Here is a 288,358-nt window from a genome sequence, read left to right as displayed (position 1 = left end):
TTAAAAAACCTATGCTAACAGAGGCAGTAAATGCTCCTCATCAATTTATTCTGATGAAAATCAGGCACTGCAACTGGAATCCATTAGCTTTTGTCCTGTCTACCATGGGCATTTAAACATTTTATTTCTAGATTCCTGATGTACAGTAAGACTTGTATGGCCCCCACCTCTTGCTGCCTGGTGCAGTGTGTCTGATCTCTGCCCACAGGCAGCATTTCCTGAGCCCCTGAATGCATTACTTGGGTTCCTTCTGTCTCCTGCTGGTGTGTGCCCTTCTTGGCACTTAGAGCCACACTCAGTGCTGCAGCTGAGGCTTTACAAGTGCCCAAGGGGATAGTGAAGTGGGATTATTTCCTGTGCTGTTCAGGCCATACTCCAGTGTAGACAATCAGTACAGTCCCTGCTGTTTTCACAATGCCATGATGTTGTTGATTCATCTGCGAATGATTATAACCCTGGGATCTCTTCCCACAGACCTGCTGCTGGCACAGCAGGGTTCCAGCCAGTGCCATCTTTTCGTTGAAGCTCATTTTCTTGTACTTGCCAAAAGGGATTAGCATTTTTTAAAAATTGTTTTTCTAGTTTGCCTAAATTTCCAAAATTATAACCTGATCTTCACCCTATTATTTGATCTTCACCCTCATACCCTACTATTTGAGTCTTACATGTTGAATAATGATAATCTCTATTCTACCCTTCTTGCTGTTTTGAAAACATTAAACAGTCCTAGGTCAAAGACAAACTAGTTTTTAAAACCCCATCCAGTGAAACCCCAACCCATATCTACCCTATGGTAATTAAAACAAAACCAAAAAAAAGCAGGTTTCTCCGGTTTGCTCTGAAGAACATTTAGTGTGCCAGGATAAAAATCTGGTACTTGTTGATCATGCAGGCCAGCCTGCAGGGGCTGTGCTATCTATGACTGAGAAAAGGAATGTGAAGAGCAGCCTCCCTGCACGAAAGGAAATTGAGGTGTGGCTCTAGATGGCCACTGCATGGCCCTGCTCTTCAGGGTGGGCAGGCTGAGTGACAAAGGTTGACACCGAGTCACGTATTCTTTCACAGGCCCCACAAGGGCACATTCTCTATCCATAATCCCTATTAAAAAGTGGGACTGTTTAACATTGTTATTCCAGTTGATCTGATGTTCAGTACCATTAAGTTACCAGTCTTAACACTTAATATATGAGGGACAAAAAGGAGGAGGAGGGAGCTGGGAGTTTCCCTGATGGTTTTAGGAATGCATACCAATTTGCTCAGTGCTGTGTGCATAGCAGGGATTTCTCTTATAGAGAGATATTGAAATCCAATTTTGTGTTCTGTCTTGGCTCTTTCAAGACTTTCTCAGTTTAGGGAAGTTAATACTTCTGTGCTTTTTTTTTTTTTCTCTGACTAAAATGATCCAGAAATGTGAAAATGAAAGGGAGGTTTGAGAGGTCATGTAACCTCCCTACTGACGGAGGTTATACATTAGTTATAAATTCCTACATTATTAGGGAGGTTATACATTAGTTATAAATTCCTACATTACATAAATTCCTAGTTATAAATAACTACATTAGTTATAAATTCCTGAGACATATTTGTGTTCAAACCTCCTGTGAATGGGACTTAAAACCTCCACAGCTATCTTCTTCAAGAGCTTTTTCTTTAGTAATGCAGTGTTTGTACTAAACCTCAGCTTCCACATATTATACTTCTTGTTTTCCCTACCATTAAAGCTGGAGAAAAGTGCATCGCTATTCTTCTAATAACATCTTTTCTTATCTTACAAACCTTAGACCTGGCTTTTTCCTCATGGTCCTTCAGGGTTATATCTTTTCCAGATGCTGTCACCCCAATTTCTTCAACCTTTTCTTTGAGGCCATGCTGTTTAGTTGAGTCTGCATTCATATTGCCCTTCTCTGGTCTTTGTCCAGATCTCTGCCTTCATCTTTATTTTGCTTGTCTTCAAAGCAATACATATTGTTCTTCACAAGCATTCAGAAGCACTGTAGTTTCACCTCCATTGTCTAATCCACAATGAAACTGTAAATTTTGAATAAGTTGAGATTTACCTTTTTTGTATCCATCTTGATGTAATTACTTTATAATCAGGTCAGTATGGTAGGAGAGCACTTTGTAATTAAAATGTAAATTGTCTTGATTCAAGAAATCATTTCTTGTGAGATCTGTGTGTAAGTCACATATGGTGGAAATGAAAAATCTGCTTAAATGCATTTCTTAACCAGAGTTCATGAAATTGAAGTATTTTAATTGGAAGAAAAATATCTGTGGTGTTTATACTTCATCATGATACTGTGTAACCCTGGCAGTTTTCTAAATTTCTCCTCAAATTCTTGTTTATGACATACTGACTGTGGTAGACTGGAAATAATATGTTTATTTTTAGCAGCTTGCCCACACAATCCTGCAAATCTAGAGGATAAAGTTGTCAAAACTTCTAAACATAAATACCATGGAGTTGATTCTGCAGCAGATGGAAAAGTGCTGGAACTGCCACTGACATGAAGGCAGCCTGACATTCGGGGTGAAAGTAATTTATTGTAGAGTGGTTACAATGCAGTGAATAGAGGGTTTGCATTTGGGGAAATTGGTGTTGTCTTCTTCCATATTTCCCTCTCACAGGCATGACAGCTAAACAAAAACAGGAGGTGAGACAATAAAACAGCTTAATGAAGGATGGATAAGATTTTTCTGGTTTAAGTTCATGTTCAAGTTTTTTTATTCATAGGTCACATTTAGAAAAAAACACTTTTCACTTTCCTGCCACCCTTTCCTTTGAGAATAGACATTGTATCATCAATGACTTATTTCCAAATATTGCTCCACCACCTTTTCACAGTGGACATTGTCTATATCTTGATCTCCTTAGTCACAGGCTGTCACTTCTTTTCACAGAAATGAGGAGGAAGACATCAAATCACAACACATTTGAACCCCCTCCCCATCCCCCAAGGACATATTTTTACAGAAAGAGCTGGCAGTATTTCAGAATTTGTAGAATTTTTCCTTTCCCTATGGGTTGAATCAGACCTTGGCCAAGAAAACCCAGTCATTAAAAACAAGCCATTGTAATAGCAGTGCAGCTGTCAGATGTAACATTGGGCTGTGAGTGGTGTTGTAGGTGGTGCTTCTAAGTAATTGTTTCGTTATTTCATTGTTAGTGAAGAGCTTAGGGATAAGGCTGAGAGAACATGACCCTTAAGAGACCATGTGTCCTCCCATGTACAAGTCTCAGAGAATGTGCCAAATTTGCTTGCCCTGAGTTTCGTCATCCAAACCATGATGCAGGCACTGTTGGTCACTGAGCACTGTTCCTGAGAGGAATCCATGTCCTGCCGGCCTTGCGCCACCCAGTGCGGAGATGTGTGAATGCTGCCCTCCGTGACCGTGCGCTGGAGCAAAACTGAGGGACAACCTGGTACCAACCAATGCAGGCAAGCTCAGAGTAGCTCCAAAGGATGTTGCATTTTAATGGTTTGTGGGGCTTGGGTTTTTTCTTTCCAGAAGTGAATGTTACAGTGATGGACCTATTTTAGTGCAGGTAATTTGCCTGGGAAGCAGATAGAGTGGTGAAAACGGAGAAGAGCCAGCATGGCAGAGCAGGATATTGAAGAGCTCTGATGTCAAGAGGAAGTGTTCCATCCCACAGTCTGCCCAAGTGGGCGCTCCAACCAAAGCATGTCTCAGACACCATTTCCTGGTGTTAATAAGTTAATAAGTGGAAGTGGTCTGCAGGGGAAGTGACATGTCTGTCACAAGTTTGAAAGTCCAAGGATTTGACTAGAAGAGTTTGAGGACAGCTATCAGGACTGCAGCTGTCAGTTCAGAGCCATTCCGTAAAATTCAATTTTTAATTCACCACATTGCTGAGAATACCTTTTTCGTTGTTGTTGGGGGTTTGTTTGTTTGGTTTGTTTTGTTTTTGCTCTTTACCTTCTGAGCATGTCATAATTCTTACTTGCATAAGAAAGGCAGAGGTGCTGAACCCAAACCCACTTATAAGGCACTAGGTAAAGGAGTAAACAAATTAAATCAGCCACAATAAAGTCATGCAAGCCACACCTTTCTCCTGAGGCTGAATATAAGGAATTTGAAGAATTCCTAAAGTTAGCTGCCCAGCAATGTTGCAGCCTCACCTCCACCCCAGCAGCACAGATTCAGGGAACACTACAAGGAGGAAAAACCTAGAGTCATTTCAGATATTACGAAAGTTTCAATAAAGAACGCAGAAAAATTCAAGAATTTTGAGTTCATGCTGGTCATGTTTAGTAAATTCATGGAAACATTTGAGGTGTTACATAGACACCATGTCACAAAGTGGACCCAAAGGAGTCTGTGTAATAACTCTGTTTCCTTGCCTGGCTGGTTGCTCCTATGAGCTAATTATAAGGGAGCTGCAAGCCACTCTTGTTTGTCAGTATTGCCAAATTTCACAATTTCATGGCAAGACTTTCTGCAGTTGCTTTAATACTTCAAGGTTGCCTGGTGTATCAAAGCAGTGGAGAATGTGAGCTACCTTTTTATACCGTCCTGATTATTGGAAAAAAGAATTGAAGCACAGGAGCATGGATTTCATAGAGGAAATCATAGGACCCACAAAATATTGTATTTTGAAAATGTCATTAATTGAAGCAAAATCTTTCCTTAAAGCATTTGAGGTGATAATTTTTCTTCTTGCAGTCATTATCAGACTCCCAGTTGATGCAGTATGTGATACATGTATTACAGCTGGGTTCTAAATACAGAACCCAGAGCCATGGTTCTAAACATAGAGCCATGTCGAGATAAAGTAATGATGCAAACTCTTATCCACTGAAGATTTCAAGCTCAAGCTGGTGGCTTGTCTTCCTCTCCTGGCCACTGATCAGTAGAGCCAAAAAATGAGATGACAGGGATAAATCTGCTTTTCTATGGATTTTGGTTAATTTTTGTGTATTCCATCTCAAATTCAAACCCACCAACTTCATGCAACTATATTGTGTGAAGTCCTGGCCTCTGCAGCAAGGTTTTTAAAGAACAGGCATCCAGTGAAATGTTTATAATCAGCAGGCACCGTAGTGAGTCACTGGTATGAGTCACTGACCTAGTTGTAGTGCACGGGATTGTGAAAATGGGGTCAGACTTCCCTCTGCCACTCAGACTGGCATCTGCACTGTGCCAAAGTGAGGATGTGGCCCTGCATGGTGGGTACTGGTAGGATCACAGAGCATGTCCTAAAAAGTCTCTCCACAGGTTGAAGTTAAATGCCATATCAACTTTAAATTAGAGATTGCCACCAGCAGCAACAAAATCTTTACAGTCCTGAGCACACTGACCAGTGCTCTATCACCACCAACAGTGTTCTCCTGGTGTTTTCCAAGTTAAGGACAGTTATGAACACAGCCAGAGGGGGCTGTCAGGCAGGTTGTATGGTTGTGGTTCAACCAGCTGTCCATCTACTGAGCTATACTGAGCAATATACTGAGCTACTTACCATACGGAGGGAGAGAGCAGCCTAGGTCAGCTATCAAAATGGCAGGCTCACCCTTGTGTATAGGTCACTTTCTTCCTGACCCATCACTTCCCCTTGTAAATATTTCTCAAATGATGGACAAGCATTTTGTCAGTTGCAGACATATGTTTGGTGTTGGTAGAAGTTTGATGTAAACCAGAAGGTTGTTATAAAGGGTTGATTACATTCTGTTTACTTGTCTCTAAGCTCATTTCCCACTGGGAATTGGGTGAAATGTATTTCACAAACACTGTGGCAAGATCACAGTTCCAGGCATCTTTCCATGAAAATGTTCAATGAAAAAGAGCAATGTGGAAACTTGCAGTGAGAATGTATGCACCGCACAGGCCATGTACCAGAAGCTGCACAGCACCCTGGTGTGGGAGAGACCATGAAAGAGATGAGACTGGCCGATAGCAAGGGGCTTACAGAAAAGAAGAGACCACGGAAAAGAAAGGGCTTAGTTGCAAAACCAGTCAAAGGCTGAATGTTATGGTGTGGTGCCCATTCACAGAGCGGCTGCCCTCAGCTTGACCACCAAATTGCTAGACAGTGAACTCAGTGAATCTCACAGATTGGACCAACCAGATGTCATAATAATTAATTCCAACTGTCCACTAATTGAACACAGCATAGAGACAGCAATTTCTTGTTGACAACATTAATAGGAAATCATTAGTTGGAAAAGGCTCAGGTTTTATAATTTTGAATAATGCAAAAGGAAAGAATAGCATTCTGGGTTCTAAGATAGGCTTTGCTAGTAGTGTTTGCATCTCTCAGAAGAGACTTGTTCAGCAGCCATAAATCTAAAATATGCCTTTCAAAGCTGCTGTCTGTGTGTAAGGCAGGGCTTCTTCACAGGTATGCATCTGTCCATTAAGAAGCAATAATTTCAAATAATATTTCATAAAATTCTTTGGAATTTTATAAAGGATTTCCTAAAACTTTACCATAGGAGTGTTTTGCTTCTTTAGTGTCAGTTCTAACTTTACTGCATAGTGTAATTATCCTTGAAGTAAATTATTCTTAGGCTGATTTTTTTCTTATTTAAACATGATATTTTAATGTGTATTTTTGGCTGAGGATTTAAATGCCCAAATTGCATTGAAATGCTTTAGGGCCAGAGCACACAGTTCCTGTAAAAACTGTTGCCTCTATTAGTAACTCCAATGTTCAAAAGATCCAAAGTGAAGCTTCTTGCCTGCATATTCCTGTTCTGTTTCTCATTTTATTTGAAGGGTGTTTAAAATGAGGAAGGCAAAGGTTGTGCTTGTTGGTATACATAACAGTGCATGAAGAGTGCTGGACTTTCTCTTTTTTAGGATGAAAGACTGTAAAGTAATATGGCAGTCATTTGCATCTGATCGATAATGTTCAGGTCTTTTAATTGACTAACAAATTATGGTCTCAGGATACCACAGGAACTTAATTAAGCAGAGCTATTTTGTTTACATGGTGCAAATGGGAGCAAAATTTACCTGCAGCTGAGACATGATTGAGATTTATGTATTACATCAGAAAAATATTGCTATCACTTCTAAGATTTTATATATATATATTTAAGAACACTATCACTTCTAAGATTTGTATGTCATTAATTGTTGATAGTTTAAGAAATTGTTCATTAAAGAATTCACATATAATTGTTGCAATTACACTCTTTTATACTGCCTAGTACTTTAAATGGAAATCTCAGAACTTGGTTTTACAGTTGTTTGCTACAAGGAAGTGAAGAAATGAAACAGATAAATAATTAAGGCATTAGCTTTAATGGAGGCTTAGGAGTTTGGTTAATTGTTTGGGTTTTTTCAGTACAATTGATACTTGGTATTATAAAAAACCTCAAGAACGAACCAGCCAAAACCAACCAAAAAAATGCAAACAACCGTCTAGCACTTAGTGTCTTTAACACAATAACAAACATTTCTACAGTTCAGCACTTGTGAGCAACCCTAGAATAGCAAACCTGTGCAAACAACTCAGATCTTCTGAGAAACTTTGAAGTAAAAAATTATTTTGTGCAAAACTCATCACTTTGTGACCATTCAGATAATGGTAAACCAATGTTCTCATCTCAGAACTTGCCTGCTTTTCTGCAATAATATGCCAGTGTGAATGTATGACAGAAAAAAACACCAAAAACCAAAAAGCCAAACACTTCAAGATTTCTTTCCCAAGTTCATATAGAGTAAGAATAGATTTGGTCATTTATAAATGTGTTTTATAATATACAGAATCAAGTGTAAAGGGATATACCTGGAATTTCGATATTCTGGAATACTTGTAGTTAGTACAGGAAAATGTGATTTTTTTTCCTCTTTACCAGAATCCTGAGACAACATTAAAGAGGGGTGAGCTAGGTTGGAATAACTGATGAGCTGAGATTAAGTATTTGTTCCATTTCACAGAAACTTCAGGTAATTCTACTGTTCACCCTGATGCTTCCAGGGTGCCTTTCTGGCTTTTAGCAGTGTGCTGCAGGAAACCATTTCAGTGTGTGCTGTGGGTGTAGCTCTGTGGCACGGACAGCTGGACAAACTGCTCCAATCTACAGAGCTGGCTTCCATCCCCATTCTCTTCCTGGTCAGAAACATGACTGCCCTTTTCCCATATTCTCTCTGTTTCTGACTCATTCACTGTTTCTTTTTATATACAGAAAGGAATTGTGCAGGAGAGTCAGAGAGTTCTGCAGCTTTGTGCTGCTCATTCAAAGGCAATATCTGGATACCTCTCTCTCACATAGTGCTCTGCGAGCCTGGGGGATCAAGTATCTGGCTCACAGTAGACTTTTTTCCTACAATCTCCTCTGTATGTGTCATCTCCTGGTGGCAGTGGAGGAGGGGAGGGAGAACAGAGCAGCTGGATTGGCATTTGTCACGTGGCAGTAAAAATAGCAAATCACCATTACAATTTTGGCCTGAGTTATATGAGATCCAAAGATTTTTTCATGATGGTTATGAAAGTGACCTTTAACAAATGTTTTGTGGTCAAATAAACATGAAACTTAGGGAAAAGGAAAGTCCAATTGCGTACAGAATATTCTCAGCTCTTACATAGAACTAGGAATCTAACAATTAGATTACTGATGAACCATAATAGTCAGAACATGTTTCACAAACTGGAATTGGTCTGTGGACTATTTATCATGGATTTAATCAGAAAAAGTCTGGAAATTCATCTGCAGCACAAGCAGCCTTTGTTCAGCAAACTGCTGACATGTTCCTTCAGGCAAATTTTTCCTTTGGCTGGATTAGTTAAGCAAATAACTATGCAGAGTGCTTAGTCCTGGGTTTTCAATTCTGAAGGAAATTTATCTCCTTTTCGGGTGCACTGAATATATGAATATGTCAAAAAAAGATCAAAGTCACAGTCTTTGGGACTAAGTTTTGATTCAGTAAAGTTCAGGTCCTTTGAAACAAAGGAGAACTCTGGTTCTGAGTTATCAGCAGGAATGCTGGTAGTGATCACCAGGTGGTTAAGAAACACTTTTGATACCACTGAAGTCCTGTTCATATTTTTGTGCCCTTTTAAACAAGGAAACAAGATTGAAATCAGGTATTCTGATTCTAGACTCCTGAGGAAAGATGCTAGCAAGCTAGAGGGCACTTGGCTGTACCAAGTAATTCATGAATACACACCAGTTGTCCCATAACTGTAAGATAATGGCCATTTAAGAATATGGCTTTGGAGAGTCCTCTAATAGTAAAAGATAAAGTTTATAATTTAGAAATCCTTTAATAGACAATTCAGAGAAAGAGAACTCTGCATGTGCAAGTGCTTGGTAGTGAGCTAGCTCCTGTACAGCCAGAGTAAAAAAAGCCAAATACTTTTCTTGGGGAAAATAATGTAATTCTCTCTGTATGCCTTTTAGGAGTTTGCTAGGGAATGTCAACATCAGTAGAGATGATGTAGACATTCTCCTGAAATATGGCATTAGCACTACCTGAGAGATCAGTTTTGTCCGAAGGTGTCCAGTGGTGTCTTCACCTAAGTCTTAAAGTACAGTCCACAAGTATTTGGCAAATGGTTAAAGTATGTTTTTCTTTTTTGGCTAAGGTCCATATTTTCACTTAACCCAAGACACTGTGTTAATTTTTTAATGACTGCTACACTACTATAGAGACTTTTTCAATTGTGTACCAGCTGTGTGCTCTTTTTCTGAGAGTGTCCTGCATACTTGATTTTTTTTCACATGTTTCACAAACTGATTAACTCAATCCCACCTCCTTTGCCATTAAGAAATTTGAATTGCCATTCTGTGACCACTACAGACTTGCCTGCAGCTGCTTTTGGACTTTGGCAACACCCAATTGTTGTTCATAGGCCTGAGTGATGCTCTGACTTGACTGGGCCTGTGTCTTGTTCTGCAACATGTAAGTTGTGCTTGTATTCTGCAGCTCATTGCCCCACTTTACTTCTCCTGAATTCCCTTCCCCACTGCCTTTTGTGGCTCAGAGTGGCAGAGCTGAAATCAATGAGACTGTCTGAGGCAGGAACTGGTCACATCTGCCTTTCCTGTTGAGCTTTTTCCCTTTTACAGTTTTAGTAGCCCTACTAACACATGAAGGAGTTGTTCCTCCTACAGAGTACTGTACACTGTAGTGGAGACATCTCCTAACACACCCTCCCTGTGGGTAGAAGGGAAATGTGAAAGCATGCCTGGGTCTTATGAGGGGGTCTGAGCATCACAAGCCAAAGTCCACATTAAGGTACACAGGGAATGCCAGAGATGCCAGATCTTTCAGAAACCATTTTGAAAATCAGGAACAAAACAGGAAAGCAAACAATAAGATAATGAGAACATACTCATGCAGACATGCCCTGCACCCAGGTGAGAGAAGTTAACAAAAAAGCCAGGGTGAGCTTCCAGGAAAGACTACTCAAAGGCTCTATGTGGGAGCTGAAGAGGTTTGGGAATCTGAAACATCCTGAGAGTATGAACAGAGGAAATGTAGAGGGCTGTGATGGAAGCAGAGTTTGGTGTTGCATACATGAAATAGGACAGAAGTTTGCAGAAAGCTGCTTGTGTAATTTTGAATATAAACACACCAGCCAGCCCCTAAAGAGAGTGTGGAGAGACAGGAGTGTGCCTCTCCCACAGCTAGATTACCCATCAAAAAGGGAAATGGTCTTATCCTGTCTTGCTCTACAGACACTTCAATATGTTTTTCCAGTTTATTGTCTCTTGTACTCTGCCTTTCAGGAGCACCCACATCCTTCTCAGTTGTATGGAAGGATCATGCAAACAGACAAGGCATGGCTGGGGAAACGACAAATGAGCTGGGATTCACAGCCAAGAGAGAGAAAGTTCACCTTCCTCTATTTCTGTTGTATCTTACTCTTTTACACCTGCTCTTCAATGGGTTTGTTTCCTACTGCATGCAGCTCTTCCCAAGCTGCAGCTGCCTTTTAGCAGATCTGTCCCAGATGCCACATTGCTCGGTCTGTCTGACCAAGCTGATATTTGATAGTGGCAACATCCAAGCCAGCACTTTTAATATAAATTGCTCACTATCTTTAGCTGTATCTCTGTGTTGAGAACTGAGATTACAGGGTTTGGGGGAGAAGAAAATGGCAACATAATGGAAACTAGACAGAATCCCCACCTTCTTTCTTGAAACATCTCGACAACCTGTTGAGATTGTAGCTCTTCTTCCAACTCTGGCTGTCTGTGGAAGGCCCCCCAGCAAAGAGAATGCAGTTCTGACTTTTTGGCTGTCTGCCTTGTGTTCTGAAATCTTGCTAAAGGAGAAACCTTATAATCTGCTCTCTCTTTGCAGTGTAGAGTATTGCAGCTCTTTGGAGAATATTTGTTTCTTTCCCTTGGTTATTGGAGGTTTATTGGCTGTTCAGTTGGAAAAAGCTCAAACAAGCAGATGTGTTAAGGTGGGTGTTGTTCTTTCATTCAATGCACAGGCTTTTCTAACCTGTTGAGGACTGGCCTTCTTATTAAATGTGTGAGACAGCAGAAGCTGTCTGGCTTGACTCATGGGTTTGACAGAGGAGTTAGTAAGTTTACCTGAGGACATTCTGAAACATCATGAGACTGGTAGTAGCTAAATATAAGGCAAGTCTGTTGGTGCCACCCTGGGAAACAGAGCTCATGGGTGTGTGGCACAGAGATAGCAGAGCCTGCTGTGCAGAGGCAGACAGGCTGTCCCACTGACCACTTGCAAGGTGTCAAGGCAGTCAGACTCACATTTGTAGAGCTGTGGCTGGGGCTAATAATACCCAATACCTGTAGGACGTTAGGGAGGGAAGAAGAAATTATAAAAAGATACAAGAATTAATAGGACAAGGAGTGCAGATAGTTAAAAACTGAGAGTTTCAAGGGATTCCAGATTCTAGGATTTTGCATCTTTGAACATGGAAAGATTCTCACCTAAACTAAACATGTACCAAAATAGCCAGAAAATAGACATCTGCTGCTTTTCTTTGGACTGCATATTGATTTGACCTGCTACCCTACAGCAACTATGCTGTAATACACATGGGCCCAGTTTTCTAATAATAAAACTGTAGCTTGCTAACACTTAAGGAGGAAAGAGGCTGGGTCTTCTTCAGGAAGAGAATGGTGTGTGCTGCTTAATGCAGCTGGAGAGAGTTAACCAGCCAGAGAATTTGCTGTACAGAATAAGCCAGTCTCAGCACCAAACAGCAGTCTCCAACCCCAGGTACTATATTAAGCTTCTCTTTGTCACAGGTATAAGAGACCTGTTCTGATTTTAACCTGCCCAGATCTGGCTTCCAGTTATGGATGTGGAAGGACTGTGTTTTGGAACTTGACTCTCTCTCTCTCTCTCTCACTGAATAGTTCAAGAATTTAACTAGATTACCTAACTCTGAAGGTCTTGCCATGCATGTGTAGTTCTTGAAACTTAATGTCTTCTCAAACTGATTCTCAGCTCTCAAATCAGGCTACCAGCACCTCCCTTCGCCCACTACTCTCTTTGCTTTTTCTTTCTTAGAACCTGAAATCTTTGTGGTTTATGATCTTAGGGCATAGCACTTCAGCTTCTCATTAGTACTACTTAAGGGAAGAAACAGAAACAGGAGCATGTGTGTGGGTACAAGCCCATGGTCAGTGAAGGGTCACAAAGCAAGGTTTGCTCTTTCAATGACTCCAGAAAAGACATGACCATCACAGCTTGCAGGTGGGACTGTCACCAAAAGAGAATAAGAATTAAATTGCCATGTATTTGTAACACCTGATCACTGATCTGTATGAAAAAGTCACACAGAAAGCAGCTACCATAGTGGATGTTAAAGCATACTAACTTCCAAAATCTGAAAAATGTAGGTTTTATTATCTTTTGGTCCAGACTAAGGGAGATATCTTGAAAAGAAGTTAAAAAAAATCAACTCACTGTCTCAAGGATCATGTGACATATATTTTCAGCAAGCAGCCAGAGGGTGGGGAAACTCCCAAGTTAGCAATCCCATGAAAATTAAAATATTCATTAGCAGCACCCACAGAATGTCCATGTCCCTGTAGAAACTGGTTTTGCTGCTACAAGCACATTCATGTTTAGACTATTATCTACTCAACAGTTCTTGATCCTTGTACTTCAGAGGAAATGCTATATCTGTTTTGAAGGTGGATGACAGAGATTGTGAAGACTGACTTTATATACAGGTAATTTAAAGCAACATTGCCCATTTATTTTGAACTAGAACACCAGCAGAATTCATATATACCATCTTACACCAGAACCACTCTCCCTAGCCCTTTGGGATTTAAAAGAATATTACAGACATAAAGGATAGAATGACACTCTTCTATAATTTTCCTATATTTCTATGATAGAAATAAATATTTTAGAACAACTTATTCAGGACTAGTCATATCTACAGACTTTTCTTATTCTCCAGATCTTGCTATGTGAATAACAGTCCCAAGTCTTTCTATTCTGGGTACAAACAGGTTTCAAAGGTGTTTTCAGCCTAAAGTTCCAGGCAGTGTTATTTTTTCAGCTTCATTCTGCCTGACCATTTCTAAACAACTTGTTTAGAAGAGAGCTGTAATTTTTTGTTAATACAAAGACCCAGAAAATTTTCTTATTATGTATACATCTAGAAGACAGAGGAAGCACATAACAATAAAAGGCCAGCATGCAAATTATCCTCAGCATGCTCAGCACCTTCCTTTGCACTGAAGCAGACATTTATCAAGTGTCACTACTCACAGGGAAGCAAAATTTCAGCTCTTGCCTCTCGTACTCTGGACAGATCCTCAGAAATTCTATTCACAATTGCATGTCCTGTAGCAATGTTCTACCCAAAATATGTGAGGCCTTTGACACCTGTTTTGTTACTAAATATGTGAAATTTCTTACCTTTTTCCAGGTACATATATGAAACACCATTAGATGTAACTCTTAGCCCTCTGCAAGCAATGCAGAGCCGTCAAATAGACAAGGCACTCAGATAATGATCACTGATAGCATCCAGGTGCTTCACAGGGAAGTTGCAGCAAAGTTTATTATCTCTTGCTTACCTTTAAGGTTTTGCCTGGAGGCCAGTGCTGAAATCAGACTTCCAGCCTGCCAGAAAATTTACAAGTACTTGCTAAGTCACCCTCCTTGCCCTGAAGACTTTCTATTCTAAAAAGTCCCCTTTCTATAGATAGAAAGGTGAGGCATAAACCAAATCCAGACTCATATTTTGCAGCAGGTTGACAATGATTTTCTTGATGTCTTACCATGAGACAATCAGGACTGTTTTCTGGGAATGCCCTGAGTTTCAGCCCTGTGTCTTTCCTCACCAACCTCTGTTACATGCCAGAAAGACAGGGAATAGCATGTGAGTGAAGGATTTAAGTCACCCTATTCAGTGGGGGCACTAATGGTTATGGAAAACATCCAAAATTTCTGATAAAATGGATATGCAAAACCCCACTCAGGTCCTATAGAAATGTATATTCTACCAAAAACTATGTTTTCAACAGAGATCAAATCAGAGCTAATTCTGTGGGTTTTGTTTTTGTTTTTAAGTCTTCTCATGGAAAATAATAGAGTTTATTTCATCTGTGTGAGAAAGGGCAGGATGTTTTGCTGGTTATTTCATCATGTGTGAGAAATAAAATGTTGCCAAAACCTACATTGAACATACTTCCTCAAGAAAAGCAGGTTAAATTACATTAAGCCTCAAGGGGTTTTAGTCACTGTAGAAAAATCAGTCTGTAGTTTCTACTATACTAGCAGGTTGGAATGCCCATACTTGCCCGGGATATCACTTCTCTATTATACCACCTTCTGAATTTTATTTAACATACTAATGTCTAAATACAGGTGGCTTTTCACACATTTTTTCTATATGTGAGATTTTGGAAACTCATATAAAATCCTTTGAGATAACATTTTCTCTTTTTCTCTACATATATCACAGCTTGAGCCAGAATTCCTTAAATCTGAAATATCGTACATGAAAGGAACAGATAGTGTTGAACTGGAAAAATGCAGAAGTCTGATAGCATCTCAATTAGTTCTCATATCTTTATGTTGCTGGGACATGAAGCATGAAATGGAACTTAAAACAAGTTAGGCAATTGAAGTCCATGTTTGCCACTCAAGTTGTTTAAAGCTTTTATCAGCTCTCTGAATGCCTGTTTAAGAGATGTAACTGCTCATCTTGCACTCAATGATACATTGTTCTCAGTAAATGTACTTAGCTTAGAAGAACGGTGCTTGCTTTTGCACACATTTGTATGAGTCATCCACATGATTTTACAGAAGACTTTCATGAAGCACCTGCATGAAAAAGGGTTGTCAGAATCAGTCTTTAATTCTGCAATGTATTTTCACCTTTTTTTTTTAGGATTTTGCAGGGTGGAAAAGGCTCTAAAAAGACAAATATGAGTAAGTCATCAGCAGTGAAATGTGGCAGTTGCAAGTTTTATTATTTGAATGCTGACAGGTCACTTCCCCTTTGCCTCTTGCATAGAGTGTAATATTATCACCAGTCAGCACCAGCCAACTGGCTTGTCAGCAGAAGGGCAGGGAAATCACACACTAGGCAGGGAAAGCTTCTTCTTTTCTTTCCCAGGGAAGTCCATGACAGGAAACAAAGGAATAAATTATAAACTATGATCCAATAAGATAGAATCATCTACTCAGGAATTTTGTTCTCCTTTCATTGGGTGATGAGAACAAAAGGCTCAATGTTTAGCTGCTCTGACCTCGAGAAAGCCATGTCAGTTCTCTGAGCACTGAGGCTTTAATGGTGACTAAAAGCAAATGCAGAGAATGGTTATGTTCCAAGGGGAGGACAAGTGGAGTAGATTGGGGATGGACTACACTTCTACTAGGTGTGAAAGACTGCTGAAGAATCCATCTTTGCAGAAAAATATATTGGCTAGAAATTTGGCTTTTTTTCTTGGTGCATGTCAGTCTGACCTATGAAACAAGGTGCAGCACTGCAAGTACTCAAATATGTCACCAGACCTCAACAAAGCCCTTAATTATACAGTGGTTAGGGAATTACTGCATTGCTAGGAGCATGAAATGCTCAGTAATATCCCACAGCTGTCTGAAGAAACCTTTGTGCTGCTGCCAAATAGTTTGTGAGGACATTAAAACAAATAGTGAATTCTCAGCAAAAAATTAGATTGAACTCCTTTACTTACAGAGAACAGCAGTGTTTCTGGGCTCCAAATCTGGGCAATCCTGCCTTGGTGCCTATGACAGTAAGAAAAAAGGGCTCTTAAACCTTTTCTCAGTTTCAGCTTTTGAAGAGATGTTGATACCTCCTTTATCCCTGCTTTTTATTGGTGGATCTGGGCTGTTTATGGTGTGTCTTGTCAATTTGTGTCTCTCTTTCAAATACTGTTAGCATGCTTGAGTCCTTTTAGACAGATATATAAACAGCTAGGATGTGGACCCTAAGGGAGTGATAAGTTACCAGATGCAAGGGGCACATCCTCATTGGATGTGATTTTACAATTTTTTTAAAAGCTTGAAAGTAGTGGAGACATGGAAATTTGTGACATGCAAACAATTTTTGAAATGTATGTTTTTTAATACCAGGAAGCCTGTTATTTCCAGCCTGGTCAGTGTAGAATGGGAAGATCTTACAGGTATGGAATGAAGAGAGTTACTTTTGGAAACAGAGTTGAAGAGTTCTGCTAGTTAACCTAAAAGAGTAACATCAAACAACGTAGAAAAATGTTATTGTGTAGATCTGAATTATTTGCTATCACCTTTTTGTTGCTTTAGGTGAGTCAGATTTTTTCAGTTTCTGACTGACATATCCATTTAGTGGACTATAAACCTTAGTTACTGCCCAGACATGCTGTGCAGTTTGACTAATGACTATGTGAGAAGTATGCTGTTGTCCAAGATAGATCTTACAGATATGCAAAGCCAAAAGTGTTTTTAACAGATGAGAGCCTGAACATCCACAGTACTATGGCTTGGATTTTTTTGCTTTGTAAATCTTTTTGACAAATGTGCAGATCTTCAGTCAACCATTCTGTGAAATAATTCAGAACTAAATCTAACAATTAAGGGACCAAATTTTGTAATGAAATATCCTGACACTTGTGTAAACAGCACTATCAATTACTAAGCATCAGTCCTGGGAAGGTCAGGTGGGGTTTCCTCAGGGTTCCTGTCACACAGGCCTAAAAAAAAAAAAAGAAAAAGGGCTCTGCAGGGCAGAACTGTTGTAGGAAAATAGGCTTTGATTATATGCCTCTATCCCATTTTGGCTCCATAAAGTCTTTTTCAGGCCTGCCACTCCTTGCTGACACATTACCAGGTCACCTCCGCTTCCGTCCTTTTGCTCTCTTTTTCCCAGGCAGGCCACCCGCCAGGTCTTTTTGGACAAGTGCCATTCAGTGAGCTTCTGGTCTGCAGACCAGAATTATTCTTCAGACCAGATAGAAATCTATTAGAGCTGCTGTATTTTTTAACTGCTTTTATGGGCCATCAGTACTACACTTGTTCATATCCTTTTGTGGAACAATACATATGGCTTCTTGTGAGTCAGAATGAATTTTCTTGGCAACCAACAATGTTCAGGAGGTGAATTTGCCAAACCCTATGTTATTCAGTGTCCTTCTGTCCCTGGGGCATTTTAATCTCTGCATCCATGGGGTTCTTGAAGTGTTTGTGTCAGGCAGCACTCTCATTGCATAGGAAGATGGCTTTTCTGCCTACCAGTTCTCAGTGCATTTCCTGCTCAATTCTGTGTCACTGCTTGCAGAAATAATTGGTAAAGTAGCCTTACCTTGCTTGCATAGGTTTCTGTTGTCTATGTCATGAGTACTGCTAAGAAAAGAAGTACCAAAATGCAGATGTATCTTTGGAAACTCTCTTCCAACTTTTCAAATACCTTTGCCTTCAGTTTGTTTTCTATCAAGTTTTTGCATGAGTTCCCTTGGGAACAGTAGGAGTTCAGTAGTCTCACCTTATAACGTGACTGATAATGACACTCTCAGTGACTGGGAGTGAACAGCATGGTGAATGTGTGGTTTTAGGAGGAAATGGTTCCTTGTTTCCTTTCACACTGCTTTCCAACAGGATGGTCTTACTTTCCTTCATTGTATTTATTAATAATTACAGACATCCTTTATAGGATGGCTTATCTCCTTCCTCCCTTGAATAATGTTTAACCTTCAAGGAGTTGGTTTCTTGCAAATTGGGAAGTACGCTCCTTTTCAGGACATCATGAATATAGAGTAGCAGTATATTATAATATTCTGAATATCTTGGGGTTCTCATTCTGTTCTGTGGATGGAAAACAACCAGAAGAGCGGTTCTACTCCCACCCACCTGCTGGAAAGAATGTTGGTGGGGAATATAATTGATTCTATTCCTGCAAATTGTTGATGGAGAAATTCAAGCACATCACCACTCTGTGCTTTAGCATGTCTGAAACTGAAATTTGAGCCTGAATGTTACAAGGGACAGATATCTCTGATGAGAAAAGCAATGAATGATTTCTTTTCTTCTGCAGAGACTAAGAAGCTCTGGCTGCAGGCTAGCACCTTTGTACACCACTGTCAATGTGAAGGTGAGCAGGTTTGAAGGTGCTGATTCACATGCTATGTGATATTGCTTTACAGTTTTGTTCCTGACAATGGCTTGGGTAAGTGATTCCAGAGAAACCACAATCCCCTGTGCTCAATGGATCAGCTACTTAAAGCTTTATTTACTTAATTAATTTATCTTTACACTCGTTCTCGGGCCTTGTGTTTGTGGTGAGGGTTAGTGCATTCCTATAGAACTCATGAAAGGCTATGGGTTGCTGTAAAAAAGTTGCATTTAGAAGCCACTTTGGTGTGATCAAGTAATTTTTCATACCAAAACAGCCTTTGAGAAGGAAACCCTACTTATTTGACCCACCACATGTGGATCATATTCTTAAAATGAGTGAACAATTGAAATTCTTTAATTTGTAGTGAATTGTGAAGGATTTTTCAGTTCTATTTTCTTTTTCTAAGGCAGAAGTGCCTTACAACATAGGTATGTGAAGAATATGTTCACTGCATTCAATCACTTTGAATTTATGGTGCTTCACTTTACTGCAGGGTATCTGTATTGGAAAAGGTCGGTAACCAGAGAAGTACAATTAGCTTACCTTAATGATGAACCCATTGAATAAAGCTGCTGCAGCTGCAAGTGTAAATGGATTAAGCTACTTTAAATCTGATTTATACAAAGTTAGCTTACAAGTAGCAGTTTAGCCTATAGTTAGACAAAACACAGGGACACAGATCCTATTGGAAACCTCAGAGTAGACATTAAAAATTACCCTTCAAGCTTCTTGCTTGATCTATTCCTCGCTTACTTGGTACACGGTTATTGGAAGAGCAAGCCAAGTGCACACTCCCTACATGATGTTGGGGGAAGGACCTTGTATGCAAAAAGCTAGAAGACAAATATTCTCATTCCTTTCCCAATTCATTAAGCAATGCTGTGCTTTTTGTTGTGTCTGCTTTCCTGCTTTCTCATGTATCAGTGAGAGGTTTTCTTTCTCTTCAAGCTAAGACAAGACTGAGAGAATGCTGAGGAGCTCAAATAAGTATTGCTTTTCATCAACTGGGAAATTCACCGATACATAATTATAAATGATCACCTACTCGAGCTGCCTGGATAACAAGAGGTCTAGTCCACTACAGAATCTGTTAATGCAGTTCTATATTTCACATGCTTTTAGCAATGTCAGCATAGATAGATATTTGATCTATCTAATTTGGCCTCCTGACTTTTGACCTGGCTGTTAACTGAGAGTTAGGTGAGCAGCACAGTTTCCAGTCTCTTCTCTCACACTGAAAATACACATAAGCTGCTTTACTGTAGTAGCTGTAGTACTGTAGTGCCTTAGAAGGACCCTGGATTCATGAGTTGCAAAGCTAAGTTTTAGTACCAGCTCTGTCACTGACTCACACATTGGCTCTACGAATCTTCATTCCTGTTGGATTGTTTAAAATGTCCAGCCCACTTATTTAAAGCTTTTCTTACGATTCTTGGGATCTTTTGTAGTTATTTATGTTCAGTTCCAATCAAATCTATTCAAATACGTTCAAATTAATTCCCTGAACCAACACCTTAAAATATGTTCTTTAACTGCAAGTGCCTGAAAATTCTGTTGATAGTCAGAAAAGTTAGCTGTCTGTCAGGCTTGGCAAGTGTCAGTCTGTTGAGCTGAAGGTCTGCCCCCTGGCTGACCTCTACTCATGTGCCATGTCATCTGCAGGTTCACCTCTAGGAGATGAGGAGGAAGGCCTAGTGCACTGGTGAAGACTGGAAGGAGGATTCTTTCCTTCCTTTGCACATGGCTGATGAATTTGCTAACACTGTATGTTCCACAGAAAAAAAGCTAAAAAATACAGACACAAGAGCAGAGGATCCAAGGAAAGAAAAAGCAGTAAGCAATAGGTACCTGTAGGTGAGTCTGTAGGAAGCTGAAGGGGAGGGTATAATATCTGTTTGAAGAGATTTGGAGAATTATTGTGGGCACAAAGATGACTGGATGAAAGGGATGTATGTCTCCATTGGCCTTTACATGACCAAAGTTACTTATGAAAAACCTGTCACTTAGGGGAATCCCTGGAACAGACTGTTCAGATTGTGTCCACTGGTTCTAAGTATGTTTAGGCTGGAAATTGAAATCCTCTGACTATCACTGCTATTGGTCTGGGGCATCTTCCCAAATGATGAAATGAGGCATGTTACTGTTTCACAGATAAGATCAGTCATTTTAAGAAACAGGATGTTTTGAAGTGGCTTCCTTCAAAAACCAGGGCTCAGCATGTCCCCTAATCTGATATTCTTAATATTTGTTCTCTAGCAAATTAAAGCATTACTTTTCTAAGGATCCTTGTACTGGGTTTCTTATATGTTTGCTTTTGAGCATCTGTGTTTGGATAATTTAATCTCTGTTTTCATCTCTGTCACTGGACTTCTTCAAGGAAACCAAAATATTTTGTAGAAAGAAAAACAGTGCTATTAGGCATAGGCTGAAGACATCATGGAAATACACCATGCAGTGTAATCTGCTTTTAATTGGTCATATCATTCAACTATTGCTGGTTAGAGAAGACACTGGAAACAAAACGTTTGGCCTTAGAAAAACTAAAATGTGTTACAAAAAATAAATATGGAAAATTGATAAATCAGAGAGAAACTAATCAAATGAAAAATCTCAGCAAACAATCATCATGCAATGGCTGGGATAATTTCAAGTATATTAGAGGCACAAGTGGGCTTGAAATAATATGGGGCTTTTTGCTTTGAGTTACAGCATTAATATGATAAAGTTTTGATTATTTACTGCTGCATTTACCCAAAAGAAAGACTAGCTTTTTTTAAAGTTAAACTACTTGGAAAAAGTAATTCTAGATTCCATCATTCTCCCTTTACCTTAGTGTGGTAATTAATATCTGCTTTTTAAAACTGAGCAACTATTCAAAAGCTTTCTTTTTTCATTCAGATTATCTAGTGTGTAGCCACAGTGCAAAATTATCCTACCATTTTACTTCTACTTTTCTTTCAAAGTTGTTTTCTTTGTCCTGTCCTTAGTTTGTCCTGTAACAACCAGCTAGACTACCTGCCAGTTGTACTGGGCAGTTTTCTGATATCCCTTAAATGCCTCAACTATTGAACAGCTGTAGGAATATCAGTTATAGACCAAAGCCCCATTATGCTAAGGAACACAAGGAGAGGACCTAATGCTTTGCCTTAAAAAGCACAGGCTAAGTGGAGTAACATTCTAAGTGCCTGTGTCTAATTGGTCAGCTGGTAGCACATTTGTTTTGAATCTTACCTGTGTACAGGATGGTGACAATGAGTATCTCTTTTGCAAGCCAGTGAAGAGGCTTTTCTGCCTGTCTTTTTTTTCTTTAGATAATACATAATTCTTTGGCTACAACATTGAGCTACACTTTTGCTTTCTCCCCCAAGCATGTTTACTGGGGTTGTATGACACACAGTGAATTTTGTTGGTGTTTGCTACCATGCCCCTCAGCAAAGGCAGGCCAGTGTGGCTCAGATGCCAAGGTGGTGTGTTCATCACCCCGAGCCCTGCCAGTGTCACAGGCAAGGCAGGTTTGTTTCAGAGCAAGTTGGGCTCTCTGGGTGAGTCAGGGTTGTTCACACTACACCTCCATAGGCCTCTGCAGAATGGCAGCCACCTGTGTGTATGGTGAGGACTGGTGATATGTGCATGTGCTGAAAGCATTCAGCAGTTTCCATTTTAGATTATAGGAAGTTTTGGGGTGAATTTTCCAGGTATACTTGGTTCATTTGTGAGTCCCAGCTGGGCACTTGTCCTGTAAGAGCAGAGTTTCCAGGAAAGCTATCCATCCAAACAGATTTATCAATTCACTATGAAGATTAAAGCTAGGTCACCATAGGCACAGAAGTATGAAGGGACCTCTATGAGCTTTGAAGCCTTGTGAGGTCTCCCTGCTTCGGCTTTGCTGAGAAGAGCTGGCTAATAAAGAGGAAAGAGAACAATGGAACTAGACAAAAAATAAAAAACTTTAATAGCAAAAATAACAAATGCCAGAGACTCGGTTCCAAAGACCCGGGGGCAGGGCAAACACAACCAGGTATTGGACACAGGCCCAATCAGAAAAGTGAACTTAGAACATGACCTTATAAGAAAAAGGTCTTGACCAACGGTGAAGGAAGACTGGAAACTTGACCAAATATAGTAAGGTTCTATTAGCATACTGGCTCCCAAGAACCTATGGTTCCTACTGTGTCCTGGTCAGGTTGCCTCCCCTCAGTGCCCTGCCTGCCATGTTCTATGGCCAAATCCCTCTGTAAAAGCATCTGAGGTAAAAACCTCAGCAGGGCAAGATCCCACAGCCCTCTGCTTACCCAAAGCAATCAAATAAATCATAATTTTCCATCCAGAATAAAGAAATATAATAAAGAGACCTTTTTTTTTTTTTGCACCTTTGATCCTTTTGTGAGAAGGGGAGAGGGGTGCCAGGGAGCAGCAGGGGTGGGTGCTCGGGCCAGGAGGACAGCGGGCAGGGAGGGGGAGACCAGGCATGGCCACACCCTGGGCAAGGATGGGGCTGAGGGGCTTCGCTTCAGCACCGCTCCTCCTGTTGCCTGGAATAAAAGGGCAGGTCCCTGTTTCCTAATCTGAATCCACATTACAGTCAAACGCTATCAGGACAGACCTGGAGCACAGACACAGAAACCCTGAGGCAAGGGAGGTGCAGGCAGGGCTCTGGCAGGTAGAACTTGCTCAGTCCCGTGTTGCCCTGGCTCCAGGGACTGGGTGGTGAAGGTATGGACTTGCCTCCATTTGCTCAGACCTGTTTCCAGTTGTTTATGCAAGAAAATCTGAAGTGCCTGTTTATTTGCAGATATTGTTTATATCAGTAAGGTATGGCTTTGGCTTTGATTTTAACAAGGTATGTAAGTGCAAGTGTTTGGGGTTTTCACTTACTTGTCAAATTAACAGTTCAAAAGCCAAAATCTTTAGAAGAGGTTAAATTACCAATTTGCCTATTCCTTATGTGTGAGGTGGACAGTAATTAATCATATCTACTATTTGCATAGCATTATTCAGACAAATTATAAAGACAGATATCATTATTATGTATATAATCCAGAAGAAGAAAACAGGTCTCAGTGAGGTCAAACAAGAAGTGAGCCAGCATGTGTGTGGTCAGTCTTCCAAGAATTAATATTTGGCACATGAAAACAACTGAGGGTATCTTAATTTTATTTTCCCCCAGAGATACTGAACATCTACAGCTTGCTTTGAAATTACCAGGACCTCAAGCATTTCTGAAAATCAGTTCATATTTGTTACCCACTTCTAAATAGACATGGTAACCTCTGGTGCTGCAGTTCGAACGAAGCAACCTGCATACAGAGAATTGACACCTAGCTCTTCTGGAGGATTAGAAACTGGGGTCCATGACTGAAAATCATGTTTATAATCAGGTTTATATTGAAGTTTCTGGGCACGTGGGTGTGACAGGATGAGAGCAATAGCTTTGCTCCATTACTGTGTTTGAATCTGCCAGTTTATACTAGTTGCCTGGCTGATGTTTTTTTCCTCATTTTCTGATTTTTCCAGCTCACAGCTGCAAAAGAAAAGCTGTCTGTGGAGTCTATACAATACAGCTTTGCTGAAATAAGTCTTAACCCTCTGACATGTCATTCTCATTTGGTTCATCTCTTGCTAGTGAAAACCCACTCTGCATTTGGGGCTGAGACCACACAAGCCTCAGGAAGAAGCCACACTCTTGGACTCCAAGGGGCTGGATGAAGCAAACCGCACCATTTCCCATCACACGAGCACCCAGCTGTAACCAGCACCCACACTGCACCTCCAACACACTTCTAGGTGAGTCAATGTCACAGAATACCAATTGCCTAGTGGAGTGAAGCAAAGAATTTCCTTTATACATCACCAGCTGAGACCTGGGCCTGAAACCTTTTGGGAACAGCCTCCAGATGGTCATTAGCCTGGAACTGGAGTGTTCCCAAATATTTGAGGAACCCCTCTGAGCCCTCAACCAAAGTGCCTTGCTGGCTACCCATTTCTAACCCAAGTACTATGTTACTAATTTCCAAGACAGTTCTTGCTGGACCAAATAACTTGTGTAAATCTGATGGTCAGTGTTGCTTTTACAATAAGAATTAATTAATTAGTATCACCGTAGCTCTGTGGCTATAGCTGGCTGCTTTCTCTAGGGTCTTCTAAGGAAGGGTTTAGGCTTCTGTGGATACAGACCCAAGAGAAGCAGTGAATCAGGCTCACTTCTTTGGCTGTGTAGGGCATGTCTAAGATCCTTCCTTTCCTTCCTCACTTCCCAGGATACTGTCAAGATTTCGCAGAGAAGCCTGCAGAGCACATTGTGAACTAATCTGCTGCACAACAGAGCTTATTACTGCAGCTTGCCAGTCTCTTCCAAATATCACAGTTGTCTTCACATTTTGAAAAGCAATTAAAATCAACAGCACATAACAGATTACAGCTGTAGTAAACATTTCTCTTGGCTATGGCAAACAGCCCTGGGAACCTAAACTGCAAACAACAGCCCCTCCTCCTGTTTGCAATGGGGATCCACATTTAGGTTCAACTGCAAAAACTGTTTCTCTCCTGAATTTTTGTTTGTCCTTTTTAAGTCACCTGGGGAGCCATAGCCTCCAGAGTATTACATTTAGAAAAATTAAGTTCCCTGAGCAAACCGGGGCTCATTATTCTGGAATTTATGAAAAGCATAGACTCTAGTAGAATCTATTAATCATGGATTGCTGAGAGGGATGCACACCCTACATAGTATTCATTTCTCACTGGCTACAGGTTTATCTGGTTAATCCCATACACTGATATTCATTGGCTAAATGAATACACCCATAGCCAAACAGCATGAATTTGCAGGGCTGTTAGTTGGCATAACTTCAGTGACTGTTAACAAGCCTTCATTCTTTATATACCAGTTGTCAGTCAGAGCCCTGTTTGTGATTTATGGGAGAGATAACTGCTATCACATCTTGCAAATAAAGAGATAAAAGGAAAAAGCATAGGGCTTGCTGAGGCTACTGTGGAGCCAGTGACTTAAAATATGACAGCTCCAGGTCTATATTTACAAATGTAAAGTGTCTGGTGGCATTGACCTTTTCTTACTGGTCTCAACTCTATGAAGTGCCTTAGGCCACAAACAGAGTCTATATTTGAAAATAATTTTTCAAGAATAATGAGCTCTCAGAGCCTGTGTTAATTTTAAGCTAGATGTTGCCACAGAAATGTGTCATGTTTCATGGTGTATTATCCTTTTGCTCTTTGATAAATTCCTTCTTCTTGTTGTGTTTACAATTAAGTGTCTTGCAGGAGAGTCCCCATTTTGATTGGGTTTGCTGATTACTTGTTGGGGCATTGCAGGAATTAGACTGCAGGAGGGTGATTTGCCCAAGGAGGGCGAGCACTACACCCAGCCATTCCCTCACACACCTCAGAGCCACAGCAGCCCTTACAGTGGGGTAAGTGCTGAATTTCATCACCTGCACTACAGCCTGTGCTTGGGGCTGAGCTGAGCACAGCTTCAATTGTACATCTACAGCAATCATGAGTTGCTGTTCAGATAGCCAAAAATCCAGACAGAGGCACTTCCTACAGCCTGCATAAACCCATTGATTTATTTGAAATTTTTCTGTAAGTGTAAATTTTTGAAGACGTTTGAACAGGTCCTGTCTTTAAAATCTTTAAGTCAAATTTAAGAGACTACTAAGGACACAAACTATGGCTCAAAAAAAAAAAAAAAAATCTAGTCCGTGTCACACTTTGAACCCCTCACGGGTAAAACTAAAACTAACTGCTGCTGTGTCTCGGGCCGCAGCCGAACAGCAGGCAGTGAGTCTGCAGCCAGTGCAGGCCAGTGCCCGCACCCCGCCACACGGGCCCGGTGGCGGCTGCCCGGCCGTGCCCCTCCGGGACCAGGGTACACCGGGATGCCTCGGGATACTGTGGGACACCCCGGGATGTCCCGGGATACTCTGGCACAGCCCGGGGTACTCTGGGACACCCCGGATGTCCCGGGACAGCCCGGGCCCAGAGAGGGCCCGCGGCGCTGTCCGGGGGCGCCCCCTGGCGTCCGCAGCCGCCCGTCCCCGCAGGCCCCGCCGCGTTGTCCTCCCCGGTGTCCGGCGGGCTCCGCATTCTCAAGCGAGGGTTTCCATCACTCTTCCCAGGTACGTGAAATGTTCTCGCTGTCGTAAGTTGCAATATCCTCCGATTGCTTTAGTCTTCATCTCACCTGGCTCGCCTGTGCCAGGCATCCCTCTGGATCACTCCCCTCTGCACTACCAGGTGTGCTGCTTGTGCTGTCACTGAACAGTTGATTTATGAAAGCATAAATTTCATTTTGTTTACGGCAAAGTGTCTTGTGGGATCAGAATTTAATATTTTAACCTGTTAGGAAATGATAGAGGGAATTATATTACTGTAGTTGTGCGTGTGTGTTGTTCTGCAAAGGGGAAGTTTGGAAAACGCTTTAAAGCTCTTCCAGGCATTGGCGGAAAAGAGTATCTCAATAAATATAAACAAAGTGAGAAGACCATGCAAAAAATTTCTCTGAAGGTGGCAGCCACTTAAATATCTGTGGCTTTCTAAAGGTCTGCATACCTCTGCTCAGAGTTGTGATCTATTTGTGCAGGTCCAGATGACAGCTGGAGGGAGCATTCAGAACCTTGCTTGGGATTGAGAATCTTACCCGATTCCTTCAGAAAGTACCAGCTCAGTTCTGTCCAGTCCATTCAAAGCTCAGGCTGTGGGGTAGGAGGGTGTTTCTGTCTGGCCCTGATGTACTTTTGGGGAGCCCAGGGTGGCAGCAGCAATGTGAGGAACTCTGGAGGACCATGTCACCCTGTTGTTCAGAGGCCTGCTAGCCTGATACTCACCTTGCAAGCCTAAGGCTACCTGGCTTGCTGAATTCCAGGGGACAATACCAGGACTAGCTACTTAATGGACAGGATATGATTATGACACTTATCTGCTTCTTTCTTTCTTTCTTTCTTTCTTTCTTTCTTTCTTTCTTTCTTTCTTTCTTTCTTTCTTTCCTTCCTTCCTTCCTTCCTTCCTTCCTTCCTTCCTTCCTTCCTTCCTTCCTTCCTTCCTTCCTTCCTTCCTTCCTTCCTTCCTTCCTTCCTTCCTTCCTTCCTTCCTTCCTTCCTTCCTTCCTTCCTTCCTTCCTTCCTTCCTTCCTTCCTTCCTTCCTTCCTTCCTTCCTTCCTTCCTTCCTTCCTTCCTTCCTTCCTTCCTTCCTTCCTTCCTTCCTTCCTTCCTTCCTTCCTTCCTTCCTTCCTTCCTTCCTTCCTTCCTTCCTTCCTTCCTTCCTTCCTTCCTTCCTTCCTTCCTTCCTTCCTTCCTTCCTTCCTTCCTTCCTTCCTTCCTTCCTTCCTTCCTTCCTTCCTTCCTTCCTTCCTCTGAATCCCCTTGTTATTTTATACACAAGTTTCACATCACTTTAATTTGTTACCTTTCTAATTGGAAGAGTCCTTCCTTCCTTCCTCTGAATCCCCTTGTTATTTTATACACAAGTTTCACATCACTTTAATTTGTTACCTTTCTAATTGGAAGAGTCCTAGTTTACTTAATGTTCTCTGTAAGAGTGGTGTTCCATGTATTTAACTATCCTTGGGGCAGGCAAGTGAGAGGGAGCAGAAAAAGGCAACATGAGTGGGAAAGTGTGGGATGCTGCCTTCTGGGGGCAGTGTGCGCTTGTGTAATTACAGGAACTGTGATGATTTCTCATGTGCAAACTCACGGCGGCGGTTGTTTCAAGAATTCCTCTTATGCTGGAACTACCTCCCCATAGGCTCTAGCCCTCTTCTGTAAAGAGGTGGGCCCCACCCATTCACGATGGGCCCATTACCTACTCCTAGTAGAGGGCTATTTAAGGGGTTCTGCTCGGATACCCTGTGTGGAGACCAGACTTCCAGTAAAGATTGTCTCAGCAAGCTGCCAAATCCAGTGATGAGAGGTTTTCCTGCCTGTTGTGTGGCAGAAGCAAGTGGCATCTTCAGCCTGGAAAACTTTAATTCACATTAAACTGGGTGCTGAAATGTAGCCTTTGGGGTCTTTGATATCTCCTGTTACTGTATATATACAATATATTGCATCGTTAATTTCTGAAAAGCACAAGAAATTGCTAATTGACATAGGTTTGATTGTTGTAGTACAATGCTTAGAAATGTCTTTCAGAAGGTGCTGTCTGAGATAAATACAAAAGGAAGGAGTACCTCATAGCTGGCCCAGACTGATGTTAAATTTGCAGTAATTTTTAGGGAAAATTGCTTAAGTGAATTGTGATGGCATCGTGGGGTATGCTTCTGCATTTGTTCTTGTGCTTTTTCCACTCCTTTTTATATGTAGTGTTAAAGGGCTGTTTAAAATAGGTTCTTAGAAATTAAATTTGAATATGTGTGCTTGGCTATCTTGTATAAATCAGGTATTCTCCTCAAATATATTAGTGAATATTTGTAATTTCTCCTCTAAATAGTTAAAAATACCAAGTGATAAAGATAATTTCCTAAGTGCCAAAAATCTTTTTAATCTGGTAAATGGAATCTAAATAATGGTTTCTGATTTCACCATTGATGTAAATGACATAGGAAAGGAAGAGAGAATTTTCTTCTGTGTCCCTTCTCTAAACACTTTTTTGCCTTGATTAGGAGTTCTGCCTCTGTAATGATGTCCAGACATGACTTATTAATGTAACTCTCTAATTATCTCATTGTATTATTGTACATCTCTGTGTAAATACTTACTGACCTGTGCAAATAAGAAGCCCATCTCCAAAGAGCTCTGTTTGCTACCAAGAAGGCACAAAATCTGTTCAGTAGAGGAAATTGTTTATGAAAAGAAGGCAGGATCATCTGCTTCAAGATCCTATTGGTAAGGTTTGATTTTAACAAGGGAACACTGGCAAATGAGCACAAAGAGTTTTACAGGAGCAGAGGACAGCAAAAGCAGAGGTTGTGGTGTCGAAAGCTGGACACACACACAGCTGTAGCTGATTGAAAGGAATGTAGTTTTGCCACGTGGGTAATTCATAGCTCCTTAAACTGGAAGTGTTTTCTTAGCTAATTAAACCTCGGGATTAAAGTGGCTGTTGTAGGCGCGGGTTTAATCCCGGGCAGGGTAGGGATATTGACAGCTGGGGTCTTTGCCCCTGGGCGGCTCCGTGTGCGGGGAGCCGCAGCCCGCCCCGGGCGCAGGTCGGGCCCCTTTGCCGCACTCGCGGCCGGGCTCGGCAGCCGCTCTGCAGGGCGAGCGCGGCCGCTCCGCGCGGCCTCTCCCGACGGTGTTTCCTGAGGGCGCCCGAGCATCTCGAGTTCTGCCTAGCGATCAGAACTCTTCCAGCGCAGCACGCCCCGCCGACGCGCTCCTTTTCTACTAACCTTTTTAACTGTTAAGGAAGAAATTTGAAGCTATTTGGACTGTCTTTCATGGTATTATGTACTGTGATCTCCTGATGACTTTCACTGTCTGTAGGTCTTGAGATCTTGCCATGCTTATGCATGTTCTATAAATGCTAAATTGCATTGGCAATGGATTGCAGTTTTTCCCACAGTGGCCTCTTTTTACTTATGACTCAGTAGTAGCAGGACTGTTCCAATAGTCACTGATACTTTTCTTCTTCCTTACCCTTCACTCAGATGTCCCACATCTGTTTTGGCTGTATGCAGCTTGCATCTTTTCCCCTGCTGCTTCTTAAATATTTACTGCTAGGAAATATCCCTATACAACACATATGGAGTAAGTACTCAGCAGTGCTTCCCTTCCCTCTCGGTTGTGCTGGTGGACTTAGGTGAGGATGGGTCCCCAAAAGCACTATTCCCAAAGGGCATGCCTGCTTCCAAGGTGGAGCTGAAAGCTGCAGGTGAGTCCTGAATGTCACTTGTCCTGTGCTCCTGTTCCGAAAACAGTTTCAGAAGTAAAAATAGTCCCAGAAGCAACACACATTGACAGGGTGGCACACAAGCCCAGCATGTGCAGCATGTTACTGACTGTGCTGGCATTTGGAGAAGTTATGTTGCAAACTTGAATTGTGAATGTCGCTGTTGCTGGGCCTTGTCTTTGTACCAGCCTAAGGCCAGAACAACCACATGTTGTGTGTTTGAGCGAATCTTTATGCTAATGTGCTGTGAAGGTAGACTTGAGGCAACCAAAAACCACTCATAATATATATCCTTTTCACTTAATACAACAATTGCTATTCTTCTGGCTATAAACTTTATAACTAACAAAGTCCTAGTTTGAGAAAGGTGTTGGAAATACAGCAGGCTAGATTCTAATCTCCAGCATTGAGATGATTTCTGTAAGGTTCGGCCTGTTAGCAGGTGGACAGAGACAAATAAATAATAAATTTAATGCTCAAAGTGTGCATGGTGTCCATAAGAAGACCTCATCTCTAAATCAGCTGGGTGGTAACCATAGCTCAAAACTGTCCATCACAATGTTTCACATACAGAAAAGAACTGCTGATCTAGGCAGTCACCTTCGTGATATCAGTGTTGGTAAAAATGCTTTAGAAAATAATAAAGAAAGTTTTAGTTACCAAGAAATGCATACTATCCCAAGAAAACAAGAGGATTAGACCCTTGAGACAAAAGGATGAAGGTATAGATTTAAATAAATAGGCAATATTTAGCTTTAGAAAGCATCTAAGTTGTTGACAGAAAAATATGAATATGATATTAAGCTCTTCTAAAGCAAGAGAAATGGAATCACATGAGAGTTCCAAACATTTTGTGTGTGCCTGTAAAACTCTTGAGTTTCACTCTGAAATGGTATTTCTAGTGACATACAGTACAACTAAGTTTTTAACTCCCCCATGCTCTCTTGCCAAAGGGAAGTGTGAGCTAGGAATAGGACTTTCAAATCCTTAACTGGCATCATTCATTCCTCAAATTAATTACCTCCCAGCTCCTGGACTTGAGGACCATCCAGTGGAGTCAGGGACAGTCCAGACTGTGCTTTCAGCTACTCCTGTGCATATCTAGGAATAGAGACAGATGCCAAAGCTGAGGCAGATGTTAGTTCTGTGAATTTTAGTTATAGCCAGCAGGTGTGATTTCCACAGGGAGCTTGCTTTTCCTGTAAGAATGACAGCCAAATGTTTCAGCTGCATGGGATCACAGAGTGCACATCCTCTTTGATACTCATTCAGAAGCAAAAGCTAAATGGAGTTTGGCTCTTAATTGTATTGACAGCATTTATTTTCTCATGTAAACATAAAATGCTTTGTCACTCTCTCTCTGACACACCCTAGCCTATTCTTGTTTGCTGCACGGAGCTCACTCTAAGTCAGTTCCTCCCTATTATTTCTGGGTCCCTGGCCTTTGCACGCATTGTGTGTCTTGGAATATATATTTAAAAACACCTTTCATCTTTCCTTGCAGTTTATGGTGTCTCTGCTGTTGTTCCCATTTGTGGGACTGCAGTGCCTACATCTACCTGGCCTCTGCACCATCCAGTCACACGTACAGGTGCACGCCTCAGCATGAGTCGCCTTATCCACATCTTTGTGACCAGAAGCACGGTTCTGCTCCATGCACCTGCACACACTTCTGTGATTTGCAAGTATTCAAGAAACAAGGAGCCACGAGCTAGCATCTTATTTTCTTGCTGGGATATATTTTTTCCACTGGTACTTCTCAAATGTAACATAAGGTCATTAAACATGGAAATAACACCCTTCTCTGCAGTATAGAAATTAGATACTTGAGGGCTTCTGAATGTGCAAATATTTGTGTTTCTGCACAGTCAGGTGTGTTTGCCTACTGCCCTTCAAAGGCAGGAAGTCTGTGTCACTGCAGACTCACAGTAGTGGATTCTTAATGGGGATCCCAACCCAAACTGACAGATGTTGGGTGTAATTTTTTTAACCTGTCAAGAATCATCTTTTTTTCCTTTTCATTTTATTTTTATTAACAAGATACAAGGAACAAAGTGCACTCAGAAGGAGGCGTAGAATGCAGTGGCAATCACAGCTATTCCATAGAAAAAAGATGCAGAAACATAAGAAAGGTTTAGTGAGTTTTTAATTGCGGGTGGCAGTCCATGCATAATTTTGGGGAGAAAGCTGATGAGAGCTGCACGTTTAATTCAGAGTGGCACTACTGCATTACCTTCACCCAAAATCAAGATCCACAGGAAAGCGTCTGTATCTGTTCATGTTGGAGGAGCAACCTGAATTCTGCCTTCCATGACAGATGCACTCCCATGAGGTCATGAGAGAGTCACTGTCCCACTGTCTGGCTCATTTCTCTCATTGTAAAACATGATTTACTTCACTTATTCCCACAGGTTTTGTGGCCCCATTTGTAATGGAGAGTTTAAATCGTTATTTTACTATTGCTCTGGCTGGGAAATCAGGCCTGTCTTTCTCACTGTGTGTTCCCTGTTCGTTACACACAGGCAGAACTGAAACCTGGAGAAGCCAGAGAGTCCAGCTGCTGGGTGGAGGGTTTACTGTGGCTCCCAAATACCCTCTTGCTGCTCTTGTTGGCTCAGGCTGTTTTTGTAAACATTCACAGGCCCTCTCCTTTGGATTGTTCCTTAGAGCAAGATTTTCTTTTGATGTGAAACAGGATGTGTGTGTTAATTAATTTATTTTACTCAAGGTAGAAAATTACAGCCAATGCTCTTTGAAGAGTCCCGTGACTCTCTCTCTCTCCCGTCGTGTAAACATTCAGGCAATTTTGGTTAAAATGTTTATTTTTTTTAAATTATGCATAAATGTTAAACTGGCTTGTTTACAGTGGAGAGGTTTTACAGGCTCTTTTAAAAATATCAAGGTCATCTTTAAACAGTTACTATTTAAACTGAGGAGGTGAAACACTGGACCTAAGACAATTCAAAGATGAAAAAAAATGAAAACCAGTGTTTTCTGCTAACAGGTGTTATTTGAGAGTTTTGTGCTGGTGAAAGTGATGGTAAATACTCTGGAGATATTGCTTCTTCATCTACTCCTTTGTATTTGTACTGTGGACATTGTTAGTGAAAATACACCCTTCCTGCCTTAGTCCTAAATTTGAAAGGACTTCTGCCTGGTGATGACAGGGAAGCACAGGCTCTGTAAATGTTGATTTCCTGAGACTGCCAGGAGAGGCCAGTTCATGCCAATTTTGGCAGTGACGTTTGTGCTGTGGAAGTACACTACTTCATGGCTTATAATGGACCAGGAGCTTTGATGATTAAATGTTGCTTGTAATGTCTCCCAGATTCAGAGTAATCTCTTAGGATAAAAATGTTTGAGAATCCCAGTGCTGGATGATTCTGTCATGTTACATATTCAGTACTCCCATGAGGGCAAGGAGCACAGGGTGTTCTTAGTGAAAACCAAAAACTTTCAAACTGCAAGCTTAACAAAATTAAGAATAAACCCCTGTATTTTTTAAATAGCTTTCTATTATTTTGTGCTAACATTAAATAACTCCACTCATGGTTTGATGTTTAATTGGTAGGGTGCTATGATTTCAGAGTTTAAAACTGATCTCTCAATGACATGCTACCAGATATGCACAGTATTTTACCAAACAAGACCAGACAGATGTCTTGTTCTGAACAGCCTGCAGTTTGAGATTGATCCATCAATATATTATATGACAGCAAATTCCCCAAGGGAATGATTTGGTCTCTTTGTAATCTCAAGAGTCTGCACACACTCACGGGTATCTTTGGTGTTAAGCACTTTTATTCTGGGGCAATAATCCACAACCATTTAAATCAAGAACTAACAGAAAACTCAATGGAAGTTTAGTATCTCCCCAAGGACTGTGCCATAAATTCAACTGAGATGACAAGATGACAAAATGGACAGTGTGAGATACATTAGTTTATCTTAATTTGAATTTAATTCAAATAGAACTAGTAATAGCCAAATGTTTTGATGATTTTGGTTGAGAGTTAAACTGGAGGTTTTCTCAGTGATCTCTGCTCCATTTTAAACAGCAAAGAAACAAAATTTGTTGCAGCTGGCACTAAATGGAAGTCTTTTCTTTCAGCAGTAGCAATAGATCGCATTGACCGATCACTGGAAACCAAATGCTCATTTCTCATTCCTTTTGGTTATGGGTGAACCCCAGTAATGAGGGAGTTACTTGTTCATATTCTTCTCAACCCCCTGAAAGGCAGCATTCAGATCTTGTAGTCTGTCCATGCATCATCTTTTTTGCAATATTAGCCTTTCCTTTGACAGGGACCTTACCTTAAGAAGAGGGAGTCTCCATTCCAGAATGTGGCATTAGTTTTCAGTATTCATTCAGTAATCAATACCATTCAGCATGGTGTATGTATAATTCCATACAATATTTTAAGTTGGTAGAGATATTTGGGATATAGGGAGAAATCTGTGTTCATCCTTTACGTAACAGTCATTGAGTCATGCCATCTTGTTTAAACAAACAGTGTGAATCTTAAAATAGCCCTGAACATTCCACTGCGATGGCCATATTCAAATGAATGTTCAAGATGTTTCCCCACTATCGTATACCCACAGAGTAACCCTTCAGTGACAGCAGAGCTGCCTGGAGTCACTATTAAGCTAAACTGGGCACTGATCATATGGATCTGTCCACTTTCTCTGGTGAAGCTGGAAAATCTGTTTCTCTGTCATTCATCCACCAAAGGAGGCAACAGAAATTAAATGTTTTGAGGCTAAGCTCATCTGATAGTGATTTTAGCATTCCAGTTACTGTTACTGGACAGTTATTAAAGGAGTTTGTGGAACATGACCTTGTTGCCATATAACTGGTGGGAAACCCTGCTCTTCACCCGATTAACAATTGACACTGGCCAGTTTCAAGAAGATAGAAGTGAAAACTTGTGTTTTTTTAATGCATTAATATTCTTACAGATACAGAACTAGAGGAAGTTTTTACTGCTCACATTATTTGTCCAGCTTTCATAATCCTTACTGTTTTCTATAGGGTCCTATGGATAAGTTTCAAAGGATAATTTAGATGTGATAAAAGCATAATATGTTGTAAAACTCATCAGTTAAGAGAGCAGCCAGCAGACAGTGTAGCTCAGCATTCAAAAATTGTTTAGTGATGTCTCTCTAGCAAAGAAAGTTCCCAAGAAGAATCCGTAAAGGTGAGTCTTCTGGAGCTCACTCAGTTTCTAACCCAGAGCTCATGCTATTATTGAAGGGACTTGGATTTTCATGAGATGAGAAACGTAAAATCAGGCTGTTGTAGCCCATTCTGTATTGCTTTGTGGGTGAAGTACTCAGCTCTTCCAGACTATCCACGTGTTGTCTTCCACTAGGCTTTGCCTATATTATATGTAGTTGTGCAGGAATCCATAATAGCTTGTGAAATCAGTCAATAAACCTGATATTGATCCCTTATTAAGGTAGGATAGGGCTCTAGAGAAAAGACAGTGTGGAGTGAGCTTTTGCCAGTTAAATATGCAAAATGTGGACTAAATGCTTCCACTTCCTAGCTGGGGACCTAGCCCATGCTTCTGAAATCCAAAGCTGCAAACTCTTCAAGCTGAGAGGAAAATACCTGGTGTCTAGGTGACTTGGAAAAATCCCAGGGAAAGGCATGTGCCCCCATGGCTCACTAGGGGGGCTGGGGAAGAAGGCAGGCTGCCAGCAGGTACACAGAGCCTGTCCAGAAGCACCCAGGCTCTGAGACCCTGCCAGACACAGCTGCCTCCTCCTTGGTCTGAGTTCCTGGGGCAGTGACCCACAGCACTGAAGAGTAGAGATGTACAGAACAGGGCTGGCCACTTGGTCACACTACCTATACTGACCCTGTCTCATAACAGTAGAAAGCACTCAGAGACATTAAAATAGAACAAATTTGCAATGAGATCAGGTTATATGTTTTATGAGCCATATAATTAACATGCGACACTCAGAGCCGTGGGATATTATTGACTTAAATAGCTTAGTAACTATCAAAAAGGATTAGGCGTTGACATGAAACAGAATAGCATGTGCACTGACACAAGCTAGGATCAAAATTACAGGGACTACCAATCCTGGTGCTTCAGGGCATATTTTGATCATCAGCTTGGGGTCAGGAGGAAAGCCAGCCTCTAATCAAGAAGCATGCAATATGCACATGGGTCATAGTTACATGGATTTCTTTATTGGCCTGCTTTGATTCCTTTCCCTTTTTCTTCTCTGTCTTCCTTTCATACCCTTCTCTTCCCCCTCTCTCACATTTATCATCTGGAATAGGTCACTACTGAAGACAAGACACTAAACTAGATGGATGGCTGAATAGTCCCTACTAATAGGGTAATTTAATATTTGCTTCTCTCCAGAACTCTATCGTTTATTTCAAATATAAATTTTATATTCATTCACTAAAAAGTTCCTCTCTTTCCAATCTTCTTTCTATGCATGCTACTTTTTATTTTTATCAGCCTCACTTATAAATCCTCAGAGGTAGCAAATGAATGTCAGTTTGGGAGAAGGAAGAAAACAAGCAGACATATTAAAGAAAATTGATTTTCTTGGTAGATACTCAACAATGGCGTAAATAAAAGAAAAAAAAAAGATTTTTTAATAGCCAAGATGAATGATCACCTTTGAAAATAAGGGGGCTTTCTTCTGTGAGCATGTGAGTCCATGAACAGTAATAATAAAACAGTGCTTCATTTAGTCATTTAGGTAACTCTGCTTTTTTTTTTTTTTTTTTTTTTTTTTTAGATTCAGAAGCAAGAATAGTTAAGGATTTCAAAACTTTTCCTCACCTGCCAAAAAATCTCACATTTTAAGATTATGGAATATTTCACACAATTTTAAATGTTTGGATGTTTTCTTTTGCATTTTCATTTGTTATTATACTGAAGTAGTGTCAGAAAGCCCCACACAATAGCAGGGCAGGTTGAATTTTATGCCCTGTAATATCTCTGTGAGAAATAAGACCTACCTGGACCTACTCACTTTAAAGAGACACGCTGGAGAGCAGAGACATAGAAAGAAAAATTGGCTGATTCTTTGTGGGACCCCAAGTTAACAGCAGAAATCCAGAAAATATCTGTTTAAAAACCAAGTCCTTTACTTTTGGTAACACTCTTTCTTCCTATCTGGTACTAGCCAGCACTGCTGCACTCAGCACATGGATACATGCTGCCCATGGGCTTGTTCAACCTTGCTGGAAAGATGCTATCATGCATCTTCTCCAGCGTCCTTCCCATTTTCCACAGTGGTCTGAATTCTAGTTAGTTTCTGTGAAATATTTTTTTAGTCCTTCACTCTGCTTCCCTAAAGACCAACGTTTTTGTGTAATTGCCTTCCCACAGACATTCTTCAACATACCAAAGCTGACCTTAGGCTCCATGGACAGATGGGGCCTGATCCGAAGTCCATTAACATCAGAGGAAATGTCCATTTACGCCCATGGGCTTTGCATTAAATCCTTTGCATTTTACTTACTTTCTTTAGTGCCTCTTACTCAGCTCCAGTTATTAAAATCAGATTATTAGCTCACAGATTCCTGACAGTTTAGAGTACTATATAAGCCAAACTGTGCTACTTCAAAGATAGAGACCAAAACTGCCACTCTGCTAATGTGAAATCTGCAGCTGGCTAGTACTAAAGCAAAGCTTTACTTTGATTTCAATCCTGCATATAACTCAGGTCAAGGAGCTCACTGTTCATTAGCTCAATTTCCCATTACTAGTGCACAGGCTCTCAAAACCATTTCTTACTGTTCAGATATTTTCTGGTCCCTGCAACATTATTCTGACCAGGCACCATCCAGATTCACCTCTGTTTGCAGTTTTGCTCTCAGTACAAGTAGACTGGAATGTCAGCCAGAACATCAATATTTCTTTCTGTTGACACAATACTCTCTTATCCATATTGCCACCCCTCCTCCTGCTTCATTTTGTCTACATTCCTTTTAAAAACTCTACTCCCATAATTTAGTCTCCCACTCAGTACTTGGTTTAATCAAGTCTGTCACTCAATTTATATCCCACTTCTCACTTAACACAAATTTCTCAGTAAGCAATCTGTTTCTGTAGCACTTGCTATGCAGAACACATGGTTAGCTTTTCTTTACGCACTTGCTCCTCTGCTCCCTTTCCGATTTCCAGACCTCACTTTTCCTTGTAGCACTCGAAGATGAGAAATGTCCTCTTCTGTCTCCCTCTTTTTACGTTCCTCGCGTATTTTTATAAGACCACTGCTATCAGAGCTTCTTAAATATCATGGGGTGCTTTGCGTAGAGCATAGAACACGCCGTGAGTCCAGTTAAAACTGCAGAATAGCTCTCAGTTTAATACATAGCTTTAGATAAACCTCTCCTGTTGCTGTACTTTTTGGTCATGGCTCAGCTGCTTTCCTCTGCATAAAAGTAAGATTCACTCCCTCTGGCTGCTTATTCACTACAGCATGCTAAAATTTAGTCCTAATCCTCCCCTCTCAGTTTTGTATTGTTGGAACAGAGCCCTTTTCCAGTTGCTCTGTGCATCTTAACACTGGGGAATGGGTCGCATGTTTCCTGATGACATCGCCTAGCTCAACCACAGCACAAACTTAACAGCTCACTTTTCCTGCACAAAGGACATCTAATGTCATTTTGGGTGGTGGAAATGCAGTGCTGGTTGTGTATCAGCAACATTGCCCACCTCTGTATATATAATCTCCCACTTGAATTTCATGTTATCAGCCAATTCCCCTGGTAAGGACCATGGGTTGTCAAACTGCTTTCCTCCTTGGCTGCAACTGTTCTGTTAAAGAAACTGGTGGACCACCAAATGAGGTTGTTGGAACAGTTTTATCTTGGCAGGAGCCTGATCAACTGATACCTGTTGGATAGATCATTTGTTGGTTCCCTGAATTATACAGCTGTGTCAGCAGGTTTCCAGGTTTAAATGCTGGCATGGTGTAAGACGCAGAATGCTGTTGTTTCATAATCACCTTCTAGAGGTATTGCTTTGTTGTAATGCTACTGTTATGTTGTCCTACTTTTGCTATCTACTTTCTGCATAGGAGGAGGGAATTTTTGCCCACTGCATCACTTCGGTGTAGTCTTTGCAGCACTGGGCTGGCTGCATTTAACTTGGAGACAGGGAGCAGGGGGGTTTATGCAGGTGGCTGCTGTCACTGCTTTTCATATGACTGAATAACATGATGACATGATGATTTCATAGTCCAGACATGGCGCAGAAATATATGGTACTTATACAGTACTCTTAATTTTCAGATCAGTTTAATGTGATCCTCCTGGCTTATGGTACACTCATCTGTCTCTCTGAATGTTCTTAACACAGCTTGCGCTCCCAATCACGCAGGAGAGGCCAGTGCAGCCCTTCCCTCTCTGGCTGGATCAGTGACTGCCCTATATAAATCTGCATATTAAGCAGATTTGGCAATTGTTCAGACAGAGACAGGCTCACTTAAGTAAAAAGAGAAAACAAACTTGCTTATGAAGGCACTGCAGCAGCAGGCTCAGATGCTGTGCTAGTGGAGACAGCACAGAGGCTGGTTTGTTTTCTTTTGTAGTTGGGAGACGGATGATTTCTGTTTGTCTTCTGCGTCCAAGTCCCATCACCATAAACCACGCGTGTGTGCGAATGCCGGTTCGCACTCTCTTAACAGTTTCAAGCCATTTCGCGTGTTACCGCTTTACCTCTGCACCAGATGGTTCATTTCCCCGGGGACTTCCACACGCGTCCCCAAGGTCGGGCAGCCTGACAGCGCTCGGGAGCACAGGGCCCAACTTTGAGGTGGATCCGCAGAAAGGCTTCAGGCCCCGCTTCCCCGGGTCGCGGGCGGCAGCGCAGCGCGCCGGGTTCCCTGCACCGTGCGCCGGGCTCTGACTGCGGTCGGGACGGGCGGCGGCGGCCGGGAGCTGCCGCTTCTCCCTCCCCGCGCACGGAGCGGCCGGAGCGAGCCGAGTGGCTGCTGCCGGCGGGCCGCGACACGCAGGGGCCGGGTGGCCCGGTGTTAGCCCCGCTGACGTGCGCCCGGGAGAGGGCGGCGGCGGCGGCTCCCTCTTCTCTCCCCTCCCGCCGCACGCAGGAAGCTTATCTGGCCGCAGCTGGCCCGGCGCCCCTCGCGCGGGGAATTAAGAGAAATACCCGCGGTGCCCCCGGCCGGGGTCTGCTCTCGGCCGCCTGCGGAGCGTGTGGGGAGGGGGCGCGCCCGCCGCAGTCCGCCCGCCCTTGGCGCGGGGCGGGGGCGCTCACTGCAGTGCCCGCTCCGCGCCCGCGGGCGGGGGGAGCGGCCGCGCCCCGGCTGCAGCCCCCGGCGGGCGACGGCGCTGCGGGCGCCCCGGGAGCGCCCCCGGCGGCCACACCCCGCGGCGGGCCGGGGCCGGCGGAGGGAGGGGGCCGGCGCGGGGTGTCTCCGAGCCAGTTCTCGCGGTGCTGGCCAGGCTCAGCCTCCTTCCCCTCCCCGGCGAGCGGTGACTGTGCACGGCGGAGCGGGGAGCGCCGAGCCGGGCGCCGGGGGAGCCCGCGCCGCCCCGCCGAGCCAGGAGGAAGGCCGCCGAGCAGCGCGCCGCCCGGCCCGTCCCCGCCGCCCTGCCCCATGCCCCAGCGACGCTGAGCCTCCCGCAGCCCGAACATGGCCACCACGGCAACGTGCACCCGCTTCACCGACGAGTACCAGCTCTACGAGGAGCTTGGCAAGTACGGAGCCTGCTGTGCGCCCCGCGCCGCGCCCCGCCGCCCGCCCCGGCCCCGGGACCCACCGACGCTGCTGGGAGCACTGTGCCGGCGACCCGGCTCTCCCGGGAGCCGGAGAAGGATTAGCTGTCGCGCTGTAATCCCGTTCTCCAGCCCCCCGTCCACCCCAGCGGCATAGCCGCCGGAGGGGAAGGTGTTCCTGCCCTGCTGGGTCGCCCCGCCGCAGCGGGTGTCCCTGAAGCCTGTCTCGGGCTGCGCGCTCCTGTTGCACCCCGAGATTTTCTCTCTTCCCTCCTTTCCTTCCTCAGGACCCTACTGCCCCGTTCTCCTTCCTGCACCGTCTCCCAGCTGCACGTTGCCGTTCCCTGCAACTGTTTCTGCGCTGGGACGCGGCACTGTTACAGCCACTCCGCGATGCTTCAGTCCCCACTTCCTTGTCCCTGTGAAAGGACCAGGTGCTGCTGCACCGCGCTTCTCTTCCCTCCCCGCTTCCTCGCTTCTTCCCTCCCTCTCTCCGCACTTGTCTCCGCATTGGCAGACTTGCTGCTGCACCCTAGGACAGGGCTTTGCAGGGGAGCGCAGTTGGGCAGGAAGGCAGTGCAGAAAGGGCTAGAGTAGGATTATGGGGAGACTGCTTTCGTGGGTGCTACTGCTCGCTCCCTCCCTTCCTGCACCAACTGCTGGGCTCTGCTGCATCTCTTCTCTCCAGCCCGGTGTCCCTGTCCCTCCCCAGGCTGCTGCAGCTGTGTGTCACCAAGCCCGGGCCCCAGTGCTGGTGCTCACCTTGATGCTCATTGGTTTGTATCTAGAGGTTGAGGAAGGGGATAAAAAGGCAGGACTCTGCAGTATTGGAAGGATTCAAGCTATTTTAGGCTCCCTGTAGGACTGACTGTCTGTGGGGCCCTTGTGCAGCTTCTGTTCCCCTCTCTCATAGTTGAAACATGGACATTTGTCCCTAGACGTGGGTTTGCATTCCTAATCTGAAGGACTTGGAATTTTCTGCTAGTTTTCTCATATTTGTCCTTTCCTCATTTCAGATCTTTCGTGTAAAGCTAGTAGTTGTTCTTTACCTGCCATGGTGTTTTTTGTTTTTAAAAAATAAGGGGCTGTTTCCAAGTGCTAATTGTGTAGTCCTGTAGATTTTCAGTCTCTGTCTTTTCACCTTGGTCTCTTGTATTCACTCTTTTTCCTCACAGAAATCCTTCTTCCCTCTCTCTCAGACCTCTTCTCCAAGAGTAATTATCTTTGGAATAGTTATAATAATATCAATATTTCCAGCTTGAGGAAATGTAGAAAGCCTTGTAGTTTTCTCCTCACTTCATTAATAGTTACATGTGTATCCCCATTTTGCAAGTGGGTTGAGGGATATAAGAGAGCTAGTAACTTCTGCAAAGTGTTGTAATGATTTTGTGACTGAGCTTGCACTTGAGCATGGGAGACACGAGTCCTTTGTGCTGTGATTGCCGGGGATGCTGTCTCTGGGAGATGGCCTTACCCCAGCTAGTGTTTGCAGCACTGTTTGGGGCTGTTTGTCTCTTGTTTATCAATGCCTTCATGTCCTGTTTCTGTGCCCATATGGTCTCTCTCTCCCCACACAATGTGCTCTTCCTACTGCACTGTCTGTGAGGGAGCTTGAGGAGTCTTCAGGAGGCTTGAGTACCATATAGACTTAAGTTTTATGCTGATCAGACAGCATACATTGTTCATCAGATTCTCAGGTGTTGTGTCCCTCCTCAGTATGTCTTCTGCCCTCTCCTTAATCTGGTCCACTCTGGGAACAGGAATTGTTGCTATTATAGTTTCATTTTCAGTTTCATAGCACCTACCCTCTTTATTTTTCTTCCAGGGGAGCCTTCTCTGTGGTCCGCAGATGTGTAAAGAAAAATTCTTCCCAGGAATATGCTGCAAAAATCATCAACACCAAAAAACTGTCAGCCAGAGGTTAGTGTCTCTATCTACCTTTCTTCCCTGTATTAGTAGGAAAATACTTCACTGGAGTTGAGGCTGTAATAAATTTAAGGGATCTGGAGTTGCTTGTTTCAGTCATTATTTTTAGGCATTTCAAAATAATTGAGTTGTGTGGCAAAGAGGAGCCTGAAAGAAGGTAGTGTGGGATGATAGAAAAATTCCTGTGTCTGGAAATGGATACTCTGTAAAGTGATGTTGTCTTTTTTCTTCTTGAGATCTTTCTTCTTCAACCTGAGCTAGAGGTAGATTCATCTATGTGTGTGTCTGTACCAATCACTCATAATAAAGAGAAGTGTTGCAGACTTATTTTGCTGAATGTCTTTTTTACCTAGGAGATCTGTCTTACCAGAACAGATGTGATTATTTTTTTGAAAGATAGATGCTATATGCCTTGCTCCTTTCATGCTGTAGTTGAAGGTGGTGTGTTTGGAAGCTAAGAGGTCTGCATTCAAAGGCAGAAATAGGATGGAGAAATCTTGCCAATTCGACGTCTCAGCATATTAGAACAAGGGGCTTGTGCTCTCATTACTCCTGGAGAATTACAAAACCTGAAGCTAAACTGTAGTGTTATGTAAAGAAGAAAAATCTAACTCTTCCAAGCTGTGAGTCTTTTGCTTTCCAGGGACATAGGTACGCATAAAGGGCAGTAGGCCATACAGAATGAGGGGAATGTGCATCCTCTGGTGTGTAGGGAATCACTACAGGGATTGCGTGGCTGGGGTGGAGGGGTGAGGGGGAGAACGAGAGAAATTGACCTGCAATGAAAGGTGCTGAAAACAGGGAGTGCAACAAGTTGAGATGCCAGAGGCAACTCTTTCTAGAAAAAGTGAGCAAGAAGAGTTGTAAGTCTTTAGAGGCCTTTCAGATTTCACAAAGTTAATGTATGAAGCCCTTGACTATCTTGCTAGTTGAGTAGAGGGCTTAGTGGGGGGGTTGACTGAGAAATGAAAGGGAAAAGCATGAGGAGAAAGCAAATGATCTTGAGAAATTATTTAGAAATGAATAATGTTTTACTAATCCTTACAAAAAAGAAAAATAGAATATGTATTCTCCTTTTTGCCAGAATATGAAATGTGATGATAAGAGCAGAAGACAGCTTGAAGAATAGTGAAAAAATTCCATTTACTGTAGTTTGTGTGGTTTGTATGAAGAAGTAATGTCAGTGGTAGTGTGCTGTGAAATGTGAAGCAGTGATTTTTTCTTTAGTTTTTTTTTCTTTTTTTTTTTCTTTTTTTTTCTTTTTTTTTTCTTTTTTTTTTTTTTTTTTTTTTTTTTTTTTTGTTGTTGTTGTTGGTGGTGGTGGTTTTTTCTTTTTCTTTTTTTTTACTTCTGGAAGCAAGCATATCTGCTAAGGTGTTTAGTATTTAGCCTGAGTGAGGTGGTTTAGGGGGCCAAGCAGTGGAGCCCTGGATTTTTAATGAAGTGGCTGCAGATCTTCTGAGAATCAGTGTCCCCTCAATGGTCACGTGACAGTGCCTGCTGATGTAGGTGGGATATTCAATCTCTTGAGTTCAAAATTAGTTCAACTTAATATGGGAGAGGTCTGAAGAGTGGCTTTGCTTTGCTGACAGCCATTAATGCCTTGTGTGCTGCCCAGACTTCCCTGTCCATCCTGTGGTGAGGACTAAAGCTCAGGAGAGCCATTTCTCAGACATTAGTGGACACCAGGCTCTTGGAGAAGGGAAGGGCAGTTTGATAAACTGATCATGAAGGTTAAACCTTTATCATACAAGGGACAGGGTACTGAAGTTAGCTCTGGAGATAAGAAAAATGGGAAAAAAATGCATGCTGAACGTAGTTGAAAATTCAAGAATATATTAGCTGAAGGCCAAAACTCTCAGAAAAACTGATTGAGTCAGTTTTTAAGTGTTTGGTCATTTAATGAGTTACAGAGGGAGAAAGGCATAGATTCTAATTGTTTTTTGTAGTAAGGTGATGACAGTTTAATGAACCAAAAGTAGGAAAAGTAAGTATGGGTGAATATAGGCTATGTTTTGATCTATACTTACTATTTAGATTTCATACCCTCCTATAAATAAAATACGTTGAGCTGCTAGCCTGGTCCTTGGCTACTCAACTCGAGGCAGCTGGCAATGATGTACTTTAAAATGTACTGGTTAGGTAGGGAAAATGTGAGGAGAACTAAGAAAGAAAATGTGTTTCTGCTACTACAGAGGAGTATCAGAAACAAGGTACTGGTCAGGTTATGTTGAAGTTTTAACTGAGAACTGAGGAATCTGTGAAAAGTGGATGGTGACTTTAGCTGAATATGTGGGTTCCTCAGTTATTTCAGCTGTGTTTGTTGAGAGCTCAAGGGGTAAGAACAAAAAGTACTTATTGTAAAAGACTTGAGTATTTTGATAGGAAGTTAGTGAATTCACCTTGGAATAGGTCTTTAAAACATCGAAGGAGAAATGTGTGCTATTTAGACATTGCAGCTGTAAATCAGTGATTAGGGAGATTCAATTCAGCAACCTGAAAAGGAAAGTCTTGGGAAAAGGCGTTTTAGGAAGCTGTCTCCCTAAGGAACAGAATTATGGTGTTAATTCTGCAGCATCTTGGATATGTGTTGCCTGATGTGTCCTTTCCCAAGCTGGCACTTCTCCTTGGGCTGTCCATGTCTCTGCCCATCAGTACCTCTGTCCAGGGCTCTCCTGTGCACCCAGCTGCACGCTGTCCATTGTGCAGGGTAACCCACCCTCCTGACCTTCCTCCCACACTGCTGGTTTTCTTCTAGGCATGGTCAGAGAGCCAGAATATTCCCTTACTATGGGGACAGCCAGCCCCTGTCCAATTTAAGCATAGGTACATTTAACATTTTATACTATCTCTAGCAGAATTTGAACCAGTATGGACACCTGATGCAGTAACTGCTACTTCAAGAGTCAGCGTCTTGCTGCTGCTGCAAGGTATAGCCCATTGCTGCTTCACAGTTTTGCCTGCTCTAGTGCTTTCCTTGAATCTGCAATGGTAACAGAGCCTTGCCCTCCTCCTGCAGTACTTCTTGTTACCTTTGTTTTTCAAGACTTGTGATGAAGAAATACTAGATAACTAACTGGGAAGTGCTGAAAAGCTTACTGTATGTGGCTGACAAGGGGGAAGAGGAATGCTTCAGGGTGAATTATATGCAGTGAAAGACTTGAAGAGGCATGGTGTTTCTCTGTGAAAGCAAGGAGGATGGACGGAGTGCTGGTCCTAACAGCTTCAGTCTAGTAAATGTCACCCATCATAAAATGCCAAGTCAGCAGTTGAGAGGAGTCTCTTTTTTATATTGTCGGTGATTTTTGGATGCCTATTTTCTCTTTTAATAAGTTTTGTCAGTAAGAGCTGGTCTAAATTAAAATTCGTATTTTGGCTTTAGTGAAGTATTTGCTATTATTCATGTTGTGTTGATGCTAAAGTCTGCCCAGTGAAGACCATGCCAAGAAGTGTAATGTTAAATAGGGTCAAATGCTTGTGGAAAGGGAGAGGAAATTCACCTTAGTCAGCGTTCAGCTGATACATAAGAGTAGTTGTTATTACACATGGAGGAAATACAATGCTTCAGTCACCTGAAGTTCCTATGGGATTGAATGCACAGACTTTTACCAGCACTATGGGCTGAGGGAAGTAATAACTGTAATTTTTTGGAAGTTGTCTTGTGGCTTTCACCAGAATACTTTTTTGAACGTGAAAATTCATAGCAAGTAGTGCTACAGTGAAGTTCAAATAAAGTAAAATTACTTGCAGTGATCAAAAGATCAAGAGAGAAGCAGCAGCTTCAGTAGCAGTAGGGAGATATCCCCAATTTAACTTGCTAGCATATACTTCAAGAGAGAGTCTGGCTTTTGAAAGAGGTAGGCAGAGCTTTAGGATTTGATAATTTTTAGGATTTTTTTTTATACCAAATAGTATTTAGTGATCTGCCACCACCTGTAGTATTTCTGCCCGTTTTTTTAGGTGTGGAAGGAAAAATCTCTGTGTATTACCTCTATTGCTAAATTTAATTTACTGTTGAAAATCTGTATCTTTTAACTCTGGCAAGTGACATCTCTTGATGAATGAATTAAAAACAGCTGTCTTGTAAGTTAGTCCACTTCACTGTCCTTACTGTGGCTTTGTTTTTGACTGTGAAATAGAGGTGGTTTCTCTCCCTGTTTTTCATCTTTCCAAATTTGTAAACCAGATAAAAATTTGCAGTCTACCAAGTTATTTTGTTGTTGTTCCTCTAGGAGATTATGTGGATTGTGGGAGGAGCAGGGAATTACTTCTGTGTATCAAACCCCAACAGGAAAAATACACTCTTTATACTTCCAACTCTCCTATTTTCCCACACCACTATTGTCTGGGCTTTTGGTTCTGTAGTGGTTGCAGATTTGGGCTTTACAATATGTTTTGTTGAAAGTGTCAGCAATAGTTCCCCTGGACACTAAAAACTTGAGCTTGAATGCTGCAGAGGAAGTCTAGCAGCATCAGTCCCTAACATCTCTCTTGATCTGGTCTGTACGTGTTCCTAGCTGCTGCTTGCATTAAAACTCCCTTGGCCCGCTCTTGAGGCTGCCAGGTTTCCAGCCTCTGTGGGGCAGGGCACGCTGCTGGAATCGGCTGTGTGCAGGTGTGCAGGCTCCTGCACTGCAGTGGGGCCGCCGGCTCTGCCGGGGCAGGCGAACCCAGCGCCCGCTCACAGGGGGCTCAAGCGCAAAGCCAGACTCGCAGAGAAATGTCCTCTCATGGGTGTCCTCTGCGTCTTCCTGTGTTTGCAGGTTGAGGACAAATGTCCTGTCTTGCAGAGGATGGCAAATCAAACTGTGCCTGCTCAGCCGTACTTGCTGAGCAGCCAAATCAGGTCCAGTGATTTGGTTTGGGAGAGAAGCTTTCCTTCCTGCAGCATGGGCTGAGTGAAGAGCTTCCCTGTGCCCCAGCTCCACCCCGTGCCTCCCCTTTGCTGTGTGCAGAAGTCTGAGAGATGCTGGGAGCATATATAGCAGACCAGCTGCAGTGGGTTGGAAATTTTTAGGAGGTCTTTGCACTCATGGAGAGAAGCAGAGAGCAGAGTGCTGCACACCCCCAGAGCAGTGTATGAGGCAGGGAACTGCCTGGTGGAGCGACTGTAAGAGTCTGGGTGCTTGGGATGGGAGCTGCAGGGGAGGAATCAGTTGGTGGAGTGGACTTGTGGGTAGCAAGCAGCTGAACTCATCACTCTGCACCACAGCACACAAGTGTGGCAGGGGCTGGTGGTGAGGCTGCTCAGCTGATGTTAGAAACAGCAACCCTCTACCTCCCACCAGCAGCCTGCCTCCCCCTTTTCTTCCTACCTGCCTCTGCTTGCAGTCCCTTGCAGAGGGGAAGAGGGGTTCAAATGGTATGTATACACCAGTATGGGAAATTTCATTGGAAGAGGTGTTTGGAGAAGAGGAGGGCTTGTGCCAAAAAGGAGACCCTGACCTTGGAGGAGAGGCTGGACCTGGGAAATTAGCGGGGGCTGCTGAGGGTCGGCTTGGCTTTTTGCCTGCCCCAACATATCAGTACAGGCAGGAAAATGCCCTGGTGTGAGAGCCAGCAGAGATTGTCAGGGTGGTGAGTGGTGGAAGCCTTGCTTTACTGTGGCTCACTACGGCTAGAAGCTGGCTTCCTCCCACTGTGGATGTTAGTGATGGTTGGGGTTACCCCAGGTTGCCTCTCAGTTTACGCTGTATATTTTATAAAGGAGCTGGAACAGAGCAGACAGGATTTCAGCTTGTGTCTGTCTTCTCAGTGGTCACATTGAGTATTAAATTTCCAGCATTAACAATGGGGGGGGAAGTGGGCACACAGATTGGGCAGGAATTCCTACTGCCTCTGCACGAGGTTAGAGAAAGGAGCTTGGTGAGAGAGTCAGGTTTCTTGTTTTCCCAATATAAACTGGATTTGTGTATGGCAGAAATGTGATTAGACTAACTCCTGCACGTGTCCCAAAGCCCTTGGCTCTAGAGCATTTACTCTGGTCAGCCAGCCATGGTTGAAATATTTCTAAGTGTCCCTACGGTGAAGAGAAGGGTGTTGAGCAGCCTGTAGATATTTTGGGTAAGGAGAGCTACTTTGAGTTCTTGTAAGAAGGATCCAGTGAAAAAACTACTTGCTTTTTTTTGCAGTGTATCAAAGAGATTTCACTGTCTCCAAATTTAATCCTTCTCTGGACAGTAGCAAAATCATCACTAGCAGAGGGGGATTCATCTGTGGATCAGAAAGAAATTTTTAAAGAGTGCCCTCCTTCCCAACAATGGGTTAGCACCACTGTTCCACTGTTTTAAGGGAGTACTATGACAATATTTTTGTTCCTTTCCACGCCCTGCAAGTATTCTAGTTGTTCTTGCCCTCCAGATTGGGTGAAGACAGTTTTAAAAGGGAAGCATGCTAATGCAAAAATTTCTCTCCGCTGTGCTGTTTGTGAGCACAACCCTGACAATGAAGGCATCACCTCCCACTTTTTCTGACCTGTCACCTGTTTTGGTATTTCAGATGTTTCTTTTTGTTTCCTCTGTTCTTGAAATCTCCTGATTTTTACCAACATAACAGATGTAAAAAAAACTCACATTCATTTGCCAGCGTTTGACTATAAAGTGAACTATTGCTGTTGGCTTGGTTGGGCGAAGAGGGCAATATTGCCTGGCACCAGGGTCACCAGCACAGGAAAGAAGCCTTGAATGCTGTAAAAAAGAAATGTGGAGTATCTCACATCACTGTGTGGTTGCCTGCAACTGAAGTGATGTCAGTGCTCAGAATAGTTATCTTCAAGAAAACAGAGGTGCACTGATTTCTGATGGGCAAATGCATCCTTAAAATTTTGAGTAGCTCGCTAGATGTTTTGGGGTTTTTTTTTAGTGTATGGAGGAAATGTGACCCTGTAACTTCAACCGCAGTAGTTGCTGCTGATCTTTATGACAATAAGCTTAATGCTTCAAAAATTGGGGCCCTATGAATTAGGCTGACATCATGCTCCTTTTTATACCTTATTAAATTTAAATACCACTTTATACTTTGGCAACATCTCCCCAAACATTCTGGTATTGCTGCCTGCATGATTTTTGGAGACCAGTTGCAGAATACCTCTGAACAAATGGGCTGGCAGTATCTTGGAAGTAAGCTTTCTGAACACTAAGGGTAGCCAAAGATAAGTGGAGCATGGATTTAACTTTCTGCTGAAACTGAGTCTACAGTTGTTAGATTTTATTTCCTTGTAGCTTTTTTCACCTTTTACACTTCATCTGCCTTTCTTTCCTTTTTAATTTTGAGTTCAGTTTGAATGTTCATTTGTTTCTCATGGATCAGTTACTTTAACCTATAATTATATTAATTTATAATTCTTTGATTGAAAATAGCCCTTTAGTAATGCTGCTTTACTCTCCTTCCCTCCCAGAGAATATTGTACAATTTCTGTTGCTCCCACAATTTAGATGACCAGACTGGGAAGTGTGGATGTTGGTGCAAACGGCTGATTACTCATGTCTGGGACTAATACAGAGATGCCAGGAGAGCTGGTCAATATTGTACCTTGCCTTTTTCTGATGGAATCAGGAGAGGAGGAGATCACCATGTGGCTTTACTTCTGGTGCCAGGATCTGTCTCCCTCTGCTCCTGGCAGAGCCAGAGAGAGAATTCCCCATCTCTGAGATGTGAGTTGAGTAAATGCGATGACATTTCAGAGAATGTGTGCACGTATAACTTTCGCGTTCTGTTCCTGAGAGCACGAGTTACATGTCTCTCTGGTGACCCCCTGTCCTGCTGCTCCGTCCAAAATTCCCATCCTGAGTTAGCTGCTGTCCAAGCCTCTACAGCCATGAGCCCTTGTCTTACCTGTGCCTGGATTGTGCTTACCTGTGATGCTGGGACAAGTCCAGGTTAGTGTGGTGCTTCAGAGAAGGTTGCTAGCTAATCTTGTCTCTTTGCTAGAAGCCACAGGTGATTTCACTGTTAAACACAAAACTTTTCTTTCTGGGACAGCAAAGGTAGCATCTCTTTTAGCAAAGCTATTATTTGTGTGATTCTGTCAGAGTCCCAAAAATTGAGCTGAGAATTGTCTCAGGCATTGTGGGAATGAAGACACAGTTAATTTAAAGAAGAACAAAGACCATGTAAACTTATCTCTAAGGAAGGACTATGCTTGCGAAGATGAGCCTGGGAGCGGCCGCAGCTCTTTGAGGTCTACGAGCCAAAGGCTAAATGGCAGATCAGGCAGGGAGTGGCAGCCTGCCTGCTGTGGCAGAACTGCTGGGTTATCTCTGGGGGCTGTTGCCATGATGACAGTGGCAAACAGGGACTGAAAAATTTACCAGATGCATGTGAGCCAAAGGATTAAACTTTCTCATAGGAGAGAAGGGAGGGGAGGAGGGTGAGTGATGAATTAACGAAGAGCAGTATCCTAGTGAGAAATACCAGGCTCACTTTGCTATACTACTGGGATGGCAGGGGGGAATGCAGACTGGCATTCCTCCTCCAGTCTAAACTCTGAGCAACACTGCTCTAATAGATTTCCTCTTTGAAGAGAGGGTGAATGCACCATCCTTTCACTGCATCTGTCATTGGGATTTGCATTGCTTTGGCAGGTGGAAAGTAAGAAGTGGAAAAAGATGGTCTCTCTTTTTTAGTCTTTTTTCTCCCTATTCCCTATACTTACAAGTAGGTCTAGTTCTTTACTTTGTGCTTAGAGATTTTCTGCACTAGAGTTCGCGGAAATCAAGTTTCAGTTTTGCCTTCAGGTTGCAGACTATCAAACATGGTGCTAACCAGCCTGCACTACTATCATCGATGGCACAAGACTGTTGTCATTGAAAATGTCTGATGCAAAACCATACCAGCTAGTAGTGGTCTTGACCCTGCATATGCTTTTGTTCCTTTCCCAGAGCTGAGGCAGTGTCCCTGCATAGCAGAGTTGATAGCATGGTGGGCAGGCAGTGCATGAGAGAGGCTAAGCTTGGCAGTTTTCCCTCCTCTGGAGTCTAAGGAAGTCCTGTTACGACCCTGTGCTGCAGCCTCCTTTGTGGAGGTTGACAGCAATAAGGACTGGTCCTAGAAGAATTAGTGATTTGCAGCTGGCTGGGGAGCACAGAGCTGGTGAGGGGGTCTCTGCGCTCAGTGCCCAAAATCTCAGTGCTGTTATTTTGCTCAGCAAAATGTGGTATCACTTCGTTGTTTGCAGTACTGCAAATTATTATGATACCTACTTGCAGGCAGCTTCAGGAAAGACCTACTTGACTGTGCCTGGAAAACTTCTGAACAGCAATATACTAGTGTAAAATGTTTGTCTGAAGGCTTAGTAAGATAGAATTGTGTTAATAAAAACTAGTTTCATTCTAGAAGGGCTTCTTCAACTTAAAACATTTATTTACGGAATGAGACACTAATATCTATGGAAATTATTGATATATATATATATATGGTCTTTCCCACCAGGCCAAATCCCAGTGGACTTTTTAAGCTCCTGTGAATACAAGCCATATGTGAGGACAAGGATTTTAGGCCTCCAAAGCCAGTTCCTGAAAGCCTATGGAAAGGATTCTTTCCTTTCCTTCACTTCTACTCCTCTTCTAGGCACCTGAGTTAGCTGGTGTAGGCTGCAGCTTTGTCTTATGAAGCAACTCAGTGTTTGGATGTGCTTTATCTTCTGCAGTTACTGTGTCATCCCCGATAAGTCAGTTGGTGTAGACTGTGGTAAGTGATAGCTGTGAAGACAGATGTCATTTCTTGATGTTGAAGACAACTCTTTTTTGAAAGAGGTTTTCTCAATCCCAGGGGAGCAGTGAGAAGAGGAGAACTGTCTGACATAGCCTCATGTCTGAGGTGAAAAAAAGGAGACTGAAGAGCTAAATCCTTAAACTTTAGCGTACTTCCTCTGTTCCCTGTTCTTTTACAGGGACCTCTCTTTCACAAGGGGTCTCCTTGCCTGTGCAGCAGAATTTAGTTTGTAAAGTTTCCTGCAGCTCTGGAGATGGGTGAGATATGTGTGTTTATCCAGCTCTGTTTGCTGCTAGAGACCTGATCTCATACACCTGACTTGAAATGTGACTTCATAGGGGACAGTCCAGTGCTCTCTCTGCAATGCACTTTCTATATGCACATTTCAAATTACATGGGTACCCTGAAAGCTTTTTCAGGGAAAACAGCTGGTTAAAACTCATCCTATATTGGTCTCCAGCGCCAAATAAACTTTGTGTTTCTACTGTATTAGGGCAGCTGTCATTCTGAAAATGTCCATGTGTATCTTGGTTGTTTTTTTCATTTTTTAAAAAACTTTATTATTTCCTCATATCCCTTTATGTCAAAGCATATAACATTTCATAAGTAATGGGCCAAGAAATTGCCCATTGGCTGGAGGAAAAAAATAGATGTAAAAGGAGGAAGTTGTCTTTACTGGCCCCTGGAATGTTTTTCTGGGAAGCTACTAGAGAGTATGGCCTGGTGATGCCAAGCAGGACTTTTCTGTTGTTTGCCAAAAGAATTGATGTGCTGTTAAGTTTAATTTTGTCTGCCTCAGGGCCTGTCCATGTAAGCTTTGGGTATCAAATGTCCTCTGTTGAGATTGTGTCAGAGAGATTAGGAGCATTGAAGTTGCACAGCTTTATTTTATAACTGGTGCCTGTGCAGAGACAAAGCTTGATTGTGATGATGTGTTTCTTCAGTACAAGTTAAAGTAGTGATTTATAGCTCTTGTGTTACTTTAAATATTCCTGATTTTTGGATTGCAGATTGAAAAGTGGCTTTCAGTTCTGCCCATTTTTGTTTGACTTGTGTGTCATCTGGCCTAGAACCTGCCCGCTCTGCAGATTAGGGTATTGTGTTGTGTCTGCCGCTTGTTATGAAGTTGCCTGGATTAAAATTTTCGATGCAGAGCAATGATCCACAGCCTTCTCTGTCTGTCTGAATTGCTCTTGCACTTAAGGATGATGTAGAGGACTCAAGTGTTGGTCAGCTTGTCCTTTGTGTGGAAGCACTTCTACAGTAGTAGGCCAGGAGTTGAGCACTCATTTGTCTTCTCCAGACAGCCAAGTTCAGCAAGAAGATATGAAAAAAGAGACCCAAGGCAGTTGGCTGTTTTGCTAACAAGTTCAGGTGACTCTGGTTGCTGCTAGCAGTTTATGTTGCTGCAGAACTGGTTACAGTTTTAAGGAAGCACATTATGCCTTAACTCTTTGTGGCTATGTACATTTAGTTTCTTCAGCAGTCCTGAAGCTGAGCTTAAAAAGCTTTCCCTCCCACCACTTCACAAATAGTCAAGAAGTTTATCTCCCTGATGAATTATGAAGTGTTAATTGCTGAAGTTTTTTCTCATTTGAAAGCACAGCCAAAATTTCTTCCCATCTTGAAAACAAAACTTGGGTCTCATGGTTGCAGTTACCTTATCTAAAGGGGTGGCAGGGGTTGGCTCAGGAACAAGGCAACATGCAGCTTGATTGAGCCAGAGTAACTTAAATTCTTCCTTCTGCATCTTTGAATTCCTGGATCCTGCATTGCAGTGACTTGACACTGCTGAGATCTGCCTCCCTGTCGCATTGTTACCTTGTCTGCTCACCAGCTGTAGTCTGATACTTACTGAGCTGCTTCAGCCAAAACCACGACACCTGATGTGGTCAGCTGATGGGAGAAGAAGGGAACTTATGTCCAGAAATAAGCTCACTTGGTGTGGTTTCTCTTTGTTAGGCTGTGTTCTTCAGGACCCTCTGTGCATAGTAAGACAGAGCTGCTGGAGTTCTTGCACACATACAGTTGCTGTGAATGCAGCAGAGAAGGTGCTGATATGGCTGTGTTGCCTTTGGAGCAGCTCTGTCTCCTACTGTCTCACTGCGTGTCCACTTTAAGAGAGTTCATCTGCAATGCAGCTGTTAGCAGGAAACTTCTGTAAATCAAGAGGGAGTGAGTGCAAGTGAGCCCAGTGTCTGCAGTTGTGGCTGGGTCCTCCCCAAAGCACAGGGAAACTTGTTCAGAAAGGACTTTTTGCAGGAGGAGAAAGGGATGGCAGCACAGTGCTGATGGTAGGAGCCCCTCCCTTCTGTGCCTGTGTATGCATCAGCTGCTCAGGAGCAGGAAAACATGGAAAAGCACAATGGGGAGCAATCCTGGAACTGGAAAATCCTGTCATGCTTTTCCCCTCCTCACTCTGCCACAGTCTAACCAGGTGTTTGCTTAGGGCCAGTCCTGTCAGGATGTCTTTACAGCACACTCCCTTCTTACACAGGAAGTCCTTTTAGAATTTGGAGCTGATTGTGAGCTTCTGCATGCCAGTCACAAGTGCACAGAGGCCCCACGGGTTGCAGGTTTACAACTGTATTGTCTTTTGTTGCATGGCTGTCAGAGAGACCATGTGCTGGTGCAAAGGGATGATGCCGGGGAGAGAGTCCACAGGTGGAGTCAGTCGGAGTGCCCTGGCTGTTCAGGTGCTGCACCTGGCAGGCTGGCTCTGCTGCTGAGTGACTTGCTATGAGGGGAAAGGGGAGGAGAAGAGCCATGTGTGCAGTAGCCCTCCTACAAGGGGGGCTGATGAGCTGTCTGAGGGGAACTCTGAGAGGATTGCAGCCCCTCCAGCACATGTCAGGTAGGCTGGCTGGGGAGCCTGTGGCTTTAAGCATGTGGCTGAGGAGTGGACCACTTGTTATTCTGCTCTTCCCCTGCCTCTCCTCTGCTTCCCCAGGAAGTAGAAGCTCCTTGAAGCTGCCTGGCTATCAGCTATGACAGGAGCACTTGTACAATTGCTTCCTGGTTCCCCATCCACAAGTTTCTGAGGATATTCTGGTGAAGAAATTCCTTTGTAGCTCACAGGGATTGCTAGGGCCCCTTAGGCCATTGCTGGAGAGGGCCCTAAAGGACCTTCCTCCAAGGTGGCTGCAGCTTGTGGGGAGTGCATAATGCTTTTCATTCTGGTACATTTTGGCAAGGGTTCTTCCTTCACTGTATTTAAAAGTATTCTGGGCAGACTTGGTTCCATATTTCTATTTCAATTTCTTTATTTTTCCACTTGGGAAAGCATTTCCAATTGACAGTCATTGATGATGCAGAAAAAATTGATGTATGATTCAACACCAACTTTTCCTCCTCTGCTTCCTCTCTGCCTCTCCTGTTTTCTGGACATTTGTTGTCCCTCTCGTAATAACCAAATTGTGCTTACTGTGTGTAAGCAATGTTCCCTCCCCTTTTGCTGGGGGACTGTCTGACTTGTTGTAAGAAGTTATTTTTAGGGTTTGCTTCCTGGGATATTCTACCCGTGGCCAGTTATGGTGATGAAAATGTCACTGAGATGCAGAAAGGACTCCCAATTCATTGATAGCATGCCTGATCTTTCTTTTGTAAGGGTGCCCATGGAGATCATGAGTTCCTTACAAATACATTGCCAGCACTCAGGGACACAGCCCCAGTGACTGTACAGCATAACTCCCTGTTAAAAGTATAATGGGCTTCTGAATTAGCCCCGGGGAAAAGAAGAAAACAAGAAAAAAGAAATTAAAAATAAGTAAAGCCTTTCTTTGGTTGCAGTGGAGTTTGTTTCTGTCCTTTTTATTTTTTGTATATAGGGATGTCAGTGCTGCAGAGCTGTGTGTCCGTGTACAGGCCAGTCCCTCACAGTCAATTTGCTCCTTGTACTGGATGTATTATGTTGCACTGGGTTGCTGCCAAATGGCTGGTCTAGGCTAGAGGAGGTGTGTGCTTATTCTTTTGAAACACCTCTCCCACCCCCCAGGTCTGTGGCTTGCAACGCCCAAAAAAGTTGATCTTTATGGCCACTGTAGCTAACAAAGCATGAATGTAATAGAGGCAGATTACAAAGCTCAACTGACCAAGGCTGTGTGCTGACAAAATACTTGGCTCAAGGAGCACCTGTGTCTTCCTCTGAAGATGTCTGTTCCCTCTGTATTGCAGCGCATTTCTTTTCCTTTTCAGTCTTATGCCTTGAATCAGGAAAACAAGTTCATAAGAACCATTCAGTAAGGAATTATTGAAGTGGTGGGGATGGGCAGTTATTTGGTCTCTGGGTAGACTGGAGATCTGTTTAGATCTTCATATTTCTTGGAGCAACTGTAGAAGGGGCTGCTTTAGTGTAGCTCTGGAAACCAGGACCTTCTGCAGCTGGGTCTGAGAAAAGTGCATGTGGAGTGTTTTGTTGGTGACGTGGAGATGTGGAAATAGCTTTTTGTGCCTGTATTGTACTCCTGGAAGAGAGCATAGGAAGCAGAGCCCCTTGTGTGGCTTCTGATCAAGGTAACAGAGAAGTTAAACTTGGTTTTCAGTCCTGATGCTGTTGGGATCAGGAAGCTGTGTGTCTGCAGTGCAGGGATGGTGGCAGCAGTCTCGAGTGGGTGGATGCTGTGCCTGTGCAACAGACACTTGTGAGCTGCCTGCAAGAAAAGCCAGTTACAGAAAGACTGGGGGAGACTCCTCCCTGATTAGATAGCATCTTCAAAGTTATCAGTGCTTAGAAACTTGTCTTTATGCTTTTACATGCAAAGAGTTTCTTTCTATGTGTGTAACATACGTGCATAACCCTGTGTATGTTTTTAAGTAATCCTGACATTTGAAGTTGTTTTAGTGAGTGGTAGCTTTTATCATGTCTCCTTGCTGTCTCGCTTCCATACAATACCTTGAAGAGCCTGAGCACTTTAAAGGAACAGGATGAAGTTCTTGGACTCTTCAGGAGTCAGAGGCAACCACGCTGTCTCTTTCCCTGCTGCCACATGGATTTACTGAGACATGGTGAGCTTTGCTCTTTGGTACAGAAGTATTTTGGTGGCTCTGCTACAGGTGGTATCTGCTGTGGCACATGTGTGCATTTTAAGTCTTTTCTCATTTAAATGTCTGGTTAGCTGCTCTGTATTTACTGCTTGCTCTGCTTAATTTAAAGTTCTCCTAGCATTGCTAGGGGAACTTAGCCTTAAAATAGAAGGTTTGACCTTTTTTTTTTTTAATTATTCTAATCCCCTGAGGCTTGATGTTCCTTCTTGTCAGAAGAGGGTATTTTAGCGGAGGTATTATCTCTTTCGGAGAGAAGTCATTCAGCACTGGGGTGCAGTGCCATTCATCTGTGCCTTTAAGAAGATTTTCTTTTTAGTTTACTTCTCTCATTCATGTCTCTCAAATATCAAATCAAGGCAGCATTTCCAGCATCCTTCTTCTCCCAGCTGACTGAAATAGCTAAAAAGAAGCAAAGGATGTAAACTTGGTGTTGCATGGACACAGGCCCCCCAGCATCTCCTGCAGTGAAGGATGGCATTATGCATTGAACAATGATGCTCTGCTGAATACCAGTATTAGGAGTGTGCAGAAATTCTGAGGTTTTGTTTCCCTCCTGAGTGTCTGTCATTTTCATTCAAGCATAAATTTCCTTGGTTCATTCAAAATAAATCCAGCTGTTTGGTGACCAGTGGCTGCATTATCATGTAGCATTTTATTCAAGAGCCACATTGTACAGCTGTGTCATGGGAAAACTGGAACTGGATGCAGTAGGTATGCAGGCTAGGATAGCTCTGACAGTGATGGCAGAATTGGAGCACATTGGGTTTGAGAAGGAGCTTCTGTAGCCCCTTGTGCATAGGGAGAGCATTATGGTTTCTGTTCATATGTTGGTAAAGGTGGAGTCAGTGACAGGAACTTCCTCCTCCAAGTAGGGTTTCTCTCAGGGTGCTTTCACCTGTCGGTGTTTAGTCCTGTTTTCCAGGAGCTTGGTTCTCTTTGCCCCCACTGTTTTGCCCTTCTAAAATTAGTATTCCCCTACCTGAAGGAATGTCATAATTCCACTGCAATGTGCTCCTCTGCACCACCAGGAAAGAGTTCCTGCAACTTTTTTTAACCATGTACCCTCAGTCTTATTTTGTTGTTCTCCCTGTCAACTATGTAATACTTCAACAGGTTTCATTAAGTATCCTTGATCCTCCCAGTACTACTACTGGGCAGGGAAGTATTAGCTCTGTTTTACACTTGGGAATACTGAGAAAGATGCACATTTTCAAGTGCTTTCCAGAACACTTGGCAATGAGCCATGATGAGTTAGGAAAAGAGTCCAAGTCATATTCTTTGCTGTAACAGTGATAAGAAGAGTGTAGGTAGAAAAAAACCTGTGGGCATTTGGCAGAAAATAACGTGGGCTAAAGCATGTAGTAGTATGAGGAGTTGTGGTATAGTTTGCTGGTTACAGGAATAATATTTTGATGTATTTTCTGTACTACTATTCACTCTCATTTGCTTACTGTTTGTGTGATACAACTTCAAAATATATTTGGTATGCCTTTGGACTCTCTCCCTTTCTGTGAATTTTCCAGGTGAAGAGGATTGAAAACTCAATCAGAGCTAACTACTGTTGGTACAGAAGGCTCTTACATGACAATAAACACACAATGGTTTTGTGTATGCGCGTGTGTGTGTTTGAAAACCAATCAGAAAAATTAAAGGTCACTTAGATGTAAAATTATTACCTTGTATTAGTCATAACTACAGGGACATTGCCATCTGCAATAGTTTATTTTCTGAAGTGTGTTAAAGTAAGGTGGCAGAAATGAAAACTTAAATCTCTAAGATAAGCAACTGTACCTAAGAGTTAAGAAAACCCCAATTTCATGACAAGAATTTAGGTAAACTCTAAAATTGTCTGCATTTTGAGATCTAAGTAATTGATTAGGTTGTGAAAATTTGGATTATGGAATGCTGTCAGGAAACTTTCCTGCCCTGCTCTTGCTTTGTCTTTTGGCTAATAATCTGTCTGTAAGTGCAAAGGTTTCTGCCTTCCTCAAGAATTTAGAAGCCTCCATATTAATGCATGGTTTAGGCATTTGAAGTCTATCCCCAGGAAACAGCTGTAGGTGCACAAGGTATACTACTGCAAGCCCTCTTGACCATATGATAATGTCAAACTAATATGAAGTCTTCAAGAGCAGAACATCCTTTACCACCCAGGGAGGAATAAAATCTTGTGTGTGTTTGAGAAGATTACTGTTGGCTCATTGGAAGGAATAATGAGAAGTTATGGGACAGAGCTGAAGACCTGTCATTAACTGAAAGCCAGGCCAGGGGAAGGAATAAAAGCCATGAGGGAATGACCAGAAAGCTATTCTACACTTAATAATGTGTATGCTGGGGATACTGCTTACTTTTCAAGTAGGGTGATTCACGTTTTGTTTAGAAGACAGAAACCATACTGGGGCAGTGCTGCAAGGAATAGCCATATAAGAGTAGAGAGAAAAGGAAAATAGTAGGGAGAGGTGGAATGTGATTAAGGTTAATTAAAGTGTAGTGTGAAAACTAGTTAGAGGCTCTGGTCTGCCCTTTCTGTAATAAAAACAAATGTGGTTAGGCAATGCATGGAAAATTTATCTTTTCAATAATTAATTTCAAACTTGTTGCCTTTAGACAAATATTGTAGATTAGAAAAAAATAATTAAATACTTGTGTGTAATTTAAGTCAGCATATTAGAAGAGGAATGCTTTTAAAAAAGGAAAGGGTTTACAGACTTATTTCTTCAGGTTGTGTTTTGCATTGTGAGATTCATCCGTTCTTTCCTTTGTACAGGATGACTGGGATCATCCTGAAACATGGATACTTGTCTTTTTTTTTTTCTTTAAATCAACAGTTGTTTTCATCATAACTTCAGCAAAGAATACAGGTTTCCCTTTGGAGAGAAAGGTGCTCTCCTAACACCAGAGCAGGAGAGTGAAAGATGGAGGAAGGGGTGGATGTTTGACTCCAGCATTGGGAATGATTCATCCGATGTCTTTATACAAAAAAGCCCAAAGAAACAAGCAAGAAAAACCATGAAAACAAAACAAAACAACAACAGCAGAAAAAAAGAAGCAATGTACATCCAGACATTATCCTTTTTCAGTCTGTCCTTTCTGCCATCTGGCTGTCCTAATGTTCCGGCATGTTGCAAGTTGTATTGTTGCTATTGTACCTGAATTAGCAAGTTTCAGACACCATTGGTTACTGAACACAAGGGAAAATGAATTAGAGGTCTGGCAATGTGTGTATATTAAATTTAGGTACTGCCTATCATGACTTGACTTTCTCCACTTTTGGAAATTGTCTTTTTGTGCTTGAGCTTTGTTTTCATCTTTAGCAGGTTTGCATAGTGTGTAATGCTGCTGAGGACTAATGCTCATGCATGGACCTGTGTTAGCACTATTGCACATAATGTTTTGGCCTCCAGGTTGCAAAGAATTTTTCTGCTAGTTTGTTGGGTTTTTTGATGGAGGACAGAGGGGAAAAGAAAAGCCTCAAGAAAATGTAGCATTCCATGATGCTGTTTTTAGAAATTCTTTGTGGTGCAGGTTTATACAAAAGACACTTAAGCATTTCCCTGCCACCCCCAGTTTTTTACCTCCTATGAATAAAAGAATGTTAATACTGTGAAGGAGGATGTGAAGCACTATTCTTCCAGGCTCAGTCCTGTGAACAACCTCGATGCGGTGCATGGTTGGAATAAACTTTTTACGCTAGAGCTATAAACATTGTTCTGCTTCTCTGTGTGGATGATATGTTGATCACCTCCAAACAAAGAGGGTGTCTGTTCATGATTAGAAATTCACTTTGAGTTAAGCAGTATTTGAATTGAAAGTGTGAAGAGTGTGATGTCAAGCCTTCTTCATGGAAAATGATATTAAAAGTTGCTAGCTGTTTCAATGCACAAGTTGTGGTGGTGTCAGTTATATTACTAACTGAAAGCCCTGGTGATTCTACAAGTTTTGTGAAGCTCTGAAACACTACAACAAGTGGGGAAGGTACTTCTCTGACTCTTGAGTGGGTTTCAATTTTCATGGAATCGCAGAGTCATAGAATGGCCTGGGTTGGAAAGGACCTTAAAGACCATCTAGTTCTAGCCCCCCCTGCCATGGACAGAGACATCCTTCAGAAGTCCAGGCTGTTCAGAGTCCCATCCAACCTGGCCTCAAGCACTCCCAGGGATGGGGCAGGCACACCTTCTCTGGGCAACCTGTGCCAGTGCCTCACCACCCTTACAGGGAAGAATTTCTTCTTAATATCTAATCTAAACCTCTTTCAGTTTGAAGACATTCCCCCTTGCCCTGTCACTACATGCCCTTGTAAATAGTCCCTCTCCGTCTTTCTTGTGAGCTCCCTTCAGGTGCTGGAAGGCTGCAATTAGGTCACCCTGAAGCCTTCTCTTCTCCAGACTGAACAATCTCAGTTCTCTCAGCCTTTCCTCATAGAAGAAGTTGATTAGATCCCTCTAATCAAGTTGCTGGCCCTCCTATGGACTCGTTCCAACCAATCAATGTCCTCCTTGTGCTGGGCGCTGCAGAGCTGAAGGCAGCGCTCCAGGTGCACGTTGTTGGCTCATGTCCAGCGTCTCATCCACCAGCACCCCCAAGCTCTCGGCAGGGCTGCTCTGGATTGGTTCCTACCCCAGCCTGGATTGATGCTTGGGGTTGCCTCTTCCAGATGCAGCACCTTGCACTTGGTATTGTTAAACGTAATGAGATTCCCATGGGCACGCTTCTTGAACTTATCCACGTCCCTCTGAAGGACAGCCTAGGCTGACTCTTCTAGGAAGAAGCCAACTTTCCCTGTCCTCAGTAGTTCTGTAGCTTCATAAAAGTGAAATTTTTATTCATGCTCCTCTTTGGGCTTCCAAATACACATATTATTTCAGACTTTCAGCAGAAGTGAGAGGTTCACTGTTCTGTCTGTATGTGAGATGGGGGAAGGGGGGAAATATGTATTTCTTTCTTTAGGTTGCTTATGTGCCTGAAATTTAAGGGTGTGGTTGCATATCTCTATAATCCATGATGTGATCATTAACCCCAGAAAGGTCTGAAAGTTTGGCTTGAGTAAAGCTACTGTTTTAAAATGAATTATTGTTCATTTTTAAGTCATGAGGTATAGCTTAATTGCAAACTGGAGATCTTTAAAACCATCCTTCTCTTAACTGCCTACTAATTTGAAGTAACTGTGAACCCAAATGAAGAAAAAAAAAGCTTGGGTTTGAATTATTGGTATTTATGGAAAGGCAAACTGTTTCCTTCCCTCCTGCCCTTGCTACAATAAGGGCATTGCTTTTGTGCAGTGTAAACTGCATTTAGTAATGGTCTTGTGCTTAAGAGCTTCTAGTTAATGAGACCTATTAACAATAATGAAAAATGGCATCCTTAAAGTGCAGAGCTAGTCAGAAAAATAATTCTTCAAGAATGACTGGATGGCTGTGTACTCTTTCTTGGCTTATTTAATTTAAGGGGTGGGGGAGGAGCACAGTCTTGGCTCTGAAACTAATTATTCTTCTACATATGTGCCCGTGATCTGCAGTTCCTGCTGGGGATTTGCAGAGCTGGGGCTTCTAGAGCTAAAGAGCTTCCCAGACTGAGCATAGCTGAGACTGGGGCATGTAGGTTGGGCTTTGCTTTCCCAAGCCTCAGTGGGAGCAGCAGTAGTAAAACCCTTTTTTTTGTCTGCTCAAATGAACACATCTGAGTCAACAACACAGAGCAGTTGCATGGAGTAGAAAAGTGATTTTTTTACATAATAATTCATCTGGCTATGTTTGTATTGTAGTGTGTTGCCACCTCCGCATCATGTGCTGTTTTAGTTAGACAGGATGTACACTGTTTTTCAATATGTGAATAACCCTGCTTAAGGAAAGGGGAGGATTGGCAATGATTTTATTGGATTTGAGATACAAAAACCCCTACATTCCTGCGTAGGAAAGGACACAAGGAGACTGCCTGCATGATGGCTGTTCATATGAATAAATAGTAAGGCATTACAGGGAAAGTCTAGAGAAGTGAAAGCTACCTATATCTCTGCCTTGGTGTCCTCCCACTCAGTATTGCACTCCCATGTACATTTTAGTAATTCCCTTTTCAGCCAGGACAGCCTGTCATGCCAGCCAGCAGACTTGGAATAGCTTCATTTAGTATCAGACCACCTTGTCCATCTTCACTGAAGAGGATTTCTCTGGTTCTGTTACTGCTCTGTTTATGCTAAGAATTGCAGCTTTTTGTGGTTATAGGTTCTGTATATTGGGGAAAACTTCCATGCTGTGAGACAAAGTGGGCACATTTTAGGACAAAGGAGAGATTTTCATGTAAAAGGGATGTTTCTTCTCCACTTTGGGGGCAGCACTGATTAGTGAAGACAGACTTAATTTCTTGGTTCTGTACCCTGGCTGCCAACTAAAGCTAATGGTACCACACCCCTTGGGGTTTTAATTGAACATCTTCTAAGAAGGCACCATCCTATTAACTGCCATCTGTGGCAGGATCACATGCTCAAAACAGTCCTAGATGGATAGACAGTGTCCAGCTCAGTGGCATTTCTTCTGTCTCTTTATCCTCTGGTACTAAGCAGAAGGGTGTCAGTGTCTGCTTACAGAGGAGCTGTTTCTGTGCTATAAAGAAAGCATTTCAAACCACTTTGTCCTTGCTTCTAGCATGTTTTGAGAGGTTCATGTAATTTTTCAGGATATTTTATATGCTAATGTATGTGTCCTTTGTGGAAGAGAGGAGTTGGAGTGTTTGCCATAGAGCACTCAACCCCTACTGTAGAGACTGTTGAGCCATCTGGGAGAGACAATCACCTTCTTGAAAACAGGCTTCTGAAGCTGTTTCTGTGTGGAAATTGGAATCCAGTGGATACCTAGGGCATGTAGGAGCATTGGCTAGGAGATTGCTTTAAAATGGAGCCAACAAATATGCTGTATGGTGAGCTTCTGCATCCCCAGTGAAGCTGCAAGATTGTTAGACGGGAAGCAGGCCAGTGCGTGGAGAAGGAGGTGACTGGCAGTGAAGTGGGGAGCAGAGCGCTGATGGGGGTGTGCAGAGTGCTGCTCTGTAGGTGAGAGGAGAAATTAGTTCTTGGTGAAAAGTGTTTTGTGGCCTGATGGCCAAGGCCACCCACCAATGCCAGCTTTGCATGCGCATTTGGCCAGATTTTCTTTTCCAGGTCTTGCTCTCTCCTGCTGTACACTGCCACAAGTCCAAGATTTGTGAGTTTGACCCAGAATTGCAAGGATAAGTCTCTGCTCTGTTTTCTTAGACTGGTGTGTTTGAAAAGATTGGGATTTCCTTACTGAAAAATCAAAACAGAGATGATTTCCCCTGGAATTTCATATCTTCTAATAAGGTGTTAACAGAAGGAAGGGGAAAAGTAATTCAGCAAACCTGAATACCCTGATTTAAACTTGTGCTAAAACTTGGACTTTATTAATTGCCTCTTGCTCTCCTTAGCTTGTCTGTTTTTGAGGTGGAAGCACTGAGCACCCATGCTTCTACTGGGCATAATTTATCTTGACATTCCCATTGTCGAGCATTCCTTGGGATCAAACATCTATTCATGCATTCTCTAATCACATCTGTGACGTGGCATCACTACCAATTTGCACAGACAATGTTAATTCTGCTATTTTTTTAACTTCTAGGTGTTTTGGAATAGAACTTAGGTATTCCATTTTTAAAAATGTGTGTTTTGCCTACTGGATCTATGTAAATATTCTTCCTCTTTCTCTTAATTGACTTGGTCATTCAGTGCTGCAATCCAGTTTTTTATTATTCCCACTCCTGGGTTAACTGTTGGCTGGTAGGGAAGGAAGGCTTTTACATCTATGAATCCTTTGCTAGGAGATCGTGTCTTTTGCAGTAGCTGCCACTTCTCCTTCTGTCTCCCTTTCTATGGAGATCAAAAGAGCATGGTGAACAAAGATGCAGTTTATCACAATCTGCCATCACTTCCAAGATGTCTAGAATGTCTTTTGACTACAGTGAATTGGGATAAATGGCTGGATGCCACTTCAAAGTGCATTTAATGTTTGGATATTAGAGCATAGTTTCTGTGTAGCTGGTATGGAAGAGGAGACACCAAGAAATGCCCTTTATTAGAAGCATCTATAGCAAATGGGTATCTCTGGGGCAATAGTGTCCTTTTCCTTAGAAACCTTACTCATAGCTTTTGTAATAAGTTGATAAGGCAGTCATTGCATTTTGGTGTCTGCTGAGGTTTGGTATTCAATTCAGACAGAAAGCCCAATACCTCCTCTTTTTTTTTCATCCTTTTCTCTCCTGTCTGTCTCCATTCTTTCAGAAGTAGCTAATGTCTGGTCAAAGCAAGTCAGATTGTTGGGCAGGCATCATCTGTGGAAAAGCAGAGAGTCATACTGGGCCTCAACCTTTTAGAATGCAGACGATTTTGAGTCTTGGATTGTGTTTCTGTAAAATGGTGTAGTCTGTTATGGCTGGAACTATTAGGTTAAGTTAATTGCTGTTCAAAGCATCTGAAAAACTAGTGCTAGAAGTTGTCATAGGAAATGTTGGGTGCTCTTTTTGCAGCCAGTATGAAATGCTAGATCTGTATTTTGTTTGAAGGGTGTTTCAAATTCTTCTTGATGCTTAGTCATGAACCTGTCTGTATGTTAACATCCATTTTCTACATAGTAAATACAGACTTTAACAATTTATGTGCTGAGCAGAAGGATCTTTCCTATAACATGAAATGTTTGCTAATAAGCTGTCATGTTTTGGGTCACTCTGGTCTACTGAGGTAGATGATTAGAGCTCTTCTAGTGATGCCCTTAGAGCTTTGCTAATCAGAATCTTATGAACTGAACCAGGAGCAAATATTTTATCTTTGTAATAAAATTTCATAAGCTGAGGGATCTCAAAGTGCATTCCAAGCTGACAGTGCTAGTCGGACTACTGAATTGCAGTCATAGGCTGGGGAATCACAGAGCAGAGCTGTATCTTAAATTGGTGCTGAATCTGAATTCTCCTATTGCATAATTCAGGCATGGTGAAGACACTTAACATGTTGGAAATATGATGGTTCAGCATAAAATCAGAAGAAATAATAAAGCTTTTTTCTTGGGGGGAGGGGGGGGGAGTGGTGATAGTTCCTGCTCTTTTAAAAGTATGAGGAGCAGAGGGAAGCAGCCTTGCACTGACGAACACAGGAAGATGCAAAATAAAGATCTGGTGTATTTTTGCCAAAATATGACTCATTGTTTCTCTTGTCTGACTTATATTCCTGGGAGCATCTGATCACAGAGTTGCAAACTGATTTTGCCCAGTGGTTAAGACTAAATGATGCATCTTGTTATTATGAAGGCAACCAAAAGTTCCTAAGGACTGTCTTTTGTCAGAATAGCTGGATAGGCCAAAATACGTTTACTCAGCAGGAGGCAGAGAAGACTGGAAAAGCACCTTAGAGCAGCAGACATCTGGTTTTCTGATATATGTTGCCCTCTTTCACCTCTGATGGCAGGAAGCAAACTGCCCCAAGTTCTCCTATATGAGGACCTGCTTATTTGATAAACAAAGCAAACTCTTCAAAATCCCCTCTTTTCCCGGTAAAATGGGTGTTTTCCCTCTCTGGACTCTGCTTATCTCGTTTTCTGTGTGCTGCAGATCAGAGAGGCCAAGACGGGTTTATCTTAGCCCACAGCAGTGCAGCCTGCCATCAGTGAGTCTGGCACAGCACTTCCTGCCAGCCATGGTTCTTGGTGCTGTCACCTGGCTCTTCCTTCTGAAATGCCTTCCTACCACATCTGCCTGGGCTGTTTGGTACCTGCTTTCCCCAGACATGTCTTCCTTTGTTCCTGTGGAGCCATCTTAATGATTTTTCTCTTAGTGTGCAGATTTATGTATAGGCTGTAATAAAGAAGAGCTTCTCACAAAAGCAGTCACTGATGTGCTTTTCTGGATAAGTTGCTGTTCCCTTGAAGCTTCATTTCTTTTAGTTGTGGAGTCAAGTGTCCTATTTCTCTAATATTTGAATAATTCTTGATGTGTGCCTCTGTTCTTGTCAGGCAAACTGGGAAGATTTAGCTGTCTCCAGTTTTAACTTGGATGGGATGCTGTAAATGCCTCAGTGCTCTGACCTGGTGGTTTCCTGACCAGCTAGAGCTAGAGAGAGAATTGCTCTTTATGCTTATGGGCATAGGAGGAGATGCTGCTCCTTCAAGTTTTCCAGTATATTGAATGAATGAGAGAGGGCTAAATGCAGATTTAGGAGTTGGTACACTGTAGTTTTGGCTGCTCTTGTTAAAGAGCAGTAGGCAATCTGAGGGATATCATTCAGTGTCTGTTCTCATGGGAGAGGTCCTTGGTTCTGACTGTAAGCAGCCAACTGCATAATTACTTCTTAGGAAATCGCTGTGTATCACTGCCTGCTGAACAGCCCATCTCTAAGCACTGCTGTCTCAATAGCAATGTCCTATTTGCCTTCATACAATCCAGATTGCATGTGATATCCTGGTATTTTATGGATAGGTTTTATTTCTTTCTTTTAGGCACAGGATCTGACTCCTTGCAAATTTCAAATAAATTGCTATATTCTCACTCTACTTTTTTGATTTCCAGAACTGAGTATTTTTCTTCACTACATGAAGTGGGGATGGTAAAGATAGATATTCCCTATGTACTTACAAAAATGATGGCCTCTTTATGGGTGGCAGAAGTTATTAAGGGTGAATATTAGGGGAGATCTGAACAATTTTCTCTTATGATGGGTCAGAAACTAGGGGTAATTCAGTCAGGGGACTAGAACATCTCATGGTCTGACATGAACTGTATGTGAGCAGTATCTTGGAGTATCATAGCAAAGGGTAGTTGAACTGTCCCCCATAGCAACATGAGCAGTCTCAGCCAGCAGGAGCTCTGCTGCTGCTGAAAGAGGCAGCCTTTCTTCTGGCTGTTCGCTCCTTGCACTAGCACAAATTCTTTATATAGGTGTGTGGTGAACCAGGTTAATGATGGATCAGTTCAGTTATCCAGTTCAGTGCGCTGCTGCACAAGTGCTTGCGTCAGCATCAAAAGTAAAGAGGATACAGGGCCATTAGCAAGAGGCAGGGGAAGGATGTGACTGCTGTGAGTGCCAGCTTTGCAACAAGGGGATCTCCTTTACCTGCTGTTGGACAAATCTGCACCACAGACAGGGCCAGAAGAGTGATCTCTTTTTTTCCTAGAGATATTAAAAAAAAAATCTGGCTTTATCTTAGCTGTGGCCTTTCAGGGGAGGAAGTCGGGGTACTACATCAGTGCTGTAGTGGGATGTTAATTTCTACAGCTGTACCACTGAAACCCTTCATTCCAGTGGCTTACATAAAGAATCTGAAATGCTGTTGCATCTCTATATAGCTGAATTACTAAAATACTATCTTATGAGTATATGGGCTTTTTTGGATGAAGTGTGAGGTTCTTTAGGGTAAGCACTGTCTTGCTGTGGTGCTAGCTTTGCTGATGTGCACTAGACTTTGCTGAAGGAACTCTTCTAATGCAACATCCTGGAATTGCTTATGCCTATGAAATTTATTTACTGGTAGACATGATCCAGACAGAAAGGAAGACCAGCAGTGGTTAAAATCACCTCTAGCAGGGAATTTTGATGTTCTGGAAGCATAGTCTTGATGGTGTTTTCTGTCCCCTCAAGCCTCTGTGTCAGGTGCTGAACCCAACATTTGGGTCTGAGACTGGTCTGATTATCTACTTAAAGCTACTGATGGTTGAAGAGAATGTCATACAGTCTAAAGATCACTTGAATGAAGAGATCTCTGTGCAGTGTGTCCTTTGTCTCTGTGGCGAGCCATTTCATACGTAGAGGAGCTGGGCTGCGGGAGCGGTTATCTGCGTGATCCCTCGCAGTGTCATTGCCCACACGGTGAGTCACTGGTAATGCCCGAGTTCTTATTTTTAGTCCTGTTGCTGCCATCGTGCTGAAACCATTGGCCGGTAAGAGACTTAAGCGAGGAGATAAACATGTTAATCTCCCTAGACCTTCCCCCTCAGCTGCTGCCTCTCTGCCTTTGTGCATCTCAAGATGTAGCCTTTCCCGGACTGTTGGGCAGAACGATGTCCCCTGTGTACCCTGGTGGGATGTCACTCAAATATTTTCACAATTAAGTGCTGGAGCTGGGAGGAATGCCTTCCATGCATGTGGGTTTGCATGTGCAGGCAGGCCACTGTGCTGTGTCAGCAAGCAAAGCAAGCTGGGCAGGCTGTTGCTGTTCACCCAAGCACCTTTGCCATCAGGGCTTTACAGGGAACATCCACTTTTTCCTTGGGTCCTGTCACCCAAGTGCCTTTCCCTCAGTTCCCTCAGAAGAGTTCTGAAACAACCTCCGGATTTACAAATGGCAGGATTCTTTTGTATAAGCTTGCTGTAACAATTAAGCAAGTCTGTCTCTTTTGGTGAGTTTTTAAAGTATCCTGTTGAATTCTTGGGCAAGGCTGCTGGTCTCTCTGATATATTATTTTACTCTAATAACTGTTTTTGTGTTTATTCTTAGGCTTCCTATTTTACTTGCTTTCTTGACATGGCAAGATAGAGGATATGGGAGTACTAGTGACTGCTTCTTTGCCCAGTAGTTCGCTGGTAGTGATGCAGACTGAATAGAGTGTTTTCTTCTGCTCTGTCCTTCTTGTGCTCCCTTTCCTAGATACATCTGATCCTGCAAAATTAACTAATTTGCAGATCCCTAGGGGTCCAGCTAGTTGTTTTCTGTGGTTAATTTTGTTAGCACGTGTGTCTCCAACTTCGAGGACTCTTAAACAGATTTACACTGTGTGAATTTTAAGGGAAGAAAGGAGTGTGTTCAGGTGTTCTACAGGTTTTGTTAGCAGGGTTGATTATTTCCTTAAATTATGTATTTTGAGGGTTTTGCTTGGTGAAGAGAAGTGAAGGAAATACAATCAGCTGGTGGGAGCTTGCTCTTGTTCCAGCAATAACCTGAGCCCTCGTGGACCTCATTGTTCCAGAAGTCCCAAAACACACATCCATAGTTAGTAGCACTGTGTGGTTTTGGGTGATCTGCTTCTCCGTTTCTTTAACTCAGTGGCCTTGGGTAGCCAGCTGCAGCTCGTAATTTGAGTATGGCTCAGACTCCTGAGCTCCTGGCATCATGTTGGTGGTACAAAAGCGCGTGCTTAACTGAGATGGAGTTCAGTCCTGTTGATGATGGCTCTGTTGGTGTCATTCTTCTGACCTTCCTGGTCCAAAGCCTCTTTGAGTTCTGTACTCTCATTTTTGTTCCTGTCCATGTGCCTTTGAGGGTGGCCTGATCTTTTTAAAATTCAGAATGATAATTTTGAAAACCTCTTTTCTTTCTGATGCCTACCTTTTGGAAGGAAAATAATGCAGTGCTGGGTGATTCAGGCCTGGCCTCTTTTTTGTTGGTTTGTTTGTTTGCAACTTTTTCTGTCAGACCTGGGAGAGAGAACATTAACTCAACCTAGGAAAAGCACACTCAAGTATAGAGTTGAGCCATAAATTGACACACTAACTACCAGTACTGCCCCATCCTGCTGGGTGATGCGATGTAGAAATGCAAGTGAAGGGAGTGATCACAGTGAATGAGGAAGTAGTACTGCCAGCATGCTGAGAGGGGGAACCAGTCCTGTGTGTGACTGAACTCACCTGCAGCTTCTCTGGAGGCTGCTCATTGCACTGAAAATGAAATTGACCTTGGACAGTGGAGTTGTGAGACAGGAAGTGTAATCACTTCACCCACATGTGCTGTGAGTTCCTGGAGCTGGTCTTCATGTGTCTCTTCCTTTTGGTGTGTTTTTATGTTATTATTATTATTATTATTATTATTTATTTATACAATCCCTATTCTTGTATAATTTTGTTTCTGCATGTGCTCAGTGTTTGAGAGTGAAAATGCACAGGACTGGGCAAGCAAAACATAATTATTAATACCTCAGTGTCTGTATTTTCTCTCTGTCTCTCCCTCTGTCAATTTCTCTTACTGTGCTACTCCTAGTCTAAACACAAGAACTAAACATCTGAAGCTGATGGAGAGGTGAGTCTCTGCTGGTAGTGTAGCAGAAGGTGTGATTGCAGCATGAAGGACACAGTTCATCAACTTTATTCTCAGTGTTGTAGAGATAACAGCATTGAAGCCCCAGTGATATGGGTTTCAGTGGAGGCTAGCAGTTTAGGAACATATGTAAGTCCCCAGCAGGCCTTACAATTTGTGTTCAAGTCTATGAATCCCACTATTACTAGTCCTGCTTGTGAGGTGTAGTGCTAACATGGATATGTATGTTCATGCTGTGATTAAACCTTTGATTGTGGACTAGACATCTCCATAAAGATTGGAGCTCTTTTGCAAGGACAGAAGGTGCCCAGCAGGAGCAATATCAGAAGGTGGGTGTCTGTCTCCTGCTCATGAGTGCCAGTTCCAGAGGAAATTGTTATGCAATTTGCTTATCACTTCAGTTTTACACCATCTCTCTCTCTGCTGCTGCTGTACTTTTAAAGTGAAGGTCTTGGCTTCTCAGAGGACAGCTGCTCATGATATCCCCTTGCACAGGGTCTTGTTCACTGAGGCCCAGCCTCCTGGAACTTTTCTTCTCTCAAACCCTATGGAGAAAAATCTGTGTGATCACTGGAGTCCTTATAGGCAACAGCTTGTCCACGATGCTGGATTAATCATCATCATGGGGTCCAAGGGATGGCTGATTTCTGTCCCCTTAGTTGAGGGGAGGAAGCAGATGGATGGAAGACACTCAGAGCCATCCATCTGTCCTTTCATGGCACAGTAGCAGAGAGGGTTCTAGAAAGCCAAAGGATGTTGATAGCCTGTGTCTGTGCTAGCTGTGGTGTGGTAGGGGTGCTAGTGTTTTTAATGTCCTGGAGGTCACGAAAGTTAGTACTGTAGTGTGCACGGGGAATTACCATGACTCTCATGGCTTATGAAACGTGAAAAAAGGGATCTAAAAACTAGGAAAGTGACCACAAAGCCTAGTAACCCATGTGTGCTGCAGTATACCTTACTTTGCCCCTCCACTCACCTTTCCTGCCAAAGGAATGAAAATGCAACCATGGGAATTATTAGCTATGTTGGTTTTGGCAGTGGGATTGTTGGGTTGTGGTTTGAAGAGGCCTTCGTTTTTGTTGTTCGTTTGGGGTTTTTTCTCCCTCGTCACAAAGCTCCAGAGAAAACTGTGTTCTTGGAAAGGTGACTCAACTCTGCCCGGTGGAGTGGACGTGTCAGCCCTAGAGCTCCCCAGGGCAGATACCTCAAGAACTGCAGTAAACAGGGGAGAACTGTGGGGACAGCAGGGCTGAAACCAAGATTACCTGATTCTTGAAATCAAAATAAGAGATGCTTCCTTGCATGCTCTAGGTGATCTGTCAGACCTGGTGATAGGTTCTGTGAATTTCATTTTTCTGGTGCTTGGCTCTTGACAGAAAGTTCAGCAGCAGTATTGACTGTGATCATTGCAGTCATGTCCATGCAGAAGTTACCCTGTTGTCCCTGCCAGAGACCTTTCCCTGCCACCTGGTCCTGTGTCTGTTATATGCTTCCTCCAGTTTGCCAAGCAATTTTCAGAATCTTTCCTCCTGTTCACTTGGAATCTCCCCAGCTGTAGATCTGTCAAGATGCTGTTCTGAATCAAGGTTGTTTCCCCACTCTAGATATCATTGTGGATTCATGGATATATTCAAGGCTGCTGTTAGCATCTCAGGCTCTGTGGAGCAGGAAATGGACAGTGACGGTCATTTATCATTGCTGGATGGGATGCAACTTTCCTGGGTCCCTAAGTGTGGTCAAGTAATCACTGTGAAAATCCTTGCTGACCTGTTCTTCAAGACTTGTGCAGCCTCTTTTTCTGGATTAGACAGAGACTCACCCAGCTTGCATGGAAACTGATGGCTCAGTCACCTTCTGTTACTCCTTTGCAGTAGCCTTAGCTCTATTTGAGCAGCTGCTTCTGCTGGGCACTAGAGTGAAATCCTGTCCCTCATGGTGCAGTTTCCTCCCCCACTTACTCTTCCCCAGGCAGACATCCACAGATGCTTTATGTTGGCCATGCCATGACTGCCTCTCTGAGCATTCAGTTTTTCAGTGTTCCTGCTGCTCCTCAGCTGGACACAACTCTGGATACAACGCCTGTGTTGTCCTTCTTTGTTGTGCTTTACAACTAGTTCTGTGTTCCAAACCTCAGTTGTATTGATGCAGGGAGTTCCTGTCTCTGTTCCTGTGAAGCTTTGTGGCAGGAGATGAGAATTATCATCCAGCTTCTGAATGAGGGTACAGCCAGAAGGGAATTAGCCTCTGACGTATGGTTGAAGGGACAGTGGACGCACAACATCACTGATGGCATGTGGGCATAGGTTAAGAAGGTCAGGATAGCAAAGCAACATCTGCATAATCCCTTTGCTGTTTTGTGTGAAGATGAATGAGTGGCTGGGCAGGGGAAGGAGGCAGCACAATCACTGTTACAAAGGCAGACTAGAGTGTGGTTACAGGTTTGATTTTTGTGTTTGTTTGTTGGTTTTGGTTTGTTTTTTTTTTTTTTTTTAGCAGGAATGAACAGGTTTTTGGTATAGTAGCAGTAAAACATGCACTGAGCTGGCAGCCCTCATCTCAGGAATTTGAGAACTTCCTAGAATTGCTCATGTGAACTGGAGGCAGATTTCCCCCCAGCTCAGAAACTCTTGAACAGTTGATAACAGCTCAACATTTGAAGGGACAGCATACTTACTCTGTGACTATTCTTGCATTCCTCAGCCTGCCTGACCCTCCAGCCCTCTGGAATGCTAGCCTCTCTGCAGGTGCTGGTGAAGCACAGCAGCAGCATTTCCTTGGTGCTCCCTTCATGCTGAGAGGCATCTCCTTCTTGCTGCAGCCTTCCTTGCTGGCTGTAGCCAACATAGAACAAGAAGGTGTGCAAGAAGAGATGATTCCTGTCTGGCTGCTGGGGATAAGGTGTGCTCAGAAAGCTGGAGCAGGCACAGAAGCCATGCAGAAGTACAGTGTAGTTCAGACACCTCAAACTGCCCTGGCTAGGGGAGAGTCTCTGTGTATTTTGGGCTTTCTGCAGCATGCTGCAACTTTAGGCAGGAAAAGAGGAGTGGCTGTCTTTTCAAAACATCTGAATTGCTTGCCTTGCACTCTTCCTTTGTGGATGAGCTTTCATGAGAACAGTGACAGCTACTAGAGAAGCTGCAGCCTCAGGATTTTCCTGCGTCTTCCTCCCACCAGAGCTGGCGGTGCTGTTTTGATGTGTGTTTAACAGACCAAGCCTTGAGACAGTGTGGGCCAATGCCAGTTGGAAGGATCCATTTTCCAGCTGCATCTTGCTAGTCAGTGTCTGTGAGAGAGCAGAAGGCAGTGCCTAGATGAAGGGATATGGAGACCTCGTGCCATTATGAGCACTTTCTGGAAGGAAATGTGCAGCAGCTGCACTTTGGGGCATGGAGGCCTTGTCTCCCATGGAAGCTGGGAAGATAGAGCCCTCCTCAGCTTCCTCTGGAAAAAAAAAACAGTGGATAACTAATGCACTCTTTGTAAATGCAACTTGTCCTATCAGTCCTATCAGTGACTAATGAAGGCTTTTTTTTCCCTTCCCCTCCTATCTCACTAATATAAATGGAGTTGCTCAGAGCTCTCTTTCGTCTTGTTTTATTTTATTCTTATCAGTGGTGTAGCAGGTGATGCAGGTCTTTTACAAAAGGCAGCTTATTGCTCCTTTTTCTCATGTGATACTTAATTCTAGAAGGTACTTTCTGTATTTGTTTTTTTATGAGGGTCATGGTGCACTCCTAAAGTGTTTTTTTTGTTCCATATGCTGATCTTTCTTTCTCATATTGGAACCTGTGTTATGTCTACAAAGCAGGAGAATCAACCCTTTCTTTAATTTTTTTGGTTGGACGTGTGACAGCATGCAGTTAGTCCTGTACATTTGGACTGTACTCAGACACTTGCTCCTGATTGCACACCTAATCCTTGTGAAGGGGCAGCCTATTTTTTTCCTGGCATTCTACTAACAGACAGCTGCCAGCCTGCAGGTTAGGAAGCCTGTGGGCTTGCTAAAAGCTCTTGGAGAAAGCTCACTGTGCTAGTGCCATGCTGTCTGGCCCTCGCAGATACACACAGTATGCTAACAAGCTACCCTAAAGAACCAGAAACAGTATTCACCAAGATGTCTAGGGAGATACAACTCATGTGGTAAATGCATTATGAAAAAGAAGGACTTGTAATTCAATAGGAAGCTTAGTTTTAGGTGGAAATGGTATATCAAATAGAAAAATTGCACACAGAAGTTCTCTGAACCCTGCTCTGAATTTTCTCCATGGTCTCAAAGGTTATTCATCATTGGAGACAGATCTGTAAGGGACTTGGAACAATAATGTTCTTGAGTGCTGTCTTGGATTTGGCAAGTAGATTCCATAAAAGCCTATCTGACTTTGTCACATTGACCTTTTCTGAAAAGAAGTCTAGAAAACTGCTTGTAAGTTGGGTCAGGTGTTTTGCATCCCAGATATATTTCTATTTTCAAGGCAGCAAGGACAGAAAAAGATATCTTAATGCTGTCAAATACCATGTGAGCTCTGCCTTGTGAACCTTCTGGAAAGAGCACAGAGGAGCAGTACTCGGTAAGAGCACGTGTTTTCTTTTGAGGAGGCCATCAAGCGTATTTCTTCCTTCCCTCAGTGCAAACCAGCCTGTGTAACAGTCCTCTGGCAGCTCTATGTTGCTAGAGTAGTAGTTAAACTGTCACTGCAGTGTTACAAAGAAGAATTTTTCAGATTTTTTTTTTGTCCTTTGTCAGGCAGGATTATTCCTCATTTTCCTCTCTATTTTGCTCTGCACCTCCCATCCTGCCCTTCCCTCCACCAAATCATGACTTGTTCTCTTTGGTTGCTCTCTCTGCCTGTCCTGGTATGACACCAAGTCTTCACTGCAGCCTTTCCCCACCCTCTCTTTATATCCAGCTTATAACTGACCTTAGTTGCTCCTCCTGTGACAGGCTAGCTGCTTGCTCTTGCCTACACTTGTACTCACAGGTCTCTGGGGTGCTTGTAGAAGTGAATCATAGAATCACTGAATATCCTGAGCTGGAAGGCACCCACAAGGATCATTGAAGCCCAGCTTCTGGCACGGAACAGGACCATCCCCAAGAGTCTCACCAGGTGCCTGACAGCATTGTCCAAAGACTCCTTCTACTTGGTCAGGCTGGTGTTGTGACCACTGTCCTGGGGAACCTGCTCTAGGGTCCAACCACCTGCTAGGTGCAGAATTTTTTCCTATCCAACATAAACCTCCCCTCAGCTTCAGGTCATTTCTTCAGGTCCTGTCACTGGTCACCAGGGAGGAAAGATCAGTATCTGTCCCTTCACTTCCCCTCACAAAGAAGCTGTGAGTTGAAATAGGGTCTCTCCTCAGTCTCCTCCAGGCTGAACAGGCCAAGTGACCTCAGCCATTCTTCATAAGCCTTCCCCTCAAGGCCCTTTGCCATGTTCACAGTGCTTCTTTGGATGCTCCTTATATGTTTCTTAAAGTGTGCCCAGAGCTGCCCCCAGCACTCGAGGTGAGGAGGCCCCAGTGCAGAGCAGAGTGGGACAATGCCCTCCCTTGCCCTGCGGGCCATGCTGTCCCTGATAGCCCCCAGGAGGTACTTGGTTCTCCTGGCTGCCAGGGCACTGCTGACTCATGTTCAGCTTGCCACTGCCCAGGACCCCCAGATCTCTTTCTCTAGGACTGCTCTCATTACCCAGTCTGTACACACAAGTGGAGATAGCCAAGTCTTACGCTCCTGTCTGACTTTCAGAGGTCACCACAGTGGCCCTCAGCTGTCTTTTGGGTACCTTCTAAATTAAGATTTATATGAAGTTACTTGCTGACTTTACTATGAAGAGCCAAAGTATGGATTTTCTTCTATAGGCCTTTTGAGTTTGTTGTTTATATTTCAAAAGGAAAAATAGGTTTATTTATAAGCACAAGTCTGTTGGTTAAAATGTGAAGTAAGGAAAGAGTCCACAATTACGGTGAGATGGAAGGAATATAAGAGGGGAAACTTGGACTTCAAAAGCAAGAAATCTGTGCTGGAATCAATCACACGTTTATCCAAACTCCTGTCATGAAATGGAAACAAATTTGCCATATAAAAGGTAGCATAATTGCTGGTAGCAGCAAGCTGTTTCTCCTAAAAATGTTTCTTTCTCCAAAGAACATAGACCCCTGCTTTATCCCACACAGGTTCAACACTCCTAGTGACTTCCTCCTCCCACAGACCTTTTATCTAGAGTTCTTGGTCTCCTTGACAGCTCAGTGAACAGTCTCTTGCCTTAGGCTTCAGAGTTGGGCTAAAGAAATGCCACTCTTAAATATGACAAAGTGTGATTAATTGCACAAGCAGGACCTGAGCCAGTTGATACGAATCTGCTTAGGGAAGTTAAGCAGGGATTACTTTAGAGTGGTATTGGATGGACCAAGCTGACCGATAGAAGGAAATAAAGAAGTCTTCCCAGGTCTCCAAGTCCACAGGTTGATTTGTCCATTGCTGTACTTTTACATGAGCTCAGTATAATGGGAAGATGCTTTCCTCTGCCTCTCCATAGTTCATTGAGTCCCCGCACCATTTTCTTGTAAAGCAAGGATTTGCTGTTTGAGGATACCTTTGCTAGGGCTGGGTGGAAGACAGAACTTTTTAAAGCAGGACATCTTGGCATTTTCAGGAGATTTTAGAAGCCTCATGAATACATCAATATCTTGGGCTAGCCTGTTTTTTGGCACATTGGCACTGCTAGCCAGGTGTTTTCTTGGAACAGGCGGCAGCATTGGGTTCTTCAGAAGAACCAGTGTGCTGGAGTACCCAGCTGTAGACAGGACAGAGTGCTTGTGACTAGTGTAAGTCAGTTTGCTTTGCTGTCTTGGGGTACAATAGGCAGTACTTTGTGTCTTGACCGCTCGTTTCATCCATTCTCTTGCTGTTTCTCACTATGTGCTGTGTTGATCTGAAGGCTGTAGAAATGAGCATCTCTTTCCTCTTCACTTTCAGTAATGCAGTAAAGGAGCTCAGATAATCTTGTCTTGGCTGTTTCATTAGAGAAACCTGGCATCAAAGCTTTCAAACAATTCCACCTGCATAGGGAACAGATATAAAGACTGCACAAGTAGTTTAATCCATTGACCTTTTGTCAGTATTTAGTTATATCAGTGACCCTTTATGGAGCTGTTGCAGGTATGGGTACTTGGTAGGATTTGTTGTTAACATGCCCTGGGTTGAGGCGGGTGCCCTGTGCAGCACCTTACTTGCTGCCTTGTGCTGCTCTCTCTTCTTCATATATTCCTTCATATATTCCTTGCTTTTAACCATGCGTGGCAGCACTGTAGTCCTCCCATCCATGTGTCAAAAGTTGCAGGCAGGAAGTTTTACAGGTACATCTAAAATGACTGGATTTTTTTTTTGTGATAGGGAGTGGGAAAATCACTGTAACATTCTCTTCAGGTCAGAGGGAAAGATAGATTAGATGAAGGATAAGCTGTTCTTTTATTTCTTTGGATTCTGTGAAATACTTATGATAATGATTTGGAGGAGACACCAGTGCAGTCTTGGTCAGTTTTAACTGTGGGTACAACTGTGTTTTTTCCCAGAGTTCCATTTGTCTTGTAATTTCACAGCCAAGAGTCATGAGGGAAGTTTTCAGAACTGCGTGACATAGAAAGTAGAATTTAGAAAATTGCAAAATGTAGCATCATTAGCTTGAAACTTGGAGTTTGTGGCCTGACCTTTTTTTCTTGGTATGCATATCAGCTAGCCAGCTTCTGTTTCTGAAATCCTTAGCATCCAGCATGTACACCAGTGCTGTAGATGCAGCTAATTGAGACTCTGCTCCTTCGAGGTTCTTTTCCTTTTCTTGCCATGTTCCTTCTGGTATATTTGTACACTTGGGAAACCAGGGTAAAAAAATCTGTCACATTCTCAGGGCGTGAGGACAGTTAAAACTTCAATAACTGTGCCACAGGGATTGCATTGGGCATAGGACTTACTTAAAGTCCTTCATTCTTAAAACAATGAATGACATGACTGCAGAATTTGCAGCTGTGGTGCCTCAGTATTACAGCATTTAAGGCTTTGTCTTACAGAGATCTAACTAGCTGGAGTGTTTTAGACCAGTTCCCTGACCTTGGTGCATCTGTAGTGGAGATGTTACACGTGGTACAGACTTGATATGATTTGCTCTTAATTCTGATGCATTTTGTGCTTTGGGTAATTCTGCCTTCACCCTAAACTTCTGCATCAAGGTAAGGCAGTTCTGATATGATCCACTAGGACTTGTTGCTCAGATGGTACGAGTGAGCATCCTGCACTGTAAACAAACTAATGCCAGTGCAGGGACTCAGAGCAACATCCTACACAGTGTCTTTATTGCTATTTTTATCATCTATTTGCTTCCACACTTTTTTCAGTATTTTCCTTGTATAAATGGGCAAACTTTATAATGCATCCTTATCTGCCTGAGATCTCAGCCCTTGAGGGACAATTCCTGAAAGCAGGAGCAAGGGCAAGAAGAGACATAAAAGTCAATCCCAGGCAAATGGGAACACCTGAGCCCTAATAGTGACTGTGACTACCTCTCTTGCTTGCCCACTTGCACAAAGATGGTGCTGTTCAGTGCAGGCTTTGTGCCCACCAGGAGATGAGCAGCAGGAATGCTGTGGGCTTAAGAGTCGGTTTGCAGCACCCATCATCGACTGGCAGCAGCATTTATCTAGGCCAGCAGGGATGCAGGGAGTGAGTGACTCACTCCAGGATTCATGCGTGCTTTCCCCCTCTCCTCCCCCACCCGGCACAGCTGTGCCTTGGTCATCAGCCATTTGGGAACTAGCAGCTTTATTTGGTTGCTGTTTGCAGTGGGCAGTTTCTGTTGGGGTTGTTAATTTTATCAACTGCTTTCAAAGCTAACTGACTTCAGAGAAGACTTAAAATTGCCTTTGCTGCTCTCTTCTCCTTCCCTGCTCGTAGGGCTGTCACCCAAACAGCTGATCTGGCACTGAACTTGGCTGAGGAGGTGAGAACAAGCAAATGGGCTGGAGGCAGAAACTTCCTGAGCTGATCCGCCAGCAGCATGGTCACTGTTTTGGATGGTGGCTCTTGTGGTTAGGCTGAGTGCCCTCTCTGGGCACCTCCTTGGCTGTGAGGACTGGAGGGTCTTATGGCTTTGGTCCAGCACAGAGAAACATGTTTCAGTGTGTGGTGGAGGACTGAATATGGGTACAGTGGGAAGAACAGGAAATTGTTTAAATAATTGTAAAATTAAAAACAGATTCATTTATGATTAAAACAGTTGCTAAACTAATCAGAAGTTGCCAAACTTAATTTCTGTTGAACTGTGGGTGACATGCTCAGTAAGGCTGCTGAGGGTTGTGGCCCATGAAGGAGAGCAGCCTGCCCTGGGCATCCACTGTGCTGCCTTTTGCTCCCATTCACCAAGGCCAACAAATCACATCTCTGAGTTGGGCCTTCTCAGTTCACATGATCCCATTTTCCTTATGCTGCCTCTTTTGGTGGGTTCTCTGTCCTTCCCATGCTCCATACACATGGCTTTGTCTTCCCTCTGGACACTTCTTTAGTTGTCTTTGTCTCCTGTCTCTCTTCCTGTCTACAAGTGCCATTAATGTTTTTCTTTTAGAAGCACAGTTTATGCTTGCATTTCCCAGGGCCTGGAGGACACACTTTCTAGGCCTTCCTGCCCGTTGGCTGCTGTCACTCCAGATCCTGGCTGTGTTAGATATAAGCAGCTTGGGAGACTTGCTGTCCCTAAGTCCTGAACACTGCTGCTTGCTCTGCCACTGCTCCCCTCCTCTGCTGGGTCACAGAACCCAGGAACCTCTTTTGCTGCAGAGACCAGTCCTACAGCACAGGTGACTAGTTAGTTAGTTATTTATTTTAGGTAATGGGCCATACTGCTTTTTTCCACATTCCCCAGCTGTCTGTGAGCTTGTGAGGTATGTATTTCTGTGCTGAGGCTGCAGCAGTATCTTCACAGTATACACCTGTAGTTGTCCTCTGCCTGCTGTGCTGGAGGACTGCACTATTTGGATACCCTTCTTGACAGAAGAACTGAAGAAAAGGAGAGAGGCTTAGGAAGGGGGAGGAATCACCTTTGCTAGCATTGCCCTTGAAACAAAGATGGCAGCTTCAGTGATAGGATGAGCAAGATCCCAAATCTTATTTTGCTAGACCAGCTGTCCAGGTAGAGATGGCAAAAAAAGTGAGCATAAGGACACATTTTTTACCATGCTGTCTGCTGCCAATGGTGCCTGTTCAGAAGCTTCTTCTACCAGGGAGTGCTACAGTCTACAGCCCACCTTTGTGCTCCACAGATCTCATACTGGACTGTGAAGACTCCTCAGGCACTGGTCATAGACAAGACCATGATCTGCTGTCTTTATTGGATTTGAAATTCAAACTCTTTGTGGAAATAACATTTGGAGGGCAGAAGTGTTCCTTTTAGGTCAAATCTGAGGCTGCCTGGTGGGTAATGTGGAGAAGATTTTTCTGCCACTCTTCTCATTTATGTGTTCTGTAGACAAAAGAGGGTTTGGTCTTCAGACACGTTGGCTTGACATCTTAACCACCACCTCATTAAAACTGAATCTCAACAGAGAAAGTTCCTTTGTAGACATCAGTGTTAGTGTTTTAATAACTGTTTCACTGCATCTTCTTTCTCCATATGACAAACCACCCTTTACCCTCTCATTTTTTGCCTCAGATAGGCAGCAATTTACAGAACTGTGTGCTCTGAGATAACGTGAGGGAGACGGTTTCAATCCCTCTTGTTCAGTCTTTCTTTGTGGTGGGGTGGACTTCATCAGTGAGAATGTTCTGGGTGTGTTGTCTGTTAATCAGCAAATCTGACCATCTCTTGAGATTCAGTAAGTGTCTGTTGACTTGATGTGGTGCCGTGCAATTCAATGCCAAAATGTACCACATAATTTAGATCCAAATCACAGCAAGAGACTTGGTGTGGGGGAGCTGTAGATGACCTTAAAATTGGTATTACGGTAATGTAGCAGCATTAAATGCCTCCAGGCAAACAAGATCTAAACTGATCTAGCCAGGAGCATTAAACATTGATCAAAACAAGAAATTAACTTAGCCAGAGAATAAATCAAAACTGTAGCATAGCAGCTGCTTTTTTGGAAAAAGGTGCAAGTCGGGTGCCTCATTCCCTGAGAATCTGAAAGCAAGCATGGTAATGGAACAGGGTGACCACTTTAAAACTGTTGTGCACACCAGATTGTCCAAATCTGGAGCTTTCATGTGAACGAAGCTATTTTCAGGCTGTGCTCTTGTCAAGTGCAATGCAGTCTTTGTTGGGCGGCAGTTCCCAAAGAGACTAAATGTGTGTTTTTTTAAAAGAAAAGTATTTTTTTTCCAATTCTGAACGCCAGACCTCATAATAAAAATTTTTTAGGTCCTAGCATGCCATTGAAGTCAGCTTTCAGGCTTCCCAGAGTGAGACATGATGAGGTATCACAGCAGTACTAATGCTGCCCCTATCAATTTTTGCTTTGAGTGTTCAAAATCCATTAGATCTGAACTGCATTGTTTCTATCTTCATTTCACTTTCTGCAGAGGGATGAAAAACAGCATAGTGAAAGGCTCAGGTTCCAAAGATCTGAGTTTGTTCACAGACTTGTCACTGACATTCTCTGGTTTCAGTACCTCTACTTTTCTTCTCCAGCTCTTTAAAGGTAGAGAAAGAAACCTCATGCTTCAAGGGTTTTCTGGCCTTAGAGTAAATAATTGTTATACACCTAGAGATTCTCCAAAAAAAGATACTATGGAAGTAGTTGTTAATTTATGAGCATATTTTGTTTTCTAACTTTTTTCCCCCACCATTTAATTCTCTGTTTTTTAGAAATTTGCCAGAATTTCTATTTTCCCAAATCTCTGCTTGTGCTGTGTAGGTTTAGGGGCAATTCAAGAGAGGTGTCTAAAGGGCACCTAAGGAAATACATTATTGTACAGCTCTGTGTGAGCTAAGAGATGCTGCCATGCATATTATCCTGTCCATCTCATTGCAGAAAGCTTATGGAACCCATGTAAAATTTAGACTGTGGATTTTTTAAAAAAATCACTTATCCCCTCCTCATGTCTCTGTGAGAGCATGTTGGGATGCTCTCTATTTAAGCATATATCCTACAGCTGGCCTCTTGGATCTAAAACATTCCCCCTCAACTTTCTAACCAAATATTGTGGTGTGTTTGTGCAAGTTAGCATTGGTGCTGCAGCCTCCTGCCTCAGCGCCTCCTAAGCCACAACTTCTCCCTTTCTCTGTGTGCGAGCCATAACCTTGGTGGGAGAGATGAGCTCCTTGAATGTTTGCCTTCAGTGGATCCAATGGGATGCAAAGCTGGTGTCCCATCTCTTTTTGGACTTGATGGTTGGCTGTAGGCATGTGAGCTGCCAGATTCCCCTGTTGTGCATTTGCTCTGCAGCTCTGCTGTGAGAGTGTCAGGGGGAAGGGGCTGTGGTAAAGGAGGGGTGTGGGTGGAGGATCTGCTCTTGGTCTTAGTGAAGTTTCTGGTAAGCTGGTCACATGAAACAAAAAATACATCAGCTCCCTTCCCCCATACACCAGAGTGTTTCTTGGCTCTGCACCCAAACTAGCAGCTGATCACATGATTTACTTGTAAAATGCAGTTTTTTTAAAAAATGGTGCCCTTGCAGATGGGAAACGAGGGATGGGAGAGCTGGGCTGGGGCTGCCTGGGTGCAGCTGGGGCTGCCATCAAAGGGAACGAGGATGTCTCCCTGCTAAGTTGCTGAAACTGGGGGGATGTGGGGCTGCAGAGGAAAGTGCAAGCTGCAAGAGGCAAAATGGAGCAGAATGTGCTGAACCACAGCCTTACCGGGGAAGGAGGTGGGCGTGCTGCATGTGGGGCAGGCACAAGGAAAGGGAGGGCTCTGTTGCACGTGGTGTGAGGGGCTGGGCTTTGAGAGTTGGGCTGCACAGGTACTCTGAGTGAAGGTCTTCTTGCAAGAAACAGTCTGAAATGTGCATGACAGAGAGTTGTAGTCTTTTTTGTTTTGGTTTGGTGCAAGAAAGGGAAGTTTGTTTGACCATTCACAGTTGGGGAGCTCAGCGTCTTCTGTTTGGAAAACTTCATTCATTTTGCTAGTTGTGTTTGTACCCCACAGTTCTTCTTTTCTCTGGGATATAGGCTTTTGAAAGTTTTTAAATTACACTAAGCTAATATGCCCAAGAAGAGCTAAAATAAGCTGTTATGCTCATCTCACACTTAGTGGGGACCTTCAAGCAAATGCCCCCAATGTGCCAGGCTGGCCAGCAGGGCAATCACACCATTCTTAGTGGGTGTGCAATTGCACCACATTTCTTCCTGTGTCAGGGCTATGATGGGTGCACTAATGCCCCCTGGCCACAGTAGATAATATTTGTGCCCTTTGCTGTGCTGCTATCAGCCTGACAGAATTTGTGGTTGGTGATCTTCATTGCTTCAGATTAGGAGGAAGGTGGCTGCATTTTTGTTCTTGTCAGCTGGAGGATGTATTCCTTCAGAGGGGAGCTACAATCTGCTGCTGTGGGAATGGTTGCCAGGCCCTCCCACTGCAGCACTGATTTTCCTTGTGTTCCATCCCACCCTGAGCAAGGAAGAAGTTCGTAAAGCAAGAAATGGCCTTCTTTGCAGTAGCCAATGGAACAGGTGGAGTTGGTGAATGATGGGTAATTTTAATGGTCAGTTTGTAGAATTCTTAATTATTGCAGCAGACTGTAGGTACCAACTTGGTGGCTGTAGGTGTTAATCTGGCACACAGCTTTGCAGGCAATCTCTGAGCTGAAATGTTTCCTTCCTATCCATTCACCACCAACCCTGAAAAGGCACTTCCTTCTATGACTTGCCTCCATTGTGTTGACATGAAATAAACGTGATGGTTAGCAGGAAAAAAGAGGAAGAATGAAATTCAAGTCAGAGCCTCTTGGAAATTCTTCATTGGTTTTTAGCAACTAAAGTAAATATTTGATGGGAAAGACAGATAATAAAGCAGAATAAAGCAGAGTTGGCACAGGCCTTGTGTATCCCACTGGTGGCATGGGAAAGATGACTGGGGAGATGGAGAGATGTTTATTTTCCCAGCAAGAGAGACTGATATGCCCTGAGAAATGTGGACCACAAACAGGCTCGTGCGTGAGATGGCATGTATGTCACGTCAGATTTTATTGAAGACTCTAACTGGGTCTCAGTGGTGCTTTGGCTTCTGTCAGTTGTTCTGTAGGCAGGTATCCTCCACTCTCCTAAGGCAGTCATCTGCTGGCTCATTTGTCAGTGGCTGCATTGACACCAGGGCTTCCAGCTGAATCCACTGGGCTTTGCTTGGCTCATTGCACTTTGCTGAGTAAGACTGGGAACAGTAAAGCTTTTAAAACAGTGTGAAGGGCAGGGCCGCAGGAGCCTGTGGCTAGTGGGGAGGGGGCAGTGTGTGGTGTGGAGGGATGTCTCATGAAGGGGTTTACAAAATGCTTCCCTGAGTGCTGTAGAAAGGTCAGAAGGAGTTCCCTTGCCCAGATTCTGAGTTTATCTTAAGTTTGAAGCCAAGGACTATGTCTGCAGTGGATGGCTGGGGTGCTTGCTCCCTCCCCTTCCTGAATGCCCATGCAGTTGTATTTCGTGTTGCTTTGCAGTGCTGGCTTTGGTCAAACTGTGGGATCTTCTGGAGGTGAGAACCTGCCAGAACCTGGTTATCATACTCTCTGAGATAGTGAAACACACATATGGCTTTATCTGTGCCTTTGTAGGCAAAGAATGGCATGTTAGGCTTGAGCACACTTAATCTGCTCACATCATTAATTGTGACAGAGATCACTCTCACCTGTAGCAGTGAGCCTGTGCTGATTCATTAATTTGACCTCCTTTGATTCTTGAAGTTCCTGGAAAGTTGCTGGTGGCTGCGAGAGCTCGAGCTCCCCACTTCCTCTTCACGTGCACATTGGTGTGCTGCTGGTTTGCTTTGTAAGGCGTGCAGTAGGTAATACTCAGGGTATGTGCTCCTGTTGAAAACAAGTGGAATTCTCTTTCTTTTACCAGGTCCACCTGCTGGATAATTCAAAGAAAAATTTTCGACAAGTTGTTAGCTGATAAACTGAGAAATATACACGTGAATAGAAAAGGCAGCTTTGAGTGACACCACATGTAGAAAGTGCAATGTCAAAGGTGCACACTATGACTTTTTAAAAAAGATTCCTCTCTTCTGGGTATTTTTAATAGCTTTTTTGCTTTGGCCACTGTTGTATACATATTAATATCTGCCTTCAGTCAGATTATCTTTGCAAGGTAAGTACAAGGTAATGAAATGCAGGAAAAGAGAATAAATTGCTGTGGCCCACTCTTCAGGGTGCTCATTTGAGATACAAATAGAATTACTTAAACCATCTTGATTTCTACTCTGTGGTGTTCAAAGTCTAATTTCTGTGTTACTTGAAGAGAAAAGTAGAGACTGTGCTAAGTTTATGTAGGTTGTTTATTTTAATTTGTTTGTTTTGGTTTCTCTGTACGGTAATACCGAGGGGTTCACAGATACTGGTGTGTGTAAACAGAGCTTGTGACCAATGGTGTGGACTTAAGATTGTCTTTAAGATCTGTGTGTATATGTACTGTTAGGGGTCATATTACACTTTTACACATGGAGTTGTTTTCAACAAGGTGTTGATGTTAGTGGTTTTACTGAAGGAAAGGCTTTCAGAAAATATGTTTACCAGCATTTCTTGAAAGAAATCTTATATTTCTTTATTGTGTCATGTTGGCACTTAAACCTCCTCCTTCTGTCTGTAGCTGATGGCAAGAGATGAGGATTTTGCCACTGTCTTGTTTCTCTAGCTTTCACTGGCTGAGAAGAGTGGAGCTTGGCTCTTTCATCCTCACATGTGGCTCCAGACATGTGTTCCCCTTGGTGACTTTGTGACTCTTGCACAGTTGCTACCACAGAGGTGCTGGAGGTGCTGTTTGGGTGTGAGAGCCCCTCTGCCCTTGCACTTGGGACATGGTGGCACTGGGATCATTCTGCACTGAGAGGCTAGAAAACAGACTCTGGCTTTCAGAAATGTTGCCTGCAATGGCAGTAGTATGCTGCTACAGATTTATTAATTTTAGCTGGTCTTTGAAATGGCAGTGTAGAAACACTGAAATGAAAAGGAGGGAGGAAGGGGTCATCATATGCTTATTTTCTTAGCATCTGCTCCTAGCTCTTGTCAGAAAGGATATACTGAATCCATGGGAGCCTCTGGTCATTCCTAAAGCCTAGGATGATTTTTATGTTTGTTTCTACTAATTCTGCAGATGGGGAAGTGGTGTCAGTCTAAGGCTTGCTGGTATCCCTGTTTAAGGTGGTGGTTTGGTATGGCATAGTGTCCTCTGCTACCCTGTTGCAAATGCTGAGACATGTCAGTTGTTCTGTAGTACAGTCTTGCTGGAAAAAATGACAGAATATGGGGCGAAGTCTGTGTCTTGAAGTGCAGGGTGAGGGAGCTAACTCTCTTTTGCTGGGAATGTCTCAGAGAGGAAGTTCAAATTTAAACAAGCATGAAGGAACCTGAAGGTTTCAGACTAGTCTCACACTACAAAATGTATTTGATGTAAATTCGATTTCTGTCTTGAAGCAACTCAAATGGTATCTTAGCAGCTGGCACCAATTGACTATCTCCCGGAATTGGCATGATGACAGCAATCAAACTGAATTTATTGCTTTGAGTTTGATTCTTCTTCCGGACTCTTCCCATTCTCAGAAATGTAATCTAGAATGTGTTCCCACAGGAATGATAGTTGTAAGCCTCCTTTAACAGCAAGGACAGAGCATGATCCTAATGCAGGATGAAGACAGGTGGACTGCAGTATTGAGCACCCAGATTGTATATTCCAGTCGAGAATAGAAATATTATGCATTTGTAAAGGGAGGAACACTTTTTTTTTTCTTCATGACATAGATTCTTATCACAGAGCTGATTCACATCTAAGTGTTAGTTTTCTTGATGCTTCTTTTTACTGCTTTAGGAAAGAATCTGCCTTTCCACTAAAGTGGCAAAAATTTAGGCTGCTAAAAGTTATCCTCTGCTCCTTTATCTTTTTCCTTTCTTAAGGCAGGTGTACTAAATAAAGAGTGAGCTTTAGCCACAAGACCTGCTGAAGTTTGATGCATTGTGGAAAATCAGGACTAACTATGATGGTTTTGGTCTGCTGTCCTCTGTACTCAGGCAGAGTTGTTGTTTTCACCTTCCCAGTCAGAGTTTCTTACAGCAGTGACTTTACTGATTGTGCTGATTTACAGCCATTTCTGCCCATCCATTGTTCATGAAGAGTCCTGCCTCAGTGAGTGGACTGCATATTGTGTTGTGTGCTAACACAGCCATTCTTATTTTCTGTTTAAGTAAATCAAAAGCAAAAGCCATCCCAAAGAAATCCCAGTTCTTTTAAAAGGCATTTTCTCATCAGGTATGTTCTAAAGCAGTAATGTCACTGAAGTGACAGTGCTATGTTTGCAGGGCAATGATGTTAAAGGTACTTGAGTTAAATGTAAGTTTGCATGCTGAACAGAGATAGAAAAATCATACTATATAAAGGACTGATAAAGATAAATACATATTCACACTTTAGTTTGTGTATCAAACACAAGTAAGTTTTGTCCTTTTTTTAAGCACCATCTTCTTAAGCATTTACATTTTAAGTTTTGCTGCAAAAGAGATACATAGACTGCACTTTCCTGTCTGTGTAGATACTCATTGCTTCAGACTGCAGATAGAATAATTTTCCAAATAGCAAGATTTTTTTTTTGGCTGGAAAACAGTAAATGAATATTAGATGAGTGTTTGTAATATCCTGTACTTAAGTTTTAAGCATCAGCTATTGTTCAGGGCTAGACAGCTCTGTAACGTAGCAGGAAAAGAGCTTAATGAAATCCAATATTTGGAAGCAGGAGGTAGATGAATTCAGACTTGGAACAGCAGTGCCGAATTTTAACAGGAAGGAGAGCTAACATTTGCAGTAATTTCTGTGGGTGTATGACTTTATTTATCACTTGTATTCTTGAATGTGAACCTTTATGCTTTCTAAAGGATATACTTTGTTTTAGGCAGATTATGGAAATTACTGGTTGAATGCCACAGTTTTGTGAAAGGTGAGAAGTAGGCCCAACCTAGCATCCCAGGCCTAGAATCCTGCAAGGTAGGTCAGATGTGTTGTTGTGTTCCTGTTAGCTATGAGGTATAGTTCCACTGTGCATTAGGAATAAACACCTCCACTCCACAAATGACCTGCAGAAATAAGTGTTTTCTTTAGGGCAGAGGGAGGAGAAATTATTTCTTTGCAAGCTCTTGGTAAGGAAGGGATCTTTTAATTGTTATTTTGATACAGTTAAGACTACATTGCATTTTAAAGTTCAGACAGATCCTGTATGAGAAAAGTGTTAAAGCCAACCCATTCACTGCTCTGCTGGACTCAAAAAATATTGGATATTTTGTCTCCTGCTGGAAATAAACCTTTGTTAGAGCAGAGTAAGGTAGAAAATTGAGGTTCTGTGTTTATTCCTTATGCATTTGGGTACCAGGTTGTTCCCCATAAGTAGTGAATTGACTCTGGTGCTGATTTGATAAGAGTCAAGTGTTTACACCGTGCCAAAGGCCACCAGGTGCTGAAGACCTTTGGGGATGGCGTGTTTATCAAGCCACTGGCTGGGCCGTGTGCTGGTGCTCCTGCAGGAACGGGAGCTGTGATCCCGTAGGGCAGGCGGCAGGAAACCCGCCCAGCCTGACCTTTCGCTGCTCCCAGTTGTGGCGGCTGACTGCTGCAGGCTGCTGCTCCCAGGGCTGGAGTGTGCTTTTTCTCTGTGAGTTGTGCTTGAGTTGGCCTGTTTTGTTGCCCTGGAGACAGAAGAGTGTGGTATGCTTTCCCCCCGACCAGAAATAGTTTCCTGTACCTTGTGACCGGAGTGCTGTACTCCTCCTCTGGTCTCCGGCCAGGCTGTGTGGTGCTGGAGGGATGGAGTGTGGGGTGGTGACCTCTTGTCACAAGTTCTGGTGTGGCTGCTGCCCATGAACACTAGCTGCCCTGCCAGCTCCCCTCCCTCTGCACGACGGTGTAGGATTTCAGGGGAGCAATTGCTCTTGATTTACATCTCCCATGGCATTTTGATGGTTATGTCATTTTGTTTGAGCCTTGCTCCTGTCAGCTGTCTGTCCTGACTGTCAGGACTTGGGAGCTGAATAGCACGTGGTGAGCTCTTGCCTCTTCTTCCCCCTTTGCTCAGCTGTTTTTGCTGCCTGCTTCTCTGTGTCCTTGTACTTGGGAGCAGATTCTCAGCAAGTATAGCTGTGCACGAGGGCAACGTGATCTGGGCAGGTGAAGGATCCCCTTCCGTAGGAGTTCCAAGTAGAGCTGAGAGGGAAAGTGGGGAATTTGCAAGGCCAAAGCACGCAAGCAGGCTGTGGATAGTTTATCTTAAACTGTTGTCCTGCTGTAAGAATCTATCCTGAGTGCAGAGTGTACAGCACTGTCTGTTACTTTGCTACTGTGTTCTGCAAAACTTCATTTGTGAGAGATGCTGCTAAACGGGAAGCAAAGACACCCCCACCCCTTCCAACTAATGCAGGTGAGAAAGTGCTTGCACTGCACCAAGGCCTCAGGAGCATGGAAGCTCTCCAGGCTTTCTTGCTGCCTCGTATTTTATTGGAGAGTGGTTCTGGCACAGAACTCTAAAATATATGCAACAACAACAATAATTTCCAGGACTGAGAAAGAAGGAGAGATGAAAGGAGTAATTTACCTTCCCCCATCCCTGAACAATAGCAGATGAGGATGTAAGCACATCTCAGCCCTATAATGTATTAATTGGGACATTTTCTATAGTTCAGCAGTGGAAAAGAAGACAGGAATCGTGCAATGCCCTGAGCTTCTATTCCCAGCCTGGGAGAGAGAAGTGTTCTGTGCTGAGATTTGGCTCTGTCTCAGTCTTCTGCTCATGGGGAAGAGAACAATTGCCCCAAGCCTCCTTTACAGAGAGAAGGGAAGATGGTGCAGAGACCAAGTAGCTGAACAGACAATTTTCAGGCATAGTAGTGCAGTGCAGCTTTGTTGAAGTGGGTCTCCAGTGGGGTTCCTATAAATCAAAGGGTGCTGCATTCCTGCCAGTGATTGGCTGAGTAGTCCAACCAGACAAGGATCCTGCTTACTCCTGTGAAGGTCTGTGTGTCACAGGGATAGAGAGTCTCACCTGTGCTGAAGATCTGCTAGAGAGGAATTGTCAAGAGTGGGCAGGTTCGGGTACTTCCTTTTGCTATGTTCTTTAGATGGCTGGAATGAGAAGTCCAAGGACTGGACATTCTTACTTGTCTTGTTCTAGGCATCTGCATCCACAAACATCTATATTTTAGCAGCTGCCAGGGCTGCCTAAAATATTTTGTCTCCCTCAGTTCCTTTCAGTCAATCTGTGCTTGTCCACTGTGAGCATTTCAAAGGAGAAGAAGGGGCTGTTGTAGTGTAAATTCAGGAGTCAACCACTGCTGTAGTGAAAAGTCTCAGTGGCTAAAAAGCCCCTTGCTTCTTGGCTGAGAAAGGCAGAGTTGTTTTAAGTCCTTCTCCTTTCCTTGAACTCACACATGGGAAGAGAAACCATTTTTTACTCTCCTTGATATTTTTCTTTAATCCAGATGAATGTCGTGCTTGAACTGATGTTGCCTTTGGGCTGGAATAAGCATACTTAGCATTTGAGCAGAATTTCTTGCCTGGAGATTCCTAAGTGCGTGATCAGCATTTCACCAGCGAGTCTGTCCATGGGTACTGAAGTATGGTTACCTTTACAGTTCACTGAAGCTGGCAGAGTTCTCTACTTCATGTGATGGCTGTGCACTAGCAGGAGCTGTGTTCTCCCTCCTACTCTGCCCTTCTTTTGCAGTGTTTCTTTGGAGTGGAAGCAGTTCCTTTTCCCATTTCATGTGTGTTATTTCTTCTGAGACTTTTTCTCCAACTCTGCAGCCTTGGAGAAAGAATACCTCCCAGAAAGGGTCTCACTGGAACTGGCTTTGCATATTTGAGAAGCTGATGGAAGAGCAGTGCCTTTCATTCTGCAGCTACTCACTTTGAATCAAAGGGTGCAATACCAGTTTAGTGCTGGCTCTGTAGTGTGAGCGGCAGTCCTTGTGCAGCCTCAGCTGCATAGTCCGCTCCTGAAATGCCTGTGAAGTTTTGGGAGACAGACATGTTCCAGCAGTTCTCAGCCTTCAGGATGTCTGCTGGGTCACTGTGTTCCTCTCTCTGTTGAATATGAGCAAGAGCTTAATTCAGAGTTGTGGTACCTAACACCTTGTTTCTTATTCTCTTTCAGATCACCAGAAACTGGAACGTGAAGCTCGAATTTGCCGACTTCTAAAGCATCCAAATATTGGTAAATTTATTTGGGCTCAGAGGGGTAGGGGTGAGACAAGAGTAGCAGTGTGTCTCAGCTAGCATGCTGTAAGAGAACAGATGTATTCTGAATGTTCACAACAGCTTGTCAAAGTTGAAATCACCTCAGTAGTTTATCTCTCTGACAAATTTTGCATCCAACCCTGTCCCATGCCTTAGCATCCTGCCCCAGGCGTTCACCAGAGAGTGCAGTGTTCCTGCCTGCTCCCCCTGCAGAGCTGTCCCTGCTCTTTGGGTGAGGCATGACTCTTGTCTGCTCATCTGGCATTCTGCAATGGAAGTGAGGTGTTGTGTTTGTTTTCTCCACATCCATACTCTGTTTGTTCTCCTTGGCCTTTACTGACATGTCAGTTTAAATGCTGTACTCAGAGACAAGCATGGGCTAATAATTCAGCTCCTCTCATTGTAGTGGCCACTTCTGAAAACAAGGAACCAAGACTGAATTGCCTTTGTTGAAGGGGGGAAAACAAAAGAGTACTGGAGCAAAGGGAATAGTTTGTCTAAAAATAAAGAGGGAGGCAAAATAAGGCACAACATAAAAAAACCTAACTTATTTACTGAAATGTAGAGAGGGGGCATGGATTTTTATCTAGTTCCAAAGCACCATGGAAGCTTGGACCATTAATAATCCTCTTTTTAGCTTTTTTAAATAAATAAAGCCTCTAGGATCCTAGCTACAATCTGATTTGAGCTAATTTATTTAAGAAAACATTAAGAAATACCAAACTGCCACTTTTAACCAAACCACAGTTAAATATCAATTCCTGGGAAGACTATGATGTATTACTTTGTATTACTTTTGCATAAATCAGTCAGTGGAGATAATACTTTAAGGGCATCTCTCTGGTCTTCTGACTTTCAGCTTTGTAATCATTTGCTCCTGCTCTGAAGGGCTGGGAGAGGAAAGGTGCCTTAGAGCATACCCCATGGACTTGCATCTCTATTCCATGTGTGATCAACAAGCAATTTCCACAAGCTCAGGACCTGACTTAATGCAAAGTTCCTTAGCAGCAGCTTTTAATCAGAAAGAGCTTTCTTGCATCTGAGTGTAGCTGTGATATAGGTATGGCTTGAGAGGACCAGGGCCCCCCTTCTGCAGTAATTTGCACTGATGAATATATTAGCCAGTAAGTTTATTGCTTGGCAGTACTCAGACTGACTAAAACTCTAGTTATTGCATTTCATTTGCCCTGTAAGACTTGCTATACTTAGTTTAGTAGGTGATGTCACTTTATATTTTGACCTTAACTTCACTTCCATAATCTCTCCTTTTTACAATTTCTTACATCTTTTCTTTCCAAACCTCTCACAGAGTAAATTTTATACACAACAGGAAAACCACTCTTATAAGTAAACAGCATGGAGAGAGAAATATATCACATTCCTGGTTCAATTCTGCAGTTGTAATGAGTGGCAGTGCTTGTCTTCTGTTCTCTTGTGATTTGGAAAAGACACTTTGGGGGAATGTCAGTGGTCCCTTGCATTTTCTACAGAGAATTTCCCATCTTCCTAGAAAGAAGAGATTTTCTTTTAAGAAAAGGAACTAGTCATTGTAAACTCAATGAGTGCTTACAGATAAAAATAAGGGAATCAATTTTTATGCCTACAATACAGAATCAAAGTGCATTGAATAAGACCTCAAGAAGTCATATGGTTCATTCAGCAATCCTGTGAAAATCTTTTATATCTGGCTGGTTCCAGGCATGTTTGTACTTAAAAACCTTTAATCCTTTCACAGCCCCTGGTGGCAGTCTTTCAAATGTTTCAATTTCTGTCAGTTAAACATTAAAAACATAATTTGCCTTTCACTTAGCTTGTTGTTTCTAGTTGTATCTGGAGTATCTGGGGAAAGTAGTTTTTTTCTTGTAACAATCTTTTACATATTTGAAGACTGTTATCATGTCTCTTTTTAGTCTATTTCTTCAGACTAAACAAACCCAGTTCTTTCAATCTTTTCTCATATGTCATATTTTCTAGACCTCCAGTCCTTTTTTTCCCTTTTCCCCCTCCTCCTTCTCTGGACTCTCTCCAGTTGCTTCATATCTTTCTAGAAATGTGATGCCCAAAATTGGACGTGACTGAGGTCATGTCAGTGTTGTCCAGAGGGGAAAGAATTGCTTCACCTGTCCCACCAAAGATGTTTGTTTTGTACATCAACCTTTGAAGCTTTCATTTAAATATATTGTTGATGCACATTTGTTTTTTGACACATTATTGGTCCAGACTAGTTTCTGCAAAACTTCTGGCAAGCACTTTTTTTTTTTCCTGTATAAATGAGAATCCCTATTGAACTGACTGTATATTACCTTTATCTTTATTTAAAAAGACAGAAAAAAGAAGAAATCTGGTCTGGGGGTTCACCTCTCCACATTTGTCAAAACCATTTTGATTTTTCTTCTGATAGTGTAAAAGGGTTTCAGGTCCCACAGGAATATGGTCTTTGATAACAATGCCATATATTGAATCATGTAGCTAGTTAATAACACTGTTGAGTACTGTTGGACTCCAGTCAAAATCTTGAAGATATCACTTGATTCATTGTTCCAGTTTGACAATGATAAAATTTGAGTATTTTTCTCAATGAGTTGTAAACACTGTTGTCAGCTAGTTCTGAATACACATTTTTTCTTAATTGCTTGTGGAAAGAGCATGTAAGATGCTGTCAGAGGCCTTGCTGAAGTCCAGATGCTACATGCATTGCTACTTCCATGTTCCTTGGACTTGTTATTTTGTCATGGAAGGGAAACGTTGCTCTGATATAGTGGGGTTTTTTTTTTTCCTCAAAATGTGTATTAGCAGTTAGTAATCACCAAGTTTCTGGCATTCCATGTTGTAAACTCTTCTGAGTGAGTACTTGGTGTGTTGCCTCAGTGTGAGCTATGGTAACACTGCACAAACCAAAAAGAATTCTGCAGCTTTTGCACTTGCTTTCAATTTCAACTTTTGTTGTTACTGTTTTTGTTGCAAACTGTGTTGCAGCAAATCAACAGGGACCTGAGCCTGTAGCAAGTCTGGGCAGAAGACTGAAAGTTAGAACTCTGTGAGGCAGGCTGCTTTTCCCTCTTGCCTGTACACAGGATATAAAGCAAGCCCGCTGTTGAATTTGTGGTTTAATGCATTTACTGCAGGACGGTTGATTCTGAACTGCAGTGCATGACCATAACACTGCTATCTGATAAAATAAAGATTTCTCTAGATAAAAAGTAGAAGTGATATTCCCATTTTATGTTGGGTTTGTTTTTAAATGACTGCTTTCTGAGTTATCCTAACATGCCTTCATCAAATATCAGCTCTAATTAGAGGCTTTGACTCTGTAGCTGGGTGTTTGGCTTGTCTTTAGATGCACATTATGGCCAAGGTAATCACAGTGGAGTAATCCTTCTAAAAGCTTGGTGTTGCAATAAGGGATTTTTGTCTGGACAAAAGAAAGTTGACTCGAGGCAATTTTCTTCTGATTTCCATCTTATGGTATGCATGATATGGAATGTGTCATTATAGCTGGTCAGACTTCACTAGAGTAAGTACTTCTTTCCCTAAATTTCAGTTTGTTCTTTCTCCTTCTGACAACTCTTTGAGAACTTTGCATTCTGGCCCAGAGAGACATTTGCCAGCCATCGTCATCAAATACAGCAGAACTGGACAGAGATCAGTCAGTGATCTGTTCTTTTCAAAAAAGGCACCCATTACTGAGGATATGGATGTGTAGAAGAGGCAGAAGACAACATCATTAAAACCCCACTGTCCATAAAGAGATAAAGTGCCTGTGGAAGTTGGCAAGAGTTATGGCTCTGTGGGAAATTCCACTTCTAGAACAACTTAGTGTTCAGTGATTCACTTAGGTATAGATCTTGTGACATTAGACATGGATGTATTTCTGAACGTGTAGAAGAGAATGATACAGCTGCTTCCCCCTTAATCCCTGTTTTTCTGGAAAGAGGTAGATTTCTGTAAGAACAATCATAGCCCTGACCCTTCATTTGCAGATGCTTTGCTGGTTGTGCTACTGAAAATTGTGCAATTGCTAAGATCAGAGCTAAACTTACAATGTCTTGAATATCAACTCCTGCTTAAAGGAAGAGCTGTTTTGGTCTTCTGCTTAGTTGAAAAGTTTAGTCAGTCTGAAAATCTGAATTTGATTTTTAAGTCCTGTAGTTCATCCACTACAGACACTGTCTTTGTGAAACATTCATTTTTCCCTCATACTTCCTGCTACCTATCAAAGGTTCAAAGCAGTAACAGAGCTGGGAACCCTAGAATCTTCCTGCAGGTATGTTCAATGCAGATATGAAGTTCAGAAACATGACCTTTCCTGTCTTATTTCCCAAAGCAATAATGATGCAAAATTCAGTCCAAGTCATCATTCATAGTTTTGAAAAGTCTTTCTAGCATTCTCCTACAAAGGTAGGGTTGTGACTTGTTCAGTGTACAGAGCAGAAGTCTGCTCTGTGTGTGGGTTTTGTCCGCTGTGTTGTTAGGTGTTGCCCTTCTCCTAAATTTTCTTTGTTATGGCAGTCTAAATATGGGCCTCTTTTCTGGATTTGTCATCACTTGAGCTGTATTTTTTATTAGGTGTTTTTAATCTAACTATACAAAAGAAGTTCTTGAATATCTTTTGTTCATAGTTGGAACTGAGCACTTCTGGTTGGTCATTGTGCCCCAGCTCATGGCAGCCCATTGCTGTGAAGAGCTGCGTGCACTTAGGTCTAGAATAATAAAACCATATGTTTTAAGAGAGGTTGGTAGTAGCCCGAGAGCCAGACCCAAAATATTTTCCTGATTTCTGCCTTTGTATCCTCTGCTGAATGCTTCAGAGTTAATTTCTTTGAGGGAATTTATAGCAGTGGTGAAATGCTGTCCTCAGCATCTATCAGAATTATTGCTTTTTCAGGTTTTTCCTACTTCAGACTTCTCTCCAAAATATGCTTGCACCTGAATTCTTCTTATTTTAACTTCTATCCATTGGCTTTTCTCAGCACAAACCCACAATTTTAGGCATGTCCTTATTTAAAATGGGGAGAAAATGGTATAGAAATCTCCTGTGAATTAGAAGAATTTCTTTTGACCCAGTTGAATTTCATTTCCTTTGACAAGTGGTCTGTCCTCCTCCTACCTCTGAGTTGTGGGAGTGATTTTGATGGATGTGTATAAGAAAAGGGCTCCAGTTTGTGTGCCCTTAAATGATGGTTACAGCTGAGGTGTGAAGTGGGGCAAAGACAGAAAGAAGAATGCTATGCTTCTGTGTCCAGCCCAGCTGGATTATCCCACAAATAGCAAACCTTTGTGGGAAACAGGGTGTGTGGATCACATCTGCAGAATTAATACTGGACTTCTTGTCTTGGTGGTATCAGCCACAACTTCAGGTTCACTCATTCCTCATTTTAACATACTAGTCTTGATTAGAAAGCCTTCAGTATTTCTCCCCTGCTGCCATTTGGAATGTTTTCCTATCACCTTTTCCTTAACAAGAGATTTGAATTGCTTCCTTAGTGAACAAGGAAAAAAGTGTAGGCTGTGTTTTGCTGTAAACAGCAGATTTCCTTGTTTTCATTTGGCTGCAGGCATCCAGACTGCCTTTGCATTTGGGACAGAAAGGATGTAATGTGCAAAGAATAGTTAAAATCAGGGGATTCTCCAGCGTTTTGGCCATGATTGCTCCCTATGGATACTCAGGGGTTTTCAAGTGGGATGCTCCCATGCATGGCTGGCTGTTTAAATCTGCTGCCCTGCAATTTATTGCTGAGGGACTGTTTCTGGTGCAGAGGGGATGGTATAGGGAAGGTAGAGTAGGGGGAAAAGAGACCTTTTGGTAAGAGTTATGCTTTGAGACTTTCTCAGTTACTGAGCAGCTTTTCCTTGGAAGTGTCATGGGGCTATCTGAGAGGACAGCAAGTTGCTGAGCTTTCTAAGAGGTCAAACAATAATATTCTTGGACTTAAACCTTTAACCTGCTCTCCTCCTACCTTGCCAAAACAAAAAAAAAAAAAAAAAAGAACAAACCAAAAAACCACCAACAAACACTCAAAAATCCCTCAAACAGACTATCAGCTGAAGTGAGTTCCTGCTACAAAGTTTGGGCCTTTGAGCTGCAAGTTACCATTTGTTATTTCTAGTCTCTGTATTGTTAGAGATTTAGGTGAGTGCTCATGCATGTTTGCCTGATGGAATGCTCTCCAAAACCCCAGGCAGTCCACCTTTTCATTTCTCATTCTGATTTTCACAGTTAATTACTTCACTATTATTTATATCTGCATATTTTCTTCTTTTACTGCTATCTCTTCTTATAGCTTTTCCTCTGGTTTCAGGAAAACCATTTCTACATAATCCATCTCAGTTTGGGAATGGAGTAATAATTGCATTTTTTTCCTTGCCAGGGGATATATTTATTCTGTATGTCTCTCTGGTCTATGCTAGAGACATATTTGGACTCCATTATTCATCTATTTAGCTGTGAGATTTATCTGTGTGCAAGCAATCCCTTAAAAAAATAAATAGTGGGATGAGGGCCAGATTCCGTGCACTCAGAGGTGCTGCAAAAATCAGAGGAGGATTCCCCTACTTTCTGCCTTGCCCCCCACACTGAGGAATGGAGAGAGCCTCCTTTGGGCTCCCTCTGCCCAAGGCCTGATGGCAGCAGGGGGTGGCCTGCACTCCGGTCAAATCCTGCAGGCGACAGGCGGCCTTTGGAGCAGAGCCTGCGGCCGTGCCAGGGGCTCCTGGCTGTGCTGGGCAGTGCCAGGCACGAGCTGAGAATATCAGTTTCACACAGCAAGGTTTGGGGATGGCAGGCACAACACCTGTCTGCAGGGATGCAGCCCTGATGGCAGAAATGCCAAGATGCAGAGCATTGTGTGAGAGAGCTAAAATTTGTCGTGGCCACTATCTGTATTTTATTAATTTTAATAAAGTGGGTGTTCTCTGCTTATTTTCTTTGAGATACCAGTGAAGTTGGCTTGTTATTATTTTGGGTGTTTTTAGAAAAAGCTCTTATATAATACTAGTGGTTATCAGAAGTACTTTGCTTATCTGCTATGTGGCTAATAGGAAATTATTAATAATTCTGGATGGTCATGATTGCACTGTTATCAGGAGAGCAGGAAATATTCCTGTGGAATATTCTTTTGGCTCATCTAATGTTTAACTAGGGCATTCTAGATGTTATGTATTGTGTGCTGAACTTCAGCTTTTCAATACAGACATTATAAAATCAAAGGAAGAATAGCATTTAGTTGGCACTGAAATGTTTTTTAAAAATACTTTGTGTGGGTTTTTTTCTTTTTTACTTCTGCTTTTTACTTCTGCAGAAAGACAGGTTTCTTAACAGGAGAGGTACTGTTCTCCCTGCAGCTCCTGTGAATTCTGTGAATTTCTGTGCATAAGGGAATTTCCCAACTGGGCACTACCTTAGTCTCATTTTTTAGGGCTGGAGAGTTAAAAAGGTTACAGTAAGAACAATGGTGAGGGGGACAGGAAATCCACCTCTGTGCTTGTGGGCCTTGTCATACTTCCTTAGCAGTGTTCCTTGCCTTTCTTTGCAGAGCCTGCAGCAGCTTGGTTCTCTCTGAACCTGAGCAGAGTGTTAACAAATCCTCCTTCTCTTCCATTTTCCAAAGCTTTGGAACTGCATTTGGTGTAAAATGCTGTGTGCTTGGGGCATTTGTCCAGCATACCCTGACCTCGCTGTGTCAGGCTGGGGAGAGGAGGAAAGCAGAGCACGTTTCTGAGGGGCTGGGGAACAGCAGCCTGCTGTGTCCTGTTAGCTAACTGTCCTGCTGCTGCTGGTCACTGCTCTGACAAAGCTGGGCATTAGCTGCTGGGACAGATGATTTCTAGAGGATTATTTGCATTACACAATTTAATGCTTTTTAATAGCGAATTTTTAATTAAAAGGAGAGTCCTTTTGGAAGCAGCCTGAGCAGCTGCAACTGAATTTTGCGTGTTTAATGTAATTAGAGAAACAGCTGGGGTGGGAGCTGAGCACCCAGCTCCACAGCCAGGCACAGGTTGGTGGTGGCTCCTCGTGGGACAGACATCCTGAGTGATGTGAAGCGTGCAGGAAGTGTCCTGGCACACAGCCAGGCTTGGAGATGGTGGGACAGTTCCTGTCTTGGCTGCCCAGGCTGCTGAGCAGCTGGGGAAGCAGGGAGTGTGGGTGGTAGCCATCTGCCTCAGTTCACTTGTCACTTGTGCTGCCATGGACAGTAGTGTTCGGTTTGCAGGCTGTCGGGCCATGTGTGTTTGTAATAGTTTCAGTACCTCCTGGCACATTGCAGAGTGTCCATGGAAGAGGAATCAGGTAGACTTTACCCTCCAGTTTTATTCTGCTGCTTCTGGTATGCAGAGTGTCTTGAAATAAGCCCTTGCAGCATCTCTAACTTCTTCCATTTCTCCATGATACAGGCAAATATCTGATGTCTGGTTGAAAGTTGCTGAAAAGTGAAGCTGTGGTTTTTCCTAATGAGTGGCTGATGTTTAAATAACATGGCTCAGTCCAGAAGATCCCAGAGCACTTTTGAGTTTGCATTACTAAGGCTGCATGGAAGAATTCCTGTGTTGCAATTACCATGACCCAGGAGACAATCATAAACCTCTGCATTGTCTTTTATTGGCTCTGCAACACCGGCAACTTAATTTGAGAGCCCTAAATACTGCATTGTGCACTCGATGTGTGTTGGTGCAGAAGTAGTTGGCTGATACTGTCCTTTGTGTACCCATAGTATCAAAATGCTTTACACTTTGGAGCACCAGTGAACCTAGATTTAGCAGACAAGATTACCTGTAGCTTGAACACTTTCCCTAAGGACCGGCAAAGACTACTGATACATAGGAGTAAGCAGATTTCATCCTATGTTACCTTCTCCTAAGCAGAGATGAGTGATTGCTGCATGACAATACTGGGAATTGTCCTGTGAAATTCTGCTTCTATACTTACTTTTTGTTGCAACTTTGGAAACTTCTTTGCTTTAAGATATTTACTTGCAGCAGGTTGCCAGAAATCACCCTGTGTTGACAAGAGCCCGTCTGCCCTAGCCATGGGCTAAGCCCCTGTACAGCCCTGCTCTGCTGTTTCCTGTGGATATGGGATACGGGGAATGTTCATCCTGGGGCTTACGTGGCAGGCACAAATCCTCCTGGCCTGTTGTGCTTGACGTAAGAGTAAAAAGATAATAATATTCAGCACACTGGACAGAGTGAAAGGGAGATGTGGGTCAGAACTGGGCTAGGCATATTCTGTGTTTGTGACCCCAATACCAATTAGCATTATAGATATGACCTTTTAAAGATGAGATGCCTGTTGCTTTTCAATGTCTTATGTTCTTGAAGTTCAGGTGGATTTTTACAAAATTTGATAGCTATTTTCTGATTTCTTCATTATTCACTTCAACTTTTGCATTCACAGAGCTTTGCTTTGCGTGACTCAGCAGCAATTTGCATTTGTTTTTAGGCTGGTGCAGTTTGTTATGAAGGAGATTTTCCTCTTATGTTCAGTTGGTTTGTATCACACTCAGGCATCAGAGAGCTGAGGCTGTCTGTACTAGGTCACTTTATTCAGGCATGGAATGCAAACCATATGGCATGACTGTTGCTGCATTGCTGTTTTTTACAAAAATGCCTAATTTTTTCTCCTTAATATAATACCTTTCTAAAATTTCTTTCTAAAATAAAAAAGGTAAGTGCACAAGGATTTTGGAACACTTTGAAGTAGCAGCTTGAAGTTCTGTTCTTGAGGCAAGATTTCCAGTGAGACTCTGAAGACAGCAGGCAGGGAAAAGTAATATTCACAGCAGATGTTCTTAGAAAGTGCCTGAACTCCAGTCCACAGCTGCTGTTAGGTTCGGTAACCGCAGCATGTCCCCTTGAGCCACTCAGTGTGGTATCAGGCTCTGTGCAAATACCCTGGATTGCGTTAGGGCATTGGACCTTGCGCACACACCCACACAAGACAGAAAAAAACTTGCCCTAACTTGCAGGGTGTGCTGAAGATCTGAGTTTTTGGGGAAAGGGAGCCATTTGGTATCTTTTCTGTTGTTAGTTACTTTTCCAAAAGACCAGTGTTGTGGGAGATGCTTCCTGTACAGGTAAAATCAGTTTACATAGGATAAGGCTGAAGGGAAGACTGAGCAAAGAAAAGTATGCTTAGAGCAGTTAGCTAGGTTGTGTCTTGTGTGTGTCTCACAGCTCTTTAACAGTGCAGTCACATGTGTGCATTTAAAATTGGAGGGACAGCTTGAGTAGCAGACCCTTAGTGGAGTACCACCGCAGTACCAGATTCAGGAGATACTTTAAAAAATCCATTAGGCTTTCTTTGTGGCTTGCTGAAAACATTGTTTCATCAAGATGCTGTATTGAAACCACTGCTTATTCCTCCCAGAATCTATGTGCTTCTTGGCAATATCACCCAAGTGGTGATGCACACTTTCTCCTGACTGAGCAGCTGGTTTTGTTGGAAAGCTTTCTACCTACCAGTCTGTAATTGATGCTGCTCCTTTGGACAGCATTTGTTCTGGCAGTTCTGACTAGTGCTCTGTGGTTTTTTAGGTATTATTTCAAAAGTTATCTGTAAGACTTGTCAGTCTTACAAAATTAGATGTGCTTGTGAACTCTACAAAACCTCTTTGTATTTTTGTGTGGATGGGACTTTTTTTTTTTTCTCCTGAATAAAACTTTGGGTGAAGTCTTTCACCATATCCTGTAATTGATTTAGTGCCTTGTTGTCTGACTTGCTTCTTTTTTCTTTCCTACTCCCCCCTCTGTCTGTTCTTGTGAACCTAACCATTGTAGTACATCCATCAGAGATCTTTGAATGGGAAGAGTCATCAGGTGACTCCAGCTGTGAGTGGTATTGGCAGGGTCTAATTTCCTACATCTAAAAGAATCCCCATGTTAAAAGGGTTTGGCTAGGAAGGAAACATGGTTTGAATTACTGCTTCTTGGTAACAGAATCAGCTAATAGAACTAATCCACCTCATCTTCTGGTGAATAGAGTGAGATGAGCTTCCTTGGCAAATACTGATCTCTTTTAAGTTTGGTTGTATTTTGAAAGACACTCTGTTACTGTTGTGCAACTTCCCTCTTGCTGCAGCTTGAGACTCCTTTTGTGATGTGTGCATTTGTCTAGCCTACCCTACTAGACACATGCATCACTGGTCCCCTGATGACAGAAAAAAACACAGTACTGTAATATTTTTGAAGAAAAGTTTAACTGGATGAATACTTTTGTTTTTATTTCTCTGTTTTTCTTATTATGAATAATCAGGTTTCAGGAGTACTTTTCTCTCCAGTGTCTCCACATAATTATATTTTTCACTCTCTTGTAACCTCTGTCAACAGGTTATACAGATATGAGCAGCTTTTGTGGGCTCTGCTCAACCACTGTGTTAAAGCTGAATTTATGGTCGTAAAGGAGCTGTTAGTGTGTCAGGACCAGCAGCCTGTGAAAGAAATGAGATCCTCTTTTCATGGAAAGACGTTTGAAACAGATGACAGCCCGATACTTGAGTTTTGCTCTTGGAACTGGCATTTAGGCCATTGAAACTGGGATTTTTCTTGTAATGACGAGAACGGTCAACACTGCTTTGGTCAATACTCAATTACAAGGTGTTAAAGTGACTGAGACCCAGTCTTGTCTCAGCTAGTTGCTTTACTTGGGTGAATCAATAGACAAAGATTATAGATGGTCATATGAAGAAGACGTCTTGTTCTAGTCAGGATGTGAAGGCTTAGGAATCGAGTGAAAGAGAATTGCTAACTTGTGACTGATTGGCAGGGAAAAGAGTGATGCTCTGCAGCAGAGGAAAAAAGCAAAAAGTATGGTTTCTGTAGCCATATGAAGTTTGTCCTCTTGGGTTACAATAGTGCCTAGGTATCCAAGAATGGTCAAAGAAATGGAGATTTTGAATCAGGCAAGAGGGAATGGAACTGTGCTGAATGCATAGATACAATAGTTATTGCCTGTGTGTAACATGGGGAAAGGAGAAGAGAACCTCAGAGATTAGAACCTCAGAGATCCCAGAATATTAGGGAATAGTGGCCCATCATGAGCCTGGGACATGGAACAGTAAAAGATGAAAGTTAATTTAGGTAATAGGAGCAGAATTAAGGAGGGATAGCTGAAGGTGGATGAAATTTTGAGAAGCGGAATGTGATCAAATATGTCTTTGGAAACAAGCAGGTCAGAAAAATGAGACAAGAAACTGGTTCTGAATTTTGGGTAAGGATTTGCAGTGTAAATCAGAATGAAGTGAGGAAAAAGAAATAACAGAAGAGAACATAGTTAAGCCTTACAGATAAATGGCAGAAAGGAGACCATTGTTACTGACATGCTAGTAGAGTCAGAGTCAATTTATGGATTGAGGGTTTGTTTCAGGACTCAAGAAAAAGGTTTGTTTTAGGAAATAATGGATTGGGAGAAATGCCAAAATATGAGCATGTAGGAAAAAGTTGGCAGATGTGAAAGGAGGGTACTGAAACATTAGAGAAGAAGAATGAACAGGAGGTCAAAAATACTCAGAGCTTGTTTTGATGCTGGAGAGGGGTGAATGTATGTACAGGACACCCATCTGTTCCTTTGAGATAACAGAAGAAAATAGGTCACTGAGGGAGCACACAGAGTAAAGGGCATGGGGAATTAATAGACTGAGTGGGTTGAGGGAGGACTTGGTTGTGTCCATGAGTTTGATTTGTGAAGTGTCATATTTGCTACATGCTCTGTAAATCTCCAATTCTTGATTGCTTTTGCAGTGCGACTCCATGACAGTATTTCAGAAGAAGGTTTCCATTACCTCGTCTTTGATCTGTAAGTGTCTGTCTCTGATGCTTCACCAGTGATGCAGTCACATTGGCGGTTGACTAAGAGTGGAATAAATAGCACCTGCATTAGTATCATTCTCCCCTTCTCTTTTGAGACCTGTAAATACCTCAAATAGACCTCTGGCCTATTTGACAAAAATCCATTGACTGTGTGGTGGGGACAGACCAGGAAAGCTCCTGGCTCCTTGCACCAGCTGTAAGTGTGGGGATGGCAAAGAATGTCTGTCCTGTGTATGGAGACTGATTTTTGTCTCTGAGGCAGCCCAACAGGGGTTCTTCCCAAGCTCAGCATACACCTATGCTCAGCAGGGGTGTGTGGGCAATTCGTGCACAGTGTGTCAACAGTGTCCTGTGCACTGCTGGTGCAAAGGCAGTCCAAGGGCTCAGTCATGTGAATGTAGCAGTGCTGGTGCCATAATGGTGGAGCTCTGCCCTGGTTCCCCTGGAAGGCAGTAACCCATGCAGGCTCTGGCAAAGGGCCCTGGTGGGTGGCCATATGCATCCTTTGACTGCACAAGCACGGGCTCTGTAACATCCTTTGTTCTTTTGCACTCCAGGGTTACTGGAGGGGAGCTCTTTGAAGATATTGTTGCTAGAGAATACTACAGTGAAGCAGATGCCAGGTAAGACTGTTTCCAGACCCTTGCATGCATGTTCCATGTACATGTACAAGTGGAATGAGTTTCCTGACTGCTGATCTGCGTGTGACTTTGTTCTAACACTCTTGCCCCTTGTCTGGATGAAACAAATCCTCTTTCTGCTATTAGCATGAACTTAATTGTCACCAGACAGCCTGACTCAGTACAGCTCTAGCCCTTGCCCACTTGGAGACATTGCTGTCTCTGCCACTTGCAGATGCTGTGCTCTTTGCTGGGAGATCCACTGTTAGCAGCTTTGTCTACCTGGCCTTTTTGGTGACAGAATGTCTTTACAGAGCAAACATAAGGGAGAGCTGTGAGGGTGCTGCCTGCTTGGCCTTTTTCTTCTTCTAGCAGGGTTTCCAGTGATGTGCCACTGCTGTTGGGCAGATCCATTCAATTTGCCTGTGTCTAGGTAATGGTTTACAGGACAGTGAGGAGAGGGGGCTTTGACGGCTGTGTTTCTGTGGAAGCCCTCTCTGCCTGTCTGCTGGTCAGTGCAGTGACAGAAGGCACAACATGAGAGAGCAACCTTCATATTTTAATGTTAAAAAGATTTAGAGTTATGCCCTTCTGTTCCTGAATGTGTCCCCTCTCTCCCACATGTGAGTTTCCTGAAGTGGTACGTGCATGTCCCTGTTTATACAGGGTGGATGTTTTGTGCAGCAGTAGCTGAGGGTGTTGTCTGACCCATCCATCTGCTGGACATGCAGCATCTGGAATCAAAGCTGGGATTAGGCCACTCCTGCTCTGCTTTTGCATGGCCTCAGAGTGGCCCAGTGGTGACATTTCACCCTGCAGACTGAACACCAGTCATGTTCTTATCCCATACTAACCCTTGCTGAAGCAGAAATCAGGGGAGCCATGAGAATAGAGGAGTAAGAAAGATGTAGTGGGTACCGTGGCAGGTTGAGCTTGGTAGGCAGTACTTTAAGGACCGAGATACTGGGTGCAGGGAGGGAAAGAGAGTGTGACCTGGGGTGTTGGTGTAGGTTCTGCTAATGGAGTCTGCAGGCACTTGTTTTCCCTGTGGTTCATTTACAGTGTGTGTCTTCTGGTCATTGCAGGCTTTCAAATGAGGCACTGCCCTGTGTGCTCTGCCAGGAGCCATCTGGTGATTGGGAAGGCCAGTGAACTCATCAGCTCTGCTGGAGTTCCTGGCAGAGAGGTCTGAGAGCCCCATAGATGTTTTCAGTGGGGTGTACAGATCCTGTAGGCACAGCATCTCAGATGGATACACAGTCAATCATGCCGCTCTGCCTTGAAGTTGGGAAGTTTTGAGGTTATCAATCACAATCCTTCCCCTGTTCCTCTTGCCAGTGCCTGCTCCCTGAAGTGCTCAAAAGCTGTCAGTGACTGACACTGTTCAGGAAAATTATGGCAGGGTTAGGGGAAAAGGAGGACTGTCTGTTGCTCTGTGAGCCTTCCTCAGGGTGCTCAGCACTCTGACTGTCAGCTGGTCAGGTCTCCAAGTGCCCACAAGATGACAGAGTGAAACTCCTCCCTTTCTCTCCCCATGCTGTGCTGAATTCCAGAGCAGTCTGAGAGAGCGAGGGAGCGAGGTCTGTGCCAATCTGCCGTGTTTGGCTCGCCTGGGACACCTCACACTTTTGCCATTTTTGGCCAGAATATCTCTCTCGCTCAGACTCAGCTCTGTTCTAATTATACATTTTTGTTTTGGGAGCAGGGAGATTTTCATGGATTCCGACCCTGAGGATTGTACTGCCAGCTCCAGAGGGTGGGGGATAGCAAATACACAGTGCTGTACCGCCTCTCCTCTTCCTCTCCTCACCCTGTTCCCATCTTTTCCTGTAGCCTTTTTCCTTCCCACAAATATTTCACTTATTTCAAATTTGTTCCTCTGTGTTTTGTAGAAGTCAGAGAAGGATCTGAGAGATCCTACAGTGAGGACATAGACCTCTCTGAGTTGTCCACATCTGTGTGCTTACTGCCCAGCCATAGTTGTCAAAATCCCTATTCTGTTCCACGTGCACCCTTGGGAGCCAAGTAAATGTTTAATGGAAGGGATGGTTCCAACCTGGAATCTCACCCATGGGTGGATTGTGCTGTTGTTATGCGACAGGTGTAAATAACATCTTGTTTTTGTCCCTGTGGTTTACAGCAGTGGGAATGGCAGAGACAGGGTTTTCTGTGAGCTGGGGGAGTGCAGCACGCTGCACTTAACGGAATGAGTCTGCTTTTCAGATTACTAACCCCTTAAGTGGGATCTGTACTTAAAAGGCACCCAGCAAGCGGGTGTGTGTGCACATTGTGTATATAAAGTGCTTGAGATGCTCCTCTGAAAGCTTTGCAAACTGGCAGGCACCCAGGCGTCGTCATCCTGAATTTTCTGGGGGAGGCTGCTGCTCTCCCGAAGTTTATTCTTTGCTCAGGACTAACCCAGTGGAATGTTTCCTGGAGTGATTTGGTCTTGCTTGCACAATTTTGGCTGCTGTTTGAAGATACTCAGATACCTTGGTTGTTCTGTGTGGGGTGGGCACTGTTGGCTGAAGGAACAAATGAGAGGCTTAGTATGATGGGAAGGGAAGGAAGGAAATGATGGGAGGTAGGAGAGAGGCTTTGTGGTCCTGCTACAGAAAGGATGTTTGGCATCCTGTTACTGGGGGTGCTGGAGTCGTTCATCTGTGATGGTGCTGAGCTGTGGCATCCACTGCTCATAAGGAAGACATTCAGCACGAGATCTTGAATGCCCTGTAGTACAAATATAAAAGTTAGGGAGGTAGTTCTGAGACAGATAAGATGTTAAATGTGTGTGCGTAACTTTGTGTGTCTCTCCCTTTTATCTTGCAGCCACTGTATTCATCAGATACTGGAGAGTGTGAATCACATTCACCAGCATGATATTGTGCACAGGGACTTGAAGGTAATGTTTCCTCTGTGCTGTAGTATGAGGAGAGCAGCCAGGGGATCGTTGGAGGAGGCAAGACAGGAATATTGTGTTGCCAGCTGGCAGAGATTTTTGTGTGGGCTTTTTTTGGGTTTGGTTTTGTTGTTTTTGTTTTTTTTTCTTTACTTGAACTGGGTTCAGGGGTTCCTGAAGCACGAATTTGCTTCTTCAGAGTTTTCTAGAGGGCTAGAGGGTGTGATGAACTCCCAAGGAAGTTTTCAATCTTTGTGAAACTTGCCAGCTCTCAGCTTCTCTGAGGCAGCTCCAGGATGTGGTTGTTGTGAATCTTGGAGAGAAGTATGCTTCAAGAGAAACTTGGGTAGGATTCATTATAATGAAGGACACTTTCTACTTTGTGATTGAAGAGATCTCTAGAGACCTGCAGCAATCTTTGTTCAATCTGCCAGGATGAGTTTGTCTGCACAGAGCATGTATATTTTTATTCTGCAGTGTTGCCAAATACATGCCACTGCGCTAGGGCAGAGATGTTCAACAAGAATTTTTTGTGTTATTTCTTTCTTCTCTCATCAGTAGAAGCACTTTTAATCTAAAACCAAAACTGCTGGCCAGTTAAAGACTGGATGAATCAATCATTTGACACATTATAACACATTTATAGCCCCTAAGCCTCCGCAGTAGAGTCTCCTAAACTCCCCAAACTGGGCAGCTGTGCTGGGAGCTGGGCAGGCTCCAGAATGAAGGGATTTGTGCAGGAAAGTCTGCGTGCCCTGGAGCCTTCTCTGTCTAAAGTGGCAATGGTGATGGTCACCAACAGTCCAGTTAAATTAATGCAGGATGACACCTGCTGCTAGTATTGGTTTGGGCTTGTTAAACCATGTGTGAGGGGGAAGGTAGAAAAAGATTTTGCAGAGAGGAAGGTAAAAGCACACTGCAAGCTTGGTAGCAGTGTTCTTCTGGTGTTTTGATCTAGTGGAGAACCCTTTGTGTTTCTGACAAATTCCCATGCAACACTTTTGACCTTCTGCTTCACTACACTGTGAAAAAATGCAAATGATCTGCTGTGGATTGTGGCTGGTCCTGATTAGACCCAACACCAGCTCCTGAGAAAGCAGCATCCAAGAGGCACTAGTGCCCAAAATTAGGGAGTCTGTGAAAATCAAAAATGTTTTCTAGTACAGAAGAAGCTTTCGTTGTGTTCAAATATAATCTGGTTTCCTTCCAAAAGTTTTGTTTGTAGGAAAGCTAGCAACTTGTTCAGAATTTATCAGCTTCTAGACACTCCCTGTTGTAATTAATATGTTTCTTCTGTTGCTTGCTCTGGCTGTATGAAGCTATCCAGGCCTGAGGAGTAACCATTCCTTTTAGCAATGAAAGTTCCTATGCTTTTTATTTAATATTTAGCTCCTCTCCAAAAGCTTGGCCTTCAGGGTCAGTGTGTAATAACTGCAGAGCCAGCTTCAAGTAAGGTTTTGTCTTTTGCACCTCATTCTCATAAGCCTGTCTTTTGGCTGACATGCTATTAAAGAATGTCAAATGTTGAGCTGCCTATAGGGACTGGAAGAAATTAGGGAGTGCATTCACATCCTCACCAAAAAGTATGTGAAACCTGAGACAACCCATATGCTGGCAAACATGCACATGGATAAGCACCATTAGCCTTAAGGTGTTTGCTTCTAAAATAGAGGTACAAAGTGCTTAACTAGCACAAGTCTGTCTTAAATGTTGCTCTTAGTCAAGCTAAGCCTAGGTGCAATCTGGAGTTGAGAGGGATTTTAAGAATATTTAATTGATCTTCTGCTTTAGGGTCTTGTTTGTAGTGGTGAATTTTCATTAGTGTAGCCTAATTACCACAATCTTTTCTTCTTGCCATATAGTGAAAAGCCAGTGGCATCCAAATGTATCGAGACCCAGCTGTCCTTCCTTCTCTGCTGCTTATGGCAAGGACTGTGTTGAGGAAGGCTTTGCTCCTTTCATTCAAGGTAGAAGTAGGCACGTGCCCGGTACTTCAGGACAGATGAGTGAGCAAAGCATCTTGTGCCTGTCAGGCAGAACAGGGGTAAAGAGTTGCTATGGGGTGGAAATACTGAGCAGGCTGCAAAAAAGACCCTTATCAGATTTTTGAAACTGAGACAAGGTCCTGTTTCTGGATTTCCAGGTATCCATCCTGCTCAGTTAAAAAATCAACTTGATAACGAATTGCATAAAAGATGAGAAGAGGTTAGGATGAGAAACCACCATTTGACTTGCCTATCTTCAAGTTGATTTTCCTGCAAAGCCATAATAGCCATCACCTTAAAGGCTTTGGAGTTTCAAGGAGTCCCATGTAGCTAGCTGCTCTGGTGTTTCAGAGGAAGCTGCCAATTCTCAGTCCACTTTTTGGAGCTGTGTAAAGCCTTCTGCTGAAGTCCTCTGTTGGAACACAGCAGAATTATGGTTTGAGTGAGATTCATTCAAGGTGGAAATATGAGGGTCAAAAGTCTGTCTCCCTTTCCTAGCACATGGGAAAAGTGACATAGTTGCTTCTTGTATAGGTGATGGCAGCAGTAGCAAGACAGAATATTTTATACTGCTGTAAATGTGTAGCATGAAAAAATTGCTTACAAGAATACTCACTGCTGTGCTGCTTATGCCAGTTTGAGGCTGAGGCTTTTTCTGTAAGGGATGAAAACTACTGCCTAGCCAGATGATGCCTTCCCACATTACAGCAGTGTGTTTGGCAGCCCTTATTAGCATCATATTTACTTTTTCAGTGCCTTGGGGACTGTCTAATGTTCAAGGGGAGAAACATCACTGCAGATTGTATCTCCTGCATTGTCCCTCCCTTCTTCCTCCGCTTCCCTTTCCCCTCCCCCCAGTTATCCTCTCTGAGGAGGGCAGAAGAGAATTTTGGCTTAAGTGCTGCAGGAGCTGTACTGCCAGTGCCCTCTGGTGTCAGCATGTAATGTATGGGCTGGGTTAGAAGAGGCTCTGTCTCCCACGGAGGAGCCAGAGGATTTGTGATAGACTTGACAATTTTCTGCCACTCTTGGTCAAGGCCATTCATTGCTGTTGCTGTGTCTTCATCTGAAGAGGTTTAGTACTGCATGCTAAATTCAGTCAGCAGGTGCAATTTAGTGATGTGAATACTAGGTGAGAGGTTTTAACAAGGATGTCAGTCTTTCATTCTTACTCTCTTTTTTCTTTCTTCTCCTCAGCCTGAGAATTTACTACTAGCGAGTAAATGTAAGGGTGCTGCTGTCAAACTGGCTGACTTCGGACTGGCTATAGAAGTCCAGGGAGAGCAGCAGGCCTGGTTTGGTAAGACTGAGCTTTCCCAGCTTTGCTCCCCTGTTTTCTGGTGGCTGATTGAGTTGCATCCTCCTGAGTACTTTCTCTCAGCTCTTCCAGCACACTTCTCTGTATTTGGCTGTTTCTTTGCCAAGGATGACAGCCTCTGGGTGTTAGGCTCAAGCCTAGGTGCAATAGAGGAAAAACTAATAAAGAAAGACAGAAAAAATGGCTATGTGTTTCTCTATTTTTCTTCTCAGTTTACAGTAGATGCTAGTGTCAGAGATGAATGCAGCTGCTAAGTTTAGACCCTGATGTGAACTTTCCTACTGCTCAGAAGTGTAGACATCTGGAATTTTGTTTGGTCACTTTACAGAAATGCATTTGACCTAGCCTTCCTCAGGCACATTTGGATCTGACCTTATATTTGTTTAGCTAAAACATAATTAGAAATGAGACCTTTTCAGGCTAAAAATCAGCTCTGATACTCTGCAATGCTGCAGAGATTCTGGAAAAACTGCTTCTTCTCCTGGTCTCCCCGTACTGCTCAGCAATCAGATGTGTCCCATTTGTGTCTTGTGTTTTCAAACTCCAAGCCATTATATGTAACAATTATATAAAGCCTGGCATACAAGTTTGTGCCCAGCTGGTTGACATGGTCCCTCTTACTTGTCTGTTTTCCTTGCAATACACAGGCACTGGATCCCATCTGATTTTCTGTTTTATTTTGGGGTTTCTTGCCTCTTTTTGCTGGTTTACCAAGAGACAGCTCTAGCAAATGAGAGATGAAGGGTGGGAGAGACAGGTTTTGGAATTTGTTAGTTACCACTAGTGGATTTTGTGATATGGCAATCTCTCTTCTGCTTGGGTACTGTAAGTCATGTCATCCATTTTCTGGCAGGGTTTGCTGGTACTCCAGGCTACCTCTCCCCTGAAGTCTTAAGAAAAGATCCTTATGGAAAACCAGTGGATATATGGGCATGTGGTAAGATTTGGCAAAATGTTTTACACTTAAACAACATAATTTCGTGTAAAAGAGTGATTCCTTGTAGCCTGTTGCTGGGAGGGTGCACAGTGCTCCTTACTGGGTGGAGACATGAAGGCACAACTGAGGATAAGCACCTTGTGTAGATGGAATGAATACTGGAGCCTGAACTCACTTGATTCTGGCTCCTAATCTTTTCCTTGGGCCATCTATCAGATGTCTGAGACTCAAGAGATAGGACCTGTCTATGCTTTGCAGAGTCAGTTGTTTAGATAACTGTAGCAATTTCCTATTACACTAACTATGTAGAAGATTAAATGTACTGAAGAGGGATGATTTTTTTTTTTAAAGAAAATAAGTAACTGTTAATGTATCTGGGACAGATAAGTTTAAAGATTTGTGATATCAGTGTTGCCTGACATGGACTAAATAGTTCTCTGCAGGCCAGGAGTGTCAGCTTTGTCAGTGTCAATTTTGTCCCAACACCATGCACAGTAAGCATCTAAAAACAGAGTCCTTCCTAAAACATCCCTTGCTGCCCAGGAACCCTCGGAGATGTGGCTTCATCTTACTCTGAGAGCAGCTGGGAGTTGTGGCTCACCAGCCATGGTAGCCAGAGGAGGGTGGAAGGACATTACGCAGCTCGTTCTAGCTCCTGACACTGGCGTTAAGAGCTGAACATGAAGTGCCAGGGTGAGGTCCAGCAGGTGACAGATTTGTACTGTGCTTTGCTATCTCAGAAGGCTAAATATGATGGCAAATGAATCTATGGAGCAATCATTGCCTTGGGGACTGTCAGGAGGGAAGGAAGAGGGGCTGAAGGAATAAATGGCATATGAGCCTAACCATAGTGTATCTGTGTCTCTCCCTCCCAGGAGTGATTCTGTACATATTACTAGTGGGGTACCCTCCCTTTTGGGATGAAGATCAGCACAAACTCTATCAGCAGATCAAGGCCGGAGCCTATGACGTAAGGGCACTTCCTTGCTGAGTACCTGCATGGGTGTAGAAGCCATCCAAACATGGCACTGTCTCACCTGGTGTCCTGCAGCAGGCCGAGCTTCTGTGCCGAGTGACGTTTGACGTGCTCATACACCTCGCTGTCTTCACTGCCTGGGATACAGCCCTGTCTGGGGCTGCTGGAGGGATATGGAGGGAAAGCATCACAGTGGGCACTAGAACATTAACACTTGTTAGGGAAATGCAGAAGTGGGAAATGGTGTCTTCTAGTAACGCTGATATTTTTAGTGGAGTAGAGGGAAGATAGAATGAAGGAGCTTGTCTTTGTCAAGGCCTAATTAAAAGTATGGGGATGTATTCTGTAGAATATTAACTTGAGTTATAGTCTTTTACTCCTCTGTGCTGTAGTCCATGGAAACCATGGAGGCAAGTGAGAAGACTGAATGGTGGGGGACCATTGGAGGGGTGGCTTTGTGGTGGGGATCAGCATGGTGGATTGGGTTGGAGGCTCTTGTAAAAAGAGCCTCCATGGAACATCATGGAACACTTCCTAGAGCACAGCAAAACTGAGGTGTAAAAAGTGCCTGAAAGAGGAATAGCAAGGAGGTTAGTACTGAGGGAAGCAAAGGTGGAATAAAATATAATTTGAGTACCACAGCTTTAATGTTTGACGTAAATTCTTCCATGTAAGGAGAGTCTTGAGAGGGAAGAAGGAACTCCTGGAAATCCTAGTTCAAAGCCTGTGGGCATGAATATCAAGAAGAAGTTGGGGAGTTCTTTTTGTAGGCCGTCTTGTGGTTTGAATTAAACAAAAATAAAAACCCAAAAGGTGAGGGTTCTGCTGGACTCCTTCTGCTAGCTACCTCCTAGCTTCTGTGCTTGAGACCATGAGAGCAGCTGTGCTGGTGAGAACAAAGGTCTGCCTATGTCCTGGCTCTGTGGCTTTCCTGAGTGAAAGCAAAGTGATGTCTTTGTACTTGATAGCTTTAAATGGACTTGTGTTCTTCTCTTGCCTTGCTGCCCCTCCAGTTTTTGTGTTAGTTGTTCTTATTTGAAGCATTTTTGCACTAATTATATCAATAGAGATTTTCAAAGCACTTCAGGGATTAAATACCTCTTTCTGTAAGTCATGAAGAGTGAAGTGCCTGATTCCTCCTTACCTATTTATTGTTTTTGAATTCTTATCTATAGTGAACAAATCTCACCTAGATCCTTCCCTCATTTTGCCTGATAGAAAATTGCTGCATTTTAATGATGCACCCCTGGTGTCCTTACCCAGCACCAAGGGGCTTGTAGGCACATGACCAGTCTGTTGTTCTCCCTTGACCAGACAGGAAGTGGCAACAGTGAAAACAGTGATTTTTTTTTTTCTTTTTTTTTTTTTCTTTTTTTTTTGTGCTGTTGAGTTGGGGTTTTGCAAGACATTACTATGAATACTTCAGAGTTCAGGTGTAGGAAAATTGTCCTTGCCTGAAGCTTCAGTATGATGATTTTTGAGTATCCTCATGCAGTGTTTGCAGAACAAATTGTATAATGCCTTAGTGATGCCTGCAAATGCAGAAATGAGATTATATGCAAATCAAATACAGCAGGTGTATTGTTATGACCCAACAGAGTAAAGCAATAAAAAAGCATGAGAAAAAAAGATGGAATAAACTTTTTCTAAATTATGCAGTACTGTAAGGAAATGTTTTCAGGATAAATCCATTTTTTCCTCCCACTTAAAGACAGGGAACTTTACCCCAACAGCATATTTGTGTTCTGAAGTTCACCTGTATTTGTACAGTAGATTCATAGGATTTAATCTCAGCATGCTGTCATCCATACCACATGCAAGCCTGTACGGGATGGTATAAATATCTTATCTTTATCATTGCTGGAATTAGAGCAGAAAGCAGTTACCCCTCATGGATGATCAGCAGCTGAAATACTTAAAATTCTTTTCTTTGTTTTCATGCTTCTGTATTCCCATCCACTGTTACATCTCTCTTGCCCCCCAAGTAAAGATGTTGGTATGGTAGGTGATTGCTAACAACTTGCTGGTGGGTTGCTACACCCAAGTGACTGGTATTGTTCTAGGATATTGTGTTTTATGGTGGGAAAAGTGTACCTGGTGGGATGTTCCCTGTTAGTGGGTTTTGCTTTCATGGAGTTTTACTGTAGTTAAGTGTTTGTGATTTTTCATAAGCTGTTAGAGCTTTTAGTATGCTGTAGAAAGAGACAGGTAGGGTAAAAAAAGATAGTGCCCGTGTTTTTCATGTAAGAACTTGGTTAAAAAGATCTGTGACTTTACTTTTTTGACTGTTGAGTTTGAAAGAAATTCAAAGGTCTGAGTGATTCCTAAAAGGTATTTAGACTCTTAATCTTCTTGCTTATGTCTGGTGAATGGTACAGGTGTGTTCTGCTGTCTGGTACCATTCATTTGTTGGATTCTGGATGATTTTTGTTCAGTATGAGTTTTCACCAAAACTGGTGGATTTTGCAAATGTGTTAGCCCTGGCATCAAAAGGGCAAAGGCTGGAACTTAGCTGTGTAGCAGGGAAGAATCTCTTCTGCTAGTAGAAGATATTTCTGTTCAGTTCATCATCTGTTCCTTCTTCCTCTTTTAGTTCCCATCACCTGAGTGGGACACCGTGACTCCCGAAGCCAAGAATTTGATCAACCAGATGCTGACGATAAACCCAGCGAAGCGCATCACAGCTGACCAGGCTCTCAAACACCCATGGGTTTGTGTAAGTGTTCTCCTTGTGACAGGTTAATTTGTGGTTTGCCTTGAATGGACATGACAGGAAGACTTGAAGGACCCAGTATATTTCTGTGTTGGCAAAACCACCACATTCCACCCCTCACTACAATTTCAAATATTTCAGGGGTTTTTTTTTTTTGACTACTGACCTTCAACAAGCCAACTTTGTCATGCTCTCGTGCTTTTATTGCCACAATAGTAAAAAAAAAAAATCCCTTGTTCTTTTAGAATTTTGTCAGTGTCCACAGTTTCTGGTTTTTTCCCCACATCTTTTCCAATCCATAGCATCCAAAAATATTAAATGGAGTTTGGCATCAGACAAAAATTTTAGGACCATTTTTTTCTTCATCTCTGCTTCAGTTTATGGCATAGCATCTTGGCAATATTTGGGACATTTCTGCTATGCTGCAGCTTAACTGGCTGTAAACTTGAAATCAGCAAAAAATCTTTTGCTGTTCTGTGTATGTAGTTTCTGCCTTGCCAGGCCTCACACATAAGTATTTTTCATCTTTTGCAAAGTTGGCAAGGAAATCCCAGAACACAGCTGGGTGTGGGTGTAGGGGAGGGCAGCAGTGATGCACTTTTATCTCTGCAAGATGAAATAGTTTGACCTAAGTCTTACCAGACGCTCTGGTAATACCACAGCATACTTCAGGGATGGGTCTAGTGTGCTCCTTTGCCCATTTGTTCTTGAAAAACTGTGGTGGTGCTCCTTATACCACAAATCAACAGACAGCAATTTAAAGTTAATTATGTGAACATCTGTCTAACAGGAGTGTCTGCTGTAAGATGATGCAGTTCCTTAGAAGTCAAAACTTCACACTAGCTGAGACTGCAGATATATTTTTTTTTCTCCTTGCATGCTTATAATCAAGTTCCTGTGTATTAAACTTTCCTCCCAACGCCTGTAGCCAAAGTTGTATTATGATAGCCCACTCCCTGTGGTAACTTTACTTCTCTGAGCTAGGGAGAGTCTGATTTCACTTCCCAGCCATGTCAGCCTCTCGCTGAAACTGCCTCCTGAGTCTCTTGTTTCCCTTTGCTTTGCAGTCCCTGTGTGCACAACATGTTTTTTTCTGGATATGTATGGCTCCTCTAAAGTAAATGTCATAGGAAATCGAAAAAAGTTTAAAAGTTTATCTGAGACACTGAGTGTCTTAGCATCACTGAACTTCTGAAATATGTGTCCTGATTCTTGTAAGTGCGCATTGAAACAGCTGGACATCACTGTCTCTCCTGAAGAGACTGGAGGAACCAGCCAGAGTTGTTTGAGGATAATTTGGCTACATTCTCCCCACACACTGCCATGTCTACTGCAATGGGTGACCAGATTTGACAATAGCATCAAAGCGCAGAGACTTCCCATGAAACTAGCTGAATATATGCACAGTTTACAGTTCTTTTGGGTATTGCAGAATTTTTTCCAAGCAAGAGAAAGTTAGTGGAGACTTTATTCACACTTACCTGCCAGGTTAGAAATTCACTCACTATCCTCGTAAAGGGAATTCAGGCTTGTGGTTCTATGCAAGAGCAACAGCTACTTTGGCATTAGTCACTGGCTTCCTCATGTGCTCTAAATGCTTGGCAGTAACAGTCTCTGATTTCCTCTTGTGGTCTTAATGGCTGCAACACTTCTGGGAAGTTGTCTTTTAGCAGTTGATGGCATCCCAGTCTGCTGTGAGTGACAGATGTGCATCACTGCATAGAGATTATGCTCATTTTTTTCCATTGGTACAATAGAAATACCCAATCTTTTCTCTTACATGCTGAGAATCTGTTTCTACAATACTGATATAAAGGTGCCAAGCCTCTGCCAGTCAATCTTTTACATTCAAGGGGTTGCCATGTCCAAGAAGTCTGCTGCTCACAAGTATTCCCTTAGTGCTTGAAATTTCCCTTTCAAACTGTAGCCAATGCAGCCCAGGTCTTTTCTGTAGTGCATCTAACTCAGTTGCCCATGGGTATTCTTTGTCTTCATACTATCTTAAAACCTGTGTGTGCCTGAAAGGCAGGGAGCACTGATTCTCACCTTTACTTCAGTCATAAATTTCTTGGGTGCAGTCCTGTCACAGCCCATCTTGATTAAATGTGTCTTTAATAGAAGTTCTCAGATTATGAACCAGTTGCAGTGCTTTGCGTCCACGCAGTGGTGAGAGGCTCAGCCATGTCAGCCTAAATGTGTTGGTTGTGTGCAAGTGGAATGAACTTCCCTGGCTGATTTGGTATGGGTATGTTCTTGACCTTCTGCTGTTCCTGTTTTTCAGCAACGATCCACTGTTGCATCAATGATGCACAGGCAGGAGACTGTGGAATGCTTGAGAAAGTTCAATGCTAGAAGGAAGCTAAAGGTAAGTACATCTTAATTTGCTTTAGGTTTGATTTTAGTTCTCTGAATTTGAGGTTAGTGCCTTCCTAGCAGCAATACTTTTCATGACTAGCACAGTTTTAGAGAAGTACCTTATGTGATCCTCCAGTACAGGGCACTGAAGCAGTGTACTGAGGAGCTGGGTAGTTTCTTTCTCCAAGCTCTAAGCTTCCCATGCCTCCTCTGCTACATATTCACCCCTTCTAGTTTCTGCCAGTGAGTTGAAGTAGAGCAGGTAGTTCTGGGACTTTTAGTTCTGCACCTTCCAGTAGTAGTGTTACCAGTTGCCTGCAGCTGGGGCAAAGCCTCTGGCCTATGCACAAAGCAGCTCTCTGCTGTGTGAAATCTAGGAAGCAGCTACGTGTTTAATTCTTAGTGCCATTTCAGATTTCCTAGGCTACCCTGCCTGGCATCTAGCTGCTGCTCTAGAAAGGCAGGACCGTGGGTGGTCCTGTGCTGGGCCTAAGAGGCACATGTGGGAATCCTGGATACACTAGGCTTCTTCAGGGTACCAGGGGGTACCTCTGCATTGGTAGCTGATGCATTGTGTCCTCCATGGGTCAGCACAGCCCCTTTCTCAAGTGGCACTTTCTGTAATCCCTGCTTTGTCTTCCCCACAGGGTGCAATCCTCACAACGATGCTTGTGTCTCGGAATTTTTCAGGTAAGTCCTCAATGTTCCCATCCCTTCTTTGGTTTTGTTTTGTGTGAGTGAGCTGGAGAATATTTAAACCATTTTGGGGTCAAGTAGGAGAGGAGGAAACATAGTTTCAGTTCATCATGGTGGTCACTTTGCCTGAGCTGGTGACCAGTGTGAAATAGGAAATTATTTGTTTGGAGAGGAGCCCATGGTATTGTAGTCTGGCACAAAACAGAAGTAAAGTCAGCTTCCATAATTGTCTCATGATGTTTTATTAGCAACTTACTTGTGAGAAATTCTAGCTGGTATCACTAACTTTCCCATTGTAAACCAGGAGTGAAGAGCTCTTATTAGGTAGGAGTGTTTCCTTCAGACCTGAGGCGGGGACAGGGAAGTAATATTGGTGAGAATAGGGACAGGAGCTATTTGGATATTGTATTACTTTGACTCATCAAAAATGGGTCTGAAGTGTCTGGCTATTAGTTTTCCTTCTTGGAGTCTCAGAAGTGGTTTTCATCCTTTTAAATTTAATAGCTGGTAGTCTGGCTCCCACCCAAGTGCATTACGTAGTGCATTTACTGAAAATGCAAATCTCAACATGTAAATCCATGCTTTTTGGAAGATTACTGTCTTGGCTCGACACACCTAGGTGACATAGTCTTATCTGGGTTCATTTTCATTTGGGTGGAAACCCTCTATTTGTAACTGCTTTTGGTTTATGAGATCTTTGTTTTCTTTACCCTCTTTGGAATTTTCTTTCTCTTGTAAAAGAGCAGCCATTGAATTAATGAGTCAGATTTTTATTGCACCTGACTACAGCTGCTTTCAAGTGGAAGTCTGCTATGTGGATTATGTGATGATGGAAGTGTATTGATTTCATCTGGCCATTTACTAATGGTGGATACCAATACTTATATTCTGGATGTTGTTACAATAAACTTGTAATTGGAATGAAAACCTCTGTGAAATGATCATCTCAGCACACAAAGTGCACATTCTTGCATACATTCTTCTGTGAACTCAAGTCAGTGTTTTTAACCTTCTGTATGGTGATGTTAAAAAAAAAAAAACAATTAAGTGAAACTATGCTACAATTAAGGGCCACCCCTCACCAACATCCAAACTTTTTTTTCTTGGTTCTTGCTTTCAGGAAGACCTGTGCCAATATGTCAGCATTGCTTGTGACTACAAAAATTTCTTTTTTCTGAATTTCTCATCGTTTGGCCTTAAAGGGACAGAGTAATTTTATCCATTCATCTGTCCCACAATTGTGCTATTACAGGACTTTAAAATGCTATAATGTTTTCTGAGATTGATTCTGAAATAACTGTTTGAGGAGCTATGGCACAATGACAGGACTTCCACAGGCCTGTGCATTTTCTTGGGCCTTCTGCTGGTGTGAACTGTTTTTGTTCTATTTACACGGCTCATCTTTATTTCACTTAATTGATGATTCTGGAATAGTCAGGGGTTTTATTCCTTTTTTATAAACAGAAATTTTAGATAATTTTTAGTCTGCAAATGTTGTCACTTCTAATGAAGCTGCAGAAGTACTTGGGTGAGAAAATCTCTTATGGGTAAGATTCTGAGTACATGAAATGCCAGAGAGAAGGGTTCTCCTTAATGGTGTGTGACCTATACATCCACTTAATCCCTGAGCTAGTAGTGAGGAGGAAAAAGCTTGCTCTACTCATTCTTCTCTGTGTCAAGGGCTGAAGCTGCTGGATCCACTTCAGTTAACAGCTGAAGAAAAGGAAATCCTAGGTGGCCCATAGCGAGTGCAGGGTTTGCAGTGTCACTGAGTTCTGCTTTGAATACAAACTGTGATTCCAAGTATGAGACACTCAGAAAAACTGTCCAGAGGGAGATGTTGTGAATTTAGATGCAAAGCCTCTGTCGAGAGTAGCAATTCCTTGCCTTTTAATGTGTTTTTAGAGGGATGAGATCATCTACTCCTGTTTCCTTTGCAGGACTGTGTGTAATATGAGCTTGACTTTTTAAAATTGTAATTATTTTTGTAATTTACTTTGGTTTTCTAGTTGGCTGCAGTTGAAGTAGGTACATCTGCTGAAATTAAAGAATAAATGCATGCTAACTAAAAGTAATAAGTTTAAAAGTTTGTGTGGGAACTTCAGGTAGGCCTCAGACTTGAAGGGCTCTGCAATAATATTTCTTTCTTTTCCTAAAGCCCTTAAGGGGTTTTTATTTTTCTCTAATTGGGTGACACTATTTTGTGGATTTTTCAAAGTCCCACTCGCAGCAGACAGGGGACTAGATTTATGAAGAGGGAAGCTTCTTCCTGCCTGGGGATGAGATCTCCTAAAAGCTTCTTTCATAGATGTTTTGAACAAAGAGGAAAATAAAGGCTCATGTGACCCCAGTATCAATTAATTAGGCATGATTGTACTATCTGCAGGAAATATGAGAAGACTCCTTTAATCTCATTGCCATTACTATCTCCTGTGTCACATTTTGTGGTATGGAGCTCCTTCTCTGTATAGGCCTGTGACAAATTGTATTCCTAAAGAATCTGTAGCAGTACTTTCTCTCTCTCCTTAGCCCATCAAAAATTCTTGCTTTTTACAAAGAAAAAAAAAAGTTTCTATTCTTTTGTGAGTGATTTGTTGCTTGCTGTGTGCCTTTTGCCCCAGGCCAGTTAAGTTAAAAGATATCTGGTTCCTTTCCCCAGTTATGATGTATTCAGCCATTTAATATTGGCTGTTTGTGGTTCTTTTTAGAAGATTGCATCTCAGGCCAGCTGTAGGCTGTTTGATTAAAGCAGGTACAGTTGTACTCCTTTCAGCATAAGTCAGGAAGAAGAAACCTGATTACAATAAGGGGTTTGTAGCTTCTCTCCACACTCTGGTAAGGTGTTAATTCAGCTGCAAGAGAGAACAATGGCATCTAAGTTTTGCTGTAGGATTGTTGGGGTCACACCAGGGTACCCCCAGGGTTACTTGGGTGTTCACTTGGGCCTTCAGATGTTCAGATGATCCAAGCAAGCACTGATCTGATCTGCATTCATTTACAGAATACAGAAGTGCAGTCGGTAAATCAACTGATTAGATCATATGCAAGAAACTCCTAAATCATCTTCTGGGAAGTAAATGTAAATTTATTACTAGAAGAGAGTTGGCAAGGTTTTTAGAGACTCCTGCTATATTTAAGGGTGCCTGGACTCATTTATGTAGATAAAACTGTGTAAATAGGCTTGCTATAAACTGAGTAAAAGGATGAAAAAAAGCTGGTTTTCATCTTAGGAGCAGCCATGGTGCCAGGAGGAGCATCACAAAATGCTGAGAAGTGGCTTTTCTCCATAAGCTGATTTTTGTGCACAACTTACAAGTGGCCTCTGTGAAATTCTTAGTACTGTTTTCCTAAGTGGATTGCAACTGTTAATTTGGGGAGCTGTTCAACAAGCTTTCACACTGTGAAATTAATTTCTATCACGTGGTTCAGCACAAGTCTTCTGTTCAAAATAGATCCTAAGGCAGACATTGCAGGTAATTACGCCTTATGCCTGAAACCTCTATTTTTAACTGATGTTGAGCTTTTTTCTGGGTTGTCACTGCTTGCTCAAGTCAGTTTTGTGAGGGAGCTATTGTGGCAGAGTGTGACAATAACTGGAATTCGTTACATGTCTCTCACAGATCCTTATTAACACTCCAATGTGCAGGTTTGAGGTTTTGGCTAGATAGGTGAGGTTGAGAGAGGCTGGAGACAGATTTGAGGAGCAGAGTTCTTTCTAACTAAGTAAAGAAGGCCTGAATATGCCTGTGTATATTTAGTGCAACCTGTACAGAGACATTTTTTTTAGCTGACTAAGGAGCACGGAGGAAATAATACAAATACTGAAGTGTTACTGAAATATTTTGCTGTCTTGTTATACCTCCCTTCCAGAAGTGTGAAACTGAATTTTTGTTATTTTGTGCATGTGTGTGTATGTATATACATATATATCTATACTCAGGTTGAAATTTGAGTTCTTTTCTTTAACTGAAATGAGTAATTTATGTGAAGTTTCTACTGTGTTATGTTAGGTAGATATTGATTCAGGACCAGAAATTTGTATCTCCTGGTAGGAATCCAAAGGTATGAAAATCTGGAGGGGGAAAAAATTATTAAGGTATTTGTAGAGCTTTGACTAAAAAAGTATAACATCACTGAAAACTACATTTCCCAAGCAGAAGATGAAGTCACATTTAATGAAAGATCAAGTTGTTTTTAAGTGTTTTCACTGTATCTACTAAATCTCTTAAGAAACAGTAAGGGTTTCAGTGAATGGTGCTCAGCTACTACAGTGTGGACCTGGCAAAGTAGTGGATTGCAGTTAGTTAATTCCTAGAGTGATACAGATTTCATTACTTCATTCAGTTGTTTATCACTATAGCCAGAGAGTCTAATTTATCATCAAAAGTGGATGTAAATTATTAGAATAATTTCTTCTACTTCTACATTCCTCTCTCTAAAGTTCAGGAAAGCTCTGGGGATACTTTTTATTGTGGTGTTCGTCCTTAATAAATAGATATTCTTGAAGTTACACTGCGTTCATGGGTATTGTGTGTGATGGTAGCCAAAGTGCCTCTTGTGACTACACACTGACTGTTGGCTCCTTTGTGGTGACTCCAGAAGTGTCATCAAGTTGAGAAATAGTTAATATTACTTTCTTTTAACTGAGAATATGAGAATGACAAGCTGCAACTCTGAGTCATTGGGAAGTCTGTATTGGTATGATACAATTTTTATTTTATGAAGTCTTAGTAAAGTCCAGAATTCTTCAGGTGTAAATGCTTGTGTTTAGAAGCCAGAACTTGGCTTGTTTGTTAGACTAGCATCATAAGTTAGTCAGACTTAATAAAAGCAGCCTCAGTATTCTTCCTGCATCCCAAAAAAAAAAAAAATCTCTGGAAACTTAACTGAAGTGAGAAATGTCCCTGAGTTTTGGCAGTTGAGGACAGGGCAAGCCCAGGGACTGGCTGGATGAAGGGGTTGCTGTCTCTGGAAGAGGAGGAGTGGGGCTGGCAGTGGGGAAGGCACTATCCATGGCTATCTTTGCAGTGAGTTTCCTCTTCAGTCCCCCCTTGGCTCTGGTACATCCAGAGTGTCTGGTGTTTATTGCTGATGAGTTCAGCATTAAGGATTTGTGTTTCTGCCAGGAGCATGGTCCAGAGCCCAGGCTGTTTACTATGGATGCCAGAACTGAAAAATGTGGGAAGAGGGAGGAGTATGTGCAGGAGAGGCCTTTTGTGTTTCTCTTCAGAGTTTAAATGAAGAGTGTCTTGTTAAGCCAGGAATAGAATTGTGTTTTTAAGTTACTGGGTTAGCAGCATGTGCTTTCATGTTTCTTTATTCTAGAAGAACTCTTAACTTCTAGAAGTTAAGAGAAGAGGGAATTTAATCCCTTTAACATGTAGAGGAAATGGGAAAGATAGAAAAAATTAGTCCTAGCATCTCACACCTGGAAAACCGTAGAGCATTGGTACAAGACTGCTTGAGGAATGGTAAAGAATCTGCCTGCATGTGTCTTTGGATATTTCCCCTCCTGTTGTCTCTTTGCTAATCTGCCTGTCTTCTAAAAGGATTATTGTTACAGGAAGTCTTGTCTGTTGCTTGTGCAGAAAATCCTCTTGCATCCCCTTTTATTTGTGTCTTGTAATTTGTACAGGTTGATCTGTGGGTAGACCTGTGTGTTTCCCTGTTGTCTGAGGTGTCTGAGTCATCTTTGTGTGTAAATGCATTTCATGGGCTCTCCAGCTCTTTATAAACACAGTATGGTGCATGAACCAAGTACACCACAGACTAAGGTTCTTTCTACAGTCCTAGGATGCAGTCAGGGCTGTGGGAGAGCAATGTATGCCCTGCAGAGCTACAATCAGGGAAGGAGGCTGGATGGGCAGGCTGCACCAGGGAACACAGATCAGCCATTACATAGTGCTGGGCTGCAGGGAGGGACTCTCAGCTGAATTTGCTCTAATGTTGTAGAATGTGGTTTTAGCTGCCTTCTGTCCACAAAGATGAATGTGAGGTTGTGGGAAAACTGCAGAAAGTGTGAAAAATGTTGCTTCCCTGCTTGTCTCTGGGATGTTCCCAGAACATATGGTGGTACTATTTTGCTTCTCTGATGGTGGCTTTTTTTTTCCCACCTCAAGGATGTCCCATTTGGCGTGTTTGTTAAGTTGCAGAATCCTTTACTCCTTCTGAAGTGTTGTAAGGCCGTAACAGTTTCTTGTTTTCAGCAGTTGTTGTGTGAGATGCCTTCATGCATGTGTGGTATGAATGCTGATCCCTTTTGACCCCATAGTCACATTGTTCTCCTTCTCACTTGCATGGAGAATCAAGCTAGCCTTTGTCATGCCTTGAAGGTGGCAGGAACTTACTTGTCTTGCAGTCTTGCAATGCTTTAATATGTGTACACTCAGAAAAGAGACTGTTGCAGGGCGGATGAGTTGCTTTGCGCACGTTTATGTGTGCACATTGAAACACTTTGTTTTGATACGTGACATTCAGAAAACCCCTGCATGAGGTTCTTCCAATGTTCTTGGCTTCTGAGAGCTGGAATGAAAACAAAATTGTAATCTAGCTTTATACTTGCATTAGAGAGTAGAATTTAGGAAACCAATTCAAAGATTCTAGTAAGCTTATATGGGGTGCCACCACTGCTGGGAGGAGATCCTGTAGTCATTTGCACCAACTCAGCTAATATTGTGTAGTTAATCCATGTCTGTATGGTCTTGTAGAGAAGGCAGAGTGGAAATTGTGGTTGACATAAAATTTGAACAGTTGCTTAGGTATTGCAAAAACCTTTTTTGCCTGATGTTGCTGCTTCTAGGGAGACTGAGCACTCTGTGCAAGTTGGTCAGTATGTGTTTGGGAATTTCAGCAGTCATGTCAGCATTGTCTTAGGACTTGCCTTTTCTCTAGGCCTCATCTTTGCTGCACCTAAAACCCCTGTGCCCAGACCCAGAAGGTAGCTGCTTAGGAGAGCCATAGCTTTGTGTTGGTGCAGTAGTTGTCTTGCATGCTGTTTACAGAAGTTGATACAACTGAATACATTCTTCATAAGTAGACAAGAAATGGTTTGTATCTGTTGAAGTTGTAGATGGGGTCTTGCTGTTGACAGTCATGGTTAATGCACCACTTTGCTATAATAGATGAAGCAGCTCCTTCATCACTCCCAAGTAGGCATTTGTTGTGGGCTCTCTGTGTGTGCTTATCATTCTCAGTTTCATTGGTAGTGCTAGTTGTTCAAGTTGAGCACAGCAGAGCATCTTTATCTTTCAATTAAGAAATTCAGCCTAGTTCTCCATCTCTTTTGCCATTCTTCCTTTTTTTTTCAGTTTTCAGATGCTGCCTTTTGCACTTTTAGCTACCCAGCTATCCCCAGAGAAACTGTGAATAACAGTAATTAAAAGGCTTCTGTATTATCAGCACCCCCTTTATAAACCACATCTGTTATGTGAATGGCTGTACTTACAGGTGCAGCCTTTATCCTGCTGCAAAAATCAGAAAGGTTTCTTTTCCCCTGTAACTGCTGACACTTTTGGGTGGGGTCATAGTGTGTGAGTGGGGGATTGACAGAGAAGCTCTAAATTACCATTTCAGACTTGGTCTTCTTGATGTGGTGAAAGTGGTAGTATTTTGCCTGAATAGGTGAACAATAGATAGGATAGATGACCCTCTGCTATCAGGATGAATTTGATGAGTGACTTGTCCTGTTTTCCAGGTCTCTTGCTGCTAGAGAGGAATTAGCAGGATGGTTGTCCTTCTGAAGTTTTGTGCATTTTTAAGAGAATTGGGAGAGGGGGAGAGAGAGAGAGAGAGAGAGAGAGAGAAGATAGTCTTGAAACCAAAATGTGATCTACTTCTGCTTTTCTCCACAGCTGCCAAAAGCTTGCTGAACAAGAAGTCAGATGGAGTGAAGGTAAGTTCTTGCTTTGCCATTCACTGTCTCTCCCACCATCTGAACAGAAGGCAGCCAGTCTCTCTGGTGCCTGTCCCTTTCCAGGGTAAAAACACAGCCCTGTGTCTTCTTATGGAACCCTGGGTGGGATCTTAGTGTCCCTTACATGCATAACTAGCTAAGTGCACTGTTGCAGCAGCAGGAATTCCTTTTCCCCTTTCTGTGATGTATGGAGAACTGGTCAGCACTGGATTAGAAAGACCAAGGACTTGCTCAGTTGTTACACATGCCTCTTACAAGTCTGTTCTGTTCAGTGCTTCTGACTGTGAAAATTGCATAGAGCAATTGTGAATGACTGATGATACAGCCAGCAGACCCCATGGAAGTTTCTTGGTCTACTCACTTGGACAGATGCTGAAGGCTGAGCTGGGAAGAAGGGTGGGGAAGGAGGAGCCTCCAAATGTTCATGTTTGGACAGAACGGAAACTAAGGATTGTGTAAAAAGTTCAATTCATGTGCCTGAAGTTGAGGCACTCTCCTGTTCCCTTCTGAAAGGAATTATTTTTTCCCCACTTCAGTGTCACTCTTTGTGTTGCATGGTCATCCTTTATTTCTGGAGATCACACAGGCCCTTGCCAAGGCTCTGTTGTTGCAGGCAGCAGCCCTTTATTGTCTGGTACTGGAGGAGAGACAATTATAGGCTAGAGCATGGTCCTCCCCTGTTCTTAATCCTAACTGTTCTTAAGGATAATTGTCCTCCACATGGAAAAGAAGAGTTGGATTCATTTGCTTGCATTTTCCTTTGAAGACCAGACCTTTCTCCACAGCTGTTAGGTGGAACAGTTCATCTCCTGGTTTAGCACTGTGGCAGTCTTCATTCTCCCTCTGCTGGGGGGCTGACATTCACACTGTAGGACCAGCACACTTGTTCTCTCCTGCTCTATGAGCCCTTTTCCGTTTTAATGAGGCTTTGTTCCCAGAGGGCTCAGTACAAGCAGGGTGCTGGAAAAAGAGGTGTTTTCAGAAGAGTTGTGTTTGTTTTTGGGACTGCTCTAATAAAACATGTATTCTTACAGTTCTGCAGTATTCTGCCCTATTGACATCCAGGTTTTGGGGTTTGTTTATTTTTGGATCAAAATGCTCTGTTAAAATGCTGTTCCTGCTCTAAGATTCTTGTCTTTGATATGTGCCCTCAAGAGTGAGATTTTGGCCATTGCACCAGCCTGCCTCTTGTACAGACATGCATTGAACACATGCACACTAATACAGCAAGTGTGTTAGAGTTGTTGCATCTGTTGATATTTAAAACATTACAGTAGAATTCCAGTGGAATAAGAATGGATTATCCCTAATGTTGTGAAATGAGAGCCAACAGGTGCTTGCTTCAAAATCTCAATGAGGCAGGGGAGAAGTAATTGGAAAAACAGCAGGTATCAACATGTCTACAAAGTTTTGCTACCCATCTAGATAAAAAATGGCTTTCTTCTTAGGATTCTTGACTTCTAACAAGCTTTCAGGGGTTAAAATATTGGGTGATTGGGTTAAAATATTCAAAAAATGGGCAAAGGATGTACACGTAAATCTTGAGGCACAACTTCCTGGTAATGTAGTTACAAGGAGAGCTTGTATGTTAGAACCTTCCAGCTCCATAGAAAGCTTGTGGTGTTTGGTTCATGGAGTACACAATGTCTTCCTCTGTGAAAAGAATAATTCTGGATTTACTTTTCTTCATCCCTTTGCAGTGTATGTTGCTCCTCGAATGTGTAATTGAATACTTGGATAAAGTGGAAGGTATATTAGAGAGCATAGCATTCTCTGTTCATGGTGAATGAGATTGTCCTCAGGAAACCACTGCTTCTGCAGGACCTGCAGTCAAGAGTCCATGCAGCTTCCTCCCTCCAAAGGGTTACAGCAGTCTGGCTTTGCAGTGTGAGCCTTGGTGTTGTCCATGAGGTGCATTGCTCATGATCACCCTGGGCTGAGGCCCCCCAGGACAGGTGTTTAAGCTTCCCATTTTCCCTAAATGGTGTCTATCTTCAGGTATGGATTTTGAGTCCTCATTTCTGTAAGTGTTAAAAACACAGAAATAAATAATGTGTTTCTTATTAAAACTCCTGGTTTGAGTTACTCTTGTGCTCAATAATACAGACTTTTAAAAGTACCAGTTGTTTTCCCCCAGTGCTAAGCTTGGACAAGACAGAGAATACATAATGCTCTGTGTGTGTTAGTAGGACATCCTTAACACTTCTGTTGTAGAATTTCTGTGTCTACATGATTATCTCTTTCTTTGCCCTACTGTAATGGGTGCTGCATCCCATTTGAAATGTAGTCTTTTACCACGTCCATTTGCTTGTTGGAGCAGTACTGGCCCATGGACTGCTGAGGACAGGCTTTGTGCTGGTCACTGTCTGGTTGGTGGCCTCACCATTGTGACCGCCATACTTGTCACATGTTGCTCCTTATGCAGGGAACGTGTAATTTTAGCTCCACTCACTTTCTCACCCTGTACAGTTCTGACAAACAACTTGTGCCAGTGTCTGGTTGAGGTAAGAGCATCTGGTGTTACTTGTGGCGAACAACGATTTTCTGCCCATTGCAGTAGTGCAGAGCACAAATACCATGGCTTGAACACCAACCAGATTTTCAGCTTTGTGGTATCCTTTTCACTCCCACTTCCTATGTAAATTATTCTACATCCAGTGCAGGTTTAGAACAAGCACTGCATGCTGTACTTCTAACTGGAATCTGCTGCTGACCACATGCCATCTGGTTAGGCTGTTTCTCATGTTTCTTCCAGATAAGAAGACTGGTTTGTTTGATTGTAGAGTTTTCTGTTTGTCTCTTACAACGTTCTTGGAAATCAACTCTTGATGGAGATTTGAGAGGAAATATGTTTCAGTTTCTTCATTGGTTTTATCTGATCCAGGGTGACTATGCACCATAAGACTGTTGTCACAGATATCCACAAAGTAGATAAGAATTGAAAGAGTATTTCTTCCACAAATAGATTGTTACACTAGTGAAAAACTTAAAGGCTTTAAAGACATTGAGAAAAAAGCACCACCAGTTTGTGTTTCTTTACTTTCTGTTCAAGGTAACTTTCCCTTTTTTTTGGCTGGTATTCAGAGCTGACCATGCTAGAATTCCATATTGTTTGACAAGGATAGTAGGAATTTCTATTACATAGTATTACACAAGCTTGAGTGAGACACACACATCTTTCTTGAGTTTTATTCCAAATAACTCCATGAAAATGTGTGTTGGTGAATTTCTGATGCAAGGTACAGCATGTACTTGCTGACTTAGCATAAATGAGAGAGGAATGATTTGATAGTCATACATGGTGATAGGAGGAACTAGCGTGAGTTGTGTTGAGCTGATACTAAAAAAAAAAAGCACAATTATTGTTTCTCTAGCAATAGGTTCAAATCCTTTGCTGAAGAAAGTTTAGCACTAAAGCAATGAGGATGCATGTATTTTACTTGGATCAGACCATTTTGGAAGGCAGTGGGAGAAGTTTAAATCAGGAGGGGAGGACAGGAAAGAAACTCTTTTTTAAAATCCCAATACTAGTGTGTCCACACTGGGGTTGTTTTGATAAATTTCCATAGAAATGACTGCCCCCTCCAGCAAATTCCTTTCCAAATTTTATTTGAAGCATTCCTGGTTTTCATTTTGCACTGTTGCTTCTATTTCAAGTACTAATTCTGCTAATTGGTAGATATTTCATCAGCTTGGCACTTGAGAACTTTTCCATTATCTTAAATAATGAATGATTTAAACTGCCTTGAATCTTAAATTCTGCCTGCTCACCAAACCTTTGTAGTGCTGCACTCACTTTTTTCAAGCAGAATTTGGATCCAAGCTGTTGGAGTAGGAGCAGGAAGGGCCAAGTTTTCTCCCCAAGGAATATGGTTTTCTGCTTTCAAATCCAGAAAGTGAGGCTAGAAGATACTGAGTGACGAGTTGCAGAGCCCCTGTAAGATACCACCTATCTTGTGGTCATCTCTGTAGGTCCCAGGTATTTTTTTAAGATTCTAAATTTATGAGCAATGTTGTGCATCTACCATTAAAAAATTTACTTTAGATACTTTCAAATCAGATTTATTTGCGTTCTTGTTCCCCTTTATGACTGTTATGTGGAGTTGGCATCTACTGCAAGGTGAGAGGGGTTAAGGAGTGGGCTGGGGTAAACACCTGGATGAAGATTAAGGACACTTTATGCTGAGTGTCCTTCCTCTAAGCTTGTCAGGGTCTGGGCTCCCTGTAGTGAGTGTTACAGTCCTACTGATGATTTTTTTATTTTATTTTGTCTCTGGGTAGCACTTCAAAGAGGCATGTTCCCTTTTTTCCAAAGGGGTATTTTACTTCCTGCTGGTGTGAGAAGTTGTGTGTGTTACCAGTTCTAGCAGGGCCTGTAAGACCCATTTCTATAATCAGAAGTTTTTAATGCACAAAGTCTTATTTTCAGTTAAGCATGTAATGGTAATTATTTTTTAATTGATCCTTCTCTAATTTCTTTGTCAGTTTCTTTTTTTCTTTGCTGTTTACTTCTGACCACTTGGGTTTGTGACAACGATTTATAAAATTATATCAATAATGTTCTTCAGGCCCCCTGTAACATTATGTGGATAGTAAATTGTGCAGCATGCTGTGGGGTGCAGGAGATTTTAACAGCATTCACTTGCAATGCTTTGCCAAGTCAGTTGATTTTCTACCTTGTCTTTCTGCCACATGCACTCTGTTTTCTTTCCCAGTAAAAGCTGAATAGCACAGCTGAAAGGAAAACTCGACTGAAAGAGGAAAAATCCATTCATTTGGTTTAACAAGGTTAATGTTCTAAAATCTGCCCTATATGTTACATAACTGCAAAGAGGTACCAAATGCCATTTGTTCTGCTGTTTGTAAGAAATATTGCAGTAAGTGTACATTTTATGCCTGATGAGTACCACTTTCCCTGCCCTTTGCCCAGTAAAGAGTATATGGGGAAGGAAGGATGCTCTGTAAATTGGCATGGCTGCTGAGAAACAGTTGGTGAAAGCATGCCTTAAACAGAGAAGGCGCAGTAGCAAGGTAAAGCAACTATAAAATCTGCAAGAGTCAAGTAACATTCACACAGTGGCCAACAGGAGTTAATGCTCCTATCTCTGTATCTGGACTTGTTATAATCTTAAAGCCATACTGTTTAAAGTGTAACTGATTGTTTTGGTGAAGCTAAACAGGGAGAGCCCAAGTTCATCTGAACAGCACAGTTTTGTGCTGAACTGTGTTATGCAAGACACCTGGGGAGTGCTTTAGATCTGTCTGAGTGCTGACATCCAGTAGCACATTATATCCATCTTTGATGCAGTCAGTTTTTTCACTGCATTGTTGTAATGCCTGGAAACACCAACTGAGATCAAGGGTCCAGTGTGCTTAGCTAGTGGTGGCTAAGCAGAAAATCCCTGCCTCTTAGCTTACAGTTTAAATAGACAAGCTGACAAAAGGGCAAGAGAGAAGATGGATTGACAAAGATTAAATTATTTGCTCAGCATCACACAAAAGGGCTAAAGTAGAAGTAGAAATAGGACCTCAAATTTGCTGGTTCAAGATGACTCTCACTATGATGATCTGCTTTTAGTTCAATATTTTTTTCCTACCTTAAGTTCTGAAATGACTATACTCTCCATAGGAATATGAGTTCCTGCAAGCATGATATTTTAACATAAATACTGTCAGTATCAGACTGGGGGAAAACTGCATGTAGAAGATGGAAACACAGAAAGCTGTCATAAAAATAAAATAGCCATGTTAAGTTCCTGGGACTATGAATGGGACCTTGCTTGGAATCACTCTGCTTCTTATAGTATGTTTTAGTATGTGCTGTGGAATGATTTACACTCACCATTTCTAGTATCGCTGCCATGCTGAAGAGAAAGTGATTGTTCAGATTGTTCTCTGTCACCTGCTGACTTCTGTTGATTGTTACCTAAAGCAAGACTGTTCTTTAAGTTTCACTGTAGAGAATCTGCTCCTCTTTGAGAGATGAACACCTAAATTCACACACATAATAAAAATAGAACTGTAACAAATATTCATCCCTAGGTTTGTTGTCTGTAGTGCTTTGGGAGAATGTTTTGTCACTCAGGTGTAGGGAAACTCTCTAAGTGATTGGTGAGGTGCTTTACCATAGGCTGTGTCTGTCTTTAACAAGTTTTTTTCATTCCCTGGGACATCTCTGCCCTGCCTAGTAGTTCTTAGAGGGTTCTGTGTTATAGAAGGGAAAGAGATAGCTATGCTTCTATAGCTAAACTTCTGTTATCTTATTTACTTTGCTAAGTTGCAGTCACTTTACAAGAAGAACAAAAAGGTTTGCCCACTCAGCTAGTCACCTTGGGAAGGTAACAATAGATGGTTCTGATGCAGCTGTTAAGATGTACTGGGAGATGGATCTGGTTTAGTAACTTCCTTGTATATGATTTGACTTAATAAATTTTGATGCTTTAGCACTTCCTGCCAGTGTCTCATGTTGGCATTATCTAACCTGTCTTTTATTTTCATAGTACTTTGATGCTCTGGTCCTAACACAGACATCACTCCCTGCCCTTTTCATACTGCCAACCTAACTTTTGTTCCCTGTGTTATTGTAGTAGCCAGGAATAATGTCCTTTCTGGGATTTCTACACTACATCATGCCCTGTAATAGACTAACACTGTTTTAAATTTAGCTTGTACTCTAATTAAGTTCTGATCTGCAGAGGGTTCTGTTTCCTCCTGTGTCAGTGTTACTTGTGCCTCTGTGTAGGAGGGTGTTTGTTTTCCACTTGGTTTAGTTGATTCTTTTCCTATTGAACCTTATGCTTGTATCTTAACATTTTCTGTCCCTTTTTTCTTTTGTAACTTACTGGAAGTCTGTATGAATTTCAAATGAGATTGTCTTTCTTAGGGACGGGTTTACCTCAGTATCCATATAGTTCCTTTTTGTCTGCTGCAACTTACAGGATGCATTAAAAGTAAAACCAGTAGTTTTTCATTGTTGTGAATTTCCACAAATTCCCTGTTGTGATGGGGTACAAGGATCTCTCTGGGTTGATGGCAGTCTAAGGATTATATCCATGCACTGGTAGTAGATGCTATTTTAGTTCTACCTTGAGGAAAAGCCTGTGGAGAAGCTAAATTGTCCTGAAAGAAATGAGAGGAAACACAAATTTGTACACCATGTAATGGCAAGCCCTGTGTTATGCCTCCATGAAATGGAAGATTTGTGAGCCAAATGGTGATCAGATCAGAGTCTATCTGTTCTGGAATTAAAGATCAGATGAGGCAGAAGCTTTGCTAGTTTGAGTCTGTTCATGCAGTGCCTATGTGACTGTGGACTGTATGGTGTGATTAGGAATGTGGTTCTGGGTATGAGGTGAACATGGGCACTTCTGCTTCCAAACACATGCCAGTGTTTGTGTGTGATTGAGCAGCTCTGATGCAAGGACAGCAGGGATGAAGGCAATATTCAAGGTAAGAGCTGTGAAGACTCAGTGAGTGTATGGAGTGGGGAGCCACAGCTCCATGGCCTGTTCTGTGTTCCAGTACCAAGGCTGCTCCAGGGGGTGCTGTGGTAGTGTGCAGGAGTCCAGAGCTACAGAACTGAGCCCACACCATCATGGGTTTTGACTGGCACGAGGTGTACTGTGCTGTACCACTCTGTGGGCTAGACTGTAGTAAGCAGCAGAGAAATAGCCTAGATAGTACCAAAGGAGGAGGGGAGATGGAAAATGCACATGGAGACAGCAAGTGGAAGGCATAGCATTGTAATGCTGAATGAACTGCCAGGCTCAGCTTGAACTGGATGACTCCAAGATTTTAGTGAAAAAGGAGGGAACTGCATGCTGAGCCTAATTTACTGGAGAGTGCAATTTGGTGTGAAGGTGTTTTTGAAGATGACTGAAAATGCCATTAAACAAGAGTAGAGTCCAAGAAGGTTGAGTAGTGTTTGAACCTGTTTGTTCTTCTCCCAATATCTGAGAGTGCAAAGTGCTCTAGCTGTTGAGTGCTTCTGTCTTACTTTGTTTGAGCATTACCTCTCCAATCAGGCCCAAATTCAATGTGAGGGAGCCTTTCTCCTCCCCATGCTATGCACACAAGTTCCCTCTTCTTTCGTCCGTCCCTGTGTGCCTTTCTGTTGTGGCCTCCTCCCTACCCTCTAATTTGAGTTGCAAACACACTCTGCATTCTCCAAATGTGAACACACAGGGGGGTTCTGCCTACCTCTTCAGTTTGGCTGGGGAAGCTGCCCCATTTTCTGAGGTGGGAGAGCACAGAGAGACACCCCCTCCTATCCCATATCTTGTGCACATATATTGCTCTCTCTTCTTCCCCCCTTATATCAGTGTGTGGGGCACCTATATTCTGACCTCAGTGTTTGAGGAGATGGGGGTCTTCAGCCCTGCCCTTTCCTCTGGTGTGTAGTTGTGTGCTTTAATGGTGACTTTTCTCTCTGTTCCTTTTTTCCGTGCCTGTGCATTTCTGCTGCTGCTTATACCTGCCTCAGGGGAGCGTTATTGGCAGGGGGGCCCTTGCTGGCACACTAATGTGTGAATAGTTTCTGTGCTTTTCTTCTCATCTCCTCTCTTCCCTTCTCTTTCCCTCTCTCAATGATGTGTCCAGAAAAGGAAGTCGAGCTCCAGTGTGCATTTGATGGTGAGCACCTCCCGTAAGCTGCCTGCGATTCGTGCCTCCGCCATTCTCCATGCCATGCACGCTCGGCTTGTGCTCATCACCCTACATAGCATGTCCGTGCCAGGGGGTGGCCGGGGGGGTCAGTGTGCACCCAGGGGTCCATGTTCTCACAAAAAGGGCTCTGTGATCCTCTGGCCACATACAGCTCCCATTTTGTGCAGAAAATCCAGCTGCTGGCAACTCAGTTTGACTTTGCGTGCTCTGAGTGTGAAATGAAAAAAGACAGTGGTCTCCTGGGCTCAGCAGAGCAGGTGTGTGCCTTCCTGGACAGGAGGCTTTGTCATTCTGTTGCAGAGGTGCCAAAAAGAGGAACAAGTGCTTTGCCTGGTGTTGGTGCTGCCATCCTTGATAGGAGTCTTGCAGTGTAGAACAAACTGGGAGTCACTCCAAATGTGGCAGAGACTGATGGGGCTCCACTGTTCAGATGAAATGTGTGGGCACAGCACCACTGTGCAGCTCAGAGCTGCCTGGTCACTTCTTTTTTTAGCATACTTACTGAAAAGGTTTGTTCAGAGCCTTTATAATCCAAAACTTCCTTTTGTCCTGATCTTGTTTATGTATCCCAGCATGACCAAATACTAAGTAATTGACCCCCTGTCCTGTTCATTTCCTTTTTCATCCATCAAGGTGTTTGACATTTATAGAATTTGTTTAAAAAATAGTCAAATCCACTCTCAAGGGTTCAAAGAGGAAATTGGCCAGTGTCATATTGTCAGAAGTCATACACGGCCCAATGACACACTTTGACACCAAGATACGAACAGTAACCAAAGGACAAGAATTAGTTATTGTATTATCTCCTATGCACAGAAAAATAACAGAAAGGATTTCTCCCATTTCAGATAGAGGTGGGAATGTTACAGTACCAAGACAGCAGAATAATTGTTTTTGCATTACTACCTGGAAGATATTTCTCCTCTTCCTCCTTCAATGACACCTTAAAACTGTGTAAAAAAAAACCACAAAAAAAGTAATCCCAAAGTACTGCTTTGAAAATCTGAAGTGAGTGACTAACTTTTCACCAGCCCTGCCTTTTATGTGGGGCAGAAGTTCACTTTGCCTTTCTTGCCCTTCTGCCAGCAATACTTAAATTTGCCTACTGCCAGCAATACTTAAATTCTCTTTGCATATTGTTTTAAAGCAGTTGGGATATGTAAACCATGTAAGCATCAGCCTCTGAAAATATGGAAGCAGTGAAAGTGGCTGAATAACCAGACACGGCCCACGTATTGGTAGTTTCTTTTAGTTGGCTATGTGTGTGTGTCCCTACGATATGAGCACTGGTCTGTTTTCTTTCTCTTGCACCCTCTGTTTTGCTCGTGCCTGTCTGTCTGTCTGTCTGTCTCTTGTCGAGCTCAGGAAATGTTGCCAACTGCTGTGCCAAAACGAATTGTGTTACAGATCTTAAGAAGGACCTAGCACCTTTTTAGGTGAATGAGCCTCTTTTAACTTGAGTTGTATAGAATTACCAAGGATTGCACCCTGGCCAGTGACTGATGCTGGCTGGCAGCAGGGGGGAAGGAGGGGTAAGAGTTGGCTGTGCTGCCTGCACCTCTGGGAAGGAAAGGCTGGCTTGTTCCAGGGAAGAGCACGTGGTTAGATGGCCACAGGATGTGTGTGCAGGAAGCTCAATATGTCAGATACCTTCCTTCACCTGAGAAAGAGCTGTGAAAAACATGCAGGCTAAGCTGCCTCCAATTTCATTGGGACACTATCCTGCAGTAAAAAGCTATCCAATTCTGGACTAGCAAACTTGGTTGTCCTTCAGCCCACTGGCTGGGGAAGAATATTGTGGGTGAGCTGGGTGCTCAGTGCAGACTGGAGGGTAGGCTGTGTGCTTTGAGTATGTGGGGCTTTGCACTTTATAAGGCAACATAAGACTCCTAACAGGCTGTTGTCAACTTTTTATTTGCAACAGTGGCTTCATGGATGTTTGTTTAGGTTTTGGTCGTTTTGTTGGGTTTTTTTCTCATTTGGCCTTTTAGTTATAAAGCCTTCCAAACCAGTGGAATTATTTTTGTATAGCTTCTTCCGTGCTAATTTTATCTTCTTATCCCAGTGGGATAAGAAAAATGGGTTACCTTCCTCTCACTGGAAGAGGTTTGGAAGATAGATCTCTGCATTAGGATGGCTGTTTCTGAAGAAGTACAAGAGCCTCAGTGCTGCGTGGAGAGGTGGACCATTGTCAGAAGTTTGTGCCATAAAATAGCTTGAGATTAACTTTTTCAGGTTGATCTGTCTCTTTGACATCTACAGTGACCTGTCATCTCTTCTGCCATCAGGCTGGAAAGACATGCATAAAACAAAACTCTTGGAAGGCCAGAGTCTTAGGACAATGCAGGGATGTATAGAAAGAGGCAGCAAACCATAATTCCTGTGGTATTTCTCCTTTCTTAAGTTGGAGTTTGAGTGTAAATGTTGGGGTTTTTCCCCACAGACTTCTAAAGAGTTCATTTCTGCCTCTCTTTCTTGTACGTCCTCCCCCCTCCATGTGCCCCATCTTCCTCTTTTGTTTCTCCTCTCTCCCTCTCCAAAATGGATAGTTAAGCCAAGACCTGTTGCTTGTGAAGAAAAGCTGAATTAGTAGGTGTTTGTTAAGTCTCGGTCTTATAAGATCTGTCACTGGTTGACATAATTATACCTTTGGCAGATGTTTTCCAGCTTAGCATTTCACTTTTCGATTCTTTGTGGTGTTTGTGGTGTGGTGATGAGGGCCTGATGTTTTGCAGTATGAGTTTGCACTCCCTGAGTGGGATAGAGAGCCACTGCAATGAGGGCATACACTACTGTGAGCTCCCATCAGGTGCCCTGATCTGTAAACTGAGGAGTGTGAGTGAGGCTCCTGCAGAGGCAATTTTGACCTTGCTGCTGGCGTTCAGTGGCAAAAGAGACGTAGCCTGGTGTGGGGGGTCACACGTGGGCTGGATTTGTGGTCTAGGAACCCTGTACTTATGGATAGGTTTGGCTTCCTACAAACATAGACTTGGTTCATTCCTGACATACATGATTCAATGGGATGATTCTTTTCAGCAAGCTGGTGATGGCCTCACTGTTGTGCTGTATGAATGCAGAAAATGGAGATTTTATTCTTCTGCTACAGCTACAAGAGAGTCTGAAGAGGGGAAAGATGAAAAGCTGCTGGGCATCATCCAGAGAACTTCCTACTTGTGGAACTATATGGCCTTTTCCTTATGTCCCAGTCCCATTCCTTTCAATATTTTGGTCCTGAAGTCTCTTTGTTCAGGTTACAACAGGGATACAACATATCATACATTACTTTTTCTCTACCTTTTCTAGGCTTACCACGCTTTTACTTGGCTCAATAGATTCTCTGGAACTCTCACCTAGAACTGTTTCTGTACACTTTGGGACACCTCAGACTTGACTCCCATTTGTGCCCTGTTAGAGACCATGACTGCTGTGTGTTTCTCACTTTTGTAGTCTCTTTCTCTCAGGACAGCTGCCATGTCTCATTTTCCTTCACCAGATATTTTTTGTTAGTGCTCATTGCAGGATTCTCCCCACCCCTTTGGGCTGCTGCCTTTTTGCCTTCTGTTTTCCTTCCTTATAGCTCTAGCAGTCCATTTGCATTTGAATTTTGGTACACCCCTTACAACTTCTATTGCCTCTGAGGGAAGGATGATGTCCAGCAACTGGGGCAGGACTCCTCCTTCCTCCCTCTTCTTGGTGACTGAGATTGTGGGGAGGGTCGGGTCTGAGGAGAGATGGTGGGGGTTGAAGCAATACTGTCATTTTCTTGCTGCCTCTGCTGCCCAGCATGGAAACTAAAACCATGTTTTTCTGTCTCAGCCACAGAGCAACAACAAAACCAGTATAGTAAGCACTGCAAAAGAAACACCCCCAGTGCAGACGTCCATGGTATCTTCCCCAAACGCTATTTTTTTTTTCCTGTTTGGATAAGTTTTGATTCTGTCCTCTCCCCTTCTCCTCCCAAACCCCTTCCCGAGTGCTGCTTGTGCCACTCTGTTTCAGCTTATGTTTTGGCTTCATTCTGTCTGTGTCCCTGTGCTGCTGTGGGGCCTGATCACAGCCTCACAGGCTTTGGGATGGGGGTGCTGAGCAGAGCTGTGGTTGGATGTGGGGATCGCAGCTTGCCTGGACTTCCCCGTGTGCCACCCCTGTATAGTTCTGTGTGTCCCGTTCATCTGTTCCTGCTGGCTTTGGGGAGGATGGTTTTGAAGAAGAGAGTGTCAAGCTCCATCCACTCTCCAACACTCAGGAAATGGAGGATGGACTTCAGGACACCAGAGAGGGAAGGGCAGACAAAGGGTTTTTAGAAGAATCCTGTGCTGGCCTATTTGGCCTGCTCAGTTGAGTGGCTGATCTCCTGCAGCTCACAGACTTGCTGGGCTGGCGCCTTCTGTTTGGCCTGTGTGCAAGCTCTGCAGTGCCAGCACAGTGCCAGTGCCAAGTCCATTGAATGGCACAGCTTGGGTGTGTGGCCCTGCCTCAGTACCCATGGAGTCAGGCAGCAGGGCAGCGGGTGGCAGAGGCAGATGGAAGAGTGTGCAGCACTGCCCAGCACTGTCCCTGATGCCCTTGCTGAGCCACCCAGCAACAACAGCAGTGGGAGGAGATGGTGCAAGATCCTGAAGTCTTGTCCTGATAATGAAGGGATGAGTGCAGGAGCTAGTTAGCACCCATAGGCCTGGTAGCTGCTCTTTGTTGTCTGTCTCTGGAGAGCTGGATTTGGCATTCTGGGCATGGGACGTGGGATTTGGTGTTGGGGTTTTTTTTTGTTGGAGAATGAAGGATTCTTGGGACACTTCATAATTTTCTGCTTTCCTTTCACTAGCTTTTTCATTATGTTTTTGATATGGAGAGAGCCTTTCTAAATTATTAAATATTATTATTATTGCAATTGGAGCTCATTTCAGAGGCTTTTAGAAAAATGTGCCTTTTTTCACAGTTCCTTAGCAACTCCTCTCTGAGAGGCATTGAGGTGGTCTGGCTCATCCTATTTTTATTATGAAAATTATGAATGTCCCTTTTTTAGGGTAAAATACCCAGCAACCTTTCCAAAAAACTGGGAGACAAAGGCCCCAGCCCAGTATTATCCTTTCTTTCCCCTTTCCTCTTCTGAAGCATTTTCGAGTGAGGATGCTGTTGAGGGGTCATTACCTCATGAATGGCTGCAGACGGTGCAGACTGGCTGCTTGGTTGCCCCCTGGTGTCTGTGGCAGCCTGGTTCACTGGAAGCGAATTGGGAATTAGGGGCAGTTGCAGGGAAGCTGGGGGCTTTGTCTCCTTGTGACTGTAGCTTTTAGTGCAGCCTCTCTCTTAATGAAACCTGTGCAGGAAGTGTGTGCGCACGCACGCAGGCACACGTGTGCTGTTTGGAGTTTGTGGTTTGATTTGACTTTTTTTAATGTCAGTCTCCTTTTCTCCACTTGCTGGGGAGTGAAGGTAAATTAGAGAATGCTTTGGAACTAGAGTTTAATGATTCTTCCATCCTTTCCTAGGAGCCTCAAACAACTGTTGTCCATAATGCTACAGATGGCATAAAGGTAAGGGATAGGAGTGTTGTTAGAAAAACCTCTGCTTCTCTCTTGTTCCTGTCTTCATGTGTCTTAATTCAGTTTCTACCTTTCCAATGTCTGGTTTGTAGCATGCTCCTGAATACTGCTGACAATAGGAGGGTTGTGTTATATGGCTGTGGATCTCTGGAAGAGGCTGAGTAAAAACAACTGTTTGGATAGTAACATGTCTTTCCTATTGTGGTATATAACTACCACTCTCTTTCATATGTGGGATGGAAGAGGAGAGATAGGCACTTATGCAATTTTTTTTTTTTCTTCTACAAATGGACACTTCTCTGAGAAAGCCTAGGAATCCTTCTTTAGCTTCTTGTGGCTATTCTTCCAAACAGATGCAACTATCATTAGATTTAATTTGACAGAGTTTGGTAACTTCCACACTTGTAGAAGTTCTGGGTTAAGAGCTCGAACATGCAAAAGCTGAGCAGAGATGCTGTTATGTTATGCTTTGTATTTGGCCTGCTTACATTCAAATCTTCCTTGTATCATCCTCTCCCTTCCATCCCTGCCAACGTTTTTGTGCTTTTACTCTTCTTTCTCACAAAGAAATCAAACTATTTGCTCATTCTCCCAACTGCTGATGCCTGGTAATGCTCTGTTCTGCCGTGCAGGGTTCCACAGAGAGCTGTAACACCACAACTGAAGATGAGGATCTGAAAGGTAGGTATTTTGCCTGTAATTTCTAATACAGCTAAGTGTAGGCAAGGGATTCTAGAGATTCAATCATTGCCTTGAACTAGCTTCCCAGATTTCTGTGTCTGACTCAGTTCATAAATTCGCCATGACGCTGTCATTCCTGTCACAGTGGGACCATGCACTGGGGAACCATCTGACTTGGCCTCTGCGGTATATAAACACTGAGCTAATTTGTTTTTGTCTCAGAGTTGGAATTCTTTTCTTGCATATATCATAATCTGTTCATCTCCAGTCCATTTCTAGGTGTGGAAAATCCCTACCAGTCCCTTGAGGTTTGAACTCTGCTTGTGTGTTTCTGCTTCCCTGTAGATTGCAGAGAGTTGAAACATCTCTGTCACTACTCAGACTCCCTTTTCACCCCTTTCTGGGAATGTCTTCCATGACATGCAATGACTTTCCTTGTTATTTTTTCTCTTTGGGTCTGTATTTTTTTAAGATGAAGATCATTCTCAGCCTGTTGTCCTTGACTGAGATATCAGTAGAGGGAGAGGCCAAGAAGAGATTTCATATATTTCAGTGACCATATCATAAATATCCTGTGCTTGTAAACCTCTGAAATGAAGGAGCTCCAAGTTCCATATCTGCTCATGTTGTTTGAGCAGCTATTTTTTGCCTAACCTCCCTAACGAAGGATGAGCAGACATCTTCCTGAATAAACAAGTTTGAGATGGGTGAAGGTAGTTTGCATTCTGAGACAAATGTGTTAATAACTTGCATTTTGAGGCAGAGGTATTCTCATTCTCCATGTAGTTTATCTGAGTTTCATATCCAGGGAAAAAGCAGTGCTGACCCTGTGATGTAGCAGCAATGTCACCTCTGTCAGTGGGGTAATTCCTGATGCTTTTCCTGTGGCTTGTCACAAGCTGCTGGCTCCTCTTTTGAGGAATCACAGGGAGCAGAAACACACGCCAGTGAGTGAATGAGCTCTGCAATACAGATTGTTTGAGATAAGACCTGGCCTCATTATAGGACAGTGTTCTAGCTCCCACCTTTTTGCCAAAGAGTAAGCTGTGGGTTAGGAATCTAGCTTTGAGTGACAGGAACTGGATGAGTTTCATAGTGCAGTTATAAATTTGATTTATCAGCTCTTCTGGATAGCCATCCAGAATGGGTATTTGTCCAGAACCTTGTCTCCTGTGGCACTTTTTATTCTGGAGAGGTTCCATGGTTGAGCTAGCTGAGCCAATGGGTGTTGTAAGTCAGGAATACAAATGCTGCAAGGAAAAGAAGTCTAGGACTGCAACAGAAGGTGGGTAGGAAGGAAGGCAGCTGGTCAGTGTACAGAGTTGTATATGGCTACATTGCTACAGATCAAAACTTTGGTTTTTTTTGGCAGAGGTTAGAAAATTTTGTTATGATTTAATAGAAGGGAGCATTTGAATGGTGATTGGGAGGGAAAGAGTTTGCACAGTAGTGGTTTGTGCTGTGGCCAGCTCTGGTAATTTTAGTCCTCCAGTTTTAAGTGTAGCTGTGTTCACCAGTGTTCTTTTTCCATTCCTGCCCTTCCACATTTTAAGATAAGCAAGTACTTGGGCAAAACTAAGTAGACCAAAAGGTTTGGGAGTGTTGAAGTTCTCAGTGTTCTGCATAGCCATGACTCTCGGAAAAGGGAAGTGCTTGTGCAGTTCCTCTGCCAGCTTCTTGTTTTAAATAGACACCAGGATACACAGATCAGCTCTGCTGTGCTGTAGGGGACATTATCTTTATCCATCAGTGACAGTGGCCTCAGGGATTTGTTGTTTCCACTGTGGTGAGGCTAAAGGCAGTGTGTGTCGTCGTTCTTCCTCCGCCCCCCTGCCCTTGTGTCATTCTAAATTGCACAGCAGGTTCATGTTGTCGAGCTGTCTACTTGGCTTTGCCCTGGAGGATACTCCTGCATGTTTTGTGCCCAGCATTGTGGTTTCTTTAATGTTCTCCTATTTACTTTCTCTTTTTTTATTTACTGAACTTGCGTGTTTTGTTTGTGTTTGTGTTTTAATTCCCTGCCATGCTAGCTCCCCCTCTCTCCACCGGGGACGGCAGCTCAGTGCTTGAAGGACGGAGGCACAGTGAGAGCAAAACACAGACTGAGTCCATGCAGTCCCAGCTTTCTCTCTGTTTCTCAGCCAGTAAGTCCAGGGGTGCAGTGCTTCACAGCATCTTTTTCTCACCCCTTCCTCCACCCTTCCCATTTCTCCTTACCTCAACTTCCTTCCAATGTGTTGATTTTCCATTTCCAGTGTTCCAGAATACAAAGAAATCATCTCCCTTCCTGCAAAATACCCTCCTTTGCACACTGAAATTTTCCAAACATTTCCTTCCCCTTCTGAAAAAAAAAAAAAAAAAAAACAAAAAACAAAACAACCAAAAACCAGAACCTCATCCTAGCTAATTTCATTCCCTTGCTTTCATCTGGATGAAATGTGGAGTTCTGTGCAGAGACACTGCCTTTTGGGGTTTCCTTGGGCAAGTCACTGCATCTCTTAGTTTTTCTTGTGGTAAATGGGGTCAGTGGTGCAGGTCTGCTTATGTGCTTGTGGAGGGGATGCATGAGACTGAATTCAGTCGCACTGCTCAGAACTTCTGAGGACTTCTGACATGGATGATGCTCAGAAGTACCAAAGGAACAAAAACCATTTTTTTCAGACTACTTTAAGGTGCTTTGAAAGGGAGGCTGTGGCTCCTGAAAGACCCCAAAGCATTTTTTAATCCATTATCAGGTGCTTTGAGTGAAAATTCTGGGATAATGTTGGCTCTGAAGAGCATTTGTCTGTCACGAGCTTTACCTTGTGTGTTTGTCTTTAGCTCACTTAGCTGGTACTATGGTTAGTTTATGAGTTATGGTAAGTTCTGCCTGATAGCTCCTGAACTTGCTATCTCTGTATAGAAGCCTGTGGCTTCCGAAAATTCCGAAAAATGCATATGAAAAAGGCTATTAGGTTGGAGAAAATCTAGGTGGAATTCACAGCCTTTCTCCTACACACATACTGTACTAGCTGTCTGACTTTAAAGCAATAGTAGAAGGATCTTTAGTGTGAGCTGGGAGCATCTGGAATATCTGATTCTGTTCAGGTCAGTCTAGGAAGGAAGAACCATGTGTGTCCTCTTCTGTCTCTTCCTGCGGTATTTTCCTGGTTTTCTACACACAGCACCAGTATCTCATATACTGCAGCAGTTGGAGTGTCTCTGTTAGTAGCTCAAAGTATGAACTAGCTCAAAGGATGTCAGACTGCTGGTTTGTAAGGTGCAATAGGAAAGGTGTTTTGCCTAGCCAGAATAGAAGGGAAATGATCTCTTCTGAAGTCCTTTTTGCTGTGAGCTGTCCATCACTGCTCTCTTATTAATTCCTTCCTCTTGCTCATAGCAAGGCCCTGCTTGGTACACTGAGGAGTGCTGAATCACCTCTCTGCCAAGTGGGTCAGTGTTCTCCTACTTTGCTTACCTTCAAGTTGAGATGTGCAGTGATTTGGATATCCCTGCTTTCTTTAACCCCATCTTGTACTTGCCCTTGTGCTGCTGTCACTACTCTGACCGCTGTTTTAGGTCGCCCTCAAACTTCCTCCAGCACTGGTGCAATTCCTGCTGTGCTTTTTGCACCAGTGCCCGGGTGGCCCCTGCCAAGCAGTGTGTGGCCCAAGTGATGTGACAGAGGCAGGAGAGCAGGTAGAAGTTACTGGGATGTGGATGTGTCTGTGTGCTGACCGGGGCTGGGGCTGTGTGTGTCTGCACTTCTTTGTTGGTTTTTATTTTACTTTCTAATTTTTGTCTGTTTATTATTTTAACGCTTACATTTGTTTTGCAGCTACACAGTCTTGTGAAGAGAAGCTCCATGCCTGGGACAGCCCAGGGCAGACATTGGAGTTAGAGCGTGCTCGGTCGGAGCCTTTGCTAACTCCAGTAGTTCCCTTTGTACTTAACCGGGCACCGTGTAAGTTAGCAGCTGGGTAGCAGTAGTGGAGTAGTGCAACTCACGCTAGTTACCCTAGATGTAAAGTTCCCTTCTCTATCCCCCCGTCCCTCACCCCGCCCGTCCGAGCCGGGCCGGGGCCGGGCGCTCCGAGCTGGCGCCATCGGCCCGGTGGGGGCGCGGCTGCAGGAGCGGGTGCGGGGAGCGGCGGCGGCCGCCGGGGGGCGCCACGCGCGGGGAGCGGGGCCGCCCTCAGCCCGGCCCACCCGCGGCCGCCGCCCCGGCCCGGCCCGCGGGGGACACAGGGCCCGGCCCCAGGCCTGCCCCGGCCGGGAACGGGGCTCGCTGAACGCGCCCGCAGCGCTCCCCGGCCGGCAGCGTAGCTGCTGCGGCGGGGCTGCCTCCTGGGCTCGCACAAGGCAGGGTGGAGCAGCCGTGGGCCACGCTCGATGGCCGTGCTGGTGCATGTCGTCTCCCGCTTGTGCCTCTGCCGTGCCAGTTTGGAGGACCCGCGGATTCATCGGGAGCGGCAAGCGCCAATGCCGCCCCCTGGACATCCCGAGGCGCTCTGTCCTTCGGACAGAGCGGTCACCTCCCATGTGCCGGTTCTAGCTCGGGACATGTAGTGAGAGCCAGGAGACGAGCACAATCTGATGGGATGGACTAGTGCTGAAGGACAGGCCTGATGGCACTGCATCAAGGCACCTCGGAAGGGAATGCAGATTTCCTTAAGATGAGCCAGCACACCGTGACTGTGGACTGCAGACTCCCTCACTCATCCCAAATGTAGCCTTTCCCATGCACTCCATCTTCTGGACATGGGTGGTGCATGGTTTGGAGGTCCAACCAGCAGCCCTTTTTCATGTGAAAGTTATCCCAGACAACTTGCTTGTAAGGACATTTTTCACAACAGACACAGCCCACTGTATCATTTTGACCCATTCCCTGTGTACATCTTTTCACATGTGGGAGTGTATACAGCCTGCATAGTAAAACCAGCCAACTTACTGTTATGAGCCAGATGTCCCCTGTCTGAGGGGTTTCTGAGGCTGGCTCAGTAGTAAAATTCTCTTTAGTGATTTCCAGAGTGGGTATGGACATCTTTCATGGCCAGTGAGATTATTATCTTGTTGCTCTTTGGGTGCACTTACCAATGGTGGGATGAGGTGCATGGGCAAGGGGGGAGCAGTTCAGAGTAGCATCTTCTGGCATTTAGAATGGAATTCAGTTTCCCTGACTTGAACATCTAAGGGTAGTAGGTCAGTAGGTCCTGATTTAAACACCATCCCCCTAATCATAGGCCTCTAAGATGCCTATATGAGACTTCCCAGAAGTCCCAGCACAATTTGCTTCAGGGCCCAAAGGGAGAACAGTCAGGGGACTGGTTCTATTTCAGACATGTATATTTTAGATGCTGAAGGGTACAAGAATGGCACTTCTAGTGGCAGGAATTGTATATTATCTGATAACATTGAAAAGAATGCTAGAGAACCTCTTAAATGCCTGTATAATGTGCAGAAGAGTCTACCTACAGGTGTGGGGAAGGCTGAAGAGATGCGAGGTTGTGCATATAGGCTCAGGCATAGGTATGGTGCACACAGTAGTCATAGACTATAATTGTGTTGTTTAACAGACCTAATTGAAACTTTGTAAATGTTATTGATTCTTGAGATCAGCATGGATGATGGAGCACTGCAGAGGGTATGGGGCCTGGGCAAACTGTTGTGGGGAACCAAGAGAAGAGAATGCAGAGGTGCTGGCCACATGGGGGCCAAACAACAATAGATAGACAGCCCTTGTCTTCATTCATCTTGAAGTCCAGTGTGCTGGGTTGGCTTAATGGCAGTGCTGTCAGAGTGCTATAAAGAATTGTGCCATAGGGATTGGCAGAAGGTAACTGCCTGAGGAACAGTGTGCACTCTCAGACATAGCTAGGACCTGCTCATTCAACCCATCCATCCTGCTGCTGTCATCCTTCTAGCTTGCAGAAGCCATCCCTACATGTCCCAGTTGCTTGTGCAGCATTCACAATAGCTGAGGTGTTGATGATGGTGATAGGCAAGTTGTTGGGAGACTCTTTCCAATTGGCTTGATCTGTGTGGTGGCCATTTGTATATGGCTACTGTGGTGAAGGTTTTCCACGTCTTAAGCTGCCAAACTACTTCACATGGGCAGGGCCACTGGCATTCATTGGTCAGACTCCCCAGAAGCAGCTCTCTGGCTGTCATTTAGGAGATACCTTTGTAGAAGAAAAAAAAAAAAAGAAAATTAATATGGTTTCTTTATTTCCTTTCTCCCTGCATTATGGGATCACCATTTCCCTTTCATACCACTGCCCCCCTACTCTCATGTGGATTGCTGTCTTAACTGCATATCTCCAGAATGCAGGGAGCAGCATCCTATGAGATCTAGACTAATGGTGCTCTACAAATTGCTTGTAGGAAGCACCCACTAGCCTCATATTTCTACTGAACTCTTCAGCACAGCTAAATTGCTCTTTCTTCTTGTTCACAGTGCGTAAGCAAGAGATCATTAAGATAACAGAGCAGCTGATAGAGGCCATCAACAATGGAGATTTTGAGGCTTATACGTAAGTAGAGATGCTTTCTGACAGGTTGTTTATCAGTTTGTGTGCAAGTGATGCTCTGGCTCCTGGGTATGAGGAGCTGTCACACAGTCAGGGATGGTAAAAGGTTTTATCCTTCTTAGCCTACATCAGTTAGGATGGAGTAGTAGAGCTCTAAATGAATATTAAGTCAGGTAGCACACAGCAACAGGAGCAACAATAGGAAAATGTCCTGGGTTTGTAAGAAAAGTGCAGGGGAGGGCAACGAGAAGAGCAGAAAGAGAATAAAAGGAAAGTCAATAACCTAGAAATTTATTTCATGTGAAATGCCATCTAGTTGGCTTCTTGAGTTATGGTAGGGTTGAGTCTTCAGGAACTTACTTCTTGTAGCAGGGAGATGTAGTTAGGTGGACACAGGGTGTGAGTCAAATGGCATAGCAGCACTTCACTGTGTGAATAGCTCTTGGGCTCAAATTCAAACTGTAAACCTGTGCTGCTTTTCTTTGCAGAAAAATCTGTGATCCTGGCTTGACCTCATTTGAACCTGAAGCACTGGGGAACCTGGTTGAAGGAATGGATTTCCACAAGTTTTACTTTGAAAACTGTGAGTGGGTAGATTTGGTAACTCCAACACCTTTCTCTCTCCTCTTCCTTTATGTCACATTTGGGGAAGAAAATTTGCCTTGTTGTTACTGATTGTCAGAGTAAGCAGGAACTTGATTGTGCTTGGGTTATGATGCATTCATAAAAGCCAGCAGCCTTTCTGTCAAAAAGCCTGTTCAGCAACAATTTCAATTCTAACCCCCACATCCCTTCACTCTAGGCATACAATCTGCCAGGTGGAAATGTTTTGTACCTGGCACGGACTGCAGGAGTTTTAAAAGTTTGACTCACTGGAGTTCTTACTGATATGAAAATGGAAAAAATGATCAGATTTTGGCGGAAGCAACATGTATGTTTGGGGTAGACATACTGAATGGTCAGGCACAAAGATGCTTTTGCTTTGAACTTTCCCTGGATGGTTTCAGCTCTCTAACACCTAATGAACCTTTTACATAGACAAGAGTCACCTTGTCAGTCTGGGGCAGGAAAGAGTTGGGAGAAATGCTGTCATTTATACTATGGGATTTGTCTCCTTTCCTGGATGTCTCCACAGGATGAGATAATTGAAATTTAAATCCTGAGCTGTTCAATCTGTTTTATTTTGGGGGTTAGGTCAAGGTCCTTTGTATGGGCAAATGTAGTTCTCTAAGTATGCAGAGACTTTGTCTCTCTCAACAGCCTATTTATGGAGTGATTCTAACACTTCTCTGAGGTTTGTTCATATTTAATGCTGTCCTAGCTTAAAGATCTCCTGATTACTGACTCCTTTGCAATGATATTCTGTCAGTGAAAGTTCTTTCCCCATAACTGAAGACACAGCAGCAGAGGAAGTGGGGGCAAAGGGGCCAGGGCATTCCTGGCAGTAAGTGTACAGTTCGTAGCGAGAACAACAGGTGATAGGGGTAAGAATTGCTTGGACTTTTCCTGAAAAATTGCAGGACCAATTTTTGTGGTATTCCAGAATCCAGTGAAAGGTGAGTAGAATATAGAAGAGGTTGGAGAATGTGGGACGCTGTTCCTCCTTAGCTGTAAAATGAACCCGATGGTTTTGCATGTCCTGCCAGTACTGTCGAAGAACAGCAAGCCAATCCACACGACCATCCTGAACCCGCACGTGCACGTCATCGGGGAGGACGCCGCCTGCATCGCCTACATCCGCCTGACGCAGTACATCGACGGGCAGGGCCGGCCCCGCACCACGCAGTCCGAGGAGACGCGCGTCTGGCACCGCCGCGACGGCAAGTGGCTCAATGTGCACTACCACTGCTCTGGAGCTCCTGCAGCACCTCTCCAGTGAGGATCACATACGGGTATGGGTACATCACACACGGCTGAGGCTGCTCTCTGTGGGAATTCGGCATTCGGGGCCGTTTAGCTGACTGTCAGAGAACCATCTTTAGTTGTCTGTACGGCTCAACACTTTGGCTTGTAGATGGTGTTCCTTTAAGTCCTGTCCTCTGGACTCAGTAGGGTTATCTGCCACTCCTGACAAATGGGAGTCATGTGCCAGACAGCTGTTCCTGGGCATAGGTACCCTTGTAGCAGCTGTGCTTCCTCCCAGGTGCTCAGGTCTGTGCTTGGACAAATGGCTAATCTGGAGCAGAGAGGAAGAGTATCTCATGCTGTGCACAGGTTGGCCCTTTCACATCTACCTTTCAATGCTGGGGGTCATTTCAGAGGACTTTTTTGATGATTATGTCATCTTCTAGAAAGGATACTGTAGAATCCATACTGAACAATTTCTGTGCCATAAGGGGTAAGGGTTTATTCATATAAATTTTACTACTGATTTTCCGATAAGCAAAAAGTATTTAATGTACCACGTTGAGAAAACTCAGAGGGGAAAAGAATCTAAACAAACAGTAATATCAGAGGATTTAAAATATCCCCCAATTAACTTGCCACAATTCATAATTGGAAGAAACTTTGGCTCTAAAATATGTCATGACAAAATGATTGTTGCTTGCTCCTAAGGACATCAGATCCACTTCTTCAGCATTAAGGCATTCTTGTTTATTGCCTTAATGTGGATGTACAAAGTCTTTCTGCATCCTTTCGTTTTATGCTGAAATACATGTTACATCCATTTTATAGTCCAAAGTTTCCTAATCTTAGGACCTTTCTACTAAGTATTTTCTATTTAAGGGCAAACACAACAAACATTTCCATCTGGGAGGCAACCTTTTTTTATGTGGTCATTTAAGGATGAACCGCTCAAGTATAGCTGCTACTTGAGTCCTAGTTCTGTGAACAACTTGGTACTAAGCCAAGAGCAGTTTATATTCGTGTGTTGTGAGGTATTCAACCCTGCTGAAGGCAATGGGAAGGAATGTGAACTATCACAAGCAAGCTGCAGAGGTCACAGATGGAATTTGAAAAGCAGAAGCCAGTTGGGGGCACCAGAAGCAGGGAAGCTTCAAGGGAGCTGGAAAATCAGCTGCATTTCCAGGGAGTAAGGCAGTGAGAAGGAAAAAGCCTTTGCAGGAAAACAAAAAAAAACTTGCATCAGATTTCATCACAGAAATATTGAGAGAGATGTCTGTCCAAAAAATTATGCAGAAGAAATTATTAAATTAAAGATCAGTATGGCTCAGTGGCTATGCCTATGACTTCTGAGGAAATTTAGGAATGGAAAGTCTGCTGCAGAAGAGGTATGTTTCTTGGCTGTGGAAATGCTGAAGCCCTCCAAAAGTATGTGCTGGAGGGTTTCTGAAAACTGCAGAGCAGAAAGTATTTCCAAACCACAAAATGTTGGTTAAAACAATATTTAAAAATACCCTGTAAACTAATGGAAGTTGAAGTATTTGCATACATTTCTGGGTTCTGGAGGAGGTATACCCACAAGCAATTACAAATGGGGTCAGTGTGGGCAGCCCCCATCTGAATGCACTGAATCATTTTGGAGTAGTGTTATCCTATGTGCAGTGAAAGCTAAGGATGAAGAATGAATGAGGTGAGTAAGAATGCTGAAATAGAAATTAGTGGTTTCTTCTCACCTGGAAGGCAGAGTTCAGTTCTGGGTAAATCATCTGAAAAGGAAACTGCAGCCAGAAAAAAAGTTTGATATTAATCAGAGGACTTCTGTATAAGGAGAGAGTGGGAACCATGAAGGGAGAAGACTTATAAGGGAGATTCTGCAAAGATTTGCAAACTAAGAAATGGTAGAAAGAAGAGTTTGGCTACATGACAGGATAATGCTAAACAAACATGAAAAAACCCCAGACTTAAAACTGATCAAAATAAATCCAGTAATTTGGTACATGAGGGTTAACTAGGAAGGGCCTTTGCTAAAAGCAGTCAAAAGGGCTACAATTTCACAAAACTGCAGAGAAGCTCGTACATTTGTTTAAATATTAAGTAAGTTCAGAGACAAAATTATGGAAGATTTGAAAAATAAAAACCCTAACAAAAATATAATTATCTTTCAGTTCAAGGCAAAAGCCAATGGAAAGTGAGGCAGATAATGTTCCTTAGGACCAGAGCTTTTGAGCACTCCTTAGGAAACTTCTTCAGCTTCTGGGTCATGGCTATGAGAGGGTGGGCTCAGGGCTGCTCCAAAGCAGCATGTAATACATTTTAGCAATTACTTAATTTTCACTGGCACTCTCAGCCCCCTGGAAGGGGATGTGAGTGCCTCTTACCTTTAGAAGTCTCCTCATGAGCTGCACTTTGTCTTGTGTTAGGGGTTTCTACCTACATTAAATAATTAACCTGTAGGAAATGTGTTTTTTTAATTGTGTACAGCTAATATATGGCTTTATTTCCTTCCATCTTCCATCCTGTTCTCCCCTCTCCTTTCTGGGTGGACATTACCTCTTCCTGACTGCAGCAACTTGTGGAGATACTCAGCTGGAGGGCAATATCTTCTTAGCAAGCAGCTCTGGAGTGCCTGAGTGACAGCAACGGTCATGTCTGTTTTGACATTAAAAAAATAAATACAAATTACAAACAGGCAGCAGCCAAATGCACGAAACCCTGCATGCATCTGATGCTCCGGGCACTGCCTTTCTGTTGTTTTCCATGGATCCATCGTGTCTGTTTCTGCTGTACGAAGGTGTTTTTAAATCTAAAAAAAAAAAAGACATGTTGTTTGTATAAAAGAATAAAAAAACAGGAATAATGCTAAATAAATGACAGATTATCCAACATGCCCCCTCCCCCAGGGCTAAGAAAGTGGCAGCAGCCGGAACATCTTTCAGAAATGAAGTGAGGGGGAAAGCAAAAGTGAAGGAGAGAAAGAGAGAAGGAGAGCAAGAAAGGAGGCGGCTTGAACAGCAGATGGCTGAACTGTGCTCCGCAAAGCGATGTGGAAGTTAATACCACAGTCGGGCTGTGCTGCAGCTACAGTCGGTGAGAGGTGGCAAGGAGAGACCCCAGAGGAGCCAGTGTGAAGACTGGGGTTCAAGAGAGAGGAGGTGCTTCTCTTCCTGTTGCCCAGCAGTCTGACTTCAGCCTGTTTCTTCCTCGATTTCTGCACAGCAAGAATACTATGGAGACCTGGTTGCTCGGCTGCTGGATCCCAAAACAGACTTTTCTTTTCTTTTTTTTTTTCCTTTTTTTTTTTTTTTTTTAAGAAATAAAACAAAATGGAATGTTGTTTTAAAACTAAAGATGGAAGTAGGGATTTAAAAATGGGTTTAAGTAACCCATTATTAACCCAATTAATTAACTTGAATAGAAGCTTGCTCTTTAGTGATACTGGTTTTAGAAACAGCCACTACCTGGACAAACATGGAGTTTTGAAGCCAGCTTATTTAATTTAACAAAATAAAAAACCATTTCATTAAGAGCAGAGATTTTAGAGGAAGAGGGTATTTGTATGGGATTTTCTATTTTTTTTTCTTTTTAGTAGCGTAGTTGGGATCCACAGTGCTGCAGAACACATGTTCCTTAGGAAGCAGACAAAAAACTTAGTGTTATGTTCTTCATGAAAACTTGCACATACACTCCTATATGAGGCATAAATAGCGTGTGTTTTTTATACTGAAATATATGCACCCTTAGAATTAAAGGGGTTACCTGGCCTCCTGTATGATTTGTTGGTCTCCAGTAAAATAGCAGTGGGAGCCAGCAGCCCCAGCCAGGTGCTTCTCCCCACCACTAACCCATCTGATGTTTGTAAGTGTCATGTTTCCTAGTGTTTATTTGGGTAATTTTTCTATTTTTTACAGTGATGTTGTAACACAGAAAACTGTCAGATCAGAACCTCAAAAGCTGTAGCTGAAGGAATCCAGGCCACCCCCCACCCCGTGTTGCCTCTGGGTGTTAGAGGATACCTCATGAAGCAGAGGGGAAAGGGAATGAACACGTGATCTGATGTTCGTCCTTTGGGCCAATTCATTTTCCTTTCTTTTCTTTGCTGCAAAAGGAGTTCAGTTCCTTTATTCATTGGGTGGGAGATACGGAAGTGTTTTGTTGACCTTACCAAGGAGGGAGCCCAGCCCCAAGAAGAAAATGGCCTTTCTGGCAGACCTGATGGGATATGTCTTGACCAAGGGAAGGCATCACTTGCAGAAGTTGGAATGGGCTTTTACCTGAATTTATCTACCCCTAATAATTTTTTGGACCTCTAGAGAGAGTTAAAATTATTTCCATGAGAGCATACTAAGTGTGTGGCAATCTTTTAGCAGACTATAGATGAGAAGAAAGAGAATTTGCAATGTTAATCCTTATTCAATAAAATGCAGACAATTAAAGCTGTTGCACAAAGTGGAGCTGTCACTTTGCAGCAGATAGCGCTCTGCTCCCTTTATTGGAGAGGTGCTATCCCACACCAGGATTAGATCAGCTAACCACTGATGAAGGAAAAGGCCATCCACTCTTCCCAGGTTTATTTAAGCAAACACCCTTTTCTTCCTCCCTTTGCTATCCCAGGGGAGGAGTGAGGAGGGGACTGAACCCATGGGGGGGCAAACACTAGATTTTATTATTTCAAAACATTTTTAAGACAGTGACTGAAGTGGAAAAGTAAAAAGCCTTGATATTTCATTCAGAAAATTTTTTAAGCCACAAAGAAAGCAAACAGATTACAGTTATGCCACTTAAAAAAGATAAATACAAAATATTATGCATGCCTTCTTTCGGTCTGATCTTCCTTGTCTCTTTACCTGATAATTATTAATAGTTAAAAAAAGAGAACCCTCTGTATTAAGTATATGCATCTTTCAGAAAAAAATTTAAAAGAAGAGAACTGTTGGGTTTTTTGTTTTTGCACAGTCTTGGAGACAAACTCTTTTGGTTTTTTTGTTTTGTTTTGTTTTGTTTCCTTTTAAGTTAATGAGAACCTTAGCTTGGTATGGCCATTATCAAACACAGCTGTACACCTTTAGCATTCTTAATGTTCTCTTATGGGGCTAATGTAAGCATCTATATAATATATATTATAAATATCACATTTTAAACAGGAAATGGAAGGCATTTGATGCAGAATTTTTGCATGATATAGAAATAATTAAAGTTAGCTAGTGTTTGTTTGTTTGGTCTGAATGTTGGTAGAACCTTCATAGCTTTGTTACAATGAAACCTTGAACTGAAGATATTTAATAAAATAACATTTAAACAGTGTAAAGTTTGGAGTGTCACATTATTCTCCTGAGCAATATGAAGTTGGTACTTCTGGGATAAGAATCAGTTGACAGAGGAGGTGTTTTTTCCTGTGTCATTTAAAAATGTAATGTTTAAAAAGTTAAGTAGGACCATACCTAAAAGGGGGGAGGGGAGAATACTAGCATTAAAAACAAAAGGATGACAGAACCTATTAAAATTACCTTTATGGCATTTCCCTGACAGACTAGGGATAACAGGGAAATTCTGCTTTTGTTCCAAATAGCCTGATCCTTGGCAAATCAATGCTATTACTTCCTTTCCTGGTCTTTGTTTTCCTCAACAATATTTAAGATTATTCTTGTGGGAGAAGCTATCTTGCTATTTGGTTTGCCTGATGTAAACAGCTGATCTCAAGTTGTGATTTAGTTATTTATTAACTAGTGTATTTTGTGTCGTAGCTGGGATGCTTCTGCAGAGGCACAGAACTTGTCAGGTCTAGCAGTGTAAGTATCATTTCTTAAGTTAAAAGTTAAGTTGGATTTAACTAATTTTGGTTTTATACTGCCTCTCGTTATCATTTCACGTATGCCCCATGAGGTAGGCTTTGTTCCGCTCGGTCCTTTGCCGCTTTGCCCTTTCTCGGTTATTCCCACCCTGCAATCTCAGCTGCTCCTGAGGGCAGGTGGCTGAGCCGAGGCTCAGCAGGCGCTGCCCGAGCACGGCTGGGCCGGGAGCGCTCGGGGGCTTCTCCGCCTGGGCTGCCCACGGGCCTCGCGTGCGGCACAGTCACTGCTGTCACTGTGCGGGGCACACACATCTCCTGTCCATCACAGTCACTGCTGTCACTGTGCGGGGACACATCTCCTGTCCATCACAGTCACTGCTGCTGTCACTGTGCGGGGCACACACATCTCCTGTCCATCACAGTCACTGCTGTCACTGTGCGGGGCACACACATCTCCTGTCCATCACAGTCACTGCTGTCACTGTGCGGGGCACACACATCTCCTGTCCATCACAGTCACTGCTGTCACTGTGCGGGGACACATCTCCTGTCCATCACAGTCACTGCTGTCACTGTGCGGGGCACACACATCTCCTGTCCATCACACTCACTGCTGTCACTGTGCGGGGCACACACATCTCCTGTCCATCACACTCACTGCTGTCACTGTGCGGGGCACACACATCTCCTGTCCATCACAGTCAGTCACTGCTGTCACTGTGCGGGGCACACACATCTCCTGTCCATCACACTCACTGCTGTCACTGTGCGGGGCACACACATCTCCTGTCCATCACAGTCAGTCACTGCTGTCACTGTGCGGGGCACACACATCTCCTGTCCATCACACTCACTGCTGTCACTGTGCGGGGCACACACATCTCCTGTCCATCACAGTCAGTCACTGCTGTCACTGTGCGGGGCACACACATCTCCTGTCCATCACAGTCAGTCACTGCTGTCACTGTGCGGGGCACACACATCTCCTGTCCATCACACTCACTGCTGTCACTGTGCGGGGCACACACATCTCCTGTCCATCACAGTCACTGCTGTCACTGTGCGGGGCACACACATCTCCTGTCCATCACAGTCACTGCTGTCACTGTGCGGGGACACATCTCCTGTCCATCACACTCACTGCTGTCACTGTGCGGGGACACATCTCCTGTCCATCACAGTCAGTCACTGCTGTCACTGTGCGGGGACACATCTCCTGTCCATCACACTCACTGCTGTCACTGTGCGGGGCACACACATCTCCTGTCCATCACAGTCACTGCTGTCACTGTGCGGGGCACACACATCTCCTGTCCATCACAGTCACTGCTGTCACTGTGCGGGGCACACACATCTCCTGTCCATCACAGTCACTGCTGTCACTGTGCGGGGCACACACATCTCCTTTTGGCGCTGGCTGCAGCAAAGGGGCTCTAGCCAGCATGCGGCCCCCATTTGGCAGGCCTGGCGGGCCTCCGTTCCCTTGAGCTCTTCCCAGGTGTGTCTGGGAAGTGGCGAAGGGAGGGAGTGGCTTTGCCTTATCGCTGAAAGCGAGTTCATTGTGCTTAATCCCCTTTAACTGCAGCAATTACCCAGTAAATAGGTGTCAGCTGGTGCTGCTTAGAGAGATGATTACTTTTGCTGCCTGATGAAACAGAAGGAAAAAAAAACCTGTCCTTAGTGTTTAAAGGGAGAAGGTAAGAGTTTTATAGTCCGTTTTACTGGGACTAAAGGCAATCTGCTCGTGCCCGGAAGAAATGGCTCCTGCTATTTGGGGAGCAAAGAGACGTTCTGCTCTCAGTTCTGACCTAGGAGGCTGGAACGTTCATCAGCTAAGATTTCTCCTGAAGCAGTTAATCCTGTCTTGATGATCTTTGAAGATATGTAGCAATATGAGCCGATAAGCACTAGGAAGGTACTCATAAAATTAGTGGCGATATCCCGTGTTTTTAGGAACCCTTTTAACCAGGATAAGAGTAATTTAAACACTTGCTGAAAGCAAAATAGACTAACACTCAGGTCAAGAATATTTAGTGTAGCATATATATGGTGCCTGTTTTATGTCTTATGTTTGAGCTGACAGCAGGGATTAGGAATGATACTTCCTGCATTGTAATAGCTCCAGTATTGAGCTATCAAACAGGGATAGTCCCAGAACCTTACTTCCCACTCTGCTGTAGCTGTTTAAAATCTGTTCATCCTGTTAGATGAAGTTTTGCTATCTTCCTACCAAAGATGAGTGTCAAAACGTGTTTTTTTAAGTTCCCTTCCAATTTATGCACATGCATGATTGTATACACAGGTGGATTACTCTGTGGGAGACTTGTAATTGATGGTAGCTTTTATTTATGCCCAAATAGATTTGCTTTTAAACTAGGATTGCTCTGCTCTCACTTGCTGGGCTAGTGGCACAAAGGCCTGGCAGGATGCTCCTGTGCTTACAGTATCTATGAGATGTGGGGAGAAGTATGAACAGCACTGGGCCCTGAATGTAAATATGAATATGAGAATATGAGCAGAACTAGACTCTGAATGTCAATATCCTTTCAATTTTACTATGAAAATTGTTACCTCTTATGGGTAATTGATAACATAGAAAACCAAACAGAGCATTTTACTAATGATTGGATTTGTGATCTGGTTTTGGGTTTGCTATGGCTTTGCAGGGTGACTGCAGATAAGCCAGGTATGTGCTCTGTGCTTCAGCTTTCCCATTTGTCCATGCAGATGATAAGCCTGACCTCTGTAGAAACTGCTGTAAGAGACTGATGGACAGTGCTGCAGAGAAGCTAAGATGGTCTTGCTGCTGCACATCACAGGTGATTTTTTTTTGCCTGAGAATTTGAAAGGTTTAGGACTGCAGATTAATGCACCTGGAATGCTTGTTTATTTGGGTTTGGTATACATTTATTTAAGAGTAGAGAAAGGTGATCCTTTGGGGGCACTTAAAGCAGCTTGAGTGGAGGATTATGAATTTTTCCCTTGAGATCCTTGATGCCTGAGAACTCCTCACCTGCCAGAACTCCTCACCAGCTCTTTGCCTGCTGGTAAGGAATAGGAATTTACTGGTTGGTGTGTAGTGCTCTAAAGAATTTTAAGCCAATTTCTTATGTACTTAACAAGTATTAGAAAACAAAAATGCATATGTTTGTGGTTTTTAAGGCAGACTGGCTACAAGGAAAGGATGAATATAATTAAGTTAATAAAATCTCATTCTGAAGGTTTCTTGTGCTATAGGAGAGTCCTCTGAAGCACTGGCGGATGGGGAGAGGGAAAGGTGGCTGTGCCTAATTTGTTACTATTTATATAATTTTACCATAATTATCTGTGAATGGATGGGCAGGATTACATTTATTCACAGAAAACCATTTTGCTAATGCATCATACGACTGCATGTTGGCAGACTTGGGTTTTGGCCAGTACTTGCAATGAAATACTGTCTCATCATGGTTTATTTCTCCTTCGTGCATCTGTGGGAAAGAGTAGTGCTCGTACCAACAGAGGACAGCCTGCAAAAATGGCACCAGGGCTCTGCTTCAGAGGCTTGTTTACATTGGAACGTGCTATAGGTTACATCAGAGTCAGAGCAGTGCTACTGCCGTATGGTTGTTCCTGCTCCAGAAAGCGTTTGTTTGTTTGTTTCTTGCTACATGTCTAGTTCAAAATAAACTGAAAAAAATACTTATACAGAAAAGGATATGTTCTATTAAAGTGACATTTGAAATTCATTGCTTTAGATTTAGCATATTTTTCTTGTATAAAAAAGGCCCAAACTTGGTATAGATAGTCTTAAACGTTTTTAAGAATTGTAAACAGATTTCAGTCTTGTTCATTCCAAAAAGTATTAATGCTGAAATTGTTTTATATATGGTAAGTTAGCAAGTTTTAACACCTTCTAATATGTTATAATATCAGTAAAAATCTTCCATCCCTATTACAAAGACTATATTGAGCCTCAACAGAAACAGCAAGACATTTAATTTTCTACTTCAACTTTCCCTTTGGGAAGAAACAGGCCTGAGCCCTTAAACGGAATATCCAGGCAAAGATGGTTTATGTGACCTTAAGAAAGAGAAATTGCTTCAGTGAAGTGCAGTGTTACCAGGGATAGCACATGCTAAGTGAGGTAGGCACAGAGCAATATGATAAGCTGGAAGATGGGAGTCATAAAGCCAAGCACTCAGAGTGGGTTGGAGTGTGAGGAAGAGAGTGGAGATGCAAGATGGGGTTGAAGGTGTCTTGCAAGTGAGTAGAGGAAGTTACATATGAGGTAGCTAGAAAGGCAGTGAGGACAGTGGGATGGAGAGTTATTTTGTGGTGCAATGAGAAGGAAAGTAGGTGAATTCTGTGCTGGTGGTTTGAGGAGGGGTTTGGAGAGATGGGGCATATTTTGGGGTAGTTTCTTCCATGGCACATTTAGCTAGAGTTTTAAGCTGATAGATACTCTTCTGCCTGTATAGCAAACTATAGTGTACAAAATACCTTCCTGTCACTGATTTCCCTCCCTCGCTGTAACTGAGATAGGTTGGACTGAGGAAGATTTTTTTTTTTTTTAACCAGACTATCAAATTGTACTTTGAAATGATAAATCCCATTTCACAGAATGTAGTACTGGATGATAAATGCTACAAGCACATGACACAAAGTTCTGAGCTGCCACATAGTCCATAGTTCCTCTGTTGGCTCAGATTTGATCAGCTGTTTTGGAAAGTGCAAGGTCTGTGCTAGACTGGGCATCACCTGTTGCTGCCACACTAGCTTTGGGACGGCTGCAGGCAGGGGAGTGATATTAATCTGATGTGAGCACTGTGGCACGTGTTTGGGTTAACTCAGCAGAAATGCAATCACGTGTTAAATATGTGCTGCTGGGGATTTTGGCAGCACAGACCTGTGAGATGGGCTGGCAGGTGGTGGGAGCAGCTGCCTCATCCACCTCTCCTGAGGTGGGGGTGCTGTCAGCCAGAGGCAGAACAGGCTTTTGAAGCATGCTAAGATATGATTGCTCATAGCTTTGTCTATTTTTCTTCAGTTATTTGATTCAACTGCTAACATGGGCTTAACAGGCTTGCAGAGGTCTGGTCAGTGCTTCAGGTGCAAATTTGATTAGCTGAAGATTAAAAATCCTCTATAAATGTGTCCATAAACCATGATTTTTGAGCTTTTCAAACTTTTTCATAGAGGAGCATCTTGCTGTACATTAAATCTATATATTGCATTGCCTTTTTTAGAGTTATTCAAAGGGTTTTCTGAGAGTTATGCACAAGGTGATCAGCAGGATGGGAAGCAGTACTTTGCCAACATGAGGCCTTATTCCCTGAGCACCTGCTTTGCCTGTGCTTTCCCTTTTCTTCTGTCGCTTTTGACTGCTCCAGGTCCCAGTCATGTTAACCTGTCCCAAATGTTCACTCTCTGCAGCGCGGTGGGTTCTTTCTCCAGAGCTGATCCAAAAGCAGGACCCTGCAATAGCACTCCCGGACTGCTGTCCACTCCTCCAGCCTCTCCTGAGAATAAATGTGTCTGTGATGTGGCTTCACATCCCATTCTGGCTTCCTAGTACAGTTTCCTCCACCGCTTTAGCGTAGCAAATTGCACCGTGCGTGTTTGTGTTTCTCGGGAGGCAGCTGCCGGGGATGTCACAGCAGCGGCAATCCCTACCTACTGCTTTCCTGGGCATCCCACCCGGGAGCGCGGCGGCCGCGACCGTGCCGGGCAGCACCGGGGCCACGGCGGCGGTGTCGCCGGTGCCCGCGGCCGCGGGGAAGCCCCGGCCACGTGTTGGAGTGCGGGGCGCGGCCGGTCCGCGGGACCCCGGCCCGAGCCCAGCCCGGCGCTGCCGGCGGGCGGGGCCCCGCGCCCCTCCCTCCCTCCGTCCCTCCCTCCCAGCGGAAGATGGCGGCCGGGCAGCGCGGCGGCGGCGGCTCCCCCAGCGGCCGGACGGACGCGCAGCGCCCCGGAGCCGGCGGGCCGCGACCGGCCTGAGCGCTGCTCGCGGCGCCGGGGGACGCCCGGCCGCTCTCCCTCCGGGACCCGTGCCCTGCCCGCCCGGCGGGGCCTCCTTGCGGCAGGTGAGGTGGAGGAGGAGGGCAGCGCGGTGGCGGCGGCCCGGCCCGCTCCGGCTCGGAGGGCGGCGGGGCTGAGCGAGCGGGGCCGGGGGAAGTTGTGCCGGCCGGGGGCGATGGTCACGGGTGCGGGCGGTCTGTGAGGGGCGGCCGGAGCGTTGGAGGAGGCGGGGGGGGGGGGGGGCGGGCGGTGCGGAGGGCTCTGCCCCCCGCCCCGGAGCCACCTGTGCGGCTGGGGGACCCCGCTGGGAGCCCACTCCGGGGGACCCGTGCCCCTGCACGGTGCTCCGTTGCCGGCCGTGCCCGGGGCCGAGGTTTCGCAGCCTTTCATGGCTGTTTTCGTCGGGTGCTGGGTCCCCGACATGCGGCTGGGAGCGGCAGCCCCTGCCCCATCGCGGCTGCCGCCCCTCGGAGCCCCCGTGCTCCGGCCGCCGGCGGGGAGCGGGGTCCTGGGCCGGAGCTGCGCTCCCGGCCTCGCTCCAGCTTTGTTTACCCCACGGCGTCGCCTTGCAGGCGCCGAGGAGTACGGCGGGACCGGCGCCCGAGCAGTCGGCGTGCACCGGGGCAGGGGATGCTCCTGTCCCCGTGGCGAGGCTGCGGCTGCACTGCCCGTGCTGCACACGCTGCTCTCTGGGGGCTGCGCTCAGGGCAGGCCAACCGCGGGCACAGTTGTGGTATTATAAAGGCACAACAAAAATTACATAGAGAAAGCTCATGGAACGTGAGGAATCGCTCCTGTAGTATATCCCATCATATTTTAGTCGTTAAAACATTTTTACAGAGGTAAAGTGATAGATAAAAGCATGAGACATCCCTGTTTGCTTATGCAAGAGTGAGTAGAGTGTGTTGCCTGAATTAGAAGTGAGCAAATGTCAGACCTCTGAATTCAGCCACAGGTTAAGCTACTCCACACTGGGATCCTTTGTGACCAATTTTGCCAAGGAAGTATTCAGAGTTATTAAGAGTATGTGCATTTCTCATTAGGAAATGTAACTTTGCCCTTTGTGGCAGAGGTAAACTAGAAACTTCTGGTGGATTGTTCAGGTTATGTGCAGTCAATTATCTGTGGTAATTGGGCTGAGAAATTTTGGATGATGGCGGTATAGAGGGACATGTCATGTACGAAAACACCCCAAGAGCCAGAAAAAATTAGAAGCTTAGCATCAAACCAAGAGTTCATTGGCCTGGGTATCTACACGTGCTTACATTGATTGCCCATGTGAGCTGGCTCGGCACCTGGACAGTGATCCCAAAGCCAAGCTCTCCAGAAGTGCTGCACAAAGACACGTGCGGTGCTCCATCCACAGTGGGTTTGTGCAGTATTTCTTCATTGGGCTTCTCAGTGCAGCTGTTTTCATGGCACTGAGATCACCGATCTGCTGACAGAATGGACATAGAAAGGCATTTTAGTTTGTTCTTCACCCTGCACAAAAGTGATTGTGATGTGTTGAGATTGTTGGTTCCAAAACCAGCCAGACTCCAGTAGATCAGTTTTGAGCCAGTGGAAAATCTGTGTGCTTAAGTCTGGCAACCAGCATAAATTGGTCTAAAAACTTTCTCCTGTCAGCAGCTGTGAACAAGTACATATCTCTTACGGTTATTATCTTGTTCAGTAGCTGCTTCTTAAATTTTTCTTCCGTATCCTAAATTCCTCTCTTTGTTTGTTCTTCCCTTTTAGTTTTTGTTCTCCCCTAAGCACATGGTAGTGTTTTCCTTGCTGCTTCTTGAATATGGTTTTGTAATGGGTCTTCTCTTCCTCTGTTTCAGTATTTGTTCATTCTTTGTAAAACTGTGGTTTTGCATGTATATATGAACTATGAAGAACTGGGATTTTCAAAAAAAGATACAGCTCAGAATGAGCTGCAAGCAAGGACACAGAGCAGGAGTAGTGGTACATCTGTCCATATTAAATTTTTTGCTCCAGTTGCAGAAATTACTTTTGCTTTTGGTATGGGTTCTCAGACTGGATGTCAGAATGGAGAGTGGGGGGCAATCTGGCAGCAAAATGAGATTATGATGCAGAAAAATTGAGAGTCAGTGTTTTGAGGTATGGTATAATATGTGCAATTGTTTATCAGGATGTGAGCATGTGCCTGGGCAAGCTGGGTCTCCCAGCAGCATCCAGTAGTGCAGTGATGGTGGGATCTGCTGCATGGATTTTGCATAAAGCATGTTTCACTGTTGTGCCTAACCTTCAGTCTGATCTGCATCAGAATTCATGTAGGGGTCTGGTAAAAATAGCTGGAGCCTACTTTTGTATTTACATTTGTAATTCCATGGGGGTCTTTTTGTTTTTGTTTTTTTTTTTTGTTTTAACGGGGGAAGGGGAAATAACCAAATGCAGCTAAGATTTCGATGTGCCCTGAACCACAGCCTATCTCCCCATCACTGAGCCTTGTTTCAGAGGACTGAGATCTGACTCTCGGGTCTCTCTGTGGTATATCTGGAGTATGTGGGGATTCTCTGAGCAGAGCTGCACAGATAAGATAATCCATTTCATTTTAATTGGCAGAGTTGTTTACACATGATCTCTTGCTCATTTTCCTCTTTTAAAAGAATGCATATCCATCCCTGATTACAGCTCAGGTCAAAATCCCTCAGCACTCGTAGCAAATCTCCTTTAATTGGTCTCATTTAGCTCTCATAAGGTTGTGTTTTAATTCTCACTCTTCCGAATCCTTTTCCCCAGTCTGTAATGTAATTTATTACAGGATATTTTATAGACAGGGGAGCAGCCTCTGGCTGTCAGCAGCCTTTGCAGTGTATCAAATTTCCAGCTCAACAGGCAGCTGCAGTGGAGTTGGTGGGTGTAAGGCAGTGATGCTGCAGCAGCAGCACACAGACAGTCAGTGGTGGCGGCGCTGGGCATGAGAGCAGGGTTTGTCCTGGATTCTGGAGATAACTGGGAGGAATGCTCCTGTTTGCTCTCTCTGCTTCTCTCGTTTTATTCTTGCTTTGCTGATGCAGGGGTCTTTGAGTTCAATTTTTTCCTTTCTAGCTGTCTTTCCAATCTCTTTGTTTCAAGGCAAACACATCCAAGTTGCTGCTGTTTTCTGATGACAGGCTTTGAGCAGTACAGGGGTGGTGAAAGGCAAGTACTGGGAGCGCATTTTTACAAGGCCCAAAGCAACATTAGCTGTCTTTAGAAAATTCCCTGTGACTTTGCTGAACACCGTTGCTTTGGTTAATTGAACATAATGCACAGAGGTGAAGCTCTGTATTTCATTATGCCTGTGCTGAGCACTTCACCTCTGGCCTGTAGCAGCACAGTCTGCAGGCACCATGCGCTGTGCAGCTCCCGCCTGATCGCTGGCTGTTCTGCCATCAGCTCTGAAAGGCTCAAAGTCTGGGCTTTTTCTTTTTTGTGCTGTACCCTCTGCTTTTACACTGGCAGTTTTCCCACTACAGTAAAATCAGAAGGGACCATGTGCCTCTGCTTCAGCTGCTGGAGATGGCAGACTGCATGGTGTATCAGTGAAGGTGCAGACCTTTGGCTTTGCTGCTCCTGCTCTGGAAGCAGGAATCTCCAGTAGAGCTGTGGAGCACAGTTATAGCTTAAATCACCACTGAAAGATTTAGTGAAGTGGACAGATCAGAGCCGTACCTGTTCTTCCTGAATAATGATTTTTGAAGGTCTTTGTCCTCTGACAGTTGCTGTTTGGGGACTGTTTTTCAATATAGACCCATATCCTGAAAGAAAATTATATAGATCACTGGACTCAATCCATATGTGCTCTGTTAAAAATGCAGTAGAACTCTCTAGATATGAGTGATGAATTAATCTTCTGCACCAGGAAGATACCCTCCATCACATTCTTGCCTGCTCTAATATTTTTTAGTAAGCTAACTGATTTATCAGTGAATGTGAGGGATTTGGTAAGATTGTAAGTGCAGTTTGGACCTTCTCAAAATATTTGTGGCTTATGCTGGGCAGTGTAACAAGATCTGTTTTCACAGAAGTGGGATTTGCTGTTCACTTGTTTTCTAAAGCTGCCCAAACTCTTCAAACAAGGAGAAGGGATGGGCACATGCTCTCTCTATATAGGCTCAGCTTGCTTTTAAATTTGTCAAGGAAAATAAAAAAAAAAAAAAAGAAAAAGGACAGCTTCATGCAGCACTTGCTTATATACTAGCAACACCAAGAAGGTGTGTGGAAATACCTGTCTCTTCCAAATGTGTTTGTAGCTGTCTGTAACCACAGCCATTCTTCCTGCTGGGGTTGCAGATGTGGAGTATCAACAGTGCTTGCAGCTCTTCTCAGGCTGAAATGTTACCACCTTAACGTAGTCTATGATAGTGCCCTCTTCTTTCTGTTAAGTGAACTTTATATTTGTCATTAAATACAAATCATGAAGTTATGCATTAAAAGTAACAGCAGTTAGATACCAACGTTCATATTTTTTTCTCCAAAGTCAATGGAGGTAGAAGAAGGGGAGATAGATTTTGTCCTTTGCTCAGTGTACAGGGCTTGTGCAGGTCCTAGTGCTGGTAGTCCCTGTGCTTTGGGTGTCTCACTCTGCACTTAACATCTACAACATTTTGTCGTGTTTTGAGTGTGGAATGGAAGTGAGGGGCTGTGGGATACAGTTGTACTGCGCTAGTACTGATCTGTTTTCTCTCAATACTGTAGTGCATTATTCTGAATTCTTTTTATTTCCCCTTTAGAAATATCTCCATTAGTAGAAAAGATTGTCCAGGGCATTCTCAGTAAAGCAAGAGACAGCAGAGTCTGTCCCCTCCTCTCTTACCTCCCTATCCAGTACAGCAGCTCACAAGAGCAGGGTGCCTCCTCAGGGAGGGTTTCCATGGCAGGGGAGAGAGTAGGTCATAAAGCTGCACGTGTTAGATGGCACACCAGCAAGTCATAGCCCTCTCCAGAGCCAGGGGTCACTGCTGATTTTTTTTATTGATGTGTGTTTTTTCTCTGTATTCAGTTGTTGGATTGGCAGCTGGGTTGGCATAACTGATGGAAGAGGGAAGGAGTAAAGAGGGACAGCAAAATGACAATTTTATCCCTACGTAATCTCTTTTTGCAGTCCTGGTCTGCCATCTGGTCAGTCTCTTTGAAAGCATACAACCCTGTCCTTACGCTTCCCTTTGTTTCTCCAGTCTCCTACATCCTTCAATCCTGTGTTAGGAGCTCTCCAAGAATATCACACTCCTGAGTGGTTTGTGTTGGGAGGCTCCTGTGTCAGGACCATTAGATTAGCTGATGGAGCAACTTGTTTTCCTTTGATGGTATTTAGTTTTACAGTTCCAGATGATTCCATTAGCCTAATATTTTATTGGTCTTTAAGCTTGTCTCTAAGTAATGCTAATTTGCTTGGCAGTACTTCTGAAGTAAAATCAGAGCTTGCACGTGGGTTTTTAGAGCTCTTCAACAGATCTTAACTTTCACATTTTCAATCACTTTGGTATTAATTCCTCAAAGGAAACAGTGGAATGATAGGCCTTAGCTGTTCTGCATTGTGAGTAATAGAGTAAAATTTAGAAAAGCAGAGAAACTTGAGATTTACTTCAGAAAGGTTAGAAGAACCACAGAACATTTACAAATGTCTATTTTTGTTTTAAGAACCTCTTACTAAATGACTTTGCATTAGCCCTTCAGCCCTTACTGGTACTTTAAGGTAAATGGAAAATTTTGTATTACAACGGGCTTTTAAAACAGTCAGAAGAGAAGTCTAGCTTCTCTTGGATAACGAGAGTTGGACTCATCTGATTACATGTGAAAATATAGTATGTAAATACAGCTCAAGTGTCCACAACTGAGCTGGGCACTGTAAGTTCCCTTTATGTTAAGGGTATGTTTGGGCACTGTTCATTTCTAAATCTACCCTAAAGTACATGTCCACATTTATTGAGGTGAATCACTTGCTGGAAATTCTTTTTTTGCTTTTCCACTGAATATATTAAAAACTGAGAATGTCACTCCAGATGTAGAGAATGTCAGCAGGATAAATATCTGAGCAGAAGCTGAGTTGAACACCTTCCAGAGTGACAACTACCTTGCTTGTAGTCCTGGACTGCTTTTCAGTATAGCATTTCTAATATCATCACTATTAATTATGTAAATTTGCCTATTCTTATCTTAACTACCTTTTCCATATTTAGAACGTTTTTTCTGTACATTTATCTTTTTAAGCTAATGCTTACATGGGGATTCTGTGCCACTCACACTTTATTCTGAAAGCTTTTGCAAGTGCTGACTGTTAGGGCTTGTTCTGCAGCTGTCGATTGTCTTTGCCCATGCCTCTGAGATTAAGTTGTTCAACAGACAGGATTCCATTGTAAGTGGTAACCAGGACTTACTGTGGTCCTGGACAGCCATCCTGTCCCTGAGAAGTGAGACCAAATCATGAGTGCGTCTTTGATTCAAAATCTAGCTGCAGAGATTGTAGTTGACTCTAAGTGAGGAGAATGTCAAAATGTCAGGTACTGCCCAATGACTTTTTTCTGTCAAGAGACCAGTTTCTGTCCTGCACAGTCTGGGTTTTGCACTGCTGGAAGCTTAAACTTGACCAGATGGTGAGGTCAGGTTTGGAGTGGCCCAGCACAGTGGCACATAACAGGACTGAGATGAATGCTGTCATTTCACAGGAAGTTGAATACCTCTTAGTATTTAATGGCCCAAGATGAACAAGGGGCACAGCAAGACTGGGAACTCTTGTGCAGTTTAATAAAAGGCAGAAATTTTAGTGGAGAAAATTTTAGGGTGTTTTGCCTAACCCCTTAAAATGTCATCATCTTGTATCTGTCATCCCCCATGTTTTGTTTGTGTTTCTTTTCTGGACATCACCTGTGTGTAGGTCAGTTTCAAGTATAGAGATGTCTTTGAAGTGGCGTCCTTTGTCTCAGCAATGGAGCTACAGAACTGAAATCATCACCACCTAACTGTTGGAAAACTGCTTGTCCTCAATTTTTTGAGGGCTGTAGAGGTATTAAAAAGAGCAGACAGAAACTAGTGTAGACATTGTATTGATCAACACAGAGTGTCTGTGTGTGAGGGCTGCTGCAGCTCCCTGCTTGATCAGCTGTGTGAATCCACTTTTAGGAGAACCATGTGAACTACAGTAGTGTTAAACCTGCTTTTTCAGTGGGACAAGGTGGGATCGTGGCCCAGTCCAGCTGTTGTGAGGAGGCAGATTCATTTCAGCACTGAAGCCTGGCATAAATTGCTAGTCTCCATGTCTGATCTATTGTTCAGAACAGCTCTGAAACATTCAGCTTTCCCCTGCCCCCTATTTTTGGTTAAAATAATGTTTTTAATTTGTTACTTGTAATTTCATTATTTTTAATGTAATGCTCTGGATTCACTCAGTGATACTGAAGCTCAAAATGAATGTGCCTTACTTTTGGCTGAGTCATAATCATCTTCCTCATAAGCAGAGATCTGTCACTGTCTCCTGATTTAGTTTTGTCTGGAGACTTCTATCCATATCCTTCCTTTATGTTCCTTTTTCTGATCTGGTCCTTTTTCTGATTCTATTGTATCAAAGCATGATGTGAATGAGCCTACTTTCCTGAGTCAAGGCTACCATGAAAGCTGCTGTTATCATGTGCTCGTATCTAGATTTTAGTATCCTGTAACTGTGCGTGGAACAGGGTGTGTTTCCATGGCCCAAGTCCACATAAACATATAAACACAACGCTTTCTGCAGGAAAACTCGCTTTGCCTCAAACAAAATATTGATGTTTGCCTTTCCCAGCATCACTTAAAATACAAATTCCTCACTAACCACACGCGATGCTACAGTGCCTGTGGTGGCAGGCAGAGCTTGAAGGTTCTTTTTGGTCTTGCACTGTGTATGTGGGCAGGTTAAGAGCAAACTGGTATTCAGGGATTGTCATAATTGCAGTTGGTGTTGAACATAAGGTTTCTCTGGGGTTGTTAACTCTTGCACGTAGTAGAGCTATGGTATAATTATTTTTATGTTAGTCCTAGCATTTTCCTATTGCTAAATGAAAACAGGGTGAGGATGCCCTTTGAACATGCTCCTCTTGGTTGCATTTAAACTGATAGTGCTGCTGAGGAAAGCAATGCAATCCTGTACTGGTGCTTCTCGGTATTGGTGCAAGGACTCAGCAAGGAGGATCAGGAAACTCATGTGGAAATTAAAATAACAGAAAAAAACAAACCTCCTTTTTTGCTATGTTATCATTCTCCAGAAGGGAAAATGAATGTAAGAAACCCAGACAGGCTCAAATGCTCTTGCAGTGGCACACCACAGAGTACCTTGAGGATAAGATGAATTGATGGCATGCCAGGGCAGGTGTCTTTGGGGGAGAGGAGTGACCACCTAAAGACATGCCAGATGGTCACCTCAGTAGTTTCACATGGAGTAAGCTGAAGAGGAGTCTTGTGCTACTTCTCTCTGCATCAGTCCTGCAAAGTTTTTAAATCTAGGTTAGCCTTAACTAACAGTGGTCATCAGAAACTCTGAAACAAGCAGCAGGATAAGAGCCAAGCTGCATGCTGCAGTCCTTTATTGCTGCCTGTTCTTTTCCACCTCTAATTGGACACTGGATTAATTTTTATATCGCTGATTTCTTCTAAGGGGTAAGATTGAAGAAGTAATAGCAATAGCAGTTTCTGGTGAAAATGGGTCCTGAGGAAGAGCAAAGTAGTCATTTTGGTCAAGGTGCATACCAGCACTGAGTTCACATGTTCTGCACTTTATTTTTTTTTATTCTTTTGCATCTACTCCAAGAATTCTCAGCTTCTCTGATGAGCAGTGCTGTATTATCTTTATGGTCCTGTGCAATTTACCAGAACAACATGACATGTTATGTCAGAAAACTAGTTATGTTTCTGTGGAATTAATCTTGGGCTTGGTTTTTTCCATATTTTGTTGGGGAAAAAAAAACCCCAACCAAAAACAAACAAAGAAAAAACCAAACAAACAATAGCAATGTTTCTCTGTTTTCCTCAACAAGTTTTTTCTAGCACCCTTGCACAGACACTTTGTCCCATGACACTGTTCTGGACAGATCTTTGAGGACTGAAATTGTTGGGAGTGCTCAGGCCCCTTCCCCTTCCTGCAATTATATCTTCCTGAAGTGCATCCTGTGCAAGGGTGAAGATAGCTCCAGGCAGTGCTGGGAAACAGGGCAGTGGAAACTGATCCAGTGTCTGCACTGGAAGCTAGACTTTTCTTGAAAGGTATGTCTGTAAACTCTTTGGTCTTAAAGTGTACTGAGTACTTCTAAAAATGAAGAAAGAATAAAAATACAGCCAAACACATCTTCATACAGCTCTAGGGTGTAAGCCACAAATGCAAGATTCCCAGGTTTTCCCTGTCATTAGGCTTTATCTGGAGAGAGCATTTGGTGGGGACACAGATGTTATTTGGTCTTCATGGGTTAGTGATTTAGAAACCTCATGCTTGATCTTTTGGGATGGATGGATGGGTAACACTAAGCTTGAAAATGAGTATTGAGAGTGCTGCTCATTTTGTTCTGTGTTCACAACTCTTTCACTCTGGTGTTACACAGTCTCTGCTAGCTGCTCTCTGCTGGGATACTTTTCCTGGGGCTCTGTGGAGTTCCATCCTCATTTGCAGTCATGACCTTTAACCACGAGTGTCTTCCAGTGTAGCTGTGAAACTGCTGACAGAGCTGGGGAAGTGGTTGCAATGCTTGTGAGCACAAATGCCAGGGCTTTCATGGTAGCCAGAATAACATGAGGGAGCTCTCAGCCAAATGAAGTATTGAAACCTTGTATGTACAGACATCAGGATATAACACTCAGGCCTTAAAATTTCAATTTCATAAAATTAATTATCCTTAGGTAATACTTTTTAGAAAATCTTACCTAGCTTGATTCCATCTGTCTTGAAGGAAAAGAAAAGAGAAGCAGGAAGAAATGTGGGTTTGGCAGGGTTTTTTCATGTAAAGTTATGGGCACAAGCTGCTACTGCAGGGAAATTCATCCTGTGAATGTGAGGAGACTTCTTATCCCTCTTTTCTGCTTGTAAGGCTGGCTTCACTGAGACTGCGGAAATCAGTGTGGAATACAGGAAAAAAGGAGAAATGAGTTTTGACTAATACTGATCTGAAGCTAACTTTGAGTTGGTACTACTAGTGCAGAACATTTTTTGTCCTATCACTGTCATCCAAGATCATCTTAAACTGTGATGAGAAAGTGTCACACAAAAATTCTTAGAAATGTTGGTTAATTATCATTGGGTTTGGAAATGACAAATTCTAGGAAGCAGTCCTTGAGAGCAGTGAATGCAATACTTTTTCCCCTGTTACACTTGCTCAGATATATTGTCTCTCTCCTGGGGAGAAGTCATACAATGCATTTTTTGGCTTGGTAAGCTTCTTGCATGAGGTCAGCATTCCCATTACACTGCTAGCCCAGCATAGTCATGCTTTAAATGTACTAGCTGCAGAGGTTGTACATGACTACTGACTTTTTTGAGTGGTACAATATTAAATATTCATAGGCAGTGCCAAGTGCTGTAAAAATTCTGTGCCTGTATAATGTAGCTCATATTTGGCACAACTAATCACTGCTAGGGTTTAAAACCTTTGGTGTATAGTGCATCTGGGAGCAGGTAGCTGTAAGACTGGGCAGAAGAATCCCCTTTCTTTTCCTTCTTCAGTAAAAGCTCTTTCTTAATATAAAGGTCCAGTTGCTGCTATTTCTTGTATAATGTACAAAGCACAGCACTATGTGGTCAGCAAACTGATGCAAAGTGTTCTCTTGTCTAATGTTTTATTGTTCTTTTTGCCTGAGGCTTTGCAACCTTAGTCTTTTTTAGTTAAAATCTTTAAACAATGGATTATCTGTTTTCTCAGGCTTTAGAGGATTTGATGTAGCAGTCACCCTTAGGCATTTGGCTCAAGATTACAGCAATAAATACATTCATCAGAGCCCCCTGGCCCTTCCTAGAGCCAGGCAGTCATAAGATTATCTCTACCATATTCATCTACTTCTAACTCCAGTGAAGTGTGTCACCCTGTTAAGAATTCGAGTTAAGTCCTGTTCTTCCTGAGCATTTGCACTCAGATGGTTTGTAAGAAAAGGGGGGGCTGTGTGTGGTGAGGTTGAGAGCACCTGCAGTAGGCAGACTTCATTCTTGCTGTGATGTTGGCTTTTACAGCATTACCAATTTGTACTTTCCAGGAGATCAGAAACCTTTTTGGAAAACCAGCTTTGCTTCTTTTCCCCCAAGGTCCAACAGTCCGAAAATTTCATATGGCTTTAAAATTTTGACATTGGAATGTAATTTTAATCAATATTGACTTTTCTGATCTTTGTGTGCCAGCTGCTGTTTTTCTGCATGGTTCTGGGACTGGAGGGCCCTGTGCCAGAGATTACAAAGCAGTTGCCACCCAGCTGTGATACCTGAGTGGCAGTTTCTGTAAGAGTGCTTCCCCACTGCACTCTTTAAACAGTCGACTGTGATGTTTTTCTTCTGTTACTGTGAGATCTAAGGTAGTTTACAGATATTGGCCATTCTGCTGTGTTGCTTTGGGGAATGATATCTGCTGTCAGAAGGAGACCCAAAAGTCAGTTTCAGTAAAAAGCTACATTTTCTAAAGGAGTTTATTTCTGGATAGAAGAGCTGTTTGTTGTGTGCCTTTGCATGGGCAGTGCTTTGCATGGTGGGGCTTCTAAAGAGAAGCTTTATCTCAGGCAAGTTCAGTTGCCAAAAGAGAAATGTTAGACAGGGAATTGACAGATGACCAGAGAGGACAGGCAAGTGTGGCATGAGGAACGTGAGAAGGTTAGATGGAAAAGATGGGTTTTGAGGAGAAAGGAAGATGAAGTAGCTAAGATGCAGATAGCAGGAGTAGATACAAAGCTTTGCAGATTTAGAGACCTACATTCCATGTAGGACACATTTCCTGTACCCTACATGGAATGTAGCTCTCTAAATCTGAAGACATGGCTGTCAGAGAATACCTAAAACCTTTTGGCAGTGCTGCTTCAGTTCTGAAGTGCTTCTACCCTGAGAACAACCACCTATAGTTGCTATAACTTCTAGTTAGCTCAGGATGCCCCTGTGGCTTATCAGATGGTTGCTCAGCCTGTGTGATACCAGTGGGATGCTTGTGTGGTTTGTCATTCAGGATTTTGCTTTAATGTGGGAATTGTAAACAGGAGGAGGGACGCACATAGAGACGTGTATGGATGTACACTACCACATTCAGAAGTTGGTGAGGACAAACATAAGATAGAACATATCAGAATTTATTTTGTTTGAGCAACTATGTTATGTCCCTCTTAAACAAAACAAGTTCTAACTTGCACAAATCATAAAAATACAGTGGAAAAATTTAATTTTTCAAAATGTGTCCATTTAATTTTACCATCTATACACGCTTTATTGTAATTACTGTAAGGAAGAAAGCATGCTACAGATTGAGGGTTGTTTTCTGTCTTCTGGTATTAACTGACCTTTTGGACTCCAACAGTGTGAGTGATCTCATCATTAGGCCTATCAGAGACATCTTTTGAAAACTGTTGAATCATCTGGAATTGTTCTTCTAATAAATGGAGAGATTATTTGACCCAAGTAAAACCTGATGGCTAACACAGGGAGCTAATTACTAGATCTCTTTAGCAGTACTTAGATATCTATCCATGTTTTCAAATTGTCAATACAAGAAAAGCTGAAATCAAGTAAAAGTACCTTTGAAGATGGATAGCAAGATATTTAATGTATTTCAGGGACACCATTAATTGCAAGAGATGAATTAATGGCTATGTGAGGCTTTTTAATGGAGGAGAGGGTCACATGGTTCCTGTCCAGGTTTTCAGGTGATGGAGAGGAAGCTAGCCAGCACACTGATGAGGCTTGGTTTTGCTGCCCTAAGTAGCTCTGGCCAGATCAGGACAGAAGATCCAGTTCATGACAGTGAAAAATATAAGAAAATGCTTTGCTTAGCTGTCCTAATAGTTTATGGTGGATGAAGAGATCAAATTACTACATTGGAATCTCAAGTGGGTTGTTCATTGTATTTCTTTCTTTATGTCACTTAGTTGAGTAATCTCAATTTTCATGTGTTGTTTGGCTTTTTTGTATGTTGCTGTTGTTGTTGTGGTTTTTTGTTTGTGCTACCTCAGATTTTTATAAAACAGCATCATGAGGACACCAGCTGCTTCAAACTTGACATTCTGCAGGTAGGAATCATATATAAAGGCAAGTTCAAAAGAGCAGCACTCCAGTGAATAGCTAATTCATACAGCTGTTCCAACCACCAAGGGAGGCATGAATCTTTCTGGTATACCACAGCTGTGCTGCCATGCTCAGAAAGCTTTGTATTTATCATCATTCCTTGTGATAATGGTATTGCTGGTCCTGTTGTTCCTAGGCCTGGGTGTTGAGCTGTGAGGAAGGTGCTCTGAGCTCTGCCCTTCAAGCCTTAATGCAGGGGCACATAAAGGGTAATCCTGCTGTTTAGAAACATAGGCAGAGAATGTGCAGTGCATGCATTGTCAGTATCTTTCCTACTGATTGCAGCATCTTTATGAATTACTGTGATTGCAGAGTTATTTCTATTTGTAAAATTGTTTCTCTGTAAAAAAGATCTTGTAAAAGGGATATTGACGATTTCTTGTTTGAAGTAGTGGCTTAGTTAGAGATACCTTGCTGTCATCAGAAAAGGAAACTGTCAGTTATACTGGGAAATAGCAAATTCATTTCTGGCCAAAGGAAATATATTCCATCAGTACACAAATTAATGTGTGGAATGTATTGCTACAGTACATCATTGAGGTTAAAAATGTCTAGGGTCAAAAGTCATCTGATATTTATGTGTCACAAATCCTGCAAATTAAAACACTTTTTAAGGTCTTCTAGACAGCTTCCTTGAGCTCAAGATATCCATAAGTATAAACAATAATAAGAAGGACTACTTTTCCTTATTCCTATTTTGCAAATTTGTCTTTAAGGCTTTCTTCTGCTAGTCTTTGAAATACCTGGAGCTGGACAGTACAGGTTGTAGGAACTGAAGTGAACGAGTTTTAGGTGAAATTCAGAATGAGTTTCTTATGTCCTGTATTTTTCAGGTGTTTTCAATAGCTATGATTCTTGTTAGTCAGAAAGCAATTACAAATATCCCATTAAAAACAAGGTGTTAAATTCAGATTATTACACTGGTGATAAAATATTTGGTAGAAATGTATTCTGCGTTGCAGATTAACACTAAAAATAAACACTGAGTTTTGACAGGATGGAGGAAAAATGTAGTTCAAGGGGGGGGCAGTTTTCCCCCTTTTTATGTGATATGCTCAAGAGCTACAACATAGAATACAACTATAACTAGTTGTTATTTGGATGGATCAGGCAATGGCACATCTTCAACTTCTTCTCCCACCATGTTCAATTTAAACCAAGCCCAGAGTTAGCTCATTTTAGACCGAAGTCTATGTGCTGTTGTGTTTGCCTAAACCTTTGTCCTTGTTGAGAAACTGAGGAGAGGTTAAAGGCCTGTGCCAGTGCTCAACCCTTGCTCCACAGGAACATAACTTCAAAGTGGGCGGTTTCTGTGCTGGTCTCAAGTACAAAAGTGTTTCCAAAGCAGTTGCTACCTCTCCTAAATGATTAGGTTTCTCTTTGTTTTGGGGTTTTTCTTTGGGTAAAAAGGTAACATTCAGATGTTTACTGGTTTATTACACACAGTTTTTAAAAAATCATTTGCTTCATGTATTTGGAAACTACAGTTTATGAACAGAAGGTCGCATCTGTAGTTGAAGGTCAGATTACTGGTACTGTATATGGGAGTTGTTTGTTATCCGTTCAGTCATCAAGTGCCAGTAAATTAATGACACCAGTGTACCACCATTATAGCATGTTATCTTTTGGCTGTATAAAAACAGGAATATGTTGCTTCTATTGTCAGCAATAGAAGATTTGAAAATAAGCTGTTTAAAACAATTCAGGCATCGTAGTTTTGGGCATCTTTTTGCATTTGTGTGTCTGGCTTATGCTTTTTCACCTTTATGCTGGAGTTTCTTGGCCTGAGCTCTGTACCATTTTGTTGTGATCTCAGATACTGGCCTCTCAGACAGGCCTGACTGACCTGATGTGCTATGACAGTTTATAAATAGCCCTAGAAAATTAGGGCATACTCCCAGAAAGGGCTGAGCTCTGTATATTGGAATTGCAGTGGTGTGGACCAGGAGTGGCTTGTTAAGGTGTGCTGATGCCAGGAACTGAGGTGTGCTTGGAGGGGTTCATGGTCTCAGCCTTGGAATAATAGATACAGCAGTGGGAAAGCATAAAATGGGATGAGTGCATTTTAACTGATGTTTTCTGGTTTTGAGTTTACCTTACTTAAAAATTCATTCAGTGTGTGTTGATTAGTTTAGATTCTTTTCTACCTCCTTGACTTGTATTACTTCAAAGTCCCAGTGGTTTGACATGTTAGAAGATTTTTGCGTGCAGACTGCTGGAAGTACAGAGTGCAAACAGGGAAAGGGAAGCCTTTCATAGAAGGGTCCAAACAGAATACATTTTGATGCCAAAGGCACCTTTGTGTAACAGCTGTTACTTAAGAATGATGTTTTTTATTATAATTCACTGGAGAGAAACTAATGCTATTGAGAAGTTACTATTTTGTATAGGTATGTGATATTTTATGTCTCTCTTCTTGTACCATGTTCTGCACAGTGCTTTATTGCCATCTATGTCTTCTTGTCCCACTATTTTCCTTCATATCCTGTTTTGCCTTCTCAATGCTGAAGTCAAAATATATACTGCTAAAACTAGAGATTGTCTTTTTTTTTTTTAATCTTTGAGAATAAATTTGTAATTGGAATTGTTTTCATCCAAGCTTGAAATTCTTTTTACTTTCCTGCAATTTTTTGGATACTGCAGTTGAAAGGATATTGGCCATGTATTAGTGCATATGTGGCTGGAAAGGATATGTGGAAGTGAAAGTCAAAAGCTGGTATTTTCTTTCCTTCTGTTTTTTAAGACAGAAACTAAATATAGTGAATGTTAAACAGATGGCTATGCTGTCGCATAATAAATATTTAAAGAAAATTAAATTATGTCCTGCCTGCTCGCTGACGACAGTTCCAGCCCCCATAGTAACAGCAGTAATAATAATAGGAGGATTTACAGTGTATTTATTTTTTAATTCTCAAAGTGAGCTACCTAGCAAGGTCATTTGAGGAGATATTTTTTTAATGTGGGAAAGATAAGTGATGTACTTGAGGTCATCCAGCATGTCAGAGAGTCTCTTGAAAGAGTGTGCAGGGTCCCCTTGACTACCAGACAGTATGTTTCCATTTTAAACCATGCTGATTTGCAAATACTTGAGTACTTCCTACAGAACTTTGGGCTTTGATGTGTTTTTTTCCTTAATTCCAACCTAATTGTTCATAAATGTTAAGTTGCCAAGAGGAGATAATAAAACTAGGCTTGCATTCCTGTCCAGAAAAAAAAAAAACCCCTGCACTGTAGGTCCTCCTGAGAATTTTGTTGTGAAGAGACGGTGGTGGATGCCAGAGAGATGACGAAGACTTAGCTGAAATGAGGGATTTTATTTATACAGCTGAGTTTCATCTTGTGGTATTAATAGCATACAGGCATTTCATTTGGAGAGAGGGGATGGATACTGTATTTAGCAGAGGTCGGTGTGCTACTCTTCCTGCCATGAGCAGGAAAATCCCATTGCCTTTAGTTGTTCACACACATTACCTGTCTTTACTGGGAGAAGTCTTCTGTAAATCATTCTGATGTTGCAAGTTTGAAAGCTCTGTAAGAGATGCAGGATGAGGACAAGAACTGTAATATTTCACTTAAAGGTGAGAAGGCTGGACAGCAGATCAGGTTCATGGCAGCAACAAAGTTCATCTGGCCACGGTCCTCCTCCTTTTACTCAGGATTCTGCAGATGTGCTGGAGAGCAGGTTGAGGAGTTCATGAGTTGTCTCAATTACCTATTTCTTGCTAACTTTTACTGATACTTTTCCATCCTCTGCAAGTAATTATATCACATAATAGAAGTGGAACTGGTGCTTATTGCATGATAATTCACATGATGGGAGTAGTTTGCTGCTGTATTGCAGCAGAGTGTATGATCTGGGGGGTGAGTAGGATGGTTTTTGGGTTTGGGGGCAGGTTTTTTCCAATTGGTGGGGAAATGAGGCCTGGAATTCCTCACTGCCTCTGTAAAAATTTGTCATCTGCCCCAGCTTAAAGATATATTAATAGTATCATGATCTTTTACATGCATGGTTGGTCCTGTTGCCTGGATACAAACATAAAGTGATTAGAAAGATACCATTAATATGAAGTGAACAAAATAGGTCATAGAAGTACGCAGTTATGTGTTTTTTCTGTGTGCCCACCATGAATACTGGTACTTGACTCTTTTGCTTGCTTGTTGCAGATTGTGCTTTGCTCCAGTGCTGCATTAGGCTTTTCACTAAGCTGCAGGTGTAACCTGTGTGATATTTTCTGCCAGCTCTTTCTCTGTGGTTTCTTCCCTGTTCTTTGAAACATACCCTTATCACTTTTTCTCACATCATTTGTACCCTTCTGTGGTCTGTTACCTTTGTGTATCTGATCAAATGCTGTTGTGTCTCCTGAACTTTTTTCAGTATGCAATTGTATTTTTAGTTTCTGCATACTGCATTACTCTTCTTGGTAAATATATGCACTGTGTCACATGAAAGAGTATTAAAAATGCTACAAAAGCCCCTTGTTTTTTAACATCTCCCTAGGGTCTTGTCATGAATTTGTTAAGGCTCCAGGGAGATGTCCCTTTCTAACCTAGCTTGTGGGTTAGCGCTTTGCTTTTCCATCATTTCCTGCAGCATTTCTGATTTTCTTAATAAAAGCACATACTCACTTCTGATACACTCTTAGCTGGTTTTGCATGCTTTTTTTAAGTGTAGATGAAAATGTCTGTGGCTAGCTTGCTTTTTTTTCAGTGACTCCTTTATTTCTTAAAGTCTGCACTCTAACTAAAGTCTAAACTCTAACTAACTTAAGGTGTGATTTTTCTCTTTTCAGCTGTTGTAGTGTAGCACTCCATCATACTGTAGTTTTAAGAGTGAAGAAACTAAAGCAATTTTTTAGTTCTCCTGATTTAACAACCAGCTGCTGGGACTGCAGTGACAGAATTCCACGTTTCCTTCAGTTGTGGAATGAGCTGTTTGCTTAAACCCTGTTGTGTAGGCCTTTGGTATGAACTGGCACGAACTTAGGAGAAGGAGGAAGAATGAAAATAGTGATATTGGCTTCCTAAATGCAGGATGGTAAAGAAAGAAAATATTTCCTGCTTTCTTTTGGAGAAGTGTTGCATGTTGTTCAACCACCAGTATTTCTGTGAATGAGCGTTAGGCGCAGGCGTTACGTGTGTGTGTTATTTGGTGATAAGGGAGGGGAGAGGAGCATTGTTCTGTGGTTAATGAGCTTGTAACTGTGATTAGAAAATTAAATCTAGGCCTCTTGTTCTGCTTTTCATGTGAACTTTGGTAGTTCACTCATTGCTGTTTCAGTTCTGTTTGTGTAAAATTTGGATAATACTTCTGCTTGTGTGCTGTATCCATTTCTTTTAGAAAGGATGTGGTACAGCATCTGTCTTTTGTTAGGCATACAGAAATCTGATTGCATGTACAGATACTGTTAGAATCCTAGTGGTTTTGGTTGGAAAAGACCTTATCTAGTTACTAGCACTCCTGCCATGACCAGTGACACCTTTCCACTAGCCCAGGGTGCTCAGAGCCCATCCAACCTGGCTTGAACACTTCCAGGATGGGGCATCTGCAGTTTCTCTGGATGATTTATTGCTGTGCCCTAATAAAGCCTCTGATTGGCCTTATCATAAAGCAGAGCAGTAGGGCTCAGGAGCTCAGTCCCTGAGGAGGGACCGGGTGCCCGAAGCTCGCTCGCTCATGCCAACGCCGCGGGGCTGCCATCCTAGCAAGCATGGTGATTATCAGCTCTATGGTGATTGCAAGCTCTCAGGATTTCAGCTCTGCTTGCTAGGTAGTGGTGCCCTGGGCTTGAGGCTGCAGCAGACGGAGAGAGAGGAGAAGGAGAAGGCACAGGCTGTTCCACGGAGATGGCTTTGTTTGGGGAGGTCCGTGAAGGGTCTCTGCTCTTCTTCTTCCCCACTAATGGGGTACAGTATGCTTCTTTTATAGGGTTGGAAGGATCCAAGCTTGACCAATGGTAAGGGGTTAACATGACATTGCCTTATAGGGTTACAGAGATAGGTTAAGGGTGGAGGACAGGGAAACAGGAATTTTCTTTTGCTGTTTCAGCATTCCTATTGTTCATATTCTCCATGGTGCTTTTCCCAAACTTATGGGGTTTACTACAGTGCCCCACCACCCTCATAGTATCTTCCCAAATAAAACCTGCCCTCTTTCAGTTAGTTTAAAGCCATTCCTCTAAGTCCTATTACTACATGCCCTTGTAAAAAGGGCAGCTGTGTGTTTGGGTAGATTCTTAATATGCAATGAGCCTAGCCTTGGCTGAAGCCTTTTTGTCTGTGCTGTAATGTAAATAGAAGTGAGAATATAGTTGAAACAAATTATAGAAAGTTTTCTCAACAATTTGGTCACAAAACACTGTTTCCTGTTTTTTACAGTAAGTGACATTTTAAAGTGTTGTCATAATTATGGTGTGATGGCTTTCAGGTGTCATATATCCATACACAAATACATTAAAGAAAGATTGCTGTCTGTCATTTCATTAGTTTGTTTCTTTGATGTCATTATTGTTTTATTTTAACAGCCAGTCTCCTTTCTGGCTTACTTTGAGGCATAGAATGCACTGATAAGAAATAAAAAAGAAGAGAATGCTGTATCCAGTCATAGAAGTGCTGTGTATAATACGGTGTCCTGCTCTTAGTACCCAATCTACTGTTTTGGAGGAAGTGATAGAATCTTTATTTTTTGTGTTATGGAAAATTGATCAATGGAAGAAACTGACCTGGATTGCTCCAGTCTGAACTCAAACTACAGCAGTCCTACATGATCTTTCTCTTTACTGTGTTCTGGAACAATGGACTGCTGCAGATATTTTTGCACACCATATTTGAAGAAAGATGAGGGCCAACTGAAAGTAGCTCAGGAGAATGTAATAGCAAAGGAAACGTGACCTACCAGGAGAGATTGGAACAATCAGAATTGTTCAGGCTAGAGGAGTCCAATAATGTAAAAATTTTAAAGTGTGCTGCAAAGAGAAAAAAAAAATTCTCTCCTATTCTCTCTGCCCAGAAGTAAAGGGTGTAAATTGTATAATTAGAATTCAGGAAAAGCTTTCCAACAGTGCCAGCAGTTAAGCAGTAGAGTGGATTGCCTAGAAACCAGGCATATTCTGTCCTGGAAGATACTAGCAGAGATAACAGGCAAATGTGGAAATGCTTTAGGTGTCACTGATCCCAAGCCTGTTGCCTGTGATCTTCAAGGGTACTGAAATGGTTTCTGTATTGTTTCCCCTCAATTTTAGGCGTATTCTTTGTGCTGATAATTTTCACTGAATTTTGATGAGGTTTTTTCTTTCTGCTAAATATTGCTTCAGTCAAGCTGGAGACTTAAATACATTAAAGGTGAAGGTATAGGTTTAGAAAGTGTATGCTAGTGAATGCTAATATATAGAATGGGGTTTTTTTCTAAACATCTTGTCTACTTTTTTTACAGTGCTGATCACATGACTGTTTTTACTGACAGACAACATAAATTCTTACAGAGTAACAACAGGAAGTTTATAGCTCATAATTAAAGACCTCTCTGTTTCTGGGGTTTATTTCTTTCTCATCTTTCTCATTTTCTTTGTTGCTATGGTTTCAAACTGCCCAAGAGTTCTCTCTGTTAGAATTTCCTTAAATAATACACATTATTCTGTGTATTCAACCCACCTCACTCGAAGTTGTGTCCAGATGAAATTTTATTTGTTTTCGCTTTCTTTTGCAATTATTTAATAACAACCTGAAAGAAATAGATGCTGATGTTTGAGAACTCCACATATACCCTTCTTCCATGCTCAAAACTGATCAGTGATTCTTGTTTAATTTCTTTTTGCCAGTTTCCTGCTTGTGACAGTACTTTGTTCTTCTTGCCTGCACAGTGACTTGAGTAGCCCTTTGTGAAGGACTCTACCAAATCTTTTGAGAAAGTTCCAATAAATAATGTGCTTTTGTATTCCTTTACTCCATCAATTTTTTTTTTCTAATCCTTGAAAGAATTCAGCTCCTTAACAATTCTACCTTGTGTTCAATTCATCTTGTCTCCTCAACTGTGCAGAAATCTTCAGTGTTCGTTCACATGGTCTTAAGGATTCTCCTTCTGTTTGTTTCTGAGAAGTCTTTGGGTTTTTGCAGACTTCCCAGTTACAGGATGCCAGGCTTACTTTCTGACACTATGGTGATGCTTACAAGTGGGAATTCAGCACAGGACTCGATGGACATTTTCTGTGGTGTAAGTTCTCACACAGTCCCACTCCCTGTCCCTGCATAATCTGTGCAGAGTACCATTACAAGTATTTGTGCAGATGCACAATGCACTAGATCTAAAATAGAAAAGTAACCTGGCTCACCACAGGGCAGTGGTGGCATGGTGGCACGACAAAGGCAACGTGCTGCTGGTGAATGTGTGGGGAAGGGAAGGGAGACAGCTGCTGCCTGCTAACAGCACCCCTGGCATAACTGTGTATTGTAACTGGCTCCAGAGACATCAGATTGTGTGTTTTGGTCTCTTGCATTAGATAATTCAGGCTGAGAGTAGGAAATTCTCAACAGGAAGTCACAGAAATGTAAACATGGTAGTGCTGAAGAATACTCTATTTAGCCATGTGGAGTCCTTGTATTGTTGTATCTTACTGAAAAATGTATGGTTTTACACCTTTATTAGAGGCTGGGGTCTTTCTAAACTTCTCAGATGCCAAATGTTAGAAGTGAATTAACAATGAAGACACTAACAGAGGAACTAGAGATAGTAGAACTAATTGGAGAATATAAAAAAAAAGTACTTCCCACTTGTGGGGAGGCCCTGGGGAGAATTCAGTCAAAATGGTTTAACAAGAAATGTGTTTGTGTGTGCTCCAGGGAAAGAGTGAAACTGGAAAAACACTAGTTTTTCAAGCACCAGAACGATTTGGAGTGAATAGCTGCACAGCAGATAAATCAGTTTACAGATGTGTCATGGTAGCAGGTGGTAAATTAATACAGTTTTGAGTTACAGAAATTAAAGAGAAGGTCCTTCTTGAACAACTGTGAGAGTTAACTTGCAAGTTGTACCAGGCTCAAACTTCTTGTTTTTAGATAGACTTAAATGAACTGAAGAGATTGGAGGGACAAATGGCAAAGGAGTACAGACCAGGGCACCTACAGGCACACATGCCTTCTTGGCTATATGATAACCAGAAGTGTAGCTGAGAGATGTGATAAGAGTCTACAAATATTTGAAAGGTGCATACTTGAAAGATAGAAACTAATTAAATTAGTAAAGTGAGAGGGGGCATAACTAGAAATAAGGGAATGAGGTTGTAAAATATATTGAAGTATGGAATAGTCTGCCCAAAGGAAAGACTGGAAGAACAAATATATGAAAACAAATATATAATACAGAAGACTGATAGAAATAGTCAGGAAATACTCTAACATCAAAGACTCAATTTTCTAATGAAAATAGATTAAATAATTTCGAAATCTTTTACCCATTTAATTTATGTTTGCTTTTGAGGTATTAGGACAAGTTTGCAGACTCTCTTAACTCTTTAATATTGCCTCCATACTGCTTCCTGCTGATTCAAATCTACATTATTGCATACCAGTCTTAGATACTGCCTTTCTTCAGGAAAAAAGTATTTTAAAAAGGAACAGTTGGGCCAACAGTATGAAAAGGTATAAGAGAAGAAAGGTGAGTAAGTTTCAAGAATGATTTTTCAAGAATGGTGTCCTGCTGCATTCTGCTTAAGAGCTGTAGCTGCAGATACATGGGAGCAAACCAGTACCAGATATAGAGGTCTAGTTGCACTGGTTTGTTCCTGTTTGCGTCTAGTGGGGAAGGTTAAGGGAGCTCCTGGACTGTGAATTACTGTTTGTGTTATGTGTGGCCACCTGCACATGACAGGATGGTATGAACAGGATTGATACCTTTTTAATGTAGGGGAAGGCAACAGAGAATTTTTCATTAATGAACTAAAGTGCATCTTAAAATTCCATTCAGAAAGTCAGTTTGGCTGCATCTGAACGGATAGGGAGCAGCCCTGAGCTGCTCTGTTTGGCTGGTGCCATAGGGTAAATAGTAAAATGTGTTCAGGCTCACTGCTCCCCTCAGTAACTTCTCTGGGTAGGTGCCAGTGCCTGCTGGGCTCTGGTGTGGTGGAAGTGGACAATGAGAGGTCATCACATGGAGCTGCTGCCCCAGACCCCAGCTTGGGGGAGAAAGGACTTGCCTGTGCTTGGCATTTGCTGGGTGATTCCTGTAGGCTGGAAGGCAGCCCCTGGAATTAATTTGAGGAGATTATTTAAAGAATTTGGAAAATGTACCAGTCTGAGGATGTCCCTTTGCAAAGCAAAAAACCCTGAATCTTTTTTTTCAAACACAACTATGAGACAGCAATTTATATTGCTCCATTTAATTTCTATGCATGGTCTCTCCATATCCTCAGGATCAGCTCACTTGGTCAGAGCATGGTGCTAATAGCACCAAGGCTGTGGGTTTGATCTCTGTACAGACCATTCACTTAAGAGCTGGACTCAACCATCCTTGTGGATCTCTTCCAGCTCAGAATATTCTGTGATTCTGGTATTATGCAGTCTGCACAAGAGTTTCAGTTGCTGTCTGAACTCTGGTATTGAGGACTTCCTATTGGGGCATGTTTTAACTTTCTCATTAGAAAGAAATGTTGTTATGTGAAATTTAAGGCCAAGTTCTCTGGCAGTTATAGTCAAGGAAGTTGGAACTCTCTTGCCTGTTGGTGGACTGTTAACTCTTAAAACAAACCAAGGGGTTCTTAGCATATTTTTTCTCTTCCTACTTTCCTTCTGTATACTGGGGGTTGGTTTCCATGACTGAGAAATACTGCATTTGCTTTCACTTGACATGTTTTTAGGGAGCCACAATAGTGTGTGCACTGTGTTGAATATTTTCTGTTTAGAACAAAGTGGTTGGTTGCACAGCCTGTGTGCAGTGCTCTTCATATGTGTATAAAATAAAGTACTCTTTGATCTTTCTTTCCTGTGTATCTCTAATCTCGACTCATTCTGGGTTTTTTTTTCCCAGCTGGAGGGTGTGCTTGTAAGCCAGGCATTGTTGACTTTGCTCTGTGTGTTGGCTTCTGAACAAAGGCACTGCTGAAAAGGTGAGTGCTTAACTTCCATCCTCTTTGATGCGGGTTTATGTTCAGAGGAACTGATAAATCCAGACTTGCAAAACCTGTCACCTTAAACTGTATCTAGGTTTGCAATGGAAAAAGTCTAATCTACCAGCTCATAAAATTGCAAGCATCAGCCACCAAAACACTGTGAGACTCTGATTTAGTGTAAATTGTGTGGCATTCTGCAGCACTGGAGACCAGAGAAGCTGACAGGTAGGCATGTTTCGTCTCTTGAACAGATCTGAATTTAGAGCTAGAGAAATCTGAGACCCTGAAAATAAATGATACAAATGCAATACCCAGCCTGTAATCTACACAGGAAGGGATGGCTGAGGGGCATGCATGACTACGTGTTTCCTACATAGCTGTGTGACTTTCTCTTAAGATTCTATGTTTACCACATCAACTCTCTTCTGAAGGTAGCTGAGGTACCTGAGCATTAACTGAACAGACTTTGATCAAATCAACAGGACTGTTTATAAGATGGGGAATAAATTTAATGGCATTACTCTGCTGTGAGTACTTATCAAGAGTTTTTCAAAATCTTCCCCTTCAGTCAGTGAAATACCAAGTGTGCTAGGCATGTGGCAAGAATGCAGTGACTAAGGGGAGTGTCAAACTTAGTTTATAGGAAATAAAGAAAACTTTGTTTATAGGAAGTTATTAGTATTCTAAAGAAGGGTAGATGAAAGTAAATATGTGATATTGTAATGTCTGTATTCGTCTGTTTTCCATGAGACTGCATTAATCATCAACCCAATTTCAAGACGTATCTTTGAAACCATGAAAGGCGAGGCAGGATTCTCCTCCTCGTTTTGTTTATAGATAAATTTGTCTGGTAAAGCAAGATCTTGTTCTGTCATTATCTTGCTCTGTGATTTCAATGAGAAGAACCTATCTGACCAAGGACTCCTACAGTCTCCTAACTGAAGGAGACTAAAATCAGTAGTTCACTGCGTACAACTCCAGAGGTAGTTCTGTGTGGCAGAAATATGTCCCTAGCTGACATTTGACATGACAGTATGCATTGAATTTAAAATTCCATTTGGTTTGCAATGTTTCCTCGGTCGGGAAGTGGTGAGATGCAATCACGATGAATACAATATCAAGAAAGATTAGCAAGCAAGCAAGAAATAAGTTTAATTTAAGAGTTAGCAGGTAGATGTAAGGATCTGTCCTGGAAGCAGTTACAGTTATGAAATTGTAATTTTATTAAATAATCATAAAGAATAATTCTCTGTACCTGGGGGCTTGTAGAGAATAATCGTTTCTAATAAGGTTGAATTTAGCAATTACATTAGTACTCTTGAGGCTAAGCATTTTTGGTCTTTCTACTGTTAGTGGCTAAGTCATGTGAGACTTCGTGATACAACTGAGCTGAGTTGGAAATAGCACTTGGGTTTTTTCTTCTAAAGCTTGCTGTTGTAGACAAGGCTCTGAAAGTGAGTAAATCTTATATGTTGAAGAAAACTGTAAGGGCAGTTACTGACGAGCCATGTGTTTTTGTGCTTGTCCTCTAGAAAACATTAATTTCTTTAAAAGAGCCAAACCTTCCCCCATGCCAAGCAACTCTCTTAATTTTATTTCCCAGTGTGATGCTTTTATGAAATATGTAGCCTAAGGAATCTACATCAAGTTGCTTCTTTCCTCCTGTCATTTCTCTCACCCTTCTAAATGAGTTACTCTTTGCCCTCTGCCATAGCCATGTAACTGGCTGAACTGTGGACGTGCAGTGACTTGGTGCAGCTACAAAAGCAATATATAATGCACAAGCCAGGTTTTTTAATGAGACAGCCTGATGAGACCAGAGATACAAACATCACTGCATTTAGTGATGTAGTTTTAGGTATCAAAAGAAGCTGATTGCTCATCCCTCCTGTTTGGTGGTATCTGTTGCTTTGTACTTTGATTTGTGATGCAGGAAGGCCTGAATATCTTTTTTGATACGTGTAGAATCTGTAGAGGCATCTTTGGAGTCCTTAATTAGCATACTGCATTTTCACTTCCTTTTCCATACCAAGGGAACGGATCATTTGGAAGTGGTTGCATGTACGTAGCTTTACTGCTGGAAAACTTTCTAAGATCCTTTTTGAGATTCTCACTCACCAGAAGTTCAGGCGCAGGACAAAGTTTTGGACCTCTATATTGAAAACACCAGATTTGAACATGGAGTTGTGTTCTGCTGAGAGCTCTGGGCATGTAGGGCTGTATTATCAGCAACTGCCTGAAGCAGACCCTTCCTGCTGAGGAATCTTTTTCCACCAGATATCTCCCTCTCCAGTAAGCATCCTTGTGATTCCTTTCAGATGTGCTGGCTGTTGTGGATTTGCGTGTATGAGGATGGATATTGCACTGAATTTGGTGTTTCTCCCAAGCTGGCAGGGTTGTTCCCAGCTGTCAGTGACTCACAGTAGCCAAGTTGTTGTCTCAGAGTTCAAGTTAATGGAATCTGCAGTTCAGTTTTCCTTGATTTGTTTGGCAGAGATGAAATTTCCCATGAACTAGCAAGAGCAGAAGGGAGAGTCCATATTCAAAGTAGCAGCTTTGAAGATGTGTTGGGTCTGAAAAATCTGTGAGAAATGCTGTCCTTTCTTCCTCAGCTCTTCCTTGGGAATAACTCCTCCTCAGGTGTTTCCTTTTGTTTTGTCAAGCTTCTTCCACTATACTTATTGCCAACAATCTCTGATTTCCAGAACTGCATTAAATATGTAATAAATGTATGCCACATGATTGTCATCTTATTCATTCTCTGAATGGATGGCAAACTTCATTTCGATTTAGAGATTCTGTTTTCTCAGCAGGCTAACTACTTTATTTATGCCAAAGAAAAAGGGCACAAATTTCATCAGTGCAATTCATTCATAGAACTAATTTATTTACTGGGTGAAAAGTTAGATTTTATCCTGTCTTTTTTGCCACTTGACATTTTTACCAAGCAGGTTATCTTATGGTAATATGGAAGGATATTTGAAATAACTGGAGCGTGCCACATACAATGGAGACGTGGTTTTACATGTTGATTTTGACAGTTGTTCTGACAGTGTGTGATTCCTCTAGAGAGCCTGCTGTACTGCAATAGAGCTGTATTTGAATGTAGGCAGTATTAAGTGCTGACTAGTGAACAGCACTGATTCTTCCAAAATCAGTAGGAACCTTTGAATTTTGTTTATTTTCTTGGAAGACATCTGTTAAGTGACTGAGAATCACTATCAGTTTCCAAAATAAATAGGTCTTCTGAAACTTATTTGCCTTCCTGTTGCTCTGTTACAGAGTATCAGAATATTGGAAGCAAGCTCAGTCTGAACACTTGTAGCTCGATTATAATGCATGTGAACCTCGGGCATGTGTATGAAGAGTATTTTCTAGTTCAGGGTGCTGTTAGAAAATGCATATGAGTCCAAGAAAAGAGCATATGTTTGCTGTTCAATGTTGTGGGTTTTCTATTGTCATTAATCTATTAGAAGAAAGCTCCAAGAACCCAGAGTAAGAAGATGATATTCAGTTCACTAGTCAGGAAGCAAAGAAGGGAAAAAGTAATAGATACAGTTTTATTTTCTGTTTATGCTAAGCAAGAACAGCCCAAGAAGATTAAATGTGTTTATATTTCAGACTTCAGGTGTATTTTTCCATTAAGCAGGATTGCTTTCTCCTCTCCAGCTCTATATTTGCTTCTGTTGTCTACCCTTTTATAAACAGTAATCCTGTCTTTTTCAGTGGAATTACAGATAGTGAAACTCCTCTGTTTTTATGTAGCACAGATTTGCCAAATCGAGTTTATAGGGCCATGGTATTCATAGTGAGGTTAAGGACCCTTTCGAGGTACTTCTCTCTATTACTACAAAGTACTTGTTTTACTGTCTGGTAAAAACAGGTGGGTTTTTTTTTGTTACATCCACCATCACAGGGAAATATTGAAGTAGTTTTCCTGCCCCAGAGTTACTCTCAGGGCATGTGGAGGGCAAGAGTTTCATGTGTTGACTGAAGACTTGTTTGCATGAATGCAATGAGAAAAGGTAAAATCAGTGTTTTACAGCTAGGAAGTCAGTATGTAGTAAGCTCAAGTACCAACAAGTACCTTAAATCATGGTGTAGACTTATTATTTAAAAAAAAAGTTTACCTGAGTTTGCTGTGTCTTTAGCTTTCCTTCTAAATACCCGAAGAATGAAAGCTCCTGTATATGACAAGGAATTTTGTAATGATCTCCCCTACTGATTTCAGTGACATATTAAATTATGCAGAAGTCATACAGTACATGCAAAAGTTCTTCATGTTTATTGCTTGGATTTTTTCATGTTGGTGTTGTGACACTGACTTTGGTGGTTGTTCAGAGTCCTAAGAGCAATCTTTGCTAGAGGACATGCTATAATTAATATCAGACTGATTGGAGTAACCTATGGTCTTAAGAAATGTACTAGAAATTGTGCTTAGGAATGTACAGTAGGTGATAATACTGAAAATATTGTATAGATACTGTTACCCAGACTTCAACAGGCCGTGTTTTCTAGTCACTTTAAAGCCTAGGAAAGGATACAAGAGAAGCAAAGGTAGAGAGCTACATACACAAATGAGGAGTACCACTGTACCAGATAAATACGATTCTAACTTTTTTTAAAGTGTTGAATACTTCAGCACAGGGTATTTGGAACCCCTCAGGCATGCACGATTGAGGGAAAAGATGAAAAAAAGAGCCAGATAGAAAACAGATATAAACTTGCACAATTGTCCAATATTTGAGCAACATATACTCCAGCTCTGAATTGTCCTCTGTACTATCTTACAGTTTCCTGATTTTTGTGAACTAATGTAATTCATTGCAGGGAAACTGCATCAAAATTCACTCTGTTTCTAGAAGCTTTTTGTGGAAGGGGATTTCCCACAAAAGACTTATTAAATTTATCTTACTTTGCCCTCTACCTTTTCACTCAGTTATGTAATTTATAACTTTTGTTCTTCCTTGCCCTCTTGATAGTTCAGAATTCCAATCCTTCAGTCATTCTCTCTTTGCAGCTGCTGTCTGAATTCATTCCATCTGACTTCTGCAGTCTAATAGAGGAAATCTTGGACAAAGCATGTAATCTTACGTTTGGAAATTGGGAATCAAAAGCATATGTTTCAAGTGAGGAAGGAACTGTCTCCATCTCAGAGTACCTGATCTGCTTGTCCTGTGTCAAAAAGTGAATAATCTGATAAGTATCCATCTGTCATCAAGATAGCCAGTCAAAACCAGAGCTTTCAAGACAAGAGTACTGTAGACTGTTTCTTCTGTTGAGCCACTTGAGGGGCTCTGAATGTAAGGGACTTTGCTGTATGTGCATGTAGCATCAAAGGCAGAAGTCCTTCAGCCAAGTCCTAAAGGCAGCAGGCAGTCTCAGGGTCAGCTGGGAAGCACTGGCAGATTGGCAGATTGTCTTCCCAACCTGAAATGGCGCCTGGAGCTTACTGTTTGCCATGCCATTATTATGAAAAGTACACATTATTCTTTTGGCTCCACAATGTTTTAAAAGCATTTTACAACTTCGTGTCTGTTCTCTCTTCTCCTAGTGCTTTATGACTCTTGGGTTTGACCTGTTTACTTGAGCTGAAATATTTTATCTTGTCATAAAAAGAGGTCCCTCTTGCTTTTGTTATCTGTGTTGTAACTTCAGTAGCTGAATTTGAAGTATGGTAATTGCTTACTTTCCAAGATAGTAGAGGTGAGGAAAAGCAGCCATGTGAGTAGGTGAATCAGTGTAACATATGAGAGAATAGTGTGATGATGAAAGGCAGTGAGCTTCTAAATAAGCACAGGGAGAATGTGTGTGTGTGCTAGAGAAGGAGGTGTCTCAAAAAGCTGTGTTTGTTCTCTTGAGGCTCCCGAGTGCTATAATTGAGTCAACATGTCAAAGTGAAGTATGTCCTGAGCTTTGGGAGCAGGGGAAAACTGCATCTTCTGCATGTACAGATTTGGATGAACCCCATCTTACAGGGATAATAAGCACTCTGCTTTTGCACTGCTGAAACTACAACTCAACAGAATAGCTGCCCAACCAAGCTCTATAACTGATGTTTCTCTAAGAACTGCTTTAAATCTTTGTTTGGTTGGGAAGCTGCGAGTAATTGGCTTCACCTTTGCTTCTGATGCAGATGTGAACAAAGGTGATGAACAGAGGGGAATATGACTGAATGCGCTATTGAGATACAGGCAAAACAAACTGAAAGAGTCTTCCTTAATTTATTTCTAAGTCTCAGAGAAACAAATATTTGTATGTCTTGTCATATTTCTTATGTTGGTGTAATGTTTTGGGGATATACTGACTTCCCTTTACTGTAGGATTTTTGTGTTTTAAATGGATGAAAAAGGGTTGATTGCAGCCCTTTGTCCTGGCGGTTTGTTGCAGCCTTTGGCTGTGTGACTTCATGCATGATTCTGCACAGGCAGCTCTCTCCTTGGCCGTAGCTCATTGCAGCATTGCTCTAGGAAATCATATGAAACTGAAAGTTCTTTAAAGCCAATGTTTCCCTGCTAACGTGCTAATTTTGTCTTGATTGGGTTTTATGTAGAATATCTACAATTGGTGCTTTTGTATTTTATAAATCATGCTTACTGACATATCTGATGATCTGATTGTTTCCATAGTGACAGCAATGGCAAAAACCTGAAAAAGGAAGGTGACAGCACTGTATTTTTAAGATTAACTGTTTTACAGAGGAATGGTTTGAGGGGGTGGGAATACAGTAGATTTTTTTTTTTCAAGCAGTAACAAGATACACTTTTTCAAGCAGTAGTACTTACTTGGAGGTCAGAGAGGAAAGACTTGACTTGCTATTTTGGCGTTTATTTGTGTGGGGAAGTAGTGAGCACAAGGTTAATCTAGGTAATATGAGATGTTTTCAGCAATGTCTCCTTCCTTGCTGCTCCAAAAGGTGATAAAATCTTAAAATGCAGAAAACTGAAATGTGCGTATTATCTTCACAGGAAAGGTAGAAGTCAATATGCCTGTGAGAAAATGTGTTACATACTTTTGTATGTTACATATAAATGTGTTACGTAATTTTGTTTGAAGATTTCTCCCTTCCAAATTCATAAACTAAGCACGGGAAGCTTTTAGTATTAAAAATCAGACACAAAGCCATTAGTGAGAGCTTCAACCTTCTTTTGTCCTTTGGTAAATTCAGTTAGTTTTATTTTATATTCTGGGAACAAGGCTTTATTCCCTTTCATTACACATCATATTATTTGCATTTGAAAGTAAAATACCTTGAGAGAATGTAGGCATATTTGTTTAGAGTCCATGCTGCAACAGAGAAGGGTTTTTTCAAAGCATTTTGTAGGAGCCACAAGCTTCCCTAACATTCCCTTTTGTCACTGGTGTCGATGCTTCTTCCTGTGGTGCAGTCACTTGAAGCAGTTGCCTGACTTACAATATATGCCTGCTGTTCTTATGTCAGCACAGACAAGTGAGAGGAGATAATGTGAGAGATGTGTGTAAACTATGTGAAATATTTTCATTCAGGGGCTAACTTTTTTCTGTGAATCTATGCTTAGCATTCTAGTTGAATCACCATACCTGGAGGTATTTAAAATATGTGTAGATATGGCACTTAGGGACTGCCAAGTCTACCACTTGGTTTGATTTAGGTGTACCTGACAGTGCCAGCTTGATGGCTGGACTGCATCTTAGAGGTGTTTTCCAACCAAATGATTCTGTGATTCAAAGCATGCTTCTCCTGCCCACCCTATCACAGTGCCTAGCATCTGCGGTCAGGCTGGGGACCTTGTGCCCAGGTAGTTCTAGAAAAGATCTTAGAAAGGATAAGTCAGGCTGTGCTGCCCATCTCCAGGTGGCAGACACATCCTCCAGCCCTGGGGAAATCAAGCAGGCTGGTAGTAAGACACAGGTGCAATGCTCCAATTTAACACATTGTTAAATTCATATCTCTTATGCCTTGCAGCAAAAATGTGGCATCATACTGTTAACTGAATATGTGTTACATCTTATTACACTGAGGAAGAGAAGCCAGCAGCTGGGAGTTTGTGTTGCTTTTTAAGTTGCACAGGTTGGTTGGTTATCTGTGCCTGAGGCCTCTTAGGTCACATCTGCATTAGTACTTCAGCTGGTTCTTCTGTCATTTTGGTGTCTTGGGAGTGGTGTGCATAAAAATATGTAGTTTATGGTTCTTCTTTATATTTATCTGCAGTGTTTGATTCTGGTTTTCCATTGACCTGAAGGAAGGGGAAGTTTTTCCCTGTTGTTTTACAACTGGGATCACTGTGTAAAACAGGAAAGTAGTTAAGAAATCACGGGAGCAGTTAGTTGTTGCAGAAAGGCTGAAGAAGATGGTGTCATCTGTTCTAAAAAATGTCCTCTTATTTACAGAATGATACAAACGTAAATATTTTTTTTCTTAAGAGGCTGGTTCATTTATAGATACTTGAGTTGTTGAAATGCTGACTTAGTGGAAAAAAAAATTGGTTAGTTGGTGTTATCTCTATGCCCCCACTGCTCCCCACCCAAAAAAATCTCCAACCGATTGTTTTTGTATTATTTTTGCTGATGGAGTTTTAAGGCATTGTTTAGTGCTTTGCCTTAAGTAGTGTCCTGTGTCCCAAGCATATGTTGGACATCACTTGTATTTCAGTAGCATTATGAAATGTAGACAGAAGTAGACATTTAAACATGCCCCTATCATGTGAAACAGATTAAGTTTCTTCATATTTCATTCCTTCAAACTTACAGTTTTAAATTCGTAGCTTCTTCTGATCCCCATTGGAATGAAGAGGTAGTGGTTTCCTTTCTTGCACTGCTAGTGATAGCAGTTAGTACTGATTCATTGGTATTGACCCCTCTGCTCCTTGTTAAAAGATAGCTTTATTTGCAGAGGTATCACAGTGAGCTTAATTTGGCTTGCTGCATCTTTGTAGCTGTTTTAATCTTATATGAACTAGATGAAATCCAAAAGGAAATTGGGAACGAAAAGAAAAAAAAAAAACAAACCAAAACTAACTATTCACATGTAAATGTACCTATTAAAGCCATAGACTGTGTAGATTTAGATAGTATTATTTTTATTTCTTGATGTAGAACTTTCCCTTAGATCTTGGGAAAGCATCTGCAAGGAAGAAAGCATCTCTTATATGTCTTTTGCTCCTGGTTCCAATTACAGGCAGCTGTCTGATTTATACTCAGTGAAAACTGCTAATTGTGCCCTTTTAAACTCTTTTAGTTTAGAGGAAAATGTATTTATTTGCATGAAAATGTTTGCATGTGAAACACTGAAAACCTTTTCTGCAGATACAAAATTTTAGAATTTAAAATTTATAAGCCTCTAATGCTCTCCTAAAAGCTGTTCCTTCCCTGGCTGATAGCTTTTACCTTGCCATGTGTCATTAACATTTACTGCTGTTGCAAGTTCTTGGATAACAGATTGAGGTGACTTTGTGTGCTGGTTTAGATGGCATTTGCCAGACAAATTGTTAGGAATCTTTCTGTCATTTGCTCTTTTTCTCTTATGAAACGTGAAATTCTTGTGATCCAAAGGATTTTGCATTTATTCTTTTTGTTTCTAAAGTAGTGGAGAGTTCCTATTTTATTGAAAGTTTTTATAGCACTGACTAAGTAAAAAAAAAATTAAGTAGGTTAAAATTTCAGTCTTCACCTCTGTGGTGATTAATGCTGATTCTTTTGAGGAGCTTTTTATTAAAGTCTTTGATTAATTTTGGGGCACACTTGAAAATAGGAAACTATTAGGTTAGTATAATTTTGCTTGTTAGAGAAATATGTTTTGATAAAATTGCACACATGAAGTCCACCTCTCCTGTTTTGGGGTGGTGTGTCTGCAGTGGGCAATGCCTGGTAATTCAGTAATTCAGTGGCACAGTATGTTCTTTTACTGATGGGGCACACACACTGTGTTGTCAGGTCAGCCCTGTGTACTCTGTCCGTACTCATTCCTACCTCAAAATAATTTCTATTGAGAATGGCTCAGAGATATTTCAGCCATGGTTGTCAATTTAAACCAAGATGCTTTGGCTTTCCCAGGTGCTGCTCTCAGAATTTTTTGAGGTCTTGATGATTTTTGTGTGCTTTCCAATCATGTTTTTTAGCCTTTTTTGTTCCCAGAAACCATTTGTTAGCTGGCAGGTGCAGTTCGGGATGCTGTGATGTGCCGCTGCCAGTGCTGTCCCAGTGAGGTTCACCACTGGTTCCCACTGGTTCACTTCTCTGGGAAATTGCTGTCACTAGAGATGGTAGCTTTAGTAATGCAAGAGCTGTGTGGAGACCACCAAACTTGATCAGAACTCAAGTCAGTTTCCTTCTCAGCCAGCCTGAAGCTATTGATGCGTTTCAGCTTTTATTATTGCCTGGCAGGCACACATGGTAGGCAGTCCTTTGAATCTTGGCTGTACTGTACTGTTTATTCTTCTGTTTTGGAAGCTGGATAAGGCCTTGATTCTGTGTGGGCATGCTTCACCCTTCACTTCAGTACCTCTTGGTAGGGTGCCTTTTGAGATACTAGTTTTAGCCAATTCATAGTAGATTTGTTTCCAAAATGTGTATCTCTGTGTGTGCCCTTGGTGAGACACATCGACATTTCCCATCTGGTGGCTGAAAAGGAACACACAGTGGGCACTGTGGTTGGTACTACTCTGTGCTCTTGGACTGGATTTTGTCACATTTCTGAATATTGGTAACATTGTCAGTGTCTTCTTTCTTGCCTAAAGCATGCTGCTAGAACAGATTTGGGAAAGCTCTTCATTTCTCAGGGTATAGTTTCTGGATCATAGAAGACAAGTGGGTAATGTTAATAGATGGCAACTCTTTGAAGTACATTAGAATCAACTTCAGAGAGAAAGAAAATCCCTTTCCCTGAGCTCCAGATAAACAACTGGAGCTTTCAAACCTTCAAGAGGATCAAGGTGAACAGCAAGTGCAGGGAAGATGATTCTGCTTTTATGGCAATTGGCAAAAAATACATTCTTTCCTTTTTGTGCTCCTGTAACAAAGCAAAATAACAAAATACTCTGAGATTGTTCTATGAAAAGAACACAAAAAGCTTTCTATGTTAAATACCCTCATCTTAATAGATGTCAGTAGAATATATTTTAAATGGGCTGGAAATATCTCCTTGGAATTCTGAAGTGTCTTCAAAACTAGCTGAAAAAACTGAATTCATCTGATTATGCAAGTGCATTTAACAGCATTTATTTGTTTATATAGAGTTGTAGGAGGCTGACATCTTCCAGCTGAGGTGTGTGTCATTCCCACTTTAATTGGCTTTAGCTGGGAAAGAGAGAATGGAGTAGTCTCATTTCTCATTTTCTTGCTAAAGTCTTCAGGAAAAAAGGAAATAGTTCTAAGCCATGGACCTGAAGTAAATTTCAAAAGGTAGATGTGCCCTCCTTTGCCTAAAGAAAGGACAGTCTCGGGAAGATAAGTTGGAGAACAAGTAGCAAGTGACTGTAAGATTGTTCCTGCTGAGGTTCTGTTTTGGTCAGTCATGGAAGACAAAGGAGAAAATAAAATAATTTTTTTTCAGAGGAGGAAAGTGATTTTCAAAAGCAAGAATGTATTCATGTGGCTTTGAAATGATTAGTGAGAATAAAGGCTGAAATTCACTGGGCAGGATTGTGTATTAACATGCCTTATGGGTTGCAATGTCATGAATGGTAAAGATCTATGTAAGAAATTGAAAGTTGTCTATCCAAAATTCAAATTAGTACAATGAAGAAAAATTCATAGTTTTTAAAAAACTATGATCTGAAGCATATTTGTTTATACATAAGGACTACTGAAAAAACTAAACTCTGCAGGTCATCTTTAACAAAAAGCTCTCTGTATAGATAATAATATAATATAAGTTTAAAAAAAAGTATCACACCAACAGCATGTCCCATATGCAATATAAAAGTGAGAACAAACTCCAAATTGAGAGGTGGGGGATTTGGATGGGGGAGAGAGATTTAAATGTGTTCTTCAGGAAAGAATCAGTGTACAAAACAGAAAAAATAAGATGGCAGCAGCCAGGATTTGCAGAGCTTTTCAGTCCTTTGTTGGGTTATCTTGCATAAGTACTTTAGCCAGAGACTTTTCAGTAGCTGCATGGGGCCAGCTTGGAACACAAACGTGCATGAATCCAAATGTAATTTCCCTGTTGTGCACATTCTGGCTGTGACAGCTCAAGTTATGAATGTAAAATAGCAGGAAAAAAAGTTCAGAAGATGGCCAGACCTGAAATGTTAATAAGAACTGACTTACCATGAGATCCCTTGAGGCTGGCAAAGGTGCCGCCCGAATTTTAAGTTTGTCTGCTTCCATGCTTCGTTTTGGTGTGCCTTGGAAAAGAATAAATAAATTCCTTGTTTTTATCTGTGCATCTAAGTTGTTTGGCATAACAGAAGTAAGAAACATTTTCTTCCATGTAAGATGAAAAGCAGAGTGATGTTAATCCTCCACTCTGGTTTGTGGTCAGCGCTGGCACACAGACTGAATCGGCATCAGTGGCTTTGATCTGTAGACAAGTACTGTACAAGGAATGACAGTATCTTTCCCTTTCAGACAGTTCTTTTTTCTGGGGGGGCAATAATCTGCATTTTTCCCAAATTTCCAGTGTTCAGAAGGCATTTGTCTTTCCTCTGGGTAGGACTGGTGCAGGATAAGGGATTTCCTCTCCCTACATCAATACGCTGCCTGGAGAAAAGGCACCTCATCGTGGCCACGGCTTGTCTCAGACTGCAGGCAAGGAAAGGGCTTTTCTCTCTTCTGCATGCAACTTGTACAGCAGAGAGAAATTGCAAAGTTTGCAAGTTTCCCTGCATCTTCAACATTGGATTTTCCCGGGTCTGTTCTCTCTCCTTTTTTTCCTCAGCCTCCTTCCATCTCTTGTTACCATGGAGAATGAAATGCCTGTTCCATTCAAGTTGTCGGCTGAATAGGTTTTGAGGTTGATGGATGGTGAGAATCTCTTATCCCTCCTTCTCCAAACACCGCCCCTGCCTGTTTCTTGACATTTCACTTGCCAGAGACTGGCAATCAGTGAGTGGGAGCTGAAAAGGAGGCTGGCAGTGTCCTGCTGAGATGCTCTTTCACTTGGTGGATGAAATCAGCAGCCGTGAGAAGGTCTTAAGGGCTTCGGTGCAGAGCCTTGTCCACAAGCTGAGGCATGAATGCTCACTTGAGTGAATGTTCTTGCTTCCCCAGAGCACCAGGGAAAAAAGAATTCATATGTGAAACCTGTTGCTGCTTATGACTGTGTTTCAAGGGGTGAGGTAACCTCTGCAGTGTAAAGGGAAAGGTAAGGAATGAATGAATACAATAAATGCTCTGGCATAATCTGTTCCTCTCATATATACTTCTTTATTTGTGTCCACATCACATCAGAAATGGAATTTCTTTGCTGCAGTCTGACTTGGGTGGTTTCCTGGCTGTGATGCTGAAGTTAGCAGGGGTCTCTGTGTTTAGTGGGGTTCCAGTAGTCCCTGTATGAGCTGACTGCATACATGGGGCATCGGTAGTGCAGTGTCAAAACAGCTTTCTGAGTAAGGCACCTTTTAATAACAAATATTGTGGATATTGACAGGCCCGGGGTTGAAATATGAGTTTGAGGCTACTGTTGACATGCAAGAAATGGAGCTGCAAAGCAGAAATATTAAAATTATAGCTCTGTAAAATTATACCGAAAACATTTGTTTTGTTGTTATTTATTACTTTTCATACAGATAACTATAGTTTTAGAGGGTATCAAAAAAATGTTTAGCCTATGCTGAAAGGCTTAAGCCTGTCCTTTTTAAAGAAAGGGTTGTTTTGACTGATGAGCACTCTAGTAGTGATGGCTTGGGAGAAGTGTATACCTGGCATTATTTAATAGATGTGTGACTTTTGCATCTGGAAGTAAATGTTATGACTTTAAATTTTGACATTGCTTCCAAGTAGAAGCATTTCACAAACATATCATTGTTGAGAGAAGATATTTCTGTGAGTTTTCTGCTAAAACCTGCTGTGTCAGGACTGTACCAGCAAAAGAATTAATACTGGTGGTATACCTTAATGGGTGGTGTTTCAGTATTTTTGAGATCATATGTGAAAATTTGTCCTGGGTGATTTTGAACTGCTGTGTTTGATAAGTGACTGTGAACTTTGTTTCAATGCATCTTTTCAGCACCTTGCACTGATAAATATTTCCACGTCTTCTGTGTATTCCTAAGGTTGCTAACCAATACATCTCTTCACACTACCACCAACAGCTTTTGCATCCTCAAGAGGTCTTAGCTCCTCACGAGTTCACTTTCCGTTTGATGCTTTATGTCCTGTTTGTTGTTGGATTGTTGTCTCCCTGCTGGAGTTTTCCTACTGTGCAATTGCTTTTCCTGTTGTGCAAGCCACTTCCAAACGCTGCTATGTTAGCTGTTTGGGAATTTTTAACTCCTGCATCAGAAAGGCATGTGTGTATGTCAATACATACATGCAAAATAAATACATGTATTTGAAATACATCTGAACATACCATCCAGTCCCTCAAGTAGTTTATTCTAGAGATTGTAGTAGTATTTTTGTTCCAAGAGATCAGGATTTCCTAGAGAGATGTGCACACAGAGGATTTGACTGCCTGTGACCTTCAGTCATACAAAATAATAGATGATAATATTCAGGGTTTTGATTTCCTGGTTGGCTAGGCTACTGCAGAAAAATACACCAATGTAGCAGCTTTTTTTCTATCATAAATAAATCACACATGTTGGGTGGAGTTGAGGTAAAGTGTTACAGAGAGGAAAAAAGGGGAAGTCCATCGGGAGAGAGAATGTAGTTTGGGATTAGGTTCCTGATAGGAACTCAGCTTCATGTTACCATTTGTAAGGGATGGGGAAAGAGTGAGCATCTGTTTTAAACTGGTGATTTTGAGTAAGCAGCAACAACATCAGCATCAAAGCTTACATGTATATTTCCATTTATTCTGTTAACCTGCTGGAGTTTTTTGATTTAGTATTATCTTCTTTATGAAAAACATATACTCGTAGCAGCTTATGGATTTGCATGAGATAAAATCCCAAATCTTTCTCTCATACTCTGTGAGGATTGTTATGCTAATAATTTTAGAGATTGTCAAAATTTTTTCTGAGTATTACTGACAGGATTCAATCTCTGAAAAAAGATCTTCCAGTTTTTAACATGGATGTATTTAAATTCACTTTGCCTTCTGAAATTCCTCCTTTTCCCATCACCAAGATTGACCTTTACTTGATTGGGGTCTTTTGATTTTTATGTTTTCTCTGAGGCTGACATAATAAACTTGTAATTAGGACATATCGCTGCTTCATTCCATCTGGTCTTTTGTTAAATTATTCTTGGAAAAATTCTAATGTCCCACTCTTTTTAGATTCAGAGTTGTTTGATTCCTTTTTCCTGTCTTCCTTTTTTATCTTAATGGTAGCAGGAGCTTGGAATTTTTTTATCTTGTCCTTGCTATTTAAATGTGGGCAGCTGTAGAACAATCCATCTCTAAACCTCTTTCTGCTTGCTAGATGTTTTATTTCAGCTTTTCCTTAGTGATCAGTGCCTGAGTTTCCCTCCATTGCTTTCCCAGGCAGTGCAGCATGGAACTGACCTCATTTGCTTCAGCTCCACTCCTGTCCCTGCTGCCTGGTGCCCCAGTCAGCGAGTGTAGGCAAAGCTTTGTTCAGGGCCGCTGGGGAGAAAAACCTGATTGAGCAGCAGACTGAAGCTATCTGTCCATGGATTTACACAGACAGTTCTTCACTGATTTGTACCTTGTAAGTTACCTTTATAACCTTAAAATCTGCAAAATTAATTTTAGCTTAGCTTTTGCCAGGGCTTCCTACCTGTTCTGTTTGAGTGAATTTTTAAGCCCTTTATAATAGGCTGGTACATATGCAAAGAATGAACATTGTGCTCTCCAGTAACTCATTCTGTTATCTCAAGTGTCATTTACTGGAATCTCCTTACCTTTTGCCTCCTGTAAAATGTAAACTGAATTACAGGCATATAATTAAATCAGCATATTAAGTGTGTGGGAATGAGAGGCAGTGGGAATTTTGATGGCTATATCCACAGTGAGAACATGAAAATCTAAATCATCAGGTATCTAAACTATTTTCTAGTGTACTGAGAGCACTGGTTGTAAAAGAACAATTTTCAGGTGGATGGAATGTGTTTCAGTGCTAGATCAGCACAACAGGCTATCATTTCCCCTCACCTGGCTGAGAGGCTGCTTCACAAACCATGGGGCTGCTAGCTGAAAGACTCAGATGTGCAGTATTAGTGCTCATCAAGGATGGTGACATTTGAATAATTACTAAATAGTTGTGAGGTTTTGACTGCAAAAAAAAAAGACAATTTCAGGTACTGACATACTTGCTTTTGCCTGTTATCCATGTCCAAGTCACTTTGTTGCACATGGCATACCTCATAGTTAAAACTAACGTGGTCAGTGTCTGAGACTGATTTTAATTTTTTTGTGCCTAAGCATCAGGCACATAGTGTTGATGCTGGCATTATCTAACGATATCTAAGAGCATTTGCTTCTCAGAGATAAGAATTTTTAATTTATTTTATTTACTTTATATTACGCATAGCAATTCAAGTTCCTGTTGTCTTGGCCATAACCCAAATTTGGAACACAAAATTCAAATGAAAAACTGCAAAACAAAATAAAGCACAGAAGGCATGACAAGAAGTGGGATTGATCTCTGTAATGTAAATATTATTTTCTCTAGCCTTGGATTTCTGATTAAGTGTTGATGTCAGTTTACTGTGAAGACCAAGCATAGCAAACTGTTGTGAGATTGAGTCAAATTTGGGTGCAACATGAGAGATGCCCCTTGTATTTCAGTGGACTTGTGTCGCATGTGTCTCACAGCCAGTTGCTGGCTCTTTCAGATTTGTCCCTGTGGAATCCTCTCCTTTAGTCTTGTTCCAGAGCTGTAGCACTTGACTCCAGTACATCCCTCTCCAGCCAGTCTGGTTATCTTCTGTTGGCTCTGCAGTGCTCTTCCCTGGCTGTGATACTGGATTGTTATTCTATCAGTAGGGCAAAATGGTAGGAGAGAAGCAGGGGAAGGGATATCTGAAATGAGTATTGGCTGCTGTTTTAACTGAAAGTTAACATTTTTCATAGCAGAGAGATACTATACAACAAACAGGAGGGCACACTAGGGAGAGCTCTTGAAAATGCTGTTGTGTTTCAGTCTTGTTCAGGGTTTTGACTACTAGAACATGTTCAAAGTTTGTTGTCAGTTTAGAGTTTAGAAGTTTATATGGAAATAACCACTTTTTCAGCTCCATAGTGATTCTTGAGATATAGGACAAGACACACACATGAAAAATGATTGTCTAATGGATTAGGGCATTCTTTAGCCAGCCTTTTTATCTCCTGCCTTTCCCTTTAGTCTGAATAATAAAGATACTGTTTTGTGAGAGGTCATCTCAAACTGTGCTTCTCCAGGAAAGCTCAGTGTTGCTCTCATCTGCCACAGTTACAACATTCCTGTCTTCAGCTCCTGCAGTCAGGGAGTTGTAGGGTGCATTTTATAAGCTCATAAGTCTGATTGATAACAACTCTGGTGAATTAATTATTTGGATGAGTGTGCTATAAAGCTGGGGATGTGGGTCCACCTCTTTTGCTGGCAGCCACTAAAATTGCTTTATGCTCCTTGCAGAGCTGTACCCTGAAGTTCTTAACCCTCCACTTTGGGATAACTGAGTACAGCCTAACCCTAACCCAGTATTATATTGCAGATGAGTACAGACAAGCTGCAGTATAGAAGCAGTATCTTGATGCAGTGTAATGGCTGTGTGTACTGAGTTGTGAGTTTTCAGACTCAGTTGGGCTGGGTATCATCTGCAGGAGCCAGGTCAACCCTGGGCCAAGCTGGAACAGCCATGGGTGGAAGCACACTTCTGTTCCATCCTCTTCTGTCTTCTCTCATTATTTGCTCTCTTTTAGGCTTTGCCCCATAGGACTGACTACCTCTTCCTATTTCATGGAATCTTAAACTTGAGTTTCCATCTGTGTTTTGCAACCCCACAAATCAGGCATTGCTTGAGGTTAATCACAAACACCAAACCTGTGGTGCCCTGTGACATCCTGTGATGCCTCTGTTCCTGTGCAACACTGAGCAGCAGAAGCTGCCTGTACACAAACCAGATGTTAGTGACCTCAGCCAGAAAACATTAACTGCATTGGCAGGGTTGCTGGCCCCTTGTTCAGATGAGAACCAACAAGATGTCATCAGGAGCTGCTCTTGTGCCCTAACTTGGAAATTGTTGTTGAGACACTCTACCTTGGCAGTTGATCTTCTCAGACATTATGGCTCTTTTATTGCCTTCATCCTAAAGTGTTTTTTCTTGATTTATGGTGAATAAGTAGATTTATACAGTAAAGGAGGTTGCTTCTAGTTCCATCTTCCTATTTCCATATTTTATCCAAGAGTTGCTTCAGTTGTTTAAAGTACATGGGTTTGTTACTCTGGATCATGGATATAAATAAATGCCAGAAGCATGAGGCCTTATCAGCTGTGAGCAGCTGTACTTGCCTTTTCGTTTTAAATCTGACACTTAAAGTGCAGATAAACAACAAAATTCATTTTTCTGCAAGGTGAAACTTTAAAATTTGTTGAAGTTTGTTGAAGGCTGTTGCATCTCTACTTAAAGTAAGCTAGCATTAATATCTTGGGGAAGGCTCTGAGCTCCTTGTTAGAGCTCAGAGTTACAGTTCAGGGTAGTGAGTATTAATGTCTGTAGTGGCTTGGTTTTGAAATACTGTCTATGCATGGACAGTCATGCTTAACCTAGTACATTGCTTGCATATATGGCACAGCCTAGAGAATTAAGTTGGATTTCCTTGAGGGTATAATCTTTATGTACTCTTTGCAGAAGTGGGTCTTGGGGAATGCCTGAGGATGCTGGCAAGTGATGAGAAATATACTCAGGCAAAGCCTTAGAGGACAGGATTTTAAACGCTGTATAGGACATGTTGCAAATAACCTTTGTTAGCTTGATAGGTTAATTTTTGACCTTAGAATGACTTCGTAGACACAGAAATTTGCTGTTTTCTGCACGGATCCATTATTCAGGTGACAAGTTATCCATACTGAAATCCTGGGCTCAGACCTGGAAGCAGTACATAGGTTTATGTGTGGCTCAGACCCTGAGCTAGTTCACCTGCTGAACCCTCACCACCTTCACTCAGAGCTACTGCTGATGTCTCTGTTTATGCTTCTGAAACATGGGATGCTGGGAAGCTGGCTTTGAAGGTGCTGGAGGAGCATTCAGGAGCCATCTGGCTCCACAACTCACAGATGTAGACTAAAGCTCTGGCTCTGCAAGACTTAGAGCTGTGGAGCAGCAGTTTCAGGAGGGATAACTGGTGAAAGAGTACCATGTATCTACTGTGATCCCTTCTGCTTTGAGAGATTGGTCAGGTGGAGTTTCTTATGGGGCTGCCTTTGTACCTCAGCTGAAATGTCCCAGAACTTGGAGTGCTGCACAACATGTTGCAAGGGCCCAAGGCTTTGGCCTTCTTGCAGCAGTGTGTTCAGGTTTTCTGGTTATCTGGCTATTCCCATCCCCCCCTGTTCTTGGACAGTGGAAAGCCAAGTTAGTATGCTAGTGCTCTGTGGAAGGCTCTGTCAAGTGGTGTCAGACCAAGGTAAGAATAAAGTGTTAGTTCTAATTTAATCTTTACACTTTCTTTATTGTGTTACTTTTGAAATGTCATAAAGTACAAGTAATGAAGCTGAGTAGTGACTCTTTAGGTATTCAGGCCTGTATACTCTTAGAAATTACTTTTTTTCCCTGTTGGTATTGGCACTGAGTTATAAAAGTGTTAGAATTTGTGCTGAGTATCTAGCCTATGTACCTTATCATAGTACTGTAGTGAAGTACATTAGCATTTGCACACATCAGCATATCCATATACATACATATATATTTTCAGATCAAAATACTGAGATGCAGATTGCAAATTAAGAGTTTACTTGTCTGTCTCTTGTGCAGAATCTCCTGGGTAGGAAAGTATATATAATGTCCTCATGTATGCTGTAGCTATCAGTATATTAGGTCTAAGGGTTTTTCTTTTTAGCTTTTCTGTTTTGTCCAGTATGCTCTTCAAAGATCAAATTTTTGTAGTACAATTATGCAAGGAGTACCTGAGTATGATGATGTTCAGGGGATATGAATATGAAGCAGTAACCTTCTCCAGAGTGCACCTGTAGTTATTTTTGGCACTTAGCTTGCTGTACTTTCACAAGCAGAATCGTTCATTTTGCTTCAAGTGATTTTATCCTCCAGAGCTCAGTGGGATGATTCTGCTTAAGATAGGGAGCTGTCACAAGTTCAGTCCAATGGGTGGCTTTGATGTTGGGAGCTGGAGCAACCTGTACTGTTTCAGAACACTGTATTTATTTTCTCATCATCAACTTTTGGGAACAGTAGTAATAAGAGATGATGACTTCTTGTCTCCCAAGTATTCCCTCAAACATGTATCCCTGTTAACATTTCTCAGCTACTCTGCAGGGCTCTCTCTCTGGCACACATCTTCCAGCCCTTTGGCAACTGCTCATTTCACGTTTCCATGTATCTCGCCAGTTAAAGTTGTTTTGAAAGGGGAAATTTAGAAAGAAAGAGTGGTCACACTTTCTGGGCTTGATTTCTTTGTGTTTAATGTGACTACCTGTCTCTGGGCTGGGGCTGGCCACTGCAATGTGCTCCTTGTAGCAGAGGAGTGTTGCATCACCTCAGGCAGGTATTGCAGAGCTCGCTGGGATTCAGTGGATGCAGTTTTACACAGGATGAGGGTATCTGTGTTACATTGCAAAGTTTGGTGTTAAACCTGATGTTACTTTTCAGCAGTGAAAGACTCTTTAATCTTCTTGTTACCATGGCCCAGGGGAGTTGCAGGGACAGTAACATCTGTGCTTGCTGTATAAGGCTGACAGCTGTTTCAGGAGTCAGTTGGTCCTTTTATCCAGTGTCTCTGAACAGCACAGGGAGTGTGGGCACTGCACCTTCCTGCAGGAGGTTTTAGAGGATGGCAGCAAGTACTGGCATTGCAGCATGCTGAACCATGGGGCTCCATCACTTGCCTTTGACTTCTGAATACTTCTGAGATCCAGAGCACTCCAGAAAAGTTAGGAAGCATGTTGGTTGCAAGTGAGGGAAAGTCAGTACTCAGACAAACCCTGAGCTTGGTAGGTGACCATAAATGACTGAAGAGATTGAATCAGGGCTTTAGTGACTGAATATGAAATGGATAATGGATAATCTGCTTTAGAGAGTATCTTGGAGATCCCCCAGCCTCAACCTTTCTACAGAATTACTATGTTGAGAGTAAGGGAATAAGATTTCCGTTGATGTGCTCTCTTTGTTTCTGTACTGCTTCCTTTTTGCTTATAATTATTCTTTAAAGAAATAACAAAAACCCCTTACAATTTCCATAATTAAGAAGCTCTCCCAACAATAACAACAAAAACAAACCCAAAAAACATAAAAGGGAGGTGTATAGGAGCCTCATTCATCACCTTTTGTCACCAGACTTGATTTGACATCTGAGACTACAGAGAAAGTTTGGCAAGTGCAATGATTTCCCGTGTGGGGGTAATAAGAGAGAAAAAAACCTGTCAGTTGAAAACAGCAGGAGCTGCATTAGCAAATATAAATTAAACAGATGGCTAAGATACTGCAGCTGTCACATAGAAAGTCCAGGAAGATTTTTAGCTCAGAGCTGCAGGAGGCTGTTTTAAAAGGAAAGATGAAAACAACAACAACAAAGCAAACTTGAGCGTGACAAAAGAGACAGTAGAACCATTCAGATTATTATATGAAATTTATCCAGGATTGTGGTGTTGGTTTGGTTTTGGGTTTTTTTTAAGTTTGTGTTTTCAAATCTTAGGATTCTAAAATTAAGTTAGGATCAGCTACTATTAGATCATTTTCAGATTTTGATATCATGGGTTTGCTTGTTTAGAAATACTCTTCTGTATGAGACACTGGCTCTGACATTCTCTGGAAAGCAGGGAGACATGTAGCACACATCATGCCATTTTGTTTTTCAGCTGTTTGTTTTACAGCTATTTCAAGAAAAATCTCTTATAGAAGAATATATAAGTAAAATCTTCTGGAAAAGTGGTGTGGAAAGTGTTAACATTTTGGTGGAGGAAGAACAAGAACCTGCATTTTAGTCTTGCACGTTCAATCTTAAGATAACTTTTTTCAGACTCATTTTCAGCTGAGAAGTGACTATTCCTTCGTGAAAGAAGCGCCAGAACAGCACCCAAGTCTGTTACATTTAAGTACAGACATACACTAAAATGAGAAGTTGGAAATTCTGTGCTGTTTCTGAGGCACCAAAAGGCAATTAATTTTCTCAATGTTACGTCTTAAAGTATTTTTGTCAATTAGGGCTAATGGTTTGTCACAGATTATTTGTGCATAAGCAGAGACTGTTATGCTGCCTTTATAGTTAAAAGGTGATGTGAATTATGAAATAAGTTCAGCTACATTTGAAGCCTGTGTTCTACATTCAAAGAAATAGCATGCACAAATGGATTCCTAGGCAGGCTGATTGACTACCCAGAGTTCTGCTTTTTCTTTGGTTTCTTTACTGCAAAAGAGTAAAGAAAGCATTTCATTATGTATTTGTGGTTGACTTTTTGAATCATACTTACTGTGCTAGAACTTCTGGATTTCAGAAGTTCTGTGCTAGAACTTCAGCCCTTTGTGGAAAATTAGTATGTCTTCAGTTCTGCCTGTTGTTGTCCGACTTGTGTATTTCTTTAAAATAAATATCTTTAGGTACTGTTATAGCTAATTCTAAACTACTTCTATATGGATTATTCAAGAGCTACAAAATCTACATATCAAAAAATTAAATCTTTTTTCCCTCTGTAGTTATCCTTCCCGCCGTCATCCCCATAATGAGTACAGAGGCCGCAGCATGCTCTGGAAGCTGGTGAACTGCCATTCTATTAGAAATAGGAAGTTTGTCACTGAGATACACGTGCTCTTTGCTGCCTAAATCTTTTACCTGTCCTAGACCTTCTCCCATTCTTAGTGGTTCAGGACACAAATCACGAAGGACATTGAAGGTCAAAAGCAACAGCTTGGGCTTGGGCTTGATGAAGATGTATACCCTCAGTCTTCCCATACTGTTCAGAGTGCTTTAGCTGGCTCAATAGAAGTGAGCTCCTCATAATTTAACTGCATTTCTTTTGTGGTTGGGCTTCATGATTAAGTGCAGGAAAGAACAGTGGATCATGCTGAGTAACTGTTGTTTCTACCCTTCAGATTTCATTCCTACCCCTTGCAGAAACCTTGCAGCACTCCAGAAAACTGGGAGGGAAAAAGCCTCAGCCTGAGTGTATTTCTTTTCTTCCATTTTTGCTTAAGAGAAATGAAGCTGGCCTTGAAGTGTACTTGAACTTGAGAATTATAAATGTGGGATATCTTTGTCTGTGATAGAGGGATGTTTCAGAGTAGGTGACCTTTCAGTGGGAAGCCTGGCCTCAGCCTCTATGTACTTGCTCCTAGGCTTTAGCTTCCAGTGCTTTAGCAAACTTGGCTGCCAGGACGTACACAGCAAGGGAGCAGCTGTGCAGGCAGGACCCACGGCATACAGGAAGATTACATGCTGAAATGTACAAGTTCCCCATGACTTCTCCTCCTGGGAACAAATGCAGGGATCAGTCAAGTGTGATCAAAGGCTCAAGAGAGCTGACAGTTAAGAATGGATGGGAAAGAGCTAAAGCAGAGAAGTGAGTTGGATGGGAAGAAACAGAGGGGCAAGATAGCCTTGTCCTGAAATATGGTTAACTTTAAATTGTCCTGCTGAGTATCCCAAAGGCAAGAATGAACTTTTCCACCTGGAAGTGTAATAACTGTCTAATGGCCATCTATAGTCTCTTCTTCATCTTCATGCAAGCCTTCTAAAGCATGTAAGGTTGCCTGGTTGTTTTGCTGTAGGTACAGTAAATTGAGTATTGTCTGGCCTATGGCACAGAGCTGATGAGGAAAATGTCTTTATAGACATTTGTCTTAAAGTCAAATGTCATATGTCTTTGAAACAGTCTGTGACAAAATTTTTTATGTCATGTGAGGTGTTAATATTAAATTCTCACTGATTAGGATCAGCTGCTTCCACGCAAAATGTATGACAGTGGAAAAAGAAAACGTGATCCAGCTTTTTTTTAATACTCTCATGACATGAAAGTGCAGCTTAGGGAGCAAGTGGTCCCAGCCTTTTGGTGCTGTAGCTTTGGTGTGTATCTTAGCAACTCTGCAAAAAGATTGAACCTTCATCTTTTTAACCCTAGTCCAAAATTGCCAAGTCTGTTTTCTTAGGTCAGTGTTGTTCTTATGCTATATAGGCAGCTGCATCAGTGACTGAAAGAACATGCAGCAATTATAAATTGCTGCTTATTATTGTTCTTATCATTTTGGAGGTCACATAAATGAATCCTAGGTGGACTAAAACAGCACATCAGGTAGTGCTGGTATGTGAGCTGTGTATTCTACAGTCCTATGTCAATAAATAATGAGTTACTGATTAATTTACAGTAGTTAGTATTTTCGAATTTGTCTCAATAGCAGAAGATTGTTAGTTTTGCTTTAAAGTAGTGTTAGCTTCACTTTTCAGTGGAAAGCAGCTGAATACACCTGTTTAAATTTTGGTTCTGCAACCATCCTTCATATGCAAGATAAATATTGTCAAATATGGCAATTTCTATCTGGATTTTGATCTCCATTCCAGATTCGAACATGTCTGATCCAGATTTGTTTGTGGAATAATGTTTAGCCAATTTGTAACCCACCAGAGTTTTGAAATCTGACTCTGCCAAAGTCTTACACTTTAGTGCATTACTTTGGTCTGCTGGATGTGGAAAATTGTATGTACTGCGCATGGATATGGAGTGACACCTTTCTAAAATAAATACAGGTATCTACCAGAGAAGTGCTTTCTAGAGATGTGAAACAGATGAGTTGCCTTTCCCTGTCTAAGCAAGCCCTTAGATGATAAGATCTGCTACAGGCTTCTAGCAAGAAGAGGAAATGTTGAAAGGCAAATGCAGATGCACTACTGTAGCTTCAGGCTACCACCCTAAGCTGCTCAGAATATGGTCAAACATGTCTAGAAAAATGGCAAGTAGTCATTTGGGAACCTGGCATAAATGGTGCCTCTCCACCTTTGTTAGGAAACAAATAACAGTTGGATATTTAGTGTTGTTTTAAACTTGAGTGAGAAAACTGGGGGTTTGAATGGAAAATAATAACAGCACAGTTCAAAGAACTAGCCCATGAATTAATTTCTTGTACCACAGTCTTTGTTCTTTGCAGTTGTGTAAGTAGTTTCTAGGCATTGATTCTAGTGCTGTTAATCCTCTGTTCTTTTCTGTTTGGCAGAATATATCTGACTGTGGCTTTATCTTTATTCCTTCAATTATTTTGGATAAAATAGTAATGTCATATGCATTTTTTGCTAATGGGATCTGTTTCCAGGGACTTTGCTTCTAGCTTGTTCACACGAATAAATGAGCACAGATGCTTGGTAGTGTGGAAGTAGGAAATACTTACCCTTCATTTGCACTCTACAAATCATGTTGCTCTCAGGATTTTTCAGTGTAACTGTTTTGTAAAGATTGTGCAGAAATCACCCTTAGCTGACATACAATATCCTATGCTAGATTCAGTTAGATACCACCAAAAGTGTGCTTCTGCTAGTTTAGCATGTTTTTTTTCAGGGAACTGGTATTAGCTGTTCTGTCAAAATAACTTTTTTGCCTGTGTAAACCACATCTTGACTAGGCAGATTTACTAGTATAGCTATTTTAGCAAAGCCCTTCTACTGTAGGAAAGACCTTATTGATAATACTGTGAGGTTCCCACAGTAGATGAAAGGCATAATACAAAGGGCTTTACAAACATGAATTAAGCTTCACAACACCCTTGTGAAATAAATCATTATTCTAGCTTGCCAATGGTCTAGTTTCTTTTAATATGAGATGTTTTGCAGGGATGAGAAGGGAAGGTAGAAGATGCAGTTGTGGGGATTAATGTCTGGTAGCATTGCAGTGTTCATAAACAAATTTATAACCTGTTCCAATTCCCTGTTCTCTTTGTCTGGTGTTTAAAATGTCCTCATAAAATCAGTGGTTTAGACTATCAAATTGCTTCAGATTGCTGGTTTCACTAATCTTCAGTAATACCAGGAGTTTGGATACTGACACCTGGCAATTTCTCACTTCTTGAAAACCTAGAGGGCTTTTGTGTCAATGGTGTTCTCATTAACACTGTTTTTAACTACATTGCTCTCTCTGATTTGCATTAGACTCTTGCAGTCTTGCTGTTCATGTAGTAGTTCAGTTAAGGGACCTCAAAGGGAATGGAGAGAGGAATAAAACTATAGGTTTATACATGAGGGATTTTAAATTCCAGTCATTCAGATTAGAGTAGTCTGATATTGTGTTCACCCACATGGTCTTAGTTTAGGCATTTTTGAGTGTTAATTATCATGTAATCTATAATGACACAATCACATTCCTATTTATTCTCTTTCATTTCTTAGGGAACAATGAATGGAAGAATTCTGCTGGGGTGTAGGTTTATTTTCTTCTGTACCATTCATCATTACCATTACCATTCACCATACCATTCAAAAATACATCAGCATTGCTTTTGAATTCAGCCTGTAAACCTTTGGATTGGGCCCAGGCATTTCTGCAGTTCTCTGTTAACCACCATATCTTGTATTCTGTGTTAATACATCTCTCAGGAATTTAAGAAGGCTGTGCAATTTATGCACTTCTCAGTTTAGGGCCTTCAGACAGTGGTAGTTGTTTTCACCAAGAATAGCATGGAACTCACATTTGAAAAGCTATTCCAGATCTGAAATCTGGGTGGTGTTGGAGACATCCAGCCTGGCTGGGTTCCCTGTCCTGACCCTTCAGGCACGCTGGGGGAAGTTGCAGTAACTGTTCAGTGGTGTGCCTGGTCCTCCAAGAGGTATTTGATCTGATAGGAGTATTTCTGTGCTCTCACACAGTTTCCACAGCAACAGCACACTTTCCCTTTTTTTCTCCTCTCAAGGTGACTGTTGCCTTGAGAATTAGATACATGGAAAAGCTTGGTCCTCTTGTTCTCTACTGAGATTTTGGTTTGCACAGGTGAAGAGTGGAAGGAGTAGGATGGGGAGAGTGTGACTCTTGGCAGAGACGGTATAATTATGAAGTGACAGTGAAAGTAATGAGTCTTACTTAACTGTGGCTTTAGTGCTGATAATGTGATTGTTTTGAAAGTCACAGCTCATTCTAAGTTCTGCAGATGAAAGGTCTGGGTCATTAGTGACTGTCACCATAGCCCTTTGCATGTGCTCTTGTAATCATTTAGAACCCACATCCACTTCATGCATGTGTTCATGTGCTCTGTAAAACAACTGTGTTCCTTCTCCTGCCCGCAGATACTTTGTTGTGTGCGTGTCACATTAAAAATGCTGCTCTTTGTCACAGAGTTTGTCCTAGCACTGTGGGGAAGAGATTCACTTGTTCCACTGAAGTAGGATGTAGCTGTTATGCCATGTCCTTGGTATGGTACTTGCTGGGGTATTGAGACATTTCCTTTCAAACAATACACATGCCCATCTCAACATCTGCTACAGTGTGGAGGACTAAGAAGCTTTCCATTTTTGAAAGAGCTCCACAGATCTGCCCCTTTTCTTACCATTTAAAGGTGGGTGAGAACACAAGCATGTGGCTTGATACCAATTTCTTGCTGGGGTTGGCTTTTTTCACCAGTTTAGAAAGTTTCCTCTTATATGGGTGCCTAACACAACCCTAAAAACAATTGTTTTATTTTTTTCAACTGTTTTATTTTGTCTCTTTGCCAGTACCTTTGTCCTAAAAAATTAGCTGTCATCTTTTCCTGGAGAACATACAATTTGTGGTACTGAGCTGTTCCCTGTGATTTTATTTTTCTTTTTTTTTTTTTTCCTTCCTTTACTTCTCTTCCCTTTCTTAGGAACTGCATGTTCATGCTGTAAGTGCTGTTCTGCTTTTTAACACGCTAACTAACCCACTATATCGTGGAATGATTTGAAATTCAGACAAGTCAATTATAGTAATAATATTGAATTTGGGAATCTCCATTCCTTTAAGAGTGAATATCTTAAGCAATATCTGTCACTGTGTTCTGGCTTTTGCAGTAGAGACCTCTGCTTGATGCGTGTTGTGATTCTTTACCATCAGTATTTTGGTGCCTAACAGTTTTGAGTCAGGATGGCAGAATTTTTTGTTATTTTTCTCTGACAAACAGTAAGTGAATGTGTTGACTGGGAAAACAAACAGCTAGTATATGACACCAAATAATCTGGGTTTATCTTGGAAAGGCACATTGTTTATAGCTATCTTTACAGTTCTGAGGCCAGAAATGCTCTTGTCCATATAATGCTTATCCATATAAAATGTTAAAAGCTGTTCAGGATTAATTGTCCAAATCAGAAATGTCATATCCATATAAAAACCAGAAATTAACAAAAATACCTTTTAGTACTTTTTCATTGTAAGCACATCTGGATGTACTTCTCCTGTTAAAAATCTTACATTTAGTTGAAAGATGAAGAGCATTCCAGTACTGAGCCATTTTAAAATTGAAAGTAAGTTTATGATTGCAGGGCTTGCATTGCTTCACTTCAGTTCTTTTTGGTTGTATCTAGCTCTTTTTGACTGCACACTGAAGAAACTGTACATTTTTGTTTACTCAAGAATTTGCTTATTAAAAGACCAGAGTAAAAAATTCCATGTCTGTTTAACATTCAGTAATTTGCTATTAAGCTACTTGACACAAGTTAAAATTTATGTTAATACTGTCTTGATTAAACAGCACTCATTATCACACACTCTGATTTGGCTAAATTGGTTTCCTAGCAGATGTCTCAATAAAGGAACTCACTCTAACATGAGCTCACTCTTGACATGAGATGCTGGAGCATGTCCAAATTAAGTTAGTGTATTGCTGTAACGTTTGGCACTTGCGTAGCATCTTTCATTTCAAAGCATTTCACACAGTCATGTATGAATTGGGAAAAGTGTAGATAATACAATGGCCAAAGCAAATTTATACATTTTAAAGAGCTAGAGGACATTTTACAATTCCAGCAGATGTCTGGTATTACAACTTACAGTGTTGAGCACAGTGTAGTTGTCTAGTGGTTTCTAACACAAAACTCAGTTTCCATAGCTTGCAGAAGAAGGTTTGAGTTAACCCTCTGGAGGTCTCTCTGTATAAAAGGACTTCAAATCACAGCTTCAAACTACTTTTTAAGTAATGCTTTCAGCCAGTCTTAGAATCATCAGTGCCCTTCAATCCTCTTTTCTTTCATTTTCTTTTAAAATTAGAACCACAGGCTTGTGATTTCTCATCTTTACCTTTGGTTATTCTTTGGTGACTCCTTGCAGCATCACTTAAATCTCCTGTCATGTAGGCTTAACCAAATACTGAAGTCCAGGACTTTTTTTTCCGTGAGTGGTGTTACTTCATCTTCATAGCTATGAGTTAAGACACTCCTCCTTTAGTCCTCAGAGTTTGTTTTTGTGTATTTTGTTACTTCAGTTTATATGTGCAGGAGAAGCTAATACAAATCATAATTGTGCATATGCAAATCTAAGGATTTTTCTGTGTTCAAATTGTTTGTCTATAATGTGCTTTTCCAACTCCCATTTTCCAGCCTTTTCAGTATTTGGAAATTGGATTATAGTTCTAGTGTAGTGCAAAGCAGATATCTGACACATGAGACCTAACAAGTACCTGCCTAATTTTTTCTGCTTAAGAATTAAACCTACTATGTTTTGCATTTCCTTAATGGTTATGCTTATTGATTGTATTTTACCGATAGCATAACTGAGTGCAGACACTGAAAGCAATTTGCCTGAGAAGCCCAGTATTTCCTGTAGTTCTGGTTCTGTTTTCCTGATTTGATTTGGAATGGTTCAATTATGAACTATATGTAATTTCATAGATGTGTGATGTATCAAGTTTGTGGCTCATCAGATAACTTTCAGACTCGCCTGCATGCACCTGTCTGGGTTTTCTTGTAACCACAACTCATTTTATTGTCAAATTTCCCAAGTTTAATGTTTCATGGGCCATCTTGTAAGGTTGATGTCCATGTTATGTTACAAGGTGAACACTTCACTTGGATTTCAGCCATCCTCGAAAGCAAAGAGTACATTTTCCACATATGAAAATGATTTCTTGAATTTGTTAGGTTTCTCTATAACTCAAAGGCAGATGAAGGGGTTTTGCTTAAATGAAGGATTAACAGCGCAGTGCTGAAGGCAAAAGTGAAATCTGAGGAGCAATTAACAAGAGGCTGAGAAGGTGGAGGAGCTAGGTGGCATAGCCAGGAGGCTGCAGAGCCCAGCCCTCCTGCCCCCCTTTGATCCTGAAGCCTCTGTAATCTGCTGGCTGCCTGCTGCTGGGAAGGTGCTAAATGTTGGAGCTCCAAGTTCGAGCTGGATTTAACACTGGGACTGTAGCATTTAAAGGAAATGAAGGATATGGCAAGTGAGAACTGAACTGTGAGATGTAGTGAAGCTTTCTGAGGCATTAGGGGTCCTCCCAGTGGAGTTCTCTTATATTATTCATGGCCTTTAAGCTTTTAGCCAAGCTCAGCACTCTGCACTCAAGTGTAGTGGTAGAAGGTAGAAGGCAGTTAACCCTATAGTGATGCATTGTAAGTTTCTTGCCAAGGCAATAATTTTTACTGTGTAAGGGGATAGAAGCATGTCTGAGAGAGGGAAAAACTGGTTTCAGCTCTGAACTGATCTCAGAAAGTGCTCAAGCAGGGTACTCTGCAATAAACCAGTAGGAAGACCACTTGAACCTATATGCAGGGCCTGGGGTCCCTTCCTGCCTTAGCCTTCCTCATCAAAGTACCTCATCTAAGTTTCAAAAGAAGGTATAACTTCAAGCTGCAAGATAAACTAGTACTCGAATATTTCCAGTGGATATTACGGAAAGATTTGCTGTTGCAGGCTTCTGTGTGTTAAAGCTGACAGAAGTAGGCAAGACTTCTCAATGATTCTGTGATCAGGTACAAGAACCCTGTATCTGAATTCCTGCTTCAGTCTAGATTTTACTGTGCTTATGATTGTCCATTTGAATACATTTACCTTTTCTTATGTTTAGGATTTTTTTCTTCTACATCTCCTTCCTACCATTTTTTATCCCATCATTATGTACGTTGGGACTGCATGCTCAAGGGGGCTTTTAGAAAGGGTTCAGAAACAGGATATTTTTAATGCAGTGGATCTATATTGGTAATTGATCTGGGGTATTAGTGCTGGAGTGGTGTCTCATATCCAGCTTTTACTCCCTGTCTATTCCCTAGCTCTTCTGAGGTTTCACTACAAGCATCCAGAATGTAGAACAGATTGTTGCAGACTATTGGATAATGACCTCACTCAGAGACTGAGTTACACTGGGGGTAGAGTGGAGATGGTGACAGTATATAGAAGTCCTTTGCTGGTGTGTCAACTTCAAGATGTGTAATTTCAACCTGCTGTATGTACCTTTTGTTGATAGGACTAAAATATATTCCTTTGGAGGCAAGGAAGAAAACACATGGAAAAATGCAATACTTGTGCCAAGCACTGGTTAATTTATAAGCACAGAATACCTATTTCCCCATGTGCTCACACAATCTTTAAATCTAGATTCCTCCTTTTTCTTTCATCCTTAAAGAAAACTGTGTTCAAAGGTAATATTTTTGAGAACAGATTATTACTTAGAAGCACAAGGTCTAAGGCTTTTAGTTAAAAGTCAGTTGTGAAAATTTTACATTGGAATGTATATGTCTTCTAGGCTGGAGAGAGTAGTTCTGGTTTTGTTGAAGCCAAGAATTTAATACATTTTTGACTTGACATAAGTCTTAAAAATAATTTTATTAGAAGACTGTGTGTTGGAGTCCAGCAGTCTGGAATAAAAGGTCTCTGTGAACGGTGTGTCTCTCTATGCTCTGGTTCTCAAGAGAAGCTAAAAATGTTTGAGCCACAGCAGTAAGGGCCAAGGGGAAAATGCTACAGGGTACATAGTGATTAGTCCTAGTTTGAGTATCATAACTGCACCCAGGACCCTTAAAAGACAGAAAGGAGAAGAGTTTAAAAAACAAAACAACATTCTTGTGAAGATTGCTGCTCTGGGATTGTGCTCTTGATTTTGCAGCCTCATAGCTGCATCTGAAATGAGCTGTTGTGATTTTACCCCTTGGACAATTTTCAGGCTACTAAACATTTCTTTTGCCAGCAGATATCAGCAGAATGTTCTAGAGATCCAAATGTTACTAATGGCAGCCTTAAGTGATGATTGAGAAGCTGGGTTGAAAGTTCTGCTCAAAGTATGTTAAGCATTTGATAGTTAAGCAGTTAAACTCTTTTTGACATTGGTTCAATTATGGCATTTCCTTATAATCACTGCTGATGGCAGATATTTTTCTTTATGTAGTGTTTTTGCTCCAGTGTCCTTCAAGACACAGAATCAGTAACAAATGCAGTGGAAAAGATGCTGGAAGATCCAGAAAGTCTGTGTTGAAGGGCTTTAGCAGACCAGGCTTTCCTACTGCTTGGCTGTCATTTATGAGACACAAGCTTTTACAAGAGCTCTGTTCTTGGTTAATTTTATGGATGATTGCAAAAATTCCAGTGCTGTTTGGTCCTTCTGTAAGTAATACTTCAGATTCCTTGTATGTTTCTTATTTAAAAGAATCTCTGTAGTGTTACAGCCTCTATAATGGCACAAGCAGGTGGACTCCCCAGTGCCCTTCCTGCTCAGTCAGTCATAGCAGGGAGTCTCTGTACACCTGCCACGTGTACAGCAGGAGAGCCACGTCGGAATTTCAGTGCAGCCTTTGGTTCCTCCCCATCCACAATGGAAAGGGCACCTGCAGAGCCACTGGGGAAATGGTGCAAACTTTTCACTTGAAACAAAGAAGCTTTGTGCTAGTCTCCACTGCAGTTGGCAAAAAGGGAATCTATTGGGTTTTCATGCCATGGTTCTGCTAGAGGGAGGGCTACAGCGCTGGCTTCTGTTAGAAGGTATTATAAGCTTTCCCTGTGTCTGATGGATCCAATACCAGCTGCTACTAAGATGGAACTGCTGCTGGCCAAGGCTGAGCCCATCAGAGATAGGGTAACACCTCTGGGATAAAGGAATTAGGAGAGGGACAAGTTGTGCAGCAGCATTTGCAGCCAATGAGAGGAGTGAGGAGATGTGAGAGGAACAGCTCTGTAGGCATCAGTGTCCTTGCACAAGGGGAGGCAGGAGGTGCTCCAGCTGCCGGGGTGGAGATTTCATGGCAGCCCCAGGTGAAGACCATGGTGAGGCAGCTGTGCCCCCAGAGCCCATGGAGGGCCATGATGGGGCAGACATCCACCTACAGCCCGTGGAGAGCCCCACAGTGGGGCAGGTGGATGTGTCCAAAGGAGGCTGTGGCCCCGAGGGAAGCCTGTGCTGGAGCAGGCTCCTGGCAGGGCCTGTGGACCATGGGGAGGAGCCCATGCTGGAGCAGCTTTGCTGGCAGGACTTGGGACCCCCAGGGAACCCCTCTGTTCCTGAAGGACTGCACCCTCTGGAAGGGCCCCATACTGGAGCAGTTCTTGACCTGCAGCCTGTGGGAAGGATTCACCTTGGAGAAGTTTGTAGAGGACTGTCTCAAGTGAGGGAACCTGTGCTGGAGCAGGGGAAGTGTGTGAGGAGTCCTCTCCATGAGGAGGAAGGAGCAGCAGAGGTGATGTGTGATGCACTGACTGCAACTCCCATTCCCCTTCACTGTGCACTGCTTGGGGGGATGTAGGGAAAATCAGGAATAAAGTGAAACCTGGAAAGACAGAAGGTGTTTTTAAGATAAGGTTTTATTTCTCATTATCCAACACTGTTTTGATTGGTAATGAATGAAATGAATTTTTTCCCCAAGTCGAGTCTGTTTTGCCTATGACAGTAATTGGTGAGTGATTTCCCTGTCCTTATCTTGACCCATGGGCCTTTCATTATATTTGCTCTCCCAGTTCAGCTGAGGAGGGGAGCGATAGAGCAGTTTGGGTGAGCACCTGGCATCCAGGCAGGGTCAGCCCATGGCAAGGAAATAAAAAGTAGTAGTCCAAGGGTGATAGAGCAGGGAAACACCACTGTTCTCAGTCAGAAATGTAACAGGAAACTCTTGCTCTGGAGAGCAGGTAAGCTTAGCCTGGGAAATAAGGGGGAGTAACTACAGAAACTGGCTTTCACATGCAGCAGGCTGGCTCCATTTGAGTGTGCAGCATGTCTGCTATGCTTAAGAATGTTGGTATTTAAATAGTTTTAAGCAGGCTTTGATGTTAGAACCATGTGAGTTAAGGTAGAGGTCAGTGTGTTGTAACTGTTAGCTGAACATTGCTAACAACTTTGTGTACTTTTACATTTTTAAGCTACTTGACCAAAAAAAAACTAGGTGTATGATTTTTAATCGTAAGCTCAATGTTTGCAGTTTTATGTGGCAAACCCCAACAAATCATAGAAGGCTGTTTTTTTTTCTGCATCCACAGTACCTTTCTTCATGGCTTAACCAAATGTATGAAATTATACCCTTGGGCCTGGATTTTTCCTCCAGCATGCAGAGAAGCGTGTTGTTATGGTTTTAAATTTTAAACTGTGCTTGTCAAGTGTTTTAAAGCAGGGAAATCCCAGGAAGGCGAGGAGCGGATGTGTCCCATTCGCAGCGGCAGCAAGGCTGTGTAATAATGGCAGTGCCTGGGAAACTGGTGCAGAGCGGCGCTTCACGCGTCAGCCCCGCGGGCACTGGCAGCACTGGAACAGAGGAAATTTTAAACAACAGTATCGATGTAGACAAGCCCAGCACTGCTCATGTGGAAGGAATTAGTCCACAAGATTTTATCTTCTCTTTAGGTTTGCTGTTTTCTGTTTGTGTCACACCTCCTCGCTCTTCCCTAACTTCCAGGAGTGCCTTCTCTTGCAGGTGAGGCTCCCCTTCCCTGAGCTGTGTTCGAGGAGGGTGTGAGAGACACTAGCAGAGCCTTGAAGAAGGGCGTGCAGCTGTATTGCCTGTATTGTCAAGAGCATTTAGAACACTTGGGATGGTGATTGCTGGAGGCAAAATGCTGCTTCAGACCTTTTAAGATATAGTTGAGTGGAGACTGCACTGGTATAAAGAGGCCAGTATGGGTTGAACGAGCAATTACAGAAGAGCACTCCAGTGCAGGTGAAGTGGGAAAGAAGTATTTCCCAACTCTCTACACCTCCCATCCTCCCCCACCTGGCGGGAATATGTTTACATAATGTGTAAGAAAACTGCTCTCAAATATCTGTAATTTTATATATATTCCCAGGAGTAAAAAAACCCTCAGAGATCTGTAATTTTCTGAATATTCCTGTGGGGACAGTAGAATGTGTGATATAAACCACCCTTGATCTTTGGCACATCATCCGCTGTTCCTTCAGATGTTCTCAGTCCTTTCTTGCACTCAGAGGTTGCAGAAAGCAACTAAGCGCCAGCCCTGAAGGCACCAATGTCCTGAAAACCTTCATTCTGGACCTCTGCCTGTGCCCTTGTTTCCCCAGGAGTCCAGGGAGTTCCTCCAACTCACGCCTCAGCCTTCAGTCCCAGTCTGAGTGGCATGATAGGTGTACCTGTCTCCTCTTCTGTAGCCAGCCTTGTTTCCTGGATGGACCCCACAGTCTTGTTCAGTCCTTTTGCTATGAACTGAACGTTTGGGTGACCCTTAGACCTGTTCTGTCACTCTCCTTGCTTGGGATTGTCACCAACACACAGCTCTGCCCACCATGTTCAGATATGTGTGTGGCCCTTAAGTGCCCTGGGCTTTCCACTCTTTCTGTTGGGGCAGCCAGCCCTTGAGGTACCCTGAGACCGTAAGACATCGTGCCAGCTTAGTCATTTTAGGTGAGAAAAGTAACCACAAGTGAAGGAACAAACTACCTGCAAGATCACTTTGTCTTTATGTAGCTGAAATAGTTGAAAAGATGAAAATGTGAGAGCAGAGGGTTAGAATGCTTCTTTTCTTGCTGGTGGTATTTCAGTGGCTTTTTTTTTTTTTAAGCTGTTCCTGCCTAACACCAACCACCCACACTACTGGTAAACAGCATGTGGCATGCAACAAAAATTCTGTTTTCTCTCTCCTCATATTTGCTGCAGGACCAACAGTGGTCTGTCCTTCATATTTAAGGGTCTCGATCCTTAAATCATATTTTAAAAATCTCCAGAAATGCTCAAAATGTGTACAAAACCTCTTTGATTTTAAAAACATTGGCCCAGTGTTGTTGATTACGGTTATCTTACCTTCTGTTACAGCTTTGACTGTATGTCCTCCTGTTGTCCTCTTTTCTTAAGCTTAAACTAGAAGATCTTTGTTCTGTCTCTCTGTGGCACTTTTCATAAGACTTTATCACACCATAGTGATATCATTTATGTGGCTTTTTCTGCAGATGAAACTGCTGCTGGTATGTCTTTTCCATTTTCCTTAGAGGAGCAGAGCATCTGTCGATCAAGATTCCGAGTCTTTCCTTTGTGAGCAATAGCTCCGTTAAAGAAAAAACTTCTGCAGAAAATTATGTTACATTTATCCTAGGTGTTTACTGTTATGTTTTTCTTTGAAATGAACATGTTTCCTTTTTTTTTATTGTTCTAATTCAAATATTCTACTTACGAATATTAATATTTTGTAATTTTCTTAACATCAGTGTAACTCTACAGTAAGCACTACAGGATAATTGTGTATGATGTGTAACTATATAATCTCAAACTATCCACATTTTTTGCCCTGAGTAGCATTATGTATTCCCTTGTTCTTTTATTAGGAAACTAAATTAATAGTTCTTAATCTGACCAGCCTCTCCTCTTGACTGTTGAGGATTTTTTCATGTGCTTCTTAAATGCATGTTAGATTTTATAAAACAAAACAAAAAAAAAAAACAAAACCCAACAACAACAAAAAAATCACAAACGCAGCAGACTTCAGATGGTTGTCTTTGTTTTCGTCAATTAGTAATTTCAATCCATTACTTCAATGTTCTGTTGTTTTAGGATCAACTGGTGAGAACTGAACAGTGTTTCACAGTGGAATGCACATGTTAGTTCTTGTACTACTCATCTCTGAGTTTCTTATGCATCTTAATATAACTTAATGTGTATTTTTATTGTCATTTTTATCGAGCACACAGTGGACCTTCATTAAGGTGTCTGGTTTTTCCTCTTTTTTTGAGCTAGTAATTTATTTATGACCCTGTTCAACAAGAAGTATGAGTGGTTATAATTTTCACCGTTTAGTACTTTGCTTAAATATAATGTGTCCTCATGTTTCCTCTACATAATTAAATTCTCCTGAGAGAAATACATGTACATATGAAGTTACTGTTTGGATTACAGTCTGTTTGTATTGCCAGAGTGCATAGAGTCCTCCACAGGTCAGGTGCTAGCTGTTTTGGATGCTGCATGAATACAGCACAAAAGCCCAAATCCTTCATCTGAACTCATTTGTAAGCTGCAGAAGTCAGATTTATTAATCAAAAACTCATTGCACTACCATTTCTGTATGTTTAGAGTACAACATTTGTGACTTCAAATCTTTGAAATAGTTTTCTACTGTTGTTTGATTAGTTCAAATAGTTGTATTTTCTGTCATCAGTATTATGATTTTATCAAACAGCTTGTTTTATATCAGTGTTACCTGTCATTCTTTGAATTTCTGTTCTGTATTTCGTACCATGATTTGTATGATATGAAAGTTGTTTCCATATGAATTAGATTCTGTTTTTCTCCTAATAGAAAATGTTTTTATTATACTCTCTGTAATCCTCTGCATATGACAAATCTTTTCCTACCTCATTAGTGTGATGTATTCTGGTTTGTAGCCCACTGTGATTGCAGCCTGTTGACTTCTGTCATTCTATTGCATTTCGATTCTGCTTGTTAGATCGTTCACTTCTTGCATGGCAGAGTAATTTTCTCTCTCTTTTATATCATTCTTCATCCTACATCAGCCTCTTGAGCCCCAGATGTTACTGGTCTAAAAATGGGACAGAAATTAACCCTGAACTCAGAAGACCCCAAACACTCACTTTTACCATTTTTGCAGTCTACCGTGTATGAATGCATCTTCTGTCTCTCACAGGGAGAACATTTTTAAAGGGGCCAGGGCTATTTCACAGATTCTGATTTCCATGTCCCTCAGCTGTGAGAGATACCTGGAGTAATGATGGGCTGCACAGATAAACCAGTTATCAGGATTCTCCAGCTGTGTTTCCCCCACCTTTTCCTTTGCCCCCTGCCTTGTGGGCACTATTCAGTGCTGTTCTGTCCATAGGCAGCCTGTACTAGTAGCTGTCTGCTACATACTCAGGGCTTATCATCCACTTGTTAGCAATGGCATGTTATTTCATCCCACAGCTTCAAAATCTGTCCTCATAGTCAGAGCCCCAGACAGACCTTGCTTTCTCACGTTGCCTTGGTTGTAGAGCTGCCCTGTGTCACAGAGGGCACTGCTCAATGGGGGAAAGGAGGATCTGCTGGCAGAAGATGCTTGGAAGCAAAATACTGGGCAGAGTCCTTCCCTAGAGAGTGCAGTCTGCATTTTCTATTTCTACCAGCATTTTAAGTCAGAATTAACGTGCTGTGTGCTGGGGCATTTTGTGATGTTTCCTGTAGCAGGGAGATTTGGGATGGCTCAGTGCTTGCAGCAGCAAGGGTGAGTGATGACATAAGTGGGGACCTGACTCTGCAGGCGTTGGGTGCTGCAGGCCTCGTTTGTCAGCGCAGCAGCGAGCGCGGGGTCTCCACTGGCCACTTTAGTTTGTCTGTCTCGGGGAGCATCCCTAAGCTTTGCTGGGCTCAGGAGAAATGTGGGTGATAAGACTTTTTATTTTTTTATTTGTGCGGGGGATGGGGAAAGGGCTGGCTGTTTTGTAAGAGCTCCACTGTGATGGATTAACTTTCCTCTTGAAGGATTGCACTTGGCACATCCAAAAGCGATTGCGGAGGGCCCGGCCCGAGCCGGGCTCTGTGGGCCCGGAGCAGCGGGGGCTGCGCTCTCCTGGCTCGGCCTCCTCCAAGGCGGGCGGTGCCAGGCTCCGTGTGCCCTCACTTCCTGAGGGAAACAACCCTTTCCCTCCCTCCTCCCGACAGCTCCACTAGCTCCCTAGTGAACCTCAGCGGGTGAAGACGAAATTCTGTTCATGAATAGTTTTACAGTCCCCTTTCTCCCGCCTACCCTGCTCTCTGTCCTGGGAATGTGCTGCCCACACAGTAACCAGAGAAGAATCCGGAGACATTTGCAAGATAATGCCATATCAAGTGTTCCATTCTCACACTTTGTTCTAGAATTTTTCAAAACTGTTTAGTACGCGTTCCCTTTCAGTTTTCATGAATAAGCACACTTCTCCCAGACTAAGAATGGGAAAATGCATTTCCAAATGTGTGAAGCCATGTAACAGTAATGAATTGCTGTAATTATGTATGGTGTGGTTAGTTTCGGTTAGTTTCTGGAAGCCTGTTGTGCATTTCTCCCTGCAACAAGTAGCTTTTCCTGTTTGCTTGCTGCTGTTTATCAGACTGGCTATCCTCCCAAAGTAATCCTCATCCAAATTCTTCATTCGAAAAATGCTCACCCGAGAGCCTTTTTGATCTTCAAATGCTCAGTGTCACCTTGGTTGTTGCTCTGACAGACCGCAGAAGGTAGAGTCTAGATTTCTTCATTAGAAATTTGGTGTCTGACGATGTTTTTAAGATACATGTTTTTCATCTGGTTTATGAAGTTTTTAGAAAGATATAAAGTTACAGCTCAAGGGAGAGTGAATGCAGTTTCAGACATCTAGTAAGCACAAGTAGAGGTTATTTATATCATCTTCCTCAGCTCCTGAGATGATGGCTCCTGGGAACTTGAGCAGTGCTCTTGCATGCTTTTCTGTAGTTACTGATTTTCCTGGTAAGTGCCAAATTCTTTACTTTTTTTCCTTTCCTATAGTGTTTGGGAAGATTGGGGAAATGTGCTGTCAAAGCGTTTTGGCTTCCTTATTTTTTGAATGACAATAGATACAGAAACATAATTATCTTATTTTTACTCCTGGCTAACGAATGTTTCTTACTGTTTTTCTCTTGTCCACTGTTGCCTGCATTAGACCTGTTTGTTTTTGTTTCACTTGAAAACGAACAAGCTTTTTAACTCTCAACCTTTTGTAAGGTAGATAGTTTTGGAGTTACTAAGCTGAAGTTATTCCCTATGACAGTCAGTGACTTGAAGTGTTAGGAGGTATGAGAAAAGGTCTTACTTTGAAGACTTTCAACTTGAAGTTGAAAAGGAGGCAGCAAAGATTAAAAGGAAGCTTTTCTACTTTCTCTTAGGGGTTTTTCCCTATCTGCAGTGTGGAAAAGTTATTCAGTACTGTTGGGATTAAATGCGGAGAAGTAGTGACAATAAAAATTTTCTCTTCCTCTGTAAAGAAATGATGTTTCAGAAGGTTTGGAGTCAATTTTGAGAGCTAAAACAATCCTTCATATTATGGTGACCTGTCTGTTCCCATCATATCCCTCATCTTCTCTGAGGGGCTCCTGCAGAGCCAGCCACAGTGATCTGAAGTGTCTAGAAATATCCTTTGTGCAGCCCTGCCCACAGCTGGGAAACTGATAGCATTCTTTTGTTCCTCTGCGTGAAGCTATCCATGTGTGCAAAAGGGAGATATTTGCTCTTCCTTCCTAAAGCTTTCTCTCTAGAAGTTGCTCTGCTCTCAGGATACAACGACCATATAAATGAATTCATCAATCACAATAATCTGATTAAATTGATGGGGGAGAGGGAGCCAGCAGATGAAACAAACAGATTATTTTAAGATATATGAGATACCCAATTAGTAACTGACTCAGCATTTAAGTGAAAGTGTTGCTCAAGAGATTTCCTGGTAACCGATGTAATAAATTACCCTTTGTGGCTTTTGTCTTTGAGAAAGGCTCGTGCACTGTTATTAGGAACCTGTAAGTAAAGCAGTAACAAAGTGTTGCACAAAAGAAATATCAGCTATATATTACTTTTAAAAAAGTATGGATTTGTGTCTGTGCATTTTACTTAGAAATAGCCTAGGCTATGGGCAGTATCACAGACAGATTAATATGGATTTTAAGCCTTGTACAGGTACTTCAGCCATGACCTGCTGAATGTGTGTTCAGGCATATAGGAAACTGAGACTTGAGTAGGAAGGGAGTTGCTTTGTGTCACTGAGGTTTCAGGGGCAATCCCCTGGAGTACAGAGATAATGGGAGGGAAGCTCTCTGTCAGGGAGCATATGTTTTTGTGGCGATTACACTGTGTATAGATTAGGACTTCTGGGAGGGAGGGAATGGGAAGATGTGCTTGGAACACAGGACCATCTGCCAGTACCTTGGCATAGTCATTTCATTAATGGGAAGCTTTATTAGCTTGAGTCCTGCAGAGATAGACAGAGAGGCAGTGAAAAAGACAGAAAACTGTCATCCAGCTGCCATTGAAAATGGGAAAAGATGGCTCAGATAACCTCTAAAATCTGATTTTATTAGAACTACTTGTGCTCTTCTAGGTAAGAAGGTATTAATCTTGCAGAAAATTTCTTTCTGTATTTTGTGATGCAATGTGGGATGTTCTTTGGTAGGGAAACTATTAAAACTGAGGGTGAGCTGGAATAGGAGAGAAGGTGCTAGGAAGAAAAAGGAAGGAACTGTGATTTTTAGTGGGAAGTTATTTTTTTCATCAAAATCTGCCCTTTCCCTTTGGTAAACACTTGAGGTGACCTATATTAAATGTTGGATATTTAATGTTTGTGGTGATATAGGATGACACCCGGAAGATAAAACCCTGAGAGCATCACAGTCTCAGCCCTGGCCTATGCCAGGAACCTCAGAGAACATGGCCTGTGTTCCATGGGAGGAGAAAATTAGGGGAATGCTCTGGTTGGACACAAAATAGTGCTCCAGAGGCAAAAAGGCAATGGTTAGAGCCTGTGAACTCTGTTCCTGTGTCCTCTCATGCCCAGTTTTGCTGCTGACATGGTAAGTGTTCAAGCTCATGTTCTCTTCCTCAGTTTTGCTGTCCTGTAGATCAGAAAAACTATACTTAGCCTGTTTTAGGGAGAGCTCTGCTATTCTGTTGACAGAAGGCCTAAATGCTGTTGTATTTGAACAGTTCTGGTTTTTTTCTGACAGTTGAGTCAGACTTGAGTCTGGGTGATGGTGAGATGGCAGAGCCTTTGCCTGGTGAAAATGGTGGTTGGAAGTACAAAGTGGTTTAAGTGTTGGCAGTTGGGAAGTTATTTTCCTTTGATTTATACAATTCAGGTTAGACTGGTAGTTAAGATGAAGAGAAGGAATGAGAAAAGAACTGTTTCCCATGAAAAGCCTTATAATCTGCAGGTGCCTTAGTTCATGGGAGCGTGGGTGTGTTCAGGACAGTGTGAGGGTTATGTAGTTCACCAGCAAGATGGTTTGTTATCTAAGGCTGGACAAGTTTCTGTTTGCACTGCTAAGATGGTAAAGGCAGTTTCCCCTTATGTTTTTAATGATTTATGAGGTAACTCAGATGGAGCATTGTCTCTGACTTTGTCTGTTGTAAATCTAGGGAAACAAAAGGAACATGCATTTTCAAAAAAAAATGAGTAGAAAAATACAGCTTAGGAGTGTCAAAACACCTAAGCAGAGTGATGCTTTACTGAAAGGGGGTTGGTTAGTCATCCACTTTGCAAATTCTCTTTTTGTATTGAGGATGGAAGAAGATTAGTGAGATGAAAATCTGTGTTATTACAGAGATAAGAATGGGTTATGGCTGGGTCCCAAAGGAGAAGGAATTTTTAATATTATTAAAAAACCCAACCCTTTGCTGTGATTCATGTGTAATGCTTAGACAATTACACGCAAAAAAATTACAATAGTAGTGTACAGCATGATGTTTATATCTGTAAATGTATGTACAAATACTGACATAACATAAATTTATATCTTGACCCAGTGCTTGTTCAATTCAGGAAATGCTTCTGATGGTTCTGACAAACATTTAATCAGATTCTCACACTGACACTGGAATGTGTTCTGAAACTCAAACCAAATCTTCTGCTTTAGAATATTTTTTTCTAACTGCCTTAAAATGGAGCAGAGTTGATTCAAAGTCTTAAAAAATATTTGCCCTGCACATGGGACCTTTCTGTGTTTTTTTCTACTGAAACACTGATAGTATACAGTGATAATACTCACTTGGATGATTTTTGCATGGAGTCAGAACCGTAAAACAGCAGAATATGCTGACTTAGAGGGGACCCATCAGGATCAACGAGTCCAACTCCTGTCTCTGTGTAGGACACCCCAAGAATCCCACCATGTGCCTGACTGCATTGTCCAAACTGACAGTTCATGTACTTTCTCTCTCAAGTAGTGGAAGAATGTTGTTGGCCCCACAAGGGCATGGTAGGTCAAGGTTTTGGCTCAGTCTACAAGTCTAAAAGGCTTTTCACTTAGTGAAGCCATAAAGAAACCTCCAGCTGGCTGGATGCCCCTCTTAAAAACACAAGTGTAGCCTTATTCCGAAATGATGCTCAGGGAAAGTTGTGCATGCCTCAGTGTCTTGGGATGAGAGGAGTGGGAGGGGGGCCTTTGCTGAGATTCCAGTGAAGCCAGGAAAGTCAGATGTTTGCATGGAAACACAGGGAATTTAAGCTGATTGACTCAGAATTACTCTGAAAGGCTAGAGTAAGAGAGGGGAAAAGAAAGAAGGATGGCAGCAGAGAGCTTTTAACTTGAGATATGAAAGGAAATTAAGAAGGTGAGCAGAAATTTTTATTTCATTGCAAGCACAAAGCTCCTTTAGCTCTTAATGTGAGCTATAAAATTGTGGAGCTTCATGCAGTGTTTCCCTTCCAGCAGAAGAGCAGAGAGCTGAGTGCTGCCTGCATTGGGAGTATTATGTACAGCTTTACTTTAGTGCCTTTCTGGGTCAGTGGCTCTCCAACAATGCCACACAGAGCTGCTTTAGTTGTGTTTCCATGTGTCAGTCTCTAAGTACTGACACTTCTCCCTGATCATAACCCAGTGTCCTAGAGAATCTCCAGGCTTTTCTGACTGCTAATCTCAAAGCATTTGTGGTGTTCCTTGAACTCAGGTTGGTTGATCATGTGTACCTTTTTTCAGATGCCATTCTTCCTTACAATTCAACCACAGTCAGATTGTTGACTTCATAAAATCAAGTAAAATTAGGCAGCCAAGTCCTTGTACCTTTAGCATTGAAAGAATTGATAATGCTCTCCTCAGATTGTTCTGGCACTGCTCTCTCAGTATCCATAATCTGTATTATTGTCTCATGATTACTGATTTATGCAAAGATTTTTCTTCCAGGCATAATGTACAGCAGGATCAAGCAACTGCATCATTTGTAGTCTTTCAAAATAGGTTTGTGCAGCAGATTGTTTTACCTCTGCATGCCAGAAAACGTAAAGGAAGAGGAATGAGAGAGTAAAATAGTGTATTCAAATATACTTTCCAAACAAGCATATGTGGTAGTGGAGACTTCTCTGGATGGATCAGGATCAGGTATCTGTTTCCATATGTGGGAAGGTTTGGTGACAGTTTGAGCGTTTGTACAGTCGACCTCAGTGACAATTGGGAGCCCCGAGGGAGGAGGGAACAGTCTGTTCAACATTTGTGTATTCCTCATCAACTGACTGCACCTGCAATCTTAATCATCAGCAATCAGCTATCTGGGCATTTTGGAAAGTAGCAGCAGTGAGGAGCAGAGCTTGAGAAGACTGTGGAAAGAGAAAGAAGGCTATCATTCCTGAAGTGTGAGGAAAATCCTGAAGATATGTCTGTTTCTGAGCATTGGCTAAGCTGAATTTGGGGCTGAACATTAAGCAAGCATGTAAAAAGGGATATTCTGTGTCCTACTCTCTATTTCTATATTTCTTTCTCTTCTCATATTCCTGTGAATATGAGAAAATTTGCCTATTTTGACTATATCAAGCTATATTCTCTTTTCCCCATGTATGCTTTATCATTATATATTTTCTCTGTGCTTTGGGCTTTTAAAATGATTAATATTTTTAAGCTAAGGACAGTCATGTTTCTTTGGTGTAATTGCTACAGAGACATACAGGGTAGAACTGTTGTCTGTCTAGTGTGACTTGGATTGTTTGCCCAGACTGAGGATAAGATCTTCATGGGAAAATAGTTCTGCCTGGTTGGGCTCCTATATGAATACTATTCTTCTGACTAAGAGGATCCTGTTATATTTGATTAGTGTAAATATTAAGGTTTTTATGCTTAAAAAAACCAAGCACCCTTCTCATTTTCCTGAAAGCAGTTTTATTTTGTAATGGTGAAGGGGGACCACACACGTGCTCTCATATGTGTCATGGGATTTCCAGGCACCATCTGTTATACTGAGATTTGGCCTTTATTCTGGAGTAAAAAAGTAAAGCGAAACTTCCAGTGTGACTGGTGTTTGAAGAAATAAAGCTGTCAGGAGTACAAATGTCACTGCTTATTGAGTCTCTGTGTGGTGCACACCCTGACCTACAGGAGTTCCTGCAGGAGCCTGCCTGGCTGGCACACAAGCTCCTGAGCTTTCCCACTCCGCTGTTATGGCTGGTAAATTTGCAAGTAAATACAAACATGGGAAAAGATATGATGCTTCTAGAGTTAATGACATCCTTCCAAAATCACTTAATTGTGTGCTAGGCAGAGTTTCGTTTCCATTAGTAAATGCTTTGATGCCTAGAGATGAAATGTGGGGTTGCCTCTTCTGTTCAGCATTTGGGAGCTGGTATTAAGCAGCTGTTGATAATGGTGCAGTGTACACTTTGTGTGTTGAGAGCTTTGCAAACATACAGATCTGTTTGCTTTTTAGGGATGACATAGGCACAAGAGTATGTATGGAGGAGGGAAATGGGAAATCATTAGGTATGTTTTTTGCCACCTCACTTGACTTTCTGTGGAAATGACAACTGTGTCATCCCTTTCACGATGACTTCACGCTCCTTTAATTGAGGTTCTGTAAAATAAATCTTGTAGCTAATTCAGATTTGGCCAAGTCCAGTCTATTTTACCGATAGATTTTTCTGTCTGGTTGATAATATTGCTCTGTTCTTTGTGTTTAATCACTAATCAATTATTGCATTCAGTTTAAATTCCCTGTTGCGCCATTCAGCTGGCATTGAATTCTGCCACCTTCTTACCAAGCTCTGTTGCATTTCTAGTTGTATCTGTTTTGGCATGCCTAAGTGGAAAATTGGCACAAAGAGCAGTTTCTTCACCTCCTTCCTATAACAATTCTCTGAGTTTCTGTAAGCAGGAGTAAGTTGAATTTTTAAAAGCTGAAGACAAAATCGTTTGAAACTTACATTCCTCTCTGAGTGTCTCCCCTGCATTTGCTATCTGCTAATCCTTTTGGGTTTTTTCAAGTTTTCTGTATTCTGGAAAGTAAAATCAACTAGATCAGAGTGATACTGTATCCTGTTCCAAATCAGCATCTTGGTAATAGTTTACACCAGAGAGTGTAAGATACTTTGCAGTGAAACAGAGAGCCAACCCCTATGGGAAACTTCTATTAAATGCTAGTAGTTGGATATTGGTCTATCTGCTTGTGTGGGTCTTACTGACTACCATGAGGGTAGAATTTTATAAATTCTGCTAGTAATTAACTTCCTAATTTGACTGTTTTTCTCAATGACTCTCATGGGATTGTACTGTGAAAAAACGTTTCTTTAGTTGTCTATTCTTTTTACAGTGAAATCAAACATTCACATCTTCTGTAGTTTAGTTGTTTTGTGGTTTCATCTGGCTGTTCCAAAGTTTACCCCTGGTGTTTTGGGATCCGCGGAGGCCAGGCATGCCGGGCTTCTTATTCTGCTTTCTCAAACTATTTAATGAAGGAAGATAAGAATTATGGATCAAAAGAAAAGAGAAAAATTGTGTCCTGCAAAAGGCTAGGTGGTTTTTTTACTAAACTAATCTTTATCTAACCAGGAAAGAGGAAAAACTTTTGCTCTTGTAATTATGTGAGGAAGGCAGAGAGCTGGGTGTGCTTCATTATATTTACAGGCAGGGCAAGTGTGGTTCTTGTGCAGTAATTGGCTGTAGAGGTATTAAAGATTATTGGAAACTCAAAGGTCAGAACTTTTGCTGAATCAGGGTCTGTGTGAACTGGAAGGCTACAGAGGTACCTGATGTGAAAGATTTGACTTCAGAGGCTGTCCAACAGGTATAGTAAAATTATAGCAGTCTAGTCTGTGCCCTCCCTGGGGGTGTTGGTGACTCTTGAGATGCCCTCCCTGGCCAGCTGCTCCGTGTGCCTGTCTCAGTGTGTGTGTACACAGACACATTTCCTGAGCTTCATCTGAGCTTCAGCTGCTTCACAGAGTACTTCCATCCCTGTGATCGCCAGCCAGGCAGAGGTGTGGAGGAGGGTGTGACTCCCTCCTTGGGGTAGCTTGTTTTTATTTCACAGTATACCTAATTTGGAAGACTTTGGGAATAGACTACACAGACTTTGTCACACCATTGAAGTTTTACTGAACTGATTTAGCTGTGGCTAAGACAAAAGAAGGTAACATCTTATAGTTTGCTTTGTTGGTTGTTTCAAAGACGACAATATTAATGAACAGGTGTGAGAAATCCCTTTCAGATTGTGCTGGCATTTCCAGTTCTCTCAGCTCATACTGAATTTGCTTGTTCTGTGAACTTTCTTTTTCCTTTGTGGTTCTAAATCCGGGATCCTGGTTTGTTGACTGGGGGATTTTTTTCCCCCCTGCATTTTTCATTTCTCACCTTGTCCCACTCTTTCTCACTCATGCACAGTTGAGCTTGCTGCAGTGCAGCCCTGTGTCATTGTCTAGTCATTGCCAACATGGCTGTTGTCAGGGCCTCCATCTGTCCTCATGCCCTGTTTAGTGTAATGTAATCATTACCTTGCTTGTGGAGAGCGAAGGTGCTCCTGCTAAGTAAATGTTTACCAACACTGCTGAAGGCTAACTTAGGGAAGAGAGAGAGGGAAAGATTGTTTTAAATTTTGTTTTGTCTCTATTTTTTTTTAAACAGAACCTTGTTCCTGAGTGAAGCAACTGATGAGTGTTTTCCTTCACCAGACTGTGATCAAAGGTAAGTGCACAACCTTTTGCATTTTTATGGACTGACATATTCAGACTTGGTGAGGGTAAGGCCTCAAGTCCTCCTGAGCAGTCTCATGTCAGAAAAGAGACGTGGATTAGGAGGAGGCTAGACTATTTTGCTGCAGTGTGAAGTTGCACTCTCTTTCATCCCTCTATAAAGAGTTGCAGAGGAAACAATTTCATGTCTCTGGTCTTCAGTTGTACTGTTGTCAGCACAAAGTGGCAGGTGAGTTAATTTAGGTCAAGAAGGAATTTCTGATGCAGTTCTGGGACTGTGATACTGTGATAAGACTGGGTTGCTTACTGCTAAATATTACTTTATTGAGATGGAGTTACTACTTCCATACCTTCTGGGCAAAATTTGGGGCAATGTCATTCATTATCCATTAACTCTGCCTTTGAAAAGAAATGGGAAGGATGTGGGCTAAAAAGCTTTTAAAGTTTCAGATTTTGCGTTTCACAGAATCTCTGACCCGTGCATAACAGCTGTAAGATCCCTTCGGGAATAACTATTTATGTTCCTCCCAGCATACTGGAACTGCATTCGTGACTTAAACCCACAGGAAATATCATAAATGTAATTAAAAATTAAAAATAGGAATACTGGATTGGTCAAAATTCTGTGCTGAAGGAAAGGAGTTCTATTTTCTTTCCCCCCTCATTTCTGTCTGGATGAATAGTGAGGGAAGGTTATTCTTGTGGAGTTTATTTAGTATATATGTTTGAATACTGTACTCTAATGTAGCAAAAGAAAAGCACTGTTCTCCCAGGTTGTCTGATGGAAAACTTGCAGAGATTCAGCCTCCTGTAATATTTATGATTTTCAGGTGCTAATATACTTACAAAAGTGTTAATCCTGTCTTAGGAGTGGAAGTTCCTACAATCAGTGCAGTAGAAAGACAGATGATGTGATCCAGTGAAAGGTTCTTAGATTGTTTTCTTGGAAAGAACAGGGATGATTTAGTTCTGTGTGTATGCTGAACAAATCTGATTGAAGTACTTTTTCATGCCTTAAAGAGTGCTGTATGGATTTCTCAGATTGCTTTATTTGAGTAGACCACTATGGCTTTAACTGTGCAGAAAATCGGGGGCAGAGAAGGAAGGATGGAACAGCTCATGACTTAGGCAAGTAGCCTGGGTTTATGGAAAGGAGATTACAGAGCTGGTGCTTAGGGCTGAGTTCCAGTGTGCAGTAGCTGACGTGGTGAGGAAAGGTGGATATGCTGGAACAAAGACTTTGGGCTCTTTGAGCCTTACATAGGCTACAATTCTAAATTCCTTTGTATGTCAACCAGAAGCTGCTGAACCTTACTGAATTTTCCTGTTAAGGCTCTGATACTGTTGCCCAAATGAAAGATATCTTCCCGGGCTGATTTCCACCCAGGTCCCACTTTCTTTTGGCAGCCACTCACACTGCAGCTTTATGCTTTTTCACAACCCTAACCCTGAGTTTTCTACAGACATGTAGACAAGAGTCCTTAGGCCTTGGTTGGATAAAAGGATTTTGGAAGAGAGGTATGACCTATGTAGGTGGTGTGGCTCTGTTATCATAACTCATTCCAGTGTGATTCAAATACTAAATCTTGTCTCCTGTCAACTTTTTATCAGTTTTGCAGGTGATATTTGCAGAGACACTAGTAAAGGAACAAAAATTACTTGAAATGTGTGGTACATGTTTGTATACTTGCAGTGCATTCTTGTGAAGAGTAAACTGGTAGAAGAAGCTGCAGCTAAGTTTGCAAACTCAAAGTTTTAAAAAGAATAAATTGCACAAAAATTTGACATGGAGTAGAATGAGTGTAGTGACCACATTAGCGTTCTACTCAGCTTGAATAGTGATGTACTTCCAGAGACATTTGGTGTAACTTTCATGTTGATAGATATTTATAATAAGTGAAAGAGTCAAAATATTAATGGAGCACTTCATGTGTTCTGCTAGTGTCAGTGTGTATATGACAACATGGCTAGAAGAGCAAGGGGAGAGCAATGTTTGACTTAAGGTAGAGCCACAGTAAATTGCTACTACACCACTGATTTCATTGACACAAAGGGTAGAAAATGGGAAAGACAGCAGAAATGTAGAAATTACAGGAGATGGAAAGGGGACCATGCAGTAGAATATACAGCCAGGTAGTCCATGCAGAATCCATTTCACTCTACATAGGTTATTGGAAATTTTAAGTTATTATTATTAATTTAAAAGTGGAATTTAGGCTTTCCTTGTACTAGTATATTGTTAGTTCATCCTTAGCAATACTTGCTAATTGCTTAAGACTAATGTCTTAATGCTTCCTGCCTATGCCAGCAATATCCCACAGTTAAATTACAGAAAGTGAATGCCAAAATGCCTATAGCATACTTTTCAAAAAACATTTATTTTCCCAAAAGTCTTTATTTTCCTGTGAGATATCTCAACTCTATTCAGTTGTAGCAGAAATAGAGGGGCAAATAACTTCTTTTCTCTTCTATTATATTTTAACTTTTTCTAGTTCCTAACTGTGTTTGTTTTGTTAGTTGGTTCTAATAAGGATTTGTCTGCCGGTCAGTCACCTTTGCAGTCACCAGTTCTTCATCTCCATGTCTGGAGCAGGCTGCAGTAAACCAGTTCCTCTGAAACTTTGTGGAATTGACCTAATATTATCAAAGAGGTGCTCTCATCGAAACATCTCCAGAGGTGTGCTAGTTTATTTAAATAGTGTGTCTTCATGACATTGTGCCACATTTATTCAATAGGGATGAGTTCTAGTGCTTGGACAGGATTTAGTTTTAAACTTTTCAATTAGCTTATTGGTCTGACGTTTGAGAACTGGCACATTCATAGTGGATTTTTGCCAGCTACAATTTACATCATTTTTAAGGGTTGGCTATTGCTGAAGATGAGTCTGTCAAGTATTAAAGATTAATACAAAAATTAACTACCTGAAATTGTAAGCACTATGAAGTGGAAAGACCGTGTAAGACTAGCAACCAGCATAGCCATACCCACTAACCGCATTATCCTTTCCTCCATTTAAGCATACTTTGTCCCCAAGTGGGCCTTGGAGATCTGTGAGGTAAGAAATGTGAGCACAGCTGAACAGAAACAAATAACTAATTACAAAGCAGAAGGGCATGACTTAGGGTGCTTTGTGGGGGCCTGTTCCTCCCTTCTGGATGTATCATCTGTTTGTCAGTTGAACGGCTTAACTCTGACCCTTTTTACCCTGTTCATCATGCATTTTAAATGAATATCATGGCTGGGGAATGCTGCGTTCAATATATTAAGAGCTTTTCCCCTCCCTTAACATAGAAGATTAAAAGTAACACATTATTGTTAGGTTTTCTTCTATAAATGCAGATGCATATTCTTCCTTTCTTTCACCTTCTTTCACAAAATGATTCATGTGCTTAATATATTACAAAACTCTGTTAGTCTCTCAGATTTTATTTACTATATCTGATATTAAAGTTGTTGGTCCAAAGACCCACACCAAACTGCCAAGGTCTGTCTGAAGGCCATCCTTAAAGGCTTCAGAAATCAGCTTAGGTTTTGATTATGGACAACTTGGAGTACTTCCCAGAAAAGACCTGGGCAGCTGACAGTTAAGAGATGAATATTGCTTCCATTGATTTTTAAATTTGTTCCTGCAACCGCTATGCACCAGCCTCTTGTGAGTGTACAGCACGAGCTAGGAGCTGAGGCAAGTCAGAAGGTAAGGGTGACCCCAGTGCAGCAGTGCCACCATTGATGAGGCACAGTTCCACAGGGTCTGAGCATGGCAGGCAGAGCTGGCTCCTAGTAACAGGGTTTGTTGACACTCCCAGCTAAGAGGGAGCAATGAGGTTCCATCCAGGAGTTTAAGACATGGCTGGAGGCAAAGCAGCATCGTGGGTCCAAAGGCCACCCAGGAGATAGGGCCAAAGACAGAACTGGGTTCACGTTACACCATGTATATGAGGGATCTTTCCAGAAGAAGAGCTTCCTACAGCCTAAGTCAATCCAGGAGATGAAGCCAGAGGCAGGGCTGCAGACAGGTATACCTGCAGCAAAGTTCAGGCAGAGAGCAGGGGGCCAGGCCCAGCCTTAAATCGGGGTGCAGAGGGAGTGCATGGAGGTCCACTTGAGAGTAGTCCATGTCATCAAAGGCTGATGGTGCCTCAGGTACTGACACCTTTAGTTCCTTAATGGCATGAAAGGTTGCTTGTTCCCTCTACTGCCATCTCACATGAATTTTAATTATATAACTGGTACCAATTACAAAGCCTCTTTGTTTCACTGAAGAAAAAGAAAAGAGTTCTCACTCACATGTTTATTCTGGCTTCAGAAATTGTTGCCTTGCTGGATAGGCACTCATTCCAAATGGGGTGGATAGTGGTTCACTTGTCTCCTGCTGTTAAAGACAGAGATGTGTTTTTAGGATACAACCATTTTGCTGTTTGCTTGTTTTGCTTTGTTTTGTTTCCCCTCTTAATTCCAACATCAACTACAACCAGAGTGGCAAAAAGGACCTTTTCAAGAACCACTCTTGTTTTCTATTTCAGTGCCAGGACAAAAAAAAGGATAATATGGCATATCTGTCTTTGATTAAATTTCAGGTTGGGTAGATTTCACCAGTGGTGACGTGAACATTCAAGCCAACTAGAAATTTACCAAAATATGTGCAAATAAAATGACTTGATTGAAGCTGAAGAGATTCTACCTACTCAAGTCTGCAAAGTCAATCTCCTTTCTCAGCCCAATCCCAGCCTCCATTCTGGCTATGTTCACATGGCTTGTTAAGGCAATAAGCTCTTGTTGGGTTTAATTGTAGTCTTCCTTGTGCTTTGGGTGGATCTCTGTTATCCTTAGTTAAAGAGGAAATTCAGGAGAGGAAACTGTTCTTTTGTCAACGGGCAGATATTGGCTGGGTTAAGTGCATCCTTGAATCGTCTATGCCTTTCACAGCTGCTAAGGTGCATGAGAAGTTTTACCTTCTCCCTTAGTGATCCCTAGAAAATCTGAGTTCTGCCCAAGTATCTTTTTGAAAAGAGCTGAGGTAATATATATTCTGTATCAATATTTGGGTGAGGAAGAATGGAGAAACTCAAAGGAAATGAATTTTTTTTCAGCTAGTAAGTGCAGTATTTAAGTACCTCAATAGTAATCTATCTTTGCTGGTATTTTTTCAGGGAAATTTACACACAAATAGGTTTAGTCTTCACAGCTTCAGTGAGAATTTCAAGATTTATGGGACTGGCTACATTATATCCTGTGTGTTCCCTTCAGCTGCGAATATGGTAAATTGAGTTAATGAGATGGTGGACAGAGCCCGGGGGGACAAGATCTGTGAACAGGGTAGACTGGGGATGGGGAGGGGGTGTGTGTGACTGAAGAACTTGGGTGAGTAATTCTTACTTGGCACTTTACCATAATCCATTCTAGATTTATGTCTTTCTCTCTGGAGTTTAAGATAGAACTATCAGTACTATTGTGTCATGATGACTTACAAATAAGGCTTGATGAAGAAAAACACTTCAAATAATGTAAGCTAAACAAGCACATGTCTTATTATGTCTTGGTAGCCAGAACCATTTAGGCCTTGACCGTTTCTCAAGTGTAATCAGTGTGAAAAGCATAATAAACCTGAGGTATTTTGAAAAACGTGTAACAGAAAAACATACCCTTTGAGCATGGCAGGGCATGAAAAACGTGTTTCGTCCAGCTGTTTAAAGTCTTCATGAAAATTCAAGTAAACATTGTAGTATAGCTCAATAAATGAGAGGCATCCGAGAGGAATTATCAAGTGTCCTGCTTCATGAAGTTAGGATTTCAGTATATGTCTGTTAGCAGATTTGCTTGGACAGTCGAATTTTGCTGATTTTTTGTTTAATGTTTCAAGATCGGGTTATTTACAATCTAAGGCCACTTGGTTGAAATGTATTTACCTTGGTATCATGTGCTCTTTTAAGTTGGTACAAAACACAGCAAACAGCTTGGGTCTTATCAACATCCTAGAAATCATGCCATTATACAGTATGACCCTGGTGAGGTGGAAATACTGCAAATACTGTTAACATTTTTGTAAAAAACATGATTCTTTTGTAGGGACTCTAAAAGACACTTTTCTTTCTCTGAGTTATTAGTTCTGATTTTTAGATGAGTTTTCCAGATTATGGGTATTAGAAGTAGAGGAAAGATACTGGCTGGTCCATAAATACTGCAGCATGCACGATTTCAGCCAGTGACGGAAGAGAGACTTTCATCTGAATCATGACTAGATATTTTGAATTTGTTTTCATTTCTCTGGGCATTACCCTCACAAAAATTACTTTTTCAATCTGTTTTAATTCACAGATCTAAAAAAAAACCCTACCTAATAAAGGTACTGACACCTTTACACAGAATTAAAGCTTCTGAGGATTGGCTTGATTTTCTTGGACCCCTCAGAAGTAGTCTGCTGATTCTGGTGGAGACCCGCTGCTCTGGTGTTGTATAATTCTGCAATTGTGCGACTGCTGTCTCTGTGATTAAAATCCGTTGAATAGCAAATATAAAGATCATGCAGTGGTGTCAGAAAGACCTTGTATATCACAGTCAGCACTGGGCCTGTTATTGAAAGACCTACAGGGTTATCCCAATGAGTGGGAAGCTGCCTGGAAGGGGAGACTGTCCTTAAATTGAGCAGCAGTAGAGACTGTTTGTTAACTGGTAGCAATATTTGCAATTTCCCCCTTTATTTCCAGGGCTCTTCGGAAAAGATTACCGCAAACCAACAGTGTGCAGAGCTGCATTATTGTCTTATGGTAGGGTAATTAGGACTGAACTGTGTAGAAAAATACCATTGAAATCTCACCAGAACTACCTGCTAGTATGAAGACATAGTTCATGTGCTTGCCCCTAAATGGTGCTTAACCTCAGTTGGGCTAAGTTATTCCTCTGGTTGCCATTGATCTAGGGGACACTGTGGAATAGTTGTGGGAGTTGGTGGGGCATGGGTTAGGGCAGGAGGGTTAGGGTTAAGGAGGATGAAGAAGAGGAAGTCTAGCCTTTGAGAGAAATACTGAAGTTGTGACTTTAGGCAGTGAGCAAAAGTTAATTGTCTTCATGTATATGGAGCAGTAGTAATTCTTCTTTCTAATGTTTTCTAAACGAATAGATTTGAAAAGGTTACCAGCAAGTGTCCAGTAAGACTGAATCTCTATAAAACACTGGAGACTGGAGAAAGGTGTATTAAGTGTATAGTGGAAACCCATCATGAAAATCTCAGTTATTCTAAAAACTGGTTCTTTGTTGTGTGGAGTCAGAATTTTCTGTCATCTTTCTGATTAGTGGAGTATCAAGAGATTTCCAACATCTGCTGTTTGCATACTGCAGCTTGAATGGAAAAGGGTTTGTTTACTGGCATAGATGGGAGCTAAAAATTTTAATGGTTTTAGGTTATGATTCTATGAAAATTTTTGTCAGCATTATCCATCTGCAGTTCACAAAGGCTTGCAGATTCGCAGTGCTGCATTGTAGCATGACTTGTATGTGAGAGGATTTTTTTTTTGAATGAGGCAAAATAGAGAATTGTCTCCTCTCTTAGATGTGGAAACAACATTTTTCAAAGGTGCTCAACTTCCATTTATCTTTCATTGATTGATTAGAACAGCAGCTCTAGTTTTATGTGTGTAATCCTTATCCCTCAGCACCTCGTCTTTTATTCACTGCTTAGCAATAAATATCTTTGTAGCTATGTGCTTTCCTTTCTGAAATACTTCAGTGGTTTTTTTTCAGTTTTCATATTAAATAAATGAATGAAGAATTGCTTTTTGTAATATAAGGTAATGTAATGTTTTTGTAATATATCTTCTAGGATTAAAAAACACTGAGCAAATCTTTGTGCCATTGTAGGACAGAAAGAATACCTATTGTATGCCTATTCGGAATGAATTTTATTGTTAATTCAAAAGGAAAGTAATTTACTCTTAAAAAACATTTTAAAACATTTTCCACCTTAGCTTCCAGGGTTTTTTTGTTTTTGGTCCTGCCAAAACAATGAGACAGTAGGAAATATCTTTGAGGCAGACCTTAAAGCTGGACATTCTACAAAAGCAGGTTAAATCATAGTAGGTAAACCCAAGAGCCTGGTGCTTGACCCTTGTTTCTGATGTTAGTTTTTAGTTTGTTATTGTCAGGATAAAATTTTTACGAGGTGCTTTTTTCACTTTATAACAGAGACGGCACTTGATGAATCAGTGAGATTCAGGCCTCTTCTGGAGTGCTCTCTACTACCCTGCAACATTCCATTGCATTAAGGTCGCCCTGTCTTACTACAGAAGTGTTTGCTGTGCACTGTCAGCTCCTGTTATAGGAACTCCTCTAGAGATGTGTGCTAGTATGTCATCCTGTCTGAAAACCCTCTACTCCCAAACCCTGACTGGGAAAGGATACAACTTTGAGCATACCTGGGGCATTGCATCTTTGAAGAGCAGAGTATGCTGCTGTGGTAGGAAGTACCTTTTTTCCTGCCTGTGTCTCTGCTTCTCTACAGCACCGTTTCCTGTTACCTTTTGAAGTAGAGAGCCCCTCTTGTGCCAGGCTTTCAGGAGTTTAGCTCCTGCCCCCCCCCCCCCCAACCATTGCTACCAAAAGTGCTTACACGGGGACAGAGCATAATCTGAGATTTATGTATTTGTTCCTTTAACATGTTAATTTTTTATTAGTGGTGCACAAGAAGGTGATTTTTCTTTGTCCCTCTGTAAATTTATTCCAGTCTCCAGATTCCAATAATAGTGTCTGAATATACATAGTTGATTTGCTCCCTGCACCGCCCCAAATGAGATCAGTTCCCTGAGTGAAGCTGCAAACCACATTAGGGCAAGAGAAGCAATTTACTGCTGCTGAATACATTTTCTGAGTGTAGTTTCTCTGATCTTGTCAGCTTGTCAGTCTAGAGGCATCCATAAACCCGTGACAGCTTCAGAAGATGAACTCTGGCAGCAGGCTGTCAGGGTGCCAGGCACTGCTGTCTGTGGGCTCCCTTTTTTTGCTCTCCCCCTTTGCCTGCCTGCTTGCTCTCCCTCTGCCTGCCAGCCTCTCTCTTCTCTGTCTCCCTCTCCTTCCTCTTCCCCCACTCACTCCCCACCTCCCTCTACCTTATTGATGTGGGTTTAGGTGCTGCTGTTCTTGGTGGTGACACCTTTTTGGTTTCCTCCTTCACTCTAGCCACTGGAACAAAAGGAGAGCTGGCTGCCCGTGGTGCAGCACCTGTCTTTGCAGCCTGAGTAGTGACAGGGAGGGAAGTGGGGCGCTCTGCGTGCTCGCCCGCCTGCGCCAGCAGTGAGCTTGTTCAGTCACTTTGCTATAAATGCCTTTGAACTGCTGCCAGATCCCATTGTCTGCCGTGCAAATGGAGTTCAGCGCCCCACCGTGATTAGATGCACAGTGTGTAAAAGGAGGAAGGAATGGAGGAGCTGTTCCCACCCTGAGTCGCATCTCGAATCTGCCGTGTGCCGTGAGAAGCTGAGCACTGGACCATGCTTTCCTTTGCACTGGACCATGCCTTCCTTTGCACACCATCTTCCTTACTTTCCTCTCATTGTTCCTGAGATTTTAGGGAGTGACATGGGAGCTTTTCAGAGAGGAGCTGCAAGGCAAGATAGATTCTGGGGGGAAGGGAGCTGTGCTTTTGGATTGTTTACGTGGGACTGTGCTTTGCCCACCACCTACCTGTAGCTGCAGTATGGTATAGCAGCTAGTCTTTAATGGTGCTTATGCTCAGCACTAACGTGCTCTTTTTAATAGCATGAATTTATTTACATTTTTCCATTTGCCTGTGCTTAAAATTACAGCATCCTTAGGTTGACAAAATATGAGAGATTTTGGCAACACTGAGTGAAGGGAAGGCAGCCACTGGTACTAATGGTTTATCCATCTACCAGCTGTGCAGCCCAGCTGCCCTTCCCCAGAAAGGCCTAGCTCACTGTATGATTTTTGTGAAGACCAGCTCTCAGTCTTTCTTGCTTTCCATTTGGCTCTGTGTCTTTCCTTGGGTTGCTGACTTTCTGACCTGTTTGGATAGATTAACTGCATGTAAGGATTTCACTTTTAAAGGTAGGAATTTGAATCTTTGTGCCTATCTTCGCTGTTACTTGTCTAAGTGCTACTAGGTTGTTACAAGAAAACACTGTTTTCTTTCATGCCTTGCTGTTTGACTGCTTGTTAACCAGTCATTATCTGCAAGGACAATGCTTTGAGAGGAGGATGGAGGAGCTGCTATTCAGTGACTGTATTAGGCAGTGCACTAAGTGGAGTTGGCAGGGCTTGTATCTCATACTGATATGCCTGCTATAGTTCCTTGCTCATTAAGCTCTTTGTTAGTTCCTTCTCCTCTGCCTCCCCCTGCTCTCCTTTTCCCTCCCCACAGAATGTCTCTGCATCTAACCTTGCTGCTGGGTTAAAGTCACGTTCTGAAATGTGCTGGAGGAGGATGAAATCTGGCCTGTGATGAACTGGTGGCTCATTAATGCACTTGAGTAGCGCAGGGAAGGTGGTTGTAGCTGCACACGCCTTTGCCTAGGCTGCTGCTCATGATGCACTATAAATAGATACTCCCTTGAACCTTCATTGTCTTGGCTATCAGACTGGTAGATGAAGAGATATCAGCAATATTGGTAATTGATGAAATCACTGTAAAGATCACACCCATTGTACAGAACATTTAGAAAATCAGAGGATGCTTTATATGTTTTCTGAGGACTAAATCACAATTATTAGTGTTTTGTCACACAGCAATCTAAATTCTCGTTTGTATCTCAAGAGCAAAGCTAGTTCTGCTTAGTTAATATTTAGCAAGATGAAAGCTTAGAAATGGAAATTTTTATACATATTATTTTTCCTTTAACCACAGACTAGTAAATGATGATCCTTTGGTTAACAGTGTGTTTGATTTCCATTATTTTTTTAGTTTCTTGGAAAAGAGATTCACTTGGAACACTGAGGGTTTTTCTGGTCATTAAGAAACTTCTTGATCCTTGAGCTGACATGTAGCTGCCATTCTCTTGGTCAAGGCACATTAAACAGAATTTGGGTCTTTGAAAATATTCTTTTATTAACCAGTCACGTTCATGTCAATAATACAGATGCTCCTGAAATTTGGCCAGACACTGCAGATGTAGAAAGCAAGAGCATGGCCTGGGGCATAGACTTGAGACTTTTCACCAGGCCTCTTTTCTTAATGGTCTTTGGTTTTTCATGTTAAAGTAACAAATATAAGTTAGGTGGTTAGCCTGCATTGTAAGCATCAGTGTAGACTGTTGCTATCTAAAACCTGCCCTCACAAATGTGGCTATATGGAAGAGGAGACACAGTTTTCAATTACCTTCTCTACCCTTCCCCTTCACTCCCCAAATTCAGCTCATAAAGGATGAAGAAGGGTGATGGTCTCTGTTTAAGTGATGTCATATGTTTCAGGTTAGCTAAAATTGCAGGTTTTTTCCATATTGTTTTAGGATGTGGCCTTTCCATAAGCCATCCAGTTCAAGAATCCCAAAGATATAAAGAAAAGGTATATTTTGATAGGCATACTTAACCAAAAGAGAGCCAAGGAACCCTGTTGAAGGGTTGCTGCTGACTCCAAAAATCTTGGATCTTACTTCACTGCTGGAATTGTCAGACAGCCTCCCATGTGGCTTTTCAGCTTTGATGATTTGAAGGAAATTACTAAAAACACAAATGATCTTTCAACATAAACATTTTTTTTCTCTAAACCATTGGAAACGCTGTATTAACTGTTCACCTTAGATGAAATATAACAGAAGGTTGTTAACCCTGCTGCTGTCCTTCCTGTGGAAGAACAATGTTAGGCACACTAAAATGCTGCAGTATGTCAGAGACATTTCAGGAATACAGCAGCCGTTTGCCTCAAGGCACAGTTAAGCTCACATTGCAAGGTGTTCAACCTGGTGTTACCACTTGGGTATATATAGACTTGTCCCTGTTGTTGTACCTCCTTTCACACCTGGACCTTGCTGAATTTTTCTTCCAGCAGGGTGAAGTTCCACTTGTAGAGCAGAGCTGGACAGGTGCCGGTATTGGAGCAGTTATCGCTCTGTGGGGCGCCTGTTTTCTGATGCTTCGTGATGGAGTCACCTGGTGCAGTTGTAGAAGCATTCAGTTATGTTTGAAAGCTGGGGCCTTTGTCTTATTCTCTGCAACACTAAAAAGAAGGTGATGGTTCCAATAACCTTGTTTCAAAAGAGACACTTGATAGTGCTCATTTGTAAAAAATGTTGGGTTGTTGGAAAATAGGAGGGGGAGGATGTAAAGAAGGAAGGTCTGCACACTAAGCCTGCTTGCACCCATTATGATGAGCCCAGGCATGAAATGAAAGGAAAACTCTGAGCTCTTCATTATCTAATGCTCTCTTAGGGCAATAACAAATTCACTGTAGAGTCAGCAAGCGCAGCCTAGGGGCTTGTGGAGAGGGAGCACACATTGTTCTTAGAATATGGCTGCTGCTGGAATATTTCACTGCAAGTATGAAGCCACTTTTAATGCAAAATATTCCTCAAAGGAATTTGGTTTTGTAGCTTGCTATTTGAAAAGCTGCTTTTAGTCAATGTGATGCCTTCTTCCAAACAAAAGACTGTGCAGTTAGGTATCGTATGAACATAGCATAGTCTTGCTTTTTCATACCCCTTATGTGAACTGAGATTATGCAGAGACCCTCCTTTTTGGAACTGAAAAAACCTAAAGAGAGACGTTTACCCCTCTCTGCTTTAGTGTGTTGTAGCTTTTCAGCCTTTTTCTGGTGCTTAGTGACCACTCTATATTATGTGCTTCATTTCAGAATAAGTAAATCAATTTTATACTGAAAATTCAAATGCAGAATATATTTGTGTGAAGGCCAAAGAGTCTTCCTGGGGATAGGGATGGGAATGTGGGAGAGCACATAATAAAAACCTCCAGAGTCTCCAACTGATAGATTGTTCGGTTTGTATTTCTATAAGGAGCAGGGGGTAGAAGATAAGGTGTTACTTCTGAGGTGGAAGCATTCATGGCGTTGATTCAGCCTGCAGATGTTACATCAGTTGGTGGACTACTCTGTTTAGCATTGTGGAGGGAAGTGGAATTCTCCCATAGAAATAGAGGACTCCTATATGTCCTCTTTATTTGTATTCTTACCAGAGTATTTGCAGAGTCCAAGGTGATTCTTCATATAAGCAGTTTGACCTAAAATAAACTCTGTCTTCCCCCTCTCAATAAATTAAATGTCACTGCCTGTAGTTTAACCTCCAAGGTGGCTCTTGTTGAATGAATGTGATTCCCGTTTTGATGCAAATAACAGCAGTGAAGGAAAGGAAATGTATGGTAGCCTGGAAAATGCAGTGGAAGGGAAAAGAATTTTCACCCCTTCCTTGGTTTCTTGTCAGCAAACCAAGCTGAGTTACAGTCCTTCTGCTAATTGAGAACGGATGGAGAATTTTTTTACTTTCTGTCTGTCTCAGATCTGGTTCTCTGGAGTGTTTGCAGTAGAGCAGCAAGATGTGACAATCCCACCCTTATCACTGTTTTGAAGTTTGTGTTTTACCCAGGTAACACCAGGATACCGATTCATTCTGATACATTCACAAAGTCCTGTAGAGGCATTGATGTTCAGCATCTTTGTGGCATGTGATTCCCATTTTCCAGATAGAGTTCCGGAATGTGTAACCGCATCAAGGTAAAAGTGGAGTTAAGGACTGAAGTCAGCTAGGGAATTCATTACCCTTGAACTCCCTAGCATTTAGGATGATGTCTGGCTCCCTCCAAGAGAGTACATGAAGAAGTCTCACTGTCTCAAGGATTCTTTGAACCCATTTCTTCTGTTTGTGGATCAGTGCACGAAGAGAAATTTAAGATTTTAATGTCCCACCCTGTCTCATCTCCTGTGATAATGCTGTTTGTCCTTTTGTTCTTCTAACCCTGCAAAAACAGAAAGACAGAAACCAAACAGGGTACTGAAGTTTCTCTGGCAACTCCTAACGTTGGTCTCTTGAACACAGAATTCTCACCTGTAGCTCATCTGTGGAGTCTTCCTCTCTGAATGCTTTGGGAAATTGGCATTCAGGTGAGAGGACAAAAATTGGGTCCTTAGTTTATGTATGCAGGAATTAGAAAACAGTCATCCTGTCTAACTCTGGAGGAGCTGAGTGAGGTAGCAGAAAGCTGAAAGTTATCACGTTTTCAGGCTGAAAACTTGATAACCCTTAACCCACACCCTGGGCACTGCTGCCCAGGGACAGCCTGGCTGAGCACAGGGACACCAGGGCTTGAGAGCTAGGGCCGTGTCCCTGGGTTTCTTGAGGCTGAAACGACCAATGCATTTTTCAAATTGTCACCTTGTGTGGCTGAGGAAGAGAACGATGTTCAGGTCTGCTCTCCTGGGAGGGGTGGGGTGATACTGGTGAATTTGCACAGTTTTCCATGCCCCTCTCAGCTGAGAGGGAGGTCAGGCAGCAAAGGCGGCACCTGGCAGCAGAGAAGAGGCTGGGTTCCATCCAGTGGCAGGCAGCTGCCTCATGATGCTGCCTGGTCGTGTCAACTAAATTGTTTGGAAAAATTCAGGCTGGCAATGGGGAATATGGGAAAAAAATAAACATGAAACCACTGGGGCAAGATTCTTGCTATAGGTACCAAGATGTCAGCAGGTCCTCTGAATGTGCTTTCTGTTAACACTTGCAATCACAGATATTCTGCAAGTCACTTAGCACTTCACAGGAGAGTGGGGACAAACTCAAAGCATTTCAAATTACTGCAGAAAAACTAACCCAGATTCATAATGAACACTGCATTTTACAGGCTTCATTTCTTCGTTGTATAAGAAAACAGCATGTCTTCCAAAAAGGTTTTACCTTTATAGTTCTATATACCATATAGAAATATGGTAGCTATATTCTATATTCTAGCTATAATTCTATATTCTATAATTCTATTCTAGCTACCAAATTAATTATATGAGAGTTAAGTAGACCAAATCATTAGAGTTAAAATTAATTTCCGTATTTTACTTCTAAAATTAATGTCTAAAATTTTAAAATATGTTGTTCATTATATATATTTCAGTAACATAGCTCTTCAAAGTTACTGTCTAGCTAAAAATTATTTATTCTGGTGTTTTGTCTGCAATGAAGAAGGTAGGAAACTTCAGAGTTGGGATCCAGACGGCCTTTGCTCTCTCATTTGCAGCACTGTTGAGTAGAATATGGAGGAAAACATTATGTCTGGAAGTATAGTGTTAATCTGAGGCTATGAGAAAGCATTAATTATTTAGTTATAGTGTTGCTGCGAAGTCAAGTTTGAATTAATTGAATGCTAAATGCAGTTGTTTTCTCTCCCATCGCATACATGCACAAGATATAGTGTTAAGTGATCTGAAAACTATAAAGTACCTGTTATTTCAGTGACATCAATTAGCACATTTGCACTTGGGATTTCAACATTAATGATGAATTTTCAGCATTTATAATGTTTCTTGAGATTATTCTTTAATGCAGGTAATCTAAACTGTCAGCTAACTAATACCACTTTTGTCTCTGTGTGGGACATGGTAAATGATTGAAAGGGCAGAAAGCACTGTTGGAATGTAGTTGAGGCAACTTTACTCTTTACATAGCGTAGCTCTAGCCTTCCATTGCTCCAGAATGCTTTGTTCTGGACAAAGGAAAGGGATGAATGCAGCAAGTACTGCAAGCGTGTTAGGTTTTTCACAACCAAACCAGTAGTGCCTTTAGTCAGGATATGGATGCAGTAATGTTGCAGTGTGTCTGGAATATTGCGTGACATAGTGAATTTCAGAGGTCCGGACTGTGTGAGCCCTCCTCTATCAGCATTAAATGCATAAGCTGTAAGCATGCTGGCCTGTTTCTGGTGGAATTCATCTTTGAAGTTGAGTTGTTGAGCCTTTTAGACCATGTTTCTTTTGGTAATTAGAGGAAACTGTTTTTTTAAATGCAGGCAAGCTAGACCTAATGTCATAGGAAAATTCTGTCTTTAGCCACTACGTTTGTGCCTCCTTAAGCAATGTGAGCTGCCATTTTTTCTTACTCCCCTCTGACACGCTGTGTGTCCCTCCAATTGTCTCACACTCCCACTCCCCTAGGGTTAGGGTCCTGAAAACCACAAAGCCCAGAGCTCCAGGCACGCTGCAGCTGCAAAAGGCATGCCAAGAGGATCACAGAACTGCCCCAACATGGCTTCCTCCACAGCTTTTTCCTTGGAACCAGCCTTAGCCCAAGGCTGTGTTTACTACCTAGGGTTAGGGTTCTGCCTAGGGTTAGGGGTTTGAAAACCACAAAGCCCAGAGCTCCAGGCACACTGCAGCTGCATCCCAAGGGTTACACAGAACTGCCACAACATGGCTTCCTCCCCACCTTTCTGCTTCGCACCAACCTCGCCCCCATGCACCTCTTCCTACCCCACCTAGGGTTAGGGTTCTGAAAACCACAAAGCCCAGAGCTCCAGGCACACTGCAGCTGCAAAAGGCATCCTAAGGGGAACACAGAACTGCCCTAACATGGCTTCCTCCACAGCTTTTTCCTTGGAACCAGCCTTAGCCCAAGGCTGCATTTACTGCTCTGCTGCTTAGGGTTAGGGTTGTGCTTTGCATTTTGTTTCTACTGCCTAGTATTCCTGGAACAGTTTCCCAATCTTGGCTGCCAAACCCTCCCTCCCTTTCTCTGCTCTTGTTAACCCATTTCTTCCAGAAATCGTTCCTACGTTGTTTACTTGACTAATTGTCTCTCTTTTGTAGCCTTCCTTTCTTATATCTACTGTTCTGGGTCATGTTTCTTAACGTGAGATAGTATGTATGGCAAGATGGAGTGTATTTTTCCCTATTTTGAGCATTGTTTTCATTAGATCTTCATGCAGTGGTTAGTTATAAATTCCCCTTTTCATTTTGAGTGCAGAATTTTTCACATAGTTTGCTATTTTCTGTGTCCTGTTAAAGAGCAGGCACATTTTATCTTAACATAATTGCGGGAATGTGAAGTAGGAAACACAGGGCTCTGGGCAAGCTGGGTGGTGCTCAGCAGTACTCCTGTCATTGCACAGCTTCACTGCAGTGGTAATTATGCTGCCATGGCTGTTATTCCCTAGCATGGACAAGCTCACAGAGGCAGGCACGAGATGGATCTGCTTACTGTTGTTAAACCATTTTGCGTCTCTTTCTTTGTGGAACAAGTCTTTCCACAAAAACAAGCACAAGACCCAGCATACTAGTAGAAATACACGTTGGTAAGTGATTATGTTGTTGTATGCAAGTGGTGGATCAAGTTACTGTGCTTTCTGCAATGCACTTTACAGACTGAGTACGCTGTAGCAGACTAGACCAAAAGAAATGTGTTCTCTGTCCTGCTGAAGACCTCGCCAAACAGGCAGATGCACATTTCTACTTGGAGAACATTTTTCTTTTCTGGAAATTTTCTTCTTTCTATTCCAACTGAGATTAGGCAATTGGATCACTGATTTTTTAAAAAAAAATGTGATTTCCTGTATTCAGTTCACCTATTTGAACTAAGCTTAAATTTATTAAGAAAGTCAAAGAATCCCTGAAAACATTAATGTTGTGTTAGACCAAGTTTCATAATCAACAGTGTTCTGAATGCTTCTTTTTTCTTAAGTCCTACTTCTGATATCATCTGTCCTTATCTCTTACTGCTACGTGTGAAACAGAAATAGTTTCATAATTGTTTTGTCCTATAAATACTTATAAAAACTTGCAAAATGGCGCAGACTAATTCCATTATTTTGACTCAAAGGTTAAACATGTTTTTTCATTATCAGAAACTATACGTAAACTTAATATTTAATTTCTTCATGGAAGAAAATTTTCATGCTTCAACACATAAACATTTTCCATGTTAATAATAAAAAATTAATCCGGTTTTCAGTAATTGGTTGCATTTCATTGGGCATTTTACTACCACCTATAAATTTGGGGGAAGGGTCCCCAAGATATCAGAGTTATTCTCCAAAATCTATAATTGAGCACCTTGCAGTTTTCAATAGCCAGATCAGTTCTACTTCAGCTGTAGTCCAGAATAGAGATCTATATTTTGCTCAAAACTCTTGAGCTTTCCTGACAAAACTTCAGTTTTATCAGAGGGGAGATTTGATTGCAAATATGGCAGCTTTTTTCCTGAGTTGTCCTGGGTACTGTTAATTAAGATGTTAATGAGGTCCTGGACTTAATTCTGCATGAATGAATATTTTAAGGATGCAGTACTTCATAGCAGAAAAAATCCTAGTTGTAAACAGTTGACTAATTAAAAATGTAAGAATATAGCACCCACTCTAGTAATTAAGTCTAGAAAATGGGAGAAAGACTAAAAGCTAGTGGCATGTAATTACAGTACAGTTTAAAATTAATATCTTTGAGATGTATGTCTTTTCAAAAGAGTTTCTTTTTTGTGAGTTGATTATCTAAAAACAAGGTAGAAACAAGGGGAAACAGAAGGTATGGGGTTGAAATTATTGTTGTTTTTGTAGTGAGCATGGCATAGTGTAGGGTATGGAAATAAATGTGCATTGCCTGTGATTTTGTAATAATTGCAAACACAGATGGTTTAAGAGAAAATTAAATAATTCCACCCACATGAAGACAGGGAAGTCTAACAATAGTCACAACTTTTTATCACCCTATTTCTCTAGCAGTCTCTGTCCTCCTGTCTCTTACACATCCTTTGTCTATGGAAAAGTAACAGCGTGTGAAGCTGCTGTGGGGCCCATCAAGGACCGCACTAGGCTGGAGCTGTCACCCCACCGTGCAGGGGCTCCATCCACCCTCTGCTGGCACAGCAGCACCCTCAGCAGCAGCACCCAAAGAGCACAAGTGCAGAAGCAGGCAGTGGTGGCTGCCAGGTTCAGCCTGGACTCCAGTCACCAGGTGAGAGCACAATGATCAGTCAGGTCAGCAAGGCAGAGCATACTTGTAGCCTGGTTTGGGTCTGGCCTAATCTCAGGTGCAGCTCACAGTTCAGGAAGTGGAGGCTGGTCAGGGCATTCAGAGGCTGTTGGTGGGTACAGTGCCCCCATTGAGATCTATTTCTGCCATAATGCTTGTGAAAAAGCAAATAATGACTTTTCATTGCCCAGATGGACGTGAAGGCTTGGAGAGGGCAGTAGAGCACTTTGGATTTGCTCCTGTCTTGTAAAAACCAGGCCTCCAAACCATTGTCTCACCCAGCCTGGGTAATCTTCAAAGACCTTAATTCATGCATTTTACACTCATTTTGCTTTTCTTCCCATTGTTTTTTTTTACTCTTTTTGCCTGGGCAGATTTATAGTTTGCTTATATCACTTTTGGCTCTCTTTTCTTTTCTTATTTTTTTCCTTTTAAATTTTTTTAAATTTTTTTTCTTTTTTTAACAGGAATTTGCATTCTGTTAAGAGCTGTCTTGCAATAGACAAGCCAGCAAAAATGCAAATATTTTGTTTTCTGAGTCCTGGAGACTTATTTCAATCACACTAAGAGAACTGGATAATTAGATACTGCAAAGGCTGGGAGATATGCCATGAATGTTACACTGGTTGGGGATCTTGTGAGCAGAATATCTCAGTTGAAGGCAGGCAGGAGGGCGCTGCTGTACGCAGCTGGGGAGCTTGTTCTTTTATGAGCCCAGCACATTCTGACCCTGAATTTTACTGCAAATACACCAGAAACAGGTGTGGCACAAGAACTCAAGAGCTTTCCTGAGGTTTTAAGATTTGATAGAGCATACTTAGTGTTCTGGTGTCAGTTTGGAAAAACTTTCAGTGTCATAGTATTAAACCTATTCCCTAATGTCATATGTTCCTAGATAGAACTGATTGTAAAATATTATCTCCTATGTGTTATGTGACAGGAGGAAGAAACTGAATATAGAAGATCAGCCTCTTGTTAATTAAGGTGAAATTTTCTGAGTCCTCATAGGAAGAATGGTTAGGCTGCTTTTGTAACAATTAAAGATAAACTTTCATAATATACATTCTATATTAAGACACTTCAACTCTGACTGACACTGAATTTTCTTGGGTTTGCCAGTTTGACTCTATTTCCCCACTTGATTAAGTTACTTAGGAGAAATCACCAGAGAAGACGTTTTGCTTTCTGCAGCAGAATAGTTGATCTGAATTGTGATAAGCAAGGAGCATGAGAGAATGGAAATGTGATTCTTGTCCATATCTAATGCGGAAGGAACTGCATCTATTTCCTGTTCCCACAGCTAAGCTGGAGATGTTCTGCCGTGATAGGGCATACGTGTTGATTCCTGATGAAAGCAGGAGGCTGAAGATGGTGTATTCCCTCCCTTTGGGGTGACTGAAGAATTTACTTTCCAGCTGGGGGGATTGTAGAGCAGCTTGGACTGCCCTTGTGTTGCAAGGCTCTGGCCTGCAGTGTCTCTGGCTCTCTATCCCACAGCTCTGCGTGTCTGGGTGCAAAGAGGAGCTGCTGTCTCATTATCCCCTGCTGTGGGAAAAGGTCAGAGTGGGCACAGACTTGTGTGTCAGGAAAGGCACCAAACAGAAGGAGAGGTCTGGCCAGAATGAAACTGCTGTTCTTCTGGTGGCCTGATCCCTAGACTTGAAAGGCTCAGTACCATGTGAAACGTAGCAATGGATACTTCCCTTCAGTTAGCTCTGAGGAAAGTGCCTCCTTTCTCTCCGGTGAGCAGTTGCATTTCAGAGACCTGTGCATCCCCAGAGCACTTACATCCCCTTAGCTGGTGGAAAGCTATGACTTGTGTGAGGACTTGCACTGCTAGAATACCTTTAGTCTTTCCTTTTCATTTCAGCAGAGGTGATCTGCTGCCAAGCTACCTGTTATTTCTATCAAGCAGCATCAGTGACTGCTGAAGGCTGAAATTTTATTTATTTGGTTTTTAACAGTTCTTCAGGTTCTTAATTGGAGATCTTTAAGCAGGCTGAAAATAAAAGACAACAAACGGTTTTCCTTTCCCAAATTTGTCCTATGCTGAGGCTGTGAAATTTGTTAAGGCTTGTGGTTCTGACATTTAACTTGAGGGAATACACCAGTGTAAAAGTCTGAAATTCCCTTGCTTTGGAAAATAAGGTCAGTTGTAATGACCCTAAGCAGTGAGTGTATTATGATGGGGAGAAGGCAGGGAGCTGAAAATGAGATTTCCTGGAAATTCTTATGAGGAGGATCTTTTTGTTTTCAGGAGAAGGGACTGGTTGCTAACAGGCAATGCTGTGCCATGCCTCTGGCACGTGAAGGAGTAAACCTGTTGTTTATTCCTTTTTGTAATATGAAAGAGCAAGGGAGCAAAGATCTGCTGCAAACAAAGCTATCTATTATGTACCCAAACACCAAGAACCTTGCAGGAGTCCTGGGGTCTCTGTGCAGCCCTCTGCGAAGCTCACCTGGAGCCAGCCTCTCCAAGATCTCTGCCTTCATGTTGTCTTCAGACTTCATTGCACTGACACAAGGGTAAATTCATGGCTGCAGTTGGGTTTCCACCAGGCTGGGATGAGAGGAGCGCATGCAGATCTGTTTAGCATGGACTGCAGTTTGTTGCTCTTGCAGAAGGTGTGAAGTTACTTACCTGTCTAGGGGTGATAAAAAAAGAATTAAAATAATTATTACTTCAGCACACAGGTCATCTCCTCTTACCTCAGACTGGCACATTTCAAGCCTGCTGGCCAGCTGGCAGCTTTCTGGCTCAGCACAGGTCTGTACTGAGAGGCTTTTCCCTGCATGGGACTTGCCCAAGCAAAACACAGAGCTGGCTGGAGGCTGCAGCCCTGTCTGTCAGAGCAGCATGGGCACCATTAGTGTTTCTTCTGTCTTTGATCTGAATTTTGTATTCCTTAGGCAGTCTCTCATGGCAGGCTTTGACTGGCAGTACCTGTTAGCTGAAACACATGGCCAGAGCCCAAAAATGAGCATGGCAATTTCATTGCAATGTGGCTGTAATTTTCACAATATTTTTTCTACCCAATATGTGAAATACAAGCAGCATTCATTCTCCTGAGCTTTCTACTAATTCTTTTGCTGTGTGACTTGCTGTGTTTTGCTGACACTACTTACCAGGTTCCCCATCTTTGTGAGAGAGAGGCTCTACCTGGAGGTCTGGCATACAGATGCCACCACAGACGACGAGACAAAGAGAGAGGGGCCGTGGTATCTCAGAATGGAACGGACTAATGAGGAATTTTGTGTCTTGATGACACCATTAAAGTGGAATGGGTTGGAAAATCAATCAGATGCCTTCTCTGATTACTGTGTAACTCAATTACTGCAGTCTCCCTAGGGCCCAAGGCAACAACCATCTCACAGGAAGTGCAGAAGAAAGGCCTCTGAAATAGTGCTGTTGTGGACAAAGGCAAGATCTTGCTGCTGTGCATTCCAGACAGAGAGATTATATTATGAATAATGAAAAGGGCTGGGGGAAATGTACTGGTGACACTGGGGTTTGGGTGGTAAGACCTTCTGTAGCTCAGCTGGGAATGCATTGACAGTTCTTGATAAAGGTGTCAGATGATACCCAGTATCTTCCATGTGCTTTGGCATGAATGTACCAGAAGCTCCAAATACTCATATTCTGGTCAGTGGTTTTGGGTAAGTGCTGGTCCTGAGCATTTGTACTGATCTCCCACAATCATTTCCAAGCACTGGAAATAATCTGGAGATCAGATGTTAAAAACCACAGGGTTGAGGTTGTTATCTTGCTTTCATATCACATCAGTTGCTATGTGGTTAAGCAGGTGATAATTCAAAAAGCAGTTTATGTTTCACATTAACACTGTATATCATTAGGAAACAGAATATCTAAGCCTTTGTCTTAATGTTGGTGATCTGTAGGATATCTGACCTTACAGCTGATGCTCTCTGATTTAGAGATGCTTTTCTGGCAGGATGGGTGCCTGCTGAGCCTGCGTCCTTGGACCTCTGAACATTCTTGCTGTGCGTTCTGACTGCCACCTCCCTCAATTCACATTGAGGCAGTCCTGGCAGGAGTTCAGAGTGGACCTCAGTTTATCTAGAAACCTGTTTTTTTTGTGGTGTTAGGTTCCCAGAAGTGATGTCAAAAGAGGACACAGGTATTTTCTTTTCCTTGAAGAGGGAATAATTTTCACTGTAGTTCTTTTTTTTTTTCCTTTTCTTTCTCCAGTATAGATATTTCTCAGCTTTTTGGGTATGACTGGTTTCTGACAGTTCTCTCGCCTTGCAATATAAATTTTGTTCAGTGTATCTGTTTGTTGCTTTTTTTTTTCTTTTAGTTTGAACCTAAACCAGCTGATGCAGTCCCCAAAGAAAGACATGCATCCCGTGCCAGCTGGCGTGCCCTCTGGCTGTGAAGCCTTGTTAAAGAGATCGGAGCTGACAGATTCTTGAGCAGCAATCTGATACAGGCCTTTTTTTTTAATTTGCTTTTTTGAGCTCACCCTTGTAACAAATGGGGGCTTGTTTGGGAGCTTCGCTAGAGGCTTGAATGGAATCATTGTTATCAAAACACTGCAGTGATTCAGGAGTGCCCAGCAAAGGGGGTTCTTCTCCCTGGTGCCCCTCAGCTGGGCACTGCAGGTGTGGCAGCCTAGCTTAAACTCTGGTTTCATTCTTACTCTATGGAATAATCCAGTTGTCCTGTGATTTTCATCTTTAAACTGATAATTGGGAAACTGAAGCTACAGTTCTTTACAAAACAGAGTCAGCTCAAAAGTTAAAATTAAGTTGGAGAGATGAATGAGTCCCAACCAGGGAAGAGAAGTGTTTTCTATGTTGATGCTTTGGGAATAAAGAGTTGTAAAAGTAGAACCTTGCCAGGGTTTTGCATAAATCAACATCTTCTTGATTTTCTTACCTTTACCCTGGTGTTTAGATTACAAATTCTACCCCAGAAACACTTGCTTGGAAATTCATAGAAGTAAAACTTGGGCTCCTGAGTTCCTCTTTACATTATTTTCTCCTGCAAAAACAATTTTGTGTCTAATACATGTTAAGATAGTGAATCTTTAAATCGAAAATAGTTTTTATGTTTCTATTTTATTCAGTGGGATTGACAAGCAAAAGGAAGTGAGTTATTTGGGGAGGCAATAACTTGGAATTCTCAGGTTTCTCCATCAAAACTGACTATTATTGGAATCTGAGTGAAGTGTTCAGCATGAATTTGTTGCACAGGAGTAAAATGAAGATCACTTCTCACACATGCAGCATTGTGATGTGCATGGAGCTGTGTATTATTCTGTTTTACAAGGAATTCACCTTATAAAAAAGATACAGCATCCTTTGTATGTTTCTCTTTTACCTCTCTCTGCCCTGCCTCTGCTGCCTCTGCTGGCTTCTGCCTCTCTGCAGCTTTGAAGCTGTAATGCCAAGCAGGAAGGTGGTAACATTGGAGTGTTCCCTGCAGAGTCAGTGAGATGGGAAGGGCTTGTTGTGGAGGTGGAAAGGCTATTTTCCTGGCTGCTCTTGGAAGGTGGGACGTGTTTTGGGGTACTATGCTGATACATTTGAATTCCTGGTGTATTACAGGGACTGAACTTGACTTGAGAAGTCATGTTCTATGCTCTGTCCAGGGAATCATATATTCAAAATCAGTAGCAAGAAAAAGAAAAATCTATACAAGTTCTGGTTTTTACATCTTCACATAGTTATTTCTCACTTTCTCTCCCCTGTCCTTTTCCCAGTAAATAGTTAACAGTATGTAGAGACAAAACTGAAAGATAAGTTGTCTGTGTATCTTATTTGCAGTGACCCCTGTGGCTGGAAGGAATGATGAATCTGACTCCATGTTCTCAGAAGGCTAATTTATTATTTTATGATACTATATTATATTAAAGAATACTATGCTAAAGAATACAGAAAGGATACTTACAGAAGGTTAAAAAGATAATAATGAAAACTCGTGACTCTTTCCAGAGTCTCAACACAGCTTGGCACTGATTGGCCAAAGAGTGAAAACAACCCACACCAGAAACCAATGAAACAATCACCTGTTGGATAAACACATTGCAGATGAGCAAAACAGAGGAGAAGCAAATGAGATAATTATTGTTTTCATTTGTCTCTGAGGCTTCTCAGCTTCCCAGGGGAAAAATCCTGGGCAAAAGGGATTTTTCAGAAAATGTGAATGTGATAGTCTGTGATTAAGAAAACACAGCTTATTGTTGCTGACTGTGCTGGATTTCCAAAGTCAGCTCTATCATTACAGAGGGCCATTTGGGAATGGAGACCCCAATCCCTTTGGAATCTTGGGAACAGGGACAATTCTACCAAAAATCCTGATCCTGCTGTGTTGCAGTGCAACCTTCAGTAAGTTTTGCTGTGTCTCAGTTTCTCCAGTGGAAAATTATTTGTGTGATATAATTTATATTCATAGTCTACAGCTATTATGAAAACCTCATCAGGGCTAAGATTTCATTCTGCACTGCACAAACCAGTCCCTGCTCTGCTGAGCTTATAGCAGAGGTGTTGTTTGAGATAATATTTAATGATCATCATAAGGCTTGTGTAAAGAGCACTCTGACTCTCTTACATCTGCTGTCATAAAGTTAGCAGTATTATATCTCTTCATATAAAATCTGTTTGTGGTTTTTGTCTCTGCTTCAAGCTGCACCAACAGTTTGGGAAACAGCCTGGTGGGAGTCTTTAGAGTGGGACTTTTGGCCTCATCTATGAACTGGTATTTTCCCTGACTCAGAAGGACTTTTTTCCGTCTAGTAATACACATTACAAAATAAGCATCTGTCTCACAAGTAGTTCCTTTTCTGGTGGAGCTGGTTGTTAGAAACCCCTTGCTTTACTATACAAGAAACTTATGTATGCCTTGAACTCATAGATGAACTAGTCTTCTCATATTCTTTGTTACATCAGAATGGTAGAAACAGAAAAGCTCAAAAATGGGAGGAATGGAGAAAGGATGAAGATGTCTTTTAGCAATATTGTTTGCTATTGCTTTCTTGTGCCTCCTGGTGTTGCAAGCTGTGCCAGTTGAGCAGGTGGTCCGAGGGTTTGTATGTGGTGGAGCACATCTGCAGGAGTTGAGGGGGTGACAAAAAAAAGCTTTTTAAAGAAAAAAGGTGGTTTAATTTTTACAAAGAAGTAGTCGTGAGCATGACGGATTTGGTGAGCAACATCTGGCATTGAGGGTGCTCTTGCATTGTTCTGGGAGAGGCAGGAGGTGTGCCCCAAAAATGTGCTCGTATTCCAGGAAAGGCCACCAGGGTATTGCTAAGGGTAAGTCACACTGCTGATGGGGGAGAGAAGACTCCACTGCGAGTTTTACTTTTGTTTTAAACAAAGGCGAAATTTAGTTCTTTTCTCTGGTGTTTGTTTTGGATTATTTGTTATTTGTTGGCTTTGTTTGGCACTTTTCCTGGAAAAATAGCAACATATGAACACAAAGCAGGAGGTGAGAGAGCTTTGTAACAAGAGGCTTTCATGTATTTGAGACCAACCCAAATTTATGTTGTGCTGTTGGTGATTTAAAACTGGCTTCATGTTCTTCAGTGGCATATGAGAGAAGGTGATGAAGGTTTCAGGAGATGTTTCGTCTCCAACTGCCACTGAATCATTTGGCAGCCTCTAAGTGTGCAGTGTGTCCCCTGCCCTCTGTGCTGCCGGAGGGGTGATGCCTCTCCAGAGCTGTATTTTATGACCTCTGGAAGAAAGTGAGTTCCCAGGACAAATAGAGACAGCCTTGCAGAGAGTGCTCTCTCCTCCTCTTGTTAGCTTTGAAATATAGGTTAGAATAAAAGGGTTTCATGTTTTCTGTCCAGTGGCTTGCAGAGGGCGGGGGAAAGGCCAGGTACTTGGCTCTGTTTGCTGTAGTGTGTGAGAATCTCACCCACGGTGAATGTTGAGTTGCTGTGCACTGTCAGGACCTTTCTTCCAAAGGCCATTTGGTTGTTCTGTCAAGCTTCCACACAAATGGGATGTGACACTTCCCAGGGACCAGACCTGCAGATGGGCAAGTGATGCTGCCACCCTGTCACCCTCTAGTCCTGCCATTCAGCCTGTTAAATGCTGGAGTCATACTGAGAATTGACTTTTTCTTTTTGAATTGCAGGATGCAAAAAGAAGGTGCCATCATGTGAATGTGGAACACCTAAATGAGAAACAGGACACATGGGAAGGCTGAGCTGAAACTGCCTGTGCACAGAATGACAGACTGATTTGCTACTGAAGACGAGATTCTGGAAACCTTGTTCTTCCAGAGACTTCCGAGTGAGAGGAGAGGAGCCCGAGGAAGCACACAAAAGAGCAATGGGAATTGAGGGCCATGGTTACCTGAGATAAATGGCAGATCTCTGGGAGTCTCGCCTTGTAGCTGTTTGCTTTAGCTTTTTCTCTCTCTGCAGCTGCACTTTATTTTCTGTGAGCCGCTGCTGGGCACTGCCACGGCGCCACTGGAGATTCCAAGCGCGCCGTGGGTCCGGAGCGTGAGGAGGGGGTGAGCCACCCGCCTCACCATGATTCAGCTGTGGAAAGTGGTGCGGCACGTGCGACAGCTGGAGCTGCACAGATTGATCCTGCTGCTCATTGCCTTCAGCCTGATCTCCATGTGCATCCTGGCTTATTACGTCACTAACAGTCCCAAAATCAAGGAGCCGCCGCCCCTGCCCTTCAGTGACTGCAGCAGCCAGCACCGCATCTTGATCCCACCGCAAGCCAGCTGGAGGCTCACCAAGTCTGTGGACACGTCGCGCACGGATCCCGTGGTGCTCGTCTTTGTGGAAAGCATTTATTCCCAGCTTGGGCAGGAAATAGTGGCCATCCTGGAATCCAGCCGGTTCAAATACAGGACAGAGATCGCCCCTGGCAAAGGGGATATGCCCACCCTGACAGACAAAGATAGAGGACGCTATGCTCTAATTATCTATGAGAACATCCTTAAATATGTGAATCTAGATGCTTGGAACCGAGAGCTGCTAGACAAATACTGTGTAGAGTATGGTGTGGGAATTATAGGCTTTTTCAAAGCTAATGAGAACAGCCTGCTCAGTGCACAGCTCAAGGGTTTCCCCCTTTTCCTACATTCCAACTTGGGGCTGCGGGACTATCACATCAATCCTAGTGCTCCCCTGCTCTATGTCACCCGGGCTAATGAGGTGGAGCAGGGTCCTCTGCCTGGTGATGACTGGACTGTGTTTCAGTCAAACCACAGCACGTATGAGCCAGTGCTGTTGGCCAGCACGAAGTCCTCGGAGTCCATTCCTCACCTGGCCACTCACAAAGCCTTGCATGCCACAGTGATGCAGGACCTGGGTCTGCATGATGGGATCCAGCGGGTTCTCTTCGGCAATAACCTCAATTTTTGGCTGCACAAACTCATTTTTGTGGATGCCATTGCCTACTTGACTGGCAAACGCCTCTGTCTGACACTTGATCGCCATATCCTTGTTGACATCGATGATATATTTGTGGGAAAAGAGGGCACTCGCATGAAAGTGTCTGATGTAGAGGTAAAATCCTAGAGTAGATACCTCCAGAGGTTCTAGACAGATTTCTGGTGTGTGTGCTGTACTGGGAAAGCCAAGATGGCATTTAATTTGAGGGAAAGCACTGATTGCTGCAGTCGTACTCATCTTATACAGAGAATTAGCCTGCAAAGATGCTGAGAACCATGTGTGATCCTCTCAGCAGTTTTGCAGGTTTAAATGGAGCACTTTAGGAGCTGGCCTCTCTCAGTTTAAGAGGAAGGTGCCTGTGGTTGTCTATCCTGTCTCCTCTGTGATGTAAGGAACAAGTATATGCAGGTTTCCTATGCCAACCTATTTGTAGCTGTAAACTCTGCTGTTCAAAAGGAAAAAGCAAGTTGTGTTAGAACAGAACAGAAAAGAATGTGTTTATTATTATTTGTGATGTGTATAAGCTGTATATATTATATTGCAAAAGTGTAGGCCAGTCCATGCAGTGTGAATTCATACAGTCTGTATTTTAGCAATGTAGCTTTTCAACACACAACTAAATTGGGAAAGGAAGGGTTTTCTCTTTACCCTTTGTACCTACCTCATGCCTGCCACCAGCAGCTCTCATCCCTGAGGGAATATCAACAAATTCACCAGAGAAATATGCTCAGACCAAGCCTTCATGAGAACTATCTCTGTGGCCTCACAATTGAAAAACAGACATGCCAGCCCTGTGGTTTGCTTTCCTTGGCACTTCCTGGAATAATACAGTGACCTATTAGGAAAGGTTATGGGTAAGAGACAGATTTTGTGGAGGAGAGGGAACTGAGACAGGCAAAGATAAAAATAAGTAGGAAAAAGTTAAGTGCTTAAATGCTCCTTCTGATTCTCTGTGTCCTTGAAAGTAATGATGAAGTGTTCTGTTAAGTCTGTGATCTGTGTGCATGTGATGTTTCACGGAGCCAAGGACTTCCCTTTGTATCTTCCCCATCAGTTGTGGTTTGTAGCCACTGAGGGAGGTGCACTCCCTGTTTCTCAGGTGTGCTAAGGTTGTCCATGGGTAGTACTCTGGATTCCCATTCACCACTTGCCCTCAGGTGAGTCCTGGATGGTACCAGCCATGATGGTGGTAAGCTTGTGACAGCAACTGCTTTAGCATGTTTCCAAAACAACTTCAAGGTGAAGCACCCGTTCAACTTACATCCGAGGCACAAAATATTTGAGGCAAAGGTGTAAGAAGAACACTGTTGTAGAGGTTTGGCTCCTTACCTAACCTTGTCTGTTGCATGTTCCCAAGATCCCTCTTCCACCTCCCCAGGAGTCATACCACCTTTCCTACATGTTTTATGCATCTGTGCACCATATGTCTTAGTTCATCTCCAAGGTTTTAGGACTTCAAGATTTTATGTTTTATATGGAGTATTTATTTAAGGAAGATGCTAAAACTTTCTTCATTTCACTTCAGTGTCCCTGTGCTTTGAAGTGCTGAAATGTTCGGAAAGAGAATTTTTTTTCTTTTTTTCCTTTTGTGAAGGAAAAATCACAATCTTATCTTGGTCCTAAGAAGGCCCTACACCCACTAGTCCAAACCAGCAGAGATTCAGAGATTCTCACCTCTGTAGTGTTTCTGGAGGTTACAGACCCACGTGGGAAGGCGGGATAGGTGGCCGCAGCTCTTGGGAACAAGGGCTGCTCTAGTGATGTTAAAAACAAACCCAGACAAGATTAGTCCAAAAGATGCTTTGTTTGGGTTTTAACAGGGCAAAATGGAGGAATAATCTGTGATCAGTAAGCAGAGAATCTCAGGCAAAGCAGATAAAACCCAGATTTATCCATTTAAAAGAAGCTCTCTGATTGCAAAGCCACATGAGGTTAATGAATTTTTATTTTTTAAAAGCGAGAAATAACTACATGGATTTGTTGATAGTGTCTCACCATGGGGAGAGAAGGGGATATAACAGTAATGGAACAGCTGGCATTTTCTTTGGCCTTTTATATGAAAGCTCTGTTTCAGGGCTGATATCTCAACACACAGCTCCTTATCTCAAAGCTTAGATTACAGTGGTCAGAGTAGTGGTTTGAAGACTGGATGTTGTCTGAAGGTATAAAATTGACTCTGCTGTCCCAGTGAGCCTCTTTGCCATATGCAGGTCGACATTCAGAGACCTTCCCAGACAAAACGACTATTAAAAGAAAGCAGTGAATATAATTTGATCAAATGCATGCCCATAGTACACAAGAGAAATGTTTTTATTTGTGATGCTTAAAGGAGACAGCTTTCTTCTTTAACAAGAAAAAAAGGAATTGTGCTTGCTTTTACTTTAAAGATGATAACCCTTGAGTTCCTGTTTCTGCTGAAACACTGCAGCAGAAGCTTGCAGTCCTCAATAGAAGTGGAACAGTTGGAAGTAGCACAAAGAAAATGTTTTTCCTTTGTAGAGTTTACCAGAGATTTGAGCTGCACATAATTAACAAAACTAAATCTCAGAGAATCCCTTCTCTTCTCAATTTATTCCACATTTAGTCTCTTCTAAAATCATAATCCTTGGAATTTACCAAACCTCCATGGAACTGGCCAACAAAGACAAGCCGTTTCTAATGCAAAAGGATCTGGCTTTTGTGATCATTTCTGGTCATCTTTAGGTATGAGGAAAGAAGATTAAGTAGATGAGTTTATGCCTCTTTTGCTGGTAATCTCTGCAAGGGCATAAATAGTGAACAATCATTGCAAGTGAGTCTGAGAGCAAGCTAAGTGAAAATCAAGGACAGTAATTTCATTTTGGATTAGGAATGGTGAGGATGCAGAAGAGAGAGCCTAGTGATGGTGACTGTCAGCCAGCTCTTGCCTTTCTAAATTGTAGAGGGTGATCTTACCTGCAATGGAAGTACTCAGCAATTTTTAACTCTCTGATTCTAAGACTGCAGTGGAGGTAGACATAGCAGTACCATGAGAGCTTTCTTTTTTGCCAGTGTTGTTTTGAGCTCTGCCAGTGCGACAGTACGCTGCCCAAGGCACTATCTGCCAAGACTGTGTTTCTGCCACATGTTCCTAGTATGGTTTGCATGAGCATTGAAAAGAGGCTGCCAAAGCACTCCCCTTTCTTCCTCCATTTTTTTATCACCTCTTTCTCTTCATTTGCCCATGTACTGTTTTCTTAGAGTCGTGTTTTTTTCTTTTCTGAGCATCTCACTCTCGGCCTTATTTACCTATTTTATTTTGCCTCTTGTTAGAGGGAGCTGAGATAGGTAACATTTAGGGTTTGTGTAGAACAACTAAATTCTCTGCAAACACTTCCGGAAGTTAAAAATTTCTTAGCTTAAAAAGCAAATTTGCATTAAGATTTAGCCCTGTATCACTCCAATGCCAAGGACACCCTGTTATTTTAGGAAAGGATTTGGCTCTAAAGAAGCTGCCAACACAGTCAGAGTCCCAATACTTTCCCTGATTTCTTCCTCACTCTTAGAATGAGGAGAGATTTTATTTTCCCTGGTTGACATCAAGAGCTTGTAGTGACTGTTTAGGAAATCTCTGCGGATCTGTCAGTGAGATACAGATTTTTAATGTACTGCAACAAAAGGCACAATTTTAAATGGTTTTCCCCTAACATTTGCTTAGAAGTAAATAGTTATTGTAATTTGATATTATTAAAAAGCCTTTTTTAAAATGACAGAGTGAGCGTAGACATTTTTACCATTGTGTCCAGAAGTGTGCCTTGGAATGTGGTTTTCTGTCACTTGGGCCTGCAGCATGACTGCCACAGTTAAGTACTAAAGGCCTCCAAAAATACAGATTGTGCATGGCAGTGAATGCTCTGATAGACTGTGACAAGCATGAAGCAGTCTGGCCTTGATATGGCTTAAGAATTCCAGTGGTCAGTGCTGGGAATCTCTTTGGGGACCCCATCAGTGCCTTGCTGGGGTGAGCCTTTAGCAGGGAGCATAGCTGGGCAGGCGCCTTTCTGGCTAGTTAGTGGGCAGGCTTGTATCTTGGAAGGCTTTTTGAAATAAAAGATAACAATAAAATATAAGAACAGATAAAAAGAGATACTTGGATGGATGGAGGGGCAGTTTTCTAGGGGAATAAAGTCTGCCTTTTAGAGGTGGGAGATAGCTTAAATGCCAGCCATCTCTCATACCATGTGAGCAAACTGAACTTCTTAAATATGCAAATGAAGATCTGTTCACATCTGGCTGGCTGTTTTCTCTCCTAAGGGGTAGCCTGCTCCACAACTCTTGATTGCCTTTTGTTTGAGTCTTAGAGCATATTATGGATACAAAAGAAATACCACTTGAATCACCCGTTAGATGTGGTTAATACTATCATATTCATCTTACTTTATGAAAGAGAGTGCAGAGAGAAGTGCCATCTTCCAGCCTGCATGATTGCACCTTACTGCAGCTTACCTCTTGAGACCTCTTGGAACCAATGTGGAACCAGGGAACATGGAATGCATAATGTGTTGAAACAAATGTTCACATACTGGCACCTTAGTCTCCTTTATCCTGTTCAGGGGAAAGGCATTTCATCAAACCTGTGCTCTGCCACCTCACGGCTGTGACTATGACAAGGACCCAGCAGCAGCAGCAGAGGGATGGCACACCATTAACAATAAACTTGCCAGAAAGCTGGACTCCATAGGACTCCATAGTCTCTAAATTTCTGGGGGCCCCACAGTTCCTCCCTGTTCCCTCCCCAGACACAAAGGATTGCAGCCTGCTGGAGCAGGGCTTTTTGGGATTTATTCTCAGACAGATGTGTTGTCATGGTAACCCCAGCCAGGCTTTAAATCTCTTTCTGTGCAGAGGAATGCTAAGCCTCTTAACCGCTGTCTTTCCTCCCACCACTTTCCTACTCAAGCTTGGGGAACTGGATGTGCCTTTCAGGCCAGCAGAGGGAAATGTTGGAGCTTGGGACAGCTCTGGAGAAAGAAAAGAAAGTGGCACTTTCCTGTTTGAATTACTGGGTGATGTGTTCAAGGTGCTGGTCCCAAATTTGAAGTGATCTTTGTAAACCATCATCTGGACAGACAGACGGATGTTTTTCCAAGGAGAGATGCACAGCTCTTATTCTGTGCTCCCTGATGTGTGGGGTGAGTCCCAGTGTCTTGCTGGGCCACGTAAAGGGAACTCGACCTCCCATTGCCTGCTCTGAGTCTTGTACTGCAAAGTAGCCTTCAGCCATCAGTTTTGCTGGCACGTCACTTTTTAAAAGCACTGCCTGTATTTGTGATGGGTTCTGGAGATGTCACCTGCCTTGCATTTATCAAATTACTGTTCCTAGGTGGGGACTGAGGTAAAGATGTGGTAGGCAAGTATTTGTGATGGGTTCTGGAGATGTCACCTGCCTTGCATTTATCAAATTACTGTTCCTAGGTGGGGACTGAGGTAAAGATGTGGTAGGCAAGTGGCCATGGAAAAGCTAAAATCTTAGAAATTTGTCCCCAGCTGCATTTGGTGTCTGTGTTGTGTGGATGTGGGAATGAGGAACAGGCAGTGAAATGTGTCTGTAGGGAAAAGTCTGAAAGCTTGGATCCTTCATAGAGAAGCATTGAGAGTGTCTTGTAGCACTGCACATGTAATCTGTCTGTCTTCCCATCCTGCCATGGTAATGGACTGCCTGCCTTGAGTGTAAAACCACTCAGCATATGTTTGAGGTGAATGGGTGATTGAAGTGAATTAGAGAAGCCATTTTTAAATTAATGTGATGACCAGTGTTTGGTTAACACTGGTTTGATCTATCAGTGGCAGCAGTGATTCGTGAGGTTATCCATAAGAAGTTGGTGTCAAGGCACCTCCATGGAATGAGTCTGCCTTTGTGAGTGCACATTCACTGCTGAGGGAGTGGTGCACCCAGACAGTGCCTATGGAGTGTGAGCTGTGTGAGGGCACCTTGTGGTGCTGTGTTCTGCTCCTTGGGCCTGGGGAAGGGCAGCTGATGCAGGAAGATCTGTCCACCTTCCCCACATGGTTTGCTAGGTCTGTGTGCTTTCCCCAGAGTTATATTCCATGTTTCCTGTGTGATTACATCCAACTGAAGTCTGGTGTTGAGAGGTCATCACCTTCACCTTGGTGCAGCCACAGATCCATTGCTTTCTGAGAAAAGCTATTAAAATCTAAATAGCCCAGGCAAGGACCAAGTCTGTCACCTGCCAACAGCCCTCCTGCTATCCCCTTGTTTGATTGGGAATTCTCCCACAGGGAGATTCACCAGTGATATTTCCCCAAAGCACACAGGTAGCAGCAGAGTGTTCATCTCACAGCTGCTCTCTTTTTATCGTTTTCCAGCAGAAGGAATTTGACTAGAATTAGTTTGTGTCCTACTTGTCTGTGACACACTGAGCCTCTGGGATTTGGGTTTTGGTTTGGTTTTTTTCTGGCAAGGCTGTGTGCTGTCTTACTCTGTACCCTGCTGGCCCCTGAGGTTCGTGGCACAAGGCATCTTCCCTTTGGTTAAAGCAATGACTTTGGACATTTAAAGTCATCACAAGTGAGCACAAGAGAACCTGTAGGAGATGCAAGGATTGTTAATGTTGGCTTTCCCAGATTTTCTTCCCAGAATCCAGGAAACTTTTTCTGCTACAAAATTTTGGCACTTTCAAGGGAGCACAAAGTCAGGGAAACCTATTTGCTGTGGCAGGACTCTTTGCATAGGTAGTTCTGAGAATCCACCTTTCCTCTTTAAATAAAAGCCCCCTCCCTTTGGATCACTTACTGTTCATGATATTGACTTCTTTCATCTGTGTACCATAGACTGCCCCATCTTCCTTTTCACTAGGACATGGACTGAGAAGGGGCAGAGTTTCATTAGCAAAGTCCCAGCCAACGTGGTTGAAAAGGGAGCATTGAGGCTGAACCTGTAAAGTGTAAATAATCTATTGCTTTCAAGTGAGATTTATTGTCCTTTTGCCTTAGGACAGACACTCTGGGTCCCTCATATTGAAGTGGAGAGCATGGCCTGACCATGGTTTTAAAGAGGCATCTTTTAGTACAGCAGAACTACTTCAAGTAAAGGCTGTGTATGAGGAGCACTTATCTGCTCTGCTCCACTCCAAGGGAAACAACGCCCAAGCCCCATCTCTTGTGATACCTCTTCAGACTCAACTGGGCAGTAGAACACAAAAATCATGTTACAGAGGAAAAAATATTAATATGAACATTTCTTTTCCCTTTTGTTCAAACAGGCTTTACTGAGCACTCAGAATAAGCTGAGAACTTTAGTCCCAAATTTCACCTTCAACCTGGGCTTCTCAGGGAAATTCTACCACACAGGTAAGCCCCTGGCACTCCTTTGTCTCAGCACACCTACCTTGGGGTGTGTCTTGTGTAATGCAGTAGAGAGAGCATGACTGTTGGAAGGGGATTAGCTACTGCTTTTAAACATTGAGCCTCTCTTCTGCCTTTTGATTTTGCACTTCCTTTTCTGCTTTCTGTAGGTACAGATGAGGAAGATGAAGGGGATGACATGCTGCTCAAGCACAGGAAAGAGTTCTGGTGGTTCCCTCACATGTGGAGTCACATGCAGCCTCATCTTTTCCACAATGTCACTGTGTTGGCTGAGCAGATGAAGCTGAACAAGCAGTTTGCTGTGGTAGGGAGCATTGCAGATTATTTACTTTACAGTGCTAATGCTTAAACATTTTTCTCCTGGAATAGCTGTTTGGACCGCACTGAACCAAATACTAGTCTAGTATTTCAGCTGCATTTAAGCAAGGCAGTTCTGGAAGTTCAAATTGATGTGTAGCTCCTGCTGTCTTGAGGCAAGAAACACCATTCACATGCTTGCCTTTTCCATGGGACATGTTTCCCAGCACCTGCATGGCCCCAGGCAGCTCTGCTACATTCCAGGGTGCAAATCCCAAAGCTCTTGTTTCCTGAGGTATGAACTTGCAGTATTGCCATCCCAATGCAATTAATTTACAAACTCTGGCAGTGAGCAAGCATTTCCTTTTCCATCCTTATTTAGTGTGGTTCTGTAAGGAAGTCACCTGGTGGATAGTATAAAATGCTCTGTCTGCTAACAGCCCTTCTTCTGGCCTTCCAGACAATGTCGAAGGAAGTTACTTAGCTAGGAAGCACAGAGGAAATTCCCTGGGTTTTGGCAGAGGAGAGGGAAGCATTGAACATCCTGCATTGATGGAACAATGTCTGTTTAGTTCTTACAGCTCAGAGTTGAATATAGCATACATGTTTCACTGAAAAGAAATGTCCTCTTCACCTCTAGTTTGGTTCTTTTGATGGTAATCCCCTTGGGAATAACAGGCTGCTGTCTTGTGTTCCTGTGACACACATAGATGAGGAATGATCATGAATGCAGAGCACAGTCACAGCATTATAGAAACAATTTAGGCTCCTCCTTTTCCTGGTTAAATAACAATGCAGTCTTTTGCAAAGAGAGACAAAGCACAGAACACAATTACACATATTTAACATAAAACAGGCTAGCAGTCAGAAAAGGTTATTGCATCATTTAGGGGCTCTGGTTTTTTCATACACCACCAGGGCAGAGCTGTCATCATTGATATTGTTACCAGAACCATTTAGTGGAATTAAAACCCAAGAAATTCAGAAATTTCCTGTCATTTTAATGTAGCTCCAGGCCCCATCTCTTCACCTGCAATAGTCTCTTGCTCCTTGTCTGCTTTTCTTTGAATTGCTAGAGACAATACAGATCCCAGTCATCTTCCTTTTCTCTATATCAGTTAAGGAAATTTTGTTCTCCTTCTCTAGTGACTCACATCTAGGCATTGTGGGAGTGAGATGTGTCACTTAACAGCATTGATTAGTTTGTAGTAACCAGGGAGCCTGACCTGAAGGTTCTGAATTAATCTGATCTGTCACAGCTGCAAGCTACAAGACCATTCTTACAGCAGCTGTTACTAATGTTGAATGTCCTTGTTGGTACAGAATTCCCCTTCTAGTTCTACAGATGCATAAAGCAAGAAGTATGAGCAGTATTTCAGTTTTCCCAATCCAGAGAGTTTTCATGTTCCTCTGTCATCTTGCTCCAACTTGGATGCTGTTGCTAAATATGATCCTTATTAAGGCTATTAGTTAAATACCGAATTATCAAGCTGTATATTCTGCTTCTAGGAGCATGGGATTCCTACAGACTTGGGCTATGCTGTAGCCCCCCATCATTCTGGGGTCTATCCTGTCCACACGCAGCTCTATGAGGCATGGAAATCTGTTTGGAGCATCCAAGTAACGAGCACAGAGGAATACCCACACCTACGGCCTGCCCGGTACCGGCGTGGATTCATCCATAATGGAATCATGGTAAGCACAGCAGAGCCCACTTGCCTGCCCAGGGAATGGTCTTCTCATGACCTCCATCAGGGACATTAATCTTAGTATCACCAGTGTTTCCAAAATCAGTAAGTGAGGCAGAGAAGAAAAACTTAGCTAGGGTCAATTCTGTGTTTCTCAGAACAATTCAGGGGTCAGTACTGAATGGAGAGCAAAACCAAGCCCATCTAGACTAAATGGAAATCCCAGTGGCTTGCTTACAGTGTGATGAGTTAGGTGGTTGAGAGGAATAGCAAGAGTCCTCTGCACCTATGCCACTTACACCCCTTACTCTTTGTATTGATCCATAAAGTGCTGCTTTGACTCATTCTCACACAGATGCTGCTGCATCTGCCTCTTGTCTAACTTTGCTTTTTTCTCATATTGCCAGGTTCTGCCTCGACAGACCTGTGGTCTTTTTACTCACACTATCTTCTATAATGAATATCCTGGTGGCTCAAAGGAGTTGGACAAGAGCATTCGTGGTGGTGAACTCTTCCTGACGGTGCTTTTGAACCCAGTAAGTTCATCTGAAAGGGGAGTTTGTGCACAGCTGTCCCAGTGCCTGATATGGGAAAGGACTAGATCTTGTTGTGACCACCTCTGGCTTGTGTAGGATCTGCAGCAGCTGTGGGTCTATGGCAGCCCCAGCTAAAAAGCTGTAGGAGTTTATACTTTCAGGTCTGGAAGCCAGCCTTCTGTCCCTATTGCCTGAGATAAATTGTTTTCTTTACACACCACAACCAAACCTTCCTGCTTGCTAAAAGTCTGGAGTAAGGAGGAGGTTGTTCTTTGTATTACGTATGGAGCGATCAGTCTTGTGTTCCCATATGCTGGGTGAATTGCACCTTGCCCTACTCTGTAATTGTCAAATCTTGAAGCATGCAGAAATAGCCTCTGTGAAAGTAAAGGCTGTAGGTCTCTCCAGGAAAACCAGTTGCTAGGCTGTAATCTAGAGATCTTTACTGATCTAGGAGGCCCTGCCAAAGAATTAATAGAAACATAGTATCTAGAACTACCCATTAAAATTTACTGATAAGATATGATGGTCAAAGCAGCTGGCAGTAATCTGTGATCCAAAAACAATTTAGGAAAATTGTGTTCTGGTACAGGATGAGCTTATTTGCCAGATTTACTGTTGGCTCTTTGTGGTGACTTAGAACTCTTTCAGGGACCTTCGGATGCTTCCCATGTTTACACTTCTGCTTCCTTTTGGCAGTGTAGCATTTCTCTGTGTCAGAGCAGAGTGCTGTGCTCTAAGCTCCTCTGGTGTTTGCACAGTGACTCAGACCTTGCATTCCCCCCCTTGCTGATAGAGCCATCTCAGGGGCCTGATAGAAAGCTGGCCAGCTCTGCAGCCCCAGCAGTGATCCGTAGCAGACTTGGACCAGGCTCTTCCAGTCCTTTCTGGTGCTTCCAGCTCCCATTAAGTGACATGGAGGAGTATCCAAGCCTGTATGTGTGTGATCAACTCCACAGTGCAAACAGAAGATGTTTGATCTTCTGACTAGTGAACAGGGTCTGATGTCAGAATAGCTGTTGATCCTGAGCACAGGCTGATTGCTTCTCACAAACACTTCTGCTCACACTGCGCCGGCCGGTTACTGCTGTGCCCACAGCTGCTTGTTATTGCAAGGGTGCTCATACCCTTCTGTTTCTGTATGCTAGGCTCTCTGGGATCTTTGCTCTCATCTTTCCTCAGTGTGAAAGAAGGGAAATCACAGCACACTGACAGCAGAAGGGAGGGGTGAGGAGCGAGGTGTTACTTCCAAGTCAGTCTGCAGAGTCAGTGGGTGTGGATGAGAGGAAGGGAGGGAGACAGCCCTTGAGTGTAGCTTATGTCAGAAGGAGTGCTCGGAGCTGTTCTGGCAGCAGTAGCTGTGAGGGGGCAGAGCAGGCTGCCAGGCCTTGTTAAACAGTGCACATGTTACAGGCTGTGACTGCATGCTCAAAAGTCCAAGGAAATGGCTCATTGGCTGGATTTGTCTTTTCTTCTTCCAAATCCAGTTGCTTGTGACTGTTTGCAGGTGGCAACATTACCTGTGTGAGCCATTTTACCAAATGTAGTCAGTCTTGAGACACAGTTGCTAATTTGGAGCACATGCAGGCTGGTTTTTTCATTCTGGAAATCATGAAGGGGTCCCAGGTGGTCTCCTTTGTCCCCCCTGCTGCGATATTTGATTTGTGCCAGTGAGCCAGACTCCTCATACAGGAAATTTTTCCTCTATGTATTTCACCAGCAAATCAAAGGGATGAGGCATATTTTGCTGTCACAGAACCTCCCTGATGTCTTGCAGAAAGGGGCAAAATACAACATGAGATCCTCTTGCCACCATGCCTTGCAGTTACGCAGATCTTTCTGTCCTCTGCTCTGTGTTGTATTTAGCCCATCCTTACATAACAGCACCAAGCACACGCTGCTCTTTGAAGCGTAGTTGCCAGAGCCTGTCTGGCAGGGCCTCTCTGTCAGCTCAGTAGGGAACCAGAAGTGAAAAACTCCCAGGCAGACAAACATGATAAATCTTGATCTGCACTTACTTTCCATGTGTCCCAGAGTCCTACCAGTGTTTTCTGTTGCCTACCCAAAGATGCTGGGTTGTGAGCACTTTATGGACAGAATTAGGTTTGTTTCATACAGTCTTGGGGATGGCTCATGCACAAAGAGCTACTTTCTATCAGTACCTCTTCTTTTGCTGAGACTAACCCATGGTGACACTGGGCAGAAAACTGAATTCAGACTTCCTCAGTGCCAGCAAATGTCTTCATCCCAAGACCATCTGTCTCCTGCTTCCCCATTTTGCTCTTTTCCTACTGTGAGTGGGAAAGCCATTCCTGTCCCCTGCCAGGGAAGCCTGTCACTGCTTCCTGATCTTACCTGGTGTCACCAGAATTGAACCCAGGACTGTACAGCAATGGGTGCCCCTACTGTGACTGAGGTCATTTTCCCTCCCTGCACTTGCAGACACTGGGCAAGGTGTGCTAAATCAGCCATTCCTCCAGTGGCCTCAGTGTTCTGCTTTTGTTTTTTTAACTTCTAACCAAGGTGTGGTTTATGTCTGGCAAGGTGCTGTTGTGTTACAGACATGTTACTGGGATGCTGAATTCTATGGGACAGATCAAAACCACACACTAGAGTTAAGCTGACAAGAGTCCTTCACACTCTTTTCCAAAAATTAAAATAGTGAAAAACTGACAGGAGGGAAATGTATCTACTTGAGGGAAGAGATGGCTTGGCACAGCAGAGAGAGTGCACAACCTCCTGAGCACTGCAGTGCTGAGGCAGCTGCCATGGCTGTTGAGTGCCACTTTGCCCATGGATTTTAAAGCTTGGCAGGACACTTTGCAGGGGCTGCCTGTGCTGAAGGTTCTTGCAGGCTAAAACTTACCAGCTGGTGTCTCTTTCTAGGACAATATCCTACTGCAGTGTCTCTTTGCAGTCTCTGTTCAGATCCCCAGACACACCTGTTTATATTTTAAAGTGGGAGTTGCCAGTTGTTCCTTTACATTTGAGATGTCAGTTCCAAAGAGAATGAAAGCTGATGGGCTGTGGGCCCACGAAGGACTCCTGTGACAACCGTCCCTGTGCTGTGTGGCCTGGCCTGCAGTGTGGTACCCCCTCCCTGGCCTGCTGCCCTGCTGTAGCAGACTCTGCAGCTCAAGAGGTTGCCCTGGTTGTGCCTTGGGGAGGGAAAGGGAAGCCCCTGTTTTCCCATGAAAGTGGCTTTGCATGGTTTTTGAGTAGTAGGGAGTTACTGACTAAGCCTTGTTCACCTAAATGTCCTAGAGCCACTTGAATGGCATTTTGAAACTGTTCTGGACACATATCCAGGGTTCAGTTACCATGACCCTGCACCATTCCCAGGGATTACTAAGAGGTCTGTGCCCCTCCTCTGCTGAGTTCTTCTTGTCTTCCAAGACTGTTTCCTGACAGATGGACATTTGTCAGCCAAGACAGCCATGGCATTCTGAGTTGTGAACAGCTTCTTGCTGACCATGGAATCAGGCTAGGCAGAAATAGTTCTGTTACCTGATTTACCAGTATCCCATGTCTTTTTTATTTTCAGATCAGCATCTTCATGACACATCTGTCCAACTATGGGAATGACCGTCTGGGACTGTACACTTTTGAGAGCCTGGTCAAGTTTGTGCAGTGCTGGACCAACCTTCGCCTGCAAACATTGCCTCCAGTCCAGCTTGCAAAAAAGTACTTTGAAATCTTCCCACAGGAGAAGAATCCCTTGTGGCAGGTGAGAAGGCAGCTTTTACCACTCCTAGTGATTTTGTAAGAGGTGTATCCCACATTTGAAGTGTAGCAAGACTGCTGATCCAGAGTACAGAGGGGTAAAGCATAAAGCTTTTAGGTTTAACTTTTGTGGCTTCAGGTTGCCTGTGACAAATGGTAAGGTGGAAGGGATGGGGGAGTAGGAGCAGTAGGACACAGTCACAGGGTGAGCTTAGGGACACGGATTGACTGTCATACATGACCAGGGGCCAGCTTGCAGGCATTTGGGTCATTAAAGGGTTTGTTTTAGAGCAAGCTGCTGTGAAATGTAAAGTGTGCAAGCAAGAGCCCTGTTTGGTGCTGGAGGAGCTTGCAGGCATGTTAATGTGATTAATCTCAAAGTAATTTCACACTGCAGAATTCATGTTCATTAAATAAAACCACACTTATTCCATTTTATCCCAGTGCAGCAGCTCTCTGCATGGTAATGAGCAGATGAAATTAACTGAAGGTGATAGAGTTGTCTGTCTGCCAGAAGCTCACAGATGCTGAGCTGTGCTGTCACAGTGGCTCAGCCCAGAATGGCTACATAGGGCAAGGCCTGTGGTTAACACTCTCAGAGGGACTTTGGATCCCGTGTCACTGGAGCTTTTGAAAATAGTCCCCAGTGTTTTTACTTAACACTTGATGCCTGGCAGAGCAGCAGTGTGGCTCTGAAGTATTCTTCATATGCTAGGAGCATTTTCCCCAGAGGACTGGCCCTTCCAGCTTTTCCTCCCCTTGCCATTACCTTCTGTGGTAATGCTTAATCTCATCACTTGTGCTACAGAATCCCTGTGATGATAAAAGGCACAAGGATATCTGGTCGAAAGAGAAAACATGTGATCGACTCCCCAAGTTCCTCATCGTGGGACCTCAGAAAACTGGTAATGTGAACACTGTTATATAGATTGTGGCTTCCATCTCACTCTTGCAGAGCTGGAAAGGTCCATGCTGTAGCTCTTTATGGCTGCCCTTTGCACAAGCTGCCAAATGGCCACAGAGGACATTTCAGACAATCTCAGATATGTTCTAACCTAAATCTGGCAAGTCTGTCAGTACTTTTCCCCCCTGGCACTGTGCTTAGCTTGCCCTACCTGTTTTGGCTTTCCAAAAGCTCAGAGAACCTGTGACCTTAGTGTGTCACAAACAGGCTGTCAGCAGGACTAAGCACACACTTAGCAAATGCTACAACGAATGTCCCGTAGTGCTTTTATTGCTGCAGATCTGTGTACCCACTGCATGCTCCATGTCACTGTCTTTGAGAGGGAGAGAAACTCCTTTGTCTGATCTCTGTCACCACCTTTAAACTGCTGTGGCATTGTGGCTGGCAGTGACATAGCTGTATATACTGTACTGATGATTGCCTTCTAGGCTGAAGAGAGCAAAATCTCTTCAGCTAATACCAGGTCTTCAAGCCTTGGCTTTCTGTGTAATGCAGTGCAACAGCAGCACCAACTATTCACAGCAAATGGTGATCCTGGACTTGGGACAAAGGTTTTCCCAGGAGAGCTGCTGTCCCCTGGCTGTGTCACTGGGAAGCTCTGATGGTGTGTGTGCAGCATTAACCCAGCTGTATCATGACCCAGACTAGTTTCAGGTGGCTCAGTAAGAGCAGCGTAAAGGGAAAACATCGACAGCAAAGGCAGGACAAGGCATCTCTGGTGGAGTTCTCACCCCAGGACACTAATGTTGTCCCTAGCACACCTCCTGCCCAGGCCACCTGTCATGCGGCACGTTTGTAGTCTGCCACATGACAATGTGGCTGTGCCACTGGCATGGGAGTAACTGACATGGCTGGCAGATGTCTTGCAAAGGAGGCAGCTCAAATCAGCTGCATGAGTTAAAATGTGGATTGAATTTGACTGAGCAGTGCTTGGTGTCACTGCTGTTGTAACCTGTGTGAGTTACAGGGTTGTTCAGCTACAAAGGAGAGGAGTGTGCCCATCTGGGAACAGTTTCTTGCAGTGTAGGTAAGCCTTTAATTCAGCCAAAGCACTGTGTGACCCAGGTCCCTTAACTGGTTCCTGTTGCAGGCACAACAGCTGTGCACTTCTTCTTGACCATGCATCCAGCTGTCACCAGTAACTTCCCAAGTCCATCCACCTTTGAGGAGATCCAGTTTTTTAATGGTCCCAACTATCACAAAGGAATTGATTGGTAAGAGACCTGACACATGTTCTTCTGTGATATGGTGCACCCATGCTGCCTTCTCCCAAGTCTCTCTGTATGTCTGCCTCGTCCCCTTTAGCAGCTTCTCTGTTTCTGAACAGCTGTTTTCCTCACTTTGCTCAGTGCATGCTCTCTGTTTTCCTGGTAACCCAGCTGTGTAGTCCCAGGAGCAGCACAAGTAGTTTCTCATTTTACTGACTCTTCACCAGGAGAGCTGTAGGTATGAACTAGCTTTAAAAATTCAGCAAGTCCTTGATGAATGCACTGCTGTCACGAAGGTACTTTGACATGCAAAACAGACAGCAGTGTTTCCATTGCAAAGTTCTTATGGTTTTAGAGTTAAAACACATAATACTGGAGGGGACAACCTCCCTGCTATTGTTCTCAAGCCTTGACACTTAGAACAACCACTGTGTTCCTTGTGCTGGCTCCAGTATCCATATGCATACCTTGCTGTTTACATGTAGAAGTTTCCACCTGGCAGGCAAATTCTAGCCTCATCATGGCACTATTATGCCACTGTGTTTCCAGGGAGACAAAGTTTAAAGGTGTTTCTTACTCAAAGCAGTAACTTTAGCTGACAGTGGCACTGGCCTCCCTTGTGTGTGGCTCTGAGGGATGGCTGTGTGGCACAAAGGCATTCTGGGATTTCTTTATCCATGAGTTGTGGGAGATTGACTTCTCTAATCATTTAGGGGCCTTTTGAAAAGATACTGGAAGACGGTTAGTACTTGAGCAGAGCTCACAGAAGTCAAGCACTACAGAGCAGTTGCACTAGCTGACAGGTTAGAAAGTGAAGGCTTCTATGTGCATCCCCTGGAAAAGTCCTCCAGATACATCTGGAGTGTAGCATCACATGCAAGGGGAGAATCTTTGTATTTAACACGGAATTTGCGTTTGTTGCACAGCTTAGATTTGAGCATAGATCAGCCTTCCAGTGCTTCACAGTCCCCAGCTCACCTTACCCTCTTATTAATCAAATACCTTACAGTTTCCATGTTACTTATTCAACAAGCTCCTGTGAGGCAAGGCGGAGATCTTTACCCTGCACCTCAGCTATGGATTGAGGTACAAAGAGATAAATGCTTTAGACAGGTTTAAGTAAGTGATTGGTAACAAGGCAGGCACATGATTCTGACCTTACTCTTGGACAAAATGTCTTTCCAGCTAAAGCTTGCAACTGGGACCTTACCCTCAGGTTTTTCCTTCCACTGCCCAGGGACTCGGGGAACACACTCTCAGCAAAATACTTCCTTACCTTTGTATAATTTCTCAACTTTCTTTGTCATATGCCACCACCCCTTTTTGAGTCACGCCTTTGCTGCAGCTGTGTCTGTTGAAGAGGAGTAAGGGCATCGTGGGGCTGTGCCTTTTCTTATTGGGCCATTGCTGCTCACCAGCATCCCTTCTGTTTGGCAGGTACATGGAATTCTTTCCCATTCCCTCCAATGCCAGCACAGACTTCATGTTTGAGAAGAGTGCGAATTACTTTGACACAGAGGTGGTACCAAAACGTGGTGCAGCCCTGCTGCCTCGAGCCAAAATCATCACTGTTCTGATCAACCCTGCTGACCGAGCCTATTCGTGGTATCAGGTAACTTCCCTGCGCTGGCTGGGGATTAACAGCCACAGAGATATTTCAGTGGGGGAGGTAGAAAGCCCACGGATGTGCTTCCCTAGAGGAGGCAGGTTCCCTGCAGGGTGTGGACACATTGACATACAGAGGCATTGATGGGTGGCTGTGCTGAGTCATTGGGATCTGCACTGAGAAGCTTAAGGCGGAATCGTGTTCCTGCTCCTGAATCCAGCTTGTGTTTTTCAGCACCAGCGTGCTCACCATGACCCTGTGGCACTCAATTACACCTTCTACCAAGTGATCTCTGCGAAAGCCCAGGCCCCGCAGGAGCTGCGCACCCTGCAGAGCCGATGCCTGTTCCCCGGCTGGTATTCCACCCACCTGGAGCGCTGGCTGACCTACTATCCCTCTGGGCAGGTAGGAGAGCTGCCTGTGGAGCCCCCTGCAGGTTTAGTGTAGAAGAAAGGGGAACAAACTGATTCAGGAGCATGTGCGCCCCCCGTAATTTTAGTTTTACCTTCTTGTCTTTTGGAACAAAAGCCACTACTGCCTTTCTCCTGTTATGAGTGAGTAAGAAATTAGGCTTGAATACTCCAATTTTGCACTTTATTGTATTTGTAAAAGAAAATGACTGCATGAGGATACTGTGATCTCCTAGAATGCTCCACAGTACTGGGAATTTCAGCAAGAACAGCAGTGTTACCACTCCCTTCCTTTCATCTTGGCAGTCTGCAGTCCAGGGACCTTCTTCAGACCCAGAAGGTCTTCAGCCACTTGCTGTGGTTTTGTTGCTTTACAGAGAGGCTCATGGACTCTGCATCTTGCTAGTTCCCATGTTGTGAAGCCTTTAGCTGTCTGCTGAAGGGAAAGTTCACTGCAGAGATGTCAGGATTTAGTGTTTTGTGTATAAATTTGCAAAAATGCAAGTGAATAGACAGTGTAGACTATTTTGGTCTCTAAATTCTGAAGACATTTCTAAACTGTCTAAGATTATCTATCTATCTACCTATCTTTGTGTGTGTATATATATATATATATATATATATGTGATTACTGTGAGTCAGATGTTTTGTCAAGTTCTTTCTGCTGCTGGGGTTATTCTTCAGACAGTCTGTAGTCCAGCAGAGGGTTATAATGTCCATTTGGTCTCTTATTCTCTGCCAAAGCAGCAGAGCCTGAACTGTACATGACAGATGTGTCAAGACTAAAAGAGAGATGGCAAAGCATTCTTAGGCTTGTATCTCATTGCCTTACTATTCCTGGAGGTTATTGCTTGAGGAATGATGGAGCCAAACACCCACCTCCTTGTTCTTACTGCAGGTCAGTCTTTAGTTCGTGTGACTGTTGCTCCATTCTGTTCTTTGGAGTAGATAATTTATTAGCACAAATGTTGTTCATTGTCTGTGAGACATGTAACAGGAGAATACCTAGCACAATGGCTGCTGACATCCAAAAAAAAAGGGTTTCCAGAGACAATCTGTACATGCTGCTTCGGGGCCTTAGTTACAGGGCATTTGGTCAAAGACAACTTTATTAAGCAAAGCCTGTCATGTGGCCCATATCACAACTTCTCTATCTCTGGTGACAAATGGGCCACATCCCCACTGTGTTGTTCTAGAACAGACAGATTTTGGCTGCCTGTACTCACAGGCCAGGGCAGGTGGAGATGGAGGAAGCTCACAGGTGTCAGTCAGCACAAGCTGGCAGAAGCTAAGGCAACTGTTCTCTTTTCAGCTTCTCATTGTGGATGGTCAGGAGCTGAGACACAACCCTGCCTCTGTAATGGACAACATCCAGAAGTTCTTGGGAGTTACGCCGCTCTTCAACTACACCCAGGCCCTCAGGTAGGGAAATAGCTCCCTTTTGGGAGAATGCTTTCTCAGCCAGGAAGCCCATGATTAAAAGAATACTTCTTGTCTCTGATTACAAGATCTGCCAAGGTTTCACAGTTAATGCCTAACCCTAAAATTAGATTCAGATAGCACGAGATGCTTTGTGGAGACTGAAATCACACCTTGGTGTTTCCTATAGGGGAAGGACAGGGTTCTGACACTGTCTTGGAGAAGAATGAAGTTGTTCACAGCAGTAACTATATTTTTTCCAGCTGGTCTTTGTGTTTCAGAAAAGGTGCTGGAATTATTAGCACTCCTTATGCTTTGTGTTATACATACATGTATTTGACAAAAAGTAGAAGAGGTATGATAAAAAATGTGTGACAATCTGCTCATATCTTCACCCAGATGGAGATTAGGGCTGCACTGCACAGTTTTGAGGTAAAGAGTCTGTTATTAGAGATGATGTGGATTTGACAGGTGCCCAGAGCTGTCTGAGGGAGCGTTAGCAGAGGCACCACCTCACTGCTACAGTTACAGGGTGTTCCTGAGCTGTGACTGTGGTCTTGCCCACACTGCATGTACAGTTAATCTGAATAGATTAAATGCTGTTGAAGGTGTACTGTGGCCATACCAGTTCAGTGGAACTGTTCAGTGGAAACTGTGCAAGCCCACTGAAGATGCTGAATATTGTTCTTTGCAGCTGAAAACTGTTATCACATTTTCTCTGCTGTCACAGCCTATGCCAGCTGAGGATGGTGGGTGGGGATGCATGCATGCAGACACAGAACAATTGCCCTTTCCTTTCACAGTAAAGAGAGGACAACTAATTCAGTTCTCCCTCCCCCTACAGCTGTTTCCAAAGGGGTGGCACAGAGCTCCTCAGGGGTGAACAGATTCAGAGAAATGTCAGGTTACTTGAAAGCTTCACTTGCTGCAGCACATGTGCCAATGGTGAATGGAGTATCTACGGTAGAGGTACTGCCAGTACCCCTCAGCCACGGTCAGAAAATAGATGGGATTTGTCAGCTTGCCTCCAATTTCTTCAAGGGACCTGCTCAAACCTCAAGCTCACCTTTGGCCAGCTGAAGGGACAGACCAGGCCAGATCCAGACATGGTTCCCAGCATTGCCTCATGCCTGTGTTTTAGCAAGAAAAGAAACACTTGACTCTTAATAAACAGTCAGGGGATTCTCTAATACTCTACTATAGCGAGGAGATTTAAAAGAATTTACATACACCAAAAAACTGATTATTATCTTTCCCCCCAGCTAAACAGACAAATTGTGTAACCATGGTACAGCTGAAATTTGCACAAAGCTGAAACCACCATGTTTGTAATAGATTTCTTGTCAAAGTAGTCCAGTGCTAAAAAATCCAAGGAACCAATATCACAAAATAAATAGGTAAAGCACTGAAATAGGAAATAACTATGGAGTTACTTAATTGCTGCTGCTAATTGGGTATGTGGCTGAATCTTTCAAAGATAAATGTCTTTTTCAGATTTGATGAAGCAAAAGGATTTTGGTGCCAGCTGCTAGATGGAGGAAAGACTAAATGCCTAGGAAAGAGTAAAGGAAGGAAATACCCTGATATGGATTCCTTGGTGAGTAGCTGTCTCAAATCTCTTGACAACAAGAGAAGTAGAAACATCCCAGCAAACCCACATGGATTTTCCTACCCTCTGTCCTAGATGACCTGTGGAGCATGTGTTGAGGGTAACATCTTTCATGCTCATGTGTCTGTTCTTTCCACAGTCACGGCTCTTTCTAAGAGACTTCTACCGGGAGCACAACATTGAATTATCCAAGCTGATGAACAGACTGGGGCAGCCCCTTCCTACCTGGCTCCGAGAGGAACTGCAAAACTCCAGCTGGAGCTGAGAGGGACTCCCTGGCCCCAGTGCCATTGGCATGTGTGGTGCTCCAACATGTGCTATGATGCCATCTCCTGTCAAGCCAAAACAACTGGACAAAGGAGCAGAGAATGTGCATGTGGAGCCTTGCCCCACCCTTGGAAAGGGCTGCTGCCCTGCCACTGCCTTGGGGCATAGAGTGCAAGTCACATTCTTGAAGTATTAATGGTGTGCTACTGCAATTCGGCTTTTACTTACAGGAAGGATTTGAAATGCCTGCCCTACTTAGAGCAGGGGAGAAAGCAGAGTTAACACTTTGTGTATTTTTAAATTACTTTTCTCAGTCTATGAAACAGGCATGAGCTGGAGTTAATGTGTTACTCCTCTGAGCCCAGAAGTAAAGGCTGAAGAAGGGAGACAAGTGAGCCCACTGCTGAGAAAAGAGCAGCAGCCTAATAAAAGGGGAATCCAGTGCAGTGAAGCCCAGCTTTTACCCGTAGTGTATGTGGCACAGCGAGGCCCAAGAACGCCCTGTTCCTGCCCGTGCCCATTGCTTACAGTGCCGCTGTGTGGGGATGGTGGGGACTGCACCTGCGGGGACAGGCACAGACAGGTAACCTTGTCCCTCCTTATCTGCAGGGCTTGGGGTGGGATACACTGTCTGCTGACTCTGGTCAATGAATTGCTTTGTGATCTTAGAGAAAAGGTTTGTCACATGTGGCAACATGGCAAGTATTTCTCTGCAGGGACTTAAGACGTTTCAAAAGATAACCAAGGAGCAGTAATGTCCCTGTAGAGCACTTGGGAGGTGTAAGTGCAGCCCAGCAGCAGGGGGAGGCAAAGCTCAGGTATTGTAAAATATGGCTGATGTTACAGCTGAAAACAGGCAATTCAGTTCCCCATGTCTGATCAGCTTAAAAAACAAATCCCTTTCCAACAGTTCCAGCATCCCTATCACATAGTCCAGTTGCTAACACTGTTTAAATCTTCTTGCACGCCAACAGTCCAAGGAAAAAAGGAAAAAAAACAGTTAAAAGTAAGTATTGTTCAGCTACAAAGGGACAGCTTTGCACCAGAAGTGGTTTCCTATGCCTAAAAGGGGCTTCTGCTTCTGCAAAGTACACAAAGGTACTTTTCCTCCTGCAGTTACTGGATAATTATTCTCAGAGGAAATCCTCCATCATGGTTGTACATATTTTCTTTGAGCCCTCCTTCCCAGGCACAGGTGGGCCTTGGAGAGGTCTGCAGTGGGGCAGGATCCACATGAACAAGTCATGGAAACTTCCACAACTGTCACAAGCCAGTTCTCTCTCATCCACAGAGAAGTTGCTTCAACTGACCTTTTCCATTGAGCCTTAGGTATTGTGTATTTCTGAATGAATGGTGCATTTACCGATGTATGTAAATGTATATAGAATGCAATATAGTATTTTATTTCATGTGCCCGAGGAAAGGGTTATTTTGTGCAGCCAAAAAACTGATGGAAAGACTAGAAACCCCTCTCTCATTCCTGTTAGAGAGAAAAGCCCAACTTCCTGCACTTGATTCATGTATAGCATCATTCACATTGAATGATAATGAAGAAATTCTTGGCTCTCGAAGCTGAGCACATGTGTCTCAATAAAGGCTAGAAGTAGTAGTAAGTGGAGATTCAATAAATGTACTACTTATTTTTCTTCTTTGTGATGATTTGGAGTGGTGTCATGGACCCTAAGCTGCTACAAGGGTAAGAAAAACTGGAACTCCTCCTCCAGGCCTTAGGCCTGATATTTGGAAGGGGAACAGTGGTGTTTAACTTACATTTGAAACAAGGTACAAGCAGTGTGCTACTTGCAGCCAGGCTGGAGTTTGAGACTCATTCTCACTGGTTTGTAGTAGTGGTGACGTTGGGGCCATTCCTGGCTACTGCAGTTGTTTCCAGCTGCTGTGCCTGCCACAGCAGAGCTTGGCTCTGTAGCTCCTGTCCAAGTGTGCCTGGCACAGCAGCCCTCACAGTAAAAACTGGAAGGAAAACATTGTTTGAATAGTCAAGCTTGTGAGAGCATTGTAAAACAGTCCTACAGCTTTCCTTCCACCAGACACGTCACAAATAACCCTGGCAGCAGCAAGGCATTTTCACATGCTGCCACAGGAGGTGGAGGATCCAGGACCAATGATTGTGCTGCTCCCTTAAACGTTATCCTGCTCTTAATTCATTATAGGTTGTCACACAATCACTTCATGCTTTACCTCAGAGTATGGTACATCTCTGAGGAGAGGCCCAGTAAAAATAAATGTGGTCTGAGGAATAAATGTTGGGAGGGGCTCAGTAAGTCAGTGTTACTTTACTGGTAATAGACTGTCACTCAAGGCAGCAAATGGCAACTGTGGAGTCTCATTATCTATTTCTTTCCTCCCCTGGTTGCTTAATTTCCGTACTGCACTAGTTCTTACTGCTTATGCTAATGACAGACAAGCACCTGCTGTGGTCAGCTCCAACTACAGGACATCCTTACCTGATGAAAAGCTGTTTTCCAATCTGCTACCTTTCTCTGACAGCACATGGATGCAGAAGCTACCTGCCTTCCAGTCATCGCTTCAAAGCTGTGGAATCAAACACTGCCTCCTAAGAGAAGCATGTATAATATCAGAAGCTCTGTGATAGCAAAAAGCCAACAAACCCCCTCTTTTTTAGTGAGAGAGACTGGGTACTAGATACTGACCCATTTGACACTAAAACATTGCAGATCATCCCCTTCCATAGCAGAAACAAACCTCACCTTCTTGCCTCACTGCTGCATAGAAGTTCATGGTAACCAGTTCACCGCTAAGGCAAAGGAAAATAATAAGCACAAGACAGGACCTTAAGGGTTTTTTTGGTAATGTATTAAAAAAACTTCTTTAGTCTGATGCAACTCCCATTTAAAAAGGAGTAATTTGGCCCAGGAAGCAGAAGGCCACGTAATTCTTACAGCCAAGTGCATGGGAGGTGAGAACTGGCAAAACAACACTAGGAAACTCTTTGGAGCTTGTGCTGGCCAACCACCTCAGGAATTCAATCAGGAAGATACTTAAAAGTTGTCTGCTGTCTCTTTCTAGTCAGCACAACGTTCAGG

General features: G+C 42.5%; 2 protein-coding genes and 1 long non-coding RNA gene across 19 annotated transcripts in view; all 3 read left to right on the top strand.

Moving 5' to 3' along the window:
* Positions 1 to 25,909, top strand: part of LOC118688028 (uncharacterized) — a 46,270-nt gene extending 20,361 nt beyond the window's left edge. Inside the window, exons 1-3 of one of the 2 annotated variants that reach the window (XR_004980432.1) lie at positions 18,460 to 18,511; positions 24,159 to 24,319; positions 25,801 to 25,909. This is a non-coding gene — a long non-coding RNA (uncharacterized LOC118688028). Of the gene's footprint in view, positions 1 to 18,459; positions 18,512 to 24,158; positions 24,320 to 25,800 lie in introns of those variants that run through there. The other variant, XR_008508500.1, reaches the window with a different exon arrangement.
* A 14,943-nt stretch (positions 25,910 to 40,852) lies between these two features.
* On the top strand, positions 40,853 to 156,953 carry CAMK2G (calcium/calmodulin dependent protein kinase II gamma). Of its 14 annotated transcripts, XM_036385281.2 has the most exons (23): positions 40,853 to 41,086; positions 42,930 to 43,024; positions 93,109 to 93,168; positions 105,927 to 105,981; positions 106,553 to 106,618; positions 109,445 to 109,517; positions 112,697 to 112,799; positions 113,671 to 113,754; positions 114,630 to 114,724; positions 117,324 to 117,446; positions 119,725 to 119,808; positions 120,446 to 120,488; positions 128,345 to 128,385; positions 137,005 to 137,037; positions 140,887 to 140,955; positions 142,560 to 142,604; positions 143,246 to 143,294; positions 145,325 to 145,438; positions 147,112 to 147,237; positions 149,731 to 149,806; positions 150,292 to 150,386; positions 151,450 to 151,695; positions 154,215 to 156,953. In XM_036385281.2, exons 1-22 carry the CDS (start codon positions 41,022 to 41,024, stop codon positions 151,680 to 151,682), a joined length of 1,827 nt encoding a protein of 608 aa, XP_036241174.1. In that variant the 5' UTR covers positions 40,853 to 41,021; the 3' UTR covers positions 151,683 to 151,695; positions 154,215 to 156,953. The 14 variants fall into 14 exon arrangements, with proteins under 14 accessions (XP_036241174.1, XP_036241176.1, XP_036241177.1 ...); XM_036385283.2 differs by lacking the exon at positions 137,005 to 137,037 and having other exon boundaries at positions 40,854 to 41,086; XM_036385284.2 differs by lacking the exon at positions 140,887 to 140,955 and having other exon boundaries at positions 40,854 to 41,086.
* A 6,390-nt stretch (positions 156,954 to 163,343) lies between these two features.
* NDST2 (N-deacetylase and N-sulfotransferase 2) lies at positions 163,344 to 286,938 on the top strand. 3 transcript variants are annotated; one of them, XM_036385552.2, is made up of 16 exons: positions 163,344 to 163,501; positions 187,700 to 187,778; positions 235,876 to 235,935; positions 262,941 to 264,336; positions 271,464 to 271,551; positions 271,716 to 271,870; positions 273,373 to 273,558; positions 273,959 to 274,087; positions 277,632 to 277,814; positions 278,619 to 278,715; positions 279,865 to 279,988; positions 281,420 to 281,594; positions 281,823 to 281,993; positions 283,311 to 283,420; positions 284,912 to 285,014; positions 285,166 to 286,938. In XM_036385552.2, the coding sequence occupies exons 4-16, from the start codon at positions 263,344 to 263,346 to the stop codon at positions 285,289 to 285,291; spliced, it is 2,640 nt and encodes an 879-aa protein (XP_036241445.1). In that variant the 5' UTR covers positions 163,344 to 163,501; positions 187,700 to 187,778; positions 235,876 to 235,935; positions 262,941 to 263,343; the 3' UTR covers positions 285,292 to 286,938. The 3 variants fall into 3 exon arrangements, with proteins under 3 accessions (XP_036241445.1, XP_036241446.1, XP_036241447.1); XM_036385553.2 differs by lacking the exons at positions 163,344 to 163,501; positions 187,700 to 187,778 and adding an exon at positions 201,014 to 201,066; XM_036385554.2 differs by lacking the exons at positions 163,344 to 163,501; positions 187,700 to 187,778 and adding an exon at positions 203,446 to 203,539.
* Positions 286,939 to 288,358: the final 1,420 nt, after the last annotated feature.

This window comes from Molothrus ater, chromosome 8, assembly GCF_012460135.2.
Source record: "Molothrus ater isolate BHLD 08-10-18 breed brown headed cowbird chromosome 8, BPBGC_Mater_1.1, whole genome shotgun sequence".
Classification (NCBI taxonomy): Eukaryota; Metazoa; Chordata; class Aves; order Passeriformes; family Icteridae; genus Molothrus; species Molothrus ater.
Note: the sequence above shows the minus strand (reverse complement) of the source record. Positions and strands in the feature narration are given on the sequence as shown.

Bases quoted from the DNA above. Each gene is read 5' to 3' on its own strand.
- CAMK2G (XM_036385281.2), top strand. From the start codon at position 41,022: ATGGCCACCACGGCAACGTGCACCCGCTTCACCGACGAGTACCAGCTC. The intron at 113,755-114,629 runs GTAAGATTTGGC...TCTCCCTCCCAG, and splicing joins AGTGGATATATGGGCATGTG to GAGTGATTCTGTACATATTA. The intron at 145,439-147,111 runs GTAAGTCCAGGG...TTTGTTTTGCAG, and splicing joins TTCTCTCTGTTTCTCAGCCA to CTACACAGTCTTGTGAAGAG.
- NDST2 (XM_036385552.2), top strand. From the start codon at position 263,344: ATGATTCAGCTGTGGAAAGTGGTGCGGCACGTGCGACAGCTGGAGCTG. The intron at 273,559-273,958 runs GTAAGCACAGCA...TCATATTGCCAG, and splicing joins TCATCCATAATGGAATCATG to GTTCTGCCTCGACAGACCTG. The intron at 279,989-281,419 runs GTAAGAGACCTG...TCTGTTTGGCAG, and splicing joins TATCACAAAGGAATTGATTG to GTACATGGAATTCTTTCCCA.